Here is a 288,358-nt window from a genome sequence, read left to right on the forward strand (position 1 = left end):
GTAGCTAGGCACACGTGTTAATATGTCACAAATTATAAAATCTCTTATGGGAATACTCGAGTGTGTTTACAAATTTATTTATTCCGATATGTTCTTGTTGCCATTATGGTTATCCATAAGACCACGTAAAAATATTCGTTAACACTCAGCGACATTTCATGGACATGCACCGAACTCAATGTTCCTCATATAGAAATGGAGCTTCGTGCTCAATTTCAAGTCTATAGCTCATTTCGTTTTCGAGATATCGTGCGGATAGACAGAAAAATAGACAGTCAGAGATGATTTTCAGCTCCAAGAGTGACAGGCTTTGCTATAGCTCAGTTAATAACACGATAGGATGGTGAACTACGATTATATCGTTGCCAACATTTGAAAAATATTTAAAACTCTACTTGTATTACAGTATAATAACAATATTGCTTAGAACAAAGGTAATAATTCGGTCAGTACTTGATGGTATTTCACAAATATTCTATGATTGTTTTATGATAACAATACACATATTTTATCAATTTATTTTGATGGCTGAGCATTAGCGAAGCCTATTACTCGAGACGCTAGAAAATATCATTTCTTTCTGTTTGTCTTCATAATATCTTAAAAACGAACTGGTATATAGATTTGGAGTTTTGCATGATGCTTCATTTCTATATAAGCAGCGCTTAGTTATATGATGGTGTATGTCGCTCTATGATATTGGGTTGAGTGTTACCAATTATTTTTACATTGGTCTTGTGTTTATCTATGATTCCAACAAGAAAATGAAAATAAATAAATTTGTAAGCAAACTGAGTAATCTGTAAGTAATCATTTGAGATTTTAATATGTAATATTTTTATAACAAAGCAACAAGAAAAAAGTAATATGGAAAGTCAGTGTTAAAACTCAGTGGCAAGCTGTAGTAGCAGGGTAGTCTGCCTTAGCTCGCCAAAACGTACCTATATTGCTTGAACACTGTTATGAATCTTTACTTAATATACAAACGTGTGAGTTTACCTTAAAAAAGTGTAAGTTTATCATATGGAAATATATATCGAAAAAAGATTCCATCTTCAGAATTTAGAATTTGGGATGAAACTTCATTTCTACATAGACAAAAATGAATACTATGATGGGCATGTATATCATTGTAATTTGACTGAGCACCATTGAAGTCTATCACTTAGTTATGCTGACACAGTTTCTCTGTTGTGTGCTGGCGGATTGTAAAATTGTTTTCTGTATGATAGTCTGTCGTTTTCCTGTCAAATATTCTCAGATACGCTCGTTACACGACACGTGTGACGTACTCCTTGCTTGTATTAATAAAAATCTTTAGTTCAATGAATTTTAGTATTAAAAGTTGAAAAGTGTCACCATTGAAACTATAAATGATACATAATTTTTTAACAGAAGATTAATATTTATCACTACTCAACTTGAAAAGATAACAAGATTTTGGACGCCATCTCTTTGTGTTAGAACTCTTGAACACGCGTTTTCAGAGTCCTCATTGCCCTCTCATTCAGGTGCAAACCCCTAAGATCAAGTCAAACATGCTCGAAAATGATCAAATTAATACACGAGCAATAAACACGTAAAGTAATACTTTACAACAAAAAGATTGAAAGAACATCCGTCAATAGTAAATCAAACAAAATAGCTTAAACTCATTAACGAAGTAAAAAATAGCAAAATATGCGACTGCACAAAACAGATTCACTATTACAACATGAAATGGACACATTACAACGTAAATGGAGTCTGATTCAAATCGTCCTTCATAAATTGACTACGGCAGACGCTCTAGGGCGTGCTGAGTGTAAGGGGTACTCAAGAAACTCAATATAGGCCAACAGTGAAAGTGTAAAACAGAGATATGGCGACATTAATTGTTAGGTAACCATCCATTATAATCAGTTATTCTCTGTCCAAGTAAAAATTGAAAGATACGAGTTCAATAAAATATTTTAGGCAAAAGCTTGGCTACGTAAAAAACATCAAGTTGCCAAGTTAAAGAACTTAAACACTACGCAAATGACTAACTGAAACAGAATTGTTCGATAATAAATTAGCTAATTTATTTTACGTTGTTAAATAATAGGATAAAATTTACGAGGAAAAATAGAAAAACAGCAACAGCTCATAAAGCACAAAATATTTTCGTATACTAACTTAAAATATAGTCTAGTAGTTAAAAAGAACAATGATGTCAGAATCGTCCCAGTCAGAAGTAAAAAAAAAAACTATTAATAACTATAAAATTCGCATTTAAGAAAATGGTACCGCGTTTAAATTGTTCTAAGGGCGTGTTTAAGAGCGACCCTTTCTAGTTTCAAGTTTGTAAATTTCTATTGTTAACTATTTTGTGAATGAATAGTAAAGTTCACTCATTTTTTAATTTTAGTGTGGAGTTACAAACTTTGTAAAGATCACCTATTGAGAATGAGAGTATAGCTTATGGTCTTCACATTTCTCGAACTCTTCTTTGCCCAATTTTGTACATAATATTCTTTCCTTACAGCAAAGGTCGTAAGAATTCTTGTTCTCATATTCAGGATATTTCACTATTAATTTGATGATGCACTTTGTAACTGATAAGTCATTAAAAGTACCAAATATCTAATGTTTGGGTCATGCTCCCTACAGCAATTAGACGGTATGACGCCTCAACTATCGATATTTAATAATGGTATCAACATGAGCTTCAATTACAAGTAGTTCCCATGGCTTTATTATTCTTGTTGACTAATTCTAGATACGCCTTTTCATCACGTAAAATTAACTTTTTATTTTCATGAAATGTTGTTTTACACTTATCATGTTTTGTACCTTAATGATTTAAAAACAATAGTAAAATATCTTTCAATCACCACCTTAACCATAAATACACAAGAATTAGAACTAAAATAAGTGTTAAAAATGTTCATGAGGAAAGACTAATCAGCAGCTAGATAAATAATCAAGTATCTGGCACTAAAAAAAAGGCAGAAGCCGATCTGTAATAGGCTAAGAAAGGCAACTATCAGTATATCAACAAGACAGATAGTGCCTTCTTTCTTAGTATTTTTAGATAATGCCTTCTAGAGTAATAATATTGTTTTATTTTACTCCCACCTTGTTTCCCTAGGGTCAAGGAATACCCACCGCTTACTAAAAACGGTGACAAGTTGTGTGACAACTCACATTAGACACATAGCCTCTTCGTTGTTCGCAAATCCTCTTTCGAGGGAGTTCGTTTATATCAGATGGAAAGAAAAGAAAAAGGAACAGTTAAATTCTTATCTGTTGCAACCCGCTATAAAAATAAGAGAATGTTTTGTCCACTTCGTTTTAGTTTGATTAATTGCTCCTAGAGTGCAGACAACTCATCTCCAGCGACTTCTACTGGAAAGACTGACCTTGACTGGAAAGTGAAAGTCCCGTTACTTTGACAGTTTCTTGACTCACTCGCTACAGTGAGTGTTGTTGAGTCGATCTTTGTATAAGTATTCTAACCTTGGTAGTTACCAATATGTGAAATTATCCATATTGATTAGTATATGATTTGTAAATTCAAATTCTGTGAAGAAAGAGTAAGAAGAAATGATAATAACTTGGTTAATGTGACCTGGAATTGAAATGTTACTAATATTGGCACTGTTATCTGGTAAGATTACTTTTAAATTTCTCCACTAACAAAATAATTAGTATCTTAGATATCATTATTCAACAATAAAGCCTGCTTAAAATGAATTTGTTATTGGTGGTCTCTGTGGATCAGCAGTTTAATTTCAATATATTAAATCCAAAATAAAGTAATGATTAAATAGAATAACCAAAACTTATTTTGGGAATATAAAAGTATATTCTTTACAGTTCATTAAAACAAATTAAATCAGTATGATTTCCAACAGTATTAAACAGTTTCAAAAATGTTATAAATTAATATTACTTATTACATTCAACTGAGATACAAATTCTCTCATTCACTATAAATTGATCTATAAATAGCTATCATTTTTCAAATATAATTTTATAATTTATTTTAGCTGTTTAACAAGTAAATTATTAAGATACATTTTAGTTAATCAAAGTTGCAAATACAGTGAAATAATACAAAATATAACTAGCTTGTAATATGTAATTCATAGAGCAACTAATACATTTCAATACTGAAAAAGTAATGCATACATTTTAGATGTGAATGAATAAGTTATTCTATTTTTCTTCTGTGTAAGCTAAATCAGTTTTGTCTATTTAACATAGATAATAGTGTTTACTTGAGATCATTTTTGGAAGCATCGAAAAGTTTTTTTCAGGGATTAAAATCCTGGAATCCCAAAAAATAATATTGATGAGTTTGATAAGACATATATTCATATTGTCATATAAACTATCTCTTCAATTAATTAAACAGTTTAAAATCATTGGCTGAATATGCACATTGATATACACAGTCTACTACATATTTATACATAATAGATACATAATAATACCCCAGAACTCTCTACTAACCTTTACAGGTATTATTCATGAACCAAATAGAAACCAAAATATCATATTTAAGTATATGAAAACTCAATAATTAAGTTGCTTGTACAGCTGCCTTGTGTACTTTTCATTTAACTATTTTTAATTTGAGAACAGCTTGTTGCAATAAGTTTTAATTTTCTATACAGCCATACAAAGGCCTAATTAAAGAAAAAACTATCTATCTATCTATCTATATAATTTATATATATATATATATATATATATATATATATATATATATATATACATATATTATTCAAATGTTAATTCAAATTCTTTTTAAGGGAATCACATTATCATATGCAGATTAAAATTTTCATCAGTTGTAATCACAATTTTATAAAATAAATGTAATATCTATAATCAAACCTATGGCAATAGTAATAAAGTGGTTTAATCCAGTTTGCTTAAAATTGGTCAGGAAGTCTAAAATTTGATCAAACTTGATCAAGCTGATCAAGGTTTTAATGTGAATAATAATTGATCGAGGATTAAGTTGTAAATGTTGTATATTTCCATCAAAGCTTGATTTAAAAAAACTTGTTTTGGTTAAAATAGGATTAAATATTTTTATTGGGACACTATAGGATCAATAACCATAAGTATTCTAGCTCATACCAATTGCTTTCTAAAGGATAGAAGGTGTTATAAGATAACAGAGTTTCATAGTGGTTCATTAAAAATGGATGATCTCTCACAAGCAGATCGGCCATTTGTGGTGATTAAGAAATCTTCTTAATTCGTCAAGAGTAACTGCACTTGCTTTGGTCGCTAAAATCCATAGTATCATTTAATTTAATTTTGGAAGAATAAAGCCTTGTAGATAGATAGTATTGTCTATCAATGCTATTTCTTTCTGTTCTCAGTGTTTGGAGGAGGTAGTGCAGTCCAGCTAATCGCTAGGTTCTCCAGTCATGGAGTCCATGGATTCACTCGATTCGCCCAAGCCAGAGGTCAGGTAGAGGTCACAACTGAACTGACCTGGACCAAGGATGACTCTTGGCCTGAAGTCATCCCTTGGACTATTCACAAATTCCCAGTTGACCACCGATTATTAGAAGATAGATGTACGGAAGCTAGGATTGGCCCTCGGTGAGCTTTACTTGTTAATAGAAATATTATATTCATTAAAATGAATGAAACCTTTTAATTATCTATAATTTATATATTAATTATATAAACCCACATAACTGAAGATGTTCTTATTGAGTACGAAAAGTCTCACAAAGATAAAAAACTTATACATGGTCAGCCAGTGAAACGGGAAGATTTAAATAAGTAACTAATTCTTTAAGAAAATGAATTTTAATATTTAATAGTTATAAATATAAAGAAAAAAGGCAGCCATTTACTGTACAATAAGTGAAAAAATTATTTTTCGAATATAACACTTGTCATATGTCCTCCATTGGAATCTATGCACTGCTGCAGGCGGGCCTGGAAGTTTCTCATGATATTTTGCAGCATATTGACTGGTATTCCTTCGATTTCGTCCCGAATTCGTTTTTTTAGGGCAGGGATAGTTCTAGGTCGACCTTTCTGAAAAACTCTTGTTTTTAAATAACCCCATAGAAAAAAGTCACAGGCTGTCAAATCTGGAGAGCGAGGGGGCCAAGGATATCCCCGTTTCGGGAAATGACGCCACCTGGAAACAAAGCATTCACAGCATTCATAGCAATTCTTGCAGTGTAGCTTGTTGCCCCATCTTGTTGGAACATTGTGTGTTCATTTACTGGAAAACGGGAAAGTTGTGGCGTAAGAAAGTTCTGGATCATTGCAACGTAACGCACAGAGTTAACAGTCACAGCACTTCCATTGCTATCCTCAAAGAAAAATGGGCCTGTGATTCCTCTTGCTGACATTGCGCACCAAACCGTCACTTTTTCAGAATGAAGAGGCGTTTTATGAAATGCGCCAGGGTTTTCCTCATACCAGTATCTGAAGTTTTGTTTATTAACAAAACCAGAGAGGTGGAAATGCGCCTCATCGCTCATCCACAAGTTGTTTACTTGGTCGACATTTTCTTCAAGTCTTCTGGCCATTTCCTCACAAAACTGTAATCGTTTCTGATGGTCAGTTGGTTTGAGAGATTGCACAATCTGTATTTTGTATGGGTGAAAATTTAAATATTGATGAAGAATCCTTCTCACCGAAGTGTTACTTATTACAAGGCATAGAGCATGTTGTTTGGCAGATCGGCATGAACTTCTGAGCATTGCGTGTTGAACAGTAGGGATAATTTGAGGGGTTCGAATGGTTTTTGCACTCCCACCTCATTTTTTAAACGTTGATCCAGTTTGTTCAAAGTTGTTTATCCACGAACGAATTGCGTTATCCGAAGGAACAGGCCTGTTGTGCGGTATGTTGAAATGGCGTCGAAAACCACGTCGCGTTTTCACCAAACTCTTACCATTCGTATAATACGCTTTAACCGCGTAGCCGCGATGTTCACCCGTCCAACGATCCATCTTAACTAAATGGCGGAACACGCAGGTAGAAATGAGCCGGCCACTATTACCCCCACCACTCACATTCCAACTGTCAAGGCCATCTCCAATCTTCCCGTTTCACTGGCTAACCCTGTATTATTGGAGAGTGTGTTTTAAATTAATATATAATTTCCAATAAGAAAAGAGCTTCAAGAATGTTATCTATAATTGTTAATTATTTCATTGATTTGGTAGTATTCTGAGCCTGGATGACATATTTGGACCTGTGTCATTGAATGGAACTATTACTGCCGCCAACACAACAGATGTGATGAGCCTTATCGGCCCCTCAGGTGTTTGGGGACAGTCAGTCGTGCTAGATCTAGGAAATGGAGAGTTAGCTTGTAGCACATTGATGGTAAGTCGGTCACTTAAACATTCTCATTTGTTTCCTCTTGGTTCATAGAATTACTGAATTATTGGACTGTCATTATATTAGTAACTAAAATCATATATTTGAACCTTATTTTCTTATTTTTAATGATGGGTAGATATTTTCCGTTTGTAAATCAAGTAAGATATATTATTATCTTTCTTAATTAATATGAATAAATATTATAGCAATAAAAATACCTACACATAAAGATGCAAATAAACAAAATGTATAAACTAAACATTGTACTGCATGATTTTTTTTACACAGCCAGATGGAAGGACCAGTATACGTATGGCAGAGGCAAGGTTTAATGGGCCTGTGGCTGGCTCGGTGTACTTCCAATGGCTCGGTAGCAGTGGTGACACTGACTCAGCCATCTTCACCGACCTCTACCACACTCACCGCATGGCTCGACCAACACGTAATAAGTGGAAAATATTCACCACTGATGTCTTGGACTCAGAAGCAGGTTAGCAGTTAATACACCTATGATGGGATTTCCAAGAAATACTTCCAGTATTTTCTGAATTCAATTTAATCAACTGCAAATGTGTGTAATATGTTGCAGATAAATTACGCCATGACTGCAATGCTCTGCAAGTGCTCTATGAGACGCACGATAGAGGGGGTTCGGGAGATCTGGATTCTCGACTGGGACTGGTCGACATAGGAGCCAAACAGGCTGATAATAGGTCAGTTTCTCATCGTAGGAACTTATTTATTATTTTACACTTCTGAATTAACAAAAACACAGAAGAATCCCAATAATGTGGAGCTCACTTGTACTACATTATTCATTCAGATGAATCTCCAAAAGTAGTTAACACATAAGTGTCTAGTTATAAAACTAGGTGTTGATGTTTAAATTGTGTATACAATTATAATTCAATTAATTAATTAATACTTGGCTGATTTATAATTCTTAATACCATTATAATTGAAACCATTACTAATACTTTTGTTTACATTAATGTTGTGAAACGTCAGTATAACATTTGTGGAATGATTTTCTTGTCTTAAGTTGGTTTCTTTGAGATGGAAAAATATCAATCAATGCCCAGCCAGCTTTATGATAAGTCAACTACTGTCATGAATACATTTAATTAAATTTTAATATCAAGTTTAATCAAAATTTAGTGATATTCTTGGATCAAACAGATCATTTACTAATTCACCTCACTATCAAACTTGACCAACCTAAGTAATTTGATTGTCACATATATTTATAACATTTTTAGTAAAATTTATAAAACCATTGATCAGCTGGCTCGAGGTCTGGTCTTCAATTCACAATAAAAATAAGGAAGTTTCCTACTTCCAGTAGAACAAGTTGGCTAATCTAGAGATAAACATATCCTTTCTATAATGTAGAGCACAAGCATACTGAACATCTTAAGTGTTTGGAGTTACATTAGAACAAACTTCACATTTAAGAGCCACATGATAAAAACTATCAGAGGCTAAAACCAGACCAATATTGTTTGCAGGATCATATAGATAGAGAACAAATGCTTAAGTTCTATGTACTGCAGTTTTATCACTAATGCAATCTGCTGATGAATACTATTCTCCCACCTGGCCGTCCTGGCCAAGTAGTCAACATTCCCGTATTAATGTCCAACAGTTACTGGTACTCTCATAAACAGTTTTGTTGTCAATGACCCCAAAAATAAATGTTGGCAGTATGATACTCCCTTGCAAGCAGTGGACTTAGCTCAGTTACACTTGAACTGGCGTGGGAAGATTAACTACTGGAATATTAAATAGAGAATGGCACAAAACAGTCATGAGATGGTGAAACAACGTAACAGTCTATGGAACATTTGTTGTGTCCTGTGCACGCTTTCCTGAAGGGTTGATGAGTTAGTGGAGGATGAACTTCAGCTTAGCACCTTGGATTTATATTGAGGGAGATCTTTATGTGAATTAGTAATACTACTATAGTTCAATATATTGCAGTTTTTTATAGGCTTTTCAATAACTTTAGGTAGCTGACAATGCAGATTATACAATATAATATAGAGTGAGTCAAAGTTATCTCGTTCTGACAGGATCTTATGAAATTTTGATCAGGTGTGATTCAGCATTTAATAATATAGTATGATATATGTAGATATCTCTTTAGTTGATTAATCATAGTTATAATCATTGGCTGTCCTGTTTAATGTACAGTCCAGGCAAAAAGAGGATACACAGAGCAGCCAACCTAACACTGCTAGATCTGCGCAACAAACAGCGCCATCTGTATCTCGTGTTGTTCGACAATCAGCACACAGAGTCCTACCTCTCCTGTGCCAGGATCACACCTCTGGAGCCTACTATCCTTAAGTAAGTACTTTCATCACTTAGTGTAGAAAACTCTTATTTTGTAATTATAACATAGTTTTAATATGTTTTTCAAAATTTGAGGAGCTTTTAAGGTAGCATACTTGTTGTGTAGTATTTCAGATTTGTGTGTCTCAGTTTCATCTGATTTCTACTGTTTGAACTAACATAGGTTTTGTTTAGGGCGGTGGTACAAGCCAGAGGACTGCGGGGGGTGGTATCACTTCAGCAAGTGTCACCGTTCGGAGCCACACAAGTGGGAGTGCGCTGGGATAACAAGCCAGAGGGTCTGGGAGGACTTCGGATCCACGAATTGCCAGCTCTGCCGGATATTGGACGGACTTCACAGCGCAAGTACTGCCAGGGCATAGGTGCAGTCTATAATCCTTCCAACAAACCAACTGCTGCCGATGCTCCTCTCCCTGGTACTTCACTTTACTTATCTTCACTTGACATTTAGACTTTAGTCAGGGTTGAGCATGTATGAATAGAAAGTCAGTTAATACAATATTCCTTCCTGTCACTAGCCAGAGTACATTTAAAGTATCATTAGCTACTGATAAAAGACAGGCACATACACTTTTATTCACAAAGTTTATTCTGAAAAATGTCAAAATTAAAAGTGATTCTGATCCCATAACCAATGAAAGCAAATTACTATGTAGGACTCTGTATGATATATTATCTGTGCATGCTCAAATATATTTTAATGACATTATATTTTATTAATTATTGTACCTATTGTCAATGACTAAGCCAGTACATAAAAATTAACTCCAGTAGTAGTTAATCACGTGCACGCACACATGGGTGCGCGTGATATTTTTCTGTTACCAGCAATCTAAAGAAAAGGTTTAACAAAGTAGTGTGTTCCATAACTTGATTCCATACCAGGAAATTAATGTAATGAAGTCAAAACTTACAAAACACCAAATAGCTACCAGAGTGTTCCTACAATTACAAATTTACGTACTGTATGTTATTCAGATAGCAAATAAATCCTAAATAAAATTGAATTTCAGTTTTATTTGGCTATTAAAAACTGTATTCTTGTATTTGTTTCTTATTTTCTGCTTTACTTTCTTTCCTTTTCAATATATGAGGCTGTTCAGAAAGTAAGGAACATTGCCACCTGGTGCTGCCAGACATGCACCAATCGCGTATATATTGGTGTGCTTGTGCTTCGATCTCAGTCAGCATCCAACTGTGACAATGGGAACATTTCCATGCTGCCCATTTTTTATATTCAAATTTGATATGTGTGCCGCAAAATCCCACCAATTATGAAGTGCGATTTGGAATTGTTTTTGTTTGGCAAACATTTTAAACTGATAGAAATTCATCGGGAACTGTGTGAAGTGTAAATGGAAAATGTGAAGTGTACGGGAACAATGTGAAGTGTACAGGAACAATGTGAAATGACTGAAAGTTCTCTCAGGAAGTGGTGCATTCAGTTTAAAAATGGCAGAACAAATGTTCATGATGGAGAGAAGTATTAGAGGGAATTTGTTCATCAAGTTTGACCAAAAGATTTGTGAAAACCGCCTTGATTTTTCTAAAGCGTGGTGCAACAATAAACTCTGAGTGTTACTGCCAAGCATTGGAAAACCTTAGAAGAGCTGTCCGAAAGAAGCGCAGAGGAAAATTGTCTTCTAAATTTTGCTTTTGCATTACAATGCCTTACCTTATACGGCAAACTGTACACAAGAACTCTTGAACTCTTGCAACTGGGAAGTTTTTTCTTATCCCCCTACAGTCCTGATCTTGCTCCAAGTGATTTTCACTTGTTTCCGAAAATGAAGACCTGGCTAGCAACACAGTGTTTTGACAAAGACAAGAAGCTCCTGGTACACATCACTGAGTGGCTGAGATTACAGGTGGCAGAGTTCTGTGACACAGGAATTTCAAAGCTTGTCCACCACCGCTATAAGAGCCTGAATTTGTATCGTGATTATGTAGAACATTAGTATTTTAGTCCCTCTTTTACATGTATATAATAAAATGTTTTTCTTGTACTAGGTTTTTTTTATATACCATAATGTTCCTTTCTTTCTGAATAGCCCTTGCACCAAATAATTCTTAAAATTAATATGTTTGCTAACACAGCTGATGTGTTGCATGTTGCATCTACTTTATTTTGTTATTAGGTTGGTTTCTGACATACTAGCAAAATTTTATGGTCTTACCTTGAAATATGTACAAGATATTGGACTTATTGTATGAACTCGTATGTACGGGCTTATATTAGGTAACAATACATAAATATAAAATATCCAAATTCCATAAAAGTGTTTGTTATAAAACATATTCAGCACAGTAACTACAAAAGTATCTGTTCTGTGAAACATTTTTTCATATAATTTTAAAACATTAGGACTTAAGTGACCAAAATTTAATTAGGTAACTGGTCTGATACGGTGCGATAATATTTGCACTTCTCCTGTGATATATCATGCTGTGCCATTTAAAGGGTTAAAAATTAGAGGTCCTTTTTAAGAACTCAGAGAAAAGAATACATAACAATAAGCTGAAATGTTGTACAGGTGAAGTGTCACAAGACTCTTACGCTGTAGGGGACCTGTCGGGTAAGGTAGGCTATGACAACAAGCGCCGATGGGACGTCTTCCTACCTCTGTTTGGACGTTACTCTGTTGCCCACCGTTCTCTTGTAGTCTACATGTGAGTTACTAACTTCTTTTATTCCATTACTAAACTTACATTGACTTTTAATGGTTATGTATGTTTCATAAATATTCTGTATTAGTTCTTAATGAGGTAATGTAACTTTGTAGAAACAATGACACCAGTGGAATTGAAGACCCTTGGATTTGCACTACTCTGATCCGTTTTACTCGTTATAACACAAAGATACCCATGGCTACTGCTGAAGTTATTTTCAGGTAATTTTAACACTTTTACTTTTAGTATATATTATGAGTCAATGGGATTTTCAAGAAGAGTTAGGATAAACTGAGAAGGGTCTGAATCCAATTCTGGTAATCAAACTTTTTCAATTACAGTAATTTGAAACATACGCAATAAAACTTGTTAGCCTCATACAGCAACTGCAGCTATGATAAAATTTTCTCGCTCTGATTAATAATACTGTAATAACTGTACACGGATATATCTGTAAACAATCTGCTGGAAACCAAACTTTGGTGAATATATTCCATAGACTAAATAAGACCATTAGATGTAGTATAGGTAAACGTGACTTGAAGCCAAGAAAATCGCGTGCCTACAATAAGATGGCGGCAGCCGGAGATGAGTCATCCTAGTAGCGAGTGTCAGACCAAATGTGTAAAACAAACTAAGTAGGTTACGTGATTAAGTATAGCTTACAGAGTATTTTTAGACCACTTGTAGAGTATGCATAACAATGAAACAAATTGAGATTCATTATTTGAACTGAAATCATATATTTTGGCCCTTACAAAATTAAGATGTCTTAGGTCTATTATTAATTTCCAAACATACATCTAATTAGAACAACTTAATACAATATTTAAAATATATTTGTTCTTCAACGCCTAAAAATTTTGTTTAGACACATTGAAGAAATAAAAGTATTTATTCAGAATGCCACTGTATTAAATTTTAAAAACTTAGTATAAAATGTATAAAAGAAACCTAGAGTGACTGTGACATTATTAGTCAAATCAAAACAGTTGATTTCAGTGTTTACACATGTTTAATCATTTTATTTCACATAACAGATTTTTGAAGTTAATTGAGTTTTTATATGGTAAAGTTTCCTGTTAAGATAGTTGATTTTCTATAAATCTTAGAAATCATTTATCTTTTTATCATTAAGCTTATTACCGTATAAATATGAACTAATATGTTACTTGGATTGGAAATAATAATAACTATCTCTTTAAAGCCCATGATGTGAAGTTCTCAAGAAAACTGTAGCATACTGGTATATCGAGATGCACAGACTCGCAAATAAAAACTCTCCCATGCAACCTGAAATATTGGACAAACAACGGCAGCTAAATTTTTCAAAAAGTATGATTCAGACAGCTGAATTCTTCCACAATAAATTCCACCATGGTTAAACCTACTTGTCCAAAACATACAAAAAATAACAGTCAACTAACTTTTACATGTCATGTTTAAAAACCTATATAAACATTTTGACTTTATTTGACTATTTAAAATAAAAATTAGCTTTTGGATGGTACCATTAGTGTCCATGACTTATCAGCTTTATTCATGCATAGTTTCAGAATATTATCTTTAATCTAAGTACCGTAGACTAGATCATGAGATATTTGAAACAGGAGCATTGGCATTTTGCTCCATTTAGAGCGTAGTTTTGCGCCTACAAAAAGACGGCGAGCATGGCTTCAGCTACTTATATAGTAGTGCCAGTTATATAGGCATAGCCCATCTATTTGTCTTATGTTGTCTTTGATGTATCCACATGCGTCCATGAAGGATTAATGGTAATCGCGTGGTCAGTTGTATGAGGATCAATGTGACAACAAAAGTTCTATATTTTATAAAGTTTCTTAAATGAACATCACTTCATCATTCAGAGTAAATGTACAATAGAAAGTGTAGCCTTGAAGGTTTACAGTACTCTAAGGACAAAGCACTTTTAACTGCTTAACATAACTAAAAATGATAAATTCTTTATTACACAGAGAATTCTATGTTAATAGAACTGTGTGCAATGTTTATGAGACAGCAATTAATAAATTGTGATTAAAAAGAAGATAATTTACTCATTGTTTTGTAACAATGCAATAATGTAACTTTCTCTCTTGTCTCATGTCTTCAGTTTGTGTTATTGTGTCAGTCAACATTACAAGTCATATGTTAAAAAGTCACTTTCTCTGTGAAATGCCTGAGACGTTAATGAGCTCTGAAGTTTTTCTTAGAAGATGGGAACTGTTTTCCATGAATAATGTAGAAATCCTATTGTATGATTCAGCATATTGAAGTAATCAGCAGTTCACAGCTTTGTAACTAATTACTTTCACTAATTTAGTATGGGTGAATACCATCCAATTAGTTCATTTGTTACTGCTGACTACTTTTACTGTAGTGTGCAAATATACTTAATGAAAACCGTAACCATAATTCAGCAGTTAATATTCACTTATTTTTAAATATATTTTAATATTGTTATTTTCCTTATTGAAGTTTTAATAAAAATAATAAAGAATTTGATGACTATCGTAATTAGTTTTTTGTAGAATTATAATGTAATTAAAATATCAAAATATTTAAACTTTAAAACGTTTACACTACGTGCATAATATTATGTAATTGGCAAACAGTGTTTGTCAAGAACAAATTGTTATGTACTCGTATGATATTTTGTTGTAATTTGTGATGTGAAAACAAAAAAATGTAGTCCCATTCTTACTTATTGTAGGGGGAGACAGTGGATTTTTCTCAAGATGTATTTATTCTCAACAATGTAATATTTATGACGCATGATCTACACTGTTTATGAAAATGCTTTGCAACAATATACATGGAATTTATGCTAAAACATATTGATAATTCGAAAGTAAAAGCCTTTTGATGAGCATTATTCAGTCAAATATTGGCTTATTCTAGCTACTGATACTGTCCACTGTAATATCTCAGTTACCTGCTTGTTATTCCATTTGATAGTTGTGGACTGCTTAATAAAAGTAATAAATCAACAAGACATAACTAATTTTGCTCCTCAAACATTTTAATGCCAATGTGTTTGCATTTAAAAGCTTTTATTACAGTATGAAGACAATGACTTACAGAAGTACAAATGTCCATTGTAAACATCAGTGATGTAAAAAAAGTGCTGTAGATCTTACATTACAGATATGGGTTGTCTATGTGAGATATCATAAACTAACAAAGTTTTACTATTTATATCCTCCAAATTTAATTTTGACAATTTTCTTTATGTACGAGTCCAATAAATGAGATACATCTGAGTGATCGTACCTGTTATTAATCTAAATACAAAAATCAAATTAGTTAAAACTCGAATATTGATCTGCTTATTCCTGTTTGTTGCAGTTTTTTATGAGAATTTTAGTCTGAAAAATTGATATAAATAAATGTTACTGCAAATTGGTGTACTATTATATAACAAGCTAATGTGTGTCTCTGTGTGATATTCAATCACATAAAAACTACTGGACCTATTGTACTGAAAAGGGTCCCTGGTTAACGTATAGCATGTAGGCCTATTCCTATTTTGAGAATCCCACCGGGCTACACAACAAGTATCTTGAGAACTCTCTTAAACTACATTAACCATAATGTATATTTAATCATATGTCAAAATCAAGAATAGTAAGCGTAATAATCTATACACATTTGAAAAGGTGATAGTAGTTGTTTTTTGTTATTTATCTGCCAAAGTCAGTTACAAATGTCATGCTACATTCAGAAGCTTTTCTTTGTCTGGTTTTGTTTTTATTGGTATTTTAATGAACTACAGTAAAATGTCATCATTTATTACATCGTAATGGTTTTAACTGTAAAGCTAAGGGTTACGACTTTAGTCTTTAAACTAAAATAAATATAAAATGGATCAAGGGACTGGAATATCTTTAATTAACTATTGATTATCTCAGGATTGGTTAGAATGCTATTTAAAAAGAATATGTCCATGGTGCTCTGTTTTTCAAAATTAAATTGTTTGTGAAGCCTCGGGTAAGTGGTAGTGTTTGTTATTTCAGTGATTACGTTCAAAGTTTAAAGTATTTTATAGAATATCTTCAATTTAGAGGAAAAGTATTTTTTACCCAACTGAACTAACTAAACATTTTGTATATGTTGTGAAATTAAGATACCCACTGGCTGGTCGGATAGTGTTCCGCCAGCCTCGTAATGACTGGACAGCTGACACCGTTGTGATTGTGGAGCAGCTCGTACATGCAGATGGTACAACTCTTTCCAGCTCCAAGGACCATCGCTGGGGAGTCAACATGGAGCCGCCAGGCAAGGACTTCTACGACTGGCAAAACCGCTGTGTCAGCGCTGGGCCATCCTATGATGGTTTTCTGGTCAGTCAATGATTTTCATATTTTACTACTTTTAGAATTATATTTGTTAGGAACTCAACATTTTGCTTCCACAATGCTATAATTTCCTAAATTTTAAATGAAATAATTTATTTTCCTCTCTTGTTTGTGTTTTATTATTGATTAGTCATAAACATTATAGCTTTTTCATGTTCAACTACAGTATTGACATAATTATCACACAATACCACTCATGTTGGTACTCTTTCGTTATTACACAGTTTTAGTGTATACAATAATACATAGCTGTTTAACAGAGAATCCTAGGTCAATTAGGGTCAGTGCTAATTGGTTGAGGAACTTTGTCCTTACGATATGAATGCATTTTATACTGAATTGATAACAAATTTTGTAATAATCTTTCTTTCTTTATCCAATGGAGTGTATGCTGTTTGTAACCATTTAATGAGCTATAAATAAATGGTAAAGTTTTATACAAATCACTAAAACTTTTTTTACAAAACGATGGTATTCGGAGAAAATCAAGATTTATTAGGTTTATAAATAAAATTTTCCCAAAGGTATTTATAGATTTTGTCAAATTTCATAAAAATCAGAACTTTTGTATCACAATATTCATTGAATTTTATAACAGAAATTACAGTTCAATATTTTATAACTTTAGGATAAAAATTATTGAGAGAAAGTGGTTTGTGTCTATTTGTTTAGTATAAAGAAATGAGTTCAACCTAAATCAATGTATTGATTTTAGTAACAATTTAATTTAAATACACTATATTTAAAATACAGAAACAAATGTACAGACATTTTTTTAAAAGCAACTTTATTACTTGATTTGAAAACCAAGTTTGTTGAACACCATACTTTCTTCTACACAATGTGGAAGAGAGTACAAAAAGGAGGGATTCACAGTTGCCATAAACATGTTAAGTAGTGAAAATTAAAAATAAAACCACAGTTTGTTAATACCCATTAGGAAGCTGGATTATTATTATAAGTTTATAAAAAGTATTATTATTACCGTACGTTCTGATTGTAGGTGTACTTTGAGAACAAAACTGCAGAGTGTCTCTCCTATTCACCTGTAGGGTTTTGTCGTATCGGCTCTCTGTCAGAGCGGCTGGGTATGATGAACATAGCTGGTCGCAAAAACGAGAGTGAACTGCTGAGCCGTCGTCTGTGGACCGACACTCTACTTCCACTGACAGGCTCTTATACCATCATTGGTCGGTCCTTCGTTATCTACGATGACCATGGACCCAAGGCTAGAGGGGAGAGGCTGGCTTGTAGCAAGTATGTTATTACACGTGTAATGATTAATGATGGTTTATATCATGTACAGTGGTTGGATTTCTGAACCCATTGCGGGTCACTGACGAAATATCTCGTCATGCATTAGCTGGGTCTTGCGGCACGATGACGAGCAGGTCACAAATTTTATCTGCTTTTAAAGTTACCTCCTAATAATTTAAATAATATCTTGAACACCTTTAGCATCATTAATAGTCTATTGAATATTATTAACAACAACCTTTCTTTAATGTAGAATCTTGGAGCATTGGAAAAAAGGGTTTATCGTACTATCACTAGTATAAACAAATTCAACATTTTCCAATATATAATTTTTATTCTGTGCAAGGCCTTTCTGAATCAAAGATTCCATCATCATAGTGCCTGATGATGGAATCTTTGATTCAGAAAGGCCTTGCACAGAATAAAAATTATATATTGGAAAATGTTGAATTTGTTTATACTAGTGATAGTACGATAAAAACCTTTCTTTAGTTTTATCAAACAAGTTTGTAAATATTCTATAGATTACAGATGTACATAAAAGTTGAAGAATCAGCTATTTATTCTCCGTTATGTAAATGCCACTGATCTATTGATTTCCTCAACTGCTTTTACAACAGCAACTAGTTTCGCATTTTACAGTACAGTTGCATGTATTATTATTGGCAGTAATAATAATAATACTGCAGTTAATAATAATATAATCACAGGGTGGTTCAATGTGGTGCAGCATTAGTGTTCTGATGTTGAGCCGTAAATAAATTTGCGCCGCCTGCTGGGACAAGAGCGGCCAAACAAAATGATCCACAATGGATTAACCCTCTTCAATCCTCTATAGGAAGACATCTTATTCCTAACATTTCCAAACATATTCCAATCAAATGCCTTATAAAGTCTGAGATCAATATTCTATGTTGCTCATTCCCCTATAACTAGCTAAACTTTGCAAAACATAATTACTTAAAAATAATAAACTCTTTATGTAAACTATGCAATTTTTCAGAATTACTAACACATTCCGTCGCAAAGGTGTAGTGAGGGATTGGTTTGGAAATGGAGAAGAAACATCAGTAAAAGGAAAGATAGAGTTCTTCCAGGAGACTGAGTATGAAGCTACAGACATGGAGTTTTCTCTGGGTGGTCTGGTCGGTGCCGGAACATATCATATACACAGGGTACGATAATCCTTAGAATATATTTTCAATTACTGTCTTAAGGCTAGAGTAAAAGTGGCAAATAACACAGAATTTATTATTATTTTTCATACAGAACTCTCATATATGGTTTTATTTATCATTATTAAATTTAAGTAATATATTAGAAAATATGGTGCATGAATACATAATGATGAATCTTTAGGGCAGAGTATTATTAATTGTTTTATTTCAGCTCCAATTGTTTTATTCTTGATGAACCAAGACTACATTAATAAGAGTTAATTTAACTTCAACTGTGGCTGTGATAAGTATCTAGGTCATAATCTCTGTTTCTTTCTGTATTATCATAACATTTTCTATTTATGTTTTGATGGATTAAAATAATAAATAAATACATCTTTTAATAAAGGATATATTACACATACAGATTTTGATTAATTGAAATTGAAAGTAAATATTGTGTTCAACAGATCTTGGAAGTTTGAAGAGATTTGGTTAGCTTTGCCTAGTACACAAATACCTAGGCCATCCGAATTGCCATTTAGGCATTTTTTAACAAATGTATAATATTTACATAGAAGTATACATAGAAAGCCAAACTATTAACATTATTCAAAAAGAATATTTATTTAGTCATCACAATGATGTTGATTAGTTTATTTAAAATGTGGTGTCAAATTTGAATTTGATCAAAATCAGTTGGTAAAATAGGTTTTTATATTTCAGAACTATTAATATATTTATTAATTTTTGATCTGTTACAACAGAGTTTTATATTTGGTACAATACATTACATCACAGTAAAGATTATAGTGCAACAATGTTATAACATTGCAAAAAACTTTTTGTATAAAATAGCCACAACAATTTATTGTTGTGAACTACTTTACTCTACAAACACATGAAATGAAATATCATGGCAGAACTTCAAAGCGTTAATGGCCTCTTCTTTTATGAATTCCAGATCCAAATATTTTCTTCACAAAATCTGTACTAGACGATCTCACTCATGTTTTGTTAAACCCATGAACAGATGCCTGTGAGTGAGCATCTGGAGTTCCCTTGTGAAGAGTCGACTCTGGGCACCGTGTTCGATCCATACAACGTGGGAGAGGTGACTTCCCCTCCCCCCACCCCTGGTACCCCAGATATGTATGCGGTAGGAGACCTCAGTGGAAAATACGGGAGGCTAGACCAACTCTCTCATCTTGACACTTTCCACAATGACTCGTCTCTCATGTTGTTTGGTCAAAGCAGCGTGCTCGGTCGGTCTGTTGTTATCTTCAGGAAACACACAGCTAGGTACGACCCAAGTTTGGCTAAAGTTGACTGAAGTGGGTATGAAACCTAAATAGAATCAATTCTATTTTTTAAGATTAATTCATTTATATGTTAAAGAGAGTATCAGTTCAATTTATTTTAGAACTGCATTTTAATTGTTGCTTTTGTGATTCAGTTTATAGTATTGTTAATAGCTAAAAAGCATTAAAATATATTATCCCATCAAATAAGTGAGAAAATCCATTGCAAACGCTCTTTTTTATTGCATATACTTCTTCTTGTTCATTTAAAATCAACCAATCACATAATGTTGTTTGTTTGTGAGGCCTTTTGTTTTAAAAGAAAACATAATCAGCTCCATTTTAGTTCAGTTACATAGATTTGAATGCTTCTTTGAAAACTAATGGGCTCTCAAATAAAAGCTCCAAAATTGTTGGACTGTTTGTTTTACATTTATAAGGATTAGTGAGCAAATAGAAATTCTTATGCTAGGCCATTTTTCCACTATACAATATGAACTTATTAAAATTCAGCCTTTTCTTGTTTCAATTATTAATATTCTGTTATCTCTTCCTTACATCACTACTCCTCTTGGATGCCTCTCCTTGTTTTATATTTTAAATTTCCTTGCTTTCCTGACACGTGGAAGTGTTCACCAAACCATAAAATAACTTAATATCATCATAAATCTAAACTAGAGTAGGTTGATTTGTTGTATACTTTGATATGGTTACTAAAAGTCAATCTCTAATTTTCAAGTCTAGAACATAGTTAACATAAAAAAACACAAGTAAAATGAATAAAATGTGTATTTCTATTTAATGTTCAAGTTAATAATCTTCAGTTTAGTATTAAAAGAACCACAGTACAATGATTTTTAATGTTTAAAACTTGAACCAGATGGACATGTGCCACGGTAGAGAGAGGCTATGCTCCATCAGAAGCCAGAGAACTGAGGGCTGTTGCCTCCTTCCACCACCCTAATGGGTATGCCTGGGGATACATACGCATGGTAAGTCCTGTAATTCTACCCCTACTTAAAAAAAAAATCTTTTTTAATCATTGCAGAATTGTTGAAACAGCACTCAAAACTGAATGATAGCTGAGGACCAATTATTATTAGAGATGAAAAGTATGTGGGGTTTTTCTCTCTTTTGTACATTTTCAGCAATATAAATCGAAATAATGGAGGAAATAAACCAACGTAACAAAGTATCAATGTACTGGATAGAACATAATGAAGTCACACCAAATCCAAATGCAATTGTGTACCTGATGAGACAATGAGAATACTTCTTCACCTAGATTGCACTACTTTATGCAGTCTGGGTGTCTCTGATGTCGAAACAATGCAGGGGGTCGTTTTAAACGTCTTCGTTGCCAACTATTTTTGGATCCCTTCAGATGAACATGACTCCATATTACAGGAGTCAAGTCTGCAACATGCAGTAAGAGGAAAGTGAACTGGAGCTAAATTCAACATTCACAACGATAACTAGCTTAGCAACAACTAGTCTTTAAAATGTTGTTTCTCTCTGTGGTTGCATATGATGCAATGTAAATACAGTCTACCTATGCATTTTAGTTCATTATGTTCAAACTCTTACAGAGTTCAAATTGCTTCTCCCATAGGTGCTTTGTTGCAGGTAGTCTTCAAGATATTTAATCTTATGATCTATGTTGGCAGACTCAACTCATACACTTTGATGGTAGTGCGAGTGACACCATCATAGAAGTGAATCTGAAACATCCTGGTGAACACGATCGTAACTTTGTAAGTGTTATCTGTAGCAGTTTGCTGTTATTTCCTAAAATCTTGTACTTCATAAGATATTGAATTTACAATTTAGATTGTCTATTACAAAATTATATTATTAAGTGTGTTTAAAAAAGTATCATTATACTATGAGGGTTATCAAGAAAGTAACAGACATTTTGAAATAAAAAATAACCAACATTTTATTATATACATTTAAAAGCTATACTCTTAGGCTATTTTTTAACGAAATCTCTGTGCGAATTCAGACATTTATCATAACATCAATTAAGTTTTCCGATTCTAGCTTTGTAGAAATCTGCCCCTGAAATCTTAACCATTGATTAACGCCAGCCAGCGTCACTATCGAAGTGCTGCGTTGCGAGCTGGGTCTTCATCTTTGATCAGACATAAACTGTAAAGCTATAGATGCAAGTGTGAGGCAATATATACAAGAGTACGTGCGAGTGAAATATTTACTTGTGTAGATTGAATAATAATATAAATATGTAGTTATTGATGATTAAGGAATTTATGTTTTAAATTTTAATATTGATAAATAATTACAATACAAACAAAATAACCTAGAAAATTATGTTTTTAAATCTATGAATTTTATTTTATTTAGAAAATTGAGTTTAATATAAAATTAAAATTTGATAGCTTAAATTAAATATATATATTTATATATGTACTGTATATATATATATATATATATATATATATATATATATATATATATATATAATATGTATTATATTATGAACTCCACATTATAGGGTTATCTTTATGTTAGAATAATAAATCGTAAACTAAAACCCTTTTAAATTCTTTTATTTCAGACACGTGTTTTCGGTATAAACCATCTTCAGTGTGAACATTAACCTCTAATTAAATTATAAAACAAAACAAATAAATATACACCTGTCGACTATTTAAACAGATGTTAAACTTATATGACACAGTTGTAATTTTTGATTAAGATTCTGTGTTTGATATTTTTTCAAAGATAGGATTTGTTTTATTTTTTAAATTGCTATTTAATATGTTGTGAGGATCTTTTTTATAATTTAGATAAATGTGTAATTCTTCTTTAGTGTTTAATTTTTCTCCTTTCCTTTCGATATCCAAAATTTCCATGTTCTATTCAATATTTTTGTAGTTATGTCCAGTTTCTAATAAATGTTCAGCGAAATTTGATTTTATTGTAGACATGTTGTTTGTTTTCAAAGCTTGTATATGTTCTTTAAACCTTTTATTAAAAATTTCTGCCAGTTTGTCCCAATATAGTAGCTTTCACAGTCACTACAGTTAATTTTGTATACTCCACATTGTTTGTATAAATCTTTGTTTGTCATCTTTTTGGCTTATTTTGTTTTCAATCAGTTTAAAAGTATTATTTCTTGTTTGGTAACTGATGGAAAATTTTGAATTTTGAAAGGTTTTTCGAACAGCTTTGTTTATTTTAGTATTGAAAGGTACACATATATATTTCTGAATTTCATATTATTATTAGGATTAGGCCGTATTGTATTGGTTTATTGATTTTTTCTTGTTTTTTTTCTGAATCATTTTGTCTACAATATGGGGTTTGATATCCATTTTTTGACAGCTAGATATTTTATGATTTCCATTTCCTTAGTTTTATTTTCATCACTCATTGGTATATTTTAACATCGTCCATCTCAAGAAAACTAAAAGATAATAACTGGTATAATATCAAAAGCCGACAAAGGGAATACAGTAGTAATTATCGACAGCCAAACATATCAAGAAAAGATTGAAACATTCATTGACAGCAACAATCTTAAAAAATTAAAAAAAGGACCCAACCCAAGAATACACAAAACTTATAAATTCTTATTAATAACTAAATGCAAAAGTTTAACAAAAGCAGAGCAATACCAACTCAAAATGACAAAATCCAAAAGCTCCTACACTAAAAGGTCAACCAAAGACTCATAAACCGGATATTCCAATTAGACCAGTAGTCAACTTTCGTAACGCTCCTACTTACAAGGTATGTAAATTTTTAAATAACAAAATAAAAACCAACATGCAATTTGAAGACAATTACAGTATATTAAATTCAAGTAATCTGGCAAAATCAAATTAAAGACATTCAAATTCCATTAAACTCGTTCTTCATTTCCTTTGATGTTAACAACATGTACTCGAACATTCCAAAACAAGAAACAATGCAAATTCTAAAAGATAATCTAATAAAATACAGTCAACTTGAAATGAATGAAATTGACGATATTTTTATCATTGACAAAGTCTACTGTTAATCAAAATTATTTTCAATACAAAAAGGACTTTTACAAACAAGAAGATGGGTTGGCAATGGGATCTTCTCTTTCAGGCCTTCTTGCAAATATATATATCAACATTTAGAAAACAACAAAATAATGAGTGTTACTAATCCATTTAAAGATAAAATAATTTACTGGTTTAGATATGTTGATGATATCTTATGTCTTTTCAAAGGAGATGAGAAGCAAGCAGACCAGTTTTTTAACATTCCTCAATTCTATATCCCCAACAATTAAGTTTTCAAAAGAAATCCAAAAAGTCAAAATTAACTTTCTTGATATAAGCATTTCTAATCTTAATGGAAACCACTCATTTGAAATTTATAGAAAAACAACCCAAACAGATCTTCTAATACCATCAACCTCTAACCATCCATGGAAACACAAATTAGCAGCATTTCACTCAATGATAAACAGAATGTTAAATATACCAATGAGTGATGAAAATAAAACTAAGGAAATGGAAATCATAAAATATCTAGCTGTCAAAAATGGATATCAACCCCATATTGTAGACAAAATGATTCAGAAAAAAAAACAAGAAAAATCAATAAAACCAATACAATACGGCCTAATCCTAATAATAATGAAATTCAGAATATATATTATGTGTACCTTTCAATACTAAAATAAACAAAGCTGTTCGAAAAACCTTTCAAAATTCAAAATTTTCCATCAGTTACCAAACAAGAAATAATACTTTTAAACTGATTGAAAACAAAATAAAGCCAAAAAGATGACAAACAAGATTTTATACAAACAATGTGGAGTATACAAAATTAACTGTAGTGACTGTGAAAGCTACTATATTGGACAAACTGGCAGAAATTTTTAATAAAAGGTTTAAAGAACATATACAAGCTTTGAAAACAAACAACATGTCTACAATAAAAATCAAATTTCGCTGAACATTTATTAGAAACTGGACATAATTACAAAAATATTGAAAAGAACATGGAAATTTTGGATATCGAAAGGAAAGGAGAAAAATTAAACACTAAAGAAGAATTACACATTTATCTAAATTATAAAAAGATCCTCACAACATATTAAATAGCAATTTAAAAAATAAAACAAATCCTATCTTTGAAAAAAATATCAAACACAGAATCTTAATCAAAAATTACAACTGTGTCATATAAGTTTAACATCTGTTTAAATAGTCGACAGGTGTATATTTATTTGTTTTGTTTATAATTTAATTAGAGGGTTAATGTTCACACTGAAGATGGTTTATACCGAAACACGTGTCTGAAATAAAAGAATTTAAAAGGGTTTTAGTTTACGATTTATTATTCTAATATATATAATATGTATATATATATATATATTAATATATGTATGTAGTAATATATGCCAAATGAATATAAATACCATTACATTATTTTTTCATTGAATTTTTCAATACTAAATATTTAAAATATCAAATTTTAATTTTATATATATATATATATATATATATATATATATATATATACATTAAATTGTATAAATGGCAATAGCCTAATTTAATTTCAATAAACATTGAATCACAAAAAGTACTTGCTCCGCTGGGAGTCGAACCCGCATCTCTCACTTGCCAGGTGAATGTGCTACCATTACACCACAGAGCGCTTACTTTTTCCGATTCAATTATTTTGTATTTGGCCGTATCTGTCACATATGCGTTTAAATAAGCAAACTAACATATGTATACATACATGAGATATTTGTAAATATGTTCAATGATTTTATTTATTTTCAGCATTGCCCCACCATTGCTCTACGTTATGCGTAAAAAAGTCAGTAGCTCCACCATGGTTTGAGATTGTCTCAGAAACATCGTATTGTACTCATTTGTGTACCTAATGAGACAGTGAGAACACCATTTCATCTTGATTACAATTGATTGTAGTCTAGGTGACTCTGGTGTTGAAACGATGTAGAAAGTTTGTTTTGATTTTCTTCACCGTCAACTGTTTTGGATCTCTTCAGATGAATATTGATTCCAGATAGGGGTAAAATCTGTCACGGTGCCGGACTTCAGAAGGTGAACTGGAGCTAAACTTAACATTCTCATTGAATCAACCCTTCCCACTATTGGTCTATGTTATATGAAGTTTGTATTTAATACATCTTTGCTTCCACTTACCTGCCGAAGCCACGATGATTAAATTTTTATAGTACCTTATCATTCTTACCTGTATTGGGAGCATGTGCTGAGAAATTTTCAGCTTTTATAAAATAACAAAGGTTAGGCGTTCACGGGCTCTTACCCTAATACTTTCAATTAGCTTCAGGAATGGTCACTATTTTATGTTATGGTAATTGCTGCAGGATTGGTGAAATTTTGATTTTACAATAAAAGGTAATAAGAATTATGACTAATGCCAACTGCTAACTTAAGATTCTATTTGAAATGTTATGTAACAATGATTTGTGTTTAAGACTCTTGTTGATGAACTAGACACAAAACCACAACTGGGCGATCTATGTGAACCCGGTGGGAGTGGATGCTACTGTGAAGGTGCTACACACACGATGTACAGCTGCTGGGTACTTGTGGAACCCTTACTACACTCAACTCGCAGATCCACTCAACGTGAGTCAAGCAAACAGACTATCACTAGATTCTATATTTCCTGTTTAAGATTTTTTTTTGCAAATGTTTAGAGTTACAAAAAAAGTTTAGACTTACAACAATTTAGGTGTTGTAAAATAGTGTTTCTCTTATAGTAACACAATCTCTGTCAGAACTATATAATACCTTGCTATTTACCTACCAAATTTAAAATTCACATCTAACAAATTTAAGAAGACTATAAGTAAGTTGTTAATAGAAAATTTTCTATACTAAAGTGAAGACTTCTTTAAAATAAAAATGAGATAATTGTAAGCTGTAATCCGCAACTTTTGTTAATGTATTTCATTATTAGATGTTATATGCAACAAGAAAATATTATGTCAAGTGCTTCGAGATTCTGGCATGCAAGGGATTAATTTTAATGTAATAAATTTATATAGGTAACTTTCAAATTTAAAATTTTGAAATTAAATGAATTGAAAATAAGTAGAGAAATTTATTAGCCATTAGGTTTTATATTTGATTCTGAACATTTTCTGTTAAAAGATGTGTTATTGATAGGACTGTACTCAGCTTTGGTAGACCCTGGAAAAGATAAAAAAATTGGATTATGGTGGTTGGGTCTGCCACCTCAATCGTACGTCTACGATACCTTAAAATAGATGTGTGGCCCCAGTAAAATTGTCTGAAAAAACTCTGAGTACAGAGTAAAATGGTCTGAGTACAGGATTGGTTATTGAGAATGTTTGCAAATATACTGAATAGCTTTTTGTATCAATTTTTAGTTACTCCAAAATGTTTTAAAATTACTCCAATATATCTCCAAAAATTGTGAGATTTAAAAAAAAGATTTTTGAAATTTCCACTTTTTGCAAAATACAATAATCTCTTAATAATGTCTGTATCATTAAGACATGCTTCTTACGTAAATAACATTAATTTTCTAGTGTTCTATTTCGTTATACATTAATAGAACATTTTAGATTTTATTACAGTAGAATCTCTCATATCCGACCATGATGGGACCGAGCCATGGTTGGAACGACCAAAAGGTCAGATATCGGAAGGAGCAAAACACGCCTTTTCCAGGTAGAAAAAACTACATGTATGCAGTGTACTACAATAAGCAAACAACTTTATTGTACTTGTGAATACCAGCGTTTGTATGTTGCTGAATACATTTGAAACACTTTTTAAATGAAATGGGTTTTTGTTTCAATTTTGTCAATCTTAACCGTTTGGATGTTGCTAGATGTATTTAAGTGCAACGTCGAAGGTGTCTTTAGCAGCAGAATGACTCACTATGTTGTCTCTTGTGGTTTCCTCTTCATCCGAGTCAATTTCTTCTTACTCGGCTTCGTTCTGCACAATAGCAATGATTTGGTTGTCACTGAGATCTTCATTGGCTGTAACTTCCGAAACATCACCTTCAACAAGCCACTCTTCTACATCTGCCATCTGGAGATCGTGCTGAAACACTTGCAGATTTTGTAATGTTTCTGTTTTGTCTGTCTCAACATCTGCTTCTGTCAAAGTTGGCTCATGATCAGACTCAGGTTCTTCTTGTTTCAATGATGGCCAATTCTTTTTCCAGGCCTTCTAAAGGGTGGTTTGTTTAATTTTGTCCCAAGCTGCAGCAACGATATAAATGTCATCTTTTATATTTAAACTTTTCATTGCCTCAAAAAGCTTACATCCTTCTTCTGTTTTTTCTACGAGAGAGCCTTCTCAATGATGCCCTGATCCATAGGCTGTATTGAAGGCGGTAAAAATCAAGTCACAATAGGCTCGCCAACAGAGCACGGTCAGATCACACAGACAATACACTAGACAGACGGGAGGACACTAGATCGGATATCGGGAGGAGTCTTATGTGGGAAGGTCGGATATGAGAGGTTCTACTGTATGTAGAAAAATGCATGCTACTATTCACTATGGATTTTTTTGTATTCCAATCACATTCAAGTACTATGGATTTAAAAGCTTGGATTCCTATTACAACTTTTCCATTTTAATGATTTTGATGCACAATAAATACTGTTCATTACTTTCATCAGTACATTAGTACATGTACTATGAAACAGCTGTGTATTCATGGGAAGGGTTAGAATGTATTGTGAAACAATTTAACTGTATCAAGATAACAACAAACTCATATATAAAATATATCAAATTCCTAAACAACATCTGATATAATGTATATTAAATTTTCTTACAATATCAGACATTTGAGTTCTTAGTGATAAAAATTTCAGCAAGACTTGTATCGTGAGGAATGTGGGCCGGATCATCCACTCCGCTGTTACGTCGGAGACCTTTCTGGACGACTTGGTACCATTGATATTGGTGGCCGCAAGCGAGTCTTCTCCGACCCTAACTTCCCTCTGGGTAAGAAAACCATTTTCTTCTACCACTTTTATTGTTAACAAGTTTTGTACTTACTTCAATATTTGATGATAAGTTATTAGAATACAAATTGAAATTGATTATAACTTTAAAGTAGTTTTTTTGTAATAATACAAAACTTTAATTAAAACAGTTGGAGATTTTCCCATTTTAAAGTGATATTTTCTATGTACTGTTATGTAGGACTTCTTTAATTTTGTGCAATATTTTCTTCTTTGATGAATGAAACAAAATTAATTATAGGCTTACTTTATAAGATTAACTTTTTGAATACCATCCTCCTATGCTATTTTTAACCAAATGTTTGTAAAAAGTTTATTAATTAAGTAATTATATCTTATATATAACAATATCTTAAGGAATTAAGAGACTTTTTTAGAAAAAAATCATTTAATCTTATAAAACCATGAAGCTTTGTCAAATGTTTAACCACATTACCCAAATTATTCGCTTTTTATTGAACCACCTAGTACTTTTTATTACATCAAGGGAAAACTGGATCAAACCACTTGGTCAAAGGCCGGGTAAGATTTTCTTATTTAAAGTTTTTATTCTAGGAAGGGACTGAAAATTCCTATTTCGTGTTTTAGAAGGCACGGTGTCAGCAATGGGAAAGTCAATTGTAATCCTGGACAAAAACAGAGGTGCAGACAAATTTGCCTGTGCCAACATAGAGCCAGACAAAGACACAATTAAGTATGTCAATGTTCGGAGAACTCCCAAGTTCATTGTGTAAGTAAATACTTATTTTTTATAGATTCCAATATTGTTTATTTTATTGATCTGTCAGGCTATTACTCACATGAACTTCATCGTCCTTGAGACCACCTTATGGCAAGATGAGATTTTTGCTAGTCTTGCACACTTCTGCACACTGTCAGTGTTAGTGCAGAGTTTCTTCCAGACTACTTTCTTAGCTGTATGAACCTTGTTGTTGTATTGTGAGTTGTACAGTGTAAGAGCCTCGTAGTAGGTCCCAAGTACCAAGTATTTGCTCTCCTGAATAAAGCCCTGACTCTCTTCCTCGAAGAGGACAGTTCATAGCTTCACCAGGCTACTTTGGGTCTATTGCAGTTATTTGAACAGGTGAGATCAAATACACCATAATATCAGAAGTCAGACTGTCGGCAGATTTGTCCAGCTGCACTGTATTGTGAATGTATTTCCAGTTACTACCACTGTCCAACCCCCTCGTCCTCGTCGTGAGGGACGGGCAACGGCTCAAAGAGACGGCTAACGGGGCTCTGGTGAAGCTACGTCAGGTCTAGCAAGCCGGTAGTGGATAAAACTTGCTTTCAAAAATAAGAACAGCCTCGGAAAGGATGGAAATTTACGCAACGACCCGGCAATTGTTTAAGGTTAAGAATTTGGTACAATAAATGTTGTGACGCTTAGGAACAAGTTAGAAGAGGTAGTAGAGATGATGAAGAGAAGAAGAATAAACATAATGGGAATCAGTGAAACAAAGTGGAAAGGTAGTGGAAGTAGAGAAGTGGGACAGGGATACAGGATTTGGTGGTCTGGAGGAGAAATTGGAAGAAGAAATGGAGTAGCTATAGTCATGGACAAAAAGATGACAAGCAGAGTGATGAAAGTGGATGTGGTAAGTGAAAGAATTATTAAAGTTACGGTCAGAATGGAGGGGGAGATAATGGACATAATACAGGTATACGCACCACAAACAGGATGCACAGGACGATGAGAAGAGAGAGTTTGAAGAGGATCTGGAAAGACAAGTAAAAGAAGAGAGAACAATAATAATTGGGGATTTTAACGCACAAGTGGGTAAGTTTAGACAAGGATATGAAAGAGGTAATGGGATGTTATGGTGGAGTAGGAACAAGGAATTTAGAAGGAGAAAATTTACTGGATTTTTGTTTAAGGAATGATATAGTGATAGGGAACACCTGGAACAAGAAAAGGGATAGCCACAAATACACAAGATACAATTGGAATGGTGAACAGCCAAGTTTAATAGATTATATATTAGTGAGGAAATGCCTGCAGCCATACATGGCAGATGTAAAAGTTATACCCAGTGAAAGTATGGGAGGAGATCACAGGCTGGTGGTAGCTGATTTTCAAAGAATGAGGTTTGGAAAGGATACATGCAAAAGACTAACAAGAATCAAGACATGGAAGTTTAAAAGATACGAAAGTTAGAGAGGAGTTTGTAAATAACATTAGAGGAACGATACCCAAGGGGGAGGTCAAAACAGGGAGAGGAGGAATGGACAAATTTCAAGAATGCTATAGTCAAAGCTGCAGAAGAAACATGTGGACGAACTTCAGGTAAAAAGAAGGGATAAAGAGACCCCTTGGTGGAATGAAAGAATTGCTGAAGCAGTTAAAAACAAAAATAGAGCTTGGCGAGAATGGTTTAAGGATAGGTCAAATGAAAAGAGGATAAATGGAAGAGACTTGCAAGGGCATCAGCAAAGATGATGAAGGAGGCAAAGGAGAGGACATGGAAGGATTTTGAAGAAAAACTGAAATCAAACTTCAAAGGAAATAAGAAGATTTTTTTATGGGGTGATAAGGAACAAGACGAAACCTAAAGAAATGTTGACTAAGGTGGTGGATGTTTCAGGGGAAATCAAATGGGAGGAGAAAGAGGTTTTGAACACGTGGAAAGAGTATTTTAAGGAACTACTGGAAGGAACAGAAAATGAAGAGGAAAGAAGAGATATGACAGAGAGACAGAATATGAAGAGGATTTTAGTATGTTGCGAATTGGAAAAAAGCGGTTAAAGAGATGAAAGAGGGGAAATCTGCGGGAATAGACGAGCTGACGGCTGAGATGATAAAGGCGGCGGGCCCATTGGGAATTCAATGGTTGTACAGAGTGATGAGAGTGATTTGGAAGGAAAAGAAGATACCAGAAGACTGGAAAATGGGAATAATAGTGCCGATTTTTAAGAAAGGCAATAAGCAAAAATGCGAGAATTACAGGGGAATAACTTTGTTTGTGCCATACACAAAAAATTTATGAAAAAATACTGTTGCAGAAAATTAGACCAGTACTGGAAGAAACAGGAAGAGAGGAGCAATGTGGTTTTAGGAAAGGTAGGTCAACGGTGGATGCTATTTTTGTGATGAGACAAGTGTTAGAAAAGAGGTGGGAATACGGAAAAGATACAATGGTAGCGTTTATAGACCTACAGAAGGCATATGATAAGGTACTGAGAGAAAGGATATGGGAGAGTATGAGAAAGAGAGGATTGCGTGAGGGAATAGTAGAAAGAATAAAGAACCTGTACGGCATATGTAAAAACAGGTAAGAATTGAAGAAAAATATACAGATACTTTTAAAACAGAGAGAGGAGTAAGGCAGGGAAGCATATTGTCACCTTTCCTTTTCAATATTATAATGGATGAAATTATTCTAGAAGTACAAGGAAACAGAGGAAGCAGAAGAACTTAAGACAATAGCATATGCGGATGACATAATGATATGGGAAAATAGGGAAGAAGAGTTAGAACGAGAGTTAAACAAATGGGCAAAGTGGCGAAGAAATATGGTTTAAGAGATGAACATACAAAAAATGTAAAGTAATGAAAGTAGAGAGAAGGGATGGAAATAAACAAAGACGTGTTAGTTGAAGGAAAAAGACTTGAAAAGGTGAAGGAATTCTGTTTATTTAGGAAGTATCATAACAGATAGGGGCACAATAAGAGAAGAGATAGGAAACAGAATATGGAAGAGTGGAAAGTTTTTCAATATGGTAAAGAAGATTGTGTGGAGTTGGAACATTGGGAAAGAATCAAAAGTATTGATGTATAAATCTTATTTCCAACCAATTTTATTATATGGAGCAGAGACGTGGACGTGGACTAAAAAATGAATTTAAGCAGATTGCAAGCTGCAGAAATGAGATTTTTAAGAGGGATAGAGAAGACTACAAGAAGAGATAGAATAAGGAACGAAATAAACTAGAGAAAGATTGAAGGTAGTTTCACTGCAAGAGACAATGGAAGGAAGAAGAATACAGTGGATGGGGCATGTGAAGAGGATGGGAGATAATAGAATGCCTAGAATAGCACTGGAGAAGGAGGAAGGAGGAAGAAGACCAAGAGGAAGACCGAGAGGAAGATGGGAGGACCAAGTGTGGAAAGACATAGAGAGAAGGGACTACAGAAAATACAGGTGGTGGATGAAGAGGAGACCTGGAACGATAGACTAAAGTGGAGGAGGCTGTGTACGACGACCCGTGAGAACGGAAACGTCTGACGATGATGATGATGACGATGATGATGACCACTGGATTCCAGTTGCACCCTTAGGTTTTCCTTGTATGACACTCAGATCATATACTGAACTTTTTCAAGTTCCAGGTCTCCTATTTTAAAGCAAATGTGATGATAGAAGAGAATTTTCAAATAGACTCCATTACATTACATTACTCTAACCTTTGAGGATACTTGATGACATTTTTTAACTCATTACTGTCACAGATCCCAGTTCCTGGAGGATGTTCGGAGAGTGATGGGTATTCCCGAGTGGCTACTCACTGTCGACACTCGTCGCACCAAGATACTACATGGAGGGTCTTGTACTCAGCTGCTTGTTCACTTCAAAGGTTATTGGTTACTTTTATTCATTAAAACAAATAGAAATTACAACAAAATTACACAAGTTAAACAACTATTTTTCTTAAAAATACCATTAAGTTACTTCAGGTAGTTCAACTATTTTGTCATATATATAGTATACATAGACCTGCTCTTATGTTCCCATTTTAGATCAAACCAAGATCTAGATATAACTTTGTAGAATCTACATCTTTCAGGAGAACTTCGTCTACTATGACAATAGAAGAATTTTGAGTCAACTACTGCCGAAGATAGAAATAAATAACATTAAACTTGGGATTATTTGGTTTCAAATTGATATCAGAAAATTTTGAATATATGAACTGAGATCAATGAATGATTTGACTTCCAAGTTCTCTTATGAGAAAGTTTGTATGCAGAGAGTTACTGAACCACCTTTCCATCTTGAATGACAAGCTTATCAACACAACTTATTATACACAGAAGACAAAGTAATGGATCCAAAATCGATCCCTGCGGGGTTCCAAGAGTAGTTTTGTTTGCATTCGATACAACATTTGATATCTGAAGACACTGCTCTCTATCTTTGAGATAGGCGAGATCCATTTTTGTGGCTGACCTCGAATGCCACATGCTTTTAACTGATACGGCAGTATCTCATTCAACATACAGTCAAAAGCTTTAGAAAGATCTAGAGCTAAGATTATGTTCTCTTCTTTCCAAGCATCGACAACAATCTTTAAGATGTTTGTGACCACATTAATTGTGGATTTGTTTTTTCTAGATATGAATAAATTGACAGAAATTGAACAGAACTTCAATTGTTCCAAGGATGTCTGAAGTCTTTCTGACAACGATTTAAAAAAAGTTTGCTAATAATTGGTAGAATTGAAATGGGAATGTAGTTGCTGACTTTTAGGAATCCGGTATGATCATCCTTTTTGAAGACTGGCATCATTTTGGCGGTCTTCAAAAGCAATGATGTTCAGAAGTGTCATGTTCAAAGAAGAGATTGATTAGATGCATGATGAGAGTCAAAATATATCTGGAGCATCTTTTGAGTACCCAAACTGACACCCTATCAATATCACTCGATTTTTTGGGATTTAGTATCTGCACAATGCTCATTAGCCACCTCCATCTTGCTTACAAAACTCAAAGCCATAGATGCCAACTGCTCCCTTACATTCAGCTTATACACACAGTTTGTTTGCAGAACCTCCATGGCAATGTTAGAGATATAGCCTCGAAAAGTGTTTTATAAATATGTATAACACAATATGAATAAACCTTTTAACACTTTTTTTAAACTTTTATTTTTCTTACAATGTACATTTCGAAATCTGGGATTTCATCTTCAGGTACTAACTATGATTTTCGACAATAACAATGATCCCAGATTTCGAAATGTACACTGTAAGAAAAATAAAAGATTAAAAAAAAGTGTTAAAAAGTTTATTCATATTGTGTTATACATACTCCATGGCAATATTTAATTAAATTTCGATATAATCAGATCAAATTTTATTGAATATTAATATAATTATTAGACATTTTCAAACTAGATCTACTAATAATAATATAATTAAACTAGGCCAATCTTGATCAAACCAATTTTATTTTATTTTATCAAACTACTTAATCAAATTGTTTGGTTGTATAAAGGTGAATTAGATTGATCTGTTTTAGTAGAATTTAACAGATTGTTATCAGTCTTGATTTATTTTCATATGGTAGGCAGGGAACAGAGACCAAAGAAAGAAATAGACTGGACATTCTCATTTAAGGGTCATAACAGAAGTTTAAGCCGAACCATGCTCCCTTATCAAACTATTGGTAGTTGTTTTTTTTTTTTTTATAAAATATTTAGAATACAACAAATTTGTTGTTCAAATGAACTAACTGCATAAATACATAAACTACATAAACATTGTTGAAGTGTAGTTAATATTAGTATACTCGTACTGTAAAAATTTGCAGTAGTAGTAATAATAATGAGACTAGACATCGGGTAATATGGATGTCTTGTGCATTTCCTCCCCCTCTTTATTGGTGAAACTGCTCTGACATTGCTCCACTTGCTACTCACTTCTGTCCAGTCTATTCTTTCTTTGATATGTGAGTAGGAAGTAATTAATATTGTTTGAAACAGGTTTGGAGGTTAAAATGTATTGATTCAATTGATTATATGCTTTCCTAACTTCAGTAGGTAACTGTAAGTATTCTAAAGTAAAAAAGCCCCCAATTTTTTGTCTATCGAAATTAATGTTATTCTGTTATAATATTATATTTTGTTTAACTACTTAACTCCTCTACCCTTCCAAAGCATAATGTACCCTCTCGTAAAGAGAAGTGTGCATATACATTGATACAATTTTAAAACAATGATCAAGCTTGATTATTTTGATCTATCACTTAACAAACTTCAAAAAAACAGGAAAACATCACTCTTTTGGTCAAGTTTTCGCAGAAAATTTAAGCTTTCACGGATTTCGAAATAAATTAAAATAAAGGGTAGAAGATACTAAGACTTTGTTATTAACTGGAAGTTTTGTGTTTGAGATTCAGTAATCACTCTTAGAATACACCATAATGAAGTAATTTGATCATTTCCAATTTTTTTTATAGCTTTTCACCTATATTTTAGTGAACTTATATTTTTATTGAATTCATAATTTGCTGCTTAAATATTATAACTGATGGTGGAAAATAAAGCAGAAAGTCTTGTGCACAGGACCAGAAGCCAACAAATTAGAGCAGGACTTCAGCCGACTCTTATCAACAGGCAGACTGGAATCTCCAAGCCTCTATATCCCAGGATACTTGTACCCCTCTAATCGCAAAAGTCGCCTTTCCTACAAACTGTGTGGAGCGGACAATGAAAAAGGTAAATTAGATCTACATATTTTCCACATTTACTAAAAAATAATCTATAGTATAGAATATAAGGCGTTATGACATTTGGTAGGCCTATAGTTGAATATGGAGTCCGATAATCTGAAACATAATAAAATAGTTGTTTTAAAAACACATTAAAAATATATTATTAGAAGACACATGAGTTTATTATATAAACAGTCATCCACGTCAACACGTATTTTGCACTAAATATTAGGAAATAATAAAATTCTTCCTGTTTAATCAACCAGCCAACTGTACAGAACTCTTCCCAACTTTTACCTCTGAATCTATTTTCTTTGTTGATTTTCCTATCCATTGCTATACCAATTTTTTTTATCTTTTAATATTTCAGAATACTTGTACATTGAAGTCTCAAGTGTCCAAGGCAACACCTAAATGTTGATGGTGAAAATTCTTTAAAAAATTATATTTGTTTATATAGATGTTCAATATGGATAATATTTGCTACAAAGGGATTCTTAAAGATAAATCAGATAAAAACCAATAAAATTATATCTTTCACATGTGAAAGACTGACAGGAATTAAATCAACTAATCAGAACAGCTGATTACAAATCATCTGGCAGTTTTTTAGCCATATCCGTTAGGGTATAATGAGTTGTTTTCTTCCAAATATTTATTCAGATAATTCAAGACATACCCTTCAAATATTTGTTCGATGGTGGGTAATATAGCTATTGGCCTATAATTACTAAAATTGTTCTTTTCTTTGCTCTTATATACTGGCCTTATTACCAAAGCTGTCAGGGAATACTCCATTTAATGAGGTGTTTAACATTCTAGCTATCACATGTGCAATCTTTTCAGTAACGTATACTACGTTACATCTTTAGCTCTAATTTTGTTACTACCTAGGAACTTGTTGATTTTTATACTATCTATTATATCCTTTTATGTTTTTATAACTGGCAAAGACTATAAAAAATATTTATTTACATCATGATGTCTTTGGCGTATATCGTTATTTGGCCTATGGGGACATGTATTTATTAGGCTTACAACTCTGTTTAAAAAGTAGCCAGCAAAACCATTTACTATATCATACTTATTCCTTGTTTTGCTCATAGCATCCATTATAACTTCATTTACATTTTTCTTTTTTTCTTCCAAGCAGTAACAGTAACTCAGACACGTAGCTGTACCATTTTATGAGTACTCTGTAATATACGAGGGTAATTCGGAAAGTAAGGTCCGTTTGGATCAGACCGTTTCCTCCCTTGCCAGAATCAACAATGTAACCGTTTGTTGGGTTCCTGGTCATGAGGGGATTCCTGGGAACGAAAGAGCTGATGCCCTGGCCAACCAGGGCTCAGCAACAATTATGACGGGCCCTCAACCATTCTGCGGTGTTCCAAGGTGTGAATCCTCTAGGGTTGTCTCGAAATGGATTCGCGCGGAGCATGGGAGAAGGTGGAGGTTGCATCCGGGTTTGAGAGTGAGTAGAATGGTATTACAGTCACCTTCCTCCAAGGTGGCCTCGGACCTTCTCTCATTAAACAGATCAATGTCTTCTAAGGTCATTGGTCTCATTACGGGGCATGGTCACCTGAAGAAGCATCTACACAGAGTTGGTATCCTTCAGGAGGATCCGCTCTGTGGAAGGTGTAATGAGCAGGAGGAGACTGCTGAGCACCTGCTCTTTGATTGCCCAGCAATAGCAAGAGAGCGGTATGCCATCTTTGGTAGCTTGAACAGGGGTGGCGATTTTTCCCAGGAGGATTTGATAGGTTGTTTTAGGCGGTTTGTTGAACTGCTGAAGTTGTAGACTGGTAGTCCTCATGGTGTTTCCGGGGTGCGCAAAAGGCCCTTGAGGCTTAAGTGCATGGCAGTAGGCCGCCCCAAGGGAAAAAAAAAAAAGGTCCGATTCACGTTAACCAGACAAACAGTAAGCGAGCAGCGAAATGTGCATGCGCCCTTACTCCCGGCATGCATTGCGCGCAGAACAACGCCATTTGCAGTGAAATCGTTGTAGTCTGCTGTTGTCTGTGCCTTTTTAAAATGTTTAAAACTATTGAACGTCCCGCCGACTGTGAAATACGGTCTGTGATACGGTTTTTGACAGCAAGGAACGTTTCAGCAGCGGATATTCATCGACAGATAAGTGAAGTGTATGGACCAAATGCAATGAGTGACAGCAAAGTGCGGAAGTGGGTGAGAGCTTTTAAAGATGGATGGGAAAATGTCCATGACGAACCACGATCTGGTCGGCCATCAGTGATCACCAAAGAGTTGGTGAAAGCCGTTGATGAAAAAATTCGTGAAGATTGGCGATTCACTGTTTCTTCATTAGAAATAGAATTTTCAAACGTGAGTAGAACCACATTGTTTAAAATTGTATCTGAAATTTTGGATTTTCGCAAATTGTGCTCACGTTGGGTTCTCAGGCTGCTTACTGAGGAACACAAAAAAAGAAGAATGGGTATTGCTCTTGAATTTTTGATCCAATATCATCAGGAAGGTGATGACCTTTTAGACCAGATTGTGACGGGTAACGAGACATGGGTTTCCCACATAACCCCAGAATCGAAATGCCAGTCGATGGAGTGGCGTCACTCGACGTCACCGGTTAATGTGAAAGCAAAACAAACATTGTCCACACGCAATGTTATGGCAACAGTGTTTTGGGATAGACGTGGGATATTGCTAGTCGAGTTCATGGAGCGAGGAACAACAATAAATGCGGCCACTTATTGCAACACTGACTAACCTTAGACAAGCAATACAGAACAAGTGACGTGGCCTATTGACAGCTGGAGTTTCGTTGCTTCATGACAATGCCAGACCCCACTCTGCCAACCAAACCCAAAATCTCATCAAATCATTTGGTTGGAAACAGTTAGAACACCCGCCATACAGCCCAGACTTGGTGCCGAGTGACTTCCACTTGTTTCACTACCTAAAAGAGTTCCTAGGCGGGAAGTGCTTCGACACTGATGACGAGGTGAAACAAGCAGTACAAGACTGGTTATCGTCGCAGGCGGCCGACTTCTATGACACCGGCATTCAAAAACTTGTAGATCGTTATGACAAGTGATTAAACAAAAGTGGAGATTATGTAGAAAAATAGTGATTGATGTCAGGAATCAAATAAAACAAGTTTTGTTTAAAAATCTGTTGTGGTTTTTTTAAATAAAAAAAAACGGACCTTAGTTTCCGAATTACCCTCGTATAATTCTAGATCAGTACGGGTACATTTTGTACTTGGTTACTAAAAGTACCGGGTGCAGGTAGAAGCCATAACAAATAGTAAGAACTAACTTCACTTTCATAGTTGCTCCGTGACGGTAAGATTAAAATATTTAGTGTTTTGAACAAAACATTTAATTATTAGTCTATATATACAGTTAATGTGTATTGTAGGTAACTATTTCAAAGTTCCAACAAAATTATTTATATTTAGTCTAGACTAATAGTCTCTATTATTCTATTCTAATAGACAATCAGGCAGTCGTTTATTTTTAAATAAATGCTTTTGGGTCCTCCCCCTCGGTGCGCCCTTGGTAGGCCTGTTGTAGTCCGAGACTGCAGCCAATTAGTAAATATTCTGATGTATAAAGTTTGTGCCGCTTTTCATGTATTAATCTATTTCAATTTAAAATGTTTTAAACACAACAATGCAATACAATCTATTTTATTCTGTTAAAATGTTATATTGTAACAGAATAGTTTACGAATGCTTCCGAGTGGAGAATTCAAATTTTTATAATTGGTTGAATGTAATATATCTGATGTTGATTGTTTATAAAAGTATGTCTTTGATCAAACTCTAAAAACTATGACAAAGTAACTACATTTTGTTGCAGAAGGAGTCAAACTTCTGTATGGGGGCAGCAGTTTTGGCAGCAGGTTCAACAGTGCCAGTAACAGTTTTGTGTCTTTCACTGTCATATTTGTTTCAATATTATTGAGTTATTGTGTCAGATAGCACTGCATCATTATATAATTAATGCATTTTAATTTAAAAGTAGTAAGCATTGAAAACCACCTATCATATTTAATGTACGAGTCCTAATTTAATGTTAAATTGTACTAAACATAAATCACTGCAATTAAGAGAGGGTGGTATTGTAACAAAAATTATATTTTATTGAATTGTATTTAGATCAAAATAAGCTGTCACTTCCTCTAAAAAACAAACAAAAAACTAGTCTTTATCACATTTCTGTGGATATTGTACATAATAAATTTGTAATATTTGTAAAAATATAAATACTTGAGTGCATTCTGATAATATAAAATTAAATATAAAAATCGTGTTATTATTTGTTCCTGAATATTATCAAAAAGTTGAATGATTCGAATGGTTACATCACAAACTGTCCAAATGTTTTAGGAAGATAATTTTAGTGGAAAAGTACACAAAAACTAATTGTTGTTAAGTTTTTATTATAATATTTTATTAACAGGCACACAAAGAGTCTCATTGGATCTTTGCTGAATTATACTTCAGAAGAGCTCTCTTTTATTAACGTTATTTTACTTAAAGTACATTTGGTGAATAGTGCGTGAATCCTATAAACCTTCTTACTAGTTGGTTAGCTAGTAGGTAAAAGTGCATTAGTAACACTGTATATGAGAGAAGTAATCCTGAATGTAGCAAGAACTAACCAAGACAGGACAAAGGTCTACGCTAGTGTAAGACTAGAAACACAATATTGCACTTTCAATTCATCATATAAGCTTTTATGAAAATGAATCTTGTTATACAACATGCCGGGATGGATATTTTAAGAAGGAAACTGTACAGCAGCTGAGAAGATAACGGCTGGCAGACAGGCCCTTCTGCTTAAAAAAAAGGAAGAGAGCCCTTGACTAACGAAGAAAACATAATGTGAAGAATGTACAAGCAAAGGCTAATATACTTTCTTCCCTCCTTCTTTTCCTTCCTGTGTTACCAAAATTCACACTTTTCCTGAAACAGAAACATTTATTTTAATTTTTGTTCTGCTCAGAATGTGTTTAATTAAGAGTCTTGTATCTACAGTATCAAAAGCCAATGTACAGGCAGATACTTTTGTGAAATTCAATCATTAGGTTAAAAGATTATATAAAACATATATTTCCACTGAACAAAAAAACAAAATCAATGTTTTAAACCTCCACAGTAGTTTCTCTTAAGGGGAGTCGGACATGCCTATCTTACCGAAGTTAAATTTGCATATTTCATGTCCCTTTTTCTCAAAAACTGTTCACAATAGAGCTATGAACTTTTTACTGTGGTTTCTGTACATCATTGTCTTGTGATTGATAACTTTTAGTAAGAAAATATTAAAACCTTTTTTTTAATAGTTTACCAAATTATATATAAATAATTTGTTTAAATATATGTGAAATTTCTTTTTGTTCTGTATAATATTCAACAGAGTTTCACAAAAAGTTGTCAATTTGTACATCTATGTGTGTTATATACGTGGTAAAAGTTTCACCTTGATATCTTTAACAGTTTTTGAAAAAAAGGTACATGAAATATGTACACATATCAGTAACAAAAACTACTTTTCGGAAAAAACGCATTTAAAGATAAAAAATACTTTTATTCTTACTTACATGTTACTTGTGGTTTTTTAATATAATCCAGCTTCATAAGATGGTTTTCCAGGGCCTTCTTCCTCCCTATACCACTCTTCAAACTGTCTTTTTGCCTTGGTTCTTGACTGACGGGCTTTCTTTTGAAGTTCTAACAGTTCTTTCTCTGATTTTTGGATGCGCACTATGTCAATGTTTTTTAAAGCTGCAGCAGATTCTTTCTCTACAGGTAAACCTAACTTTTGCAAAACCAAACACTTGGCAATATTACCTTTGTTGAAAGATGCAACTGCATCATATGCACGAAGAATAAGTGTTTCTAGAGATACAAATACATTTTTGGGCACACGAGTTCATAATACATTATTGTATGACTCATTAGAGTTTTGGCTTTTCCCATGCAGGCATTTTGTCAGCAACTCAGGGCAGGCTAAATCTTGATAGACCTTTTTTATGGCAAGCATAACGGCCTCCGGTAAATGGAAATGCTTATCATGGTCATACTCTTCCCCATCAGCTACAGCCTTTTGAAACTTGCACCATGAATCTGGGTCTTTAGGACACAGCCCGTGGTTAGAACTTTTATTAGAAGAGTAAACATGAAAATAGCTTGCCCAGACTGCCTGCTTCATTTCATTTAGGGTGACACTTGTATGCCTTCTAATGGCAAGGCCATAATATTTCTGAAGAGTTTTCACGGCCTCTTCCGTGAGGCGATCTCGTCCAGAAATACCTTTACCGTCTGACAGAGTAGTATGTGCAAGTTTTGTTTTTAGTGTTGAAAGTCTTTTGTACATTCTTTTCTGTATGTGACCGATACATTCTAATTTAGTTATTGTCACTTCATCCCCATAAACTTTATCCTTGCTTACTGTGTCAAAACCTTTAGAGTCACCGTCCCCTGAATACTTCACATACTTGACATTATTTAGTTGTTCGGACCTACAAAAAATTGTTCTGGCACCATGAACCTCCATACCTCCACTTGTTCCAATATAGTTTGCCTTGGAAGGTTCATGTATGTTCTGATTCTTTTTAGGACAATAACAGTGCTTACTCATAACAGCAATGTCAACAACATGGCCAGTATCTACACTAGTTGCCGATACTACACCATTTAGGGAAACATGTCCTCGCTTTTGCCAGGTGCCATCTAACCCTACACAAATGTCACGTTGACCGTCATTCTTTTCCACAGTTTCCTCTATACCTTCAGACATAGACTCTTTAGCAACTTCAGTTACAGCAGGAACAATGTGTGCCATATATCTAGAAAACTTGGCCAATGGCTTCTTCAAGTTCATAACTGCACAAAACACAATAGTAATAGCACTTTCTTCAAGTATGTATGTGCTCTATGTACATCTCTTGATACTGAGTAATTAAATATTAATATAGTAATTTTAATTTAAAATAAAAATCTTTATTACTTTTTAATTCTTACCAGCTTTTTACTGTAAATTTTAAAATAATGTTATCAAAATAAAGATGTATTATTTTGATATTTGAATAGCATATTATCTACAATTTGCTATGCAAATAAAAATCCTCATTAACAGTGTATGTTCATTGTACTCAGCACCATTCATTATTTTACTTAGCATAATATATTTGTGATCTCCCAAGGTTCATACCCCCAAACTATCAGTATTGGTTAGGAGATCCACACTTTCCACAGCATCTATCATACTACAAAGAAATTATATTGGCCGTAATAGAACATGACGTATTTTGTATTGCATTAATATATTTTGTATGTTTAACTATTCATTACGGCCAATTCATAAGTTGACTTTGATTTTAATCTGTAAAACCGTGTGAACTTAAGTTTAATATGTCGACTGCAAAATAACCATTTATGTCAGGCTCAGTATGAATGACTCTGCATAGACCCACAGTGTATCTGTGTGTCAAATCAGAGATCTGAAAAAGTCCAGACAAGTAGAAAGCTCTTATTTGAGAGGGAAAATTAATAGTTTCATATGTAACAAGAGAGTTTCAGTTATGTGGGAATACATGGTGTTATTCAATCAGTGTTTAACACCTTTACTGTGGTTCTATATTGTGATGAGTGATATTAATTAACCTATAACACAGCACGTGCAGTATGGCATCTGCATAATCAATCTGTTAAAGTAGCTACTGTATAATAATTGGCTAGCTATAATACGTGTAGTTAACACCTTCATTTTAGCCACATACTGAGTGATCTTAAGTAGTTAACACCACAGTATGTGCACTATGACGTCTGTGAGGTCAACATGTTACACTTGGTCTAACTAACCCAAAAGTAGGTTTATCACATGTTTATAAGTTACTAAAAATGACATATGATACACTTCACAATGTACTCTGGTTAGTTATTAATCTTTTTATCCTGTGTGTTTCTCATGTTGTCCTGTATTGCCAATATGGTCACCTGTAAGACCAATGTAACCAGGGCTACTTCCTTGACAAACAGAAATCGGGACTCCTAATGAATAGATGTTTATCATTTTCAATACCAATTTAGTGGTAGAGTAAATTAGGTTGAGTTTCACACCAAATTTAAATCCTATAGTTGGTTATGATCAATAGTTATTGTGCATAGAGATAGACGCAGGAATTGTATTTCATTGTCAGCAACTAGGAGAAGCTTCTCTAAACGTTCAGCCAACAAATATTGTATCATTTACCAGAAAGAGAATCTTTGAGCCAGATCAACCTATTCTAAAAGTGCTATAATAATGAAGCCAATTATTATTTAGGAGTTATTATAGATAGTAAGTTTATTATGGAGTTATTTACAGAACATTAGATCTAGAGCAATAAAAGCTTTAAGAACTTGTACAATACTTTTTGGATATACATAGGGATTAAATCTAAGATGATTTAACTTTAAAGACATAATAACAGCAAAGTAGCTGCAGAGGCTGAAATGTGCAAGTATCATTGTCTGACTGTAGCACTGGAGGCTGGTATGTACACAAGTTTATTCTGGGACAGAAGGTGAAGAAGCAACTGAACTAAGTACAATAAGTAAGAAGAAAATTGAATAAGTCTACTTTCTCTGAATGGCATTTGCAAATAATAAATAATTTACTGATAAAAAAAAGAAATATGTCTTACAGTATAGTAAATAAATACTCCTTTGATGAACGTTCATTATCATTTAGTGAAAAAGTAGAGATAAACAGCATATAAAGGAGGTCTACCCCAAGAAAGATGTTTTGAAATGTTAATCTAATGGTTCATGCTCTGGTTCAAGGGCTGGTTTTTGTTGTATGTGGACCAGGAGCCAAGCTGAAGGAGCCCTCAAGAAAGCAAGCCAAGATATTTGAAGCAGAAGTCATAGCAATTAAAATGTCCCCCAGAATGGTTATCCAGAAAAAGTTAAATGTACTGAATATTAATACTATCTGCTAATCAGATTTAATGATGCTGAACGGATGTCGATACTTTTGAGTCAAGGGAAGTATGGAAATGCAAGAATGCTCTAACTGCACTGGCTGAGAGAACACAGTGGTCATTGGTTGGTCGCCGGGTCATGATGGCATTCCTGGAAATGATATAACAGATGTACTAGCCAAGAAAGGCTCTGATAGCATTTTTTTTAGGTCATACTGTGAGGTTTCCTTTTCATAGACCAGAATTCTAGTAAATTTGTGGGGTGGAGTAAGGCCTCAAGGTCTCAATACAAATAACAATTTTTATCTGCCCTTATTCTAAAGGCTGGACTATCACCCTAGACCTAAGTAACTACCAATACCAGATTGGTTGAGTTATGATTGGTGCTTGAAATGTTAAGAGAACATGACCCTTTTCGAAAACATCTTATAAAAAGGGGTTTAAGGCAGGTTGATGAATGCAGACTCAATAGAGAAGTAGAACAATCAACAAAATATTTATAATCTGAATTCCCTTCTATTTGTGTAACAGGTTAATGTACTCAGAGGCTTGCTTTCTGAGCCTAAGAAAGATTAGAGAACAGGAATCCATACACCTCATAGGTTTTTGCAGAAACCACAGATTTAAAGAGTAAACCAAAGTAGGTTAGGCTGCACTTTCAGGACTAAGTGCAGGGTGTTAGACCTATCCTTCATAGAAAAATATTTCATTGTTGGCTTTAAAATCTATAGGTTGTTTTTGGCAAAGGAATACTGGTTACTAATTATATTTTGAAGTATACCATTATATTCTTAAGATATCTTAAGAGCAGTGTTACAAGCATTTTGTGTGAGGGTCGTAAATAAAGAACCACATATAATGGCTTCCTCACCTCAGTGTTAAGTACGTCCCTGGACATAATTACTCACTTCTTTTGTCCAGTAGTATGAACGTATATACACAATACATACTGTATATCTTTACTTTATATTTATATTATAGATCATAAAGATGAAAATTAAATTTCAAGTTCATAGAAAGTTAATTACAGAGACATTTATAGTTATTTGATTTCCAGGTATACAGTTTCTCAAACACAAAAAAATGAAGAAAGGTAAAACAAAACAAATTCATTCAGTGACCAGACATATTTAAAATGGTAATTTAGTATACAACCTTAAGATGATATAAATGAAAATTAGCAATCATTTATATGTCTATAGTTCTACTAATTGGGAAATATGTAGTGAAATTTATCATAATTGTTTTTTTTTTTATAATTACTTTTATTTGAAATATTGATAATTATATGTGTTTTGTTACACAAATATACCTCTCTCGTATTATGTTAGTATTTTCTAATATGCATGAATACAAAATCAGATTTAAATTAAAATGAAGGATATTTAAGATGAAATGTATGTAAAATCTAAGTCTACAGTCAGTTGTATTTTATAATATGTTTAAGCTACTTGATATTGAAGAATTTTGAATTGGCGCCAAGCGGTTGAAGTCGGAAACTGCGACTATCAATTTTCGGTGAACTACGGAAGGCATCACAACTTAGAAGTGAGTCGCGACAAAATAATGGTATCGATTTTTAACAATACTGTTTTTGTTATCATTAGTCTATGTCTAGTGACAATAAAGTGTAATTAATTGATTACTATTCTGCAAAAAGTTGATGCTAAACTAGTGTCATTTTCTTTTAATTTATTAGTATAAAGCCAACTTTATGAATTTTCGTTAGTATCATTCCCTTGTCACGATCCCTAACTGATTTTTAATGAATATGTGATATTATTGTATTTAACTATTACACTAAATCGTGTTAACGAATATTTCATACTTTCATTCACATTAAGCACATGTATGAATACACATATGCATTTCATTTAAATGTGTAAAAACACTGCACAAAGAATTATTATATAAAAATATTTACAATATCCAGAACAGACAATTCAAGCCTTGGATACTTTACTCAAAATGACAATACATAAATTGGTCAGTCTTGTTTTTATATATAATAATTGTATTTTAGAACATCGTGTAGGCATAGGTTATATTTTTCAAGAAAATTATATTCTCTATGTTTAAATGATGCTTTCTTGATTACACAATCGAAGAACATAACCGTAAGTTTTCATTTTCGTATCACATTCACGACTAGTGATGCGCGATTGCGAGAGGTTAATACAATCGAAATGTTCCTTCTCGAGAGGTTCTGCTTAACGATTGTTTCGATTGCTTAGCGAGAGGTCTTTACAATCGAAAGGTTTCTCTCGATTGTTGCATTCGTTAAGCCAATTTGTTATTGTTTACTTTTCAAGAGCCTGTCTCAACCTGTTTTTCATACTTCCGTTCCATATATTGGTTTGCACCACTCTCCCTCCATTAATTCCAGTAGTTTACTTTATAGTGTCTAGTCAAAATGTAAATTATAATTCTTCAAGCATTAAGATTGAGTATATTATCTTAAATTATAATAAATAGCTTTTCTTGGTTATTATTTTAAAATATTAAATGTTTTTATTTTGTACCATGTTATTTTTTGAATGTTTTACTGTTCATACGTTATTATTGTAACGTGAATAAGTGTTTAATGTAGTATAATGTTAAATGTAGCTGCTAATATAGTAATTCATTAAAACAACTCGGAAGTCAAGTCAGTAAAAAAAAGTAACTAAATTAATTTATATTTCAGTTAAATCCTTCTGTCGATCGGCAAACATATCTCACTTAGAATTTCGATTGCCTAGTAAAATAATAGAATAGATCGTACACGTAAACGAAACAATCGCTAGAAACCTCTCGTCAAGCGTCTATGGTGTATCGCAAAAACAAAGTTATGGATCATGGAATCAAACATTTCGTTTTCAACATTTCGTCAAACACTTCGATTGCCCGGTAAGAGAAGAGATGTTGTGTCGCAATGTAACAATCGCTAGGAACATCTCGGCAAAAACCTCTCGGTAAGAACCTCTCGTTAAGGGAATCACAATCGAAATGTCTCGAGAGGTCGAAACAATCGAAACGTTTCGATTGTAACATCTCGTAATCGCGCATCACTATTCACGACCCTTAGAGGAGCATGGAGTAGAGCCCTAGGTCAGTTGTGTCACTTTCCTTCGTGTAGTAATCTCTAAATTTCTTGTTTGTGCTGAGAGGTTAGAAAATAAAACAAAATCATATTATTGTTTTAAGTGAAGTGTTTTTTATTAACAGACTATTATGAACTTTGAAGACTATGAAACACTTCCTACCACCGATGTTTCAACACACATGACTGCTGGAGCAATTGCAGGGGTTATGGAACATTGTGTGATGTACCCCCTCGATTCTGTAAAGGTAATTGATCAGTTTATATATATTAAGGGTTTTAAATATTGTATTAATCTAAAGACAAGACATAACTAGTTTATTTTGACTGTCATCATTATCATATGTTTGAAGGTTAAATATAAGTAGGCTACAACTTTCACTACTGAATTTAGCTTACCAAAGTATAATTTAAAGTATTGTAAAGGAGAGTGATGGTCCGGATTTTGGAAACAAGTCTAAAGCTTTGTAATACCTTACGCCCAAAGGGCTAATATCAACTATTTGAAGAATGTCAATTTATGGTATTTGTTAGTTCGGATAGAGACAAATCATAATATTTTTTTGTACGGAACATTGTTCATCTAACTGATCTTCAGTTGCCTTATTCAAAGCAACTTGGATTATGGCAGCACCTTTGATTACAATTATCTCTATTACTCGACTGTCCAAATACTGATAGTATTAACAGTTGATTGTTAGACAGGTAGACAGCTGGGTAAATGTTTATGTCACGTAATTAATTGATTTTTTTTGGGTAAGAGTACGAGTCTACAGTGTAGTAAGCAGCCACCACCACTATCAAAACTAGATTAAATTATCAATTAGAAATACCTAACTATTGAATAAAAACAATTCTAATTATCGTTATTTACAATTAATTATTTCAGCTCTTTTAATGTATTGAATAACAGTATTGTTCCAAATTAATTTAAGCAAAGTAATATCATTTGTGTACTATTTGAATAAAGACATAGCCTAGTTACAATAGCAATGTAAATATATTTGTCACAAGCTGTCATGTACGTCTATCCTTCAAAATAATTAAAAGTAACTAAATGTTACACTGTTTAGCTTATAACATTTTATAAATACACATAAGTTAACCTAAATAGTTTTTATTCATAATTGAATTATTACTTTTTTAGATATAAAACAGCTGAACTAGCCTATACAGTACAGTAATTTTAAATACACAACATAATTTGATTTGCCATTTTAGTTTCAGTGGTTAAGATAATCATGAATACCTGTCGATGATTTGATTGTGGTGGTGACCACTTATTATACTGCAGCTGATTACAATGAATGGACCCAATTTTTTATATCAATATTTTTATAATCAAACTATATTGCCTATTTACATCAATGTAATCAATCAATACTGATTTAAAATTGATGTCATCAATTAAATTTAAAATAGACATGAACATTATCTGTACGGTACCAAGTTAAAATGCATTTACAAATTGTAAAGATATTATCATCTACTTTAAAACTGATTCACCTTAATAAAAATTGTGGTTAAGTATATAAAACTAACAAAACAACATTTAAAGATGAAAACTGTGTTTTTCCCATTTCTTGTTATCAATCAGTTTGTTTTATTGTTGATTGATAGTTATGTTATTCCGTACGCAAAATGTACACAATTACACTTAGTGATTAAAACCGGGTCTGTTTCTCATACACTACCTGATTTAAAAAATGGAAAGTATGTCTAAAGTGTTAAGCGTAACAGTATTAAAGAAAAAAGGTGAGGAAAGAAGAAGAATTCCCGCATGATAGAGACAATTTCTCAAGGTAGGGGATTCCTTAATATCCTTAACTTCGACCCCAAATACTTAATACATTTTATTATAAAATTATTGCAAAACTAGCCTATGAGAATAACAGTAAATAAACATTAGGCCACTTTGTTCATAACGCTATCAAAAACTTACCAATTTATTAGACTGTCTTGCCTATCCGAGGGCCAACCATTCTACCCAAGGGCCTATCGCCATACTTGAGAACCATCTGCCCTACCTTAGGGCTTAAGATGCTACCCAAGAGAGATTTCCTACTTTTTTAAGGGGTAATGTTTTATTTAATTAGTAAATCCTTGCTATTCTGGTCACTTTTTGAGCATTTTCAAATACCACCCTACCTTAGGCCATTCCACTTGTTTCCGTTTAAGCATATCTGTTTTTATGAGTCATATGGCTTTTGTTGTAATTAATGAAAAATATTATTTATATGTAAAATGTTCATACATTTGAAGATTCAATCAGAGAATCAAGACTATAAAAGTATCAAATATAAAAATGTGATGCCTTTTAAACTTTACTTGAAGTAAAGATCATTAAGAATAGTAAGAGATCATTGTATCCAATTTTGCCATGAAAGATATAAGATATTGGGGTAGGGTACGATAAGCGGACCCGGTTTTTTAAATCGAAATTCGCAAACGATATTACTTAATCATAACCACCGATATAATCAATCGGTACTGATTAATTATTTTGAAAAATTAACTTAAATAATCTATAACAACAGCTGTAAACACTTTCAAATAATACACGTAAGGTTTCAGTGTTACATAAGTAACATTTTAATATTCAAAATGGCAGTCAATTTCAGAAAACAAGGAGCAAATATGGTCGTCTTCAGTTTTCCTAATTTTGGTTATAATAATTTTTTTTCATCACTGTAAATATTAAATTCATGTTTTAATGTAAAACATACGATTGTTATTGAGGACTATAGATACTTTTATATCGATTGATAATCTAGGATTTGAGAAGCGAACATTTAGGTATCGATGATTACATTCTACGATATAAAAAAACCGGGTCCGCTTTTCGTACCCTACCCAGATATTGCAATGTTCTGTAAGCAAATTATATTTTTGATGTGTAAATATGAGGAAAAGTATAAATTGTTATAATTACTATGCATTAAAATGATGTAAAACAATTTTTTTAAATAGTATGTTTCTATAGACCTTTGTATAGACAGAAATAGGCTATAGTTATGCAAACTTAAATAATAAAAAGAAAATCTGACATTGTTTCTTTTCTATTAAAATGATTAATCTATTTTTATACTCGATTGGGATGTAAGTAAAAGATGCGTATATAATCTTACCTCCAAAGAAATCCAAAAAGAACATTTATTAATGCTTGATGTATAAGTGATCACAAATAGGGGCGTAGAAAGTGGTGATCTAAACAAACAAACAACTAAAACAGCCACAAATTATGATGAAGTATCCTGTCCATACACCCATCAAAGCAGCGATTCCTTGGTGCTGGTGTATTATTTGTGACAGATTCATAGTAATTTAACTTTACAAGACCAATTAATATTTTATAGTAGAACAGCTGATAGTAAATAAATGTGAAACAAACCAGTGTTGTTAGTCATTAGTAGTAAAAGAGGTTATCATCAAACATAATAATTACTGATAAACAAATTGGAGTATTAATTTAAAGTGCAGTAGTCAACCATTTTGTACAAATGGGTAAGAGTAAACTGTTGTGAACATGTCTGATAGTATAGGAAGTGAATATCTAGGTAGAAATATGGTTGCTGGAGCTGTAGCTGGGGTTATGGAGTTGGCTGTGATGTACCCAATAGACACTGTAAAGGTGGGTCCATTCATCTATTGTTCAATACAGTTAGGACGTAAACAAGACCAAATCACCAGTCTAAATTGAACAAAATTAGAACAAATTAATAATTAAGATTTATTTTTAACATATTATTGGTTAGTGTGGTCAAACTGATGATTATTGTCTCAGTACTTTTACAAATTAAGACATTTTTTTAGATTAAAAAAGAAAACTTCTGCTAAGCACCATAAAAAATTATAGGCAAAATATGATTTTTCTTACAAGTCTTGTAAATAATTATAATTATAATGGGTTTTTTAAGTACATACTGTTTTGATATACAGTCAGGAATGTGTCATACCATGTGTTGTGTAACAGTTTTTGCTGAGGTTGCATGTTTCAAGTCTAAAGCTAATTTCATTCTCATGATGTCCTACGGACAGATAGACAGACATCTAAGATACAGAAAAGAATTGTTTAAATCCCCCTGGTAGACAATAAGAGAAGTTGTATCAACCTACTGAGTATTATGCTTTAATGATGCTCAGCCAAATTCCATGGTTGGACATACACCATAACAGGATTCATTATATTAGAGGAAATGAAGTTTCACACAAAATTGAAACTGTACTAATGAAATATTTCTTAATGCTTTCTACACAGCAGTCTATATACTCTCAGGAAACATCTCCTGCCATAACAAATATTTATTTAGTGTTGTAAGGGTTAATCTAGCCACATAATACATTTAGGGGGTTCATTAAGTTAGGTGTCATAGCAGTGTTTAAATAATAAATGTTTCTTTGAGGCAGAGCTGGTACTATAATGTAGAAGTGCACTGAAATCAAATCTTGTCACTGGCTTTAGACATTACCTTTCCACTCTATTATTTTTTTTATATGAATAAGCTAATATATCACCTGTCAATGCAGACCCTAAAGTATAAAATGAGTGCTATACTGATGAATCTGATTTCCTCATAAGAGAGCATCATACTTAATTGTCATAGAGTATAATTTGTTAGTAAAAATTAACTTATCAGCTTGGTAATTAAATAAAAATTTATTTCAATAATTAAAATTAAAATCATATATTCTTGAAGTTTTTAACTAGTCCATTTCAAAAGCTCTTCAATTATATTTTTTAATTATTTGTATAAATGTGACAGGAAACTCATTTTATTCAATAGATGATTGTTCAAGTGTCAAATAATTTTCAAATACCTACCTTTTAAAAAATTTTTAAAACCTCCAAACTTTAAAGTCATATAAAAATTGTGATTTTGTCTGATGTTTTCAGCATATTATAATTTCTAATTACTAGCACAAGGAGGGCTTTTAGCTCTGGATTTTTTTTAATTGACCTAAAATAAAGAATCTAATAATTAAACCGAAACATCTGAATAGCAAAGTGAGACAATAATAATTTATAGCAGAATCAACACTGTATGATGATTTCAATGATTGTCATCACTTTGTTGGTGCTGGATACTGGGAGTTTGTTTTGGGAGCATCATAAAAGGAAAGTATGTGGCTGTTAAAATTTTGGGGTTGACTTTTAACGTAGACTTTCAAATCTTATTTTTTTAAATTCTTTCCAACTTATTTTTTTAATTCTTTCCAAATCTTTATTTTTAAAATATTTTCTGTTTTGGCCCAAACGTCTCAAATTTACTGTTCATTCTTACAAAACTCTTTTATTTAATACGACAACAGTAATAATTGTGCAAGTAATATATAATTCATTATGACATATGATTATGAGATGTGTTAGTTCTCTTAGTATTAAAATCCTTTTATTTTATTCATGCTTAGTTAATAGCTAGAACTGACATTGAACTACTACAACGCAAGGCTCAAATAGAATATAAAATGCCCAAGCCACCAAGCACTATTAAATAAAAACTAAAGTACACTTATATTTATTAACCTAGGCACTTATATTTATTATAGGGCTTGAAGTTGAACACTTCAAAGATAAATGTTATATTTACATTTAGAGACAGTCACACATTCGTCTTGAATTGGAACAGTTAATCTTTTCCAGGTGGACCTCATTCTATTCTAATTTTACTTAAGTTTTTATTAAAAAGGCACTTACTGTAAATGATCAATACAAAATATTAAAGCATTCTTGAAGTACTTTTATATTGTTGGAACATATTGGGAGAAATGATGCAATAATCACTCTTATTGTATTTGTTCATGGAGATATGAAGGTTACCAGTAGATCAGTTTAGTTGGAAGCAAAACAACCAGTGTCCAAAACAGATTAAAAACCAGGTCAAATCAACATATTTGTTTCAAGACTATTCTAATAGTTAAATGTTATTAAACTCTGTCTTAGTAATTGATCAGCTAAGAGCTTTATTTGTTAATGGAGGTGTTTAATCCATACTAACAGTTTGAAGGGAAATGTCAATTGGACATCTTGGATGTATTATTCATGAGACCCTAGTGACACCTGGAGTTTGCGTGTGCCACTGCCATCTTTATCAGAACACTGTGGTTCCTCTCACAGCCGGTTTGATCAATGAACAAGTGAGATGACCTTGAGGGCTGGGCCACGAATGAGTAGAGTGGCTGCTATTATGTTACAAAGCTTTGCACAATACAAATTGCAGCGGAAAATAGAGCACAATAATTTGCAGTAATTTCCTTTCCATTTTGACCCATTCTTATGTTTAGTGAATAGCAAACTACCAAGACTACTGATTTGCAAAAGACACTTTGGAGAAGTTTAATGTTCAATAATTCAACAGTACATAGTTAATTTAGTCAAATTGACTTGTTCTTTCCTCTACTATCTGCATAGAAATAGTTTTTGCCTTGTAATTACCCATTTACCCATTGTGGTGTAAAGATAAAAGCTAAGAAGTTAAATTGTTATCTATAATTGAACATACTACTCTAGTTTATGCCAGTATCATAGTTTATGCCAGTATCAGTCTGCAATAACACATCAATTTTTAATTGATAAGCTATATTTATATATGTAGCTTGAAAACTGTATGGTCATATATTTCTGATGTTCTTTTGTTAGATTTCAAAGTAGATATTGTGCTCTGAATTTCTTTATCTTTAATTACTGAACTATGACATAAAACTCAAAAACATAATTTCTAAAAAAAATACCCAATGGTAAAAATTACAGTGATCAAGATAGATTCACAGTTCAAACAATACAATAAATATTATACTAGTGTAAGTAAACATAAATTTGTTTCAACCATTTAAGTATTTTTTATGCAAATGAAACCCTGTAAAAACTAGGAGTCAACGTTCCTGGTGATGTTTTTACTAACTAGCCTCCCATTTTGCATAACTGTAATAAAAACTAATTAAGTTGAATGACTAATCAAAATCATAAGAGTTTTATAGTACATATGCTTTTAGTCATTTTACAGTTTGTAATGAAATTAAAATGCTTTTATTAAAGAGGTGGAGTTAGGGCTATCAAGTTCTCTCTAACATTCAACCTCATATACTATATATGTAGTGAATTTACAATAGTTTGATACAATTGTGGTAAATTATTAACTTATTGTTTAAATAGAAAATAACGAAAATGCAAAATGAAATGATATATATATAATTAAATGAATTCAAAACTTAATATACAAAAGAACAACTTTTTATGTATTATGATAAATAAAAGAAAAATTCAAAATGAAGAGCAAGAAGCAAAGACACATTCAATCACTCTAACACACCGATTGACCACATGACGGCAACAAGCATCACCACCCGTCACCCCAGCAGCAAGCCCCTAACTCCCGCTCCAATAATTTTGGTTTTTGGTTATTTATTATGTAATATATAATTAACCGGTGCATTTCCAGCAGTGATAGTATGAAATACAATTATATAAATAATAATATGACCTAAATATTTGTCCTAGTTTGGTCAGTCTCTACTATAACATTATTCAACATGTCACACCCTATTTTCTGTTACAATACGGGGTGATTCTGATAAAAGTGTGAATATTTTTAGGATAGATAGAGGTTGTGGGAAGGAACAGTTTTTGTTAGTACACTTGTTAATAATGAATTGTTACTGAGAAAATTCAGAGTTAAGTGATATATTAACAGGAAGGCAACTTATACCTACGTATCATGTTTTGCATGATATTTACATGATTTTTTCATGTCTGACCAGCCTCAGCCAAGGCCAAACTATAATACAGGTCGGAGTGCTTTTTAACCACTTTTTTGTTTCTTTTCAATCTTGGAAGGGATATGGACAACACTCTTCCGCTTCAATCGCCTTGGAGGTGCGGGAAGGTTCGGTAGGAGATGGACAACAACTAGCAGTGATGAAAATCATACCGAGACATATTTAAAAAAATTCATTACAAGAAATTCATATTTCGTTCATCAAGAGCATCTACAGCATGATGTGAATAAAAATTTTCTTGTACCAAAGGATGGTTTTTCTCTGTCAGGGATAATAGGCCATCACTTTGGTCAACTCCCATCATAAAGTGATTATATTTCACGATTGGCAGAGGCGTTTTCCTTTCAAGTTGGTTGCGGTTGATTGAAGTGACCATTTCATTAGTGTGTTCTGTGGATATGTAAGACACTACTCTTTTATTTCTCCATTTAGCTACCAATACACCTTTTGGCGTAGTGTGCAATGGTTTCTCCTTTCTTCAACTTAGCTGACTTAACTTTCGTTGAAATGAACTATCTATCTAATCTGAGCGTACCTGTGCTGTAAGTATTTCTTCTCTAAAGAGTGGAGGCGAGAGAAAAACTATTATAATAATTGTTCATATAAAGGCGGTGTCCACATTTTACTTTTCCTTGCATTAGGTCTAGTACAACGTTAGCCACATGTCCCTTGCTACCAAAATCATCAAGTACACCTGAACCACAATACATAAAGAACATGACAAACCATGGGGATCGCACTGTTAGTTTGATCCCATATTTGTGCTTTTTTTCCTTTATGTATTGAAGTAAATACAGCCGACCACACCAAAGAACCCTTATCAATACACAGATTTTGTTGCGGGTAGTACACAGACTTCATTTTATCGTTGGAGCAATCAATAAGGGACTTAAGATGAGCGATTGGATGGATCAGGATGGCTTTCGAAATTTAAGCAACGTAAGATGATCAAAAATCGGTCTCATGGCATAAAATTTGGGAAACAAGAAGAAAACAATTTATTCATTTCCCAATAATCTTAGAGTCTGGGCATTTGTATTATGCCCATGTGTAAAAGAAGATTGAGAAGAACCAACAACTCTTCGATGGATAGGTTTTTCTACTTACCAACTTACGAGCTGGGTACAGTATGGGGCCCACAAAGAACTCAAGTGCATACATGTTGGTTACCTTCACAATTCTCTCTAAAATAACTATACCCACAAGCAGTCTGAAAAAAACTAATTGGAGACTTGTCATCTGGCAAAGGAACTAAAAGCCCTTCTAGTAAAGGGAATATCTTTCATTCCAATCCGGTTGTGAGTGGTCCATTGGAGTGGGTTGGTCTTCAGGATCTTCAACTTCTGACTCTGTCTGGTACTCCACATCATGTTGTCATCCTCATTATCTGAACTCAATACTGGCTCTTTTTTACACCTAGAACTTGGTTGTTGTGCACCACTTGTTCCTGGGGGAAGATCCATTGTGTTGCACTTATCACTAAAAAATCTAAAAATAATGAAAAAGTCTAATGCGAAAACGAACTGCATAAAATGCAGGAAAAGTACCTCTCGAGGAGCAAGAAATTTGATGTTGTGACAGATCGAGTGTTGGCCGCACACTGACAATCGTCATTTCAGAACAAAGGCTTTGTGGTAACTAAGGCTCCTAGCGCAGAGTAGCGGTGGTAACTAGAGTCACCGCACGCAGCGAATGTGTTAACATTGTTTTTAGTTTATATTAACATTAAATTTTATTATTATGAGTCATTATAGTGTTAATTTGCAACTATTATTTGGATTGTAATTTTTACGGTTATTAACTCTTAAAGCGCCAAAAAGTTTCAGCCTAACTCTGGATTAGCGCTCATTTATTAAAAAGAAATTAAAATTAGCATTGAGAAAATCTAATTTTAATTTTTTTTTAAATTTTTTTTGATTTTCTCAATGCTAATTTTAATTTCTTTTTTTATGTAACAAAATAAAACAGAACTGCAAAAAAATATCTTTTATCATATTTATGGCCCAAAATACACATGATTTACTATTTAGCGTTCCAGCTCCTTTATAAATTTTACCCAATGCTTAAAGAACTCTATTACTGTTTCCTTTTTTTAATTATGTATATAAATGATGACATTGCATGCTTATATGTACCAGAAAATAAGTATATTACATATTTAACCCTTTGAGTGCCACAGCATATTTCCCAAGTCATACGCATAAATTGCCGGAGCATTGCCTTCTGTTTTGCAAGCGTGTGGGGAAAAAACTATATTAAAAAAAACTATTCAACCGATTTGAATAATTTTTTTTTTGGTTTGTGTGTTATAAAACAAGGTATTTTTTCCATATAATATTATAATTTTATTTTTATTTACACAAAAAGAATATAGGTTATAACAAAAAACTAAAAAATGAAAAAAAATAAATTTCAAGTTTGAACTAAAATTTTATTTATACAATATTTTTTTTAATTTTTTTTAGCTATACCATATGAAAGAGCATGAAAAACTGAACAAAAATCATGCATAATATGGTGTGTTACAGTAATATATAACCAGATACTGCAATATATACAAAATACAACAAAATGCAATTTTTGTTCAAGTTTGTCAAAAGTTTAGAAACAATATTATAACTACCCTATTTCACTCAATGAAGTAAGACTACTGTAAAATACTAATTATATAAAAAGTATATAAAAATATACACAGGCCTACAATATAACCTTACTTCACCTAAAATCAATAGTTTGATTGGAACTTGCGTTTTAGTTCATCACCAATCCAACAATAAAATATATGTCACTAAACACGGAAAAAGAAGTTTGTAAATGCATTGTAAGTTTTACTGAACACAATTGCAGAATAGTAATAAACAACAGTTTTCAGCATAAACACACGAAACTAGCACAATGTAAACACACAATGAACGAAACTGTGTAGTTAATGGCAACAAGTAGCAGCTGACCAACTATTGCGTCATCTGTTTTTTTCTGATGACAAATAACTACAAGGGGGCGGTTAACAATAAAAATCAATCACAATTGATAGTTCGAAACTTGTAGATTGCCGTGAAATAAGTTATTTGTCAAAACAAAAATGAGTTATATGTGATATTAATTAAATAAAAATCGTCTACTGGGTAGATGCCGGCAATTTATGCACATTTCACAACATCTACTATGTAGACGCTGCGGCACTCAAAGGGTTAATACAAAGTTATTATAAAAAATTTAATTTACATGCCATAAATATGAAAACCAAATATTTTCCAAATTCTTAGTCCTCTAACGGGTGTTATTTTTCTAATTACAAAATAGTTTTCAGATGTTTATAGAAGTTAATAAAAGATTGTAACACTTATTGGAGTAAAAACAAGCCTAAATATAAATAATAAAAATAAATGTAAAATTTCGGAACAAGAGCCAAAATACATAATTATATAACTATAAGGAGTAAAAGTATTTCTACGGGGAAAAAAGACTTTTATACAGTAAATGTAGGGTTAACAAATAAAAAAGTATACATTTGGTGTGTAATACTGGGTAATATGCATGTCCTAAAAGTTGGGCAGGGTGTGAAAGGCCTCAAAGCACCCTTCCGGATGAAGCCCAGGATGTGAAACACAGGTCTTGCACACATAAATTGTCTCTTTCCGTAAACCTTTCTTTAAACACACAACACATCTGGATCTTCCACCATTAGGTTTCCTTGCCATGAAATGTTTTCCATGAAGTCTTTGTTCAGGTGGCCCTTGTGCGGGTCGTCCCCTCTACGGCGCTTTAAGGGTTAAGTAATGTGCTATGATAATGTCAATTGCACCATTATATATATCTAAAGAGAAATAAATTCTAATTCATTAACTGAAACAAATGTTTTATTTAAATTTGTTTTTCACACATTTTGGGGCACCACTTACTGGGCAACATTATTTATTTGCATCACTACTTGTAAGTTTCCAGAGATAATAGAAATGGAGTTAGTCCAACAGAGTGATTATATTCTGCTGGCATCCTGATCACAGATACACAAACACATACACCAGGGGCTGTTATATAAGCCTGTATAATAATGAGAGCATACTAAACATTAAAAAATTAAAATAACATCTAGATAGTGAGTCTTATCAGAGTCTGAGAGATTCATGAAGTTACTTGGCATGATCAAAAAATAGTATAAAAACTGCTTTTGATTGTATTAAAACCTCTGAAATGCTCTTGGAGTTTTAGTTGCAGTATCATTTTGCTGGTCATGAATGAATTCATTACTGCATTTAGGGTATTTGTAGGAATAAATCCTGATCCAGCCTTTGGTTTTACAAGAGAAAGAGACCTTCTGTGAAAACTTATATGTGGTGAAATATAGATAGTGCTTTTTTTTTTTTTTTTTTTTTTTTTTTTTTTTTTTTTTTTTTAGAGTTGTAATAATTTTGAATTTTGAAATGTATAATAACCTTATTTTGATAAATTTATTTCAAATATAGGACACATTTTGTCATTGTCACTCTTAACTTAATATAATATGTTTTTAACTTTTCTTTAATGTAGGCTATTTACTGTAGTGTGGCAATAAATGTTAGCTTTGGTTGAGAAGAAATATTCTGTGATACAGTCATGTAATCAAAAATCTACCTTATGATCTATCTTTAGTTGTGATGTCATAAAGATTTATTAAAGAGTGTATTATCTATGGTTCTTTTTACTTATTCAACCACAAGAAATTTATACAAAAGCTATGGGGACAGCCATCAGTTTATTAAAAAAACCTTAAATTTTCATTTTAAACATAATCTACACTTGTCATCACCATATTTAACAATTTAGTCTACAGATGTCCAAAGTGAAAATGTTAATGGGCTGAACATTAACAAAGTCTATCACTCATGTGACTGGAAACACTTCATTTCTGTCTGTCTATCTATCTGCCTGTTGTCTGTCCGTTCTTACTATATTTCAAAAAATACTGACCCATAGGTTTAAACAAATAAATCAATTTCTCTTTAAACAGCCATATTATTCCAACGTATTATACTAATATGGAAATTTTTAGGCTTTTACTGCAGAGTTTATTTTTGGCCATATAAAATTCTGTAATAATTATCCAAAATTGTTGAGGTACTTTTTTACAATTACTAATTTTTACAATTATATATTTCTCTACTTTGGCCGGAATGTATTACTTTCAAAAAAATTAAAATAGAATGTGAGAGTGTCCACAATACAAATGACAATTTCCAACAAAGGCTAATGGCTCATGTGGGAAGTTTGCACACTGACTGATCTTGTTCACATTACTGAGGTTACTGAGGGTAAGATGCCACAAATGTTGTGTAGTGCGTATGTATACTCAACCACAAGATCTACAGGCATATCTAAATGAGTAAATATTTCTACCAAGGTCTTTCTTTGTAACTAAATATTTATACAATCACAAGTAGGCTTTTATTTATGTTCAGCCAATGACTCATTAATTTAATTTTATCTATTTTACAAGCAAATTACATTACATCTTTTATATCAGAAATTATAATTGTTCAATGATAAATATTACATCAACGCAAGTTCTAATATGCTGTGTAAGTTATGAGTTTTGATTTCTTCTATACCATTAAAGCAGATGTGTATTTGTATAAAGATTGGTGTTTAATAATATATTGAAATCATTTAATTTCATTCAGTTGTGGCATTTCTTCAGCATATAATATTGATGTAAGAATCATATCAGAATCTGTCTTCTTGTGCAATCAGATCTTTGTCAGATAATGGGCTTTACTGTATGCATGGACATGAGGAGGAGACAGCAGGTGTTGTGACCACAGATTGACCTTTCTCGAGGGAATCCCAGCCTCCTGTTCAGTGGTCAGGTACCATGAGTCATAAATTAGCAGCATGACACAACCACTGATGATGCTCAATCACGCCGAAAAGGAATATAACCTTTCCCTTACGAAATATCCTCTGACAAAATAGTTACATCTTGTTGGTTTTTAAAAGGAAAATCTTATTAGAAATATGAGTATTTATTAAAACTATGACATTATTTAGGGGAAATGTTTAGTCCTGGGAATTCTTTTCAAGATTGTTTTGTCATTTATTACACTAAATATATCATAATAAACAAATTTGCAAATTTTATTTATAAACAAGTGGACAACATATTGTTTCACTTTGGTTATTATAACATTAAGAATTTTGGTATCGATTCATTTGAAACACAATCTCAAATGATGGCCAATGATCCGGAAGAAACGTTAAAAATATTGTTCAATAGTTTATCTTATTACACTATGGAAGTTAGGCAGTTTATCCCTTAACAGTGTTTCACTCACCTTGTGTCATAATTTAGCAGGAAAACATAATTCAAAACATATTTCAGTTAAAAAACCTGGCCTCTTTATCTTCTTTTCATATTTTCCTCTGAATCATAACTAGGTAAAGTAGGTCCTATATATAATGTATTGGGGACTGTAATCAGCAACTTATAAAAGAGTAACAGATGCTTCCATACTCTAATTTTTATCCACAGTTTCATCGCACATTTAAAATAGTTACAGTACTTTAAATAATTTAAAAAATGAAACAAAGTTTTTACTATTTTGGGTGTTGTTTAGTTCCTGTATACTTTAAGTAATTAAAATTAAATTTGAGAATGTCAATATTTCCCAAAGGATCAATGGAACATAATAATTCATTTAAAACATTATTAATTATAGGTGATGTAAAAAGATACAAAAATTATTACAGATGAAAGAACTTAAATATGACACTCCAAACTATTGTCATTCAGTTGCTCGATAGTTCGTGAAGATTCGGCTCATATGTTATTGTCTTGCAGAGTATATATATTTACATTTAATAACTTAGGATTCCTAAAACCATGTTAAAAAAATTGTTATACCTTAATGTAATTTTTAATTATTTCTATTTATATTGACCTATTTGTAACTACATTGTTGTAGACGAGGATGCAAAGCCTGTCAGGTACCACTTCGTACCGGAGTATCGGAGAGGTGCTGCAACGGATGGTCTCGCAGGAAGGGATCCTCAGGCCAGTCCGAGGCATGGGCGCTGTCGTCATGGGGGCAGGACCGGCACATGCACTCTACTTCTCATGCTACGAGTACCTCAAGGAGAATATGACTCACCGTGGACTCAACAACCATCTCGCATATGGTAAGTGGTAGGGGAGAGATTGCTCAGTGATGGCAATTTTAGTAAAATTTAAGTACTTTTTCAAAATTTCATAAACAAAATTTTGGGTAACAGGGTTATTTATAGTCACATGAAAGGATCAATATTATAACAAATAAAAGTAGTACATTTTTGAATCCCATACTTTTAGTGGCTTTTAAAACAATTGAAAAAACACAAATTTTATCAATAAACATAAGTTTACTTACTGGCTCAACATATGTGCTTTTTTCTTTTAGAAAACATTTAGACTAGAAAAGAAAATGTATATAACTTGTGTAATTTGCATTATTGTGCTATTTTGAGGAGGGTGAGGGTTTCTTAAAAAAAGATAAATTGTCTAAAAATATTTTTTTTTGTGTTGAAGGGAATTCTGAAAAAAATGTTATAGTACATTTGAAGCATGTAAAAGGTACATAAAAATATAGGCTTATTAAAAAAGAGTGCCGATTTGAAACGGCCAGTAAAATTTTGTTAATCGGTTGGCAGCAATGTTTGACTTTGTTTCTATTTCTGGAAACATTCCTACTGTTGATACAGCTGGTATTTCTCTTGTTCTTGCATTCTGAGTCTAACCATGGAGAAGTTTTTTTGTGCGCAACAAGTGTTGTAAAAACGTTTTATCAGAGTGGACAGTTATATGGCTACTGTCAGGTGACTTCACGCTATTCAAGGGCGTAATAAAGCACCTAATGAATCAATAGTTCACAGATTCATGGAAAAGTTCTTTGAGACGAGTTTAACAGTCGACCTTAATAGTTCTGGACGTTGTTCTGGCCGAACTGAGTAGAAAGAACATTGGTTTGTGACAGTGTTACTGTCAGCCCAGTGAAATCAATACATTGCGATTCTCAATAATTGTGTTTAAGATGTTCTTCTGTACAGAGAATTCTTTAGTACGGTCCTAAATATCACCCTCATAAAATTCAGTTGTTGCAACATTTTGAAAGAGGCAAGTTACAAGAAGATACGACAGTATGTTGACTAGATACTGAAAAAGTGGCAGGAGGATAACAGCTTCTCGCAAATTTTTAGTGATGAAGCTCACTTCCACTTCATTGGATTTGTTAATAAGCATAACTGCCACTCTTGGGCTTCAGAAAACCCTTGCACGTTTAAAGAAGAGAAATGTTTGCACAGTTAGTGACAGATTGTTGCGACTTTTGGTTGGGTGGCATTATCGTCCCTTATATTTTTGAAGATCAAGAAGGATAGGTCGTGGCCTTTCCTGAGTTCAGTTTCAGCAGGATGGTGTCACGTTGCCTGCGAAACAATTGTGTTGTGAACTTTTCCAGGATCATGTCATTTCTGGGAATTCCGACCATCAAAGGCCACCAAGATCGTGTGACTTGACACCTTCTGACTTTTATCTTTGGGGTTATCTGAAGTCATTGGTACATGCCAATAAACTCTGGCACTTTTTTTATCACCCTTTGCATAGTAATAAAATATTAAATAAATTTATCAAAGCGTAAAAATCTTGGATTTCTAACATTTTCAAGTTGACATTAGAAAAAAATGTATAATTACTTTTACCAAGCATATCATTTTACTTTTGTTACATATTTACCCATTTGTATTTCAATTGTTTTGTTTTGTTATTTTTATAATAATATGCAGTACTACTTCGGAGAAATATAAGATATAATAAAATGTCGCCTTGTACACATTAATTTTATAGGTATATTGCGTAAAGAAAAACATTTAAAATGGATTTTACATAATAATGTATACAGTGTGTTCTAAATTGTATGCACATAATCTTTGTTGTATCTTTTATAGTTTCCAAGATCCCTTTAGTGAGCATAAAATTTGGAACACGCTATATATGCAATTTATATTCCTTCTGCTCTCATCTAACTGAAATGTGTAGACAGATATCTAGTGTGTATATAATCAGCTGTTTTATAAACAGGTTCATTCATATTCTGTCAAATGAAAGCTTTGATGAAACTTGTTTCTAACAAATCTTGTTATAACAGGTATATATGTTTGATTTTTTTTTTTTTTTTCATTAGATTATGAAAGACCATTAGTTATTATTTTCAGTGATACCAATTACATTTATTTCAGGAAAAATATTTCCAAAACAAACACTTGTTTAACAGTGTGCTATTTTCAGTAAAGGTTTGGTTATTGGAAGTCAAGAAAGTATTTATTATAGATTTTTGAACAGTGACTGTGATTAATATACTTTATACATAACAGGGTTGATTCAATATAAATGTTGAGTTCAGCTCCATTTTATCTTCTGCTTAGTGCAGCGTCTGAATCTGATTCTTTGAATTTGAAACCTACTTGAATCAACTGTTCCCACCATTGCTACGTTATGCGTAGAAAGCTCGGTTGCGCCACTGCAATTTGGGATGGTGTCTAAAACATCGTAGTGCACCTGATGAGACAATGAGAACACGTCATTATCTAGATTTTTTTTTTTTAGTCTAGGTGTCTCTGATGTCAGAGTTCATTTTGAGCTAAACCAAATTTTGAAATGAGCTGATGAGTCCTTGCTACTCCGAGGATTAAGAATTGCAATTTAATTATTTTTAATAATAATAAGTAAATTAAAAAAAGCATACAAATTAACAATGTATAGTTATATTGTTCCTCTGTTATGTTACTAAAAATTAATAATTGTGTACATTAATATCTAATAAATGTAATTTTTATTTTATTAAAACTATTATTTTAAATATTTTACTATTTAGTCACCAGTAAAATAAAGTAAGTTTTGCTAAATATATTTCATGAGTTTTGTTTACTGAAATTTTAAAATTTTTCTTAAAAAACGGGGATGGTTAAATAATTAAATTTTGTGTTGTATAAAAAAAATACAGGCACCACATTATTATTTCTGTTTATAATAAAATTCAAACTGCCATTTATTAACTGTTTCAGAAAACAAACACTTTGGATTTGTGGAAATTTAAAAGCGATGTCTGAATACATTAAAGTTTAACTTTTAAAAACTTAAATATGTGTCCTATTCATGAATTTCAAGTATAATAGCTCTTCCTGTGTTGTAGTGTGAAGAAAATCACAAACTATATATCCTCCTTATAAATTAAAACTATATCTCTTTACATTTATATAGATAATTTTCTACTTCTACTTTTTATCCTTATAGTTTACTTCTGGATGAGTCAAGCTGGGCTAATTCTTTTATTTATCCCGGAGAATTGAGACATATCCCGATTGGTATAGTATTACAACATGCAAAAATAATTTGCAATATGTTTGTCTTATAAAATTGTGTGACAAGTTACTCAAAGAACATTTTTTATGCATACAATGGAGAAGATCCTGAGCTTTTGTTTTATGTTTATTGAGAATTTATTTTCAAGGTCACACTTAACTGGATTTATTTATTTAAATTTTAGCCTTTTTATTTCTCTAACAGTTAAAATTTCTGTTAACTGTTAAAAGATTACTGGTTGTTGGTTTAAATATGCTTGTGTCTATAACTGTGATTTGTAATAAAAAAATGTGTGTTTCTTAAAAATTTATTTCTGAGAATTTTTTACTTCCAAGGAAATTTACTCTCAAACAAAGTTTCTACTAGCCAAATCTTTGCAGCGTAGAAGATAAAGATATTGGCCCTGTTTGACAGGGAGGGGGTCATGTCAAGTATCCTGCACGCCAGTCTGACCTTTGTTCTCGGAACCAGATGTGCAGTGTTGACAACACTATTTCTAGCTACTACTAACTCAATTGAGGATCAAACAAACAAATTAATCTATCAAAACGTAATAATTATAGTCATATCATCATTGTTTTGTAATTGTATCGTGGTCAGTTTCTGGGAATGAAAGCGTGTTTTTTTGTTCATAAATTGTCAGTTATAAAGGTAAATGCCTCTAATTTTGAAATTATTTGTATTTTGTTGTTGGCTCAGCATTTAGTAAGGCCGCTCCCGTCAGTTTCCCATGACTGTTATCCAATTTCTCTGTCTGTTCACATGATAATTGTCGAATTAGTTAACCCAGACGGTTAAAATTTGTGGTGAAACTCTATCTTACCACTCTACATTGGTATTGAACATGGTCACTTGATAGTCTCAATAACTGTCTGTAAAAAAGTGACTCTAGTTACATTGATCTTATGGGTAATAGTTAATGAGAAAATAGAATAAACAAGTAGGTAAACAGAGTATATGGTAAAGCATAAGACATTTTCCAGGAACTCATCAACACAAATATGTCACAAGGCTGCTTTTTTGGATTGGTTGATTTCAAAAACTGGACATTTTAACTTAAACTTGCAATGTCATCTGTACAGCAAGTTAAACAGGACAAGTTTTTTGCAGTGTTTTATTGACTGGGATTACTGATGAAAAATGGGATGGATGGAGTATGTCTCTCATATGTGGAAGTTACAAAGTTTCTGTTTACTCACTTCCTCTTCTGTCTGTTAGGTACCATATCAACTTTATACTAACTTTGCGAAAATTTGGTGACGTGATATTTGGTACATAGCTCAGAACCGGAGAACAGTGCTATAATATACAATTTACTACTTAACATGACAAACTGTATATACTACAAGTTTATGTTATGTATATACTCTTATTTCTATTTGCATTTGCTTGAGATAGTGGCCTTTAAACAGAGGGAATACGCTCTGTCACCTGAAAATCCATTTATGAATGTCATTGAATAATGTTACTAATAATAAGATTGAGTTAATTTCTGTTAAATTGCATGTCTTTACAGATACAAGTGAACTACATTTATTGTCTACTTGTGTACAGAAGATATACAAAGAAACGTTACAATAAAATTATTGATTTTAAACTCTAGGTTTAAAGTTAAAATTAGCCACTACAACATTTATTGGATGGGCGTTTGAATGAGTTTCCCAACAATTGATGACGAAAGCAGATTTTTGTCTTTGTATGTGTACGCAATAACTTCCAAAGGGTTGAAATCAGCTGTGGAACTCCACCTTACCATCTCCATATCAAAATTGAGAATAGTTAACATCAGTCCATTAAGAGTCTGTCTCTGGACCACCCAGTTGTTTGCTGTGGTGTTAACATGAAGCTCCCCACGCTGACCTGAAGACTGGTGTGTGAATAACCTGGTTAGGTATTGATCAAATTTTAAAACCATTATTAGTAGTAGGGCTACATCTAGATTAAAGTCTTGTCAATTTGAATAAGGGATAGGGAGACTTGGCACAAAATAAAAGGAATGGTAATAGTAATAGCTCAGGAAAATGTTTATTTCCCTTAAAATACAATCCTGTATATGGAAAATCCTATTTCAGTCAAAGGCATTTGTTTACGCCTTCTACCTCTAGATGGTACTCTCAAAGTGTAGTGTTTTAACCACTCAATCAGATGATCTCGTCTAAAGCTTGTGCTTAACCAAGATGTAGGATATTTAACAAATAATAATACCAAAAATCCTGTTACTGATTTAATTATCACTGACCTATTCAATCTTATCACGTCTCTGCAGACTGCATATGCATATAAAATAAAGTCATCTCTGTTCTTTTTAACTATTACACCATTTTTAATTTGACAATTATACTCCAATAATACAAAGTACAATCTGTACTATTCAATGAACAAGATATATAATAGAGAATATGTAAATCAAATGAATTGTTTTGTAATTATTATTGTTTGAATAATATTATATTGTATTTATAAGATTGTATTTATAACTGGTTACATACAAATTCAGTATGTAAATTTTAGGTTAGTGATATACCTATTTCAATTAACTAAATAAATATACTTAGCATAAACTTTGCTGTCTCTAACCACTTGAAGACTATGAATAATCTCAATTACTCATACATTCGAGTTAACAAACTTGTGGCAATTGTGTATAATTTTAAGGACTAATATCTGGTTTCTCTACATCATTATGAAAATCTAACTGGCCTTCAGCTGGAGTGGATGAAAATGATAATTGCGGTGAACGAGTAGCAGTTAGTCAATGTGCTGTTCTGTTGTCTGTGTACTTATCTCTTATCGTTTTAAAGTTATCTTCTTTGCAGCAGGAAACAATTTTTCTCCAATTTTCCTGTAACTTCTATTCACATAGACATAAGAATAAACAATATTTTTTTCAAAATCATAATTTTCAGGCGTAATTTGAATTGGCTTAATTAAAATTAAAATATTTTATATTACAGTAAAGAGGCTATTGTAATAATTTATTCAAGAGGCAATCCTTCCAAGTTTTTGAATAGAATGTTGACGTTTGCTTATATTGGACAGTGCTCAACTTTATTTTGGTATAGTTCAGAAAATTTCTTCACCAAATGGATGTTTGACTAGAGAGAAGCATATGTCATAAGGTTCACAGGTAAAAATAGTCTTGATTAGTTTAGTCACATTTAAGAACACATTTTTTTTAGGGCTGTATTGTACCATTTTTAAGTAAAGTTGGTAATACTTTTGATGGTTCTGAACGTTAGATAGTATTAAGTTATAATAAAACTTGTATAATTGAAAATATTTGGGAAGAATAAAGAAGAAAAAGTCCTGGCATAGGTGGAATCAGAATGATGGATTTAAAGAGATTCTCTGTAAGTCTCTCAGAGCCACTATCAGTTATAATAAACAAGTCAATATCAGAAGGCAAAGTCCCAAATAAACTTAAAATAGCAATTGTTAGACCTATATACAAGTCTGGATGTCACACAACATACCAGAACTATCGGCCCATTTCAATACTCTCTGCGGTAGATAAAGTTATAGAGCATTACATAGCAAATGGTTAGAATAGATATTTAAGAGATAACAGGATAATTGATGATTGCCAGTATGGATTTCAACGAAATAAAAGTACAGAAACCTTGTTAAAAGATTTTTCTAATTATGTTAACAAAGAAATTGATAGTGGAAAACAAATATTGGTTACCTTTATAGATTTTTCTAAAGCATTTGATACACTTCAGTTCAATAAAATAGTTGAATCTCTGAGAGCAGTGGGAATAAGAGGGAAATTTCTTGATTGGTTTGAAGATTACATAAATAGATAGTTAAAATTGGAAACTGTTTTTCACAGGAACATGACATAACATCAGGAGTACCTTAAGGAAGTATTTTGGGACCACTTTTGTATATAATGTATGTAAATAGTGTAGCAAGTATAATGAAAAAGTGTAAAATTTATATGTATGCTGATGACACAATTTTGGTAACTTCTTATCAAAACATAACATTGGCTAAGGAAAATATGCAAATGGTTTTAATAGCCTCATATGCTGGTGCCATGACAATAGGTTAATTATAAATGCCGCTAAATCAAAATTAATGCATATACACTCACCATCATTTAAATGTAAAATTGTTGATATTAAACATCATGATTATAATTGTTTACATGCTAAAGCATACATCTTTAATAATTGTCCATCTTTAAAATGATTTGTAATTGTTGTTATTTCAAAGAATAAATAAATAAAAAAAAAAAATAATAATTTTACTTGATATCTCAACAAAATAATTTGTGATGACAGGTTATAAAATGGTCCTCTAGTTCCAACTTGTTAAAAAAAGATAGGCTGCAATGTAAAGTTTATTATATGTTTTGATTTTACTTTTCAATTTGAAATTCAGTAAAGTAGCTTGTGGCGTATTTAGGATAAGTCCGTGACTCCTCAAACCATCTGAAAACGAATACAATCTCCTGACACAGGTTATAATTCATCTTAAATGTATAGAATTAAATCAAATTCTAAATTTTATAATTATTTAGTATAAGATAAAAATTAACTTTTAACTTAATAAATTTGCTTTATTTTGCCCTAGGATCAAATCAAATCAAATTACTTTAATTGCCATACGACTTCTACAAGTCTTGAAAATGTCCATTTGCCGCCATATGGCCAAGTCAAAAGTACATGAAACAATACCCAAGTCTAAAAACTAAATAAAATAAAAATCATAACATGGCCAACAGTAGTATTACAACAACATTATAGAAGCTTAGTGGTTTGAAAGTGGTATAGTGGTAGAGTTGGTTTATCTAGTGTATTTAAAAAAAGCAGGCTGCATTAAAACTAGTAACTGAGCAAGGCGGTTTCGTAGCCCTACAAACCCGACGCGGAGTACTAGTTTTAGTATTAAATTGTAATATTTTGATGCTATATCAAGTACTTTTAATTTGAACTTTTTCATTTTAGTATTTTCATTACAGCTACTACTAAATTCAGAAGTATGCCCAGAGACTACTGTCACCTATATAAGATTAATGGAAGTAAACTTGTTAGTAAAGTCACATTATAGTAGATAGGCCACATAGCTTCATGTATTTTATTAATGAGGAGATAGTATGTGAAGGGATGGAAGAAGCTGTTGTGTTACTTTATAGGTAAATCAAATAATTTTGTCTGTTTCTAGAAGTTCTGATCCATATTTTTTTATCAATCTTGTATTTTCAAACAAAATATTTATAAAAGGTGAGGTTGGTATACTTCTCTCTATATAAAATATGAGTTAAATGTTTTGGATCTCCAAACATATGAGTGTTGTTCCACACTATGCCATTGTCATTGGATATGTCCTAAATACGCCTTTGGTTTCAGTCAGTTATTTGTTGTCATTTTAATTTTCTCTGACTAGGAACCATTTTTACTGTTAATCTATCATTTTCAGTTTTAAATGTATCCCAAAGAAGGTCATAATAAAATGAAGCCATTAAAATTTTAATATAGAATGTTTTTGGTTGCAGCAGACAGAAGAGTCATGGAAATATTTTTCATAGTTATATTACTGGTCAAAAGCTTCAGTGACCTTGCTCTACATATTGATTGTCAATACTGAGCATGCTGTGGGTTCCATGTTAAACTTAAACTTGTCTCTTGCTTTCTGCCACATTAGCTGAGTAACAGTTTGTGTTTAGTTTGATGATGATATGCTGTGTATTCCCTTTATTAGAATACCTATTGTATTTTTTTTTTTACAAAAGTGTATCTAATAATTTACATTCAAGAACAAACATGTTGTTTGTTGTTTCAATAATAGTGATAGATTAGAGTAGGCTATATAACATTTCATGTATCTACGAATAAAATTTTACGTCTACAAAAGGAGGCAATTAGGGTGATTCTAAAACTAAAAAAAGATGAGTCATGTAAGTTACATTTTAAAGAGCTCGAGTTTATGACTGTATACAGCCTCTATATATATAGAACAGTATTATATGTAAAAAATAATGAGACTAAATTACCACGACAACTACATGTTCATGATTATAATACTAGGAACAAAAATAACTTTGTAATAAAACAACATAATAAAGAAAAATTTAAGCAAAGCCCAACTTATATGGGAATCAAGTTTATGGGGAACCTGCCAGGTAGCATCAGGAATGAAAACAATAGTGTTAGATTCAGAAATAAATTAAAACAGTTTTTAATTGATTTGTCATGTTATAACTTTGAAGAGTTTTACTCCCAGAGCCTTGTATTTTGATTTTGATTTCTGAAGTCTAGTGGAATTAATTATAATTTGGTAATAAAATTAATTTAAATAATATTAAACCTATTTTTAACTATGTTAAGATTTTTAAAATAATTGACATTAAAAGGATTGTATGTATGTACAACTAATATAACATCACCTTAAATTTATTTATTAAGAATGACGCATTCATGTACATTTTATGTATGTCTTGAATAAAGATATTATTGATTGATTGATCTACGTCTAAAAATATGTCTATATTGTTTTATCCTACTGATTTACTATTGTAACAATAAATGAATGCCTTAGTTTAAGCAGAAGACTCTTGTATTGCAGTTAACTATTTTGTATGTTATTATTACACTAAATAGGGAGTGGAGGTATTAAAACAAGTTACAAATTTAAAATTTTTTGTTACTTGAAAAAACTGCCAAGTATGCTTTTTAACACTATAAATTTCTACTAATCAGCTAATTTGTTTAACACCGTACATTTCTACTAATCAGCTAGTTTAATACATCCAAATATCATCAAATCAATATCATCAGTATTATCAATAATTAAAAAAAATTTATTTTATATTTTTATGCCATTTCTATACATATAATCTTTTAATGATCAAACATTGAGAACTCTGTTTGGTTTTTAATATACACATATATATATATATATATATATATATATATATATATATATATATATGTAAAACTCAATTCTATATAATGTAATTTATAAAATGAATTAACGATTATCAACTATTATTTTTTTATAATAATAATAAGAGTTCAGTCATAGGAAGTAGGTTTTGATAGTTTGATTGTTCAATTTGTGCAGGCTGTCATTGAACTAATTCTAGTAGATAAAGGAAGTGTAGAGGGGAATCACAGTGTTAGGTTGCACAGTAGATCACAGTGACTCACTTGCATCACAAGCTAATCTGCATTGCCACTTGATCCAATATCAAAGCAACCATGGGTGTCATTTGTTGAGCGAGAAATGAGTCATTAGCGATACAAAAATTGCTAGTTGAACACAGTATAATCATCTGCTATTATATTATCGTTACTCTAAATACATTCATGAATTGTATTCCTGTTATCCTTGTACTGTGAAATTTGTTCAGTTTAAATAACGTTTGTGTAGAATGTGTATAGAAAGGAATGTGTATCAATATTTAATTTTAATAGTTTTATGCAGATTATATCAAACAAAATGAACTAACTTGAACTGGCTCTAATTTTTATGTTGATTCATGCTGTATTAGTTTTAAATAATTTTGATAGCATGGTCCATTTTAGTTACAATAATAAAGAAATTTGAGTTTACTTTTTATTGAGTTGGAGTGGAACATTTTTTAGATTAACATGCACCAACACACACACATGAGTCTGTCAAGTGTCATATGAGGTAGTATAAAATAATCTTACCTTTACAAAAATATGTTTTAAAAAGTGAAATCATATTGAAAATAACTTGTGCATTCTTTGTTAAATTGTTACAAGTTTACTTTGTGGTACAAGATTACATAACAGGCTTTACTGAAGTTCCATGCAAAATATCAAGTCTGTAACTCATTTCATTCTCTAGGTGTGGTGTGAACAGACAGACAGACAATCAGACAGAAAAATTGTTTTTACAGTGCACTGAGTGATAGGCTTCAATGACGCTCAGCCAAATCTAATGAATGGACATGTCCATCATTAAAAACAACGTTGCCTATGTAGAAATGAAGTTGTATGAAAAATTTCAAGTGCATAGATAAGTCGTTCTTGAGATGTCTAACATAAAACTGACACTCAGGCAGATAAACAAACTGACAGACAAACAAGGAATTTTGCAAGAACCCTTAGTGATAGCTAAGGAAATATACAAAATTTCAACTTTATAGCTCAATTAACTTTTGAAATATCACCCTGAGTTATAGTTTCCTAATGCTCAGTCAATTCCCATGGAGGAACATGTACCATCTTTGAATTCTAAATTGTCTATATACAAATGAACCGATAAAACAGAATGTCAATAATGAGAGTCTTTCCAACAAAGTAACCTCATTACATGTGTTTTGGTGATTGAAAAAGGGTGTTATTTGTTAGTTATGTCATCTAATAAAATGTCAAATGACTACTCAATTTGTTACAAATTTGGACAATTGAGACATTCTACGATTTTCTCATTGCCATTGTGGTGTGATCCATATGATCAATGTAAATATTTGGCTTACATTCAGCCAAATCCCATCAAGTAACATGCACCATTATCAATATAATAGATATGAAGCTTTATGTAAAAGTTCAGGTCTGTAGGTCGATTTGTTCTTAAGATACTGTGTAAACAGACAGACAGACTGAAATGAAATTTTTCCAGCCTCTCGAGTGCTAAGAGTTTGCTAACGCTCAGCTAATGAAAAATCAATACCTATGCCTGAGTAAAACTTTACAATACCTAAAAATTAAATGACATTGTGCTTCTATGGGGTGTGTTGAAAAAGGTTCACATTTTCAGAGTCCAATTGTCAAGATGTTTTTTATTATGCTGGTACTCAAGCTCCTAAAATATAATAACATTTCCAACTGTATTAATTTTTTACTTTTCATGTGACAGCTTCTTAGGTTATGAACTCAGCGATTGTTGTTTGTTAAAAAAAATGGATCTAAGAGCTCATATGAAATAAAATGTAACAAAGTATGGAAAATGTTAACAAAGGCCTATGGTGAGTCTTCTATGAGTAAAACAAGGGTTTACAAGTGGTATATGCATTTCAAAGATGCAAAATATTACAATCAAAGAAGTTATCAAATATTTTCTGTGATATGTGTGGCAGCAAAATATTTTCTAAAATTGTTGAATTTTGAACAAAAACCGTGGTGAACAAGAATGGAAGTTGCTCATGGAGTCACTAAATATTGTCACTATAACTTGTTGTATTGTTCACTATAAGTGTGTTCTTGAATCATCAAGAATTCTTGCCACAAGGTTAAACTGTCAATAAAGAGTACTACTTCTAAGTTCAACACCGTTTGTGTCAGGTAATCTGAAAAATAGCCTGGACTTGTGGCAAAACAATTCATGGTTTTTGCATCATAACAATACAGTTGCTCACATTTCATTGCTTGTTTATGAATTGTTGGCAAAAAACAGCACTGTAATATTGTTCCAGCCTCCATATTCTCTAGACATGGCTTAGTGTGACTTTTTTTCAAAAAATAAGGAGAACCTTAAAGAGCAGTCGTTTTATAAGCATTGATGATATTAAAATTATATCACTGAAAGAGCTAAAGGCTATCCCAAAGATCGATATTGAAAATTGTTTTGAGGATTGGAAGAAGCATTAGTATAAGTGCATAATTCTAATCGGGACTATTTTTAAGGTGACAACATTAGTATAGACGAATAAATGAATTAAAAAAAAATTAAAATCCCATTATTTTTTAAACATATTTCATATGTTTGTAATCAATAAGAAATCTATTAAGAACTTTTATGTCCCAAAAAGATAAGTTCTACTACTTTTTTGGGATAACTAATATATATACAATAAATTTGTATAAATGGCAATAGCCCTATTTAATTTCAATAAACATTGAATCGCAAAAAGTACTTGCTCCGCCAGGACTCAAACCCAGCGGAGCATATATATATATATATATATATATAAATCAGACATAATAGCACTTATTTTTTAAACCTTATCTGTCACTAACAGTCTCTATTAATAACAATAAGTTATGTTATGTAGCTTTAATTTAAGTTTAACATGAATAATTTGTCTTGATTGGCATTTTTAACCGTATGATATGTTAAATATACTTTATCAATACTTGCCTGGCTGATGTAATGTTTACTATCTCTAAATTTAGCACTTTTATTTTAACTGTGACTAATTTCAAACAAGTTTTGTAATAACAAATTTTTATATCTGTTAAGGATTGAAGATGGATGGTCACAGTTTTTAACTGGAATATCTCAGTTATTGAGCCTCATAGAGTGAAACAAAAACTCATTTTAGAATTGTTATAGTGGTTCATTTAGAACAATTTTTATAACTTTTTGATATCATGAAGTGTTTCAAGTGGCCATAATAAAGAGGTATGGAGTAGTGATTAATAACATTCATTAATTTAAAAACAAACACTCCAATAATAATTCAATTTTATTTGTGTGAGGCCTTTTGTTTCCAATGAAAACACCATCAGACCAACATAAAAAAATTTAAAGTGGTTAAAGCAAAAATATAAATAATTTTGTATATTTTAATATATTTACTTAGGTTTTAAACAGTAACGTGAATTTTGGAAAGACCCAGGTTCATTATTTACCAAATCATTTTGGCTCTTCTTTATAAATATTGCTTCATAAGCATTAAGGAATTTTTATTTTGGATTTCTTTTAACAATTCTATTTTTGAAAAAAAACATTATTCAGTTTGGAGTGCTTGTTTTGCCATGGCCGATCTTTCTTCTTGGTGATATTTTAAACACGCTTTATGTTCCTTAACTCTGGTGTTTTCATTGAAAAAAAAGCTCACACTCAAATAAAATTGAATTATTATTGGAATTTTTTTTAGATTGATTAGTAAAATCCATTAAGAAAGAAAGAAGCTTCTACAGTTAATTAATAACATTAATTTCATGTCATGAGTGAACATGAAAGAGGCATGATTTTTTTAAAAATGTATAATGAAACTTTTTATGAATATTGTGCTTAAACATACCTTATGTTAAAGTTTATTAGCCAGAATCATTTGAGATAACTGTTTCAAGATTAAAGCCATTTTTATTCCTGCAAAATCTTTATTTCTGCTATTTCAAAACATAAAACAAGAATGAAATGCGAGTGCTGAGTTTAGCTCCATTTTGCCTTACGCTTAGTGCAGCGTCTAAAATCGGACACTATCACAGACTTGGCTTCTGGAGTCCAAGTGCATCTGAAGAATATAAAAAAATGTAGAGTTGAAGATGTTCAAAACTAATTCTTTTCATTGTTTCAACATCAGATGCACCTAGACTAAAAGAGATATGTCTGGTTTACCTAGCAACTATCCAATATAATGTAGAAAAGACGTGTTCTTATTGTCTCATCACGTGCACAATTGTGTCACCAGCTTTTTTCATATCTTCAGACTGATATGGATTATAGATTTCAGAGATTTCAATGTTTGGATGATAGAGTGATTACTGTGGCATTACTTAGTGTGCTGCTTATGTTAATTTATTATTAATTGCTGATGTGTATTTGGCTAACAACATATATTAAGTTCTAAAAAAATATATGCCGTTCTAGTGATATCAAAGTGTTTGATGGGATGATCTAGATGTATATATATATTTTCTTAAACATGTAAAATATACATGTAAAAGTACGTTTATTCATATAAATTATAGATTTTTCAAATCATTACGAGATTTGAGATCAAATGTACAGTAAATATTTGGGTTTTCCTTCATGCATTACTATTTTAGTATGGGTATAAAAAAGAATTTAGAATTGAATAAAAAATGTGTATAAATTTAATTGTGAAATAAAATTAGCTGTAATAAAATTACAAATAAGACAAAATGTAGGAATGAAAGTTTTTTTAATTGTTTACAAAGTTTAAACCTAAAATAAAAGTAAAAATAAATTTGTATTCTCTGTTGAGTAACATATCTATAACATGTTACATTTGGAGCACTGGTTATGGTTTAATTAAGCTTTAGTAAAACACAATTAGTCTGAAAAAACTACCCATACAAGGTATTTGTGTTTATTTTTAAAGATAAAGGAAATTATGTATATCAACATAATTTCTAAGACATTGCACACTCGTTTTCTAAGCTAATTGATTTTAATTTGTAGTAAGCCATAAACAAGTTTCAAGATAAATTGCTGTTCCAATTTATAGCCTTCAACGTTTTTATCTTGACAGTTATAAAATTTAGATACATAAACAAAATGTTAGTGGAAATTTCGTGTGATCTACGTTAGCAAAGTAACACCTTTTGTCACATTTAATGGTAGGTAAATGGAATTTACTAGACGCTATTGTATACATAATGACACTTGTTCTCAAGGCCATTGAGCAACTCTACTTACTATCTCATCTACAAGGTGTTCACCAGCACCATAGGGATTATAATGAACTTTATTTAATTAACATGTAAAGAGACACATTCAATAATAGAGTCGATTTTCAATAAAAACCGCCATTGTAAAATGGTTTTAAATACTATGAATGTTCGTGTAACTGTAAATTTACTTCCCTAGGTAAATATATATATACATACAGGGTGGTGCAAAAGTCACTAGACAGTTGGTTAAAAGAAGAAAAAAATAACAGCAAGAAGTAGTACAATAGTTTTCGTCCGTGATGTTGGTATTACTAAATGTCGGTAATTATGCCTTTTTAAGTTGGCAATACAATGCAATGAAACACACAACAATCAAACTAGTGAGTTCATCTGTGACACGTGTGTAAAGCTGTAGTCCCCGAATTATTATTTTTCTAATAGAACTTTTTTTAAACATTAGTCATAATGTTAACGAAAGAAGAAAGGATTTTCGCGTTAAAAACATTTTATAAAAGTGGTGCTACTGCAGTTGTTAATGAATGGGGAATACACTTTAGATCAAAACCACCGTCTAGACAAACAGTGTACGACATACGAGATAGATTTGAACAACATGGATCTGTTATGGATGCACTAAGGTCTGGCCGCCCAACAACAGTCTCAACTGATGACAATTTATTGCGGGTATGTTTAGCTGTAACCAAAAGTCCTCGAAAATCGACCAGACGATTAGCATCTGAGCTGGATTTATCACGAAGGTCAGTGCAAAGAATGTTACACAAACAGAATTATAAATCTTACATTCCACGTTTATTACATTCGTTACTTGAAGATGATCCAGATCGACGACTTCAGTTTTGTGGATTGATGCTTAACCAACACAAACATGATCCTAACCTTTTTAATAAAATTATTTGGTCTGACGAGGCCAATTTTAACTATGAATTTCATTTAAAATTAAGAACACGTGGTTATATTGGTTGTAACACAAGTTGTTTTTTTTTCTTCAAGGCAGTCTCTTCTTGTATAATTTAATTGCATTTTGTTAGATTTTTAAGGTTCTATGGCATTACTGACTAAGAATTTTCCATGTTGCCATAAACCATTTCAACTGAATTATCAGTTACATATTTAATTAACATAGGATTAAACATTTAGGATTAAATGTTCAGATAAAATACTGTTAAAAAATACCACTTATAATCAAAACTAATTTTTATTGTAATTATTAATAACGGGTTCCCTTATTAGGGCATGATTTGTTTGTTGGTTACATTAATTACTTTTAAAATGTTTACATGTTGACATCATCTTACAGGTTGCATAGTAGTGTTTTAAGCAAGGCTTATAACCAAAGAGCTGTGATTCATAATAAAACTGTTTTGTAAGATCATTACAAACATATTTTAAATATTTGTTGGGTTAGTTTTAAATTTGGATATTAAGAATTTGAAAAACAACATTTTATTTATTTTGAAATAGTTAAAGTTTGAGGTACGTCCATAAAGTAAGTGTACTAGTACTCTCACAGCTGTAGTGAATACTTTTTTGACATGTTGGCACTGTCTCGTAGCCCGACCCCTCCCCTTTAAAACGAGACCAAATTCGAGGTTAGTGTGTTGACAATTTTTGACGCAGTAGCATCTCTTGCAAAAAATGTTCGCGCCGTCATTCGTTACCTTGTTGTGAAGGGAAAAGCTCCGGTTGAAATTTATAATGAGGTGAAAACTGTCTACGGTTATGGAGCTATGAATTGTACAAGCATGTTCAAGTGGTGTCATGAGTATAAAAATGGCCGTACTTCCGTGCATGATGATCAGAGGAGTGGAAGACCTTCAATTGTGACTGACGAACTTGTGGATAAAATTGAGAATGCAGTCCTTGACGATCGCAGATTGACGTTACATGAACTTTATGCGATGTTTCTGCAAATCTCCAGATCCCTGATACACACAACAATCACAGAAACTGTCGGATATCAGAAATTGTCTGTGAGGTGGGTACCAAAACGGCTGACAGAACAGCACAAGTTGAATCGAGTGCAGAGCTCCAAAGAGTATTTGGTACGAACTCGAAGGCGATGATTTTCTCTACACTATTGTTACTGGAGACGAAACTTGGGTTGCCCACTGCACGCCTGAAACTAAGAGGCAGTCTCAGCAATGGCATCATACCTTGTCACCCTCCGCCAAGAAATTCAAAACCACAATTTCAGGCAAAAAAATCATGGCATCCGTTTTTTGGGACCATAAAGGCATCATTTTGATTGAATATCTACCTCATGGGGAGACTATCAACACAGAAAGATACTGTGATACGCTACAAAAATTGAAAGGGCGATTCAGAATAAAAGGAGGGGCATGCTGACGATGGGAGTCTGCCTGCTGCACGACAATGCCAGACCTCACACGGCCAACGCTACGAAGCAACTCCTGGACTCTTTTGGATGGGATGCTTTGAACCACCCCCCCCCCATATTCCCCTGACCTGGCCCCTACAGATTTCCATCTCTTCACATCCCTGAAGGTGCACATTAGTGGAAACAAGTTTTCAACGGACGAGGAAGTTAAGGGAGAGGTGGAGAAGTGGGCAAAATAGCTGGTGGGAGACTTCTTCAAGGCAGGCATCAAAAACTTTTATTTTTTTAAGCTCAGAGTTTTAAAGTCTAAAATGGTGATATAAAAATTGTGAAAGTCTGCCTTCTGCCACAGTTACGTTTTGAGGCATCAAAGAGAAATCTAAATTACTGTGGCAGGTATATTTAAAATCAAATTTTAATTTATTAAGACAATGATGATGCTTGTGCCACTTTATAAGATTTGGCTGAGCATTACAACAATTTCATTGCTCTTATGGGTAACCACTGTGGTAAGACAAAGCCGCATAATAAATTAATATGTAAACAAACTGGGTACAATCACGTAAACTTGTAACGTGTGAAATAGTAATAACAAGATAACTCAAGAAAGAATTAATTTGAAAATTTTTCATGAAACTTCATTTCTATGTAGGCAAGAATGAATTCTGTGATGGTGCAAGTTTATCCATGGGATTTCGCTGAGCATGAAACCTATATTTTTTGTATGATTGCCTGTCTATTTGTCCTAAGGACATGTCAAGAAGAAATGAGCTATAAACTTCAAATTTCGCTTAGAACTTCAACAAAGCCTATTACACAACTCTTGGTGTAATGTAAAGTAAAAGTAAAGTAAAGTAGTCTTATTTTACCAGGTGAAGTTACGGCTAAGAAGTTCTCTCTAACACAACCTGGGGACCAATGGCTACCCCCACCTTACAACATATTTAAGAATGGTGATTACTATAATAAATTCAAATAGGAGATTAACACTTTGGCATCGGCAGTATTTGACTTGGTCTATCCCTACTTTATATTACTTTAGTATTACTTCTGTATAGACTATGTTGGTAGGATATTGTATAAATCTGCACTCCGTGCTTTGGTGCTGTTTAATGCATCTAGCTCACTATTACTAAGTTAATTATTTTGAAGAGGGTGTTTTCTTTTAGAACATTAAATTACCAGCATTTTAAGCCAATCTTGACCAATTAAATATTTTTGTAATTTTGGATCAATTTTGTCATTGTTGTTTTTTTTTTTAGGAAAAAAATCACTGTGTCTGAATGTAAAATAAACACATAATTAAATGTTTATCAAATATTAAACCTTAGTTGCTTGTAGTATATGAAAGGGGAAGTAATGAGTCACTGCCTTTGAGTTAGGTACTGATGGAAGTTTTTTTTTACACACCAAAGCAAGAACATTGTAACAAAAAAAAAAAAAAAAAATGGGATTATAAAAGTACAAAAACAGAATGTTCCATCTTATTTCTATAAAATATCTTTATCAAGCAAACAATGAAAATTTTAAGTAAATAGGTTAATTGACTAATAAGTGAATACATAAATAAAGAACAGAGTATTACAGTGCAGGACAGTGTAGATGTTCCATATAGGACTTGGCCACTCATTATTTGTGGGTCAGATGCTGTCCTTGACCACCCCAAAGGTTTCAATAAGAGTTGCAATTATTCTCTCAGGAATGAAGTTTGAAATGGGATAACATTAGAAATTTCTGTAGTGATGGTAAACGATTTTCGTGGTTCGTAATATAAGTAATAGCTTAACAAAAAACAAGAAAATGAGTTATTTTAATTTATCATTATGTAAACAGAATATTAAGGAACAATAATGGGTTTAAAAATTTAATTATCAACTAAGTATTATATAATATACAAACTACTACGAAAAGAGTGAGCGGGGGAAATAGGGGTATTTTAATACTTTATTGCACATGTGGGGGAAATTGGAAAATGGGGAGCTCATATATTAGGTTATATACTTTATGTAAGTGCCTCCTGTCTTTTCTCAGGAGTGATGTGTAGGTTAAAAGTTTATAGAAGGGGGGATAACATGAGTCTCTAAAATGGTGGGAGGTGGTTAATAAGTTGAAAATTGAGGGGAAACATACGTAGGCATAAAAGAGCACATAACATATTGACACTAAATTAGAATTAGGGATAACACATATTGAATATATACTTGAAATCTAACATATATATTTAGATTTTTTACAGGAGAATCAGACATTATGTAATCCATTGGAGGTGGGGCTATTAAAATGAAAGGGGTAAAATTCTGTAGTGCTAAAAATTAACACATGTTTTCACTTGTTAATTTCACACTCCTCTTAAATTTTGTAAGCAGGAATAACAATTTGGTTTTACCTTTCTTATATCCAGATATAAACGTATCAATGACATCAAATTGTTCCGCACATTCTATTTCTTCCATTGCCGCATTTTTGTAGTGTACTACAGGGATGAGTAAGTGTTGCATTTGAAGGTGTGGGGATATATATGGCTTATAATACAGATTGATATTTATTGCAACAATCAATGTTTGTCTAAAAAAGTGTTCTGATATTGCATTAAAATAAGGTGGTTAATTTTATTTTTTCTGTTCTCAGTACATTACTGTGTTATCTTACAATGATTCTCTTATCATCTTGTATGCAAGGTGGCTTCATTAGTGCTTGTGAAAAGGTGATCATTAAATATGTCAGAGTTTTGTTATCTATTGGTTTTGTGATATGTATTGTTTATTAAATGACATAATAGTGTCTCTGCGGTTACTTTTCCGATCTTTGACTAATTTTGAGTATGTATATATTATTTTTAAAGTTCATTTTTATCTCTAGTTGGCTAACTATGTCTGTTCCAACTATTACAGGTTTGGACTCATTAATGGATCTTTGTACAAGCACAAATGTACATGGCTAGAATGATCATTTATACTTAATGTTATTAATTTCACCTTTGAGATGAATTGAGACTATTCTCCAATGGCGGTTTTCACAGTTAACAGGGAGTTCACTGTATTTGCCTAGTTTTTGTTTATTGCCATAAATCACTGTTTAGACAAACAGGAAATGTTGGTGCCTTTGTCAAGGCACCAGGCATGTTTAGAAGAATATAATTTCATTTGATAAGGATTTTTGTGTATTGTAATTTTAGGTTGGTCTTGGGATCTGAATTCTTCACTGTATTCCTTGTTGAACCTCATGGCTCCAACATTTTTCTTCAAAAAAAACTTTGAATCCTTCCATGATTTTATCAAGTAAAACCATTGTGCAGCATGTTATTAATGAATTGTGATGCATAATTTATTTCATTAGGCTTCAAGGCTTCTGAGTTTTTCCTCTTGTTGGAAAATGAGCAAACAATAAAAAATTTTAATAAAAAAGACAACCCTTAAAAATAATTATTTTTGTAAATATAGGTGTTCTAATGAAGTGTTTGTCCTTTGAATGAATGAATTAAATTTAAAAAACAGAAAACTTTAAACTGGATAAAAAAATTGGATTTAATCCATCCCATGCATGTGTTCTGTTCCAAAAATTGGTGTGTTTGCCCGAGAGTTATAAGGCCATAAGCTTATAATGTAGCACTAAAAAGGGAAATTTATACCAAATCTGTGTTCAGTAAAATAATTAAGAAAATTATAAACAATTATAAAAGAACCGACACATACATATATTTTCTTAGTGTGCTATTTGTTGTTAAAAAATTTCTTGTTAAATTTCTGTTGTGTTTTTATAAGAACTTTTAGCTTTTGGTTAAACAATCAATACATCATGTATATGTTGCTTTATTATTTATGAACTCCACAAGAAAATACTGAGTAATTATAAAATAAATAAAATTAATTTATTGTCATTAAAAAGTAAAATAATTGATTTTGGTTACTTATTATACTGTTTGTTTTCTATTTTTTAATGTTTTTGATATGATTTTATTGTGATACATTAATTTCTTGTCTTATTTACTTCTTATAAATAAAGAAAAGCTGAAGTTGAAGGCTATCAAGCACTGCAGTGTCGTCGGATATAATAAGTGTCACAATAATTTGCTACAATATGCGGATATTTGGAACCGCAATGAAGATGTACGAACACATTAGTGTTACAGAAATTAAGTTGTTTATAGCTCTATAACCATATTCCTGTTCATAAGAAAGGTCCTATGGACAACCATTGCAACTATAGACCTATTTCTATTATTCCAGCTGTGTCGAAGGTCTTTGAGTGGTTGGTACATGGGTATATTGTAGCTTATTTAGAGTCAAATAAGTTGTTCAGTGACTGTCAGTTTGGTTTCCGTTCTAATCGCAGTACCATAAAAGCGGTACAGGCTCTTGTAAGTGCTTGTTTTGATGGCCTTGAACAAAAAAATTTTGTTAATTTTAGAAGTTATGACCTTTCAAAGGCCTTTTATACTGTTGAACATAGTATTCTAGTCAATAAATTGAAATTTTACGGTTTTAATCAATTAGTTTTAGATTTTTTTAACTCTTATCTGACAAATAGGTCACAATGTGTATATTTAAATGGCTCATATTCAGTAACTAAACCTGTTAACTTTGGAGTGCCGCAAGGCTCAATACTGGGGCCAACATTATTTATTCTTTATATAAATGACCTCCCAGGAAATATAAATGACAGCTGTGTAAATACTTATCTCTTTGCAGATGACTTGGGGCTATTGGTTAGTACTGAATCAGCCTTGGACAGTGTAAATAAACTTAGCGATAAGAATTCTACTGTCTTGGATTGGTGTTCTGCAAATAAACTTTGCATAAACATTGGAAAAGTTCAAGACCTACCTCTTAATTTGTACAGTAAAAGTAGCGAAAATAGTATTAAGTTTCTTGGAATGTATGTTCAGTCGAATCTCAAGTGGCAAGATCATATTAACTATATAGCCTCTCGAGTTGCTAAAGGTGTTTTCTTAATTAGGGCATTAAAGGGCACAATTTCAACTGTTTATTTATTGTTTGTATACTATGCTTATGTTCATAGCTTTATCACTCATGGAATCACCTTATGGGGCAATACACAGTATGCAACAAAACTTTTTATTCTGCAAAAAAGGGCTGTTAGATTGATTGCTGGTCTATCTAACAGAGATCACTGTAAAGCTTGGTTTGCAAAGTTTAATATTTTAACCCTGCCATCCGTTTATGTATTAAGTGTTTTGATGTATGTTAAAGATAACTTGAATGACCTTGTTAGCCTTAGTGATAACCATAACTATTTTACGAGAAATAGGAATGATCTGTTGCTGATGAAGTGTAAATACACAAGTACGCAAAGTAGCTTTAGGTATCTGGGAATCAAATTGTACAATGCTTTACCTGAACATATAAAAATATTATCTAGGCCTAGGTTTGAAACCTCCATAAAAAACATGTTGCTTAAGAAGTGTATATATAGTGTAAATGAATTTTACAATGCTAGTAATAGTATGCTTCTTTAACTAGTTTCACATGTTATAACTTGTTGACGTTGTTATACACTATTGTAGTGTCCTGACAATAAATGATTTGATTTGATTCATATCATATGGTTGATGGATGGTACAAATCTGTGTTCTACCACTGCTCGAAATGAAAGGAAGAGGACAATGGCATAGATTGCCCACAAGATGTCGTTTCTGCCCGGCGATGACTTTGCGAGACTATAGATAGATTGAGCATCTCAAAGAGAGGCCTTGGTGCCCGGTCCTCTTTCAATTAAAGCAAATGACTCAAGAAAATTGGTCTGACAGCAGCCCTGATTCTGCACAAGAACATCCTGTTCATTCACAAATTCCAGCATTTGTATTTGTATATATTGTTTTCAAGGCTTACTATGATTAAATTTAAACATTTCTTTAAATTATTTTAAAACATATTGATTGAAAACTGATATTTATTTTTAACTAAAGCAATATAATGTCTTGCTTGATATTTATACAATGGAACATAAACAGACAGACACATTCAAATCGTGGTCTGACATCAGTCATGCATTATTAAAACTCCATTTTTGTACTACTATAGTGTCGTTTTTTGACATGACAATTTGTGTAGTACAAAATATGTTCTGACGTAATGGTAACAAAATTGATTCCAAAGAAGTATTATTTACAGAGTTGTAATTCCTGTAAGGATATAGCTCAGCAACTCTAGCTGGCATGATTGTAAACAATCTTAGTCCATAGTAATGCTTTTGACTAGGCTTACTTTACATTTTATGCATATAGTGAAAATAGATCTCTAATTTTTATGAATTTACTAGACAAATATTACCTTAAATGTATCGAGGGGCTGGAAAAATGTAATTTCTGTCTCTCTGTCCACAATATCTCGAAAAAAATTTGATTTATAGATATGAAAATTTGTGTGAAGCTCCATTTCTATATACGTAACATCGAGTTTGATGATAGTGTGTGTCTCTATGTGATTTGGCTAAAAACTAGTTGAGTACAATTTTGACATTTTAAAATGTGACATAGTACACATGTAGTCTAACTAAATGCAAGATATCTCGAGAAAGATCACATATGTAAGCTTAATTCATTTGTACATCATTGCTATTTATTATTCATTGCTGTTACTCAGTAAGCTGGCACAATTTATCTTTTATCTGCCGGGGAAATATAAAAATTCATTTTCTGTATTATTGTCTGTCTGTCCGCAGGAGCTATAGACTTTGCATTGAACCTTAGCAAAACTTGTTATACGACTTGTGGTATGGTGTACTCCTACCTTGTTATATGGGAAAGCACATTTTGCTATGTTTTATTGAACCTGGTATAGATCAACTGTTAAATAATTTTTAAACTCCGTAATTTGTTATCCAAAATTCTAAAGGAATTTATGGCTGTACCTACAATAATCAGTGACTATTAATTTCTGATTAAACATAACTTTAAATATTATCATACTGGTATCAATATTAATTTCTAAACGCTTAGGGCAAGAAAATATTATATTTACCGAAACTATTTTTCTTTAATTTAATAAAAAAGAAAAAGTTTGGAGCTGTTTTGTTGAAGATACCTGAAGGCTGCACGTCTAAGATGGTCACTTTAGTTCTAAGTCATAGATAGTGCAGATTCATTTCCTGTTTGAAATTATCAATTTATCAGTACAGTCGACCTTGCACTGTATGGACTCTCCTCCTTATTCTATTTTATAAGATCCTCACAAAGGTCATTGGCTGATGAAGATGGGCAGAATAGGGCTAAAAGAGAGATCGTTCTTTTTTTCTAAAAGATATAATATATTGATAATGGGGTGGAGCTGGCTGATACTATATCAATTGCAGTGTGATAAAACTTTATATATATATATATATATATATATATATATATATATATACCTTTTATATAAAGCTATATTACCTTTTTATGCAAGACGACAACATCAGATTAGATTATGTTATTATATATACCTAAGAGTAAATTTTAAGTTGAAGTTTTAAATTAAAGTAGTGCAAAATATTACTTCCATAATAAATAACAGTAGTAATGGAAAAGATGTTATTTCCAGTTTATAAGAAAGTAATAACAGAAATGTTGCATTTTATATAAATTTCCTTGAATTGCATAAATTGCAACATCCTCGTAAAAAGATTTCTCGATCTTCAGTGGCTATGACATCTAAACCTCAAAACCAACCCCTGATTGAAAATATGTGTGTGTGTGTAATTTACAATAAACATTGAATCACAAATGTACTTGTTCCACCGGGACTCGAATCCGGGTCTCTCACATGCTGGGCGAGTATGTTACCATTACACCTCTACAGAGCCTTTACTTTTTACAATATTCAATTATATTGTATCTAACCAATTCTGTCACATATGTGTTTAATAAGAAAACTAACATATGATCTTTGGCCTTCCAATTGTATTTAGTAATTTTAATTGATTGTAATAAATTTAATCAATAATTAATTAATAATAGTTTTTGTATAAATTCCAACAGCACCTTTTACTATTAAATCTGTCAACGCACAAGTATCACAGTAAGTAGCATGATCACTTTATAGGTATGCTTGTACAAGCTGGGAGTAATAAACATTTTGTCAGTTGAAAGGTATCAGGCAAACAGAACTTCAATTGCTGTTAGATTGTCCTTGCTGATGGTCATTTCCCTCTTATTTAAATTTAATGTATTGAAATTTTCATTAATGTGTAATACTATATTATTAATAATTTTTTATCCCTACAACTGGGGATAAATTAGGTAATCGTTATGTACATCAGCATGAACATTGCTGAATTAGAATGAATAATAATATCGCAGATAATATAAAAATGAAAAACAATATAAAACTACGTGAAATGAATTTTAGCTAAACGAACTTCAATAACCTACTCAGAGCTGATAAATAATTTATCACATTTCATTAAAACTTTATTTGCACTATTAACACTATACACACACATACTCGTACACATTTAATACAACACTAAAACATGAATAAAACTACTAACATATAAGTAAGCAATGCCAGCAAGACGGCGTTCAGAACAAACGGCTGATGTTTTCATTTACATTTGGAATATTAAAATTGTTATGTCACAACCATAATAATCAAGAGAATAGAACATTAGTTTTCGTTAGCCTCTTTGTTTCCAAATCCAATGGCTTTATAAGAAGTGATTATTTGAGAGGGAATGTTTGACTGACAAAATGATGTTGGTAACACTACATAAATGGCAAAAGGCGTTAACATTTTGTCAATTAACACTACAAGGGTTAATTTATAATAATTTTCAATTTTTTCCTTGTGTTCTCTGGAATGTTACATTGTATTGTGATCATCAGCTTGTATTAAACTCCTATGTTTAATTTTTAATTTAATATTTGTAAACATTTATACACATACTATATTTTGCTTTGAATGAAGAAAAATATATAAAAATATACTGCATTTTATACAAAGTTAAAGCATGTTTGGTTAGGCAGCCCTCTATGACTTTGGTGTTACATGGGCTGTCTCACGTTTGTTTGGCTTGTGCATTGCATGGCATGCCGAGCGCCTCTGCCAGACAAGTCGAGCACATGAGTCGAGTTTTGTTGGGCACCGGCTGAACCGAACCGAGCCGTGCTTTGTGACTGATGTGAAAATACAATGTATGGGGGAGAGGTGGGCGGGTTTTGCGGCGGGCTCAGGGCGCGTAGACAATTTCTGGGGATCTTTCTCTTGGAAAACAATGCCTCTGATGAATTTAAAGCTTGAATAAAGAAAATTCTAATTTTAAGTCATGGAAATGCTTTTATGGAGTGAGGTTTTCTCAATTAATAAGGAAATCTTAGATGACAAAACTTCTAGAGTGGTCACTTATTTCCAGCGCCTCGTCTATGAGGAGATCAAGAGAACTGGTGGAGCAGATAATTTCAACATTGATAAGAAGATGATCATGAAATGTCATCAGAATAGGAGTCAATATCAAAAATACCTCACAGACCAAAGGAAGGCAAATGCGGCGGCCGCTGAAAAGAAGGAAACCAGGAAGAGAATTCAGGCTACTATCAACGACCATACACAAAAAAGGGCCAATATAGTAGGGGGAAAACAATAAGAGAGAGGCTGAAACCCTCCAGCTAGAAATTGAAAATTTAAAAATACAATTAAAGTTGTTGCTAGTCAAGTTATCCAAGAAATGGCTGTCTTAATTTCTTAATTAAATAAGAATAACTGACCATTTTTGAGTTTTTTTGACAAATTGTAATTTCTAAAGAATATAGTTTTATCATACCAAGATTGTTATTTTAGGTGCTAATAAAAATGTTTCTTGCAGATTGAATGATTGTTAAAATGCATAATTTATTTCACTTTATGTTCAAGTTTTAGTAAAAATAAACCTTATTTGTCTCAAATCTTAAGTTTATTTATTATTTAGAGATTTTAACAGTGTAGAAGGGTTTATCTCAGTTACCATATAGTTGTATGTCTGCATGTCTTAATGCCAAAACAGGCTCTCCAAAGATCTGAATTTTTCTCAAACCAGTCTGAAAAACCTGGAAAAGTCATTGAATTTCAAATTTTTATTGTTTTTACATATTTGCATATGTTTTTTATAATAGTTTTCAAGGAAAATGTTTTACTAAAAAATCTAAGTGTATATCTTGCTCCCCATACAACTTTGGTTATTTTGTACATCAAGTATGTTAAAAAATATTATTTGTTTTCTGTAAAGGAGGATAGAAGTTGGGATCTGTATCTATATATACAAAATACAAAAAAAGTTGCATTTTACTTGAAAACATTTTGTGTTGTATAAATATATGTTTTATAGCCATAGTAATATCTACATTTCTTTACTGGAAAACCCATATATAACAATAAATCATTGATGTAGGTGTATATTTTTTTGAAAAGAGAACCAGCAAAGCACAGAAAAGAAGGTGGTCAAGTTAACATGTAAATGTAGGGTCAAAACATTACATTTTTGGTCAGATTAATTACAAGTAGCTGTAGACACAAGTGCATTGATAAAGAGAGTGGAAAGAGTTAATATGCCAGTTATTAAAGAGTTGTGGTAACAACTCTGAGTATATTAACCTTGAAAACTAGTAATATCTTCAGTCTGACACTTCGATAGACAGTCATAACATGAAATCTAACTTAGTCCCAATTAATTGTGTCAAAAGAGGTTTGACAATCTTTATTGTTTTACGTAGAAGTTGAAATAAAAATTTCACAGAGAAAGTAAAAATGTGTGTTTTAAAAGTTTTAGCCATAGTATTTTGTACTTTTAGTTTATTAGGTAATGACTCTTTGATACATGCAACTTCCAGTTTTGGACACCATAACTTAAAAATTATAAATCATATTTATGAACGCAGGACTAGACACTTCAATTTGCCAGTGGTGAAGATACTGTGTATGGGCTATAAATAGTGATGATGCAGGGATCTTTGCCAAACTGTACTTGCCTCTTTTACGTTTCCTAATGCACCTATGGAGGTCTGTTTTACGGATGTTGCATTAACATAAGATATATCATTAATATTATAACCCTCTTATACAAAATAAATCAGGGATGTTTTAATGACTGTACTATTCCTGGGAACAGTATACAAAAAATTTTGGTTTGAATGGTATAATTTGGAGTTTTGTGTAGTAAAGCAGATGGATAAAACCTGTATGCTGGTCCTAAATAACAGATTATCTATCTAAGCCAGCATGTCTTGCCAGGGATTGGTAATCTGATTTATTGTGTTACTTAAATATGTAGAGTTATGGAAAAGGGCATACCAAGTTTAGTTTGTCTGACATGTTAATCAAAAATCATAAATATTTATTCATTTTCATCAAGAAAAGAATATGTGTCAGATAATTATAATATGGACTTATTCATTTAGTAGTCTAGAGTGGAAGTTATATGATCTTTTGCCAATGATGATGAAGGTGGGAGCAATTCATGAAATACGTCTTTGCAGAAAGAATGTCTGCAGTTGTGTTTTATATATATATATATATATATATATATATATATAGTTTGGGAAATTTAAATATTTAATGCTCATGCACATAATGCAATTCTGTAACTCATTGTAACAGATAAACTGAATCGGAATTGACTGAAAGGCAAAATATTGTCAAATTTAGCAACCTCTGAATTTAAAATTGTGCAAATACCGAGAACTTGGTCCAAATATACTTTTTGCTTTTTATAAAAACATGCTCTAAAAATTAACATTTTCCAAAAATATAAAACGACCAGACTTTATTAATATATTAATTACACCCATATGACAAATTTTGAGAAAATCACTTTATAGCAGATGCGACAAAAAGATCTATGAAAAATATGTGCAGTCTTAGTAAAAGAACATGAGATAATGTTTAACAGATAACTTAAACTTCCTTTCAACTAATTTTTAGTCACTGATAAATTGTTAATCTTCACCAGTGAACCTTATCACATGATAAGTTCTGGTGTCATGGTAGGCCAACTTATTGAATTTGTGAGCTACAAGTAGTTGAAATTGTCTATTTTTATCATTGAATGATATATAATATTCATTTTAAGCTGGTATTGATTTAGTATGTTGTCATTTTATTTAGTATTTGTATTCGAGACGTGGTATGAATCTAGATATAATATTTATTTGATACAATTCCAGTTAAAGGTTTGACCCACACCCTTTCCTGTTTATTAATATTAGTTGTTGTTTTGTTTGTTGGTTGAAAATGGGTCATTCAAGATGCAACCTCAAAAAATCAGTATTCACCATCATGAATTTTTAAATTCCAATCACATCATAATAGTGTTTACTCTTCATTGATATAGGTATTTAACTTTCTCTGTGCTAACACTTCTCATATGTTTTAATAGATAACTCACATTTTATGAACTCATGAATAAAATATAGTTACAGAAGTCAGTGCACAGGTTATGAGTTCAACTCTAGATGGTTACATTGTTAGACTGACTAATGTTTTTCTTACACGAACAGCATTTCAGGGTATAAAGGTCATGAGAACATAATTTTAACAAATTAATTTATACACACACATGCAAGTGTATAATATATTATCAAAATTGATTGTAAGTGTTGTAAATTAAAACACAGAGCACACCTTACTCTTATCTCTAGAGCTGTTTGACATCATCAACCATTCTTCAGTATAGCAGCAGCTTCTCCAAGCTATAATAACACTAATTGACCAGAAAATATTAAGTTCATTTTTAAACCTGTTACTTGGGTTAAATTCTTCCGGAACTGAAGGAGCTTTCCAATAAACTTCCTACATATATAACAGTATAGTTTTTTAAGCCTATGATTCCTAAGTGATATAGTAGTTTTTATATTGTATTACATATCTTTAACAATCAATAAGCTACCTCTAACTGGCAGTTAGACAGGCACTATTATCTCTATATTTAGTGGTGACCTTGTGTTATTACAAGACACATAATAGTACATTATTTAGTTTTGTGAAGAAGTTTTAGTCAACCATTAGGCCAAAGGATGAAATATTTGTTTCATGACAAATTTTATTAAAATTTACTTGTTTAGATATAAAATCCAAGAAAGAGCAAAATGGAGCCATTTTCAAAACAGTTTAGAATATGAATAAATAAATTGAATTTTTTTGCAAACATACATATCATTGATAAAATTAAATGTAAAATAACTGACAAAAAGGCCACAAATATGCATGTATTTACATGTAAAACATGCTTATATTTATTTAATTTTTAGTAAAATAAATAATATTAATTTATATAAATGGCTATAGCATAATTTAATTTTAGTAAATACCGATTAACAAAAGTTACTTAGACTGCCTGGCCTCAGATAGGCTACACCAACTATTTGCAAACTACCTAAATAAATTGTAAGAAATTTATTGCAGTGGTAGATAATTTAATGAATAGAAAAGTGAACTGGAAGATTAATAGTATATCATGGACATCATACCCTTTAATATTAATGTAGGAGAGTGCCCATGTTAAATATTTACACTTAATTATGTAATCTGGGTTTTTAAGGATTCATAAAGAAAGCACTACAAATAAATGAAGAAGTAGAGATAGGAAAAGAAAATGCATGTTTCAAGTGGACTGATTATGACTTGCCAAATTGTGTTGATCAGGTGTTTGCACATGGCCATCTTATCATCATTATCAGTGTAGCTAGGGTCTTAATAATATAACCATCAAAGTACTTAAAGTAAGTCAGTGTTATATTATGGCGTAATGTTAATTATTAGGGATGTCTCAGTACACGCTGTGTGATTTCTTGGGTAAAAAAAATATGTGTTACACTATATACATGGGTGACGTGTGTATATTTGCGTATGTATTTGGGTCATGTACTTACAGACAAACGTACGAAAATATGCACTGAATACAAATTTTATATTGTGAAATATATTTTACACTATATACATGGGTGACATTGAGAATATATTTCCATATGTCTGGATCTTGTACTTACAGACAAACAAACGAAAAAATGCACTGGACACAAATTTTATAATGTGAAATATATTTGTCGTAGCCCAGTTCTACAATGAATATTTAGTGTTACAGCACACCCTGTATAACTAATTAATTACCATTGCGTTTTTATCTTTGTAACTAGCAGTAGCAGATAACGTACTTTTATAACTAATAAGTTATATAACAGCATTGTAATTTTTGTTGATATAAATTTCACTAATGCCTAATGTTGTGCCAGCCAGAAAGATTTATATGTTTACTGGCATCTAATTCTTCCAGTTCATACTGTTGTTCCAAAACATTCTTAATATTTTGGTTTTACTGGAGTTTCCTCCTGGCCAAGTTTTTTTTAGTTTTAGCTCCATAGCGAAGCTAAAATATTTTAATAGTTTAATGGTGTGAGTAAGATTTAAATGCGGTATATAAAAAATCTTGATGTTTTATTTGAAGTAAGAGTCAAGGATCTTGCATTTAGTCCCAAAAGGACCTTTGTGCCTCTCTAATTGTATTCTCTCCTCTAATCTGACCAATCAGATTTGTGGGCTCCTGTTCTCTAATATTCTTTGCTCTCAAAAGATAAGCCCCTATCAGGTAAGATTTACAAGTTAGCCATGACACTGGCTGTGTAAAATATTTATACTGGTTAAAAAATAGAGGCAATCATAAATTTTATATACAATTTTATGAAAACACAATTTGGTACTTAGTTTGTTATAATTGGATGACAATTTGTTGTAAAATAACAGATTTCAGTTTAAAATTTTCATTGTTTTTGACATATTATGCACTGTTATGTTTTATTCTGTTGTCTGCTGTAATATTCCGCAAGAAGCATATCTATGACAACCATGTGTTGAGCAATTAGTTCTGGCATTTTATACTAAATGTCAACACTTTGTTGGTCCTCTGTCATGAATGTTTGCAACTTGGTGAGTTTGTTGTAGTTAGACTGTGCAGACAGCTACCACTTCTTGTTGCATGACATTCATCGTGGATTATTTAGTGTTTATTGTACCATGGAAATATCTGATGCATAATTAGATGATTGGCTTTGTTTGCCTGATGATAACATGAACGTGATAGTGAAAAGAGCTTAAGGGGCAATATATAAAAATTTGTTGTAAAATACACTTGCATTGTATAAGCACAGAACCTATTATTTTGTAAAATGATTTGAGGAATTTTCCCCAAGCAAGAAATTGGTTGTCATGCATGCTTGTCTTAGTGAGGGTCAAAAGTGTAAGGGTATCAAAAGAGTAAAAATGTTATCAAATGATAATTTGATATTTTATAATTTGATACACTTTAAACCAGCCTTCAAAGAATGAAGTAACTGTTATATAACCATCAGCCAAAGGTATAAAGAGACTAAAAATTGTAATGTTTAGCTAAATAACTGTATGTGTTTTGCGCCTAGCTAAAAAGATTGCAATATTATATTTAATAACCTTTCTATAATCTGCTATTTTGGCTTAAACCAAAACTAAAGCAGCCACAATTGATTTGTTAAAGAAAAATTTTCTGTACATTTCATGAGAAATTGGTTGTGAGGATATAAAATAAAAATAAAATCTCAACTAGTGGTTTATGAAAAGAAGAATCAAATAAAATCAAACTGATGTATTCTCAAAAAGACATACAGACTATAATACACAGAATACAAAAAAGAATAATACTCCCTCAAGAAGACGGTAGATATGTGTGTGGATGGAAAGAGTTCTTTTATTACTTTAATTACTCTTAAAATTTATAAACATGATATTAATCTTTTTTTAATTACAAATCAATACATTGTAAACAGTGAATGCATGTTGCTTTGTTTTTTGCAATGGTCTTACAAAACCAGTACATATATTTTTACAATGAACTGTGGAAACTGATGAATAAACAGCAGAATGCTTTTGAACACTGTAAATACTAGTATAAATACACAGTTTTATTAAAGATAAAAATGTATAATTGTATATAAAATGTTTTTAGGAAAATATATATTTTGAGGATGTGTATTTTGCATATAATTATTTATTTATCTAAGATGAAAATTTACCTCACAAATAATTTTTATTTAGTATCACAAAACTAAACATTTTTTTCAAAATTACTGTAATATTTTGATTACATAAATGAGTTTTTTTAGTCTTTTAAACTTATTTTAAAGTAAATTTAAACATATTTAAAAAAAAATTATTTACTAGACAATTTTAATATAATATTGTGTTTTGAAATTAATATTTATTCACCATTTTATTTTAAATTTGTAAATTAAGAATAATTTTTGTTGCCATAGTCAATGGTAAAGAGCATTGTTTCTTGGTAATTTTATAGCCCCTGGATTACAAACTGTTGTAACATTTTAAATTATCTTTTACTGTCTTATCACTGTTTGAGTCAATGCTGATTATAGTTTAGATTCATATAATTCATCATCATACAACAAATGTGTTGCAATAACATAGATATTTATGTCTGTGTATAACATTTATTAGCACATAACTAGATGGGTGGATACACAAGAAACATTTACCTGAAAAATCTGCTCTAAGATGAAGGTCAAACTAGACTGCTTCATGTGCCCCAATCCACCATCCTTATCATGACTTTTTTGCCTTCAGTTTGAGATTTAATTCACTCTTATCAGTTTTATTGTTCAGAACATGCTGGGGATATTTTAGGACTGCCAAATAGATAATTAACTGTTCACTTAGCTCCATTAAATTATTACTTTGCTAAAATTGTTCTTTTCTTACATGGTCAAATTATATATATATATATGTTGCCTTATTTTTCTTATATATAAAAATGGTGGAGCAAGTAAGTCTTGTGAAGCAATATTTATTGAAATTGTGTGTGTGTGTGTGTGTGTGTGTGTGTGTGTGCGCGCGCGCGCGCACGTGCATGTGCATGCGTATATGTGAGTATGGAAAACTAGGGTAATCATAGCAGATTTACATATTATTATTTTCTTGTCTTTATCTTGACTTGATGTCTTCTTAGATCCTGATATGTCTAATAAACTAACCACATTACTGAAAGAATACCAATCTATCAAGTAAGATGCCATTGAAAATGCAGGAATATTTAAACTACCTTGTAATGATTGCTCAAGTTTCTTCATTAATATTTCTAACACAAAGTTCTTTCTAGAAACAAAGCAGAAGAGATCCTGCTGTAGGGTTTGTCCAGAGAACATTTTCATTTCAAACCACTTAATAGATAATTACTACTCTTATTCTGATTTTTTTTTTAATTTAACCAATTTATTAATATCAATATCATTTATTACAACTAGTTAACTACGTTTAGTTAACTTTGTTTCTTACACATAATGAAGTATTGTCAGTTAAATGGATTATTTACTAACATATGTAAATTAACAATCGACTATCTACTCGGAATACTCAAATAATCAATAGCATATCCTGACCATAAAATTGAAACTTCAAGTCAAAATAGTCAACATAACAATTAAAACCTGGGAGACAGAAAGACACCAGAAGAAAGGAAATGGTATGGATGATGGAATGGTTACAACTCCTGGATCAGTTTGTAGTGTAAACTGTGTGAATCTGCAAAGTGTTTTCTTATATCTGTGTCTAAGTATTTATAGTGTTGTAAATTTCTGCTATTTATATTGTATTAATGATCGACAAGAAAATTAATTGTATTGTACCTAAGAAAGATATAAGAAAACAAGATATGTGTTAAAACTACTCTTCATTGACGTAATAAAACAATGAAACATAGCATAATCCTAGTAACAGTATTATATTTGTAATTAAATCTGGACAGAATTTCAATTACATCCTGAGTTTACCTCACAAGTTCATAAGAGAAGTCGGTTGCACAAAGCATTATGAAGAAATGGGTACCGTTATTTGAGCAAATAAATTGTAATGTTTGTGACAGATGTTAATTTTGAGAATGAAATTGCTTTCCATAAACTATTTAATTGTTATTATTTTAGTAACAAATAGACCATTTCAAATGTTGTAAGAATGATTAGCAAAATCACACACTCGTAATGTCGTGATTAAATATAGGTTATCACCGATAAATGTATTCTTTCTTTTATATTTATGATAAAACTATTTATCTTGACATTTTAACTTCTTTTTCACAGCCAAGCCGAGAAGGTTATCACATAATGGGAGAAATCATAATTATTGACTGATTGGAGGGATTGAAGACGTATCTGTTGGGATATAGCATATAGTTTGCATGAGATGTACTACTGGACATTACTTTAAGACAAAATGGGTGATGCAACACATAAAATATAATAATTTCTCACCTTTTAGTGTTGTAGAGATAGCGTTGCTTTATATTTTGAGTTTGGAAAATATATTTGTACGTTAACAAATTCACTACTACCACAGGAACTTGTGCAGTGTGTGCCGCTCAGTAGTCAAAGTGTTAAATTTATACCCCATTAAGATCATTTGTAACCAGGGCCTGGTTACAAAATGGTCTGTATTGTCTACTTTATATGCCTGTAATTCATTAAGACTACACTATTCAGGCTCTCACAAGGGTTTTGCTTATCACCATGAAGACACTTTTTCAATAGCTCGGGATTCAAGAAGTCCCTGAATATTTCATCCCTAAAAATTGTGGGGAAGTGTGTGTATTGTCATAGTTGTACTGCTCATTGCTATCTTGCTTTATTGAATTTACAACTGTTGGTTATAGTTGGATTGTTTTCACATCAGATAATTTGGTTTTTGCAAATTTTCTTTTCAGCAATCAGAAAGTAAAAGAAAAAAAACCATCTGCTGTTTCTGCTGTACAGTTTTACAGAATTACCAAAAAAAAAAAGAATTAAATAGTTATTTTAAAATAAAGCACTATAAAAAATAAAATGTTAGAGGAGAAGTGTCAGAACTTGATTAGCGTTGCTGAGAAGCTGGTGTACAACTAATTGAAAAACAATAGCAGACAACATGCATTGTGCAATATCAATATAACAATGATAACATTTCACTAAACAGCCATTTCAGGTGGCCATTGACATTCCAGTTGTCAGTTATTCTAATGCTCAGGTATAATGGTTTACGTGTTGTGCAATGCTTTGTTGAACACAACATGCAACATACCAGGTAAATTTTATACAAATACCTGACAGCATGTATTATTGTGCATATCAATTTGGCAAAGGTCTTATTTCACTAAACAACAGATGGCCATTAACATGTCAGTTGTTTTAATGACTAGGTAAACCATTATGTAGTTTCTAGTGTTTTGTTGAATACTGCATATTATAGTACATCAGGAAAATATTACATAAATAGCTAGTATGTATTTGCCTGTTGTGTAATATGGAAATGAACACATTTCATCAGACAACAGGTGGCCAGTGGCATACTGTTATTATCTGCCAATTGTTTAATTGCTTAGGCAAGGTAAATACAAGGTACTAAACATGTTGGACTAGCTATTTTTGTTTCTTCAACTAATTTGGATTAAAATTTTGTTTACTTGACTTGGATTTTATTGATTAAATTATATTTTCTAATCTAATATAAATAATTTATTATGAAATTAGGCAAATTCTATATTGATGTTTGTGTCTTAAAACTCCTTTAAAAAATCTTTTGAGAATTATGGGATTTACTAATTACAAAAGAGCAACCATTTTGAAATAAATTAACAAAAATAGAAAATTATAGTTTTACAAACTTGCTCATTTTGTAACAATAAAATTACTAAGGTTGGTGGTAAATTGGTTCATTGATCAAATAATTCAAAGTAATTTTTTATCTAAATTAAATATAGAATAGGTAATAAAATGTATAGCCAGCACAGTTTAGTAATGCTCTTTATACTGTCATGTTCATATTTCAACACAACACATAATTGCTCTATTAAAAGCCTCAGATTGATGGCAATGTGTATATTTTACTACTGTTCAATAAAGTACAATGATCAAATTTTAGTAAAGGCAAGTGGGTATGGCATTGTTATCTGTTGTTCTACTGGTGTGTTTAGCTGTTTATTGGTTTTGTATGATATTGTTATTTATATGAAAATAAAGGTGAAAAAAGTGGGCTCATAAAACATGTTTATACAAATAATTGTATTTTGTATCCTTCTCGTAGCCCAATCTTTGCTGTGTCCTGTCCTCACCTCAGCCTCTTTCTATCACCAAAATGTCTTGTCTTGGTTAAGTTTAATGTAGGAGTACAATACTTAAGATTTCTTGTGCTAAACTGCAAAATTAGTGTTACACTAGAATTTGAGTGCCACATTTTGTGGTAATTGTTTGTCAGGTTGTAATAGCATAGATGTGTTACAGGAGTGGCAGGCTCTGTTGCGACAGTGTTACATGATGGGATAATGACACCAGCAGACGGTGAGTGACATTTATATTTTTATTCGTTTAGTTTCAGTTGTGTTGAAAGTTATTGGTTCTGGTTTTTTTAAACATGAGAGGGAATAATAATTAAACAAACATGAAGTTTGTGTAGTTATGGTTTATTATGACCATCTTGGCAGTTAGCAGCACTGGTTATACATCTATAGCTATAGGTGTTCAAAAACTTAGAATGTGGATGTATTTTCATAAACATGAGCAAAAACGTTGTAATTAATGTATGTTTTTAAAACCCATAGCTTTTTACTTTTAAAACTGTTTGTATGTGCTTTTCATGTAACAATTTATTTATTGAGAACCAATGATAGTATGGTTATAAAACCTAATGATTTGTATTTGAGAGTAATATGCCTCAAGATTGAAATATGAAAAAATATTTTACCTGTTTCAATATAACAAATAGAAGTTTTCAGTTATAAATGTTTTAAGGTATAACATTACATTTTTGCTAATCACATACATACGGTTAGATTTTTGGACATAATAAAATTAACTATAATTAGCTACTTCTTTTTTTATTTTACTCGTATGATATTTTTAGCTCACCTTTGTGTGTACAATTATAGCCTAAATTTTGTATTATGTTTATGAACACCCTGTAGGCTGGAATCACATTGTGGGACAGTTTAAGCATGACTAATAAAATGTTTCTTCAAAAATTAGCTTTTAGGTTAATTTTTGTGTAGACTATTCTAACTATTACAATCACTATGGCTTTTTTAATTTGCTTGTGCTGGGTAGTCGGGTGTTAAAGTAATGTTGATAGTTTCACCATAATGTTGATAGCATTTCCATCAATATCCAGTAGAGAACTAAATAAATTTTTATCACATTTTATTTTAGTCACACACAATAGAGTTTTATATACAGGGTGGAGAAAGTTGCTTTCTTTGGCTATGTAATAGTAGTCGATGTTTAGTCAGGCTTTTCAAACGTGAAGAAAATAACCAAACTAATTTTTACAGGTTTGGTATGTTTTTAAAAATTTTCCTTGAAATTTAGAATTATTTAAAAAGTGAGAGGTAATACTTAGATTTTATACCTCTTTTTTCAATAAGATATCAGATAGAAAATAGTAAAAAGTTAGATTGTTTTCCTTAACCCTCTAACTGCTGATCATTTTTCCAAAAAACACTAGGCTGTTTCCGTGGTTACTGCAAGCACTTTTAATGTATGAAAATATAAATATTTAGTTTATATGTTTTTATCCCTTTATAATGCCAAAAATAAAATATCCATGTTAAAAGTGCTGAGTTATTTTTTGTATGACTATGCGAAAAGTGCCAGAGGCTTTTGGACAAAAGGGCAAGGTTTAAAAAAGAATTTTCAAAAATTTATTTTTGATCATAAAAAGCTTGTTTTTAATTCTTTTTGACGGTAAAATGATGTATCAGAAACTATTAAATATTTAGATTTGTATATAATTTTTTTAAATTAAAAAATCACTTTAGAAAGCAAAATTTCCACGGAAACAAAATAAAAATCAAGTTTGCGGTGAAATAACTATTATAAAAAAACTTAATGTTGAAATTTCAATACGTTTATGATAAAGAGCATTTTAAAACAACAGAAAATTGTGTGTAATAACTTAATATTGTATCATAAACAAAATTGTAAAAAATAGTTAATTTCTAGAGATTATTTTTACCGAAACACAAGGTTTCAGAAAAAATTCACCTAACATTTTATGTTCTATCATTAAAAACTCCTTTTTAATTCATTTGAAAGGTAAATTAACTGTCCATCAGAAAATATATAATAATAAGATGTTTATATCAATACGATGGAGGCAGCTGGTTGGCGAGGCCAAATACCACCTAGGGTATCCATGGCCATGGGAGTAAGAGTAAGTTATATCAATACAAAAATTAAAAATTACTTTAGACAGTGACTTTTCTATGGAAACCGAATAAAAATCCAGTTTAAGGTAAAATAAATACTGTAAAAAAAATTATTTTTAAATTTTAATACTTTTATGATGGAGAGCATTAAAAAATACTCTTAAATCATACTCTAAAAAAGCAAAGCAAAGTTTATTTTTATGGTGAATAATCAACTTTAATTCTCGTTTTAATTCTTTTCGAAATTTCAATAATAAAAACCATTTAAAAACAATGCAAAATCATGTGTAAAATAACATTATAACTGAGCAGGTCTAGCAAGAGCCGTGACCGGCGCGAGTGGGGAAGTGGAGTAGGGCATAGAGGGGCGAGAGGGAGGTAAGCACTGAGCCGCCTGGCCTCGCCGAGCGGCGCCGACGTGCTCACAAGCAACCACTATTCACAGATACGACATTCTAACCGCAGTCATAACTACTTATACCTTAATATTAATATTAGTAATTACATCATCTATGGCTTTAAACTATATATGACGAAATAATATTATCTAGCCTATATAAAATCCTAGAACTATTTAAATAAAATTAAAAACTTACAGTTATTTCAATCAGGGGTTCTATTCCACTCAAGTCCATGTCACCCATTTCATCATCACTTTCTGGATGGCTTGTCATCTTCTGTGTCGGAATCTTCTTCCAAATTAATTATTGTTTGTTCACTAATTTCGTCGATTTCTGGTTCTAATGCCAAGTAATCCAATTCCACTTTTTTTACATGGTTCACACGAGAACTCCACTGTTCTCGTGTTATCTGGCTACGTATCTCTACTACCAGTTGTTGAACTTCAGCTAATTTAAACGAAACGTTCCGTTTGGCTACACTTTCCTTAAGTAAACTCCATACCATTTCAATAGGATTTAAATCTGGGTGGTATGGTGGTAACCTTAAAACAGAATGGCCGGCTTCTGCTAGAATAGAATCTACTTTAAACATTTTGTACTTTGGTTTATTTTCTTTAATAACTGAGTACAATTCTGGTTTTAACATTTCTTTAGAAAAATGTATGTTTCTTTCTGATAGCCACTGTATTATGTCTGCCTTTAAAGTTGACGACGTGGGAGCTGGGTTCAACTGCACATTGTGGTAGGGTGCATTATCAATAACAATAACAGAGTTTTGGGGTATGTTAGGAATTAATTGTGTTTGTATCCATTTTTCATAGTTGCTGAAATTCATGTCACCATGATAATCCTCTGTTTTTTTCCCAGAAGTGAATGTCAATAGTGCATTATTTACAAAGCCATCTTCGTTACCGGCATGAACAATTATTATTCTCTCGCCCTTACTAATAGGGGTTTTTAAACCTGCCTCGCTTCCATCACTCCAACTCAAGGGTTTTGTGTGTGTAGAATAATCGTAGGTCTCGTCCATATAGATTACTGGCCTACCTTCCGATCGATAATTCTGGATATTTCTCAAATATTTTTAACGTAGTTCCCTTATATCACTTTTTTCAACCAATAATTTCCTGTTATTAACTGATTTCCTCCAGCGAAAGTTTAGCTTGTGTAAAACCTTACCTAACGACCATTTACTCCCTGTAAAATTAATTTTTTCTCTGAGAGCTGGTAATAGAATTTTTACTGTTGGTCGTTCGCCATTGATTTTGTGGAACTTATTTACAGTTCGCCTGACAACGCACAAATCAAACTTATCTAACTCCGTTTTGTTCTTTACTCTATGTCTTTTTTTATTTGGCGTATAAAACTGGGTTTCAGTCTGAACAACGGTTCTGCTTTCTGTAATAATTCTCTTTACAGACGTCAGTGATACACCCATGGCTTCCGCTACACGACATTGAATTTGTTTTAAATGTATTGCAGCTCCAGTTTCAGCTTCACGTTTCATAAATTTGTACACATATGCAATGATTTCTCGACTTTGGCTATGCAATACTTTTCGTCCACCAATTAGTTTACGATGCTGCTGAGCTTCCATAGTAATATGAGTACAAACAACAATAAAACAACCACTATATGACACACCTACAACAATGACAGCACGGTCACGTGAACGCTAGATGTCAGCACAACGGAACGACACGACTCCAACGTCTGACAGCAGTGAACTGAGCCGGCTGCTACCCCCACTCCTATGTCTGACCTCTAGGCTACTGCGCATCTTTGGCCCACGGCTCTTGCTAGACCTGCTCTGCTATACTTACTAAAAAGAAACTAAAAAATAAACACAAACTTACTCAAACAAACTGTACAACACTGTCTTCATGAATACTCAAATGTATGACCAGAACAAAAATCTTCTAAAAGTTTTCTTATATGTCTGTCATTACTTTTTTTATTAATTTCAATATCCGATATAACTTAGAAACGTTTTAAATGAATAAAAAGTACAATTAAATAATGTAAGAAATGCTCCGCTACTCATCACTAAAAGAGTAAAAAAAACAACCTAATAGTCAAATAGAATGTTTTTTTTTTCATAAATTGTCTGTTTCAGTTGATGAACATGTATATTAAGGAATTACAAATTCTTACAAAATATAGACAATTTCAGACTGAACAAAAGTATATAGCACAGTTGAATAATTGCTTCAAAATAAAAATTAAAGTATATTTTACGATTTAGACTTGGTTTTTTCATATTGTAGTTGTATGTCATATGATTTTGCATCCCTCATAACAAACAAAACTTTACTAACAAAAATGTTTAACTATATATATTACCCAATTATATAAAACAAAGTCTTTTCCTTTAATTTGATATGCTAAACTGTTATACTACAAAAGTACCAGAACAGAAGTGCCAAACTAAAAGTGCCTAAGACAGCAAGTGCCACAAGCCTTAAATGCCACTTAATTAAAATGTCAATAATAAAATATACCAAAATTTACGTGCCAAATTCTCGTAGTACTCCAACTATGAAAGCATAAAGACTTGGATTTTTCTTTCCCATTAGCAACTGAAGCCTGTTGTGCCACCCTTATGAGGCATTATTAGTTCTTGATTTCCCTTCCAGAACTGAGGTGTAATGGTTCCATAAAGCAGGTGTAGAGCGTACCGGTATAACTTTTTAAATTATCTCTTCAATTACTTTTGAATAAGAGGACTGATTTTTATTTTGCATTAATGCACATACCAGGGGTAATACAATGGTAGTTTCACCTTGTACAGACACTGACCCCATTACGGCAAAGAGTTGGAAAAAAAGAGTTTGTACTACACTGAAAGTGCCGTCGACATACAGGGTTTGTCCGGAAAGTAATAGGACTGAGTCAATTTAAAAAAATGTATTGAGCAAATCGTTACAATTCTTTAAAAACTTTCAAGATAGGCTCCTTTTGCGTCGATGCAGCGCTGCCAGCGCGATTTCCAAGCATTGAAGGCGTCACAGAAGCCATTCTCCGGAATAGCCTTGAGAGCCGCGGTACAAGCTGCTTATATCTCCTCTGTCGTCTCAAAATGCTTGCCTTTTTAGGCGAGAAAAACAAAAAAAGTCTGGGGGGGGCCACATCTGGGCTGTAGGGCGGCTGTGGAAGAGTTGGGATGCCGGCCTTGGTCAGGTAGCTATTCACAAGAAAGACGGTGTGAGCCGCAATTTCTGGTCGCCAGTGAGCACTTTTGGGACCATCTTCGCACACACTTTGCGCATGTTCAAATGCTCCGTCACAATTTCATGAACGACAGATTTCGGTAAATGTAACATCTGGGCAATTAAATGAATACTTAGTCGACAGTCTTGAGTTCAAAACTTTGCGCACACGAGTCACATTGTCGGTGTTTGTCGAAGTCGAAGGTCTTCCAGCAAGGTCTTCATCAGCGACCTCTTCCCGGCCCTCCAAAAAGGCCTGGTGCCACCGAAACACACCACTTCTTGCTAAAGCAACATCTGGGTAAGCCTGCTTGATTATATCAAATGTCTCTGCCGCAGATTTACCGAGTTTCACACTGAATCTAATCGTGTACCTCTTCTCTAACGAACGCTGCATTTTCAGCTTGCACCAGTCACAAAAACACGTCACTTGAAAATGCCTGTTCTGACTCTTCAGGTGCTCGGAGACAACTGACCAGCCGCTTGTTCGTTAGCTAGGAACACCCTCTACCGAATCCAGTCGTTGCACGCACGCTCCGAAGTACAGTCTCGGCAAAAGAAAATCAGTCCTATTACTTTCCGGACAAACCCTGTACATTGTTTCTGATCGGAAATGTTAAATTTTGAGTTGATGAAAACATTATAAACCATCAACACATCGATCCATCATTTTAGTTATTCTATACCTGTCTGGAATTTCTCTAAGTCTTCAATTGAGGTTGGATTTGAAGGTAAATCTTTTAATTACTAACATTGAATTTGTTGAAGACTCTTGGAACAATTGGAAAATTCTTTAAATATTACTAAATGTTAATAAAGTAGTGTTTTTATTAACATTTAGTAATATTTATTGAATTTGTTTCCGAATGTTTTCTCTTTCGGAAAGTTGAGCTAGAACTGCTTTAAGAGCATCTTGCAAATGTCTCATAATTCTGCTGGGAGGCTCTTCCGGGTGTTCGGACACGTGCCTCTTCATGCTCGTTAGTAATAAGAAGAGCTTGAATTTCCTCTGGATTTGGAGCATGATTGTAGGATTCCACATCACTCTTTTTCACAACAATGTTTTCCTCTATCATCGAGAGTGGAAGTTAGGCGAGCAGAACATTCTTTATGGAATTTGTACCTCCAGTATTTGCTTACAGCCAGTGATGAATGTTTAATATAAATATACCCATTGTAACACATATGAGTTTTTCCTTTTATGGCGTATTAGTTGCGCCATAATACAAAAAATTGTATGTAAAACCAGGTCAAAATTTGTCTTCAACAAATATTTATTTGAGGTTTTTATAGTACATTTGTTATAATTACTTACTTCATCATTTTGACAATTATTAGTTTTGACATTGATAGATTAAGCATTTCATAATTTTAGTATATTTATGATTGGCACTTTAAAATTGGCACTTTTGTACCATAATCATGCTAAACGTATCAATTGGTGATTTAATAACGGTGCCATAACGATTCTTGCTAATACATCACAATCATGACTTGTAGCGCTTATATAGTTAACAACAAACTATCACACACAATCAAAATAACATGTGATTAATTTTCAACAGATTTTGAGATTCCATAGTATAAATACATATGAGGAAATAATAAATGTATATGGTTGTTTTTAACCTGTTTTTGAAATTATCCATAGTATACAGTCATAAGCCAAATACATGGAGGAAAGGACAAAGACAAGCAGTTACTTGTAAGTAACAATAATAATGACTGACCTCCCCTTTGTATATTTAATGTGAAATTCATCGGCTCAGATCTTACAATAAAGACAACATTCAAGAGGAATGTTGTTGGAAACCACAGTTTTAAGTGAAATAGCAAGTATACAAATATGCATAGATGTATGTTGATTTTCATATTTGAAGAAGCTCTGAAGCTATTTTGTGATCGTATTCTGATGATTCGATATATTCATGATTAGTTTGCAGGTTGACTGATATTTGTTTGTTGAGGTAAACAATTTGTGAATCATAGCAGCTTCAGCGAAGTATTTACTCTTACACTGATGATCTGCGTGTTACTTATTGTTATTATATATCATTTTTACTTGGAGTATTCATTCAGACAGCCAATGCCTTCACAGAGCTTCTTCCTACTTACATGTACTCAATCAATTGAACCACAATTTTCTGTATACTAAGGCACTTTATCCATAATGTTTGATGGTCTAACAGATAAAAATGAAAAGCAAAACAAAATATTAAGGAGACGTTCGTTAGACTCTTAGTCAGTTTGTAATTTTTCTAAAATAGAAAGGGCTGTAATTTTTCTAAAATAGAAAGGGCAACTAACAATATCGGATAAGAGCCCTCTGTGTTGTGATATCTAATAATAAGCACAGAAAATAAAATCCAATGCTTTTTAGAAAAACTTGTATTATATTCCTCAAAAAAAAACAAAAGCAAAATCCAATTTAAAATTGGAGAGTATTATCTTTGGTTTGGAAATAAATTTATCCTTCATTGTGACTATTAGAAAAATACAAATAAGAAATCAAAGTTTTGAAATATGTTCATTAGACAACTCAGAGGCAGTGTTGAAAAGTTTTGCCAAAAGTGCATTAATTACTAAATATAAAGCTGAATAAAAGGATTTATGTTGTCTTATAAAAAGAGTATGATAAAATATTTTATATTCTGTACTGTGAAAAAATCTATGCTCTTTTTGAAAAAAATAAATAATTTTCTGATAAGTTTTAACATTTTACTGTTTTATAGAAGATGGTTTATTTTTACCAAATATAACATTCCTACAATATTTTAAAGAACAAAACATGGAAGTATTACATATGGGGTTGGATATTATTTGTCTTTATTTGGTGGGTCACTTTGAAGATAGAATTTATAATTTTCTATTACATAAAAAATTGAAAACAAAACTTCAAGTAGATTGGATACTTTAACATAGAACCCAATATTAAAAACTGTTTATACGTTTTGTTATAAAGTAACTATCATCAGAAGATAAAACACAAAACATGCTTCAATATTTATTTCATAAAAAAAATATTCAGTTAGATGACACATACAAACAAACACTGGTAGGCATACCACCTGGTTTCGCACATATCAGGTGTATGTAGAAGACCTCGGAATTAGAATGTTTATCCTATAATTATATAATATTTTGCAATCTGAGACGTCCAAATGAATTTTACCTAGAATAAATGAGTACCCCCTAAGATTTTGATTAAGATCATTATTAAAACACTTAAGGAGAAACGGGAAAGAAATTATTTCAATCTTCTATTATAGCAGCAAAACTTTTTAATATAAATGCATCTGCTTACTAAGCAATAACTATATTTTTGTATAACATGAATAAATAATACAAAATGTTTTCCTTGCAATTCAGGGATATAGGACAAGGTCTTCTTGTTATTTTTATTAATTTATAGTCAAATATGCCATTGTATTCTTTTTATTTTTGCTAAAAATAAAGTGTTATTAATAATCTATAACATTTATTATAATATTTGTGCTTTGAATAAAGGGCATTTCATTATGAATTTGAGTAGTTTTTTTAGAGAGCATTGTGTTTGAGTGTATTCTCCGCCCTGTAGGTAAGTTTTCTATTAGTATTAGAGCTTCCATTCATGCAGAAATATATAATTTATTTCTTAACTTGAATCACCTACATTTAACCCATTTAATTTAAGTAACTGTTAAAATTAATAGCATGATGGTATCAAGGATCGAAGGTTAAAGAGAACAATTGTTTTTTTGTACACGTAAACACAAACACATGGGAATGCTATAATAGTTTGTTCACATGAAAACTCAAGGAAGGATGAGGGAAAGAATAAAAAGATACCTTAATATTTCTGTGAGTCTAGTAGAATTTTGTTCCATACAAGTTTTTTCTTATAGGTTTCACTGTATTAAAATCAAATTAACTCTATGGGCTTTCATCATATTTCGTGAAATGTACACTTGTTTTGTGAGGTTTTCCAGTCTCTCCTTGTACAATGTTTAAAAAAATATTTATAGTGAGTAATACATCAAGTGTTTTGTACAATGTTTTTCATAATTAAACATAATAAATATACTTTTAGATAGTGTAATTATACAGTTTTAAAATTCTTACTTCAAAAAAGAAACTTACAAAAAGTAGCTTGTATAAAAGTATTTACATTTTGTTTGAACATATATGTATTTAAAATTTAGAATAGCCAAATTGTAAGAAGTTTCAGAAATACAGTGCTGATTGTGTAGCTACTCATATTTTGAGTGGGGCTGTCAGTACAATGTTTTGTTGCAGTGGTGAAACAAAGGATCCAGATGTACAACAGCCCTTACAAGAACCTGCTGGACTGTATTATCAGAGTGTATAGGGCCGAAGGGTTACTAGCATTTTACCGCTCGTACACGACACAATTGGCCATGAACTTACCTTTCCAGGTACTACTAGTTTTAGTTCTTAGGTTTACATGGTCAGTATCAAAACTATCATCTAATTTTTACAGTTCTCATTGACATTGCTTATACCATGAAATTCTTAAAATATTTCAATCTCGCTCTGCATAGACCTATCTTGAGTCAAGAGATATTATTAAACTGAAACAGCAAGGCTGAAATATTTAAAGAGTTTTATTGTGTAAGCAGATGTGGTATGAGTTGGAAACTTCCACAATAAGTACTACTAGTTTATTGTGTAGTTTTTTACATGATTATTTTTTAACTTGACTTTTTCATGCTTTTATTCCCTCTCCCCCACATCATAATATACATGAATTTATGATGACTCATCTGTACTAAATATAGGTTACATTGTTAAATAAACAGTTAAACTTGCAATAAAGTTTGTCATAATATATTTATTTGTATAATTTTTATTGTTTGTTATTTTTAATTTAAGAAAAAAACAATATAAACAACACGACAAAAATATAAATAACTTAATCACATTATTAAGGATCTGTCAAGGTCTCATTGAAATCATACTTTAGTCCATCTGCAATCATCAATCTTGTTACATAGGTTCCTGTAGGTCCAAATAAGAGTTGTATTGATTTTAAAGTCAAAAGTAAAAGGGCATTACGTTTGTCTGTCTATTTGTGCAATAACTCTTGATAGAAAGGTCCCATAAATTTTAATCTTGGTACATAGATTCTTGTAGGTCCAAATAAGAGTTGTATTGATTTTAAAGTCAAAAGTAAAAGGGCATTACGTTTGTCTGTCTATTTGTGCAATAACTCTTGATAGAAAGGTCCCATAAATTTTAATCTTGGTACATAGATTCTTGTAGGTCCAAAGAAGAGTTGTATTGATTTCAGGGTCAAATATAAAAGGGCGGTCCGTTTGAGTGATACCTCTTTTGTTATGTTCTGTTGTGTCCTTCGTTGTATCAGCTTATTTTGAACAGTTTAGTATTTTACACTTCCATCTGCTAATATATTAGGTCATTCAATTTAAATATTTATAAAACATGTAAAATTGCCAAAATTTAATTGAAGGAGGAGCTTTTCATTTTGGATAAACTATTAATTATATTTTATATCAAAAGGCCCCATGTATTCAATTTAAAATGATTTTAGAATTGAGTAATTTTTATCTACTGTTTGCAAGATTGGTTTATTTTATACAGATCTTGCAATGCGTGCTGCAGTAGAATAAATGGGGTTTAAAATGTTTAGCTGGCATTCAGCTAATACGAAACAGTAGAGTATAAGGAAATTCATCCCAATTTGTTGTGAAATTAAAAACAAATCTTAAAAAACTGCACTGCCCCAATAAAATAATTGCCCTTTTGAAAAAAACAAGATAACCTGTAGATACTACAGTCAGATATCATAGCCATGTTTCAGAACAGCTCCTCAATTTGTTCGTGGTTCTACTGAGAACAAAAATTGTCTTTTATAAAACTAAAACATGTTTTTTTATATTATTAAACATCACAGCACAATTTTCTTTTCTTTTTTTTATTCATAGTACAAATTACATCATTTTAATCTGTTTATAAAAAAATGTCAGTTTGAGGGATTTATGTATATTTCATTAGTAGTGTCTTCATTACTTTATGTCAACAATTTTATTTATGATAATTTTTATAATCGTAGAGTGCATTATTTGGAAGCAAATAAACAGGAACCAACGTTGATACACTAAGTGTGTTGTGCAGATCTGCATGACACCTGTACTTGTATTGAAAGAACTGGAGTTACAACTATTTAGATTAAGGAGATGTTTTAATCCTCTTTTGCTGGCACTCTGTGGTATTTTATTGGTAACTATAGTTTATAAATCAGTTTCCTTTGTGACGTAAGGTAAAATTACTTTATGTTCTCATCACAACCAGAATGGTCATTAAATCTTTAGTTTGTGATAATAAAAATTAACTATTACAACTGTTACAACATAAGAATATAAACTTAAGATTAAATAAAATTATCAATTGTTCCGTTGTGTTATTTTGCACCTAACAGGTCAATCAGTCAATGCTTAAAATTACATATAATTTTCTTTCTGACAGTTGCAATAATGGTCTCCTTATGTATATAACTCAGATAAGATAAATGAGATGAGTAATACAGGTTGGCAGCACAAAGTTAACTCATCTGCTTTGGAACCTCACCTGTTATTAATGACTAAAGTTTTAGAAATGGTTTACAGAGTTTCCATTTTGTGATGTACGAGCTGTGTCAGAACTTGTGGAACCCGGAGCGCACGTACAACCCTGCGGTACACATGGCCAGTGGAGCCATCGCAGGGGGAGTAGCGGCAGCCATCACCACCCCTCTTGATGTCTGCAAGACTCTGCTCAACACTCAGGAGGGCACTGTAAGTGATGACGCATTCACTAACAGAGCTGACAGACAATCACAAGAAAAAAATGTTTACATTCCTGGAAAACAAAAATTGTGTCAGCCTATTGAGTGACAGACTTTAATAGCTCTCAGCCAAACTCTGTGGCTAGACATGCACCATCAGTAATTCATTATTGTCTTTGTAGAGTTGCCATAGACTATTATCTATACACCAAGTTGCCATAAAATAATGTTGTATATGTTATGATAGTTAGGCTACAAGTGTTAATACATCATCTCTTATGTTTTACTAAGTTTGTTTCCAATTGTATTTATTCTGCTATTTTCTTGTCATCATGGCTACCCATAAGGCCAATGTAAAAATATTTGGTAAAAATCACATGGAGTGACATATACCATCATCAAACTTAGTGTTCCTCATATAGAAATGAAGCTTCATGCACAATTTCAAGTCTATAGGTCATTTCGTTTAGACAGACAGATAGGCAAACAGAAATGTAATTTTTCTAGCCCCTTAAGTATAAGACTCCAGTAATACTCAGCCAATAAACAAAATCTACAAAAAACCTTCAAATTTTGGCTAATTATAAAGAAATAATAATCATAGTGCCTGGACTTTTTGCCAGATCCGCTGATAGCACCCCACCTGACTAAAAAGGTCGGATAATTTCAGATTTTGCTAGTGATTCAAATTTAAATCTTTTATTACCTTACACAATATACATTATATGGTAAAAGTCAACCATTTAATATAACATTTTGCAATTATTATACCACAGTGTCACATTCACACATACAAATTTTGCACTCTGTCACTCGCCAATTTACATCATCTTCAATGCTGGGTCTGTTTTCAAAATGGGTGGTCTCCCAGTTACATGCCAAAAATTCGCAGACATTATAAAATGCCATTAACGATAAAAAGCGTTTAAGACGGGTTTTTAAAGCCTTACGCATTGGTGAATTTTTAATGGAAGCTGGCAATCTGTTGATACAATGGACACCTGCTTGTGAAGGCAAATGTTCATAAACCATCGTTCTGTGTTTTCCAGAATAGTAGTTGTCTCTGTCTCCCATCTCATATCCGTGCACTTCATGGCCCCTTATCAGGACATACAGAATGAAACTGTTTCCAGGATGTATGGACAGGGCAGAGTCAACAGTTGCAAGTTTTTGAAGGCTGGTCAGCATGACTCTAAAATTCATGTTAGCAATAATTTGATTCACTTTCTTTTGAAATTTGAAGACACTCAAAAATTGATTGTTTGCACTAGAGCCCCACAACACCAATCTGTAGGTAAATCAGACCATAATAAACCTTCATCAGTACCTGACTTCCATGAGAGCATTCCATGTCAACCCTTGATCAAGGTGTATTCCAAGGAATTTAGTGGATTGTGTATCTTCTAGAATGGAGTCTGCCAACATTATGGCAGGCCCACACCCAGAATCTCTAATTCCCAAAGAGAAGTTAAAAAAATAATTTTTTTGAGGCGTTTGTTGTTAGATTGAGACTTTGGAACTGTTGGACACAGTTTTTTAGGTCAACAAAAGCCTGTTGTTCAATCTATATAGATATCTATATAGATATAGACCAGGAAAAGAATTGAACCTGAGGATGGAGCCCTGTGAAACACCATACTTCATTAGGAATTACTTTATCGATTTTCATGAGTGAGGGAAAGACTCCTATCTGGAAAGACAACTTCACTAATTGAGTTAGGGGACTCACAATGTGTTGGGAACACTTGTTTATGAACCGCATGGACATTAAATTGAGATCGGTTGTTTTTTAGCTTGGAGCTGTTAGATCATTTCTGTTAGCTCTCTCAAGAACAGGCGCCAACACTATATATGCTGCAGGGCACTGTCTTCGGTTTTGGAGCTCAGACAGCCGAGGATCCTTTCCACAAGCAACAGATGCGAAAAGTCCGTTAAACTCATAGGCAACCTCGGCTTCATTTTACACCAATGTATCTCCAATTTTTACTTTAAGTTATTTGGAAGTTTTGGTTTTATTGTTAATGATATCCCACACAGTTTTAGAAACGTTTTTGGAAGAAAGAATTTTTTTTGAGACATCAAATGCTTCGCTACTTGGATTACTTTTCTATAAATCTTGTTATAATGTTGAAAATAAATTTAGAAATTTTCATTTGCAGTAGTCCGGTAAATTTTGGAGAAAAATTTCAGTTTTTCTCTTGTATCCTGTATCCCTTTCGTAATTCAATTACTGTTTGCCTTTTTAGGGCAAACTTTGATTGTTTTTGTAGGACAGCATGGATCGAGATTTATAGTAGCAAGTATTAAATTATTGAAACTGCTGTTCTACGGGTTCTGTTAAATTTAGATAATTCCATTGTTCCTTTGAAAGAGAAGCACTGAGGAGAGAAATGTCATTTGGACTTGTATCTCTTATGGTTTTTGTAATTTTGGGCTCCCTCTCGTTTTTTTTCCCATAATTATAGCCTCTTGGCCTATTGGTCCGAGATGGCTGTATTAACCACAGACTATTGGAATGTCAGAGATGACGTTGTTGATAGCCGTTTGTGTTGGCATTACTCTCATTGGAGATTTAACCAACAACTTCAAGCCAAAGGACCGTAGCATATTAACAAGTCTTATTGTAGTAGGATGAGTGTTGTTCAGCACATCGACATTGAAATCGCAAACCAGGACATAATTTAGCAGGACATAATTGGTCAGGTCTGTCAGTAATGATTCTAATTTTTAAAAGAAAACATAATCACTTCCATTGGAAGACCTGTAAATACCGACAATGATTGCTTTTGAGTTCTTGATGTCAACTTTGATTCCAGCTCCTTCGAAATCTTATTCCACTGTTTCCTTCATTGAAAAAATTGTGAACTTGAAGTTGTTTTTAGAAAAATTGAGACTCCTCCTCCTTTGGAGAGTTGTCCTGAAAGAGCACTTTTAGTTTCTATTTTTTCCTAGGTCTGAATTTGTACAATTGTAGGAGTCTCTGAAAAAACAGGTTCCTTAACTAGAGTCTTCTTGACCGCGTCGGCATAGGAGTCATGTAGAAAGATGAATGGTTCCACAGTCTCTGATGTGATATTTGTTCATTGAGCACTACAATTGTTATCAGTGTCGTCTTTAAGCTCACCACAGTATGTTCATGTAGAGATCCATGCCAATATTTCACATTACCATGTTCTACATTAGTTCAGCCCACTATAGTCTCTGGGAGCTGATGATGTAGCCAGTCTGTACTATACTAAATTTATCCACAAAATAATAAGATGGGCAAGATACACAAACTGTATTAATCTGATCGGTAGATATTGTTAAAAGTCTTTAAAGTAGCCTCCTTGGATTTTGACACACTGCTGCCAATGTGTTTGAGCTTCCAGCAATCTCAAAACTCTTTATCATTTTCACCTGTGCAGATGGTTAGAACTTGCTTGTAGAAAATGGTGTTGTTGCTTCATCCCAGAGGTTCAAAATGTTTGTGAACCACCCTATGCTTATCAAAAAAGACATTAAACATTGTCCTACTTGAACATTCTCGCTTTCTTAGGTTATGAGGAGTCCGAGTTGTGCCACTCTAAACTTTACTGTAGATCTTGGTTTCAGGGTCACACTGGAGCACCTATTGTTTGTGACCTATTAACCCTTTGACTTATTTTCCTCCATTTACGACATAGGCAATATTGGCTGCATTCGATATTATGTATGAAATTGAGTGCCAGGGCAAGGTATTATTTAATTTATGGTATGTATTACTTCTGATATTTAAGGTTTTTCATTATTGCAAGTAAAAACACGAAAATTACATTTTTGTAACTTAAATAATTATTTTATACATACGAGGTAGGTCCAGAAAGTAAGTTCCATTTGGGCATACATATTAAAGTGTGTACAGATACAGAAAAATTATTGATTGCACAAAATTCTACAACTCTTTAATTACTTTTCCATATAACCGCCAAAATGTTGCAGGCATTTGTCATAGCGTTGAAACCTTACATCACCGCTCGCACACCCACAGCAAACCATCAGGGAAGCGCGCGCCCATGGTGGCGAACGGGATGCCGGATCAAAACTAACTAGGTGAAAATAAGAACACCGTGGTCAGTATACTCAGGTTCATTCACTAAGACAACATAACATAGGCCTATCCAGTCAATATAAAAAGGTATATAATTATACTATAAATAAAAAAAAATAAATAAATAAAAGTGCCTGCAGTTGTATATACCTCGAACAATTCTTGTCAGGTGCACCTGCATACAAAAATTGGAAACGCCATAATTTGAAACAAGAAATGCCAATTCCACCCGGTATCCTTCGGCTAAGGGCGGGCTCCTAATGAAATCCAAGAAATAACTAAATAATATCTAAAACTAACTTAAAATTAAATAACAAAATATAAACTATATAAATGGCAACAATAACAATAACAAATAAATAAAGAATATGAGCAGGGTATCACAGATGTTGACTAGCAGTAATGTCCATCATGGTGGCCGTCCTTCAGCAGAGCGCAAAAGAGAAGGTTCTCTGCGACCACGCATGATGGAGAGATGACAGGAGAAAAACAGCTCATCTCTTGGAAAGGCTTAAAAAAATTTAGTAAAATGAACCTTCAGCAGTCTCTCTGGGTTTGTTTACAAAAACTACATAACAAGTGACACATTACAAACAATATTGGCTGCAGAATAAAAAAGAACTGTAATATATAGCCTAGGACTGGTCCTCACTGAGAGACAGAAAATTAATTTAAGCCGAATAGAAAGGGTGAAAACTAATAAAAGTGTAAGAGAATTAATTTGAAAGCCAATTTAAAATTTAGTTAGCAGCCAGAAGTACTAAAAGTTAATAAAAAGCAAAACTACAATTTGGAAAACCATGTGCTCTTAACCTTCACAGTTTGAAAAATAAAAATAATCACTAAATTTTAAAAGAAAGCAAAACTTACTCATCAGTGAGGGGCCGTAAACTTAGCCGCACATGTTAGAAGGAAAACAGCTCAGAAAATCCAACAAAACACTTAAATAAACCAAAAAATTTTAAATCTGGAGCTACTCCTAACTTGTACACCACGGCTCGGAGTCTTGACCACTCTCCCGGAAAAGCCAAACGCCTTCAAAAGGTCAGTGGCCTCTGCAGCCAATAAACCACACACACATACACTATATAAAACACACATGAGCCGGGGAGATATAGGTATTGAACCGGCTCAGACTCCCCCCCCAAAAGGAGGAACTCCCCTCTGTTAATTTCTTCAAAATGAAGAACCAAACGAAATGCCTCTCCCCCCAATGGTTGAAGAATTATAAACCGGAAACCCTTAAGTCTGCAGAAGGGAAAACCAAGAAAATCCAGTTGGAGGCAAGAAATCCCTCCAAGAGTAGCGTGGGTACAAAGAAGAAAACAGGAACCTTGATCAGGAAGAAGGAGCAGAGGTGATCAGGTCTCTGGACCTAAAACCCTCCTGCACAGACTAAAGAGAAATCACGGATGACTCCGGCAAGGCTTCAGATGGGATATGTGCGCCTTCCTGAAAATCTTCCCGGACTGAGGATCTCCCAGTCGGGCAGTCACCGGAGTCAGAAACTTCAAGATGCGGTGGGGACCAGTCCACCTGTAGCAAAGTTTAGCAGCTCTTTTATCCACAGCTGAACTGACTGGGTGAGCCTTGCAGTAAACTAGATCCCCCACCTGGAAGGGATTGGCAATACGACCCCGGTTGTACTTCCTCCTTACTAACTCCCTAGCTCGAATGAGATTCCGCCTGGCTGCCTCCCAAGTGGCTTTCACATTGGGAGTACCAGGAGGTGGCAGAAGATCGCTAATTTTCCAAAGGTTCGCCAAAGGGTTGTTTGGCGGAAAGCCAAATAATAACTCGAAAGGTACCGCCTTGTGACTTTCATGCTGGGCTGTATTAAAGGCAAATTGGATCCAAGGTAGTTGTTGATCCCAGGTGGTCTGATTTTCCGCATGAAAGGCAATGAGAGCAGATCGAAGATTGCGATTAAACCGTTCGGCGTGAGAAGGCTGAGGATAGAAAGGGGAAGTAGTCACATGGCGGATTCCGTGCCCAAAGCACATTCTTTTAAAGATATTGGGTACAAACTGTGAACCATTATCGGAAACTAAGGTGGCGGGGATTCCAAAGTGTTGAAAAAAATGGTTACGAAGTGCTTGCACCGTGAGCTGCGCGGTAGCACTCCGCAATGGGAACAACCAAACAAACTTGGAGAAGGCATCCACACAAACAAGTAGGAACTTATTTCCGGACTTGCTACGCGGGAGAGGCCCAACATAGTCAATGAAAACCTTCTCCAAAGGTTTTTCCGCCACCTCAGATGACAAAAGACCCAACTTGGTATTTTGAGCGGGTTTGCTTAGCGAGCACAGTTCACAAGAACGTACTCGAGCTGCAATATCCCGGTCCATACCTTTCCAGATGAACTGATCCCTAATCTTCGCGATGGTCTTATGAATTCCTAGATGTCCGCCCACAGGAGAAGAATGAAAATACTGAAAGACCATCGGTACAAGAAAGCTTGGCAGCACTAACTTAGGTTTTCTCCGCTGCTTGTCACGGCAGCATAGAGCACCTCGGTACAGAAAATAAGGAGGGTGGGCACCTCCGTTTTTAAGCTCATTGATGATAGCAGTCAGCTCGGGATCCTTAAGTTGGTGTGGAACAATGTCCGAAAATGCCAGAGGAAAGTCTAGGAGCACGCCACAACATGGCGGCTCTGATAAATTCTGGTGGTCGTTGGGTAAGTGATACATGCGTGACAGAGTGTCCGCTATGATATTTTGGGTGCCTCGCACGTGCTGCACTGTGAACTTAAGGGCAGAAATTTGGACTACCCAGCGACCAATCTTCCCGAGCTGACGGGGGTGGGCAAGGAGCCAAGAAAGTGCCTGGTTGTCGGTTTCCAACAAAAATTCTTTATGTTCTAGGTAACGCCTGAACTTATTAATTCCAAACACGACAGCCAAACATTCCAGCTCATAAACAGAACAACTCTTCTTCTCACAAGGGGTTAACGTGCGTGAAGCATAAGCTATGGGCTGCCGGATACCATCTACTTCTTGTGATAAAACAGCAGCAACGGCTAAGGAGGAAGCATCAGTTTGCAAGACGAACTTACGACTGAAATCAGGCATAGCCAAGACTGGAGGCTGCATCACTGCCTCTTTCAGCTGCTCAAAAGCAGTCTGTTGCGCTTCACCCCACTCAAACTTGGCACCCTTTTTCCTAAGAGAGTTCAGAGGGGCCGCCACTTCAGCAACATTGGGGATGAAACGACGATAAAAATTTATCATTCCCACAAAACGGGCAATCCCCTTGGCATCCTTAGGAGGAGGAAACTCCCTGATTGCCTGGGTTCTCTCTGGATCAATACAAACACCTCGAGAAGAGACAAGATGACCCAGAAACGATATTTCAGGCTGAGCAAAACTCACCTTTTCAGGATTGACGGTAAGGCCAGACTCTCGCAGCCTAGTTAGAACTTCCTCTAGATGAGTCAAGTGCTCCTCATAACTCTCACTATACACAAGCAGGTCATCCAGATAGTTGAACACGAACTTAAATTTGACATCATGAAAGATAGAATCCAGGAGTCTGGTGAGTGTTTGGGCCCCCACAGCCAAGCCCATTGGCACTCGGGTGAACTGGTACAAATTCCAAGGCACACAAAAGGCAGTGAGAGGTCGAGACTCGTGTTTTAGAGGAATCTGATGATATGCCTGATTAAGATCAAAAATGGAGAAATACTTGGCCTTACCAAACCAGTCGAAAGCAGAATGCAAATCGGGGAGAGGCACGGAGTCAATTTCTATCTGAGCATTGAGCTTTCGATAATCCAGGACCAATCTGGACTTCCCATTAGGTTTCGGCACTAGAAACGCTGGACTGGAAAAATTTGAGCAAGACGGCTCGATTACCCCACTCTTAAGTAAATCATCAATCATATTTCTCAGAATTTCCATCTTGGGCGGAGCAAGCTTATATGGATGGGAACGTACAGGACGGGTGTCTGTAAGACGAATCTCGTACTCCAAGAGATTGGTCGTGCCCAGTTTGTCAGTTAGGACTTCAGGAAAACTGGAACAAATCTGCCTTATGTCCTCAGCCTCTTTCGGCGTAAGATGTCCTAGTTGGTCAGGAGGAGTCAAGCTCTTATCTTCCATCTCTAAGGCAGCAGTCTCACGAGACTCAACATCTGAAAAGGGAACGAGCACCCGCCTGGCGAAAGCAAAGAAAACATGACTGGAGGCCAAATCCAAAATCATGCCAGTTTTTCTGATAAAATCTGCTCCCAAGATGAAAGGAAAAGTCAGGTCCTTAGCCACCAAAAAGCTCCAATCCCAAGAGAAATAATTAATTTTGATGTGAATCTGGGCACTACAGATAATAGGTAAAGGTGTGCGTGAAGCAGTCCAGCAGATAAGTGAACTAGGCTCAACCTGCCGTATTAGCCCAGAGGATTTTAGATCTTCAAAAAACGACAAAGAAATCAGGCTGCGTGCTGACCCAGAATCAACCAGGGCCTTCTGCACCACATTCCCCACAAGCACATCCAGTTGTGGGCAGGTTGAGCGGGCAGCCCTTAGTCCCTGCGCAGCCAGAGCAGCAACCTCCCCTCTCGGCCAACGATGATAACTGTCCCCAAGTCTATTTCTTTCTGTTTTCTTTCTGTTCTGTATTAAACCAGCTACCCTTTTACCATCAAAATTAGGTACATTTTTGCCCTCAAAATTACCTTTACGGCACGAGTCGGGCTTACTCGTCCGCAAGCTTACTAGTTTTTTTTATTAAGTGGACAAAACGGTCTAATATGTCCCACTTGCTTGCAGCCATAACAGGTAGGAGGCTGCCTACGGGAAGGAGCAGCTGCTGGCTCAGACTGCACCGGAGCATGGACCGGCCCCGGAGGCAAGTGAGGAAGATGCCTCGACATGGCCTCCCTTTGATCATCCGCATCCTGAACCCCTCTAGAGATGATGGAGAGGCGGTCCAAATCCGCAAAAGATGCGGGACGGCTACAAAAAATCAAACGGGAGCGTTCTTCAGGTTTAATGCCCTCCAAAATAAGGCTCACCAACTCTGTTTCGCTCAAGCTCAAGCGCAACACCCGGGCTACATCCCGTATCTCCCCGACAAAATGGCTCAACGTCTCGTCTGGTGCCTGAGGACGGTAAACGCGTTCCACCCGCAAGCGCTCCCTAACCCGAGCAGGTACAAAGAACTCCAAGATCTCGGCGTGGAACTGGTCAAAAGTGGCACCTCTCTTAAGGCAGTCTAGAAGGCGATCAAAAAGCGGCCTTAAGGAAAACTGCGCTAAAATCTGCATAAGCATGGCATCTGTCATACCAGGAAATTCTTTTAGCTTAAAAACTTCCAGAAGGAAATGGATAAGTAAATTAGTGTCAAGCCCATCAACTCTGGGGAAGTGTTGTAAAACACTCCCCAAAGGATGGGGCAGTTTGCCAAAGCTGGAAAAAGAAGGCACAACTATAGATGATGCCTCACCAGCCGCTTCAGGAGGGCCACTACCCATCGGAGACATAGTAACTCTGGGAGGCTCGAAAGAAAGAGCCGGTGGATGGTTAGCAAAAGTAATGGTAGTGGGAACCTCCGTGGGAGTGACAGCGGTAAATAGTACCCCTTTCTCTTTCACCGAGCGCACCTCACTCAAACCATCTAAGGCTTGTTTTAATTTGTTACTGGCCGAAAAAGCCCAACTTTTAATATCAGAGTCTAAACTAGGAGCTGACATAAGTAAAACTATTCTGTCACGCCAATGTAAAAGCTGAGATGCCAATCTAGCCTTTGCTGACCCGGACATGGGAAGTGACTCAAAATTAATGTCGTCTTCTAACTCTTCCATTCGGGTTTTACAAAACTCAAATTCAGTATTAATTTGGAACTCTGCATTCCAGCTGCGGTCCAACGCTATACAAGCCCGTAATTGAGCTCTTAATGCCCTCACATCTCCCTCGGGCTTCTGTCCTCTCGCCAGGACCTCAAAAACCAACTCGGGCTTGCGCAGATGTTCAGGCACCAGGGAAAACGCCATACCAAACAATTAAGACAAAATAAATACAACAAAGCGTACGCAACAATTACTTAGTAACCTAAGTGGACTCAACTCACAAAGGGCTTACACTGACGAGGTCCAAGTGAAGAACTTAATACCTGCCACCTAATAGAAGGATACCCTGCAAATATACACTAACCACAACCTACAAACACAGAAGCAATAAATATAACAAAACAACACATTGATAGGGGAGAAGTAGAGTACAGTTAGATAAATTTAGCGGTTAAGCAATTTAGAGTCCCTTGCTCCCTGCAAAGGGAAAGTCTGCAGGAAGCAAGACACTAAACCAATTCCACCCGGTATCCTGTGCTAGGGCGAGCTCCTAATGAAAAAAAAAATTGTGTACTCTAACCTCCCCCTACCTAAAACTAACCTACACCAACAAACAAAACCAGAACTGAGAGACAGCTGAGAGAGCAGCGAACCACGCTCTGCTACCATTGAAACCTTACATCGCCGCTCGCACGCCCACAGCAAACCATCAGGGAAGCGCGCGCCCATGGTGGCGAACGGGATGCCGGATCAAAACTAACTAGGTGAAAATAAGAACACCGTGGTCAGTATACTCAGGTTCATTCACTAAGACAACATAACATAGGCCTATCCAGTCAATATAAAAAGGTATATAATTATACTATAAATAAAAAAAAATAAATAAATAAAAGTGCCTGCAGTTGTATATACCTCGAACAATTCTTGTCAGGTGCACCTGCATACAAAAATTGGAAACGCCATAATTTGAAACAAGAAATGCCAATTCCACCCGGTATCCTTCGGCTAAGGGCGGGCTCCTAATGAAATCCAAGAAATAACTAAATAATATCTAAAACTAACTTAAAATTAAATAACAAAATATAAACTATATAAATGGCAACAATAACAATAACAAATAAATAAAGAATATGAGCAGGGTATCACAGATGTTGACTAGCAGTAATGTCCATCATGGTGGCCGTCCTTCAGCAGAGCGCAAAAGAGAAGGTTCTCTGCGACCACGCATGATGGAGAGATGACAGGAGAAAAACAGCTCATCTCTTGGAAAGGCTTAAAAAAATTTAGTAAAATGAACCTTCAGCAGTCTCTCTGGGTTTGTTTACAAAAACTACATAACAAGTGACACATTACAAACAATATTGGCTGCAGAATAAAAAAGAACTGTAACATATAGCCTAGGACTGGTCCTCACTGAGAGACAGAAAATTAATTTAAGCCGAATAGAAAGGGTGAAAACTAATAAAAGTGTAAGAGAATTAATTTGAAAGCCAATTTAAAATTTAGTTAGCAGCCAGAAGTACTAAAAGTTAATAAAAAGCAAAACTACAATTTGGAAAACCATGTGCTCTTAACCTTCACAGTTTGAAAAATAAAAATAATCACTAAATTTTAAAAGAAAGCAAAACTTACTCATCAGTGAGGGGCCGTAAACTTAGCCGCACATGTTAGAAGGAAAACAGCTCAGAAAATCCAACAAAACACTTAAATAAACCAAAAAATTTTAAATCTGGAGCTACTCCTAACTTGTACACCACGGCTCGGAGTCTTGACCACTCTCCCGGAAAAGCCAAACGCCTTCAAAAGGTCAGTGGCCTCTGCAGCCAATAAACCACACACACATACACTATATAAAACACACATGAGCCGGGGAGATATAGGTATTGAACCGGCTCAGACTCCCCCCCCAAAAGGAGGAACTCCCCTCTGTTAATTTCTTCAAAATGAAGAACCAAACGAAATGCCTCTCCCCCCAATGGTTGAAGAATTATAAACCGGAAACCCTTAAGTCTGCAGAAGGGAAAACCAAGAAAATCCAGTTGGAGGCAAGAAATCCCTCCAAGAGTAGCGTGGGTACAAAGAAGAAAACAGGAACCTTGATCAGGAAGAAGGAGCAGAGGTGATCAGGTCTCTGGACCTAAAACCCTCCTGCACAGACTAAAGAGAAATCACGGATGACTCCGGCAAGGCTTCAGATGGGATATGTGCGCCTTCCTGAAAATCTTCCCGGACTGAGGATCTCCCAGTCGGGCAGTCACCGGAGTCAGAAACTTCAAGATGCGGTGGGGACCAGTCCACCTGTAGCAAAGTTTAGCAGCTCTTTTATCCACAGCTGAACTGACTGGGTGAGCCTTGCAGTAAACTAGATCCCCCACCTGGAAGGGATTGGCAATACGACCCCGGTTGTACTTCCTCCTTACTAACTCCCTAGCCCGAATGAGATTCCGCCTGGCTGCCTCCCAAGTGGCTTTCACATTGGGAGTACCAGGAGGTGGCAGAAGATCGCTAATTTTCCAAAGGTTCGCCAAAGGGTTGTTTGGCGGAAAGCCAAATAATAACTCGAAAGGTACCGCCTTGTGACTTTCATGCTGGGCTGTATTAAAGGCAAATTGGATCCAAGGTAGTTGTTGATCCCAGGTGGTCTGATTTTCCGCATGAAAGGCAATGAGAGCAGATCGAAGATTGCGATTAAACCGTTCGGCGTGAGAAGGCTGAGGATAGAAAGGGGAAGTAGTAGATGAAAGTCACTAGGAGTGAGGTCAGGGCTGTACGGAGGATAGTCAAACACGGCCCAGCCAAATCCTTGTAGGTGATGTTTCGTCACATTTCCAGTCTGTGGTCATGCATTGTCGTGAGGAAAAACACCTTTGGACAGCAACCTCAGAGCTTTTTCTGTATTGCACGGTGCAATTTCCTAAGTGTGTCACAATAAATATCTGCTCTGATTGTTTAAACACGCGGTAAGAAACCAATGAGTAAGATGCCTTTCCAGTCCCAGAACACTGTGCACATCAGTTTTCGAGGTGTCAAGATTTGTTTCACCTTAACCTTTGCTGGAGATGAAGTGTGTCTCCATTCCATTGATTGCAGCTTTACTTTGACGGGTGTCGTAAGAAACCCATTTTCATCTTCTGTGACTATCTGTGTCAGAAATTCTTTGCCACCTTCATCATAATGGGTCAAAAACTGAAGTGCACTACCCATCCGTTTTGTTTTGTGTTGCTCAGTAAGAATCTTTGGTACCCAACGTGAGCAAAATTTACGAAATTTCAGTTTTTTGGTAACAATTTCATGAACTAGTGATCGTGAGATTTGAGAAATTTCATAGTGAGAGCACTAGTAGTAAACTTTAGCGGATTTCCTGGATCTTGTCATTAATCGTGTGAACCAGTTCTTCTGTAAACAAAGAAGCCCACTTCGTTCTTCATCGTGCACTTCACTACGTCCTTCATTGAACTGTCTGACCCATCTTCTCACCATTGAATCACTCATCACATTTTGTCCGTAAACTTCGCAAATTTTCTGATAAATGTCAATTGGTTTCACTTTCTTAGCATTCAGAAAACGAATCACAGATCTGATTTCACAAGTGGCGGGGTTTTCAATCAACAAAGCGACAACAACCGACATTTTAAACAAGCACAACAAAGCGTACATGGCTGACAGCAATCTCACAATGGTGCATGTTTCTTCTCCTTGATACAGAGCGTCTACCGCGTATGTGCGGAACTGCGATCACTGCGCTGCAGTGGCTATAAATTGAAACGGTACTTGCGTTCTGGATCTACCTTGTATATTAAATAATTTTCATGCAGCAAAAGGTACATGTCATTGTACTAGGCAAATCAAATATAAACAGTAATTTTCAAAATTATATTTATTGAATAATATTATACAGAAACTATACCTTCCACATTTTTCAATGTAGTCTCCTGCATTATCTACACACTTCTGCCACAGATTTAGAAGCTTGTATATTCCCTGTTCATAAAAAGATTGAGGGCGAGTTGTTAAACCAATCGCGCAAGTGCTTTTCACAACATCTTCATTGTTTTCAAATAGTTTTCCTCCAAGTGATTCTTTCAGGGGCGCAAACAAAAAATAGTCACAAGGGGACAGGTCTGGACTGTAAGGAGGGTGTTCGAGAGTTTCCCAGCCCATTTCTTCCAATTTATCCCTTGTCAACAATGCGGTGTGAGGCCTTGCGTTGTCATGGAGAAGGATGACATCTCTAATGGGCACACCTCGTCTTTTGTTCCGGTAACTGGTTTTTGCTGACTGTAGCACCTGGCAGTAGTAAGCTGCATTCACTGTTCGTTGATCGTGAAGAAAATCAATGAGTAGAACTCCCCTTGAGTAAAAAAAAATTGTTGCAAGAACTTTTCCGGCTGAGAGACGAGTTTTGGCTTTCACTGGGCAGCCTTCATCCTTCCTTCGCCACTCCTTACTTGCCATTTTCGATTCGGGAGTGTAATGGTGGACCCACGTCTTATCACATGTGACGATGCACCTCAAAAAATCTTCACCTTCTTCTTGAAATCGTTGCAGAAGTCTCCCAGCAATCTCCGACCTGACCTGTTTTTGATTTCCGGTCAACAACCTCGGAACCCAGCAAGCACTAATTTTTCTGAAGCCAAGGTGGTCTGTGATTGCAGACTGAACACTCCCATAGCTGATACCAATATCCGACGAGATTTCTTGAACAGTTAACCGGCGATCACCTTCAATAAGCTGTCGAACCGCACTAATGTTGTCATCTGTAAGACTTGACCTTGGGCATCGACCGTGACTTTCGTTTTCAATACGTTCTCGGCCATCCCTAAATTCTCTGGCCCACATATACACTCGATTTTGAGACAGAGTAGTGTCCCCAAACTGTGCCTGCAAACGAGTAAAAATTTCCGAAGGCTTATCACCTTCATTTGTTAAAAATTTTATGACGATGCGTTGCGCAACAGATGGATGTACCTCTCGCTCGGTCATGGCTGTACTGAAGGCAGAACACAATGCTAGTGTGAAGCAAGCAGTTCCCCCCACTCCTATTAAGCAAAACGACAATCGCCCACAGCCGCATCACGTCCGAACGTGTTTGGTACAGTCAACAGCAAAATTACCGTTTATATTTGATTTGCCCTCGTAGTTACTGGCCTACATTTATTTCTAGTTTTACGAATGGGATCATAACTTATGCCTATATTCATTGCATCCACACCTCTCAAGAACAGCAACTTTAATTTCATAAATATTTTATATAGTCCAAGCTTAGATTTTGGAACTCTGCTGAAATGAGTCTATCTCCAATTCACTGTCAGAATCTCCTGAATTGTTCTATAAGCCTATCAATTTCACTGTCTCTAATATTACTTGTTCCAGCCATAACTGCGTAAAAACATAATATAATTATGTTTAGTCTAATCCAGAAAAGTAATAAACAAACAAACAAACAACACTGATGTCTGTGTATACTGAATATTGACTAGGCATAGTTTACTATACACATTAAAAACTCTGCATTACACATCTAGAACTAAGTAGTCATTACAATTGTAATAACTGAAAGTGTTCAAAACAAACTAAAATCAAAGTGAAGACGATTTGAAACACAACCAGTACAAGTAAATAACTGGGTAGCACAAGCAACAATGTTGACTGTTCCCAATGTTGTTGGATTATAACAAAATCTGATGTAACTCGTAGTTTCAGTTCTGGAAATCATTTGCTCATATAAGTTCCTTCAAAGTAGTATGCGATTTAAATTATTAAAATTAGGAATTACTTAAAAAATGTATTTGTTTCAATCAAGGAATGTACTGAGTACATCAAAGCACGCAGAAGGTGGCTTTGTGTGTCAACATTCATCAAAGGGTTAATATAATATGTTGTCTAAAAAGTATGGCTCACTTTCTAACTGCTGCAACATTTCTCATGGGAATCTTGTTTTGTGTCTGTGACTGATAATTTGTTTACACCATTTGTGCAAGTATAACATTTTAAATATGCTTATGTTAAAATTTTTAAATAATGTTTTGGACTTTAATGTTGTTTTTTTCCCATATTGAGTTCTCTGACGATTAGTCTTAGACTCAAGCAATGTTTTGAATCCAGAAGATTTTTTTCCTTTGTGTAACATTTTAATTCATACCATTCCTTGAAAGATGTTCAGATCGCTGTCTGTCTTCACTATCTCTCATCCATTCTTGAACTCACTGAACCACTGGAAAAACTGAGCTGTTAACAGGGTGTCATCATTTCAAGCCTCTTTAACCAAGACAAGTGTCTCAAAAACTAGGTGAAAACAAAATTTAATTGCATTGTACTACTCCAGAGAATGTTGAATTTTTAACTTTTTTTGTCATGATAAAAATTTAAAACCGTTTCTGAGCTACCCTTTATCCTCAGTGCACCAGAATTTGAACGTGATTGTTGACCAGTGTGACCTCACCACAAATCCCACTGCTAGGATAATGAAGATAATGTTATTTATTTAAAGCATTATTCTAATGTGTGCCTGTTCTTATTAACAACATAGTTAATTAAATAAAGGTATTTTATAATCTAAAGTTTTTTGCAGGTAAAAGTGTCAGGTCTGGTAAATGCAATCCAGGCAGTGTACAAGATAGGAGGGCCTCTGGGATACTTCCGGGGTATGAGTGCTCGCGTTATCTACCAGATGCCTTCCACCGCCATCTGCTGGTCGACGTATGAGTTCTTCAAGTACATGCTCACAACACCCGTTGCGGTAGACAGCATTGGGGAAACACCGGAGGCAGAGAGTCCACCAAAGTCAAGGGGACCGGCACCTGTCTCTGAGTCCTGGCCTCGGGAACTGCCCGCCATGTCAGGTGCCGGCATGTACGGTACCCTGAGCTTCACCACCGTGCACACCACTGAGCGCTCCTTGGATATCACCCACAGTTAGACCGACGTCATGTAAAGCTTGATTGTATACGAATTTATTTTGTAAATATTCTGTTAGTATAAACATTTGAATTTAAACCTGCTGCTTTAATTTCACTACTATGCGTTACTTTTTAGTATTGAAAGAAAAATTTAGATTTTAACAGTTTTTTATGAAATAGGATTTTTAACTGTTGACTGAACCACATGTCAACTGTTGTGTTTTTATAGTGACATCAACTTATGAAAGTAAAAAGAGCATTACTTATAAAGTGTGTTGTCTGAAGTTGTTGAAATTTTTTGTTGATTTTTTTACAGTTTCAATGTTGTCTATCGCCATAAGAGTCGAGGGATGGAAATTAACATTTTGGTGGAGGTCTAACCTGGATCCTATATAGTTTATGTTCAGCTTCGAGACTGTTGTTCTCAGTATTCTTGTTGTAACAAAGCAGGCATGTCATGAAGCGGAGTGTAACGAACGAACGAATCAAGCTTTACAGACGCACGGAGGACATAATCTAGTGTTGCAGTGACTCATACGAAGGACGTTTAGTCGCTGCAGTATCTCGATCGATTGTATACTGTTTGTGTGTTTTCTCACTGTTGATTATTTCCTTTGAATCCTCGACAATAAGAGATTATTTTTTTATTGTAATTCAATATTACCTTGTTATTTGTTATAGTTATTTCCCCCTCCTCTAACGGAAGTGCGGAGTGGTCTGTGAGAGTAAAAGGAGCATTATGTAATGTCACAGTATTTTTCTTGTCATCAGGTGGCATATGCATTAAAACTGTAAATCCATTGTATATGCATTTACTTTGCTAAAATGCACAATCTGTTAATTTATTATTTTAAATTTTTTTGTTAATCAGTTTGTATGTTAGCTTATTTATTTGGTTAAAAAAATTATTTTTGTTATAAAAATGTGTATTTTGTTGAACTTATTGTTATTATTTTTTTATATTTCTGTCATTTGAATAAAATATTGCCTCAGTAGGAGTTTCTATGATTTGTACACAGAGAGCCGTATTATTTGTGTTGTTTTGTTTAACATTTACAAATTTTACTTCAACAAAATCTAGTGATATTGTCAAAGGCATACATGATATTCACACTGAAGAGTTACAACATAAAATATTTTATAGTCATTATGTTATGCAGTAGGCTTAAGAAATGTATTCTAAAAGAAACAAATTTGGTCACAATTTTCAAAAGTAGTTGATGCATAATGTAAATATTTTGAACATAATTGTTAAATTAGTTGTGCAAGAAACTGTTTAGGGTGTAATGGTAGGTCTGAGTGGGGTAGCACAGGCACTGGTAAACAGTTTTACTCATACTCACGGTTTGAGCAAAGATATGTACCAGACTGTGTGGTCTAGCTTTAGAGAACTTTGTCTCACTAGTAATAAGTGGTTACCCATTTGTAAATTTTATTGATCAAAATAGTTATTTAACTAAAATGTACATATTGTTGTAAGATGTCTAATGTAACTCTGGAAAACTAAATGTTCTCAGTGGAAACAGAAAATAACCACTATGTCATTGTTTTGTTCTTGTGTGTATTACCAAAATTTAAGTATTAGTGTAGGTGTCATAAATATTTGGCCTAATTCGCCTTCAGAGTAGGTACTGTGTTGAGAGGTTTCTTTTGGATAAAACGGATTTATTAAACTTTTGTAATAAATTATTTTTGTTTTATTTTTTTCTGTTTAAAGAATATTAGTCACTGCCAAACATTTTTAATTGCTAACAACACGAGAATAGCCACAAAACTGTCAGACTAAAAATAATGTTTAAATAGCAAATATTGTAGATATTAGCTGGAAAATGTACCTTAGCAAGAAACCTCTGGCGGTACATCTCAGTATTAAAATTCATTCATTAGTTGTGACTGATCGTTCATGTTGAGTGTGTGTCACGATGTTTGTAGCTCACAACATTATACACTGTGACAAACCCTCTCTCCTAGATGACTCGGCATTAGACTTACCTGACCTTCCGTTTGCGTGTCTGTGATAACTTAATTTAGGACATTGTTTAAGTGATGTTCACTTTGGGAGGAAAGTAATATCATTTTTAAACGTGAAAATTGTTTTCAGCAATGTTTAACGGTTAAGCCGAATTTTCATAATATTAATTTGTTAACCTAACCATAATATTATTTGCTATTATGCATTTTAAGAGTCTTAAGAATCCACTGTATAAAAGATGAACAGAATTTTTGTTTTTAGATTAGTGTTGGTAATACATGGTTAAACTCAACTGATCACCTCTGTAAAATGTATGGAAGTTTTAGATATACATACTTTTAAGATTTATTGAGCAATAAATACATTTGTAGAAAAAAGGTAGGTCATTTCACTAAAATTCAAGCAAGGTGAGACTCGGTTAACCAGGCTGGTAAGACTTTAGCGCCATAGCAGTTGACATCATATTTGTATTTCTCTTTTAGTTTATTGGGAATTAAACAGGCTTATAATTAGCAATTTACCATACAAGTAAATAACTTTCTGTGACTTATTTCCCATAACATATCTTTTCTTGAAGTAAGTTCAATCACAATCCCTGTATTGGAAAAGACTTGTTAAAGTCCAAATAATTTAAAATAGTTTATTGTTTTTAAATTGTGGTATTGAATTTTATATTATAGAAGTTTCAAGAAAACCAAGAACAGGCTTTTCTTATATGTTAGTTTTGCAATAATATAAACCTTTTTAGTAGTATAATGTTAATTTTATACGGTCCCATGCACTTCTTTAGATACTCTCCATTTGGCACTTGCTACCTTTATTTCCGATTAAGATTTAATTGGTAATATTGCAGGTTGTTTCTTGCTTTCAGTTTTGATATTTGATAAGTATTTCAAATCGGCATGAACATGTAAATAAATTACATGAACAACAACTAAGGGCCTTGAAATGCGTAATTTTTTCGAGAATTACATAAAATCAATTTAGTTTGTAATTTTTTAGTCGTAAAATGATTATTTCATATTATTAAAGACTTGCTTAATATTTTGGTGATCTATTTGAATATGTTATTCTTTGTAAAAGATGTATTAGCGCAACACTTTTTTGTTTCAAAATTGAAATTTAACAACTATTATCTTTTATACAGTAGACTCTTAATATTTCTCATATCTGACACATGAAATGCTCTTGTGTCAATAAAACATATATAAAATATATTTACAGTTACTTTTACATTGTATTAGTTTAGTCCACATAATGAGCTTATTATTTTAATCACAATAAGTTTGCCTTCTAGGTGGTTTTTTTTTTGTGTGTTTCAGTTCATATTTCACACATTCTGAGATCAATTTTGTTGATTATTCTTGAGAAACTAGAATTAATTAGAAAGTTACTGACTGTTCATAAGAAACCTGAATTCCAGAGAAAATATGTTTTTATGATACTTCAGGATTATTTTATATTTTTGCATCTAAAGAAAGTTTAGAGCTTCATTTACAATATTATGATATTAGATCTATTCCATTGTGTTGGTTGATTTTTTGTTTTTGTATAAATATTCTAAAAATTGAACTCAGAATATGGTTAATATTATAGTATAGAATACCAGTTATAATTTTCTGTACTAAGCACAGTCTGTATTTCATGGATGAATATTGAATACTGAGACAAAACTGATGAATGATTCATGTAGTATTGGAAGTGATTTTAATCAGCATATAATCTTTATATAAATTTTTGTTTAGTAGTCTTACATTTTGAATATATCAGTAGTCAGTATCTAATGAAGATATGCATATTATAAATATTCAACATAATTTAATTGCTTTTCATTTTATTTTGTAAAGTTTACTAATTTAATGATGTATTTGATATTGTTTGGTTAATTGAAAGTTGTTTTGTAGAACACACTACTGTATGAATTGTCTGAGTTTTGTATATTGAACCCTTAACCAATAAGCACATATTGTATTGAATGAGTTCATATTGAAAATTGTAAATGGACATACCTTTGAGCCAATGTGGCATTAAAAACTGTTATCTTAACGTTGGGGATGGAATTTGTAAATAACATTGAAAGATATATTTTGAAAGTTTGAATGAAGAGCTTTGTGCAAAAAAACTGTGTTAATTTTTCTCCTTTTAGTCCTAATTTATGTCATGGACGAACAACACACTGATTGTAATTTGGATTTTGACAGAAAATTGAATAATTCTAAAGCAATGATCGTAGTGGATGCTATAACGAAATAATAAAAGATGATGCTAAATGTGGTCATTGACTTGAGTGCCAAATGTATCAAGTAGAAGAGAGAAACTGCTTTATTACAAAGTGCCAAATGTACGAGTTCAAGTAGATTGTGGCTGTGTGCAACTGTGAACTCACTTAACTGGTCTGGCCTATCTTACTTTTACTTCGCTAAAGTGAAGGCACACAATGCACAGCAGTTTTGATAAATACCATTTCTGACTCTGCAGGAACCCATCCATTGGTAAAGCTTTATTTATTCGTAACACCTGTAATATCAAACATAATATTTTTAATATTTACACATTTTTCTAAATATACAAACGATGGAAAGCATAGTTTCTGGAGAATAAAAATAAAACAGAAAGAAAGTAATACAAAAACTGTTTGTTAAATACTTATTCATAAACAATAATTTATCAAAGACAAAAAGTAATCCAGATGCTGTCTTCAATAATACAAAAGTGAACCCGATTATGATGTATTTAATTTTATGTATTTAGATACATACATAGGTAAAGAAATGAATTCAGTAATTTTAACTTAAGAGCTTCTTTTATTAATTACGGTATCTTAGAATTAATAATAATACATTCAATAAATAGAAGATGGTTCTTGTTTAAAAGTTAGTGGGTCTTTAGGACAATGCATATTTTTGGTTTCAGTTATTTCTCTTAGATAAGGGATAGATGTTCTATTTGTTGGATCAACATCAATAGAATACCCATTAGTAATGGTGTAATCTACACCCTTAGAACAATAATACTGGAATATATATATATATATATATATATATATATATATATATATATATTTTCAGTTATTTCTCTTAGATAAGGGATAGATGTTCTATTTGTTGGATCAACATCAATAGAATACCCATTAGTAATGGTGTAATCTACACCCTTAGAACAATAATACTGGAATATATATATATATATACTATAGTACTATTAGCCAAAGAAGTTTATGGTACCTTTTTATGAAAATCCTGAATATATTTTAAATATATATATGTATATATATATAAATATATATATATATACAGGGTGTATATTATGTCTGGAAACACCCAAATATATCCTTTAATAATTTAAATATAAATTTGAAACCTCTTACAATCGTGATAGAGATTGGGCATCTACTTTTTGGAACAATGTTTTGTTATGTCACACCAACGGGGGACGTCCTGCCGAGGGTATCGTGAATATTCTTAATGGAAGCCTATACCTTGTGATACATAATTTTAAAGGTAATAGCTTACTGAATTGAATGCCACAAACCGCATCTCAAGGGAATTATTCTATCAGAAAATAGAGCATTTTTAGTATTGAAAATTTACTGATGTTCAACAATGTAATTTTAACATGGTTCTTGCCACAAAATGTGTTACACTAATTTTTTAGCATTTTTTTAAATGTTCAATTAAATAAAACAAAAATTTCATTTTAAGCTGGTTCTATTAGCACAAATTTGCCAGTTTTTATTACAGTACAATTATGGAAATACTTATGTTATTGATTTCTTATTACAAATAAAAAATAATGTATGCTGTTAGAAAAGTCTTACAACAAACGTTTTACCTGCATTTGGTGTCAAAGCAATTGTTCGAACTGTGTTCCTTCTACGGTTTGACAATGAGCCAATCTTGTGTAAAATGATTCGACAGAGTTGCCTAACATTTCTTCAGTTATCAAAGCAATCTCCTCTATAATCCTGTTTCTTAGGTCTTCCAAATTATGAGGCTTTCTTCTATAAACATTGGATTTTAAATGACCCCATAGTAAATAATCGATTGGTGACAAATCCGGAGATCTTGGAGGCCATTCGATTTCTCCTCTTCGGCCAATCCATTTATGAGGAAACCTTAAATCCAAATACTCTCTTACCTGTCTCCCATAATGGGGTGGAGCACCATCCTGCTGAAACCATACATTATCAAAGTATTCTCCTGATGCAATTTGAATAGCTGGGATTATTTCATTTTGGAGCATATTGTAGTAAAGTTCGGCATTTAAATTTCCATTGATGAAAAAGGGTCCAACAATTTTGTTACCTAAAATTCCACACCATACGTTCAGTTTTTGTGGTTGCTGTGAATGGGACTCAGTAATCCAATGTGGGTTTTCACTAGCCCAGTAACGGCAATTGTGCCTGTTAACATTGCCATTTAGGAAAAAAGTTGCCTCATCAGAAAATAGTATGTTGGTCAGAAAATCTCTATTGTCATCACATTTGCGCATCACAAGTTCACAAAACTCAACTCTTCTGTCGTAATCATCCTCACTTAACTGTTGGACTAAATGAACTTTAAATGGTTTGTATTTATTAATTTTCAAAATCTTACTCACAGACATAGGGTGCATATCATGTTGCTGTGCAGCTTTTCTGAGCGATGTATGTGGGTCTTCAATAAATGTTTGCAAAACATCTAGTGCATGTTCTTCATCTGTTGCAGATTGTATCCTACCCGACTTTGGCCGATTACGTACACTCCCTGTCATTTCAAAACGCTCAATAGTTTTTGATATTGTTGAAACACTTATGGGATTCCTTTCTGGGAAAGTGTCATTAAACAAATTACAAACTTCCCGATAAGATCTTTGACGATCGCCATATCCTCGCATCATCAACAGAGTAATTCGTTCTCTTTCAGACAATTCCATTAAAATGCCAAATAAAAACTGAACTACTGTAATTAGATAACTTGTTGACAGCAATGCTTCAGAGACACTGATTAACTCGACAGGAATGATATGACCTTTGTCCATTTGTAATTCCCAAGCTTAGACCTGTCTAGTGAAAGCTCTATGCTCAACAAACTGAAACCTGTAGACCAGATGATTAATAACACAATAATGTTTCTCATAGGCTAGTGACCTTTGTCTCTTTAAACCTTCCTGCTGACTGGAAAACACCAAGTACAGATTCATAAGTAATCAGAGAAAGTGACTCATAAGCTTTATTCATTGTAATAAAAACTGGTAAATTTGTACTAATGAAACCAGCTTAAAAATAAATTGTTTATTTTATTTTAATTGAACATTTAAAAAATGCTAAAAAATTAGTGTAACACATTTTGTGGCAAGAACCATGTTAAAATTACATTGTTGAACATCAGTAAATTTTCAATACTAAAAATGCTCTATTTTCTGATAGAATAATTCCTTTGAGATGCGGTTTGTGGCATTCAATTCAGTAAGCTATTACCTTTAAAATTATGTATCACAAGGTATAGGCTTCCATTAAGAATATTCACGATACCCTCGGCAGGACGTCCCCCGTTGGTGTGACATAACAAAACATTGTTCCAAAAAGTAGATGCCCAATCTCTATCACGATTGTAAGAGGTTTCAAATTTATATTTAAATTATTAAAGGATATATTTGGGTGTTTCCAGACATAATATACACCCTGTATATATATATATATATATATATATATATATATATATATATATATATATTTAAAATATATTCAGGATTTTCATAAAAAGGTACCATAAACTTCTTTGGCTAATAGTACTCATCATTTCAAACAAAAAATGTTCTATAAACATACAAAAAATAATATCATTTAGCCACCATTTTTAATAAAAAAATTAATATCTTTAGAACCAGTAAAGCTAAAGATACCAAACTTTGCACTTGGATAAATAAATAAGAGAAATAATGGTGTGATTTTTTTATAGTAACAAAATGGCACCTGTTGAAAATTTTGAAAGTGAAATAACAAAAAAAAACTAGTATTGTTATAAAAAATATACACGATATCAACTATGTTACCATTTGTTGTTCTCAGCTTTTGCAAGTGTACTGTTAAAGTGGTCTTGCTCGCTTATTCTTTGACGGATTTTGTTTGAATTGTAATAAAAATTGAAAAATAGTTGATATCTTAAAAATGAAATTGAAATTTGTTATTACAATACTGAATTTTTGTTAATTTCTTTTAATATTTGTAACAGGTGCCAATTTGTTATTATTAAAGGAAATAACACCATTGTTTTTAAATTTTCCTCTTAATTATCACTAATAATATGCAAAGTTTGGTATTTGTAGCTTTACTAATTCTAGACATTAAGTATTTTATTACATAATACAAAATTGTGGCTTGCGGCTAAACAACACATTCCCAACCTATGTTTATAGGAAATTTTTAATGATGGTAATCATCAATTTTTGTGACACCCTTTACTGAACACTTTGAATGTATTTTATATTAAATATATCTAAATTAAATAATGCAAGTACATTTGTTATCTTACGAAAGACAAACTAATTTTGAAGAGGAAAAAATGTTTGGAATAAAGAGCTTATGAATACACTTTGTAATATAGTGATTGTAAAATACCGCTTGATTAAAATATTTTATACTTAAAATTAGAAAAAACTACACTTGGCTACAATTAATGTATTAAATTCACCAATGTGTACTATACATATTTGAAAATTACTGTTTTGCTAATTACATAAGTAACATTGGTAACTTTAATATTTTATGACTCGACTGCTAAAAATATCTAGAAATTGTATTTAATACTTAAATAAATTGGATGGTACATGCGGGTATTTAAAAAATAGATTGAGCGAATATAGATAGGTTTTCTAAAAGTTCATTCCTAATTTGAATTAAATAAAATACTCTTCAAGAATGAACAGTTTGTACACCTCAAATTGTCTACAAAAATATCAAAATTGTAGAAGTCTTTCAATACCCTGCAGTTGTTTAGATATTGGAAAAACTTTAAGAACTACTGATTGCTCATTATTTAACATAACAGACAACTTTATAAGACACTTAAATTTTCTCTATTTAGAGCCCCAACAAAGGTAAAAATAAATAGAAAAAAATCATCAAATAACCTTTTATGTTATTTTACAACTACTACCTAAATTTAGGAGATAGTTGTAGTAAATTATGCTTGTTGCAAGGAATTAAAACCATGTTTCGAGAATTTTTTTAAATGTGGGAAAAAATATTCATGCAGTATAAAATAATCAGTAGGATTGCATGAATATCAAATATAGGTGAGAAATACACAAGGGCTATCCAGAAAGTAACAGACGTTTTTGAATGGTGGGGCAACAGTCGCCAACTTGGTGTCAAAACACTGGCGTTCAGTATGCATCGAGCTGTAGTCACTTGTGGTCTGTATCTCTTACTTTTCTTACTGTGATTAATTAAAATGCTGTAATTGAAAATCCTGCCACTTGTGAAGTGCGTTCAGTGATAAGGTTTTTGTTGGCATAAACCAATTGAAATCTATCACCAACTGTGTGAAGATTAAGGAAATGAAATAATGAGTGAAAGCAGAGTTAGGCACTGGTGTATTGACTTAAAAAATGGCAGCACCAATGTTCATGACAAGAGTCGTAGCGGTCAGCCTAGTCTAGTGACTATAGTTTTTTTATTTGAAAATCAATGACAAAGTTCGTGAAAATTGCTGTTTCACAATGACTGAACACTCTGAACATTTTCTACAAATTTCACGAAGTTTACTTCATAAAATTGTTGTAGAGAAGCTTGGATGCCACAAATTTTGTGCCAGTTGGGTTCCAAAAATCCTTATGGAAGATCACAAAAAACAAAGATTTGCTGCATCGTTAACTTTCCTTGATGAATACGATAAACATGGCAACGAACTTCTCGATCGTATCGTTACTGGTGATGAAACAAGGGTAAAGCATATCAATTGTGGAACAAAAATGCAGTCTATGGAATGGGGACACACACATTTTCGTAGAAAATGTTTCCAAACTGTCAGCGAGAAAGATTATGGCAACTGTTTTTTTAATTCTGGTTGATTTCCTTGAACGAGGATCAACAATCAAGCAGAGAGTTACTGTGAAACATTGCAGAAGCTATGGCTAGCAATACAAAACAAGCGTAGGGGAAAATTGTGTTTTTCCTCGACAATGCATATCCCCATACAGCCAATTGTACACAACACGTCTGGGATGATTTAGATTGGGAAATGTTACATCATCTGCCTTATAGCCCAGATGTGACACCAAGCGAGTACCACCTCTTTCCAGCGATGAATTCCTGGCTTGCAACACAGCGCTTCGATAGTGACGCTGAATTCAGCTGGTGTCAGTCAGTGGTTAAGATCTCAGGTGGTAGATTTCTAAAAAGCTGGAATCGAAAAACTTATGTCACGTTATGATAGATGTCTCAAATTGAACAGGGGTTACGTCGAAAAGTAGCCTAAGAGTCTAGCTTTAAAAAGTATATAATAAAATGTTCCTATTTTAGTTTGTTATTTTTTGTTTCAAAACGTTTGTTACTTTCTGGATAGTCCTAGTATATGGTTCTTTTGGTACTCACACAAACTAAAAAGGTCGTGTTATAATACTTGGCAGGATTCGCATTTATAAATAAAACTGGTAATGTAGATAAATTAGTTTTACTAAAGAAAATTGGAGTGTTAAGTAAATATGTGTAAGTAGAGTGCAGAATGAATATGTATTATCTTATACCCCTGTTAAAAACATTAATGGTAGATTACTGAATCAGCATTAATTTGCTTAAATTAACTGTATCACACTTAGAATAAAAGCTCAATTTGATACAAAAATAGAAAATTTGTATTTATTTTAAAAGATCTAACAAAGTTGGTAATTTAGAAATGTATCAAATGTCCTTATATTTGTAAATGTAGACAATGCGCTGGGGGCATATTGGGCAGATGGCAGAGTCATGGAAACAATTGGTGGCACAGCCCTCACAGAAGTTTAGGTGGCGTTGGTGATGGTGCATGACACACGTGTTCACCTTCTCTCCACACACCACACAGTTGCAATTCTCCTGCAGTGACGAGGAATTGCCACTTCCACTTGACTCTATACCTCTTTCTGTAACCACAACCAGTGAACAGGTTAATGAAACTGAGTATAGATAAGTGTTAAAGATACCTCTAAAAGAAGTTTTGTTTTGAAGATCTATAGCAAATTTTAACCATGTGGACATATAACCCGTGTCATGAACGTAGCTTCCAGATTTATCTAAAATCATTAATTTATTGTAAAAATATATAATGCAATGGCTGTCACAAGTATGTATGTACTCGTATGTATGTCACAAGTAAGTACTATTCTAAAACCTCCATGTATAGCTTGACAACTGGCTTTGTTGATACCTCCTGGTCTTCCAAGGGGATATTTTGGCAACTAATTTCAATTTAATCATGAATTGTTACTTAGTGTTTGTTCAAGAAAGTGTTCAAGCTACATGTTCTTTTTAGTAACTGTAATAAACTTTTACACATATTGGTGTTACAAGGACTATCAAGACTTACACCCACAACCCTCCACTGTACCTGGAGACTTGGTTAATCTTTATCATACTGTGACAAGGTTCTAAATCTCAGTTATAACATCAGTATGCAAGGTAATTTTTACAATTTTTATATTACACAAGTCTTGGGGAGTTTAAATTCTAAAACATTCATCTAACCAATCCATGTTTGAGCATTTTGTGAACATGTAATTTTTCAAAATTATGTAAAATAGGATTTAACATTAAAACCATTGTTTTACATTTTTTCAATAATGCTGTTCACAGAAATCAATATGCCTTCAAGATTAAACAGAAGAAACAGATTTAAAATATGGCTGTCATCTCAAATTATCAATGAGACGAAGATGTTTAATTTAAAAAAGGCTTACTCTCCAATTGTCTTTAGCTTATACAATAATGTATTACCAGTTTTGGTCACAGTGTGACCTTTACTGGATGCCGTTCAAGATTAGTCAGTCTTCATGATGTTTTGAACATGATACAAAAAAAAAACAATACATATAAGCCAAAACAAAGGACAAACAAATACATAGTAGAGCTATGTAATCTCATTGCAGGTGCATTTTGGTGTGGTGGCCTGTATATACTGGCTGCCCAAGCTCTTTCAGTTGCTACTCATACATACATACTCATTTTGACTTCTAATGTTTACCACCATATTTAAAAATCACTGTCCCGTGCTTTATATCAGGGTATTGGAAATTGAATGGGAGCTGTAATTCAGTTTCTAGTTTATTATATCAGATGTCCTAAAGGTTTTAATTAGGAATACTGTATACTTAAGGAAATTACTGTACTAAGAAGTGATTTAACCTGAGCCACACAATAATTCCTTTGTATGAAAATACAAACTTCTTTTGGTAACAAAATAGTGCTCCACCATATTGCAGTTTAATGGTAGAAAATTTCTCTGTGTAACGCATATGGCACATGAATCTGAAGACGTGGTACAACTGATTACCCTCAAAGAATATGTAATGTTACACCGTTAGACTGTTCTGTGTGGCAAATTGTGAAAATAATGTTTTTACTCAAAAGCCTTCAGATCTACAGCAACTGAGAGCAGAAATTGAAAATGAATTACAATGGAAATTAATAACAAAAGATCTGAAAAATTTGTTTCATAAGAAACAAAACTTCTGAAACATTTACTGAAGTAAATGGAAGGCGTTTTGAATAGTTGTAAATTTAAAACCTTTGTACAATGAAAATTTACTATGTCAATAAATGAGTTTTTGAGTTAATTGCTCTTACTTTGTATTTTTGTACACTATATCAAGTGACTTTATTGAGACCCGGCATACTCAGATTCCGATATTTGAGATTTTATTGCATAATAATGCTTGCATATGTCTATACATACTTGTATGTACCAGAATATAAATTTATGGGTTCTGGGAGCTAAGATCAGCAAAAATGCAAACAAATTCCCAGAAATTCTGTTATGAGGGTGATTGCATATTGTATTTAGGGTTTTTAAGGGGTGAAAACATAGAATTGAAGTTACTAACCTCCACATCTGTCAGTGTAGAAGTTCCATATTTGGCTTCCAGAGTTATTTAAGGCAGTCTGTTTAACTGGTTGGTATGCACTTGCCAGTGGAAAACAAGAATACGTGACCTCGCTGATTTGCACAACAACACTATCGGATCCTGAACTGGAAGAAGAATTCCCAGATTTCCTTTTTTCAAGTTCTTTTTCAGGTATACTTGTTAACTTATTTCTCAAACCCGATGACTGAAACTTGAGAGATCTCTGAAATAACAAACTGGATGTTATAATTACCAAAATGTTAAAATTAAATGAATCTATTATTATGTTATTAATATCGAATTGAACATATCTTTATTGCATATATTCTTGAAGGACAGAGCAAAGGTCATTAATGTTATGTTACAATTTGTGCATGTGTCAGTGTTTGTCAAACGTTGTGTCCTACATTAGAAAAACTCTTCAATAGTGTAGGTTGGACGCTCCAGCAGTCAGTTCTCAAGGAAGTTTTGAAGGTTCTGGCAATTATTTTAGAAGTTCAGGAAGAATGTTGAAGACAATATTGATCCTTGATATGAAGGTTTCTTCTCAAATAGACTGAGATGATGATTGTAGGAGTAACTATCACCAGTCCTTACTTACCTTGTTTTTATTTTAAAGAGGATTGTCTCTTGAATGGAGTCCTACAACAGTCAGGATTCTCAGTTCCTTGAAGGCTGCTCGGCATGTGTCCAATAGGTTCAGTCCTTTTAGAACTCTCATTGTCTTCTTTTGTATAATGAGCACCCTTTTTATATAGCTGTTTAATACCAATCTATTTGGGTAGCAGTATTATTTAGCCATAATGAAAGTAACAAACGAGTCAATATCTAGTTTGTCTTTGTATTTGTTTGCTATAATAAGGACTGTATCATCAGCAACATAACCATTTCACACTGGTTCTTAAGGTATTTTGGGAAGTAATTGGTTAAGAGTATATACAAGATTGGTCTGAGAACAGAGCCTTGCAGCACTCCTCTGCTCACTGGTAGGTGTTCGGATTTTACTTTTGTCACTATTATTTTTATAATGAGTAAGTTCTATTATCTGATTTCTCTTGCTTGAATAGCTTTTGAACCAGCGTATTTCCTTATCAGTGATTTCCAGAGTTTGTAGCTTTTTTATTATTTGAGCTAAATAATCAAACGCTTTGCTAAAGTCTAAGAGTATACATGTAGCTATATATCCTTCTAGTTTCAATTAGTTGGACTATGCAGTTTTTGTTATTCTGTCTCTTATAAAAACATGTTATTTTGGAGTGAGGAAATGGTACTGCTTGATGTGGTCCATCAAATTAGTTAGCACTACTCGCTCTAAATTTTTGGAAAAAGTGGAAATGTGAGAGATTGGCCAACAACTAGTGACTTCATCAAATGTTCCATTTTTATATTTTGGTGAATTCCTTATATGACCTTCTTTCCTGTTTGGTGGCCCTATCTAGCTCATTACAGGGCCCACACAAGATATAAAAGACAATTTAATTTTAAATTTTTACTAATATCTGAGGTACAGAGATCATAATCCTACATATTACCAATGTAGCAAAATTACCAGCATATAAATATGATGTAAAATTGAGAAATTGTTATAGTACACATAGGAGGTTGTATAAGGCAAAAATTAAAGAAGCAAAAATTAAGCACAATGATGAGTTTATAAATAAAGCTAGTAATAAGTGTTTAGCTGCTTGGGAAATTATTAAAAAAGAATCAGGGAATTTCAAATCAGATGTCTCTCTTCCCCCTATAACACCAGATCAGTTCAATGACCACTATATACATATTGGTAAAGAAATATTGCAGTTAAGTCAGTCTACTAGTAGTAATAGGATAAGTCATGAAGTGTTTTTAACAAGTGCTAAACGTCCTCCGGTAAAGTTCTGTTGGAAAAGAGTGGATGAGGGAGAAATATGTGACATTGTAAATTCTCTGAAGATATCAAAATGTGAGGATATTTTTGGATTTTCAAACAAAATTGTGAAACGGATGTCTCCATTCATAATTAAACCTTTAGTGTACATAGTTAATCTTTGTCTGTCGTTTTCTGTCTTTCCAAACTGCTTAAAAACATCCAAAAGTATAACTCTGTTTAAGAAGGGTGATAGAATGTGTATTGATAACTATAGGACCATAACAATTGTATCAGTATTTTCAAAAATTGTAGAAACTTGCGTTAAAAAACAATTATTAGATTATTTTGATAAATATCAAATTCTTTCATGTAGCCAGTTTGGTTTTCGTCTAGGATACTCTACAGTTAAGGCCCTAGATATTGCTGTGACAAAGATTTTAAGGAGCTTTGAGGATCATGAACTTGTGGGAATGACCCTTTTAGACCTCAGCAAGGCCTTCGATAGAATTTCTCATGGTGTCCTTTTGAAAAAGCTTGAATATTACGGAATAAATAACGAGCAATTACAATTTTTTCAGACGTATCTGTGTGGCAGATTGCACATGGTATCGGTTGGAAATCAGATTTCATCTGCTAAGGAGGTTCTTGCTGGAGTTCCACAGGGTTCTGTCCTAGGTCCTTTGCTATTTGTACTATATACTAATGACTTGCCTGTTAATTTAGATTGTGATACCATACTGTACGCAGACGACACCTCTATCTTAGTAAATGGAAATTGTTTAAATAAAGTGCTCAATCAAACTAATAGAGTAATTAACACAGCCAATGTATGGTTTGATTCTAACTATCTTAAAATAAATGAAAGTAAAACGGAACATATAGTGTTTACTTTAAGACAAATGCAGATAGATAGTAAAATGACAAAGCCAATAAAACTCTTAGGTGTCACTATTGATCAGAAGCTTTTATGGGAGGATCATACAAACAACTTAATCTCTAAATTGGCACGTGTTTGTTTTTTATTGAGAAAGTTAAAGACCTGTGTAAGCCAAGAGTTGATGAAAATGTCATATTTTAGTTTTTTTCATGCTCATTTATTTATTGTATTCAAATATTTTGTGGGGAGGTAGTACTGGTGCGGAAAGAGTTTTTTTATGGCAAAAAAAGGCAATAAGAATCCTTTTTGGTTTAGGGTTTAGGGTTAGTTGTAAGGCTTATTTTTCTACTCATAATATTATAATGACTGTACCTTGCATTTTCATTTTTCAAAATTTAATTTATGTAAAAGAGAATATTAATGACTTCCTCTGTTTTAATGGTATCCATAGTTATCAAACAAGAAATGTAAACAACTTAGTCCTGCCTATTCCTAGACTAGAAAAATATGCAAAAAGTCATAAATATTTACAAATAAAATTTTTTAACAAACTCCCTGAATCATGGAGATTATTAGATTTTAATCCATTTAAGAGGCAGGTTTCTAGTTGGCTGTCAAGTCGTGCATTTTACTCCGTAAGAGAATTTTTAGAATATAATATTAGTGACAGTTAAATGTGGGTATTTTAAAATTTTTATGTAATGTAGTATTGTATTATATTAGTATTGGTGTTTGTGTTATTTATTGCACATAATATGTTATTGTTATATAATATGTGAACTAACCAAAAAATTACTATATTATTATTAGTATTGTTATTTGTATGTATCTTTAAATTAGCAAGCTGTGATATTTTATTGTTGGAACTGACGAAGCCTATTGTAATTTTGTATTACTTAATGGTCAATAAAGATCTTGATTCTTGATATTAATAACATATTACATCATTTGATATTGTAGTGTCCATAATCAATTGGTGTATACCAAATGTACATAATAAATTTACTCTTCATCGTATTCTGATGGGATATAGTCTCTTTGGATCAATCTGCATGATCAGCTTAGGAAATACATGTACAATATCTCTTAAAACTGTCAAAAAAGATTAATGGTGAAAAATGTAACAATGTGTACAAATTTTTGTGTGCTGTGTATCCACATTCTTAGACGAGGCAAAGAATCGACTGAGATTTGTTACGCCCCGGCAGTAAGTAAGTAAGTGTATCCACATACAAAGAAGAATTTGAGTTAAACAACAAGATAATATACACTTTTGCTGAATATTACTGGTACTATTTTGAGGTTATTACACTGTAACTAAGCGACTCGACGTTTCCCAGATTTCAAAGAATGTCTCCACAAAATTATGAGTGAGCTAGACTTCACTTATAATTTTTTTTATTATTGGTCACAATCACCTGAAAATTCTAAAAACAGTGTTTTAGTTAATAAATTGTAACAAACCTTGGACTTAATACTTTGTTTTTTACAAAGTAATCTTCCTTGGCAGGAAGCTTTTTTTTCTGTCCACAGGAACTCAATTCCGGGGTCAGGAGTTTCTAATTCATCATCTGCCCAGAAGGTTGACTCTTCCAATGGCCTACTTTCATCAGGCATGACCTGGCAGAAAAGAGAAGAGATGCAGACAAATTGTTATAGACAACATTAGAAACTGATTTAAAATTATTACCCTCTTGAATATAAATTTAATACTTATAAGGAAACACTAGACTCACAACTATAAAGAGAAGCATCCGGTATCACTGACCGTAATTCCTTATTCAGCAGTTTGTAAGGCAATTCCAAGTAAAATAAATGGTATTGCTTCATTAAGTTGTTTTATGACATACATTTATACTAAACATTCTTATAGTAGTAAAACAATTTGAAGTAAATAAAAAAAACCTATAAATATCCCAAACTTTTTAAATTTTTATAATGAAATCGTTCATGTTTGCGTACCTATTCACTCTCTCTCTTCTGGTTTGCAAAGTAAACAAAAATGTTGAATGAATAAGTTTACAGTAAAACATTTTAAATTGAAAACTTTTCAAACACTGAAAAAACTATTCACTCTTTCATCTGATTAGTACACTTGAGGCGTTTACTACTGCAATCCAAAAAAAATTGCTTTTAGACAGGCTATGTACATGTACGCTGTTTATTCTTTTCTTTTAATAGGGGCAAGTTGAGCATGTTTTCCTATGAACCATTTTGTCTCTTAGAACTTCTGCTGCTGCTTATCCTGTTGCTGTGGATGTGGTGGCTGCTGCTGTTGTCTTTCTTAAAGTGGTTGTTGTCGCTGCCGTTGATATGACTAAGCCTTTTTTTAAACATGCTCTATATTTGATTTCAGTTCTCTTGGGAGGTTCAGTGTATCTTCCAACCTTCTATGAACATGGAGAGAGGTAAGCTCATACCCCAACTGCTTGATAAATTCAAATCTTGTCTTAGTAACTCGTATGCATTATAAATGAGTTCACTGTTCCAATATTTAATATCCTATAGAATACACTTAGAGGCCATCTCCTGGTTTTCACCTGGATGAGAAAACTGCCATTTCATATCTGCTAGGTCTATTCCACATTTAATTTTATTATAGGAGCAGATAATCTCAAGTTTATTGTATCTTCGTCTGTTTGAATGCTATGGTGCATGGTTGATGTCAGAATGACAGCTTCATTTTCATTAGGAGATAAGAGGACCTCTAAACCTGCATAGTGATATCCAACTAATGTTTGTTTGTTGGAAAGAAACTCTTCTGGAATAATTGTTTTAACCTTTTTCTCAGATCTACATGTAGAAGTTTATCATTTACTTCTATTGATATAAACCAGTTGTTAGCTGATGAAACTCTTGTGGAATATTTTTTTGCCCTTTTTCACAGTTCTAATATGTAGAAGTTTATCATAAACCAGTTGTCAGCTGTTACATTTTGGTTTGTATTGGTGAAGTACAGCTTGAATAAGTACACTCATGTTTTGCTCTTCTTCAGATAGAGATACACTATCACTACCTTTCCCTGTATATATGTATGCATCTCTGACAAAGACATAATCTTAATTCCATACTTTTTAGGCTTCTTTGGCACGTGTACTTTAAAGCCACATCTTCCTCTAAAATGGGACCAATATCTCATCCACTTTCACTTCATATAACACACAGTATGAAACTTGAGAATTTGAAACAAATTTATTAAATATTTCAGATATGGGTGAAAGGCCATTTGTCTTTCCACCATTGTGTTACTTTCATCAACCCTTAGATAAGATGTAAGAATTACATATCATGTAGTTGACATTGTAGCAGAAAATCACTACAAGAATCTTTAATAAATAGTAAAACCATTTTTTCATCATTAGATTTAAAAACTAATGCCAGTATCAGTAGACCTACAAGTGCATTGATATATTCAGTACAAGTGTCTCTGTAGTTACTTTTGTTTGTTCTGAGTACTAGGTTTGATCTCACTGTTCTCAGTTTGATGTGTTGTCACTGTTTTACGAATAATCTCATTATGAAACAATAAGTTCCAAAACTTCGGTTTTTATAGGCTTATTTCTAGTTGCCTAGCTCTGTCTCGTATTCTTGGTAAACCAGAGAGACAGAGGTTTCAGCTTGAATAATGTTTTGAGGAAAAAACTCTTACCTGACTTTGAGGTTTACTTCTCCATGCATTAGGAGGTGGCCTATGTTCGATTTTTTCATCCTTCCAACAAAGAAATTGTGCTAGCCATCATATCTAGAATCTTCCGGAACTCCACTTTCTAGGTCGTCTGAGTCTGAGTCATCATTTCCTTCTCCCGATAAAATAAAATCTGTCTTGATCCGAGTCGTCTATGTTTCATCACTATTTTCACTCTCTTCAGCATCATCATCTGTCATTTTCCAACAGTCTACAAATCTTATCGCTGTTATCAGGACCATTTATTCTAACTGGTCGAGCCATTACAATAGAATGCAAACACGACAGTTCATAAACATAAGAAATAATCACTTAATTTCTTTAGAGAAACACCCATCTCAGAGACCATACACACAGTAAGAGAAACACATGGTCTAATAGACCGGTACTCAAACCATGGGATGAGAAACAGCCGGTTTTGTTCTTGGTTCAAGATTTCTGAAAAGAATGCGTCACTCTCAAGTACAAAATGGCAAACTAAAATACGACTGCACCATGAAGAAGAGAGGAATGAGGAAGGAAGCTATCATATTCTCCAGCACTCTCTCTCACTCAGGGCAGCCACTATTATGGAAACAAATAACCCTTGGTGCTTATGAGACCAATGTTTTTTATAAGTGTACATTCATCTAGTAACTTTGAAGTTTATTGTTATTTTTCTAAGATACACAACAACAACAAAATTTTAATGTCACCACATATTTAAAATATTAAGAGATTATTAAGAGCTGACTGTAGTGAAACAACCTTGAATTTTGCTATACAAACCAATGTTGATCATCAAAGACTTTTATATCCTTATTTACTGTCGGAGAATTGATTAACTATGAGAGATGTTTCACTCTAAATATATATATATATATATATATATATATATATATATATATATATATATATAAAAAACAGGCATTCAAATGCATTTTTAGTTTTAGTAAAGTATGTAATATTTGAATATTCAAAAGGAGAATTACAACAAAATTGACATGTTATTTTCTGAATAACCAATAAAAATACAGAAAAAACTAATAATCGTTTGGATGTGTATTAATCCTATATTCCCATGATTCTACAACTTAAAATGAGGTTATAAAAGTGTTTTATGTTTAACATTGTTCTTAAGGGGGTTAAATTAAGATGCCTGCCTGTACAGACAGTATTAAGGGTGTATTACTCTCTTAAACTATGGCATTTCTATTATACAAAGTGACTGGAACTGAAGAAATCAAAGATAATCCCAACCAAGACTCACTGAGGTTAGTTATTAACATCATTCAACAGAATTCATTAATATTGTATCCATTCCCTTCAATGGTAATACTGTCTGTCCATCAGATCGCATTGTGAACGACTGTTCCAGTGAAACTTCCTGTGTGTTCTTTTTTCTGTGAATAATATGGTCCTGAAATTCAAGTACTTCAGATTTTAATGAATTCAGTTACCTGTGTCACCTAGACATACACATCAACTCCTTTGATAACGTAGCACTATCAAGGTGCCCTAGTTGCCAAGGGGGTAGGTGATGGGATGGAATTCGCATTGGAAGCTGGATTTCAGCTGTATAACTTTTAGTACCCAAGATCGTAATTACTGTGGTTTGTACTCAAAAACTTCCTTAGTTGCTGGATGCTATTGGATAATTAATTAATCATATATGCTAGGAACCCATTAATCTTGAACTAAACCTTATACACCCATTCTCTGTTTGTATGTTTAACTTAAATATACCTATCACATTTGTATGTAATACATATGTATACAATAAGTGTGTGCAAAATATATACTTATTGTGTACTTATGCATCTTCACCTTATATTGATGGTTGATAACCAATTTGTTTCCAGTAGCCCTCACTCTCTTTGCCAGACATGACTGAGGAAACACCAACTAGGCCAGACAGGCTTACAGATTGATGACTGCCAGCTTTTGGAGAGGATCTGTACTGGAGGCGGGTCACTCACCGTAGTCAACAAAGTTCTTCCAAATTCAAAATTGGATATACACTAAATGCCTTCAAGACTGAATCTGCCTTCATCAAACTACATGTATTATGTTTATCTTGGAACATGATATGATTGGGAATGCAACAACTTAGTTTGGTATACTAGTGGCTCTGTCATGAACGGCAATTCAGTTTATAACCTAAACTTGCAAGAATAATTTGATTCAAAAGTTATGAGGGAATAATTTAAAATTATTGTTTAATATGATTATTTGCAATGTTGGTAATTCTCCAAATTACTGTATCAACTTCAATCTCTTTCCTGTTATTCATTGTCTCAGAAGAAATGTATTATGGTATCAACTCGAGGTGAGACAGGGCAAACCTAGTTGACCCAATCTATACTATTATATGTAAAAATAATTGTTAAACTTTAAAATTCACAAGGGCTAGAAAAGTAAGGTTAGAGGTGTATTGCCAGCTGTAAATAAAGATCACATAAAGCTGATTTTTAAATAACTTCGTAGCAAATATTAAACACTCACTACTGGTTAAAATACCTAACATTGTGAACTGTGTACTAAAGATAACTATCTTTAGAAAAGATTTGATATATACAAACTTACGCTATTAATGAATTTGAATGTACTCTTGACAACATAAAATTTGAGTGTATCGACGGATGAAAAAAATTCACTAAGCTGAATGGATATATATCAGTACTTTACAATAAATTTTGAGACAAAATTAAAACTTGGGCAAAACATCATCATTTTCAAAACAAAGCTTTACAGCTGTCAATTATTTGGAACATTACTCAATACACAGCTGCCCAGAGTATATTCACAGGAGAGAGTAGTAGTTTTGCCAAGATCATAATAAAATTCCAATATGTTATATAATTGTTCAGTGAATAACTATATTGTAATTAAATATGTATAACAAATGAGATATCAAAAGAATACTTGTAATTGTAAATGGGATTTTCTTTAGATATTTTGAATCACTCTCATCTATGGTTTTAATTAAATTTAGCCATAATAAATTTCTTATGGCTGTTGAAGAAGAGATTTCTTTCACCTACACCTTTTTCATTTTGTTCTTTATTCATTTTTATGTACAATGAATGTACAAGGAATAGTGTCACATAAAACAATTTAGTACTACACAATTTTATAAGTGAAATTACGTTCAGTAGTTTACATATACTTCAAGGCAACAAAGACTTCAAGAAACAAATAGACTTTTGCAGAAATAGACAGAAATTGCAATCAACTTAGAAGGATCTCATATGTTGTATTGGGAGAAATATTAATACAGCAATTCTTAGCTCTAGTTTAAAATTTTCATTTGATTTTATTTGTTTTAAATTATTTTGTAACATTCATAAAATTTAAGTCCTGTTTTACTTGTCTTTTTCTTAGCTAACTCTAAATTGTATTGATTGTTTTCTACTAAAGTCCTTCCCCTTGTGTTGTATACATGCTTGTTTTAAACCTGGCATACACTTTTTCACAAACATAATTAATTGAAAAATATGCAGTCTATATAAGGTCAAAATATCTAAATTTGTAAAATGAGCTTTGGCAGAGTCCTTACTTTTTAGTTCTAATATGATTCTAATTTCTCTTTTTTAAGAATCTTATTTAAACTTTTTTGATGTAACACCATATAAGGAAATATAATTTATATTGAGTAATGTTATGTTAACTTGTTTTCTACTTTTCTGTTTCGTTCTTAGTCTGATTTATTTTTTTTAATCATAGTATGACTTTTTAATTTGTTGAGTCTTTTTCTAAAATATTTTATGCATGGCCTTGACTTTTATGGATAGTCAATAGTCTTTATTTACAATTTTATGGAGAAATGTACATGCGTCAATCTACATAAAGAGTGATTATTAGTCAGTCAGGATAATCTTGTCAAATTTACAATTTTGCTCTTTCCCTCTGTCAGTGAATTACTGTATTATGCCAAAATTGCCCCCCTCGCTTTTTACAATTGTTCTATAAAAGGCTGAATTGAAATTAATTTTTAATATTTTAAAAAGTATTTAATGTTTTCTTGAGTATTCACAAGGTAAAATTGTGACCAGCTTTCCTTTCTTATTAATTCTTTAATTTGTTCAAATTTTGTTTAGAATATTTTAATTTAAAACCATATATGGAAAAGACATGACTAATCAGAAGGTTTTTTTTAACTCTTTAAAATTTGTATATTTACATTATTTATTTATATTTGTCTCATGCAATTATAACATTTTTACACTTTCCTAAAAATATTTCTTTTGATAAAATAAGTATTTCTAAATACTGATGGTTCTTAATTTTGGAATCTACATACCAACAAAAACCTATATCAGTACAATTATGTCTGGTTTTATTCCTTCAAGGGCAATTTCTAATGGTTCTACTTGACTTGCCAGATGTTGCATGTTTTGGTGTAATATATTAGTTTTAAAATTTTGCTTTAAACTACGTTTTCTAAGCTGCTCTTTATTGCTAGATGTGAGGAGTTCAAAGTGCGGCTTTGAGATATTCTAACTAAATCTGCATTAGTCATATTCCTCCAGCAGCACTGTTGGTGAGCTAACACTTTGCACTGAATCAATAACCTCTACACTCATATTATCCCCTGACACTTCTACATCTGAGGATTGGGCTGTCGCACACTCTGAGGATGACCGGTCCTCCAAGGAGATGGTCTGGGCTATATCAGATGAGGATCTTCGTAGGTCCATCTCTTCAGAGGTACATTTGCACAGTTGAACCGCAAAATCATTGTGTTTAAATCCATTGTGTAATGTCCTCGTAGCTTTCTCGTCTTGCACAATGATGGCAACTGGTATTACGATGAAACTGTACAATATTTCTTGGGAACACTTGAGATGATTTGGTCTCTCATGCATCCCATGGGGGAGCACACCAAGTTTTTTTTAAAACCCTTGATTTTAAAATCCAAAATAAAGTTTTTGAAAGCCTTATTGTAGTCATCTTCCTTATGTTTTGCATGATAATTTTTCTTGGTCACAAGTTCATATACTGCAACACCACTTTACTGTGTTGAAGCGTAACATCACTGTGCACAATGTCCAAACTCTTTGTTCTGCCAAATGCTTTCTTGAAATCTAAAGCCATCCCTCTACTCATATGGCTTTAATTAGTAAAATCTGCCAAAATAAAGTGAGCAAAAGCGACAGCTACATTGTCTTGAAAGTCTTCAATTACTAGGATACGATTTGTCCTAGTGGTGAAGGATAATCAATGCTATTTCATTGTTTCACTATTGAGATTTTTTCCACATTTTTGGATGAGGGGGGTGGAAGATGAATTTGAAGTTGATAGGATGGGTGCTATGTCTTGCTTGGTACTGTCTGTAATCCTTAATATTCCTTTACAAGAAAATGTTCCCATTCTTATTAATGTGTAACCCGTGTGTAGTATGGTGACATCTCTAGAGAATATACAAGTCTACAAGCTTGACATGAGAGTGCTTATAATTGAGTTGCCTGATGACTAGGTTCATATCCTTTATTAATTGGTTTTCAGGACTTTCATTGTCTAAGTCATACCTAAAGGGCATGGCTGATATTATAAGATTTGTATGTTTGAGGAATTCTTGTTGCTTATCCAGGTACACTTTGATTAATTGGGAAAGGAATTATTTCGGATTTGCAATATTCTTCACTGTGATATTGTTGGTGCCTCCTACTAAGATGAAAAAAATCAGATTTTGAACATTCTTTTAAATCTTTAGACTTTGTGATGGAATCCATTATAGGTCCCAATGTAGCACCCGGAAGGCAATGATAAAAAACTTGAAATATGTATAACAAATGAGATATCAAAAGAATACTTGTAATTGTAAATGGGATTTTCTTTAGATATTTTGAATCACTCTCATCTATGGTTTTAATTAAATTTAGCCATAATAAATTTCTTATGGCTGTTGAAGAAGAGATTTCTTTCACCTACACCTTTTTCATTTTGTTCTTTATTCATTTTTATGTACAATGAATGTACAAGGAATAGTGTCACATAAAACAATTTAGTACTACACAATTTTATAAGTGAAATTGCGTTCAGTAGTTTACATATTATACTTCAAGGCAACAAAGACTTCAAGAAACAAATAGACTTTTGCAGAAATAGACAGAAATTGCAATCAACTTAGAAGGATCTCATCTGTTGAATTAGGAGAAATATTAATACAGTAATTCTTAGCTCTAGTTTAAAATTTTCATTTGATTTTATTTGTTTTAAATTATTTTGTAACATTCATAAAATTTAAGTCCTGTTTTACTTGTCTTTTTCTTAGCTAACTCTAAATTGTATTGATTGTTTTCTACTAAAGTCCTTCCCCTTGTGTTGTATACATGCTTGTTTTAAACCTGGCATACACTTTTTCACAAACATAATTAATTGAAAAATATGCAGTCTATATAAGGTCAAAATATCTAAATTTGTAAAATGAGCTTTGGCAGAGTCCTTACTTTTTAGTTCTAATATGATTCTAATTGCTCTTTTTTAAGAATCTTATTTAAACTTTTTTGATGTAACACCATATAAGGAAATATAATTTATATTGAGTAATGTTATGTTAACTTGTTTTCTACTTTTCTGTTTCGTTCTTAGTCTGATTTATTTTTTTTATCATAGTATGACTTTTTAATTTGTTGAGTCTTTTTCTAAAATATTTTATGCATGGCCTTGACTTTTATGGATAGTCAATAGTCTTTATTTACAATTTTATGGAGAAATGTACATGCGTCAATCTACATAAAGAGTGATTATTAGTCAGTCAGGATAATCTTGTCAAATTTACAATTTTGCTCTTTCCCTCTGTCAGTGAATTACTATGCCAAAATTGCCCCCCCCTCGCTTTTTACAATTGTTCTATATAAGGCTGAATTGAAATTAATTTTTAATATTTTAAAAAGTATTTAATGTTTTCTTGAGTATTCACAAGGTAAAATTGTGACCAGCTTTCCTTTCTTATTAATTCCTTAATTTGTTCAAATTTTGTTTAGAATATTTTAATTTAAAATATTTAATATATATTATATATATATATATATATATATATATATATATATATATATATATAATTTTGTTGTATGTGTATTGCTTAAGTAACTAATTTTCCTAGGACTTATTTATAAAATAATTTAATGTTAGTACTTGACCATCATGCTCAGAGAGAAAAGTATCTACACCTTCAATTTCAAGATTGTTTTTTGTGTATTGATTAAATAATTAAAAAATTTGCAATATTCTTCACTGTGATATTATTGGTGCCTCCTACTAAGATGAAAAAAAATCAGATTTAAAACATTTTTTTAAATCTTTAGACCTTATGATGGAATCCATTATAGGTCCCAATGTAGCACCCGGAAGGCAATGATAAAAAACTTTGAAATCTCCTTTCCTCCTATGTTCCAAATATGTACACAAGTCCTTTCCTTGACTGTCACTTCCGATAAATGCCCGTGAGTCTCCCCTCAATTCAGCTATTTTAGATTCTTCTAATATTTTTTAGTTTTGGTCTTAACCTCGGATTTGCAAATTTTTGAATTCATAGTGTTAGTAAATGTGGGTAGATTGCTATTAATGTTTAAGTTTTCTTTGCCATTGTTGTCCTCAGTTACTATCTCTTGAATTTCAAATTTATTTACTACGTCTTGAATTTCAAATTTATTTCTAGTAATTAAGTGTGGAATTGGAATGAACTTATTTTTTGGAGTTTTTTATGGGAACTTTATTATGCCATTTATTATTTACTCCTTTGCTTACTTATGTAAGCTGCTCTGATGAGGTACTTGTGTGACGGTTTTAGGTACAATATGTTGCTTACTGGGGGCCATGTCAGAATTACATCCACATTTCTGTAATCCTCTGTAATGTTTCTTTAATCCATTCTTTAAAAGGAGGATTTTACTTACATTGCTTCACAGTAGATATATGCTATAATATTTTGCATTAGGCAATGTGTGTATTCCACATTCAACAGATACTTTTTGCTTAGAACATGTCATTTCCTCAAATCCACTCTTCTCAAGGTCAACTTGCAACTAATTGCGCTGATGAACTTTGGGCGCATAGAATCAAACTGATATGCTTTAATATTCTTGTTTTTCATAAACAACAAGCTCCAATGAGAACCTGAATCCTCCCTTTCGGCATCACCACAGTTGCTTACACACAGGATAGCGTATTTAAACTAATAGAAACATGATCACTCGAAACACTCTACCACCATCTCTGAAGTGCTGAATTTTATAGAAACTGTTACTGAGGGACCAAAAAACGAGAAGTCCTCTCTGTTAAGCATGGCAGAAAAGTAGTTACTCAAGACAGAATCGTTTACCCATTTATCTGTACTCCAAGACTTTTTTTATTTTGTTTGATAAGCCATTTGTTGTAGGTTGTAAGTTCAGTTTTAATTGTGCAATGGTGTTTTCTTTGCAGTTAATTTTCTCTTGAAGTGAATCTTTAAGGGGTTGATATTGTTTTAGCTCCTGCTATTAGTTTCAATTACCTTTTATGATCAAGATACATTTTACAACTGCTAGATCTAATTTTTTTCTTTAATAATTTCCAGCCTTTCCTTCTTCCTATCTACTTCCTGGGAGTTAAATGAACAATTTGACTCAATTTCTCTCTGTTTTTTTTTTCTAAGTCAAGTTTTTACTCCAATATAGCAGTTTCTTTGAGTCCTATTAGTACATCCTACTATTACAAAGTTTAATTCCTCCACCATAACACAGGAAAGTATTGCAATGGCCAATAAATTAAATCACATAAAACGACTTTAAACTTTAATTAAAAGTCAATCATTTATTATTTCAAAAATATTGTTTGTTTCAGCATTGTAGATGATTTATGAGTACTTAAATACTTGAAGTATTCTTAAAAGTCAAAACAAAACAAAACTGTTTTGTACACTTTTATGTCATATTGCAGTGAAAAAGGATCATTGATTGCACCCATGTATAGACTTCTAGGACATATTTTAAATGCCAAAATATGACCTTTATATTCCATGCACATTTTACAAAAAAGTAAAATGTTCTGGACCTGCCAATGGTTCACAAAATATATGGATTTATCCAAGCTATTCGGAACAATGTTTACCTATAGATTTTTAGGCATAAAATATGACAGAAGTGGAAAAAACATGTTGAAGATGATGCTCTTTAAAAATAAACTAGTTTTTAAAACAACACATAACTACAACTATTATTAGTACATTTTTACTTAGTTGTGAAATTTGGTTAGATTGTGTATGAATAATTTAAGATGTATAAAATCTTGTGATAATATAAAATTCTCCGATTGAATTTTAAAGTGAGTGTTGAAACCTCCTTGGCTGGGCATTTCAAGGTAACCGCCCAGGAGGGAAGATAAGGAGAAGTATCACTTAAGTCTGCTTAATTGGGACTTCAAGAGAACTTGCGTAAACCCTTAATTGAGTAGCATTTGATTAAAAACTTAATATTATTATTTAGAAAAACATTAGTTTTCAATGTTTAGAGTGATATAACTCTAAAAGGATGAATTTTGGGAGGAAATGTTTAAAACAAAAATATGTTTTCTATTTGTAAATATAAATGAGATGGGTTCAGAAACTCTTGTTTATGCAAGTACACATTAAAATTGTGCAAAAAGCTTTAGAGGGCATGGAATAGGTTGATGTATATTTTGATCCACATGTTACAAGATAACATTTTCAAGTCTGATGACATACACCATGGTGGCTTTATGCTTATGATACACAAATGGTACCATGGATGCATCACATTTTTGAAATTCTTTTTGGCATCTAATTTTTCTCAATTTAATTATGTATTTTGTTCATGTTACAAAACATTAATAAGACATCTGAGCATATCAAAGAGATTGGTATCTAAAAATAAGTAAACACTATCTGAAAATGTAAATCTTTATTTGTAAATGTAAATATTTATTTATAAAATTTTACAAATTGTTTTGAGAAAATAATAAAAATAAACTGGTATCAAAATTGTATTGCTAAACATTATAAAAATTGTAATCATTCCTTAATAACGTATGTATACAATTAATAACATTTGTCATATTAATAAACATATTGATAATGTTTTTGGTAAAAATATAACTACAGGTTTACCCTCTCCTGTGTGAGGAGTCATAAAACTTCAATGTTGATGCATCTGCCTGCTGAGACTTGTGTACTTTTGTCAATATTCCTCTGCGCTCTGGTTGCTTTCTTTATAACTATTAAGTCTTCATTATACTGCAGAGATTTCTAAGTATTTTTGCACTGGCAATACATTTAAATTTGGTGACTTGCTAATATGATAGTTGCTTTCACAATGACAGACAAGTTCAAGTCTAAGACCATATTGATAGAAAAGACTACAGTATATTAAGACATCAGAACTAAAGGTACTGTACTTGAACTGCCCCTAAAATAGAGCCTTCCAGGGCAACGGCCTGCTGTTATGTGGGTGGGAGAGGTTAATGATCTATCGTTGATTTACATTAATAATTAAAATTAAGTAGTTTGTCAAATAAAACAAAAGAGATAGTAAAAAAAAGAATTTGAATTTATTGATAAGAAAATTTTAATTTAATGATGTCATACAAACCTTAAAAGTTGATGGAACATGTCACTTAAAAATCTTGTATTCAAATTTAATTTTCAGAGCACTTATGGTAAGTCAATACTATCTAAAATTTGGTAAAAATAATAAATGCACTTGGACATTTGTAAACTGTTATAAAAACTAACCTCAAAGAATAAACAGTCTTGAAATTTAACAATTAACATAATTATGGAAAATGTACTATCACTTAACACAATAGATATTTTATAAAGCAAACTCTTGATTATCCAAGGTCAATGGTGTCAACATTAAAAAGTGTACATTGGAAATAATGAAAAATAAATGAGAAAAGTATTATAAAGTTAAAAATACTTCAGAAATATTTCTGAATTCTTTAACTTATTTTAAGTGATTAGAGATAATAAAAGAATTAACTAAAATAATGTAAAGTAGGTACTACTGTGTACTAGGCATGTGTGAGTTTATTGCTTAAGAGAACTTAGAAATGAAGGGCAGGGGTGAGGTTATTTAAACAGCTCATATATTACGGTGAATCAACCTGATCCAGAATCGTGTTGTTATGGAGTGACAATAGACAATAGACAATAGACAATATTCTTTTAATGACATATTCGTAGAGAACAGTACATTGTGTCAATACAAAGTGTTTTAAAAACAGGTTCAGGTGTTAAAAAATTCTTTTTCTGTGTAGTAAGGATTTTCTTGCAGCCATATGGTTAGTTGATTCTTGAGCCTCTTGATTGGTTCTTTCTTGAGATGTTCTGGCAGATGGTTGAAATAGACTGCACCTTTATATGATGGCTTCTTCCCATATAGACTGAGGTGGTGAGGTGGTAGTGTGAAGTTCGCAGCATGTCTAGTGTTGTGGCAGTGTATGTCTCTGTGTCTGGTCTGTGCTGTGGTGACTGCATGTAGGACAACTTCTCGAATATGGAGTGACACAACTGTGAGGATCTTGAGCTCCTTAAAGGCATCTCGACAGCTTTCTTGTGGGGCAATGTCTGCAAGACACCTTATTGCTCTTTTTTGTTGTATTAAGAGCCTTTCCATGTTGGCATTACTTGTTCCCCCCCAGGTTGCTATGCCATACCTGAGGTGGGATTCAAATAAAGAAAAATATGCTGTTTTTGCTGTTTCCAGGCTACTTATTTGTTTTAACCTCCTTATGACATAGGTGCTGGAGGCGAGCTTCTTGCAGAGGTGATCTATGTGGGCTGTCCAGGCCAGGTTGGAGTCTATAGTTACCCCAAGGTGTTTGGTGTTATTTTTGGATTCTATGCCCGGTAATGCTATGTTGGTGTTGTTCTTATTTTTTGTGGTAAAATTTAGCTGGACTGTTTTCTTTTCGTTCAGGACCAGTTCGTTTGTGGTGCAATATAGTCTAGTAGTGTTGAGGGTGGTGTGTATGTTTCTGGTAAGTGTTTCTGCTGATCTATTGGCCAGTGTGAGCACTGTGTCGTCGGCGTACATTACTGTATGGCAGTTGTCCTCCAAACAGCCAGGAAGGTCGTTAGTGAAGAGGAGGTACAGCACAGGGCCCAGGACTGAACCTTGTGGGACTCCTCGTTGCGCAGTGGTGGGTTCAGATTTGATTTTTTGTTTGATGCCATTTTCTGTGTATTGTATCTCCACAAGCTGTTTCCTGTCATATAAGTAGCTGTAGAACCACTTAGCCTCTGTCCCAGTCACTCCAAGGGTGTTTAACTTTGTGAGTAGTCTGTTATGACTGAGACAATCAAAGGCTTTACTGAAATCTAAGAAAAAACTTGTTACAGTGTTTCCCTCTTCTAGTTCGTCGATTACATGTTCTACAAGTTGTATCAGGGCAGTAGCGGTTGACCTCCCCTTTAGGAAACCGTGTTGTTGGCCTGTGAGGAGGTTATTCTCTTCTAGGTGGAGGAGTAGCCTGTCGAGGACTACCTTTTCTATTATTTTAGAGAAAGTCGGGATAAGTGAGATGGGTCTGTAGCTACTAGTGTTGGTAGTTTCGCCATTTTTGTATTTTGGATAGACTTTAGCGGTTTTTAGTAGATCTGGGAAGATTCCTTGTTGGAGGGATTTGTTTGTGATATCTGCCAGAGGGATGGTTAATTCTTCTACACAGATTTTCGTCAGTTTTGCTGATATTTCATCTATACCCGAGGAAGTTTTTGGCTTCAGGGAGTTAATGGCATTTTTTATGTCATTGTGGGTTACTGGTCGAAATTGCAATTCATAATTTACTTCTGGCAATGGGTCTTCGTTTTGTGGGGTGTTAAGCCTGTTATGGTGGGTTTGGAGTGTTCTTTCCGCTACTGTGGCAAAAAAGTTATTGAAGCAGTTTGCAATGTCTGTTGGGTCTTGGGTTGTTCCATTGTCGAGTTGTAGTTTCCATTCTCTGGTTGTGTTAGGTTTTGCGTTTCGCTCATTATTTATAATTTGCCACAGAGCTTTAGGCTTGTTGTCAGCCTGTTCTATGTGAGCAGCTGTTTGCTCTCGTTTGAGGAGCTTGAGTCTTAGGTCATACTCTTTTTTCCTTGCTGCTGTTTCGATCTTGTCCTCAGCTCTCCCTGTACATTGTTCTCTTTCCAGTGCTTGGATGTATGCTTTTTTCAGCCTTGTGCACTCGTCATTCCAATGAGTTCTCTTGTTAAGTGGTCTTCTTCTTGTTGTTGTTAGTGGGCAGGTATTATTCAATGTTACTTGTAGGATTTCATGAAAACTATTGTAGGCCTGGTTGGCGTCGGCTGTTAAGAGTACGTTATCCCAGTTTTGGCACTGTAGGCTTGATTTGAATCGATCTGTAGACTTTTTGTTGAATATTCTCTTCTTCTCATTTTCCAGTGGGAGATGGTTTCTCTCTGTTTGAACTGTAAATTTTTTGCGCTGTGTGATCAGAGAGTCCCGATGGTATTACTGCTGTTTGGATTAGTTGTGTGTCTATGTTTGTACAGATCCAGTCAATAGATTTTGCAGATTCAGCAGTGATTTGTGTAGGTGGTAAACTCTCTCTGATTATGTCAAAGGAGGAGAGGAGTTCTTCGAGCTTGCTGTTGTCACTGTTTGCCACAAGGTTGTCAACATTTACATCTCCCATTAGGATTGTTTTAGTTTTCGTTTGCAGTGCTCTTTCAAGTTGGTCAAGTAGAATGTCAATTGCGTTGTTCAGGTTTGCACTTGGTGGTCTGTAGACTCCAAGTACTTTGACTACTTCCTTCTTTAGTGTTATTTGAAATAAAGCTGTTTCACAAATCAATTCAGACTCGGGTCCGCTTGTATTCAAGAGTATTATTTGATTTTCTAGTCCTTTTTTGGCATACCCTAGTACTCCCCTTTTTTGTGGGCTTTCCTTGTGAAGCCTCCGACCAGGGAGTACCCCTCCAAGCACATGTTTTGTAGATTTTCCTCAGGGATGCCATGTTCTGTTATTATTATGAGGTCTGGGCGTTGTTCATTCAGGAAATGGGCCAGCCTATCTAATTTGTTTGAGAGCCAATTTATGTTTTGATGTATGAGGGTGATTTTGTGGTGGTTACGAGATGTCTGAGTGTTTTGTTGAGGGGGTCTCGTACTTTTAGTTTGCTCTTGGCTTTTTTGAGGCATGAATTCAGGAAGATTTGTGTTGAGGATTTGCGTTTGTGTTTTTCTACAGGAAACTGGCTTGTGGCTAAAAAATGGGCTTGTGGTGTATTTTCCAAGGGGTGCTCTACACTATGCCTTGCTAAGGTTTCTTGGTCAGTTTGGGATTGTAGGTGTGGGTTGTTTCTTTCCTTGGACGTACGTTGTACGTAAGGGATATCTATAAAGAAGTCTATCAGTTGAGCTGAGTTAAAAGTGTTTGCCTTAATAATCCATTTGCTTAGTGTGTCCTTTCTAGTTGGTGTGATGTATATGAAGGAATTGGTATGTCTTGTTATTGCTACTAGGCAGTGAGGAAGTGAGTCATATATGTCTTCTGGTTTGCTGGAAGTGCGTATTAGTGCTATGTCTTTGGCCTGTCTTCCTTGGAATTCATGGATTGTTGCTGTTTTGTAGCCGAGTGCAGTCAATTCACGTTTTTCTGATTGTTTAAAGACAAGGCACGTGTATTTGTCTTTTTCTAGGATTTGATGGAGGTTTTTGAGGTTATCCGCTGTTATGAGACTCAGTTTCATTTCAGCCTGACTTGTTGTCTTCATTCCCTGGCTGTAGTAGTTTGAGAGAAGGGCTGTGGTTGTTCTAGTGCATCTGAAGGATATGTTGAGCACTTTTGAGATAGTCGCTATGTCTGTAATTTTGTAGAACTTGACTTCATGGTTTGTTCTGTTTATGTATGGGATTTGATTAGTGTCCCCAATGAGCATCACTTCAGGCACTTTAACGAGGTTGGCTGCGAACAGGATCTCTCCAGCATGTAACATGAGTGCTTCATCGATGATAAGTCTTTCATATCTATTTCCTTGCTGTAGATGAAGTGTGGAGTTAATCAGAAATGAATGAACTGTTCGGAAGGAGTCATTGGCATATTTGCTCTGGTCTGGATGTAAGTCATTGTAGCGTTTGCGGAAATCCAGGGCTGCATCTCTGGTTGGGAACAAAACGAGATCGCCAGGTCTGCAGTTGTTAAGTATAAAAGTTGTTTTTCCACATCCTGGTACTCCTTGAACAAGGTTAAGTCTGATATCAGGGGTTGTGGGGATATCTGTGTTCTTAACACTGTTGTAGAGTCTAAGGTCATTTAGGATGTATGTGTCGTCAGATGTTAGTATGTTGTTATTGGTGAGAGCACTGTCTGGGCTGGCTGTGTATTTGTTTTGTTCATTTCTCAAGAGCTTTACGAGTCGCGCCCCATCAAATCCAAATTGGTAGGATTTTCTTGAATCTGTTTCAGTTAGGAAGTTCCCCGTTTGTAGGTTAATAATGGCGTAGTTATTCTTTGTTTTTTCACAGAAATTTTGCAGGGTAACAGATTCTTTGTATAGATGGCTTACATCATATTCTTTGTATACTGCACTCAGGTCTTCAAGTATTTCCCTTTCTTTTGATCTCCACAGTTCTTTCTGTTCTTCCATGGCAGCATGCATGTAGTCGACTCGATTTGATGTTGCTGGATTAGGAGTTTTGTATGTGTTTGGTTGTGGAAGAGATCCTTGAGCTGTTCTCCAAGTGCTGTATACTGGCTCGTCTGTCTTTGGAGAGAGTCTTGCGATTTTTCTTTGACTCTTGTCAGCTGTGTCGTCCAGGATATCGTCTATGACTTTTTTGAGCTTCTTGTCTTGTGTGTATAGGCGCAGACGGTGTAGGTATGCGTTACTTGAGTATTGGAGAATGACCTGAAGTAGTTCTCTAATACTGGATTGGCTTAGTTGTATCACTTCCAAGATTTCTTCCAGTTGTATTGAGAAGAGTACGGAGAACTTTATACAGTCATTTGCTAGTTCTAAAAAGCGAAACAGTTTCTTCTTCCAGTTCTTTTGTTTTGTCGAGAAGCATATTACAATGTGTACTTTTCCCTGCTCGTCTAGTGTTGTGATAAAGTTATTGAAAGATGTGTCTTTATTTTTAAGCCTGTGGGTAATTTTAGTGAGTTCTGTTTGTGAGAGGGATGAGGGTCTAAAAGAATCTGCATGATCTGTATCGAGGAAATATATTCCACAGGTTTGTGGCAGGTCTGAGTCAGATATGTATTGAGTAGTCAATATGGGGGTTTCCTCTGGGGGGAAAGCAAATGCTTTTACTGCTTTAAGTTTAGCATTATCCTCTTGGTTTAAGTAGGAGATGCGGCCAGTGTTGGTGTTGATTGATGAGTTTGAGATGTATTTTCCGGTCAGCGATCTTGTTTCGGATGATTCCGTTTCATCATCATCACTAAGTGAGTCATTGAGCATTTTGTCTGTAATTTTTGGTCTGCTTTCAGTCAATTTGGTCAAGAGATTTGGTTCCCCTTTTGCTATTGTGTCCATTTGTGCAGTCGATGTCAGCTCATTTGAAGTCTTTGTCAAGGTTTTATAAATAGTCAGTTTTTTAGTCAGGGTTTGTCTGTCTCCCTCGGTTATGTTTGCTTGGCTGTTAGTTGTCAGTTGGTCTGACTCACTTATCTTCAGTTTTTTTGTCAGGGTTTGTCTGTCTCCCTCCGTTGTATTTGTGTTGTAGTTCTCTGTCAGTGGTTTGGGGTTCTCTGTAGAAGTTTTGTAAGCGGGCGATGCATTTGTTGATGTTTGGCTATCTCTATCTATGGTGTCTTGGCTGTTCTCTACCAGTTGATCGGTGGCACCACTTAAGATTTTGTCACTGAGAGATTTTGTCAAATGAGATGGTTTGATACTTTCGGCTGTCTTGTGGCCCCGTGTTTCCAGGTTCAGGTCGTGTGTTAGGGTATTTGTGTTTGCATTATTTGCATTGTTCTTAGCCTTAGCAACCTGTAGGGAGATGCTAAACACATTTTTACCCCCACAAGTGTTTCTTCGTTTCTTAGAGCTTTGCTCTGTGTATTTTTCTTTGTCTGGAAGCTTTTTTAAGGAATTTGCTGATGATGTTAGAAGCATCTTGATTGTTTGCTCCATTTCATCTTGCCTTTTCTTCAGCTGAGTAAGCTCTATCAAGAAAGAAGAGGAGTTTGGGGTTGTGGAGGCATCATGTGTTTGTGTTCCTGCTTCACTATAGAATTTTAAAGATACATTCTGACTGTTGGCTTGTAACTGATTTGACAAGGTGGTGTTTATTTTTTCAGGATTTTTACTATTGAAAGATTTTAAGTCATGGATGTGGGAGGCCTCTGCTACCCTTTTTAATTTTAAAATGATTTTTTCCTGTTCATTTATTTTATTAACGTAATTATTAAGTATTTCGGTTTGTTTTAGGTCATATTCCTCAAAAATAGTTTGCTGTTCAATTTTATCCTTTTTACATTTTTCGAGTTGCTGTTCTAGGTCTTCTAGTTTGTTAAGGAGAGTTTCAATTTTCTGAACATGTTTGGATTCCAATTCTGTGAGTTCCTCGATTTTTGCCTCCAAGCCTAGTGTTTTAATTTCAAGTACAGATATCTGGCTATTACAATTTTGGACGTTGTTCTTTAGTTCTATATTCTCCTGCAACAAAATAGTTCCAGCTTCAGCGGCCAATGTTAAAGACGTTTCCAAGTCTTGATCTCTTAGTATCCCGTGGTCCATAACTTTTGTCTTTACTTCTTCTAATTTTGAATCGATTTGGAAGGAGTTTGAGTTTTCTAAATTTTTATTATGGTCAGAACGTTTACCAAAAGTAGTGGGAAAAATGCTTGGATTTTTAGTTGGGCTTAGATCACTGTTTATTTTGTCTAGCTTTGGAGATTGGCTTCCCTTGCATTTGAGGCACTGCCATTCTGAAATTTCATGAGCAGTCCATTTTTTCAGGGTTTTCTCCAAAATATTTTGGCATCCAGCATGGTACCATCTTTTACATGAGCCTGTGCATTGTACTCCTGAAAACCTTACTCCTATGTCACAATCGCCACATGGATATTTTGAAGGCATGCTGAGTTCTAATAACTAGGGGAGTAAGGATTGTCAATAGATATGTTAGTCAATGAAAATTTCATTCAGTGGAAATAACAGTGATCATGCCAAAATTGGACAACGTGAGTAGTGGAGTGAAGTAGAGGAATAGGAAGACCAGACACAAAAGCTGGTAAGCCATGACATACCACCAGGATACATTGAAGAATTTGTTCAATATCTCGAGGAACAAAAGGATGCATTCAAATGTTCTTGAATAACTTTCAATCACAGATAATATGAAGGTGATTGTCAAACAAGCAACCTATATTGTCAAGCAAATAATGGTTGACTCAATATTTTAAGTAACAAAAAATTCTGCAAGTACTGATATGTGCATATATTATTTTGCATTTAGATTTGAACATAAAATTATAAACTTGCATTTATAAATAACATAAAATCAGAAGAATTGTTCATATTATATTACTAGCTCACCCGGCGAACTTCGTACCGCCTTAAAGGGTCCACAGCATCCACATTGGTGCTCGAAATGTGCAGAATAAAAGACAAAGTAAAAAATAAATCAAATTAGGTCCTATGTGATTTTTTTTCCTTCACAACTAATCTGAAATTTAAATAGAAAAACAAAATAAAAAACACAGTTCGTAAGTTATCTAAAATAATTTAAATCACAATAAGCAGCAAAGCCACAGATACATTAATTTATTAATATTGATTCTCTTTCTTCAGTCGAGTACCTTGTGATATACAACATTTTTTGTCTTGTTATTAGGTGCAAGAATGAATAAAGCAGATGGTTTGCCGACACGTGAACATGCCAATATAGTTGTCCATGAGAAAAACATGGATTTTCTAAATTTAGTCCACAAACGCTCAAAGATTGGCCTTGTGATTTATTGATCGTCATAGCAAATGCAAGACGAATCGGAAACTGAGTTCGTTTAAATTCAAAAGGGATATCAGTAGGAATCATCGGAATCCTTTGAATAAGAACGTCCTCACCTTTAAATTTTCCTTTAAGAATCGTCGCATGAATCACATTTATCATCAATTTTTTTACAACCAAACGCGTTCCATTGCATAATTTTGGTTGGTTTAGATTGCGAAGCATTATGAATACTGCACCAACCTTCAAAAGTAAATTATGGGGTGGTAAGCCGGGCACATCCAAAGAGTTTAAAAATTCAGTTGGATAGTTAGTGGCCTCATCTTCATTTGTTACGCAATCAGTAGATTTGAATGTTTGCAGAGTACCATCAATTTGACTCTGAATTAAAAAGTTCAAGTCATCCACATCCTTGTTCTTAGCTGCCAAGATTGCTCGCTCACTCAACCAATTGTTATTTTTGTGATTAGTGATGGATCAAGAGGGGGAGTCAGTATTGGCAATTTTGCCATTAAGACAACACAATCCAAGCGACTCTCCAACAAAATTCAATGCACTACAATGCCCACAAACAACATTAATTGGACCAATAAGTACAGATACATGCGAACTGTAATCATAAGTGCAATCATAACTAAATGTTGCTCTATTCAAATCAACAGCTGGTGTATTCCTTCTTGCGTGTCGAACTTGATCTAGTTGTTGATCAGTACGATTAGCTCGCCGATTTCGCATAGCCAAGCGAGTTGTTTCACGGGCTTCCTCTCTTTGCTCTTGAGATTGAGAAGCACGAAGTCAGGCCATACCAACACAACGCTCTTGTCGTCCGATTTCACGTTCTTCTTCAGTAGAATTGTTCACAACGTTACGAAGCCTTCTTGCATTAAGGGAACCAGGTAGTGAAATATTTTAATTTTAAAAATTTTTATATTATTATTTATTATTGTTGCCAATCTTTTTCTGAACAATTTGATACCAAATATATGCAAATCTAAGCACTAATTCATATTAATTTTAATTTTTTTGTGCGGGAACGCACTGAGCTGATACACATATCAGTAGGATTTCCCATTTGTGTTTTGCTTTTCTAGGTTGGCAGCCATGTCATAGGTTATTTGAGTCAGCTGGTTTTACTTACTCTCTAATTCTGTGATGTTATTAGGTTATGTTGGTCCTGTTTTATGTGAATGTGAATTTGGTTGAGTATTAGCTTCCTATATTACAGTTTATTGTTATCGAAAAAAGAGAAAACTATCAGTGATTATGCCTAGAATAAAGGAGTTTGGGAGAAGGAGATGTAAATATGTAAATACACAAGTTAGTAGTAAATATGAAAAAATCAATATGGGCCACATATTTCCACAAATCCTCAACCTTAGACAAACCAATGCATGGCCTATGTCCAGAAGGTGTAGAATCATGGTGCAAGTACAACCGCAGCAAAGCGCTAAAAGTTTCCCCTACACCCACTAACAATTTACCAATTGCTGTGATGGAGCACATAAAACCAATATATAAAGACTTAGCAGACCCAAATTTATTACAAAATGTGTTCACGGAAAGACACAAAACCAAAAAGAGTCCTTCAATAATATGATTTGGACAAGGATTTCCAAAAACAATTTTGTTGGACTTTCCACTTTGACAATTGGAGTGCAAGATGCAATATTGTGTTACAATGATTGATCTCTTGGGAAGATAAAAGTTCTTGATAAGTTATGTGGCCAAGCAGTAATTAATTGTGTTGTAGGACTCAAGCGACAAGATGAACTCCGCATATTTGAAGCTGATAAAGCCATGAAAGATATAGAAAAAAAGCAAAAGAAGTCAGAAAAACAGTGAAACGTAGAATACTTGAGAATGAGGAAGGCCCAGATGACCCAGCCTATGGCTATGGTGCACACTAATTATGTTATGGTGACACATTTGTTAGTTTTAGGGCAGAGTAAAATTAAATGTTGGTTTTCCGAAAGTTTGTTTTTTTTGTCATTTGGTACCATTATTTTGCAAACTATTGAACCAAATTTGACCAAACTTGCACACATTCTTTGTATTATCAAAATAAACAATAATAAGATGTATTATTACATGAAAATACAAAATAAAAAAATTATAACACTTTTATGCCAAAAAAATAATGTTTAAAAAATGTTTAAAAATTCAAAAATCAATAAAAAAAAGTTGTAAAAAATATATGTTTGAAAATCCTTATTATTTTTAACAGAGCAACAAACAAAATAGTGTGAAAGTTTCATTGCAATATCTCTTTTAGTTTTTGAGAAAAGTGTACCTAAAAAAGGTAAATTTTACATGGGCGAGATTGCCACTACCTGGTCCCCTTAAGGCTTTGATGAGATAGATTTGATCTTCTGGGTCGCGGCATCTTTATAATAATCCTCTCAATGTTCACAAACACTCGCAAATCGTTTAATTTCGTGCGAAACAAAGTTATCCGAACCGAAAGCAATCGAAGTAATAAGTTGTTTGTCTTTTTTAAAACCAACAGATTATTGCAAAGGTAAAAAAAAAATCACTTCATGATTGACTGATTATTAAGTAAAACTGAAAGGACAATCTATATGTCAGTAGCCATGATTTCATTTTGTTTGACTGAGTAACCCAGAAAAATGACACAGGCCGCTGTGAAAGTGTCAATCAAATTTACAGTTGTTTGTTTACATTTTGGAATTCAGGCAATTATTTCAAGATACAGTTTTTTTACTCTATGTTTTCAAACTATAGGTGTAAAGAAATTTAAAAATAGTAATTAAATGATATAAACATATATTTCTTTTGTCGCATTATATATGTTTACAAAGAACAGCTCATTAAATTTGAAAAGGCTCTTTCACTTAATAACATTTCTTACGGGTATTTCTGTAACTTTTAGAGACCAGTGGGGCGGAATCCTGAATCGGGAACGGGATAAAAAGTATCCTATGTCCTTCTCCCAGCTCTTGGCTACCTCCCTACCAATTTTCAGCCAAATCGGATCGGCCTTATAAATCTTGACTTATAAATAGTGTAACTAACACGACTTTCTTTTATATATATAGATATTATTATTATATATACATTATTGGAGATATATATATAGAAACAGGATAAGGCTTGAAAACCTACTTGGCAGAACTAGTTAACAATAAATATTATAACTACAGTTAAAATTTGTACAATTTAAAAGGAATATAAGTTTTTAGCTTTTATGCTGTATGTTTTAAATAACGAATTATACTTTATAATAAACTTAATTTAGGAATATCACAGATTTAAACACATATTTATCACCTACGACATAAAAGAAACTAAAAACCAGGCACAAACTTCTTCTTAGCTGAACTCTGTGGTTTCTTGGCACTTGTTGGTTGCTTGACTGGTGTGGACACTATGGAATCGTAACACAATTTCTGCCTCTTCCTCTGCTGCTCAACAGAATCAGGGGAGAGGAGGGTAGGTTCATGTCCGTCTCTAGGAGTCATCTGTGTCAGATCAAACATCCACGACTGCTGGTCCAAGGAGCGAGCAGGAGATGTTACTTGATGTGTAGTCTGGAGAGGAAATGGGGTACTCGTAACTGTTGGCTTCACAGGTGTTGTATCTACCAAGACATAATTTCACAATTTAAATATGATAAGTTCCACTAATTGGGTCAGTCAAAAAGAGCTGTATATTAATTTGCAGATTTTACATGAAAAAAAAATTAAAAATGGATGTTGAAAAATTTAAATATATTAATAACTGTATTATGATAATTTGTGTCAACCAACAATTAAAATGTAATAAAAATGTGTAACATATATCTCAAGATTTACTGTTATGAATTGAATCTATATCCAAATCTCACACCATTAATAGTTCTTCTTAACGAGGGCACACTAGTTAGCTGTTGGCGGAGCACCTGAGACTCTGTATTTAACGTGGGGCTAGCGTTTAAAAGTGTGCTATTGGAAATTCATCTCAAATCCATTAATATTTCACTATACAAACTTAGATTGTAGTATTTCAATGCTGATGATAGTTTCTTTTACAGTGGAATGATTTGTATTTTTTGCATAGAAAATTTTCTTTGGCATATTTCATATGAAACATAAACAAAATTTTTAGAATAATTATTCTGAAGCTTTACTTAGGAAATTATGTTTTTTACTTTTAACTATTTTTATTATGAATGCAATAAAATACTAATTAAATTTATTGTTAATAACTATTTACATATAAATGCTGGCTGTAATGTTCTGATAAATAAAATATATAACAGTAAAATGTATATACCTCCATGACTACTATTCTACAGACTTTAAATGATGACGCTCATAACTAGCAAAAAGGTTCCAGCTATTACAGGTTTTGCAACTGCCAATTCCAGTGTTAAAACAATATTTCAGTTTTTGACTTTAAATGAACAAAAATAGTTGTCACATATTTCCTCAAGTTATACGAGTAAAGTTTATATCTGCACTCACCAGTGATGTTCCTATCATCTGCATGATTCGAGGCGTCGAGCCAGTTGAGTACTTTCTCTGCTGGATCCTGCTCCACTAGTGTGTCAATCTCCTCGTTTGTACCCCACTCGTCCTCATCATCCACCTCCCATACTGCCAGCATCTTACTGGCCAACATGTCCACACAATCTTCGAGGTACTTCTTCGACATCTGCCACCTGGCCACATTCTTTGTTCTGTTCTCCACTGTGCTCTTCACCGGAATACTCGGGATACTTGTTAGCGCTGTAAATTGAAATTTCAAATACATGAAACCTACATACAAACAAAATTACACAAGACTTTGCTATTTAAAATCTATACTTTAAGTATAGGTAAATATACTTGCTATTCTTGAAGAAGAGTTATTTTACTTAATGCTTCCTTTGATATCCATTAGAAAGTATCATAAAACTTTAAAATAACTATTACAAACAGGTTTCATTCAGAAAAATACAATAGTGATTATAATGCCATATGGTTAAAAACAAGACTTATAAAGTCCTGTTTGTTAATTAACAAACTTGTATGCGTTTATATAATGTACTGTATTCATAGGACCTATATTGGGAAGTCATGATGTCTCACTCCTCACCTAGACAGGGTTTGACAATATATTATCACAGTGTAGATGTCATTATTCAAATCTATCATATGAATTATTGAGAAAAAAACAAAAAACACTACAAATGCAATTAGAGTAGAACTCCGATTATCCGAATTAATTGGGGATCAGGCCGATTCGGATATGCAAAAATTCGGATAGTTGGATTTAGCATGGAAATTATGCAAAAAAGGAGTATTTTACATTAAATAAACAAAAGTGCATTGAAAACGTTGTTATTTTAATACTATAGAGTACAGTAATAAACATGAGCAATAAAAATGCAGTACAGCAATACAGATTAACGAAAAGTACTAGTACATAAACTAAATGACAAATGAAAAATTAAGTGATGAAATGTGCAATAGGCTACATACAGTACATATTTGTCCTGTGTAGTTTTTCACTTGAACATTTCCAATAAAGTACGTTGCCTTGAGGTTGTAGCTCGTTTCCGTGCAGCAAGGTCCCGCAGGCGCTTGGCGGCAAGAAGTTGTACAGCTTCACATTCTGGTTGCCGCTCCATCCACTTTAAGGCGTTTTCAAAACAAATGAAGGCTTCTCCGTGTGTTGGCACATTTTCCTCTTCAGTTTCATCACCGCTCTCATCACTGTCAATGATATCACTTTGCTGTTCGTCCATTACACTTTCTGCTATTTCATTGTCTGTCATTATCTGAAACCCAGGATCAGCGTTATCAGATTGCAACCACTCTTCCATATCTTCAACATCGACTTCTGAACAACCTGCGATGTTATTGGCAAGTTTTACAAATTCTGCCACAGTCAGTTCAAGTTCTTCATCATCAGCTAGCTCATCTGTTATTATTTTGTTGTAACCTCTGTTTTTCTAGTTCCAGCAGTTCTTTTGTTGATGTACCGTTTATTCTGTTCCAAGCTCGTTTTAGTGTAACGCTTTTAACCATATTCCAGGAATCCGCAATCATGTAACAGCAGTCTTTCAAGTTAATTTTTTTGTATGAATCCAAAACTCTCTCTTCATTGTTTTCTTCAGCCAGGAGCAGTTTACGGAGCAGTTGACGTCTGTAGTGTCGTTTTGTACACTCAATAACCCCCTGATCCATGGATTGTAATAGACTTGTGACATTAGGCGGCAAAAAGAGGCATTTAAATTGGCCCTCGTCCCGATCATAACATTCAATGGTGGATGAGTTGGAGCATTGTCAATGATGAGCAACACTTTCCCCAGTTTTTCCAGTTTCTTTTTTAAATTTTTTTACTTCAGGGATGAAAGTTTTATTGTACCATTCCAAAAATATATCACTCGCCATCCATGCACTTTTTTGGTTGGTGTAAGCCACTGGTAAATGGTTTACATTTTTAAAAGCTCTTGGCTTTTTTGGTTTACCTATCATTAGTAAAGGCAGCCGATGGGTACCTGTAGAGTTAGCACAAACAAGGATTGTTACTCGTTCCTTGCTTACTTTATGCCCTGGAGCACTTTATTCTCTTTTGGATGCCAAAGTCTTCCTCGGTAGGGCCTTCCAGTTTAACCCGGATTCGTCGGCATTGTAAACAAGTTCGGGATCATAGTGTTTAGTCTCTTGTTTAAATGTTTCCACAAACTTAATGGCAGCTTCACGGTCGGCAGAAAGTTTTTCTCCCGCTACGTCTAATTCTCGAATGCCATGCCTAGATTTAAAATTCCGAAGCCACCCCTGGCTTGCCTTAAAATCAGTCACACCCATTTTTTCGCTAAACATTCGAGCTTTTTCACATAAAATTTGTCCGGAAATAGGTTGCCCACTTGACCGTTGTTGAAGAAACCACGTGAAAACAGCGTTCTCAATAGGTTCACTTTTAGCGTGCTTCATCACTTTTCTAGATGAACATCCATCTTCACTTTCCAATGCACTCACGAAGCTTAAAATTTTTGCTTTGTTAGTTTTAATGTCACATATAGTCGCAGCCCCTACGCCAAACCGCTCTGCTAGTTGCTTTCCTGCGACGCCTTTATTTAACTGATTAATAATTTCCACTTTATCGCTGAGAGAAAGTACAACTCGTTTACGTTTTGCACTCATCGTTAATGATTTTATAATATCAGGCTATGCAACACTACACACATCAACGCAACTCTCAAGGTACAACGCAACTCGACTGCTAAATACACACGCGAACGGAACTGGCATACAGCTCAAGCGCACTGACCGGCGGGCGGCGAGACTGCAGTCGATGTGCAGGTGGAAGGGCGGGGTGTTCTAAATATAGCATGCGGGAGTCACATTACCACGGTAACGGCACGTACGCCTGGCGCGCCGGGCTCCTGCCCCTGTCTACGTCATGGCACGTTTTGTCGGGCGGGCGCCATCACTGTTATTTGACGACTTTCAAATTTTACATAATTTCACCGAATCGTGATTCGGATAATTGGGGATTCGGATAATGGGGGTTCGGATAATCGGAGTTCTACTGTATAAACAAAGGTCTATATTATTTATGGGCATTTATGTATTTGATCTTGTAAGATCTTTCTATCACAAACTATCACATAGATTGGTTGCCCTTTGGCCTTTTGATTGCAAAATTAATAGGGTTATACCTTAGACTAAGAGGAACATGTATACCAAGTTTTAAGTCTCTAGGAACTTTCTATCAAAATTTTATCACACAGACGGACAGACAATGACCCAATTTCAAGAAGACCCTGTTGGGTCTGTAATAATAAGAACTCAGATAAGAGAATAAATAAGAACAGAAAAAGTAATGTTAACAAATACTTTGCTATCACCTTTCACAGTAACAAAAAATAATACAGCTAACAATAGACAATAAATAATCACAATAATAGCTGAAATGGGGGTAAGCAGTAAATAATGTAAGGTGTCACAGGCATAACAGCTTGTTATATTTCACCTGATCTTTATCTCACTTTTCGTTTTCCATGTACTATCAACAACGTTACAGTTAAAAAGATACTATCTTGTAATCCATTATTTAGTGTGTTTTAACATGTAATAACAAAAATAATTACAAAACACTGATTTATACACTAAAAGTAGATAACACTAATGCTCTCCAGCAAATAATGATATTTAATTCAACTTAAAATAAAATTGTTCAACTTAAACTTATTATTGTGATCTGTTGGACATTTGTTGATGTTTCAAAGTGTAGAACAAAATTTTAATTATTATTAAATACTAAGTTGCCTAATAAATAAGCAATTGCAGTCAACTTGATATTATTAGAACTATTATGAAATAAGATACATTTTCAGTACACTATGACTTAATTCACTTGCCTAGTCTGGCTACATGACGTATTTCACTGACCACAATTACGGGATAATGTGTGTATATATATATATCCGCAGCTTCGCACACAATCTTTAGAACTGAAGTCCTTACTTAGTAAAAGCAAGTATGATGTAATATGATGGGAGTCCTATAAAAATTTTAAAACGTAAGTAGGCATACATCAGTTACATATTATTTAAGTTCATGGTAAATAGTACCAGAGTTTAACTTAATTATTATGTCATGTTTGGCACGTGCAGGAGCATTTCTGGTTCTAATTAATTATATACTTAATGTCACAGCTAAATCTGCCTTGTCATCCCGATCAAGAAAGCACAAATCTCGAAACACACAGATATCGGAAACTTACTTCGGTCAAAAAGCGTATATTTCCAGTCCTTGTCATATATTTCAAGTCCATATATATTTCCAGTACCATAGTAGAGTTTGCCTTATTGCCCTGACGAAGAAAAAACATCACTTACTATGCCACATTTCAGCTTGCAATATTTCCGCGATCAAATTCTAGATACGTTCAATTATGCAGTTCTCGGAAATCTGCTTTGGTCAAAAACGTCTACTATTGGCTTCTGTAATCTATTTTCAGTTTAAAATATTTCCAGGGACATAGTTGTTTGTTTTGTTGTCCTAATGAAGAAAATATACACATAAGTAGGACCTATTTATAGACATCACGTAGTGCGCAGGGTACGCTGGATTGATGACGTCATTTCCTCCATTGAATGACGTTGAAAAAATATTTTCTACATCAAATATTTACCTAATATACAAGAAGTAAGTAAAATCGTATTTAGCTTAATTCAGGTTTACCGAAACTTTTTTTGTATTTTCTTAGCAGTGAATGTGTTAAAAGAATACATACCTTTATTTTATACGATGCTCAAAGATGGTAGGCCCTCTGTTTAAATTATTAATGTCCTTATACATTATTAACAACATTTTATAATTCGTTGTTGAAAAATCTACAGTAAATGAGGTTTTTTTCATAACCTATAACTTATAATTGAACTTCATTGTGTTCAAAAACTTTGAACTGTTAATCGTACCTATAAAATATGTTAATTAAACTATTTAAACAACACTATGCTTAATGTGGTATTTAATTTAATTTAAAATTAATTTCATTGTAATGTTACTATTAAAAAAAATAGTAAAAAAAAAACGTTGTAGGCCTATATAAAATTATGATAAAGTAATAAAGCCTAATTTAATGTTTATATTGTAACAGTTTGTTACAAATACATTTTAATATCCAAATAGGTAAATGATTTAGATTTTTTATTTGAAGTCTGAAAACAAACCCTCAAAAACACAGGATAGTAAAGAAACAGTTTTACTTTCAAGTTAAAGAAGTTTTACCTACACTTTCAACATTAAACCCAACACTATTCTAAACCAGTTGAGGGTTAGGTTAGTTTTAGGTGAATTAAGTTTCATAAAAACAAAATAACTGTTAAAATAAATAAAAATATATTAATATTCATTTTGTAAAAAAGGATTAAACTCAAAAAGTCGAAAACATAGGCTATTTAAATGTTGAACCCTTTTTACAATTTATTTTGTGTTAAAAAATAAATTTGTCACAGAAAAAGTTTTACTCTCTTTAGAAAACATGTGTGAAAGTCATAAAACTCTAACATTTGAACTACTAACAATGTATTGCACCTTTACTCATTGCACAAGATAATTTAAACAAATAAGAAGGCTATTGACAATAAGTTAAATGATAACAACCATTAATAGTATAGCAAGGGTAATCATTATGTTTCAAAGAATTGGGGACAACCTCTTCAACAGGTAAATATTATAAATACAATATACCGGGTGTCCCAAAAGTCCCACCCCCCTTCTAACTTTCGAACGGAATTAAACAAACCAATATCCTTTGGGGGGTAGTTATATAATGACAAATGATGATTTTTGTGGTACATGATAACTTAGCCCCTCAATCCAAAATGGGGGGTTGGGGGGTCAAGTCAAAATTTTTAAATGCAAACCCCCATCAAATGACACTTAATTTTAAAGGTATTTATAAAAGAAGAACAATACCACAGACTAGAGGTCTCTATCTCAATCCAGTACGAAACAATGGCTTGTCAAAGTTTTATTGAAAAGTTATATATGCGGGTGTCAATTTGATTGTTTGTATTTCGACTTTACAAAAAGGCCGGGCCGGCCGCAGTTGGCGGGTGTCAATTTGACTGCGTGTATTTTGACTTTACAAAAAGGCCAGGCCGGCCAAAGTTGGCGGGTGTCCATTTGATTGCGTGTATTTCGGTCGCAGTGGGCGCCGTGCATTAGTAACGGCAGTGGCAGACTATGGCAATTCAACTTGATATATCGAACATCGAGTTTGAACGATTTAAACAATCCAACTGTTCCGAACGCAACAATTTAAATCGTACAGCCCTACAGCCCATGACAAACAACCCTCCCCTATAGTCCATGACGACATCAACTTTCTCTCGTCACTGAGTCACGTCCACATCTGTGCCTATTGTTCATGAATCGCATGAAAACGAAACAAAGGTCAAATGGAGTAAAATATTTTAGCTCAAGATATTTATAAAAATATGTTGTCTAAAAAAATCAAAACTCCTGATTTTCTACAAAATACAAGCATAATTCCTGCTCTTCCCGATTTTCAAGGCTGCTGGACACCCTGTATTACAGCCAAGGGGAAGTAATACCTACTTCCTATGTACTTTCAGTATAAAGGGGAAATCCTTATTAAGGTTATGCAACACTCCAAAATAATCATTTTTAAAGTTTTGTGTTACACTTGTTTTTTTGACTGTAGCCAGGGAAAGAATGAATCGTTGAGGCATGTTAGTGTTCATTTCTGTTATTCCAAAAGCCACTGTTAACCCTTTGAGTGCCGGGCTTATTTTGATGTTGCATGCGAAAAGTGCCAGGCCTCCACACTATTGGTTATGCAAGAAATGCCAGGGTATATTTGTAAAAAATGTAGAAGTTTAGGAAAACGTTTACAGCTCTCTTATTTATGAACAGATCTTTGTGAAACTTTTTTTAAACAGTTCATAATATACTATATTTGAACATTCAAACACAAAATATAAGGTCATGCATTACAAAATATATATTTTTTTAGTATATGTATATAAACTTACATGATTTTTTTCTTTTTTACAAAGTTTATGGTAGATATCAATTACAAAAAAACTATAGGCCAATTTTTATTTGTTTTTAGTGATGCTCCTATGGTTCAGCACACACTGTCCAAGTTTTATTACATTTGATCCACAAATAACATATTTACATCACTTAAAACAAAATATACGATACAGTACTTTTTCAAAAGCTTTCGTTTCTATGGCGTAACAATTAAATTCAAGCTTCTAGTTGCAAAAAAACTTAAATAATATATATTTTTTATAAAACAAAAAAGAACCAATTAACTTTTTACAAAATAAAATATCTACTTATATACAAAATGTCCGTTTGGGCATGTACCTAACAAGTATGTTTCGGGAACCAGAATGTGTGGGTACTTTGGGATTATACCGACTACACAAGTATGAAGAACACAAAAATATAAATTTATAGAAACAAACATGATAGAACGAAAAAAACTCTTTAATTACAAAATTACAAACTTACAACGATTATCAATTGTTAATGGGGTCAGATTCCATTATATGCCCCCAACGCTTAAACTTTTTTCAATGAACTTTGAACGTTATAAAACGGTGTAGTTGTGTAACAGAACTAACATTCCGTCAGTCAACAAGCATTTCCAGGTATTGTGGTCGGTATTGTTGTCGCTGTTATCTTATCTTTCTAGAGAATACTGATTACGGCGCGATAACGGGCGCGGCGAGAGACTCTGCAATCACGTTATCTACTAGACCGCTCGACTTTGACCTCTGTCTGAGGATGGGGAGGAGTTAGCGATAAGATAATATTCCTGTTTTATATTGAAGAAATATTGTTCTAAGCTAATCTAGTAATCAGTAGAAGCAAAATGTCAAATAACGATTCATGTCTGGGTGTGGTCGGTTATAATCCCAAAGTACCAATCTGTGTACTGCCCTTTTACACTTTCGGCAGATGTAAGAGGATCTTTTCCTTGAAAAACATTAACCTGTCGACGTTATGCGACGCTATAAAATTTTTTAAATGAAGACAATGAAATACAGAATATTACGATGTAAGTATCAATAGTGGTAAATATCATTTTAATAACAAACAAAATCAAATTGCGGACGGCGGATTACTCGGCCGTTGGCACTTCTCGCTCAAATACGGGACGGCGGATTACTCGGCCGTTGGCACTCACAGGGTTAAAATGCCATATCACAATGTCAAGGAAGCCCACCAGTTTAAAGTATCTTATGTGAAAACATTCATAACTTTGTTCATTAAGGTTGGTTACACAGCAGTGTTTAAATAATATTTAAAATGCATTAGATGATTTAAATAGTAAAATTTTGATATTAACTTTATATTTACTATCTGCATTGCACTACTGATCAAGCACTGTTTACATAATATTTGATCAAATTTAAATGTAAACAGATGCTTCAGCCAACTTGTCGACATAAAACTGAAGTTGTGAACAGCTGTTTAGTGCCAGTTTAATTTGGATTATAAAACGTAAAAACTAAATTTTTTCTGAATTTCAAAATATTCCAGGTAACTTTTCTTATATTTTGCTTCATAAAAACCTTCCATGGATTTCAATGAACATTTTACAAAAGGAATTAACCGAAGTGGTCCAGTCGTTCTCAAGATTTGCGCTTAGCAATACTTTTTGTGATTAATTTTTCTTTATAAGAAGATGTTTTATATATATATATATATATATATATATATAAATAAACTCAAAATAGCACAGATGCACAGTGAGGAATCTTAGTTCCTTCTAAATGTGTTAATGAAAGTAAAACATTTCAAGTACCTTTAAATACTGGAACAAAGTCAACCACTTGTGACACTGTGAGACTGGTAGCGTCACGCTGTAGGGACCTTGTGGGCTCAGACCACTCAGTAAATGCTTCAAGATCTCTGACAGTTAACTGCATAGAGTCTGCCTCCAAGGAAGTCAACTGTTGGATAAAAACATCTGCAGTAGCTGACTGCCTCACAACCTGAAGGCCTTCGTTTGACGGCAGATATGACAGCCCTGTCATACTCTGGGTACACCTGGGTACAATAGTGAAACATTTGTCACTAGTGGCTAGTATTTAGTTTTAATATACAATAATAATCAGTTATTTTCATCATGTGTACCCATATTTACAGGTTTATACAGGGTGTCCCATGAAGAAACGGAGAAACTGTCAGGACTTGTTCTTATGGTGAAAATAATGAAAAAAGTTCATATACATATAGGTCCAGAAACGCTTAGTTAGCGAGCTATACAGGGTGAAAGATTTCGCCCAGATTTCAGTGCCACCGTTAAAAGGGAGCCCTATTAAATTATTTTGGGCGTTACCCAGGACGTAAAATTTAATGTATATTATGCAAATTAAACTGAAAAATTGAATAAAATTGGTACCAGACCTCTAGCTGCAGTAATTTTTAAGATATCTGAAGAAATACGCAAAATTTGGTGTCCAAAAACAAGTTTCATTTAGGTTTCAAGTAGATTAACTTTGTTAAATGTGTAACAAACACGTAAAATTCTTTAACAAAACTTGTAAAGAATTAATTTCTTAAGATAATGATGTAAAATAAGCCAGTAAAAATGATACGTCAACTTTAAGAAAATCAATTTTTAATTAAATAAATAACGTACGAAGAATAGACAAAATCGGTTACACTTTTTTTCTTGCTGAATGTACATCCTAATATTTGGAGAAAACATGTTAATTATTGAAAATATTATTGAAAATAATTATGTATAGATTTTATTTATAGAAACATTCTTCTATTTTTTTCTAATGAATTACATACTAGTAAATAAACTTTATTGTCGTAAAATCTGAAACTAAACAATAATTGCGAATTAATTTACGTTATTCTACAACTTTTGTAACAAAAATATTATTTTCATAGGTTGGCAGTACTAACAGCTGTTCAACAATCACAATTACGAACTTTTTTTGAATATTTTATATTGAAGTGTCATACAGATAAGTTAAGTGTAAATATTGATACAGTATAAAAGTTAATATGCCGTTTCAATTTTCTAATGAAGAATATGCCAACATAATGTTCTGTTACGGATATGCTAATGGAAATGCGGAAGCTGCTCGACGTGAATATCAGGAAAGATTTCCTGCAAGGCGGATTCCGAATGCGAAAACCTTTTCTTCAGTGTTTCAGTTTTTAAGAACGAATGTATCATTTCCAACAATTTCGTTTTCGGTTGAACGGCAGGCACATCATCACGTTAATGATGAACTTCAAGTGATTCAACATATTCATCGTAGCCCGGGTACTAGTATGAGGCGAATTGCGTATCGCACTGGTTTATCGAGAAACAAAGTGTGGCGCATCTTGCGTAAAGAGAGACTTCATCCTTTTCACCTGCAAAAGGTACATTTGCTGCCGACAGATTACCCTTTACGGTTAAACTTTTCTCATTGGCTTCTAGACAATGCTGATAGGGTGAATTCAATTTTATTTACTGATGAAGCAACTTTCACGAGAAACGGGTCCTTCAATTGTAGAAATAGTCATTTGTGGAGCGAAGAAAATCCACATGGTACAGTAGAAACCTTTTTCCAACACAGATTTCACATTAATGTTTGGTGTGCCGTTATTGATGACAAAATTCTAGGACCATTCGTTTTAGAAGGAAACCTTACAGGAAATATGTACGAACAATTTCTGAAAAATGATTTACCGGCTCTTTAGGAAGATATCCCTTTACAAAAAAAATTAAAAATGATTTTCCAACACGATGGTGCAACTCCTCATTTTTCTTTAGTAGCTAGAAATCATTTGAATGCTAATTTCTTGAACTGGATTGGGCGTGGTGGACCAATCAACTGGCCACCACGATCGCCTGACTTATCGCCTCTTGACTACTTCTTATGGGGACATATCAAAGCTATGGTGTATAAACGTAAAGTTGATACCAAGGAAGAATTACTCGTTAGAATTCGCAACGCATTTGATAGTATAAGAAACAATCCAGACATAATTCGCAGAGCCACCACAAATATTGTACGTCGAGCAGAGTGCTGTGTGCATTGTGAAGGTGAAGGTTAGTTATTTTGTTAGCATTTATTTTTTTTGCAATAGTAAGTGAAAATAAAAGTTATAAAAACATGTACGTTCAGCAAGAAAAAAAGTGTAACCGATTTTGTCTATTCTTCGTACGTTATTTATTTAATTAAAAATTGATTTTCTTAAAGTTTACGTATCATTTTTACTGGCTTATTTTACATCATTGTCTTAAGAAATTAATTCTTTACAAGTTTTGTTAAAGAATTTTACGTGTTTGTTACACATTTAACAAAGATAATCTACTTGAAACCTAAATGAAACTTGTTTTTGAACACCGAATTTTGCGTATTTCTTCAGATATCTTAAAAATTACTGCAGCTAGAGGTCTGGTACCAATTTTATTCAATTTTTCAGTTCAATTTGCATAATATACATTAAATTTTACGTCCTGGGTAACGCCCAAAATAATTTAATAGGGCTCCCTTTTAACGGTGGCACTGAAATCTGGGCGAAATCTTTCACCCTGTATAGCTCGCTAACTAAGCGTTTCTGCACCTATATGTATATGAACTTTTTTCATTATTTTCACCGTAAGAACAAGTCCTGACAGTTTCTCCGTTTCTTCATGGGACACCCTGTACGTCAGGCTAGACAGCTACGTAGAGATAAGAAACAAAATATTGACATGTGACGCCCTGGGCCTCTAGGGGTTTAGAATTACATTTGTTCCAGTAAACGATTGTAACCAGAACAGTTGTTATAAGACTTCAGTAAGAAAAAATATGCATTTGCTTGAAAAAATCATGCTGCTAGGCCTAACTCTTGAGTACTTCTTTTTTATTTCTTTATTTGACAAACAATTTATAATATGATCAATAACAACACTATAATAGGCAACGGATTACAACATGCTCTAACAAGATATTTAAAGTCAGTAAACATAGTGTAACAGATACTTAACAATTTGAAAATAACAAACAGTATATAGCCGACCAAGCCAAAAAAGTAAAATGAAAAAGATCTGGCTTCTTAACAATTAACTTAAGACTTTTGGGATATATAAAACAGAAATGAAACTGATGCTATTTTTCTCTCCCTCTTCCTAATTTACTTTTCAATATTTTCATTATTTTGTGTGTATTAGGAAATTTAAAAAACACTACAGTTGTGTTTATAGTGACTTGAGATAAGTATTGATTGTTTGTAATGTTAGTTATTGAAATTAAATGTATCTAATATGATACCAAAAGTATCTTTTAGTCACTTATTTCAAATTACATCAAATAATTTGATTTGAAATAATTTTTTTTTAATGTACTTTATGTGTGATACAAATATGGTAAGTGTGGTGATGACATAATATAATTATACAATTAATTATTATACATCATTATGCAGTGTTATTAAATTATAGGAGGTATATACAAAAACATTAAATTTTTATGAAAATATAATAAAAATTTAAAAAAGTCTAATGAGATATCATATCATTAATAGCAGAAAACATTGTTAAAAACTTTGCCTTTTTCCTTTAGTTAGGTTTCTATTTGAATTTGTTTTTTTTTTTGTGTTTGGAGCTCTTACAGTTAAAGTTGCAATGATAAGGGATTAATTATTGAAGTTTTTAACAATGAAAATAAACAATAAAGGTTATCTATGGATAAAAACTATCTAAAGGGTTGGTTATATATAAAAACAATCTACGGATCACTTGAGATAATTTCATTTTACTTTTCAAATCAGGTCTCAAATACTTCTTAGGAGTGACCAAGTAAAGCCCAGGCATTCTGTTTAGTATGTTATCAAGGATTCCCACACCCATGGTATTTCAGGAAAGGTTTACTAAAATACCTCTGAGTGAGAGTAGGATCGAGACAAAGTCCCTGTTGGCGGGCTAGATGGAGTCCTCTGGCAGGTGGTGGCAGACTGGAGGGCTTGAACTGAGACTGTGGGACCTCCCCTGACCATTCATTTATCAGGGCCACACAGTCCGATGGGTTCTGGCTACCCAGGCATATCACCTCTCGGCTGTACAGACATCACAAATGAGACTATCACAACATAATGGTAGCAAGAGACTGTTCCAACTTATCTAAATTATCATGGTGGTAGAGAAAAAAATATTAACCCCCATGATCAATCCTGCTTACAATGTTACAACTGGTTTAGTAATTTTAAACAGATCAACAGTTTGATAAATTATTTGTATTTTACATTTAAAAACTGTTTCTAACAAAATTTTATAGCTAATTTTCATGAGTTTAATTTAAGTGTAAACAAATTTTCAATTTAAAACAATTAAATTTACTCAGGCATGGGTAAATTTCTGTTTGAGTAGAGAAAAACTTATCTGCTTTTCAGACATACAAGCACATTCAATTTTCCCACCACTACTAAAAGTTCTACTTACTTTTGGCCTATTGATTGAGCAAAACCGAAATGAGGAGGGGAAGCCATCATGTGTGTCCAGCGCTGACAGAAGCCGAACCTGAGGTCCAGAGTGAGGGCCTGGTGAGTGGTGACAGGGTACACGAACTGGTCCCTTAGGCTGCTAGGGACCACATAGCTCAGTTGCTCACACATCTCTGTCAACTTACGGGGACACCACGCCAGCTGTCTCTCTCTCAGACCCGCCTTGTTGCACATCACACAGTGTTAATGAAATACTCCACTCATTCTTATACTCTAAAGAAAATACATTGTTTTATACATTTATATTACCAATCCATATCCAATAATTAATCAATTAAATGAATTAGGTACCCTTACATAAATTAAATCCAAAATAAACCGATGAGGACATTAGTTACATGTTTCAAAGATTACACCCCATGATAAGACTACAGTATAAAATTGAATCCACCAAATTGCTTGTAAGTAAAATTGCATAAAACAGCACACAAAAAACAATTACACAGTGTACAAATACACATTAAAACTGTTTAAACAGAATTAATTGCAAAAATTTTCTACTACTATCCAAGAGTAATAAGAGAAACTTTAGAAATAATCAAGAACGAAAATATCTTTGATAAAGAAGATAATATGAAATTGTATAAAAGGTAGCAACCAGTAATACAGAAGCCATATTTCTCATAAATAATTGGTGGTTGTTTAAGTTTGAGCCAATAACGAGAAAGCTCGGCCCCTTCAACTAGCCTATATAGACAACTGCTGACTAAAGATGGCTCTCCACTGGAGCCAGATACAATGTAAGGGAAAATTTTTGTAACTTCAAACGTTGCAATAATACAACAAATGTTTAAATAGAATAAAATGTAATGTTGAAGGGACTGGACTTAGATTAGAAGGGGCTGGTATCAACTGGAGAAAACGTATTCCACAGGTACAGCTTGAAAATCCCACAACTGGCAATATAGGATTTGAACAGTTTTTAAACAAATATTTCCAAATAAAATGTTTAACCAAACTTCCCTTTGACAATCCTACTCTAAAAAAAGGAGTCTAAAGCTTCCATTATTGCAGTGAAAACTGGTACAAGGGCAGTGCCCAAGAGCACATACTGGATTGGTTGTCAAGTTGCCTTAAACAAATTTGAACACAAGCTTATCCATAGTACTAGAATACTCGTAAATACCCAACCTAACTCTTTAGGACTTTTTCCTCTTCATAAGAGTGAAATCGACACTGAAAAATAATTGAAGCAGTTAAATTACAGTGACAATGAATACTCTCTCAGAAGAGGTCAAACTAGGCTTTGATCAGTTAAAAACTGACATTGAGTTATGTAAGAACCATCGAGGAGAGTATGCTGAAGAGGATAATGCTAAAAGTTGTGAAGAAGATAAAATAAATAATGTTTTAGCTCTAATTTGATTCTTTTTTTCAGCCAGACCTTGTGTTCTCATCTCAGACAATTTCATAACTTACGATTTAACAACAATGCCTATTTCAGGGATGTATAAACTTTTTTCATGGTAAGAAACTTAACCCTGCAACTGACTTGTTGTTGTATCTCTTACAGCAAGTGACAAATGTCGAAGTTGGTAGAAGGTTTAAGTGAATTGATTGAATTTTTGTAGAACTGCAGGTTGGCCTAAGATCATAAATGTTGAATATTTTTATTGTTGAGTAAACAATATATCGTACATTTCACAATGAGTGTTAATTTGAACAGTAGTGGTATTAGGAATGTACTGGGTAGTGAATCAGAAGACAATAATAGTTTGGTAGATATGCATATGAAGTTTTATCTGAATTGGATATACCATTGCTTACTGAATTAATTATGCCTGATCCTACTGACTTTGAAATTGATAAAGATAAAGATACATTGTTGTACATTTTTACTTTCTATAGGCCTACTAATAATGTTTGAATGAGAACAAAATTTTTAATTAAAAAAGGTTAAGCCTTTATTTTACAGTTTTTACTATTGTACAAATTTAAATCATGTTGCCATAGAAAAAAATGTTACATAACATAAACTTCTATCAATATATATATTTCTTCTTCTACACATATTTAAATTTTAGTAAATAAAATAGTTTGTCTAATAGAATCCAAACTGTCATAATTACATACAAACTAGTGCAATAAGAAATTTTAGTAGTTTTTATAGATATATTAAAAAAAAAAAAACACCAACAAACTTGTTTTATTGAAATATTCTTTGATAATTTGTGAGTTAGATACGTATATAACAAAACTTTTATATATTTTGGATTCATTTAAATAAATTTCACATTGACTGTGAGGGTGCTACATATTGAAGATAAATTTATTTTTTACTGCTTCTGTATGTCATTCAATTTATTTAAAAAAATAAAATCCAAATGATTCAATATTAAATTCTTTTGTTGTAAACAATACACATTTCTTGAAACTCTGATATTTTAAAAATGTCTGTATTTTGAAAAATAGAGGAGCAGTGATTAAAATTGAAAACCCTCACGAAAAGTGCCTGCCATTTTGAGAAAAATGATGGCCAATTCTAGGGTTAAGATGATAGATAAGAGCATTACCAACTCCATATCTTTGTTTAAGGATTTTGGCCTTATTTGTAAACTTGGAACTTTTGAATCAGGCATGTATCTAAACTTGTACTATTATACTCTATTTATACTTCCTTACTTGTACCTACTACTACTTACTTGTGATTATTACTATGATATTTTCAAATTTAAGAAGCAAAGAGATAGAACATACTCTATACATTACAATAAATTACTATATACTCTTTGAACAATTATGAGTATATTTGAAACCAGTAACATGTTCATGGCAAAATAAAAAATAATTATGCTATAATTCTAATATATATAAAATGTTACTGGGATATTTTGTTTCGTTGAGTGAATACATAAATCAATGAACAAACTACTACCACGGACCTGCAGATATATTCTTCTATTAAATTGTAAATGTTGTTAACAAGTGTTTTTTAAAATGCCTTTAAATTTATTTGATTTTTCCATGAGTTAGTTCTTGGAGAAGTTTATTAAAAAAAAGAGAGATATTAAAAAAAATTTATATATGCTAACTGAGATGCGGCAAAATGATTACCCTGGTGTCAAAGATGTGAAGGCAACACCTGTTAACCCACATCAAAGTGTATTTGTCCATATACTGCAGGCAACTCCAGCAGTCTGTCACAATGACTCCGTCCCCTGGTTCCACGTCATAATTGGCCATGCACTGTCTGTAACATAGTTCCTTGGTACAACACAAGATGTTGGCATTTGTTTACTGTCTTGAGCAAGGCATTATCAGACACAATGACTTTAAGTTTATTTATATGATTCTAAAACTACAAAAAGTAAATGAGTTTTAAAATGTTATAGGATCTTCAATGCAAGGGTTGTTTAGAAAGTTTTTTGTCTGATTAGGCTATTGACAAACCGTTACAATTCTGAACATTGTAAGCAAGGATGGCTGGAAAAAACTTGTATACTCAACACAAACCTTTAGCCTGATGATAAGAGGCTTTTGGTGAAGTCATTGCATTCCCAATACTGTATTCAGGTTCGCAAGACAAATTTTAATATGTGTTTCTAGTGATGACATGATGATAACAGTATAGTTTTCAGCAATGTTGTGTATTCCTTACAACCTTTGGGATCATAGTTTACTTCTGAATTGAATGTATTCTAAATATAGCCTTTGATAGTTGTAACATAAAACTGCTGGTTAAAAAGTAAACTGTAACTAAACTGTACTGCATTTATGCTGGCAAGATAGTGTTACCAAAAAAATTTACAATTTACATCTTCAAAAACATATACATGAAATTCACCATCAATAAGAAAGGAACACAAACAATATAACAATGAAAATCAAGATGCACACACCTAAACAACCTTGTGACATATAAACAAAAGACAGAGGGTGTGTAAAAGGGAGAAATGAGTTTACTTTACGCTTTATCTACACATTTGGAGACTTACTTAGAATATTCTGTGTCCCATAATTTGATTACACCATTGTTGGAGACAGTGCTATATTTTCTTATTGAGTTCTCTTTCAAGGCAACATTCAGAAATCGCTGGTTATCATCTGAAATTGTATGAACTTTGGCCAATTGAAACTCTCCATCTTCTGACTCCACTGTAGAAAATACACTTACTCTGGATGTCTGTCTCACGGCAGCACCTTCTGAAAAGTTGTTAAATTAATATTAAAGTATACATTTTATAAATAATCTTTTCTTAAGTTTCCATTTTATTTTTACATTTAGAACCAAATAATATTGCTAACAAGTTGCCTAATCTTTTCTAGTAGTAGCCTCTAGATATAGCAATACAAACTTCTAAGGTGACTAAAACACTGTACTCTACCTGTGCCTGTCCGTCTGCCCCCTCCCTTGAATTTTATAATTTATTTTTTTTATATTTGCATTACGAGGGTACAATAATGAATGATTAAATAATACCAAAAGAAGCATGAGTCGCAGGTGCCTGAAATGAATATGAGCAGGAGGTGGTTTACAGACCAAGGTTCAATCAGCATACAAAATTAACATATTTTACACAAAATATTATTAAGCTGTGACTATATATGTCAAGATTAGCAGAACCAACAAGAAACTATACAATTATTTCACTCTCTCCATCCTTAATTTACACAGAAAAGACTATTTTGACTTCTTAATATGTCAAAATAGCTCTGTTCTTAAGTACATTGCCAAGTTTTTGAGAAAAGTTCAAAATATATATTTGCTTGTCCCATGCCCTTTCTTCAGAATTTATGAAAGAAAAGCCAATTACATAATTTAGATCTGAACTTAACCCTATGCACTCGAAGGCAGTTTTTATAATTTGTTCCTGGAGCTTGTATGGCCAGCACCACTGGCCACAAAACATAGCAGTTATTTTCTAATATTCTCTTTGTTTTATAATGAATGGTGAGTGCTAAAACCTGTTGAGCAGCTTTATTTTATAAAAAATATAGACTGAGAAAAATGTAAAATAGTTCATGTTTGAGTATAACATAACTGTAAAGGCCTACTTTATAACATTTTATTTACATATCTTTGTTAACAATAATGTATAAAAGTAAAATTTCCCAAATGTTTGTTTATCTTTGTATTAAAAAAATTAATTAAAAAGAAATTTTAAATTTCTTTTTTAAACATTTTAATTTATATGCAAATAACGCAGAGGAAATTGAAAAATAATCTGAGGAGGCAAACAACAATGAAACTGGAGCTGTCAATGAAAGCAGTGCGGCCATCTGTACTGGCCATACGAGTTGTGAGGACAAACTACGGCAAAACTAACGCGAGCTATCTGCAACATTGGTGTGGCCAGTGCTGCTGGCCTTTCGAGCGTAAAGGGTTAAGCACTTAAAGCAAGAAAAGTAACCTGCAATGTTTAGAAGTATTTAATCAAAATGAAATAATTATTAATTAAAAAAAAATGTTATAAAAAGTTGCTGTGAGATTGCCTTTTATAACTATATCTACATGTACTACCATTATATTCCACAATGAAAGATGATAGATATTTATTTTCCTAATATATACATTTAAGACTGTATCAGTTATTATACAATATTCTATGAGAAGATATTTTATTAAATGCTAAAATTTGATGATGCTATGAACGTTGTTACTGTATGTTGCCAAGTGACAAAGAACAGAAACTTCCATCAGTAGTAAACAATGATAACGCTGAAGTGAACACGAATGTACTACTGCTGTAGGCTTCAAAAAGTTACTAACCAATGGCCTTGGATATATCGACAAGGGATAGAGGATAATTATTAAAATATTTTTGAAAATATATTCCTTGACAGTACATCCTAGTTAATATTATATTTCCAAATAAATATTAACATTATTGACAATATATAAATTGCAGTCTTATTTTTGTAATTATATGTATCCATCACCATTTAATTAATTATTATAATAATGAATATCCTAGAATGTAAAATAAAATGTTAAATTAAACATTTGGTAGGCCAAATGGTTGAATGTTTATAAGAATTACAATAAGAACCACTTCTACTGCATATTTGCTTACAAACTTAGGTAATCCGAGTCAAATTTACTTACTTGAGTTGGAAGTAATTTGAAAAATTGGGTCATCATTTTCAAGATCTACTCTAGATGTATTTGCTTGTTTTCCTCCAACCACCTTTGAGTAATCTGTAACACATACAATAAAATATTATAGTTTATAAATTTAAGCTACTGTAACATACTAACCTATCTGGTAATTTTTACATTTGTTATTACATTCTGGTAGGTTTATACAAAATAATAAATTGGTTATTGATAACTATGTAAAACTCTGTTCTCTTATTATTTCATTCAACCACAATCAGCACTGTCACATAACAGACTGGTTGTAGCGAGTGTGATGAGTTATTTGGGCCAATACGATTCCTGAAAGGAGGGTTTTACGCAGCGCATAATGCTACCCCCCCCCCCCCGCCTATCACCACACACTCAAGGTCACGTGCGCAGCTAAAGCCCTCGAACTGTATATAAGGGGAGCCCAACAATTAATAGTTTTAAATGATTAATATTTTATTTTATTTCATTTCATTGTACCTTATTAATTTATTTTGAAACATGGAAGTAAGGAACACAGATCAAACTAACATAGGTTTCAACTCGCCAGGAAAAGAACAGAATAACTATTGACAGCTTTACATTGTAAGATATTCAAAAGTTCCTTACAGAGATAAACGATATTGACCTTGCCGCTGCTTCACATCCACTATTTCTGAGTGCGTAGTAGACTGTGAATCGGCTGTAACTATTATTATTACAACGTTTTTATTCCCATTCAGTTTTCTATTTGTTTCATTATGTACATAATAAGTATGTACAGATAGTGATTATACACACTGAACTGGGTTTTTTATGTGTCCTTAAGCTTAGTGTTATGGTCTACTTTAATAAATTCCAGTGTATTAGTGATTTATAACTGTTATAGTTATGTTTTGTGACCATTAGTGTTGTGCTTTTATGTAAAGAATCATATTTCAGTGTGTGCAAAAATTCGAGTTGAAAAAGTTATCTTTTTTCAGAAACCTAAGTGAAATGTTTCCACTTGTTTTCTGGACCTATCCTGTGGAACTCGATTTACCACATAAACTATTGATTGCTATGAACTTCATGTAAACTATTGTGTACTATTATACACTTCTGTAACTAATGTCAGATGACAATAGCAAGAATTGAACTGTTAAAGATAACACAATAAACCTTCAGTTATTTTTCAAAGACTACACAAAATTTAGCATTTATTAACATTTAGCAAATTTTGCAAAGTTAATGATGCCATAAACATGTAAACTATGAAAACTTTACTGTGTATTAAAACCTTTAAAAGCTTATATAAACAGTACTTACTGGCTGGTTTTTACATTTTAGGTGTCAAGATGTTTGTAATTAGATGTAGCAACTTTTACTATTCATTAAACTATGTTATAATCTTATTAACTATGTTATAAATTTAAAAAACTTCAACTGCCTACCAACTTGAAACATAATATGATAACACAATATTAATATTTCTCTTGATATAAGATTGCAAGAAAAACAATTGTACTGAATTTGGGTTTTATTGTCTGTATTGGTTTATTAAATAAAAATAAAAACTAAAAACACATACAAACAGACAGTAAACACAAAGAGATCAACCATTGGTTGCACACAGTTTCTAGCTCCTCTTGGTCCATGAAATAATATCCTAAAGTTTGTGTAGAGAGATCAGTTACACCCTGTATTTGCATTACACGCCTCTATATGATTATTATATATTTAAACGTTATACTTATAGAAAAGAATTCTTCAATTAAATTAAAAATGAACTATCACTGCAAAAAAAATGGCCATCATTAGGAAGATTATTAAAAAATAATGTAATGTATACATTGTTAAGCTATGCTAAAAATGAGATAAACAAATAAATTAAGTGAAATGGTTTGGAGATTCTCGGCTGGTAAATTAAGTGTGTTGAAGAGAAGAAAGAAACACTTTATTACTCAATTGAGACTGAGCGCCATGTAGCAGGTAGTAATCCTCGTCTAGACTCAGTGTCGCTAGAGTCCCTCCTGTGTAGTACCAGTTATGTACCTGAAACATGATCATACCGAATTCTACATATTCTTTTTTCCCCAAAAACCTTTAATACAGTTTTACTGTTTGCACCACTTGACAAAACTTGAATTGTAAAACACCCAAAGCTCAACATTTCCAAAAATACAGGATAATGTGGATTATCCTAAACAATTTACACCATTTAAAAAACATTTTAAGTCTAATGAAGACATTAAAAATTATGTGCAATAATGGCTTTGAACTCAAGCCAAGGAATTTTGTAGCTACATTTACACAAATTAGAACAATGTGACAAGTATAAAAATATTGCTGGCAATTGCTACAATTTTTATCACGGATACAGATACAGAAATCTTTATTTGCTATCATTAAAATAGAAACAAGCGTCATGTACATTAGAGAGAGTAAAAATAAAGAAAACCAGTTAGTTAACAAATTCAGTGCCAGTTCATGCCATGCGTTATTTGGAACACATAGTCTATCGATTTGCCTATTGCCATGGTCACTCCTTCCAGGTTAAAAATTCATTGACATTATAAAATGGTCTACCTACTAGCCACGATTTTAATTTTTTCTGCAATACTTTCAGTGTTGAGACCTTCCAAGGATGTGGGCAAGGCATTGAAAAACTTCGCTCCTGCATAAGACGGTTTTACTTTGAAGAGCTTCAAGTGATTGGCCAGTAAATTAAAGTCTGTTCCATGTCTGGTGCAATGTGTGTGAACTCCCTGGTGTCGCTCATTGATTTTCTGAAGACCTGCTAGTGTTATGGACTGGAGGATATAGATATTTATTACAGTTAAAACTTTATATCTCATACCTGGCATTATATGTATTAACAAAATGCTGCCCGGTACCGACATTTTATAAACTGTACTTCATTTGTCAGAGTTTAGAAATTACTTAGTAATGATGTAGTTTTCCCAATAAATCTAATAAAACATCAATATAACACAAATAAATATGATTAGTAAATGTAGAAACAAATACTTGCTAACATATTTATATAAAAGTTTACATTTACTAAATAATAACCCTAATAATATTTACACTGAAAATTCATGTTTTTCGCTTGGACACAACTCAAATCACTACATTACTTTTGTAAAGAAATACAGTAAAATACTGTATAAGTTACTATTTTATTTTGTATTTACTCAAATGCTTGGTTATCGGCAAATAAACAACAAGAAAGGCCGTTATGCAACACGGTACTCGTCCACTACGTCGCGTGACTGGAAGACAGAATCATCGCACAGGTACTTCGGTATTATCACTGCCCACTATTTTTGAACGAGTTTTCCATATCAGAGATCAAAATAAACTTCATTATACGTTCCTTCTTCCATAATGAATCGAAAAATATCGATGAGTCATACTTCCTATCTCGAAATCTTCTCCAAATAGACACACGAATGACCTGACATAGGGGACAACGAATAATGAAACGTTGTTCTTATAGTTTTTTATTTCATTGATTGTCGTAATAACTTGTAAATTACAAAATAGGTTAAATAAAGTCAGTTATTTTTAATACTGTAATTTATTTTGTCCCCGATAAGGAAAACTCGTCCAAAAATAGTGGCTTCTTGATAAGTACCCAAATAAGTTTCACAGATAAAATAGTAGAGAAACAACATAAAACTCGTATTTATTGATAGTTTGGAACCTATTGAATACAGCTGTCTGGTTATTTGCCCAAAATAATCTTCTACTATATAAAATATTATCGAAATAAGAAACGTCAAAATTGGCGACGCTGGCACTTTATGCACTTTTCGTACCGTCAAAATTAGCGACGCTGTGGCACTCAAAGGGTTAAATAAGCTAAAGCTGTCGGAATAACTAGATTTATCTCATATCGATTAATGTATCAGAAAAAGTAAAAGTAAAAGTAAAGAATGTCTTATTTTACCAGGCAAAGTTAGGGCTAAGAAGCCCTCTCTAACACTTAACCTGGGGACCAACGGCTTAAAGGTGACTTCCGAACCACCACCAATGGCCGGGCAGGCGGGCCGCTTGTAAGGACAGGATCGCTCAGCGGTCACCTGTTCAAGCAGTGGCCACGCTCGGCGTTGCTTGATCTGGTTATCTTGCGATAACCGCCGTACCCACTACACTGCGCCATTGGCAAAGGGGTGGTTAAGAGTTTCTGGAATATTCTGCCCTTCTTTGCGCTAAACGGTTAATTATATCAAAATAATACCAAGGATAAAATTACATGTAAAACCAAATTTGTCAGAAAAAAAGGCATTTCCATAAGAAATTTCATAGTTGACTGCTATATTAAAAAATAGCGACTGAATTTTTTAAATTTTAAATACATAATTGTAATAAGCATAAACATTTAGGTAAAATTCCTAATTTAAGGTTTGCTCTAAAAATTAATATTTTCTGGGGGCGGCCCAATGTTGACCTCTTTGGGTTTATCACCATGTATAATGCAATATACAATTACTTTATAAAAAATAAAATAACTTTGTTTATATAATTTGAGTAAAGAATTTTTATTTATATCTATTTATAGTTCCACTCTAATTTATACTAATCAAAGATAAACTCACTCCGGAGAAATAAGGGTCTGGGTCCCGGTCCAAATGTTGAGCTAGAACAGCAACGCCTCGTGGCACTTCCACCTGTCTGCCTGCAGAGGCCTTCTTAGCTTTTTTAATCTTCTTTTCACCTACACAATTTGTATATAATTATAATAAATTAAAATATTATGTAGGAACTAGAAACATTGTGCCATTAATAACAAGAATTGTAATTGGAGTATACAGCTTATCAAACCAAAAACATACGACATATTTGATAGATAAAGTACAGTGTCAACTCATAAGTCAATACAGTGCAACAAATATTTTATCTTGTAGGTTCTGAAAAGGCTATAACTTTATTTACTATTGTTACAACCCTCTCATACTTAGGTACAACATATATATATATATATATAATATATATTAATTAGAAATATATGTAAAGATTTAGTCTGAAATACCTGTACTAAATTTTTTTTCTTAATTTACTTGTAACAGAAAGATTATTTTGAACTTACATGAACTGCAATATTATTGAAAACAATTTAATTTTATTTAGTTTTGGATTGAAGAACCAGAGAAATATCAATAGCATACTTTATTACACAAACAGACTGATTTATACATTAAATCATAAATTATGAAAATAAACAAGATTACTTAACTACTTACTAATATGTTTCTTGTCTTTCCTCACAGTTGATATAATTTTGTCTTTTTTCATTTGCCATTTCATTTTCTCCCTTATCAAACTTATTGTTGGGTCAAGACCATTTAGAGCTGAAACATAATCATGAGTTATAGAATGAGAGTTTAACAAATAATTTAGTTGATTTAATTATACAAAATTATTTCTGCTCTCCTCGACTGTAGCAAAGCATCTGGCTGTCTGGGATACGATCTCATACAGAATAAACTTAATCTCTATGCATTAATGGTAAAGCAGACAGCCGGCTTGTAAGATCTGTCCCAGGGAGAATACAGGGAGTAGAAGTGTAGGGCACTCCTAAAAAGTAAAAATGGCCTTAAAAACTTTATCAATCAAACCCATAACCAGTCACACCTGGAGTGCCACAAGGATTTGTCCTAGCCCAGTTATCTTTGTTTCATTTTTCAAAGACTTCCTAGCATACATCCCAAGACCATAGGAATAGCACTAACATGCTGCAGAAAAAACAAATTGGCTGTTAATCCACCAAAAATAATACAGATGAATTGTAGCAAAAGAAAAGACTACATTCCAAAAATACCTGACGTAGAAAGTGAAAACCATGTTAATTCCTAGGAGTCATCCTCGTTGGGAGTCTCAACTGCACACAGCATGTGGATAGCCTTTACAAAAAATTAAACACAGGTATATATGTTGTTATTCACATAAAATGGATTGGAAATTTAGAAACAGCAAAAAACAGACTACTATTCATTGGTAGAAAGCCATATTAGGCTTGCTGTGAAGGGCAGATCCTCTGCTGGAAATCTGAACAGGGTGCAGATAAAATCCATCAAAATCCTCGCTGACCTTGAACCTCAACAAAGCTGCAGACAAGCCTTCCAAACCACATGGTATATAGTGACATTCACTGCTCTGTATTTCAAGAAGTTATTTTACATGCTCACAGTCTGAATCTTCAAACAGGGAAAGACTTCCATTCATACAACACCCGCCATGCAACAAACCATGTTCTGCCCTCACATTGCACAGCAATGTTTGAAGAAAACCCATCCTACCAATGTAGGCCAATGCCGGAAGGTAGGGAACGCTCTTCCAGAATCAATAAGAGGACTGAAGACGAATGCCTGAAAAGAAGACTGCACAACCTCCTTGTAAACCAGCCTTTTTATTCACTTGACGAGTTACTTAACACCTGTAATGGAGAATGAAGACTGCAAAATAGACCTTGACTTTGTTTCACTCATATAACAAAATACAAATGCATAATAGTTATTTTACAGTATATTTTTGTAATAATGTGCGACTCCATTACTATTCTTAAAGAATAGGTCAATAAAGAAATTTGTCTATTGTCTAATAAGAGCTGGCTGTAATAAAATGACCTTGAATTATTCACCATAACAAAAATGTAAAATCTCGTGCAGTTTTACATTTTTAGTCTTAGAATTATGGTAGATGTCTCATTTTAAAGATATCATTAATACACATCCAGACTCTTTAGTTTGTTTTACAGCTTATTCAGGAATATATACCAAACTTTATTATACTTTGTTGTTTAAATACTCAAAAAATATACTCTTAACAAACAAACAAAATAAATAAAAAGCATTTGAGTGCATATTAAATATATTGTTAAAATAAGACAGGCCATATAATGCTACAATAAAAAATAAGGACATAAAACTGCTTGATGTTTTCACATTGTTCTTATTGGCAAAAACTCAATTCCCTTACTATTGAGTAAGATAATTACCATGTGAACACTTACCACTTCGGGTCGATTCGGTGAGTGGAATGAGAGGGACTGGCACGGATGACGAGTACGGGAATGATTTATTCAGCAGCCCTTCAATACCGGCAGACCCTTCTTTACTAGGCAGTATTCTATGAAGATTTGTGCAAGGCGTCACGTGATGGGGGAGTTTTGATAAATAATCCTTTGATAACGGCCCCACACAATTGGAAATTATGTTCATATTGAGTGTTAGGGAACTCTTAACAACCTAAAAATAATACCACCATTGTTATTAAATAAAATTTACTTTTAAATATACATTACCTTTGTACTTCATAAGAAACAATTATTAAACTTAATTATACAATACGTTATAGTACTTCTTGACAATAATTAGATTGAAAGTACAATATGACTGTAATAGATAATGCTATCATCACATTATACAATTCTTTGCTTTAGTACATAATAAATGAATGATTTAGATTTAATTTGAGCTGTATTGATAAAAAGATAAAACAAATTATTTAATATCTAATTTTATAAAATTGTTTTATTGCTACGTTCTCTTTTTAATATGTCAGCAATTTTATGTCAAGAAACCATAATTAATGGAGTACAAAGTGCAAAAACTTTAGCAATTTATAATGACTAAAAATTATATTTTAAGTAACCTATCAAGAATGTCTATGTATAGTTGTGCCTACGCGCACATTCATTGAGATAATTGAATATATATATATATATATAAGGCCATAATACACAATTTTTTTAAATACACAATATATATATATATATATATATATATATATATATATATATATATATATCAACTGCAAATCAACTGTATTAAAAATTGTGTATTATGGCCTTATATATCATACTTATTTGTTATATTGGAATATTCCAGTGTAAAGAAATTGCAAAGACTGTTATACAATAAAAGTCTATTATAAGCATTACAAAAATTAGTCTCTTCTTAAACTGAAATCTCTTAAACATACAGAAAAGTTAATAAATCAAACAAGAGAACAGAAGAGTTGTAAGTAAGAACTGGGCACTACTAAGCAAAATAAAATACAGAATACCAACAAAATTACTTACTACACTACAAGAATCACTTATAGTTCACTAAATAAGCGACCTGCGCATACTGACTACGAGGAAACAACAGAGTATGTGAGCTAGTGATTCATTTGTGCAAAACAAGATTAATCATAATGGTGTGCAGCCAGACTCAGAACTTTTGCAGCTATGTCCAAATATTTCTTGCTAAGATTTCTTCATAAGTCCTTCTTTCTGTATTTGACCATTTTTATAATTTTATTAGGTTTCTTATTCAAGTCTTTTTACAAGATTCAAAGCCAAAGTGTTTTGATTCTGACAGATTCTATACTAAGTTTTTGGTTTCCTAGTTTAATGTATGAAGCCTTCATTAGTATACATTCTGTAAGCGTAAATTTAAATTTACTTACATTTTTACCATTGGCATACTAGCATTTTTACCACGGTACATAATTGCCTTTCCATTACAATTCAATTTATATTTCTGATCAATCCCTCTAGAATTTGATATTTTACTTATAGGTACTATCTCGAGTGGACGTTTTTCTTTTGTTGACATGCGGGCTTCGGCAGCACCTTCGGTGGCCGGAGATACTCGTCTCAACTCGATAACAACTAATTAATTTGTAGCTCGAAATTTAAGAAAAACATTGTTCATTTGGATCAAAATTCTGCTCATTTCACTGTTATTTTACATTTACGTTTGCAAAAATGGCGCCGCATCCGATGACGTCATCACGAGGTTGAATCATAATCACAAAAGGTCAAGTGATGCCCGATGTGGATGTAGAACATGGAAATATTGCTCCGCGCTTGAACAGTTGTTCCATTTTTTATGTTCTAGAACTTCGTTATTTCTCATTTCCACCCCGTCAAACCTTATATTGACTTGTTCTGTAGGACGATTCCAATAAGTTAATAACGCGAAACTCGTATTTTGCCGCTACGGCCGTTAAGTGACAATTACTGTATAATTTATAAGTTAGCGTATTTATTAATTAATATTTATAGAAGTATTGTCGTTTTGCTAACTTGTATTATGCATGTACTTATTGTAATCAATTGTAATAATGGCTACTGCATTGGAAATAAAAAAAATAAATAAATTTTGAAACCTAGACCTAGTATATATTCATAGTTTTCTCACTTAAATCCATGGTAATGGACAGTTTACATGGGTATAGTCAAAAATACTTTAAATGTGATAATAGGTCATTTTAGGGGATATCACTCAACTCTATATTTACCATGAATTCATCTGAATTATAGGACTGTAAACAAAATTATGCATGCTATTGTCAGGTAGCCTATTTGCACTTGTTATCCAAATATATCACAATTACTTACCTAAAATATATACAAAAACCTACCTATAAAAACTGCTCGAAGATCTCAACTGCTCAAAAAGTACTATTACAATTTAACACGTTTACAGTTAATATAAATAAATAAAACTTCTAAAAACTTAAACAATGTGAAACACGTGATAACCTGTAAACAACATAAACAAAACATAACAAAAAAATACAATATACTCTAGCCCTCTTGATTTTTGAAGCAGGATCTCCAAAACAAACTCACCTGGAACTGATTGAAAGCACATTAAGCCAGAGAGATTAACCAAAGTATTCAGTTTCTTCCTAACAAAGAAGATGCAAGTATAAGTGTTAGTCTTTATATAAAACCCCACTCACTAGTTCAGTCATATGGCAAACGCGGGCCAGGTCCGGATCGTTTGGAACAGCCTGTAAAACAACTGTTGAGCAGAACGTAAAATACGATAAAATGCGGACATTGTGGATAATAAATTATCAACTTTTTTTATATTAATATGACAAACTTTTACTCACTATGTGCTACGCTGCAGTGAGTTTAGCGAGTGATTTCAAGTATTAATATTCGATTGTACCGGATACGCACCGATTATCTCGGGATTCTTTACTGGGACTGTTTTACAGACTGCATTTTTATTGTGTTTGGTGTTAACTTGCTGTTTGGGGTTTTTGCAAATGTTATAAGAGAGTTGCAGTTTTGCAGGTGCTACAATGGATGGTAAGAAGAGAAAAGTTGACAGTGAGAATAGACAGTTCTTATCAAAATGAACTGATAAAGATTTGTTCATGTTTTCAAATCGAACTGGGCCTTACCCGTTTGTTTGATTTGTATGCAGACTGTATCTGTTGTCAAAAGTGCGAACGTTTAACGTCACTTTGAGACCAAACATAAATCATTTGATACAAAATTTCCAATTGGCAGCAATTTTACGAACGTCAAAAGTTGATTCCTTATGTGTCAATTATTCAATGACCACTCAAACGTTGAATCCAATCTATCTACGACAGCACAAGAAAAATGTGCAGAAGCCTCTTTTGGACTCTCGTAAAACACAATAATGAAAGCTATTAATAAATGGAAACATTGTAAAAAATTGGCGGCAGGGAATACGTTATTTGAGACCAAACAGGACGTTGTTGACATTATTAGTCACATTCCACTTTCTGCAGTCACAAGTACTATATATATACAAATGTGTAAGCAGATGAAAATAATAAAATGTTAAAACAAATTTTAGTAGGTACAGATATTTTTGCACTGGCCTTAGATGAGTCAGGTGATATCACTGATGGGCCCAGCCGGTAGTTTTTGTAAAATTATTATACAACGCTAAAGAGCAGTGTGTTGAAATACTTCAAATTATCACAACAATGGAAGCTCATGCTCGTGGACAAGATTTGCCCAAAGCTTTAATAGAGTTTTTATTTTGAAAATGCAGATTTAGATTTGAAAAAGATATAATCGGTAAAAACATATGGAGCTCGGGCAATGGCTGAGACAAAGGCTTACTTGTTCAAATAATAAGTGACCCAAGATGTAATAAAAATGCAGTATTCTACCATTACATCATCCGTCAAAATTTTGTTTAAGTCCTGCTCTTAATCGTAAAATGCGAGTTGTAAATAAAATCATCAATTTCATACGTTCCAAAACTTCATTACTCCGTCGTGGGTTGAAAGCCCTTCTTGAAGAAACAATTGCACTTTTTGACGATTTGCTGCTTCATTACAATGTTCGGTGGTTAAGCAAGGGCTTGGTTCTTCAGAGTGTTTTTACAGTTATTGAACATATAATAGTGTTTCTGCTTAAGTGTGAAGGTAAAGAAGTTAATGCAAGGGAGTACATAGGCTTCTTACTTAACACATAGCTGAATATAGGGAAGGTTGCCTTTCTAGCAGATATATTCAAATATTTGAATATATTAAACTTGAAGATACAAGGAAAAGAAATGCTTGTGTGTGAACTTCTGTCGGAAGTAAGGAGTTTTAAAATAAGATTGATATCTGGTATGATGATATCACTGACGAACGATTGCACTTTCTTAAACTCAAACCATCTGCGCTGAAACTGTCAGTATTGATATTGAACCATTTGAGTTTTTAATAAACTTAAAAGTTAATTTTGAAACCAGATATTCTGATTTTGGGAAAACAAGAAATACTGTACAAGTGCTAAGCAACTGCTTCCCTTAAAAACCTAATGGTGACTGGATCAGTAAAGCAGCGCAGATTTTTTTCACTCAATACTGCCTCGCAAATGGAGATTATTGATTTTTTAAGAAAACATTGTTTTGATAATAAAGTTTACTCAAATCCCAAGACCTCGATTTCGACCAGTTTTGGATTAAGTATGTAAGAGCTGAAAAATACCCAGAATTAAACAAATTGGCAGATAAACTGTGCACAGTGTTTGGCTCTACATATTCATGTGAGTCGGCCTTAAAAAATGAACTTTATTAAAAACCGCTTCAGATCACGCACGCCTGACACCCATTCGTCTTTTTTTAAGTAATGGTAATCAGTTGCACATCCTCAACTCCAAATTTGAAGGAACTAGTTAAAACTGAAAAGTACCATTTTCGCATTAAAATATATTTTATAAAAGTTTTGAGTTTTTATCATATTATTTTCATTATTAAACATGTTAACTTAACATTATCTTAAGGGTAACTTCTTTTTAACAATTTATGATTTGTTTTCACGTTTTATTTTTTATTTATTATGTAGTTGAAAATTACAATCAACTATTTTCTTCGGTGTTCAAGTTTTTGAAGTGTATTACCCATGTTACCCAAGAAAGAAACATAGTAGCCTAGCAATTTATTTTTGTGTGTTTGCACAATGGTATTAAATATATTAGAAAAAATAAAGCTAACAATAATATGTAAAACGTGTCGATATTTTCTTGTCTGCATACAATTTATAAGAGTTAAAAATTGCATTACTTGCTAAAAACAAAATAGTGCAGATTCAAAACATACACACGACAATTATATTAAAATACAAATTAATTATCACAATGGAAAATGTAAAATTTTCAAGTCGCAAGTTCATTTTAATTTTTTTTATAAATCCGGGGATATCGAAGGAATACTATCCGGCCCCGCTGGCTGTAGAAAATTTAAATAGGACCCTGACCGAATATAATTGATGGCCACTAAACCATAAGACCTCACAAATGCCAACAATTTTCTTCCAGTTCCCTGCTGTCCCATTCATGGATAGATGTGCATAAATGAGTTGAACTGACAGATTTATAGCATAATTTTACTAAAAAAATGTGTGCAACGGGATTTAGACAGTTCATTCAATAGGGGTAACTTTGGACCAACTTTTTTGTACATTTTCATATTCTGAAACCAATAAATTCACTACTCACTCTATAACAAATGTAAGCTGTGTATTTATGCGTTCCTGGTACAATTAAGACCAATAATATATTTTAAGTTTGATGTAAGATGTAAAATATTTAAACTTTAATGTGGTACAAAGTTACCATTGTTCTGGGCGTTACTTTAGACCATTGCTAAAAATTTGCACTTAAAACAACAATATTCTATTTCCTAAAATAATGGGGCAACTTTTAACCATTTATAATTGACCAGAATTATATATTTTAACCACTTACAAGTTATTCAATTACCAGCTGTTTTTGTTTATGGTTTTTTGAGAAAAAGGAACTTTTCATGGATATAGGTTAAACTTTGTACTAGTTGTTTCAATAAGTGAAAAATGCTTAAGGCTCTCTCAAAACACAATATCAATGCATTAGAACTTACCAAGAAAGGTTATAATAAAATAAATAAAACCATAAGGAACACATTTTTATTTGTAAACAGATTTATTGTTAGACAATACAGGAACCCAAACTAGTCTATGAAAATATAGAACTAGGTAAGAAATACAAAAACTTATTTTCAAATTAAAGTGTATTCCTACATATTTCAGACAATATTATTTTATTTCAATACATTTCAAATTCTTCTTCAGAACACAAGTCTTTCTTTTAATTTAAACATACCTCTTTTATTCACTAAAACTATAGCACTTTCATCAATTTTCTTGAATAAATCTTCTCTTTCATAAAATAGTTCATCAATTTTCTCAGGCCATGCCCAGTAACTCCCCTTTTTAATCATGCAGCTAACTTTATATGTGTTTGGTGAATCAGTATTTAAATTGATCTCAGTGACTTTCCCTGGGAAAAGTTTGTCAATGTACGATACAATTACATAATCATCAACATTAATGTCGGTTAACAAGTCGGTTGGCTCTAACTGTTCACCATTTACATTAGGAGAAAGTGAGTTGTTTTGGGACTTTGGAATACCTTGATGAGGGAGTTGCATTGATTTGGTTGTGTTGAATTAGCTTAAGGCAAAGCCCACGTCTTCTGAATCCTCCTCGGGTTTTCGGTCCTGAACGCAACATTTGGGTGTGGGCCAATCTTGCTTGCTGTTGTTCTTCCTTCTTTTTTAGCTGTTCTTCTTTTTCTATTGCTTTTAGTACCTTCTGTTTTTCTTTTTATAGATAAAAAATCTCAACTTCTTCGGCTGAAACACTCCTTCCAGGTTCTACAGGAAGTTTTAATTTTTGTACTACTCGTAACTTTAGGTCTTGTTCTCTTACACCTTTTATGTAGTTCATGAACTCATTACTTACTCTATGTACTGTTTCTTCCTCTTCTGTTCTCCTAGCATACTTGGGTGGTGGTACATTTGATGGTGGTACATCAACAACTTCTTTTTCAAAGTTTTTGAAAAATGTTCTTATTTCTTCTTCACTAACTGCAACTCGTTATTGGCTTATATTTTTAGCAAAACATTCTTTAAGTTCTGCTTTGTGCCTTTTTATGAAGCTTTGTCCCCATTCATAGCCGGGCATGTTGTTTTTGAAACACGGAACAGATTTTTTAGATGAATCCAAATAATTTTTAATAATATATCGCAAGTCAATCATTGCTAGGGGAATACCCATTTCTCCACAGTGAATGCAATGCTGAACAAATGATATTTCTTCGTCAGTAGAAAATATCATTGGCCTCCCCACATTTAGGCCATGCTTATTATTCAATTTGTTAATTAAGGTTTGCCGAGGAATATTGTAAAGCTTTGCTGCTTCTCTCTGGCCAATTTTACCTGACTTAATATCTTCTAAAATAGTGTACAAAGTCGCAGTGGTATACCTAGTTCGGTCTCCATAACCTCTGGTACCAGGCAGCCTCGTATGAGTTCGGGGCATGATTTCTGGAACAAAAGAAACTTTGTAGACATTAAACTATGAAGTACATAAAATTGTAAGTTTATTTATCTTTATATTTAACCCTTTTAACCCCGACGTCCGTACTATACGGACGTCGTAAAAATGGCGTCAACTCCCGACGTCCGTATAGTGCGGACGTGTACTTTTTATTACTTTACTGGCCACCTATTTCACCAAATGCTTTGAAGTTTCACAGACTTGTGCACAAAGATATTTTGCATCGAAATATATTAGTTTGTAATGGTTTGACTTCGTATTTTGTCAGTCTGTGACTGAGCAATTGCAGTTCGTCTCGACTGACTGCTCACGCTTGTTGCAGACAGCTGTATATCACGTATATCAGCTGTTCTTCACAGTTTTAGGTTAAAGCAGTGTAAAGTACGGCAGTTAAAGTTTAGTTTATTATTTGTTTGATTTCAAAATGAGTAAAAGACATCGTTCAAAGTCTCCCGTAAGTGAAAATACACTAATTAGTAACCTAGTTGCAAATGGTGTGGATGTGATTAGTGACGACGATTTGAGTGATGGATATCTTGAAAATTTACATTTTGTAGTGATGTAAATATTGTTTTAAAACTTTTTTAAAATTTATATTATGAACAGTTTTAGTTATTTTGTCAGAAAAAATGTATGTAAAAAAAATTACTTTCAAAATAATAATTTTATTCGTATATTTCTGTAAGCTAAATGTATAAAGAAGTAAAACAAAAAAAGAATTACCTAAATATCTTAAAAAATAACTGAGTTATGAATTTTTTACAAAACCCTTACATTTTGTCTGAAAATGGCTTGGGATTTCTGGCACATCACTTGATTTAATGGCCGGGGTTAAAAGGGTTAAAACTGCATTGTTCACAGTTTAATACAAAATTAAGTAATTAATCAAACATTTTGACTGTTTTATTAATTTCTGGGGTAACTTTGTACCGGTACAAAGTAACCCCACATTTAAACAAATGTGAGGTTACCTGATAGACTTGTAAGTATTTGAGAATTAAACCATGAGAACGCCACTAATTCATGCATTCAAAAACTTGTATACATCTAGATTGTTATTCTTAACTTGTTTGAAGTCTAGTTAAATAAAATATACTTACATTTTGAACTTGAATTCGCAACTCTCAGAAGCACGTTTTGAAGACATTCAATTCCAAAGACAATCTCACCCACTCAGTTAGAATCAGACCATTAGACTCAGAACATAGGAAATAACAAGAAACAGTAGTAAAGGATGAAGTTGTGGTATAATCTTTGACTAGTCATATGTAATTATTAGTTTCAATTTTATTCCATTGTTGACAGTGGTAAAATGTTACCCTGCGTGGCCTAAAGTTACCCCAACTGACTGTTTTCTTTGAAAACTGTTATAATTAGCAATTAAAAATACCATCAGCGTAGAAAACCTCCTGTTATGAAAACCTGCAAATCCTTGTAAGAAAGGACTAACTCAATTAATTTAGTAAAATTTAGTACAAAATATATTTTTCTTAGATTTTTACCCTGCTACGAAATTTTTTCATTTCAGACCCTTTAAAATGCCTACTGGCAGTTGTACATTTTGATAGGCTAAGAAGAGAAAATGTCTACAGTTTTTGACGTTCTGTATATCTCTGTTTCGATCGTTCCCGCTTCTTAAAATCCTTTCGTATATCGCAGCCCCTATTGTAAACCTATATCCATACAACCTTGAGTGTAAAACTATACAAGTATAAGCATGTAGTATTACCAGTTTTTGGGACGACAATTTTCACTAGGTCCGTAGTTAGTTGTTAAACATAGAACACTCTTTCGTAAAAATAATATCAACCTTGTTGCAGATACACAGCCCAAAGAAAAATGCAACGATTTACGTGACAGTGGAATAATGCATTGTGAAATGTAGTAGGTGAGATCTGGTCAACATGTTCTTCACGTTTCGGACAAGAAAGAGCTCTCTGGGTGGTTTTCATCATGTGTTAATTATATGTTTATCAAGTTTATCATAAGTTAACTTGGGATCCAGCACAAAACTCTAGAGTTTTACACTGATCTCCATTTAAGATTCCGCTCGGCTGAGAATACAGAGCAAGCTTTGAGTATCTCCTTCACTTTTAGCCTATTCCTGCAAAACCAACTCTCAGCCCTCTCTAACAACCCATCTGCCATCCAATATTTCCATCTGCGGCCAGTCTTGTGTCCGCACTTCTTGCAATGAGGTTCAAGTCATCAGCAATCAGGAGCATTGTTCCCTCAAGACCGTGATTAGTCAGTAACTGCAATCAACAAAGTATGGCTCACAAGACAGACCCCTGCGGAACACTAAACACAACACTTTGGATTCAAGAGAAGTGCCAATCACAAAAGGCAAACTGTGATCTATTAGAAATATGGTAGTCTTTGAAAGTTCTTAACATTATCCTATTCACTATGCGACGTTAAAACTTCTTCAGTAAAACGTCAATACAATAAAATATTGAAAGCTTTGTTCGTTATAAATCATGTTTCATTTGACGTTCAACATGTAACTATTATTTGGGTATCTGACCTTTGTTTGTAAGTACGTAAAAGTAAACCCTAAACTATTGTGGTTGACGATCGACATCTTTTCAGGATAAAAATAAATTCTTCTATAAATTACAGGAAAGCACATGTAATTTATTTACACTATACACAATGCAAATTGGCTTTCGGCTTCCGGACAATAACTAACATATTAGATTTATGTATGGTAAGCTCATACAATGATCATAGAGTAGGAAATAAGTAATGTCACTACTAAACCTTAACTCTCTGGCTAAACCTGATGTTTTCTAGTTTATGGAAAAAATTGTATTCGGAAATTGACATTCGATTCTTTTCCATGTAATAATAGTAGATTTCAATTATAAACCTAACCTCAATATGCAATTCCTTTTCTAATTAAATTAAACAAATCATTAACGTATGTGAGGACGAAAATACCAGCAGCAAAAATAGAATGACGTGAGAAATCTAAGATCTTGTTTATTTCTTACTTTTAAAATGTTCCAACTCAGAAATTTTAGTAAATGTAAACAATTAACCTCTATTAAAATTTACAGTAATTTGAAACAAACAACTTACATAGAGCCATGTAGCATGTGTATTGTACAGTTAAGACATTTCCAGCAAGAAAAGAAGTATCACAAGTACAGTGGAAATGGCAACTACTCAAGAACATTTTTTAAACTGGGATTAGGTCTATGTGGTAGTCTTGGGCTGTGTTTTACTTATTTGAATTTGAGGGAAGATATTCCCTACTACTTACCAAAGTCTTTAAATGTACTTAATTATATTACACCAGTTGTATATGCTGCTACTCCAATTGAACCAAAACTTCCTAAAGACAGTTTAAGAAATAAATTTAATTTTGTTGCTGATGTTGTAGATAAATGTGCATCTTGTGTTGTTTACATTGAGATTCAGGATTCTAGGAGGTAAGTCATCCACAATTTCATTTGTCTCAGAAAGCTCATATTAGTCTAGGCCTACCTTTTCAGTTATTGTTTCAAGGCTCTGACGTTACTTACATTGGGTAATATTTATTTTGTCTACACTACCTAAAATCAGCTGACACTTGCATATTCATAGCCATCTTGTCGTCACTAGCCTTCTTTAATATAAACAAAATTATAATTGATGGCAATGACGTCAATAGTTAGCTGATAATGATGCCACTAGCAACAGCTGGTAAGACGTCACGTGTCTAAATAAAGCTGGGAATGTAATTATGAACATATATAGGTCAAATTTATATTTGATACTATCGATACGATATTTCGTATCATATCATATAATAATAACATCGATAATTATCATCCGATTATGTTGGTGGCCGCTTATTATACTGTAGCCGAACAGATCTACCTGAGTTGAAGTTCCAGTAAAATTTAACACTTTTTCATTGCACCTATTTTTTGTTATTTTAGCCACAGTTTCCTTCTTAACATGGTGAAGCTTATTGATTGTTGGAGTAGAGCATGATAAGGGGTCCCAGTTTTTTATATCAATACATAATATTCATATATAGAATAATTAACTATCAATCGATATCAAAGTACCTATAGTCCTCAGTAACAATCATATGTTTGAAATTAAAATAATGAATTTAATAAATATAGTGACAATCTCATATAAATAATAAAATAAACCATAATGATAAAATTTAGAACAAAAATAGGAAACAATTAAAGAATTTAGAAATTACATAACAAAATTTAGAATTTATATTGACATAGGAAATTGGTGGAACTATCTTTACGTTTTCACCTGGGTAGCAATGTTTACCCACATTCAAGAAATGCTTGAATGCATCCTCTTCAGAAAGCTGTACCTCTTTTCTGTATAAATATTCACAGATATGATCTGCAAGTATTTGGTACATGTCACTTTTCAAATTTCGTTTCATGGTCGTCCATGAGCTTTCAACTGTCTTTAAGTGTTACCAAAAGTCAACAGTTGCCGGTCTAAAAAGTTTTCCTAATGATTGATGGACACTTTTATTTCGGTCTTGTTTGCCATGCGGTTTCTTTGTTAATTTAGTTGGGTGGGACTATCGTGGCCATTTTGATATCAGGGCGTTTATTTATCCAGTCGTACTATTGAGAAGTTACTGTCGCTATTTTTTGTTTTACAATAACAGTTTAAAATGCCTGATGCAGTTGATAATCCCACGAGTTATGAAATGCAGTCGGTATTATGATTTTTCGCTAAGCACAATAAACTGTCTATCGCCAACTCTGTGAAGTTTATGGAAACAATGTGATTACTAAAGGTGGGATGGGTCAGTGGTGCATTAGGTTTAAAATGGCCGAACTAACGTGCATAACGATGAATGAGTGAAAGCATTGTGACTTATGAAATTGTTTATGAAATCAATGAGAAGGTTAAAGAAGACTACTGATTCACAATAACAGAACTCTCACTTAGTTTTCCTCAAATTTCAAGGAGTTAGTTACACGAAACTGTTAAGCAGAAGTTGTAAGTTAATCTATTTTCTGGATAGTCCTTGTAATAAGGGGCCATCAACACAATTGGATCAACTATCAATTCTAGATATCTAAGCTTTTGAATATAAAAACATTTGTCTTATAAATATTCGTAATTAATCATTGCCAGCTATTTTTATTTACCAGAATAATAATATTGTTGAACAAATCAAGTAAAATCATTTACATACTGAGTAGGCTAGTGACATCAGCAAGAACAGTGGTGATGAACATGCGATTTTAGTCTCAAAATGTATTACCTACAAGAAATGTAGCTTGTCTTGATAACATTGTTACCAATATGTTTAAAAATGATATAGAATGTCAGATCATCGAGCCTCATATCTCTGATCACTCTGGTATTTTAGCAGTCTTCCACGACTTTATGGGTAATGATCCAAACAAACAAACATATTTCAAGTGAATGAGGGACTTAACTCCCAAAGCAATAAGAAACTTTAGAATGGTGCTAAGTGAGGTTGACTGGACTTTCTTAAAAACATACTATAGAGTTGATTTAGCTTTTAATGATTTTATTAACTTTTTGACAACTTCTTTTGAAGAATGCTGTATATAAGTAGATTTACATAAAAATATATGTAAGAATAAGTGGTTTACACCTGAGCTGAGGTCATATAGAGATTATGTTATGCATTTGTATGATTGCTATAAGAATAATAAAGGTCTTGCTGAAGAAAATTTATATAAAGATGCATATTTAAATGCTAAAAGATGTTATAAAGTAAAAATAAAACAAGCCAAGTTAGAATCTCATGAAAATCATATTCTTAGTTCTAAAAATAAGTGTAAAGCTGCTTGGAATGTTATTAGATTAGAAGCTAATTTAAGACCAGCAAATCAGGAAACAAAAATTGATTCAGAAATTTTTAATGACTATTTTATTAACTCTGTAACAATATCAAATGTAAATAATGTAGTGAGTAACTGTAATATAGCTGCCATCCAGTTTTTAAATAGGTATATATCTAACATGAATATTGAGAATAACGTTTTCCACTGGAAGCAGATTCCTTCAAAAGATGTGCTCAAGTATGTTTCTAAATTGAGTTCATCACAAAGTGAAGATGTTTATGGTTTCTCCAACAAAGTAGTCAAGGAAATAATAGATATTATTCTAGAGCCCTTAACACTTCTTTTTAACATGATGCTTGAGCAGAGTGTTTTTCCAGATATTCTTAAGGTTGTCAAAGTTGTACCTATTTTTAAGAAAGGAGATAAATTGTGCCCCTCTAACTATTGCCCGATATCATTAGTTCCTATATTTATTAAGGTCTTTGAGTGCTGTATAAAAGACCAACTGTACAATTACTTTGCTGAGGGAGAACTTCTATGTAAGGAGCAGTTTGGTTTTTTACCTGGAAAAAACACTATCAAAGCAATTGAATCAGTTGTTGAAAAAAATCTTAAGAAGTTTTGAATGTAAAGATATATTATCAGCCACTTTAATTGACTTGTCGAAAGCTTTTGATAGTATATCTCATGATCTGCTTTTAAAAAAACTTCATTGTTACGGTATACAAGGTAAAGAATTGAATTTAATGACCTCCTATCTAAGTAATAGGAAGCAAATGGTAACTCAAGGTTCTGATGTATCAAAGCTCAAATCAGTTCAAATGGGTGTCCCTCAGGGCTCGGTCCTGGGGCCTTTTTTGTTTATTGTAGCTATGAATGATTTTGCTTTTAGTGTACCCTGTATGTCCGTTTTATATGCGGATGATACAACTTTACTCAATTCTGGTAAATACCTTGGTGCAAGGTAATGCCATGAGGGTAGCTTGTGGTTGGTTTAGAGCAAATTTCTTAAATGTAAACAATAGTAAAACAGAGAATATTTATTTCTGTTTAAGAACTGCTGTAACAAGTGGAAGTAAATCAGTTAAACTGTTAGGGGTACATTTGGATGACAGGCTTAGTTGGGATACTCATACAAGTAGTCTATGTACAAAGCTATCTAGGGTAACATACTTATTACGTAAATTAAGTTTATGTGTAAGTAGAGAAATGTTAATAACATCATATTTTGCCTTTTTTCACTCACTCTTGTTATATGGAATACTTCTTTGGGGTAATAGTAGTGGAGCCCAAAGAGTTTTTTTGTGGCAAAAGCAAGCTCTAAGATTGATTAAGAATGTGAAGGGTAAGGAATCTTGTCGCCTGATTTTCAAAGAGTTCTCCATAATGACAGTACCATCTATGTATATATATTGTTGCTTAATGAGAGTTAAAGAAAATCTAGACAAATATGAGGTGCGTCAAGACATCCATAACTATAATACAAGAGCTAAATATATGTTAAATTTAATACCAGTAAGACTTGAAAAATTTAAAAAAAGTCACTGCTTTATGGAGGTGCAGTAATAAATTACCTGATAGTACATGGACAACGAGTCTAAATAAATTTAAAACAGTTCTTAAGAATTGGTTTAAGGTTGCACCTTTTTACTCTGTGGATGAATTCTTAGTCTGTGATACAAGTACCATAATTTTCTGATAGTCTGTTTTAAATGGTCTGATACAGCTTTTTAAATATAAATGTTGTTTTAATTTGTACTGTTTATATGTTAGTTTCAATTGTACCAGTTTTAAATCTTTTAATTTAAGCTCAGCATTCTAGTCAAACTATTTTAATTTGTTATATTCATTTGTCAATGTAAGTTTTGTGATAAATTATTCATTTGTGTTTCCTATTTGTAAGTATTTAAATTTTAGCACTGGTGAATATTTATTATGCAATGTTTTTATAGTTTGAGCAATTAAACCACTTATGTATAAACTTACTACAGAAAAAAATTATTACTGTGTTATAACCACCATAGAACTTTAATAGATTATATATATTTATATTGTCTGACAATGTCTATTGTACCTTTGTGTATTTAATGACAATAAAGCTTCTTGATTCTTGATTCTTTAAAATGGGTACAAGATAATGACCGAAAATGACAAAATGGTGATCCATTTGAACAAGTTATAAATACTCTGTAAAATAATGGAAATTACTATGCCGATCAAACATAGTACGAATTTAGTTTAGTTATTTTGTATAATCTTAAATAGGCCTACATACATTTCTTCTACATATAAAAATATAAATTCACTATAATACAGTTTAAATAGTCTATAACATAATTTAGTTCCATATTATAATTCCAAATAAATTCAAAGTAAAATCATGTGTTTGGTATTTAAGTAATGGCCGCAAGTATAATGGCGATGTACATGTGTTCTTTGTGCTCGATGGATGGAATTTATGACTAGAAATCATTGTGAGCAATCTTTTTTGCAAGTTTTATTTATGATTCGTGTCACCAACTGTTGATGATAGACTGTTGTTGTTGGAGTTGTTTTATTTTTCTGAGAGTGACACAACACAAAATTTACCTTCATTGATAGTTAATTTTGCTTCTAAAGTATTAGTTGATATTTGTCAGGCTTTTCTTCCATGCCTTGTAAAGCAAGACACTATTTATTTGCATAGTTGTTTCTTGATTTTACAAAGGTTATGAGAGCATAGACAACTCAGCTAGAATGTCGTACATTATTACTAACTTAAGTAAAAATCTGGGAGGTGCATTATTACTAATGTAGGTTAAAATCTGGGAGGTAAACAGCTGATTGACAAACAAATGTATATTGCTCTGCATGTTTTTTAAGCAATCAAGGAGGCTCTCTACTACAGACAGGGTGTTTGATCAGACAGTTAAAAAAGATTTAGAAATAAGAATTGTGGAGTGTTCTCTTTACAGACATCCAATTTTAAATATATTATCTACATACTTTTGCTTCCAAGACTTGTTAATTCATCTATTGAAACTAATAACTTACCAATCACTTTTAAAATTTGTTTTATCATCCTCTTTTTCATTTCATAAGATATATGACATTATTTTCATTGCAGTGTTTTTAGAATTTAATCCCTCACTTACACCGTTTAACGTTGGCAGGCATTCGTTGAAGGCCAAAGTGGTTGGCTTTATGCCTGTTGATTTTAGCTATAAAGTTGTGTGTTCTAAAATGTTTTGATTGTCATTAAGTAAAAAGCAGTTTCCCTAAGTATATGTGGTTTAAAAAAAGTAACTATAAAATCAAATAAATACAAAAAAATTAGTTTTAGAGTTAGTATAATAGGAGAATTAAATTTTTTGTGATGTTTGTGAAAGATATTGGCATGCACTGTAAAAAACTACAACCTTGCAACCGGTAACTGGTTAAATTAAATATGCTCTTGTAATTGTCTGAAAATCCAGTAGTTAGTAGCACAAATTGGCCATTTCCTTCAACAATCATTATTAGTTCACTAAAGTGCTTCAGCTTCTTAACAGATATCACTAACAGCACTTAAGAACATCTGAATCTCAAAATCTTAACTTACGTTAATCTTACAGCATTACAGTTGAGAATGTATTAAATAAAACACCTGGCACTTAAGAACCAGTTGTGGTGAAACTACCTAGAGCTTTGCCCCATAAGAATAATGTTAAACCTCATTCAATTTTATGCCCCAATTTTTTACCATAGCGTTCTGGGAAATCGCTATCCAAACATGTTGTAGTTTTGTTGTATAGTGTATACGTTTTGAATATTTAAATGATGACATACAAAAAATGCTTCTGATTACCCTATACAAATATTGAAAAAAACTAAACGTGTTTGAATGTGTATTATTATATCTGTACAGTGAGACATCTCCCATAATATGGTGCCATTAAAATAATTATGTCCACCAGATAGATCTTTTACATAAATATTTAAACACCATTGACCGTAATCTAAATTTTACCATTGAAACAGAAACATCAAATCAACAATCTTTTAGACCTCATCCTAGACAAAAGCAACAATAGTTTTGAATATGGTTTTTACCGTACACATACATCAGACCATCCATTCCACTTCATATCATCCATACACACTAAACATGTCCACTTATAACTCTATGGTTTACAGATTTCTCAAAGTACCACTGAATATAAGCAATCATAACAAAGAATTAAATATCATAAAACATATTGCCAAGGCTGATGGTTAAAACAACACCGTGGTGGACAAAATAGTACAGAAAAAGTAGAACAAAATATTACTCTGTAATAATAAGGAAAATGAAAAGCAGGACAAGAAGTAAAAATGCGTTGAGTGTAGCCCAACAATACAGCATTACATTAAAAAGACCTTAAATCCGATGGCTTAGACCTAATATTCAAGACAACAAACCATACCAGAAATATTTTGAAATGTAAATCTCAGGACTTGTACCCAAAACTGTCAAACCGGCTTTATAAAATAACTTTTTCTGATTGCCATAGTTTTTGCATTGAACAGAAAGGCAGATTATTTAGCTAAACATTTAAAGAGCATTGCCTGAAACATAAATTTATAAGCAGGCTTCGTCATTCACTCAACATTTGATGGATGAGACCACATAATAAACGGAATTAATAAAAATCTGAAAGTTTCACATCAATTTGGTAAAGGCAGCAAATTAACACGCTTGAAGAATACAAATTTTATTAACATTTAAAAAGAAATCCTTACATGAACTCATGTTAGTTAAATGAGAAGCTACAATTCAGTTTCCATTATTTGATCAACACATTACTCCATTGCAACAGCATCTCGCCAACTGACCAATCTGTTGATAATGTCTACGCACAGGGAACTGAAATCATCTAGTGTCAATTGTCTTCTGTCAGCCGTGAAGTTTTATCATGTTTAATATTTGTGTGTGATCAAATATTATGTATCTCACATTTATTTATTTATTTGTTGTATTTAGTGCTGTGTTCATAAATTTTAAACTATGACGACTCCAGATGGATAATCTTTACTTTTAATATTTATTGATACCGGCACCAGAATATAACTTATTAACAGTGGAAACTATAGTAGTGTTATGACTACCATTTGAATTGTTTGATGAAGGTACGTTGTTATTGTTATTAGTAAAAATAGGTTCGCTAAAGTGACGTGAGGTTTAACATTATTCCTATGGAGCTAAAACCAAGATGTCTCACCAGTACAGTACATTAAAGGCTGTTAAAGGTTTAAAATAAAAACTATCAACACTATGCTCGAAATGCTCGATTTAAATATTAAAAAATTTTCAGGTTAGTAAATTAATATTTATTTTCAGGTTAGAATTTTTCACTGGTACTCCAACTACAGTCTCTAATGGCTCTGGATTCATTGTTAGTAATGATGGATTAATCTTGACTAATGCTCATGTGGTTGTAGCTAAACCCGGTAGTAGGATTCAGGTAAGTTATTTTGGTTATTTTTATATCTTTGGTTTAAAATGTGTGCTTTTTGGATCACAAATGCTTTGTACAAGCTCTAAAATTAACTGTAACATAGTAAATTACGGATTCAAAGAAATAATCATCATTATCGTAACATTTCTAAATATATTTTAGTCAGTAAGTAGGCTTTACAGTATTTACATCTATCAAGTTGTATTTCAGCTTTTAAAAACCTGTTTTAATCCGCTAGGAGTATGTCTAGATGATAAAACTTCCCTTCTTTTTACATTTACTAAGGGCATTCTATTTATGAAGTTATTAAGATGTACAGTTTATTTGCTAGCTTATTTCCAAATAGAATTACATCTCATGGTTTAGAGCACCTATACAGACATCAATCAAAATAAAACTACCTTCATCTAACATGATCTATTCACTTTGGCCTCTCAGGTATATGCTTAAGTTTCTTAACTTATAACTTGTTTTGTTCTTAACCATGATTTAGGTGAGTTTATTTACTCATACTGATTAGTTTTAAATATTTTTGCACGCTCAACTTTGAGCCAAATTTTTGATACCTGAGGAAAAGAACAGACACTAACTCTGGAAATGTAGTGTTCCAGTTTTTTAACTTCTACAATGGTTAATGTCCCAAAACATGTTATCCTATCATTTAATAATATTGATAAAGTGGTGGCTGTATGTCCATGGGAAGTTATAAAGGAGCCAAATTTACATGTTTCTAGGAACATAAGGACATGAACTAGGAATATACTTATTGCAAAACACATCAGAGGACTGGACAAAATTCTGCAGACAGTAATTTAAAGTGACTTAATTGTTATCTGATAAAACTCTTTGAGAACCTTTTTGTGTAGCCATAAATAGCAGGTTTCTTGTAAGAGACAATTTCTATAGAATTTCTCTATATGAGACAATACACTGGAAACTGTATAAGACTAGCGAAATTGTAATATATGATTGTATAATTTGGATAAATAGCTGTCTTTGATAAAGTATGGATGTGTTTTGTTAAGCAAAAGCTTGGAAACATTATCTTTTTTAAAACAAAAGTAAACAATCCTCATTCAAAGTATTTTAGATGAGGCCTAAAATTGGATTTATTTTAAGGCCATAACCAAACACCATGTACATTCATTTCATTTTCGTTATTTACGGTGTGTTTGTGGTGAGAATACATTCAGTTTTTGTTTAGACTGAACAAGTATTTCATGAAAACCTGCAGCCAAAGGACAAAAATACAATTTTTTTTTAATATGGGTAAGAAGTAGAGTCCACTTACAAAGTAGTTATGTAGTACTTTATCAGTATTTACAAACTTGTATACAATATGGTTTAGTGTTCAATTTGCAAGTGTTTTAATAGAAAAAATGAAGGTTACTTGGTTTTATTGTTTTTAGGAAAAATATTTATTTAAAGATTATTGTACCAGGATTTATCAAAATTCAATTCATGAATTTCTTAGTCTACAGTGTTTTATCCTCTAACGCAAAAAGAAAGTCCCCACTTTTCAATTCAAAATAGAATGATCATATCTTAACCACCTTTATTGACCAGCTTGTATGTAATTTAATTCCAATATGAAGAGCATTTCAAAATGTTATGGACTCAGAGAAAAATAAATATTCTGAACTACGTACAACATTTACTAAATGATTAATAATAAACAAATTTTTGATGGTTCAGCTGTCACAAAATCTACCTACTTCTTCTGACTAAGATGAAAGGACTTTTGTTTGCAAAAAATCTTTTAATAAAGTTTTGAAACTTACAGGTGAAACTCGCAGATGGCTCTACTCACAAAGCGACCGTTCAAGATTACGACCTGAAATCGGACTTGGCTTTGCTGAAGATTACAACTGATGTGAGAGACTAACAGTAAGCTGTTTAGGTGTTTGTACAGAATGTTCAATAGTAACTTGTCTTGTTTCATATTGGAAAATTCCTTGTGTTTGTTGTCTAGTTTTGCCTGTCTTGGGCAGTTAAAGAGAATGATTGATGAATAGAGTGAATGTGTGTGCTCTGTGTAGTATTGTTATTATCCATGTAGATAAGGCTCTTGACAATAAGCTTTAACGGTGTATTCAGTGAGGATATATGACATTAATATTAGTTTTTAATTTTGATTTTATTACTTAATTAAATAGCTGTTTTAATACTCTTCCACTCTACTGACATGGAGAGTTGTTTAGATCATGTAGAGACATCTGCCAAAGACACGAGTTGTGAAAATTATAATACTTAATTTTTAATGTAGTATGTCACTCAAGAATTTGTAAGGAATAATAGGTCAAAGTCTTATTGTAAAGAAATATTTAATATCTGAGATTAAGTTCTCATTACAGTAAAGTAAAGCCTATCATATCTGACACTTCCGATATCTGACCGGAGTCTAACTGTAAGTTATATAAGCAAGAAATGCACACGGATAAGCTAGATTATTTTCTCCCACTCCTCGGCCAATGTGTGTGGGAGAGAGAAGGATGAGGCCTTGTTAAGACTTAGCCACACTATTTTTAGAAACAATAAGCATTTGATCTGTGACGTTCTGTCAGCTTCCGAATGTTAATTGACACATGTTGTAGTGGTAGAATATTTATTATTTAATAAGTTAAGATCTGAATGAATTTTAAATATTGGACATTACACATTGTTTTAAGTTTTCATAAAAATCATTTGTTTTTTTATCCTTTAGAATTGTGTTTTATTTTACATATGTAACAAGAAAAACTGAACATATACAGTGCATTAGTTGAGTTTTAAAGTTTTAAATTGAATAAATGTTTGCTGTAACTTAAATCCATTAAATATTAAAAAAAGTTCCAGGGCAGCATTCAACATTTTTGTAATTATCTAGTGCTTATGCAAAAGTAAACTGCAGTAGTGCATTGTTATTAATAATTTAAATTGTTCATGTTATATTTTCATGTTATAGTTACAAACCTAACTTTAATGATATCCGGCGTGCCTCGTTGCCACATTAGGACGGATACTGTATATACTGTTTATTGTTGTGTTGACATGTGTAGCGCAAGCTGACGACTGTGGTGATGGGCTCATCGCAGGAGCTGCGGGTGGGGGAGTGGGTGGTCGCTCTCGGTAGTCCACTGGCCCTGTCAAACACTGTGACAGCTGGAATAATCTCCAGCCTGCGCACCAGTCAGGAAATTGGACTGCGGGGCAAGGACATGGAGTATATACAGACAGACGCAGCTATCACGGTATGTGGGATGATGTTGAGATAATATCTTGAGTTTGTATAATGTATTTTTAGGTGTCTATGTGAATAATGTTTTATTTTACTCAAAATTTGTTTATTACAGGCATATCTTGCTGGTCTGACACTTTGAAATTTCAAATTGAAACATACAGAATATACCTAATTAGTATAAAAGAATTATAATTTATACCCTTTAGAAAACATAATGCATTCTACTCTGACTAATTCTCAAAGTTCTGAGTTTTGCCCTTTCCTGTCTTAAAAGTTTTAGTAGGGACAAGGTGAATCTCAAATATCATGGTTCAGTATTCAAACAAATGTCATTAAATTTTAATGCAAAACACATTATTTCATCATTGATCAGTGAGAAATGACTTTATTCCCCATTTACAACCCTTTGATCTTGAAAAATTTCATAACAGTTAATAGTTTCAGGAACAAATCAACTTTAACTAAAGTTCTGGTGGCCATTTCTCCCCATTTTTTAACTATAATTTTTTAATATTTAAAAAGTGGAGGAACTGGACCTTGTAAAGTGTGATAATGTAACAAATACTATACAAAAATTTAGAGAGTTATGTGCACTACAAAATAATAAATGAATTAATAGGCAGTTTTTAAATTTTTGAAAAGTGATGGGACTTACCTTGTGAAACACGGTAGTGTAATAAATATTAGAATCTGAGGTACCCAATTTATTCTTAATGTTATCTAGTTTCAGAAAATATATAGCCTAATGGTGTCCAGGTTTTCTTGAAGAAAAATTAAAAATATGTTTTTAAACTCACAAACGGTAAATGGAAGGATAAATTTGTTTCTATAAGTATAATAAATTTTAAAAATAAACAAAAAATATAATTTTTAAATTACATTTGGCCAAAATATACCAAAAATCTGAGAATTATGTGCATTGTTAAATAATAAATAAATAAATAATCATTACCTGGTATCCTGCAAATGTAGGTTCATAGGTGCATCAGCATAAAGTGGTGAAAGTGACAGGTTTAAAAAAATTAAAAGTTTCTTCCATGTAAATTTTGATATGAAAATATTTTACTGATAATATTAATTTTACAAAGAAAAAAAATATTAATTTTGAAAACTTTTATTGAAATATTGGCTTTGTTTGGGTGCAGAAAGCATAAAAAGAAACCAAGATATTACTGTCAAGGCCTAGATTGTCTGAGTCCACAGGCTAACAAGTTCTCTAATGTCAATTGTCCTATCAGCAAAGTTTTGGGGCATTATTGAAATGAGAGTATAAACAAAGCTATGGCAAGCTCTGATAATAATCAATACCCAAGATATATTATTAACATTGTAGCTCCCAAACTCTTTCATTGCACTGCACAATAGCCTACATTGGTCTAGTCTTACTAATTACAACATATCAAATACAAAGCCATGAAATTACTAACAGAAACACTACTTATTGATTTTAAAAGATCCATAGTAAACTCGTTTATAAGTAATTAACACTATCTCGTGAAATAAATACCTTTTATGATTACATCAATACCAAGATAATCACTGGATTCAAAATGGCTAGATGAAGATGATCGTTCTGAGCAGAAGGCAATTTTTATGAAGACACTGGAACATCACTGTTGCCAAAAAATCAAATCAAATTTCACAATTGAAATCAGCAATTCCTTTTGTTTCAAATGGTATGTAAATAATGGTGGTAGTGTTGACTTATGTACTATATGAACTATCAAAACGGGTACCTGTTGGATCGACATTATAATGTCGATAAGAGTTAAAATGGTGCCTCAAAATGACCAGAGTATATATTTACTAGAGCAGTACAATAGAATGCACTTGAAAACTTGTATTTTTGAAAGTTAACAAGTAACTTTAATAATAAAGTATTAATTTGAAATTCTAAAGTGCAGAGTTAGAAGTACCTGTCTACTATTCAAGTACGTTTAATTTTAGCTAGTGTTAGCTACAACCAAATAAACTAATTTTAAATGGTAACTATTTTAATATATTTCAGTTCAGATATCCTTGAACCCTTTGTTAACATTATTACTATTCCTTTTGACTATTTAATAATTTTTGTTCTTTCAGTTTGGAAACTCGGGTGGACCCTTGGTGAATCTTGATGGTGAAGTGATAGGAATCAATGCCATGAAAGTTACAGCTGGGATTTCCTTTGCTATTCCTATTGACTATGCCAAGTCATTTTTGAAGAAGGCAGAGGAGAAATTAAAAAGTAAACAAATTTTAACAAACAATCTTGGTTACTGTAAGTGAATACTAGTGTAGTTCTTAGTTTATGGTAATGTGTAGTAAGCTCATGCTTTTTAAGTGGAATTAAGTATTGGTTCTTGGCTTGATAATTATAAAATTGATCAAATTAATCAATGTGAAGTACAATTTGGTGAAGTGAAATAAAAAAAAACTTTGCAGTTAAAGTTAAATGCTACATTATTAAAGGTATTTCTTATAAATTAATCTAGAATTAAATATTAGTTCTCAGTCATGGAGCAGAGAATGAACAATCACATAAATTGAATTGATTAAGCATATAGTAGAAGGAATTAATTTAGAAATACATTGAATTATTGCATTTAAAAAAAGTACAACGTGTACCATGACAAAGTTTCATAGGTGCTGATGACTGAGTAGTAAATGTTTTTTTAGGAACTTTTTCCTTCATTTTAATGTGTTTAGTATTGCCTGAAGAATGGTATTTTATTTTAGTATTACTCTGTATACTAGTCATAAAAGTTATTTATGACTACTCTGTTAAAAGTTGTGGCCGTTTTCTTTCCTATGGTATACTGTTTCCAGTTGATTAATATGAAAGCTGTTTTGTGAGTAAAACTGATTAGAATTTCATTTTCTTCATATTGTTGGTTTTTTTAAAAAACACCCCTTGAGATAGTACCTAAATTCAAAGCTCAGATCGTCATAATGATATGTAGCGATCAAAGTATGTCAAAGTATGTGTGTTTTTTTTTATAATAATGTAGTTTTTTAGGTCCTTGAAGAGAAAATCTGTTCTAAAAATAGTGGCCTCTAGATAATACCAAAGTACCAGAATAACATACTAAATAAACATGGGAAATTAAAAATTGCAAATCATTATGTAAAAGTTGAAAGTTATTATTTTATAGTTATAAATTCATGCTGGACATGCCTGAATTTGCAGACAAGCCACAGGTAGGACCCATTGTGCGACGCTATATGGGCATCACGCTAATCACCCTGTCTGAGCCGATACTGCGGGACCTACATAGTAAAGGGGTAAACATCCCTCCAGGAATCAAGCAGGGAGTCATCATCTGGAAGGTTGTCATTGGCTCTCCAGCCTTCATGTGAGTTTTAAATTTTGTCATTTGCTCAATAATGTAGCCTACTTGCAATTTTTATTCAGATAACAAGTTTTTCTTCAATTAGAAGTCAGCATTTTATAATGCAGATGAAAAATATTTTTTGACTTGCAACATTATGTGACTCAATTACAAACTATTGTATAAAACTACCCTTAAAATAAATGTAGTCAGAATTGGAAAAATATTTGCATAATTTTTATGAGTAAAATTACTCGTATGAGTAAAGCAGTCACCACACAACAAATACTGTACAGTAAAACATCTATTAGTTTAGTTAGATAACTTAGAGAAACAGACAACTAGAGGTAAATACACAACATCAGATCCTCTAAATTACTACATGCTTTACTATACAGGGGTGCTGAAAAGTCCCGGGACGGTCTAATAACTTTTGAACTAATTACAATATAAGAACCAAAATTTACATCAAGCTTTTGCTCATATAAAGCTATTATTTTATGTATTTCACCATGATATCCTGCTTATGGGGGACGTCCGGCTAGGGGTTGGTGAAAATTCTTAAATAGAAGCATAGGTCGAGTCGTACATCAAATTAAAGCTCTTTTAATTAGAAACATTTTGGCGAAAATCTGACGTAAAACAGTTGACGCATTACAAAATGGCGGACACTCAAAGATTATAAAATACAGAATTTTTCAAATGCAAACATTCTGGTTGTTAGAGAAAACTGAGACACTTAATCTTTTATTTTACTTCTTTTACTTCAAATCACTTACCAAAACAGTTATAACAAATGTTCAAAGTGTTTGCCTTCAGTTTGCTGATGTACATCTACAGTTAACCTCTATAGAAAGAGTTTATTAAGTTTGAAAATACTTATTTTCTTTGTGACACAAGTCCTGGTTATACCATTTTAGTATTTTGTACAGGCTTTCTTGTAATTCCACAGAATTTTGAAGAATGTCTTTTGTTGTAAAGCTTTTCAATCACAAACAAACAACATAACACTGGGTATTGTCAAAATGTTTATCTTTGTAATTCACTATGATTTATGATTTATTGTCTCTGAACCCGGTAATCAGAAAGCTATTAGATTTAGTCTTTACAAAGTGATGTTTAGTTGAAAGATGCTCATGACAAAACTTTAAATTGTCAAGGCACCCAGTGTTTGATCGTAATGTCAAATATTTTCATTTATAATGTCTATATCTTTTGATTTTGACACAATTAAGATTACAATACTCATTTACTACATAAATTTCAGAAATTTTCAAGGAAGCCCCTGGGTGCCTATATAGAATGGGAGCTTCCAAGGTCATCTAGGTTAAAAAAATTCTGAATTTGCCATTGCTCTATATACCATAACTTCACAGTTTTAATGGCATTAAAAAGTATGCAGTTTCTGTTATTCAAAATTTGCATCAGGAAATAAACCATGAAAATATTTGCTGTGTACAAGTAAATTTTTGCAGAAAGAACAATTCTAAAAACGGGTGTTTTGTTACATCAGAGTTAAAGTGGAAAGGACTAAGGCAAAAATTGTTTTGAATTTAAATTTACTACATAGACAAAACTTTTATTTTCAGAATAAATGTGTAAACCGTGTCAGGTTTGTTACAGTGCCGGACTGAAGCCGGGGGACATAGTGACTCACATCAATAACAAGGAGGTACCGGGTGCCAGTGCCGTCTACTCGGTAATGGAGGATCCTACAGTTGACAGCACCCTCACCATGAGGATCATCCGGGATGGTCGCATCATGAACCTTACTGTTGTCCCAGAGGAGGGATAGGGTAGCCCTTGCTATTATAACCGTAAAGTCCATTGATGTTGTAAATGTGTGGAGGTGTCCTAAGAGGAATCCAATATCAAATGTTCTCAGATACTTACTATTTGCATAGTACACATGGTTGTATTAATTCATAGTAATTTATTTGTTCAGTTTTATATTTTTATTTGGTTTACATCTGCCTTCATGTAAGATTCATGACTGATTTTGCCTGAAAGGAAGTATATTTTTGATTGTGGTTTTAAAATATACATTTGTTATATTATTGAGTAATTATTTATCCCAATAGAGACCTGTATTGTTTAAGTTTTTTAGAGTGTTGGATGATGGTTTGACATGAAAAATGTTAAATAGATCACTGCTATCAGCATGAAATTCAATTCCCAGCTTGTAAACCTTGAGTCTGTTAATTTCCTCTGCTCTAAAACTCGCGATCTGAGCTACTCCCTTCTATTCTACTCTAATCCAGACTCGCTTAGCTAACTCTTGTCAAGAAAAATCTGTTTTTAAAGTTGCATTAAAATTGGTAATATGAAAACGATTTCAAAGTAATATTACTAAGTTATATGAATAAAAATGAGTAATGAATGCACCTCTATCAAAAATATTATCACAGCGAAAGCATAAATAAATCATAATAATACAGATTATTGATATAAATATTAATTAAATATGGTTGTATATTTGAATTTACATCATTTGTCAGTATACGATGCTGGTCTGACCTGTAAACTATAGTGGAAATGGAAACTATTTCACACACATTTATTCCAATCAGTAAACAATGTTTTCTGGTTGGATGAGTGGTATTGAAGCCTATCACTCAAGAGGCTGAAAAATATCATGTCTGTCTGCATGAGATCTTGAGAAAAACTGATAGATTTGAAATTTAAAGAAGCTTAATTTCTATACAGGCAACACTGAGTCCGATGATGGTGCATGTCATGCCATGGGATTTGGCTGAGCATTAGCAAACAGTTTTACATTGGTCTTATGGGTAGCCATGATGGAAACAAAAAAATCGCAGAATAAACAAACAAAGTAGAATTTTAAGACATTTTGACTTGTGACATAGTAACACATGTAACCTAAGGAAATGAATTATAGACTTGAAATTGTCCATGCAACTTCAGCGAGTTTTGTTATGCACACATGGTGTGGAATATTCCTACCCTGTCCTAAACTACTCTTGAACAACGGCTATGATCTGTGGTTAGAGCTTCTTCTGTTTGCCAAATGTAACACACAGTAGAGTTGAGCAAGTGTGACAAACGTTCCTACATTTACATAAGTTAGTAGGGTGGATAATGAGATGGACTAGTGCATCTTAACTGACAAATACATAATTTGATATATATGAGCTATCTGTAAAGCAGATTTTGTCTAAATAAAATGTTAAAGATTTATTTTTGTTATAAACACTTCTTATTATTGATGTTATGATGTTTGACTTTCATGACACCGGCCCCGTAAACCTAAGACCTAAGATTACATTGTATTTACTAACAGAAATGATTACTTGTATTTTCTACAACATCATAAAATGTTTTAAATCTGTTGGGAAACGGCTTCTGGTCCTAGTTTTATTGCTATATACATTTAAATTTACCGTATTGTATTCCAAAATCCATAAAAATGATGCATTTAACTCTAGAACACTACCATGTTTTGATATACCTTTGTTACTACCGATACGTAAATTTTACGTAGCATGTTTATTTTTGTTTTTTAAGTTATGTAAAGGTTTATTTGCATGCCTGTGTATTGTGTTTGTGTATTTTCTTACCTATGTGCTTACTTAAGGTGATGATGCGTGTGTTTAAGCGTGCGTGCGTGTGTGTAATGCGTGCATGTGTGATACATGGTGTTTTCCTAACCTTATCTTCATATCTACACTTTCATAGAAATTCATCCTTTCCTAAAAGCGTGTCTGTATGTGGTTTGACAATTTTGGTAATATCAGTTTTTTCTTACTCTGTGGAAATAAGAGGCAAGTCTAAATTCCTAGCACCAATTATTTTTCTTACTTTTGACGATCCTACTGCCACTGTATCATTATCTTTTCTTTTTTTTGCTGGTCCCAGAGTTTATTTCCTCTCAATATTTTTTATGGGCACGATAATCTTGTCATCTAAAATATTGGCATCTGGCACGAACTTGGGGGTCTGCATCACTGTCATACTCATCTTCTGAAGAACTTTGGAATTCTAAGATATCTTCATCACTAATGTCTTCCTCAAGTAAATTGAATTTCATCATCTTCGACAGTACGTGTGTTTTCCATTTTGATACTACAAATTGTCTACTAACTCCAATACTTTTTACCAAAAAACATCCTAAAATAGGTTTACTTACTTATTTTACTATACACACTTATATGTATATTGTTTATCAAGCAATACTACCGCTACGTAAAATTGACACGGCCTAAATAAAAATTAATTTTGAGATAAGAAAAAGAACTACACACATCCTTACACTTCGGAGGCTGAACGACCATTTATCAGTAGAAGCACTGCCCAAAGCTTAAACCGGAATGGTAGGGGAGAGAGTAGGTGTGACTAAAAACATGACGCATATATGTAAAATTTACACACGGTAGTGTTCTAGGGTTAAACAAATTTTTGATGGTTGAAATGTCTGTTGTAAAGAAAAAGTCTAATTTGAAATTTCAAATTTCATGATATTTGAATGTTGATATACTGAGAGGTGAAACAGATTATACAAGTACATTTCAACAAATAATTAACTTTGTAAGACATAAAGCAGGATTGTACTCAGATTTATATATATATATATATTTACGTTAAATTGTATAAATGGCAATGTGTGTTTCTATATATATATATATATATATATATATATATATATATATATATATATATATATATTATAACAGTTAAAACTATTGGAAAGTGGGCATGTGCATGAAACGTTACTCCATCAGACCATTACTTTCATGTATACTCTCCTTCTTGAGCCTGTTTTAAATTTTTATTTGGAATAAAACATCAAGCTTGGAAACCCACACTAAATATAAACAGACACCAAACTTGACTTTAATAAGATTCACCAAGCTCACATAATCAAAATTTGTTTTGTGTTTAAGTGATATTTAAATAATTGAACTTAGACTAAAGTTAATAGTAGGGGAGCCCAAGCACGGACTTTTCGCGTTACGGAGCACGTCAGAAAATTATATGGGGAGAAATGTTGTACCCTGTAATGTACCTCTAGCATATATGAACCTTTAATATAGGTGTCTGCGTCGAGGGCAGACCGTCAGACTAGTAAAAAAATCGATCCTCAGAAAAACTTGTGCGCGTCAGATAAATACAAGGTAAAAGTTAAGTACATGTAGAACAGTGTAGATTTCAATAATCTGACGATTTAAGCGTGGTATAAGAAAATAGGCAAGTCACAAAGGTGTAAAAAATACATTGCCTCGAAATACTCAAGCGATTGAACTTTTTTTATTTTGAAGGAAATCGTTTAAGGCAGTGGTTCTCAACCTTTTCAACGCTGCGACCCCCTTTTTAGGTTGAGAATTTTGGCGACCCCCTTCTTGTAACATCGTAAAGTAAGCCTTTGTATGCAAAAAGACAGCAATAATTAGTTTTAAAAAACATAAAAAAACACTATTCAAAACTATATAAAAACGTTAGTGAGCACTAATTTCTTAATAATTAATAAACGATCCGGTAATAAATGTAACGACAGTAATTTTAATTATTTTCAAATCTTCAATATCAAAGCAGGCAAAGACTGTGTGCAGTGTATTTACAGAACTGACGCGTGGTGTATTTAAAACAGCGGAGACAGCCTGACATGGAGCTGCGCGCGCAGCCATCGCACGGCGCAATTCGTCCTCCGACAAGCCACTGTGCCAGTCGACTGCCTGACGTCTTGAGAAGTAGTGCGTACTTGCGTACTTTGATTTTCAAATTGAACACTCAAGTTTTAGTATTAATAATGGATAAGTTTTTAAAAAGAGAAGCTTCATGTAGCAAAAGTAGTTTCGAAGTCTCAAAACCAAAATGCCGAAAGTATGATAATGCATATCTACAGTTTGGTTTTACTGAACTTGAAAACAAACCTCAGTGTGTTATTTGTAGTGAAGTTTTATCAGTTGAAAGCATGAAACCTTCAAAAATGAAGCGTCATCTTGAAACTAAGCATTCTGCGCTGAAAAACAAACCAGTCGAGTTTTTCCAGAGAAAACTGCTGTCCCTTCGCAGTCAACAGGTAAATATTAAAAGTCATACTGATGTTAGCAAAAATGCCCTCAAAGCTTCGTACGAGGTAGCGCTAAAGATTGCTAAAGTGGGGAAGCCACATACCATTGCTGAGGAATTAATTCTTCCTGCCGCAATCGATATGGTTTCAAATATGATTAATCCTCAAGAAGTTGACAAGCTAAAAAAATCCCACTATCAAATGACACTGTGTCACGACGAATATCAGACATGGTGAAAGATGTTCAGAACCAGCTAAAGACGCAAATAAAAGAAAGCACGTTTTTTCGATTCAATGCGACGAATCAACTGACATTGCTAACTGTGCTCAGTTTTTGTGTTTATTAGGTATGATTGCGGTCACTCTATTAAGGAAAATGTATTATTTTGCAAATCTTTGCCAGACCATGCCACAGGTGAAAGTCTTTTTAAAGTGTTCATTGAGGCAACTGAACCATTTTAAATTGATTGGAACAAATGTGTTTCAATTTGTAGTGATGGTGCAAGAGCCCTTTCGGGTAAAAACAGCGGATTGATTGCCAGGTTGAAAACGTTAATGCCAAATGCAAACTGGGTGCATTGTTTTTTACATAGACAAGCTTTGGCAGCTAAAGGAATGCCGGATGACTTGCGTCAAGTTTTGGTTGAGGCTATCAAAGTTGTTAACTACGTCAAGAGTCGACCATTGCAGAGTAAATTACTTGAAAACTTGTGTGAAGAGGTAGGAGCCCTGCCCAAGGGCGGATCCAGGATTTTTGTGAGGGGGGGGCGGTCTGAGATTTTGGGAGATTTTTTACACATATGATTCATGTTGGTAGTCAAAGCTCTGTAATTTGACATATAATGTTATTATTGTATACTAATGAAAAAAAGGGCTAAAGTGATAAATGAAAACAATGTAATATTTCCAATAAACTGTATATAATCTGACAAAAGTTGTAAAAATACAAAATTTTATCTTTAAAGTACAAAATCGAGTCTTCTGTTTTTTTGGCTTGCAAATCTGTTAATGACTTTTTCGGGGCATACTTCGATGTCCCTGTGCACGTTTAGCAGAGCGAGTCCAGTCAACCTATCCTCTGCCATCCTTATTCTGATCCATGACTTCAATTTTCTCAGAGTTGAAAAAGATCGTTCTGCCGTTGCTGTTGGAAAAAACAATAAGTTCTAACAGATTGGCAAAAAAGGTCAAATGTTTCATACCAATGAAAAAAATACTTTTTACTAACAACCACACGATTTAAGAAAATACTATTAGTTTTACTGGTTTTAGAAATTATCTGCTAATAAATAATTTTGAAAAAATAGTATAAACAAAAATTACTTACCTATTGAAATTGGAAGAGTAAGCAGAATTTGTACCAAAGCCCTTAGAAGAGGGTAGCTGTTTTCATTTAATGCTTCAAAACATTTCATTGCTTTAGTTATAGTCTTAAATTCATTATAATTAGGAATGTTCTTGAGGGAGCATACTTCGTTCATAAGTTTCAGTAGCATCGTGTTTTTGTTCAATGACACTAAACTGCAATACTTCATACATATGGGCTCAAAACTAGATTTCATATCCACTATTTTGTCCAAGTTTGTCGGAACGGTTAGGTTCAGCATATAACACTCCAGTGAATCGCTTGAAAATCTATCTGTCATATCTGCAATAATGTTATCCAGGATTGTTATGTATGCGGATTTTTTCCAATGTTGTATTGTACATTCCCGACTGTCACTGGACGTTGAGGGGTAGTTTGGTCTATTTACTTGCTGTCCCACAATTCTTGGAATACGAACTTCTATGCCCATAGACTCCATAGTCTTTTCAGCAGTATTGAAAATCAGAGAAAAGAATTGATCAGGATTTTGCCTTTTATTCTGAAGTACTTTTATTGTGTGCATTACTTTGTCTCTTGCTGAACACAAGTCTATGGTTTCTGACTGAAGATATTTACTAAGAACACAGGTTGCATCCGTTATATCACTAAGACAATGCATAGTTATTATAAACTCGCAAGTGGAGATAGAGCACAATAAGCAATTTGCTTTGCTTGCTGTTGAGCTATCATTCCACTTTGAGACAATTTTAAGTGCCTCGGCTATTTTTGTTAGGTCTTCTGTAAACTCAAAAATTGATTCATGCCGTTCTACCCAACGGGTCTCACAATATCCTCTCATTTGATGCCCCAGTACTTTTTTCAAAATAGAGTTCCGTTTGGCCGAGGAGGTGAAAAATCTAGAAATCTCTTTTACAGTGCCTACTGCATTTCTCACGCTTTGGACTTTATTGCACTTTGAAATAGCCAAATTCAATGCATGATTACTGCAGCCACATAAGGTGCTGTTTATGGCAATTTTTTTAATTTCTGTCACTGCTCCTCGCATGTCAGACATATTGACAGAGCATCCATCACAACCGATCCCTACACAGTTATTCATGTTCAAACCAAGCTGTTGCATGAATTTCAGCACAGACTGTCCTAAAACCTCCCCCGTGATAACAGGTTCAACTTCTTGATCAGAATAGTTCGTACCCGTACCGTGGAGATCAACAAAACCTACAAAGTCTTCTCTTATAGCATTGTTATACAGGTAACGTAAACTAAGGCTTAGCTGAGAAGTATGAGACGCATCTGTTGATTCGTCAAATATTATGCTATAATATTTAGCTTCTGATACTCGTTGAGTTATCACTTCCAAAATTTCATCAGAACAACATTTTATAAGGCAGTTAGCTGTTGTCTTGCTGATGTAAGTGGCGTTTGCTCCTGCAGACTTCAAATGATCTTCAAGCTGAACATCCCCGCTATCTATTCTAAATCGCAAAAGTGCCCTGAAATTGCCGTCATTTTGTACTGGATCATCTCCAACTTCAATCAAACTGCCATCATCCCTATGACCTCTAAGGGGTATGTTCTGCCTACCATGCAACAAAATAGTTTTAATTATTGGCACAAGCCTTGCACGATTCTGCATGGTTTGGGCCTTCCTATTTTCGTTTAACAAATTAAGAATTTCTCCCTCAGGGTTTTCAAAAACAGATATAAAATGTTTGGCGTCAATTTCAGCATCTTTGTGATATTGTGTCGCTGCGTGACTTTCTAAATCTCCGTCCTTGCCTGAGAGTTTAGCATATTTCTGTAGAGGTTCAGTAACTAATTTCTTTAAAGAAACTGTATGCTGTCCTCCAACTAACTTTTGATGGCATAGTACTGCACAAAATTTACAAAATAGCCCTTGCTTAGCTTCTGAAAAAACTAACCATGGATACTTTTCAAAATGGCCAATATTAGCTTTTCTTTGTTCTTCCCGTCCTCGTTTTACATGAGAGGATGTAGGAAACTTAAAGTCCTTTTTAGGCTTCCAATGATTAGTAAAAATACTATACTTAGTATGGTCACTCATCTTAGAGATGTTGTTAATGTGAGACCCGATGTCGAAAGAGCACATGTTTTCGGAGATACTAACTTGTGAATTGGAGGATGATGGCGCCGATTGTGGTGGCAGCGGCACGTCTGTAACCTCATGCTGGGTGGAAACCTCAACATTTGAAGAAGGAACTTCACTGTCTAACTTTGGTCTTTTAACAAGATAACGATCCATATTGCACAAAAATCTGTTAACACTCAAAAAGCTATTAAACACAAGCGAACGGGTACTTCACGATATTCACGAACGTACGCACTGAATCAACTGAGTGGCCGTAGTAGGCGGTGTGGTGTAGGCCTATCGTTGGGGCGGGCGGACTAGGACGACTCATGCGCACGCACCGCTCCCCCACCCCTTCCGGTGATCATACGCACTGTTACCACCTCCCCTCTACTCATACACGAATTAAATCTACAATCTTAAGTACAAAATGTATGTTTGAAACACCGACAGTACCAATTACGAATAGTGTGGCCGATGAAAGCACCCTTTACTAACGAACAATATAGTATTACTTTAAGCTTAAATCTTTTATAAACAAACAAAAATTTGAATTTGTGACTACCGAGGGGGGGGGCGCGCGCCCCTCGCGCCCCCCCTCTGGATCCGCCCTTGGCCCTGCCAAACATTTGCTATTCCACACCGAAGTGAGATGGCTGTCCCGGGATAACGTGTTGAGTAGGCTGTTTTCATTGAGATCAGAAATGTTGCTTTTTTAATGGACAGTAAACATGAACTTTCCAATTTTTTCAGCGATGAAAAATGGTTAATAAAGCTTGCTTACTTAGCTGATATTTTTTCTCATCTCAACATTTTGAACTCATCCCTACAAGGACCAGAAACAGCTATTTTGTATGCTCAAGACCGAGTAAATGCATTTGTAAGAAAACTTACTCTTTGGAATACAAGAATAAAAGATGAAGACTTTGAAAATTTCCAACTTACACAAGAATTCAAGGAGTATGTCTCAAGTATTGGTGACACATCCATTGACACATCATCTCTCTCATTACTCATATCATCACACCTTGAAGCCTTGATAAAGCAGTTGAATGATTATATTCCTGTTAAAGATACAAGTGGATCTGTGTGGATAACAAAACCATTTTCCAAAAAAGCTGTTCAAAAAGCTGAATTGAATGCTGGCCTCCACGATGAACTGATAGATATATCAAGTGATCAGTCATTGAAACTAACTTTTGACGATGTTTGTCCCGACAAGTTTTGGCTAAGTATAAAGAAGGAACACCCAGAATTGACCAAAGTAGCATTGAAGATTTTGATACCTTTTTCTACTTCTTACAATTGTGAAAAAGGATTTTCCACAATGGTGAATTTAAAAACCAAATTAAGAAATCGTTTGGCACTGGAAAATGATATTTTTTGTGTTTGACAAAAATCAACCCAGACATTCTACAGTTAGTTAATTCAAAGCAAGCTCAAGTTTCTCATTAAGTCATTCTGCTGGACTTTTAAAAAAATGTATTTTTTTGCAATGTATTTTGTGTAGTGTGCCTTTTTTAGAATAAACAAATTTTGTCTCACAACAACAAGGCCTACGTTACGATACAAGCGGCGCGGCAGGCACCATCATTTTTAGCAGCGATGTTGAGTCATTTAGAGCAGGGGTGCCCAACCTTTTTTACCCAAGGGCCACATTGTAAAGCCTTTATGGCCAGGCGGGCCAACGTCCCAGGGGATATTGTGCAAAATATGAGTTTTAAGGTTATTTGGCCCTTGTTTCCTGATTATTGTAATTTCTTATTATTTATTAGTTGTTAGGTAAAGGTTTGTAATATATTATGTTTTTAGGTTCTTTTAGTAGAAATAAATATAAACCCAGACTTTTAGAAGTTTGCTCTAATTCTGACGGAAAAATAAAAAGTCACCAATAAATTGAATACATTGATTTTAATTAATCCTACTAGGATACTAGGACATACAAATTACGTGGCGAGTGGTGACCTTGAGTTGGGTAGGGGTTACGTCGCCGCACCGCGCGCTGTGCCGTGCTTTATACGCGCTCTATTCGCCAACCGGCAGCCACCACCGTAGTCAGTGAAATCTGTCAGCAACTACTTTACTTCTTTCAACACTCATACTCCACCAAAAGAATACGGCTCGTTCTACGTGAAATCGGCTGGACTGCTTGGTTCTAAAAATTTGTATTTATTTAATATTTCAAGTGCTTGTAAACAAATTTGGTTGTTTTGGCAACAAGGCGGGCCACATAAAACTGACTCGCGGGCCGGATCCGGCCCGCGGGCCGTAGGTTGGGCAGCCCTGATTTAGAGCTCCATTTGTTCCTTTTTGTTAATTATAGTTGTATTTTAAAATAGATTGATTAATTGTAAATTGATTAAATATACTTATTGTATTTAACAAGCGGACTCAACTCAGTTTTTAAATAAGTACATGGTCGCTTCATTTGATATTCGCCGCTCATATGGTATATATGGCCTGAGTTTTTAGTTTTTTTTCATGTATCACCTATCTCGCGACCCCCCTGGGGGTCGCGACCCACCGGTTGAGAACCCCTGGTTTAAGGATTACGGAAAAAATATAATCTGACGATTTTCATGGGGTGAGGTAGCTAAAACCATAAATAAAGGGTGGAGCGTACAGATGCTGAGAACTGTATATTTCTGACTCCGCGTCTCTCTTTCCTTCTCACTCTTTCTCTGTCTTTCACTCTCTCGCACCATCCGCACACTACCATCTGCCTCCATAATGCCATCTCAGCTGATCACAATAACAACGTGTTTTTGTAGAAGTACAGAGTTTTTATTTATTTGTTTGATTGTTTAATTTACTTGTACATCAATAAATAATAAAAAAAACAAAAAGAATTTTTTTTCAAATGGTCAGATGAACAATATTCCTCCACATTATTGTCAGATTATCATATTTAGAAGAGTCAGGACATCGAATTGAACTGCCTGTATAAATATCTTATGCGCTCGAGTATTTCAAGACCGTATTTTTTTTACATTTTCACAAATCTATCATGACTTTCGATCACGTCCAAATCGTCAGTCATTTAAATAGGATACTTTTTTGAGTTTACTTAACATTCCCTCTGAATATCTGACACGCTCGAATAACTTTTCTATCCCTTTTATGGCCACCGTACACTAAATACTCGTCAGATTGATATCGCTCGGTTATCAGAAAGACATAGCGCGTATACATTATGAATGTCTGACGCGCTCAAGTATTTCCATGTGAATGTTTTTTTTTACATTTTTGAAAATTTGTCCTTCACAATGAAATAAAAAACTTAACATCAACTTTTTTTGTTTTAAGACTTAATCTTCACAATCCTATAGGCCCCCATGACGCTTTTAGTCACTGCAAATTTAGTATCCCGGGCTTCCCTACTATAATATTCTAAACTATCCTGGTTTAGGCTTGGTATGCTGTGTAGGATGTGATTTGGTGTATTCCTACCTATTTTTCTCAATAACATTGAACTTGAATTATCACACACACACACACACACACACACACACACACACACACACACACACACACACACACACACACACACACACACACACACACACACACACACACACACACACACACACACACACACACACACACACACACACACACACACACACACACACACACACACACACACACACACACACACACACACACACACACACACACACACACACACACACACACACACACACACACACACACACACACACACACACACACACACACACACACACACACACACACACACACACACACACACACACACACACACACACACACACACACACACACACACACACACACACACACACACACACACACACACACACACACACACACACACACACACACACACACACACACACACACACACACACACACACACACACACACACACACACACACACACACACACACACACACACACACACACACACACACACACACACACACACACACACACACACACACACACACACACACACACACACACACACACACACACAACACACACACACACACACACACACACACACACACACACACACACACACACACACACAAATACTGAAAATAATATGTGTTTAGAACGTACAAACCAGTACTGAATGTTTAGTTATTGGATTCCACAAACCTTATTCTGAGTTGTGAACATTCCCTTCTATTTGCTGTTCTGAAAAGTAATATCAGAATACCAGTTTATTGTGTTTATTTCACAAATGAGTTATCTAGTTCTCCATCTATATTACCATTTTTATTAGTTATGATATTTTACTTATCACTGTGTTTGGAATATAGGACAAATGGAAACATTTTTTATCGATCTTTGCGAATTTACTGACAGGGATTTAAAGTTACACATTTGGCATTTTTCAATCAACAAATAACTGAATATAAAAAATGTAAAGTTTTTATAACGTATATATAAGTTATAGCTTCAGGAAGTGACATGTTTTTTTATTTATAAAAATATTTAGTTTCATTCAGGAAACAAATATTTAAAACTGTGTCATTTTGAAAACTATATTTAATTTAAAAAATAAAATAAAACATATCACAAATGAATATAATTATGACAATCTGTGAGGCTATAGCTCATGTACATACTGTAAAAATTTCACATTTTTATCTTCAGCCATTTTTATTTGGGCATGATTAAAAAATTGCTTAAATTTTCTACTTTAATTTCATGTAACATTATTATCATTAAAAACAATCCTTCAGACTCAGTCAGAAGAAGTATGTACATTTGTTGACAGTTTAACTATTAATAATCTATTTCTTACAAGATTTACATGTAATCAATATGTTGAATACCATTAAAGATACAACAAAATGTTTTGTTTTAAAAAGTTGAAAAAATATTACAAGCATTCTTAATACTTTGTATTTTCTTTAGGTCCATGGCCAGTGAATGGAGGTGAGATATTTATGAGTAATTTTTGTAGCAATTTCGAACTTAATTAAATTTTTTAGATCAATTACATATGTATAATTTATATATACACATAAACTTTGGAATGGAGGGTAGTTTTGGGCTTTTGGGTGGGTGGGTGAAGTTATATCAACTTAAAACAGACAAGGCAGATAGATCTGTTCTCTCAGTATTGATAAACTGAAAATATTGTGAGGCAGTGGCGTCTTATCACCTTGAACCCTATATGTGTCTGCAATGTTAATATAACATAAAAAATCATAGTTATAATATTTTTAACTATCCAATAATTCCATGTATAATATAAATAAATCTATTCAACTATTAGTATTAATGCTTCAACTGCAACTATAGTTAACAATGTATATCACTAATGATATTATAACAGAATACTCATGTTAATATTACTAGATTTGTGATTAGATTTTTGAGATGTTTCATATTTTTATGTCTAAGTGAGGTAGCAATGCGCCAGCATGGACAGGTATGGACTGGATATGCACCATCATTTAACTAATTTTGCTTATGTTGAAATGAAGTTTCATGCAAAATTTAAGGTGAATACATTAAATTTTTCTCGAGATATCTCACAGATAGTTAGGCCACAAAAAAAAAAAAGAAAAAAAAGAAAAATTTAAAATCCACTAAAGAGATATGCCCATCATTAAATAAATAAATATTTATTTTCCAACATTTACATTCATGTTTACAAATAAATGAAAAAACTTAGGAAGTCACTGACCAAAAACAAGTAGCTGGTCAGTGTAACAGATACACAATACACAAATAAACAGTTTATAGCTTGCTCTCACATAAAAAAACTAAAAGGTCAACAGACTGCTCTCCGCGACGTCTGCACAAGACTACAAAAAAACTACAACAAAAATAAATACGTATAGCCGATGTTTATACAATATAGAGTGACTAGGAACTAATTAGACAATGCAAAGAATAAAAAATAAAAAAAAACACGCCTTGAAAAAAATACAAACATACAATCTTATGTACTAAAATCATAAATAATTTTCCAAAAACGTATAAACAAATATATTGAAATAATGGAATATTAAATTAATGTATTACACAAAATTACATACAAAAATCAGAAAAAATCACATACGTACACTTACATGCATACTATAGAACATCCACACCAAAACATACATTCACACGTACACCTACTATGAAAAAAAATTATGTAATAAATGTAGACAATGTAATGTTGTATTTTATCTATTTGCATAAAATATAATGCTGCCTAAGTAGAAATGAGGTTACATGTAAAATTTACATGTAAACAGACACACAGGCAGATATACAGGTAGATAGAAGAGGAAGTTTGCCAGAACTCTTATTGGTAACAAAATATACAAGATTTCGAGTTTAAAGCTTAACTCATTCTCGAGATATCACATCGAGTTATAAACTTTGCTGACTCTAAGCCAAATCTCATGGAGAACCATTCACCATCAAAGAACTCAATTTTGTCTATATACAAATAAACTAAAACAGTATACGAGTAATATTGAAGGATGTCATCGAACTTTCGAACTTGTTCGAACTTCTATATACAAGTTGCGTATATAGAATTGAACGTACCCAGACACTTGGTACACAATTTCTACTCCACAATAATAATGTATTCGAAGACACGAATTTCCCATTTCGGATTTAACGGCGCATAACCGGCAATCTAGATACAGTAATGTGTTGCGTGCTTGGCATAATCATCAATATGAAGGCGCTGAGTGCGCGTGACCTCACACTTTGCTTTGTATTATTTTACCGTAGCATTACGACAGGATAAATTATATTTAAATTGTAATTTGCCCTAATATTTTGTATCTGTTTGTAGAAAAACGTTGGATTTGTAATGACATGGTAACTTTGTAATTTTTAAATGCTCACATTATTTTAAGTGAAAAAAAAATGGTTTTGTCAGAGCGCCCTTATAAAAAATGTCCTTATAATAAGTTGTCGTTTTAAAATAACACATTATTCTTATTGTTATTTAACTATACTTGTTTGATATATAAATAAAATACAATGATATTAATAATAAACAATATTTATTGCTATAGCAATACTTACAATAGACATTAACTCAAATTCATTCTAAGGAAATCATACATATACACCAACAACAAAAACTAAATGAATCACATACATATTTACTGCACGTCTATCAGAATAATATTTACGAATTAAAAATCTAAATATAGCAAAATAAGAATCGCATCTTCGTGAAACCTGATTTGGAATTGCCATTACTCGAAAATAAGCAAAATAATAATGAATGTCAGTTTAACAAAAACATATATACATGGAGTAATAACAATTATCCTGTGAGTTTAGAAATTCATTTACAAGCTATATTAGTAAATGAAATGAGGAACAATCTGGAAACAAGAAACTATACTATGCATAAGAAAAATAGTAACAACTTAATTACAAGAAACAAGTACAAATTTGTGCAGCTGAAAGGTGTTTAGATTTAAAAATATTATTATGACTTAAAAACAAATAATCAGAATTGACCATACAGTGAAAGCAAACACTCATTGCAAAATTTTAAAGGCGGCTGCAAATATAATATTAAAATAAAAATATAAGAACAATACTTTCCCAAATTAACATAATATTTTCAGAATTGGTACTTTACTTAATATACTCAATATGAAACAACGATAAGAGTACAAAACTTGGTATGAAAATCAGCATACTACACATTTAGATAAACAGTACACATATTTTATATAGTATATATCTCGCCGATTGTGAAGTGCGCATAATTAGGTTTTTAAGTGTAAAAAACGTTCGTCCTACTGAAATTCACCGGCGGCTTGTTAAAGTTTTGCGGTTAGGGTATAACGAACGATGGAAACATGCGAAAATGGTGTACGCTTCTTAATGAAGAAAGGACAAATGTTCATGATGAAGAACGACCTGGACGGCCTACTGCCATGGATGAAGACTTGATACAAAAAGTTGATGAGGAAATTCCTCAAAACAGACGCTTCACTATTGAAGAACATCATCAGAAATTCCCAAAAGCTGGTCTGCAGCTTATAACATATTGTTACTGATAAACTTCGTTAGGAAAAAAATGTGTGCAAATGGGTGCCAAAAATTTTAACATATGAATATAAAGTAAAGCATATAGCACATTCCTCGTCCTTTTTGGAGCGTTATCACAAGGTTGGTGATATGTTCTCACTCCAGACACTAAACGTAAATGCAGTGAGTAACATCACACAAAATCTCCGACGAAGCCACGGAAGTTCAAGCAAGAACAAGGAAAACCATGGTCACAATTTTTTGGGCCCGGAAAAGCGTACTTTTGAGAGACTTTCTGCCGCAAGAAATTACAATAGATGCAGAGAGATACTGTGAAATGGTATTGAAGCGTAGGCCTGCTATTCATAACCACCGGCGAGGCCTGCTCTCTAGCGGCGTCGTGCTTCACGACAACGTGCGGCCTCATGTCACGGTAATAACACAGACGCAGCTGGACAAGTTTGTTACGAATTACTGGATCATCCACCATACAGCCCTGACTTAGCACCATTACACTTTTATCTTTTTCCATAACTCACCAAGAAATTTCTTGGCGGCAAGCGCTTGAAAATGATGCCACGTTGAAAGAAACAGTTACTAACTGGTTTAACGGCTATGCGGCAGTGTTCTTTGATGATGGGATTCAAAAGCTGGAACCACGACTTGAAGAATGTTTAAATGTCATGGCGATCATGTATAGAATAATTCCTTCTATACATTACAGAACGGTTCTTACTTAAAGAACTACCTCTCGTTTTAATCAATAACTATCTGTAACCAACGGACACAGCTCGATGTACTCTTATGGTATCTGTAACTTTCTTGTTGTGGTTATTATTCCACATGGTAAACAAAGTATAACCATCATATTTAGCTAAGTTAACTAAGCCACAATTTTAACTTGGCTAGGAATTGTTTTAATGCAGAAAACTCACCTGTATTTGGAAATACAAATAGACGATGCATTGTTAAATTTGGTATTGGCACAATCTGATATGAACTTAATAAATATATGTTTATGTAAAATTTCGAACTCCTAATAAAAACTATTTAGGATCTTTAGAAATATACGGATTATGGATAGGGAGGATGTTTATCCCAACAAAAAGTGACCACGAAGGTTCCAAGCTTCCTTGTCTCATTACCAGCCGTACACAGTAATTTTGTAAAACTAAGTGGATAACTTTGCAGAATAAGTAATAAGTCCCTCCATTCCTCCTCAGCACACTCTTTCATGGGTGAAGCGAGAACCAATCAATGCGTTATATGCAATATCAAACTTCTAGAGTATACATATATTTTTTAAGTCTTGTTATGTGACTTTTCCATGATAGTTTATCTTCAAATATCTAAATGTTTAATACAGTTAACTAATGTTGCCGATTTGTATACACGTATTATTACTTTTACCTTCATTTATACATTCCATTTCATGGTAATGGATTTTTGAAACTACGTTTCCTGTATTTATATGTATATTTATCGCTTAAAAGCAATAGTTTTTACTGAACAAATAACGCAACAAAAGCAAATCTATATTTATAAAATTATACTGTTCGTTAATGTTGTTCATGCTATATGAAAAAGCTACATAATCTCACCCTAAAACGTTCCATTAATTACATCATTACAGTTTAAAAATTATAGAATTTAATTCTGAATGTCTAATATACGTGTTAGAGACGTTAAAATTTAATCCTCTGTATAAATAGGTTTATCACAATCTATTAAAAATGATTTTTGAACTTGAGCTATGCTTAAATTTGGACCGTTATTTTTGTTCGTATACATATATTCCTGTTGACCCTGTGAATAGGTAAAGCATTACAAATATTATTCTGGTCCTAGTTGTTTGTAAAATTTAATCTTAGAACTTAGACCATAGACAAAATATTTTTAATTTCAGACTGTTGCGTAGATCTGTATAACGTATGGCAATAGGTAAAGCAATTTATACTATTGCTATTTTATGTATTGTATTCATTCACTTATGCAGTAGACATTTTAATGATTTGCCCATACATGAAGGATTTTTATAAGAGGATTACGTAGTTTGTATATTAATTTATTTATTTCTAAAGTATAATAATAAATTTATCATTATTATAAAAAAGACCATAGGAAGAAAGAGGACTCCCTGGTAACGACAATTACATGCACACAACAACAAAACTCCGGCAGGGTATTTACAGTGTTCTTAGACTGCTATGGGCAACGAGAGATCCAAAGCAAGCGTAATTAGTCCGAGACGTGGTAAGGGGGTGTCTGGGAGGAGGGATTGACTGAGGGTGATGGAAAACTGTGGTGGGAGGGGAAGGGGGTGATTTGCTTTTTCAGAATAACAAAGGAGAGGATTTGAAAGTTGAATTGAAATTATATCAAATAACCATGGCTGCCTCAATTTAAGGTAAATAATTTAATATTTATTTTTACGCGATTAATGAAATCTCAACATTTACTTAAGAACTGGCTGTAGTGAAACGACCTTGAATTCGATCCTATTTTATTTTAATATGCATCTTAACGCATTTTTATTTTTTTTTGTAAGGTGTATAATTTTTTAGTATTTAAAAATAAAGTACAAAATGGTTTGAGATTTTGTCTGAAAGCCCAATAAATATATCGGGAAGTCTGAAAATAATTGAGTTAATGTGTGTCTGTAAGAAGAGAATCCACCATAATTCTCAAAAAAAGAAATTTAATAAAAAAGGGAGTACAAATGTTTGAGACTTATGGGGTTAAAATCAAGATGGCCGCTATTACAACCGGCTCTTTAACTAAGCATTAAATGTTTGCAGTGTCAAAAGGCTTTAATGTTATATTCATAAATATTGTCGTTTAACACAAAGTAGTTCATTTCGTAATGCACACGTTACTCTAATATACAAAACACATTTCGCAGTCTATGTTATTGTACCAGCTGCCTTGGTCGTGATAATTGAAAATTCTAAGTTTAATGCCTGAATATCGCAATTCCCTCTCAGACAAAATTAATGCAGAATTTAAAATTATTATTAGTGGTAGTTTTGAAATCACGTAGATATTAGAACATACACTCAATTAGCAAAGTTGTCACAAACTAATGTGCCTAGTAATATGACAATATTGTTAAAACCTGTATAAGGAGAAAACATGTGAATACGGCCATTTATTACGAAAGAATGGAAAGATTATGTGAAAATTTTAAATGTGGAATTTTAATGGATGTATAGAATGAGTCTCATTCGGAAATTTTTGAGGTGGTTTCTTGCGTAAAAATAACAAACAGTGTAATGTGAGCATTATTAAGCCTTTAAACTTTTGTTAGGACTTACGTATTTTACTATATAAAAAATATCACGATTAGTATGTGAAAATCTAAAAACATCTGTAAAGATGATTAAAAAAACGTTACAAACAGTATCGGTTTAATGTTCATAAAAATTGTCATTTCACATTGTTACTAAAAAAATATATATACAAGCAAAATTTTGGGTTTCTTTAAATACTTGAAAATTATTAAGTATTTTCAAGTAACGTAATTTTCATTACGTTAGGATAAATTGTGTAACTGGCCAAATATTAACGCATTTCTCTAATTGTAAGTTTCGTGATGCACTACAAAAACACTTCAACGCAACACAATAAACATGTTTTTAGTATATTAATGTAGAGTCATCAATATTCTAACCGTTTAATTGGGAAGAAAAAAATTTGAAACAAAACGTAGAGAAATGAGCGTGATATTCAATTCACGTCACCCTCAACGAGTAGTTCTACATCTTCTACGTCATGTAAGAACTACAGTGACCCGCTCATCTTACATGTGCGTTAACTGGCCATGAATTACAGTAATTAGTCGCGGATAGCTAATAACAAGAGTAAAACAATCATTTACACATCGGAAATAAGTTTGTTAATGATAATTTACATTACAAAAATGTTCAAAATATTTTCAAATATCGTGCACAAAATTAACATTAGGTCTACCAATAATAATCAGAACAATATAAAAATTTTAAATGAAACATTTCTTATTACAGACACAATATACTATTTAACCTAATTTTTATTTTCACGTAAAAAAGGGTTACCTATACTAAAACACAATTTTTCGTACAATTATAACCTACCACGTGTTTGTTCTTGTCTTTGTAATCGAGGATCGAAAACTCCTAAAATTTATTTAAAAATAATATTAAATAACTTTACAGACGTACTTTATACGTTATTGAATCTGAAACAAAACATCTCTGTAGCAGTTCACAACTTTCTTATCTGTTACAATAGAAATCATAAGTTCGAATCTGGACAGTACTTGTATATAGCTATATTAGTTATACAGTTACATAGGATATTCATACACATAGATACACATTCATACAGATATCATACACAATCACACCAGCTCATTCATCCGTGATTTATTCGTCTTGTATTTCTGTTCTATATCAGTTCTTTATTTTTGTATTTACCAATACCTCCCCACCTGACGAAGAGGATAGATTCCAATCCTCGAAACGTTGTGTTATAGCTTTTGTAACATAAACGATGGCAAATGTCCAAATTCTTGTTATCCTGTCAAACCTTCTATTTCCAAAAACAAACTGTTAACAAAGAATAAAATATGTATATAGAGCTTTTAAAAACTGCCACAATGTTCTCACGAATCGGTCAACTTTATTGTTTTTGTAACACCTTGTATGGTATCATCATTATTTTTGCTAAGAAAATAATTTTAAAACTTTATTGTTGTTGGCACTTATTTATATTTCCATAGATTATTAAATTATGAGACGAAAAGTGTTGAGATACCTTATGGAGTGTAATATTGAGAAAACGCTCATATAATATGGGGCATATTTTAATATTATTGACTGTAAATATAAAATATGACATTTGGATATTTTCAATTGTTTTGAAGGCATCTATAAAATGTTAAATGGGGAAGAAAATTTATTCGTATTATTAGCGTTTCCGTTAGTTCAAAGGCTCTGAATAGATTAACATATTGAAAAGTACAAAGTAGTGAACATGATGCAGTTTTCTGGATTCACTTACTTAGCCACTGAGTGAAAATAATTGATAGAATTAAACGAACCGACTGGGACTGCCCAACCGGTTTAAGTTATTTGAGCAAAATAACTGTATGAACAACTCCAACCGATTGAATCGGGCTTTCCAACAATTGAACAAATCGGTTGCTTTCAGTCTGTTATTCCATCACTAGTCAAAGGTGCCGGCTCACCCAGCCGTAAATAACTAACTCTGTAGGCTCCACTTAGATATGAGTTATAACTATGATTGTATTAGTTACAAAAGAGATAACTCATTCATTCTTATGGACGAAGTGTGCTGATGTCCGGGAGATTATAGTCTATTAGTTCTGAGGTTCAGCGAAAAAAGAAAAACATTTTTTGGTAACTCCTTGCGACATTACAGGCATCTCTCTCTCTCTCTCTCTCTCTCTCTCTCTCTCTCTCTCTCTCTCTCTCTCTCTCTCTCTCTCTCTCTCTTGTGTGTGTGTGTGTGCGTGCGTGCGTGCGTGCGTGTGTGTATACACAGGGTGATATATGGAAGATCTTGCAGTATAATCATTAATTTACCATGATACTTTACCATGAGATGACTTTTTCCATGATCTTGTAGTATGAGATGGAACTTTTCCTCGCATTACTCGGACAGTGTGACATCAGCCCATATTACACATACATTTGGAATATCTTAGCATCTTAGAAATTATTATTATTGTAGCAGATTATTACGTTTAAACGTTCAGTTATTTTATATTTCGTATAATTTCTACCTGAATTATTGAGTGCCAGCAAACATTTGAGTTAATATTTTGATCAAAATACATAGTAGCAAAGAGGAAAACTAAATATTTACTTAGACAATCCAGTAGAACAAATAGAATCACACGATTTCTGTTTATGAAAATACTCTACGTACCTTTATGACAGTACCTTTTTTAAAATATAAATCTTAATTAAATATAGGAGAAAAAAATAACTGCCAAACTATGCTTAAATTACTGAGTAAACTTACGTTGGAGAGGAAAATTTTTAACCACCGCTTTTATAGTCAATTTTTTCCGGAACTCGAATAAAGTGTCTGAAAAACATTATACAGTTTAGGCAACTTACTAATTCCTCGTACTCTTTTTTAACTTCCTTCAATGATTTAGAAAACGGTAAAATGTTGAAGTAGGACATATGCCTAGAAATCTTTTTAATAAGTCTTAATGATTTTCACCATTTCCAAAACTTAGTCAGATTACATTTTAAATTATTTCCTCCACCCTTTTCAGGAAATTAAAACTGTGAGGATTTTTATTGGTTTTATAATAAAGTTGATCATATTGATTTACTCATGAGAGCAGTAGCTAAATCAAGAACATATAAAAAAGGTATTGAACTCTTCAAATATTAATTAGGAATTAATAGCTCATAATTTATTTTAATTAGGTTAACACTTTTCCAGGCTCTAATAGCACATAACATACTAGTACTTTTCCATTGGTCTTTCATATTATTACTTTATTTTCTAAATATTTTTTAAAATAATCAAACTTAGTTCTTTTAATAAATTTTTCAATATTACTTTTAAACAGATTGTATCTTAGCATAATGGAGGATCGTCTGAAGATCTAATTACATTTTATACTATTTGTTATTACAGGAGAAAGACTCCTTGAATCCTAAGGCTTTTATGTTTACCACTAACAAGTTGGTGTTTGATTATTGGATGTTTTTTGTAAGGGGTATGTAATTATTAGTACAGTAAATAAAAATTCATGACTAAAGACAAGCCACCTTCCCTCCGTAAGAAAGGAAGTGTAGTAATACAAAGCAAAACAAACATCCGCCGGATGTTACTGTATACTCACGTCCGTTGCTAAAAACAGAAAGTGATAGATAACACATCGCTTTCAACAATTTTACACCAACCATCTGATATCAAAAAATATTGGTACTCACCAATCACCAGTGGAAATTCGCAATAGAGGTCATAGCGGGAGAAGATTGACTTGCAAGGCGAGAGGGCGGCAGTGATCCAAAATGCGAAAACAACACGGAAATCTGGTGTTCGCGTCAGTTTGTCCGTGTGCGGAATATATACTTTAGGCATTATAGTGTGTTGTGTCGGTATCCAGAAAAAATATTTAAGTTAATAAATGTTATATTTAGTTATAGGAAAGTATTATTATGTTAATATCAGACATTTATCACTCATCTTAATACGTTTCAATTCAATTTTCAAGTTTACCTAAACCTAAACATAAATAACCAAATTGTCATGTATAAAGATCAAATTAGTAGTTTGTTACTGGAAAATGAGTTTAAAATTTCTCATGATTTATGTAAATGGTCTTAATTTGGAATAGTAATTCATTCATTTTAATTGAGTACAAATTTTATAAATGTTTAGAGATTTTAGAGAAAGATTTCTCTTTCTTAGATTTGAATGGAAACTATCTGAGATAAAATAATTCTTTGAATATAATTTTTAATATAAAATTTATTATTAGAACCAATAAAATCTAACTTGTAATTGGGAAACAACATCATATTTTTATTGATAGTTAATATTAAAATTGCTATGTGCAAAAAATGTATATTTCTGATCTCTGATAATGTTTAAAATGATCACAAATAGTTGAATTTTGAAATAAATAAAATATGTGTTAATTTATGTGAATATGTTGTATAGTCGACCGAACCTACTAATAAATCCTCTCCAAGTAGCCAAGCCTAAATGTTTCAAAGCCAATCTTTAAAGATCCACAATCTTACAATATGTTGAGTCACCAAATCAAACTTTATATAGTATAATCTAACCAACACCTTACATTGTAGTTAAAATAATGTATTTCAAATGTTTCAAAGGATTCATTAATGTTCATTGCTAATAAAGCCCTTTTCCAATTTTTATACAACCATTAGTTACAGTATACCACCAAGCCCATGTCACTTCGCGACGCTGAGTCAGTTGTAGTTGCTGTTGTTTGAGAACGACATCGTACAGCCGCGCCGCGTCACCCACTTCAGCAAAGTAGTGGAACAAAGTTTGAAAACTTTGCCAATGTCAGAAGTTATTAATCATTAGAGTGTTCTCCAGCTTATAACTAAAATGAGTTTGCCTAATTTACTGATATCGTTACGTATACAAATTTAACGTTATATTAAAACTGTAGATAAAGGTTATTGAAAAACTGATATGATAATTAATTACACCATACAAAACTTGTTTATTAGAAACTAGTCAGAGCTAATTAATTCCTGAACTTCGATAGCTGCCATAACTGGGAGATCACAAGAGTGACGGTCCAGCTACCAAAAATTGCTGTTCGTTTAGCGTTACCCAGGGAGCACGTGTAGCAAGCTACGGACGCGAACAACTTCACCCCCCAGGGTCTCTAAACTGGCTCAGTAATTTTGATTTAGCTTTGTGACGGGAGATTTTAATATTATTTTTAATTTATGACTCAAGAACTTTGTTCTTACGTACTTTTTAATAATTGTAATTTTTAATTTATTTATTTATGGATAGCTGCCTTTGTCCCCCATACGATATATATATATAATTCCTGAACTACCTTGATTACATTTTTATATTTCGCAATAAAACTGGAATTGTCTATCTATTATTCTCATAAAACCTGATTAGGTTTGAATAGAGGATTCTAGTGGTGGATGCACGATGAATAATTAGTCCTATAGGAAGGCGCTCCTTTTCAAGTTGCGAGGAAACGTTCCATATCTATAGCGGTAGAAAAAAAAGTTTCAGCCTCCTAAGTGATAGACGATCAACCAAATTCCATGGTTGGATATACACCATCATAGAACACTTTCTTGTCTTTGTGGAAATGAAGTTTGTTGCAAAATGTGTAAAGATACAATGTTAACGATATTTCTTGCCACAAGATAGATTCTCATTTTATTTATTAAGTTTAGGTATCATAAATAATAAAAGTTCCAGTAAGCTAGGGAAGGTATTACAACGCTGACTGAGCTGAAATAAATTTTTTTCATCACATTTTAACATTGAATTTCCATTTTATTATTTATTCTTTTACTCTATAAATAAAAATTACGTGTTAAAATCGCATACGGTTGTATTCTCCTTATTTACAAATTGATTAATTCTAATGTTTTATCGTTGCCATCATGCTTACCCATAAGATGAATATAAAAGTAACGCTCAGCCAAATCGTATGGATTGACATGCACCATTATGAAACTCAGAGTTACCGATATATAAATGGAGCTCCTTGAAATTTTCAATTCTATTGGTCAATTCGTTGTCGAGATACCGTACGGCTATACAGACAGAAAGAAATGAAATTTTTTAACTCTACGAGTGATAAGTTTCGCTAAAGCTCAGACAATAATTTTGTAAGTACAAGAGTTATAGTTAATGTACTCGTAAGTACAATGTGCTCGTAAGTTAACAATATATGTTGCTAATAAAAAGGATATTTGCACCAAGTAGCGTTTACACAGCGACATTTCTGATAACTAGTTGATGTTATTTTTATAATTTAGTGTAAAGTGTGGTTTTATTCTATATGTGTTTTTATTATAAAAATGCAGTTTGTATCAAAGTAATTTTCGAGAAGAATAACTATCATATAAATGGCTTAATATAGTGGCTTTTGAAACAACCAGCATTCAAGTATGAATGTAGATATTATTGAACGTAGACATTAGAAAAGCACAAGAAATTGTAAAAAAACCTACTTCATTCTGTTCTATAAATTTATTGCTTACTCTTGAGGTTTGGGATGGGGAATTAGGAATTTATCAGGTAATGAATTATATGTTTGGGTTAAATAATATTTGTATAATCTTCCAATATGAAAATTGGAACTGTTGGACTATTAGTTTACGAAATATTTAATACTAGAGTTCTCCTTATTGTTATTAATATTTAAAATTTGATTTAAACTTTTCCATTTCATTGTCAAGGATTTATTTTCACTACGATATAGACAATATAAAAAATATATGATTTATATCAGTACAAAAATATTAATTTATGATAAAAAAATGTAAACTACAGGAGTTCAAAACGATTTCAATGAATCCCAACGAATAAGTCAATGTCTGAAAATTGACAAAATGCTGTTTTGAAGCTAGGTAATGGTAATGTTTGCCATTACTACCCCAGAACATATTGTGGTTGGTAAACAGTAAACTTACCATGAACTCACTATTTGATATTGTGAACAACACAATGGTAAGGAATCTATACAAAATCTTATAAAATCATCAGTTATAATTCAAATAGAAATTCTCAAATATAGATTCTAAAGCTCTTAACAGTAATTTTGAAAGAGAGTACTTTCTGAACAGTTTTAATCCTTTATGTTGAACAGTTAATAAAGTTGGATATTAGAGGCGATTATATTATTGCTTCAATTCCACCGGAAATCTGTTTCATCCGATTATATTAAAGTTCAACAGATTATAAACTCAGTCTTAAATGCTTTTACTCCTTTTGAAATTAAATAGTATCGGATTTTAACATCTAATGATTCTTAAGGATTTATGTACTCCAAAACTTATTACATAAAATAAAACACGCCGGAAGTGTACTAGTTAATTACTAAATCTTAATTTTTGTATTTTATAAAAACTGCATAAATATAGGAGAAGAGTCGTTAGCTTATTGTCTTAATTGTATAATGAAGTTTGATATATTCTAAACCTAATGTAATAAAATATGCTCCCTGTAAAAAGAAAACGCATAATGGCAAATGAAGTACAGATATTGGGCGCTAAATATATCTGTAGAAAATGCATCTTTGAGATGTCCTGCAACAGACACAGATGAACGTTTTACCCCCCCCCCCCCCCGCCACAGCAGACAAAAGAGAGATTGTGCCAGCCTAATTATTTATATGCTTCAATGACGCTTATAGATGGATATGCACACCATAGAACTCATTTTGCCTATGTTGGGATGAAGTTTCATGCAAAATGTAAAGCCTACAGATGAAATTTGTCTTGAGTTATATCACATATAGTTAGGCTACGTGTGTGACTATGTCATAAGGTAAAATGTCATATAGTGGTTCTCAGTTTGTTTACAAATCTATTTTTACTGAGATTGTCTTGTTGCAATCATGGTTATTCTTGAGTCCAATATATCAATGTTCGCCAACGCTCAGCCTAATCCCATGGAGTGATATGCAGTATCATTCTATTCTATTTTCAGAAAAGCCTGTTGTGAGTGACATGGGGATGATGTACTTCTTGTAGTAATTAGACTCATCTTTTACTCTTATATTAATTACAGTTTTACAAGTGGCAGTAGCAAAATTTAATTTCCATTATAATGAGACGAATTCAATGTAGTTAATAAATCAATTATACACAACATAATTAAATTATGAGCTATGACACACATTTACAAGTTTTGAATTCTGTATAAAACAAAACAACAGACGTAAATGCACAAAGCACTGCAGTGGATTGCACGTTAAAGTAATTGAATGTCAATATGTAAAGTGATTGACGAGCGCCGCGCCGGGATACCCGGAGAAAAACATTAATATAATCAGTCTGAATGTTGCCTAACCAGGCTCCGTTTCCTCGGAGAGTCGAAACTCAGAGTGCTTGACTAGCGCCGCGCCGGGATACCCGGAGAAAAACATTAATATAATCAGTCTGAATGTTGCCTAACCAGGCTCCGTTTCCTCGGAGAGTCGAAACTCAGAGTGCTTGACTAGCGCCGCGCCGGGATACCCGGAGAAAAACATTAATATAATCAGTCTGAATGTTACCTAACCAGGCTCCGTTTCCTCGGAGATTCGAAGCTCAGAGTGATTGACGAGCGCCGCGCCGGGGATACCCGGAGAAAAACATTAATATAATCAGTCTGAATGTTGCCTAACCAGGCTCCGTTTCCTCGGAGAGTCGAAACTCAGAGTGCTTGACTAGCGCCGCGCCGGGATACCCTGAGAAAAAACATTAATATAATCAGTCTGAAAGTTACCTGACCAGGCTCCGTTTCCTCGGAGAGTCGAAACTCAGAGTGCTTGACTAGCGCCGCGCCGGGATACCCTGAGAAAAACATTAATATAATCAGTCTGAAAGTTACCTGACCAGGCTCCGTTTCCTCGGAGAGTCGAAACTCAGAGTGCTTGACTAGCGCCGCGCCGGGATACCCGGAGAAAAACATTAATATAATCAGTCTGAATGTTACCTAACCAGGCTCCGTTTCCTCGGAGAGTCGAAGCTCAGAGTGATTGACGAGCGCCGCGCCGGGGATACCCGGAGAAAAACATTAATATAATCAGTCTGAATGTTGCCTAACCAGGCTCCGTTTCCTCGGAGAGCCGAAACTCAGAGTGCTTGACTAGCGCCGCGCCGGGGATACCCGGAGAAAAACATTAATATAATCAGTCTGAATGTTGCCTAACCAGGCTCCGTTTCCTCGGAGAGTCGAAACTCAGAGTGCTTGACTAGCGCCGCGCCGGGATACCCGGAGAAAAACATTAATATAATCATTCTGAATGTTACCTGACCAGGCTCCGTTTCCTCGGAGAGTCGAAACTCAGAGTGCTTGACGAGCGCCGCGCCGGGGATACCCGGAGAAAAACATTAATATAATCAGTCTGAATGTTACCTGACCAGGCTCCGTTTCCTCGGAGAGCCGAAAATCAGAGTGATTGACGAGCGCCGCGCCGGGGATACCCGGAGAAAAGCATTAATATAATCATTCTGAATGTTGCCTGGCCAGGGTCCGTTTCCTCGGAGAGTCGAAACTCAGAGTGATTGACTAGCGCCGCGCCGGGATACCCGGAGAAAAACATTAATATAATCAGTCTGAATGTTGCCTGGCCAGGCTCCGTTTCCTCGGAGAGCCGAAAATCAGAGTGATTGACGAGCGCCGCGCCGGGGATACCCGGAGAAAAGCATTAATATAATCATTCAGAATGTTGCCTGGCCAGGGTCCGTTTCCTCGGAGAGTCGAAACTCAGAGTGATTGACTAGCGCCGCGCCGGGATACCTGGGGAAAAACATTAATATAATCAGTCTGAATGTTACCTGACCAGGCTCCGTTTCCTCGGAGAGCCGAAAATCAGAGTGATTGACGAGCGCCGCGCCGGGGATACCCGGAGAAAAGCATTAATATAATCATTCTGAATGTTGCCTGGCCAGGGTCCGTTTCCTCGGAGAGTCGAAACTCAGAGTGATTGACTAGCGCCGCGCCGGGATACCTGGGGAAAAACATTAATATAATCAGTCTGAATGTTACCTGAACAGGCTCCGTTTCCTCGGAGAGCCGAAACTCAGAGTGATTGACGAGCGCCGCGCTGGGGATACCCGGAGAAAAACATTAATATAATCAGTCTGAATGTTACCTGGCCAGGGTCCGTTTCCTCGGAGAGGTGATATGTTCTCTTAAGTCACATTGTGACTGGTAATGAGGGGTGCGTACTACACTCCAGACACTAAACGTAAATGCAGTGAGTAACATCACACAAAATCTCCGACGAAGCCACGGAAGTTCAAGCAAGAACAAGGTAAATCATGGTCACAATTTTTTGAGCCCGGAAAGGCGTACTTTTGAGAGACTTTCTGCCGCAAGAAATTACAATAGATGCAGAGAGATACTGTGAAATGGTATTGAAGCTTAGGCCTGCTATTCATAACCACCGACGAGGCATGCTCTCTAGCGGCGTCGTGCTTCACGACAACGTGCGGCCTCATGTCACGGTAATAACACAGACGCAGCTGGACAAGTTTGTTAGGAATTACTGGATCATCCACCATACAGCCCTGACCACCATTACACTTTTATCTTTTTCCATAACTCACCAAGAAATTTATTGGCGGCAAGCGCTTGAAAATGATGCCACGTTGAAAGAAACAGTTACTAACTGGTTTAACGGCTATGCGGCAGTGTTCTTTGATGATGGGATTCAAAAGCTGGAACCACGACTTGAAGAATGTTTAAATGTCATGGCGATCATGTATAGAATAATTCCTTCTATACATTACAGAACGGTTCTTACTTAAAGAACTACCTCTCGTTTTAATCAATAACTATCTGTAACCAACGGACACAGCTCGATGTACTCTTATGGTATCTGTAACTTTCTTGTTGTGGTTATTATTCCACATGGTAAACAAAGTATAACTATCATATTTAGCTAAGTTAACTAAGCCACAATTTTAACTTGGCTAGGAATTGTTTTAATGCAGAAAACTCACCTGTATTTGGAAATACAAATAGACGATGCATTGTTAAATTTGGTATTGGCACAATCTGATATGTACTTAATAAATATATGTTTATGTAAAATTTCGAATTCCTAATAAAAACTATTTAGAATCTTTAGAAATATACGGATTATGGATAGGGAGGATGTTTATCCCAACAAAAAGTGACCACGAAGGTTCCAAGCTTCCTTGTCTCATTACCAGCCGTACACAGTAATTTTGTAAAACTAAGTGGATAACTTTGCAGAATAAGTAATAAGTCCCTCCATTCCTCCTCAGCACGCTCTTTCATGGGTGAAGCGAGAACCAATCAATGCGTTATATGCAATATCAAACTTCTAGAGTATACATATATTTTTTAAGTCTTGTTATGTGACTTTTCCATGATAGTTTATCTTCAAATATCTAAATGTTTAATACAGTTAACTAATGTTGCCGATTTGTATACACGTATTACTACTTTTACCTTCATTTATACATTCCATTTCATGGTAATGGATTTTTGAAACTACGTTTCCTGTATTTATATGTATATTTATCGCTTAAAAGTAATAGTTTTTACTGAACAAATAACGCAACAAAAGCAAATCTATATTTATAAAATTATACTGTTCGTTAATGTTGTTCATGCTATATGAAAAAGCTACATAATCCCACCCTAAAACGTTCCATTAATTACATCATTACAGTTTAAAAATTATAGAATTTAATTCTGAATGTCTAATATACGTGTTAGAGACGTTAAAATTTAATCCTCTGTATAAATTGGTTTATCACAATCTATTAAAAATGATTTTTGAACTTGAGCTATGCTTAAATTTGGACCGTTATTTTTGTTCGTATACATATATTCCTGTTGACCCTGTGAATAGGTAAAGCATTACAAATATTATTTTGGTCCTAGTTGTTTGTAAAATTTAATCTTAGAACTTAGACCATAGACAAAATATTTTTAATTTCAGACTGTTGCGTAGATCTGTATAACGTATGGCAATAGGTAAAGCAATTTATACTATTGCTATTTTATGTATTGTATTCATTCACTTATGCAGTAGACATTTTAATGATTTGCCCATACATGAAGGATTTTTATAAGAGGATTAGTTTGTATATTAATTTATTTCTAAAGTATAATAATAAATTTATCATTATTATAAAAAAGACCATAGGAAGAAAGAGGACTCCCTGGTAACGACAATTACATGCACACAACAACAAAACTCCGGCAGGGTATTTACAGTGTTCTTAGACTGCTATGGGCAACGAGAGATCCAAAGCAAGCGTAATTAGTCCGAGACGTGGTAAGGGGGTGTCTGGGAGGAGGGATTGACTGAGGGTGATGGAAAACTGTGGTGGGAGGGGGAGGGGGTGATTTGCTTTTACAGAATAACAAAGGAGAGGATTTGAAAGTTGAATTGAAATTATATCAAATAACCATGGCTGCCTCAATTTAAGGTAAATAATTTAATATTTATTTTTACGCGATTAATGAAATCTCAACATTTACTTAAGAACTGGCTGTAGTGAAACGACCTTGAATTCGATCCTATTTTATTTTAATATTCATCTGAACGCATTTTTATTTTTTTTGTAAGGTGTATAATTTTTTAGTATTTAAAAATAAAGTACAAAATGGTTTGAGATTTTTTCTGAAATCCCAATAAATATATCGGGAAGTCTGAAAATAGTTGAATTAATGTGTGTCTGTAAGAAGAGAATCCACCATAATTCTCAAAAAAAGAAATTCAATAAAAAAGGGAGTACAAATGTTTGAGACTTATGGGGTTAAAATCAAGATGGCCGCTATTACAACCGGCTCTTTAACTAAGCATTAAATGTTTGCAGTGTCAAAAGGCTTTAATGTTATATTCATCAATATTGTCGTTTAACACAAAGTAGTTCATTTCGTAATGCACACGTTACTCTAATATACAAAACACATTTCGCAGTCTATGTTATTGTACCAGCTGCCTTGGTCGTGATAATTGAAAATTCTAAGTTTAACGCCTGAATATCGCAATTCCCTCTCAGACAAAATTAATGCAGAATTTAAAATTATTATTAGTGGTAGTTTTGAAATCACGTAGATATTAGAACATACACTCAATTAGCAAAGTTGTCACAAACTAATGTGCCTAGTAATATGACAATATTGTTAAAACCTGTATAAGGAGAAAACATGTGAATACGGCCATTTATTACGAAAGAATGGAAAGATTATGTGAAAATTTTAAATGTGGAATTTTAATGGATGTATAGAATGAGTCTCATTCGGAAATTTGTGAGGTGGTTTCTTGCGTAAAAATAACAAACAGTGTAATGTGAGCATTATTAAGCCTTTAAACTTTTGTTATGACTTACGTATTTTACTATATAAAAAATATCACGATTAGTATGTGAAAATCTAAAAACATCTGTAAAGATGATTAAAAAAACGTTACAAACAGTATCGGTTTAATGTTCATAAAAATTGTCATTTCACATTGTTACTAAAAAAATATATATACAAGCAAAATTTTGGGTTTCTTTAAATACTTGAAAATTATTAAGTATTTTCAAGTAACGTAATTTTCATTACGTTAGGATAAATTGTGTAACTGGCCAAATATTAACGCATTTCTCTAATTGTAAGTTTCGTGATGCACTACAAAAACACTTCAACGCAACACAATAAACATGTTTTTAGTATATTAATGTAGAGTCATCAATATTCTAACTGTTTAATTGGGAAGAAAAAAATTTGAAACAAAACGTAGAGAAATGAGCGTGATATTCAATTCACGTCACCCTCAACGAGTAGTTCTACATCTTCTACGGCATGTAAGAACTACAGTGACCCGGTCATCTTATATGTGCGTTAACTGGCCATGAATTACAGTAATTAGTCGCGGATAGCTAATAACAAGAGTAAAACAATCATTTACACATCGGAAATAAGCTTGTTATTGATAATTTACATTACAAAAATGTTCAAAATATTTTCAAACATCGTGCACAAAATTAACATTAGGTCTACCAATAATAATCAGAACAATATAAAAATTTTAAATGAAACATTTCTTATTACAGACACAATATACTATTTAACCCAATTTGTATTTTCACGTAAAAAAGGGTTACCTATACTAAAACACAATTTTTCGTACAATTATAACCTACCACGTGTTTGTTCTTGTCTTTGTAATCGAGGATCGAAAACTCCTAAAATTTATTTTAAAATAATTTTAAATAACTTTACAGACGTACTTTATACGTTATTGAATCTGAAACAAAACATCTCTGTAACAGTTCATAACTTTCTTATCTGTTACAATAGAAATCATAAATTCTAATCTGGACAGTACTTGTATATAGCTATATTAGTTATACAGTTACATAGGATATTCATACACATATATACACATTCATACAGATATCATACATAATCACACCAGCTCATTCATCCGTGATTTATTCGTCTTCTATTTCTGTTCTATATAAGTTCTTTATTTTTGTATTTACCAATACCTCCCCACCTGACGAAGAGGATAGATTCCAATCCTCGTAACGTTGTGTTATAGCTTTTGTAACATAAACGATGGCAAATGTCCAAATTCTTGTTATCCTGTCAAACCTTCTATTTCCAAAAACAAACTGTTAACAAAGAATAAAATATGTATATAGAGCTTTTAAAAACTGCCACAATTTTCTCACGAATCGGTCAACTTTATTGTTTTTGTAACATCTTGTATGGTATTATCATTATTTTTGCTAAGAAAATAATTTTAAAACTTTATTGTTGTTGGCACTTATTTATATTTCCATAGATTATTAAGTTATGAGACGAAAAGTGTTGAGATACCTTATGGAGTGTAACATTGAGAAAACGCCCATATAATATGGGGCATATTTTAATATTATTGACTGTAAATCTAAAATATGACATTTGGGTATTTTCAATTGTTTTGAAGGCATTTATAAAATGTTAAATGGGGAAGAAAATTTATTCGTATTATTAGCGTTTCCGTTAGTTCAAAGGCTCTGAATAGATTAACATATTGAAAAGTACAAAGTAGTGAACATGATGCAGTTTTCTGGATTCACTTACTTAGCCACTGAGTGAAAATAATTGATAGAATTAAACGAACCGACTGGGACTGCCCAACCGGTTTAAGTTATTTGAGCAAAATAACTGTATGAACAACTCCAACCGATTGAATCGGGCTTTCCAACAATTGAACAAATCGGTTGCTTTCAGTCTGTTATTCCATCACTAGTCAAAGGTGCCGGCTCACCCAGCCGTAAATAACTAACTCTGTAGGCTCCACTTAGATATGAGTTATAACTATGATTGTATTAGTTACAAAGGAGATAACTCATTCATTCATATGGACGAAGTGTGCTGATGTCCGGGAGATTATAGTCTATTAGTTCTGAGGTTCAGCGAAAAAAGGAAAACATTTTTTGGTAACTCCTTGCGACATTACAGGCATATCTCTCTCTCTCTGTGTGTGTGTGTGCGTGCGTGCGTGTGTGCGTGCGTCCGTGTGTGTATACACAGGGTGATATATATGGAAGATCTTGCAGTATAATCATTAATTTACCATGATACTTTACCATGAGATGACTTTTTCCATGATCTTGTAGTATGAGATGGAACTTTTCCTCGCATTACTCGGACAGTGTGACATCAGCCCATATTACACATACATTTGGAATATCTTAGCATCTTAGAAATTATTATTATTGTAGCAGATTATTACGTTTAAACGTTCAGTTATTTTATATTTCGTATAATTTCTACCTGAATTATTGAGTGCCAGCAAACATTTGAGTTAATATTTTGATCAAAATACATAGTAGCAAAGAGGAAAACTAAATATTTACTTAGACAATCCAGTAGAACAAATAGAATCACACGATTTCTGTTTATGAAAATACTCTACGTACCTTTATGACAGTACCTTTTTTAAAATATAAATCTTAATTAAATATAGGAGAAAAAAATAACTGCCAAACTATGCTTAAATTACTGAGTAAACTTACGTTGGAGAGGAAAATTTTTAACCACCGCTTTTATAGTCAATTTTTTTCCGGAACCCGAATAAAGTGTCTGAAAAACATTATACAGTTTAGGCAACTTACTAATTCCTCGTACTCTTTTTTAACTTCCTTCAATGATTTAGAAAACGGTAAAATGTTGAAGTAGGACATATGCCTAGAAATCTTTTTAATAAGTCTTAATGATTTTCACCATTTCCAAAACTTAATCAGATTACATTTTAAATTATTTCCTCCACCCTTTTTAGGAAATTAAAACTGTGAGGATTTTTATTGATTTTATAATAAAGTTGATCATATTGATTTACTCATGAGAGCAGTAGCTAAATCAAGAACATATAAAAAAGGTATTGAACTCTTCAAATATTAATTAGGAATTAATAGCTCATAATTTATTTTAATTAGGTTAACACTTTTCCAGGCTTTAATAGCACATAACATACTAGTAATTTTCCATTGGTCTTTCATATTTTTACTTTATTTTCTAAATATTTTTTAAATAATCAAACTTAGTTCTTTTAATAAATTTTTCAATATTACTTTTAAACAGATTGTATCTTAGCATAATGGAGGATCGTCTGAAGATCTAATTACATTTTATACTATTTTTTATTACAGGAGAAAGACTCCTTGAATCCTAAGGCTTTTATGTTTACCACTAACAAGTTGGTGTTTGATTATTGGATGTTTTTTGTAAGGGGTATGTAATTATTAGTACAGTAAATAAAAATTCATGACTAAAGACAAGCCACCTTCCCTCCGTAAGAAAGGAAGTGTAGTAATACAAAGCAAAACAAACATCCGCCGGATGTTACTGTATACTCACGTCCGTTGCTAAAAACAGAAAGTGATAGATAACACATCGCTTTCAACAATTTCACACCAACCATGCTGATATAAAAAAATATTGGTACTCACCAATCACCAGTGGAAATTCGCAATAGAGGTCATAGCGGGAGAAGATTGACTTGCAAGGCGAGAGGGCGGCAGTGATCCAAAATGCGAAAACAACGCGGAAATCTGGTGTTCGCGTCAGTTTGTCCGTGTGCGGAATATATACTTTAGGCATTATAGTGTGTTGTGTCGGTATCCAGAAAAAATATTTAAGTTAATAAATGTTATATTTAGTTATAGGAAAGTATTATTATGTTAATATCAGACATTTATCACTCATCTTAATACGTTTCAATTCAATTTTCAAGTTTACCTAAACCTAAACATAAATAACCAAATTGTCATGTATAAAGATCAAATTAGTAGTTTGTTACTGGAAAATGAGTTTAAAATTTCTCATGATTTATGTAAATGGTCTTAATTTGGAATAGTAATTCATTCATTTTAATTGAGTACAAATTTTATAAATGTTTAGAGATTTTAGAGAAAGATTTCTCTTTCTTAGATTTGAATGGAAACTATCTGAGATAAAATAATTCTTTGAATACAATATTTCAATATAAAATTTATTATTAGAACCAATAAAATCTAACTTGTAATTGGGAAACAACATCATATTTTTATTGATAGTTAATATTAAAATTGCTATGTGCAAAAAATGTATATTTCTGATCTCTGATAATGTTTAAAATGATCACAAAGTAGTTGAATTTTGAAATAAATAAAATATGTGTTAATTTATGTGAATATGTTGTATAGTCGACCGAACCTACTAATAAATCCTCTCCAAGTAGCCAAGCCTAAATGTTTCAAAGCCAATCTTTAAAGATCCACAATCTTACAATATGTTGAGTCACCAAATCAAACTTTATATAGTATAATCTAACCAACACCTTACATTGTAGTTAAAATAATGTATTTCAAATGTTTCAAAGGATTCATTAATGTTCATTGCTAATAAAGCCCTTTTCCAATTTTTATACAACCATTAGTTACAGTATACCACCAAGCCCATGTCACTTCGCGACGCTGAGTCAGTTGTAGTTGCTGTTGTTTGAGAACGACATCGTACAGCCGCGCCGCGTCACCCACTTCAGCAAAGTAGTGGAACAAAGTTTGAAAACTTTGCCAATGTCAGAAGTTATTAATCATTAGAGTGTTCTCCAGCTTATAACTAAAATGAGTTTGCCTAATTTACTGATATCGTTACGTATACAAATTTAACGTTATATTAAAACTGTAGATAAAGGTTATTGAAAAACTGATATGATAATTAATTACACCATACAAAACTTGTTTATTAGAAACTAGTCAGAGCTAATTAATTCCTGAACTTCGATAGCTGCCATAACTGGGAGATCACAAGAGTGACGGTCCAGCTACCAAAAATTGCTGTTCGTTTAGCGTTACCCAGGGAGCACGTGTAGCAAGCTACGGACGCGAACAACTTCACCCCCCAGGGTCTCTAAACTGGCTCAGTAATTTTGATTTAGCTTTGTGACGGGAGATTTTAATATTATTTTTAATTTATGACTCAAGAACTTTGTTCTTACGTACTTTTTAATAATTGTAATTTTTAATTTATTTATTTATGGATAGCTGCCTTTGTCCCCCATACGATATATATATATAATTCCTGAACTACCTTGATTACATTTTTATATTTCGCAATAAAACTGGAATTGTCTATCTATTATTCTCATAAAACCTGATTAGGTTTGAATAGAGGATTCTAGTGGTGGATGCACGATGAATAATTAGTCCTATAGGAAGGCGCTCCTTTTCAAGTTGCGAGGAAACGTTCCATATCTATAGCGGTAGAAAAAAAAGTTTCAGCCTCCTAAGTGATAGACGATCAACCAAATTCCATGGTTGGATATACACCATCATAGAACACTTTCTTGTCTTTGTGGAAATGAAGTTTGTTGCAAAATGTGTAAAGATACAATGTTAACGATATTTCTTGCCACAAGATAGATTCTCATTTTATTTATTAAGTTTAGGTATCATAAATAATAAAAGTTCCAGTAAGCTAGGGAAGGTATTACAACGCTGACTGAGCTGAAATAAATTTTTTTCATCACATTTTAACATTGAATTTCCATTTTATTATTTATTCTTTTACTCTATAAATAAAAATTACGTGTTAAAATCGCATACGGTTGTATTCTCCTTATTTACAAATTGATTAATTCTAATGTTTTATCGTTGCCATCATGCTTACCCATAAGATGAATATAAAAGTAACGCTCAGCCAAATCGTATGGATTGACATGCACCATTATGAAACTCAGAGTTACCGATATATAAATGGAGCTCCTTGAAATTTTCAATTCTATTGGTCAATTCGTTGTCGAGATACCGTACGGCTATACAGACAGAAAGAAATGAAATTTTTTAACTCTACGAGTGATAAGTTTCGCTAAAGCTCAGACAATAATTTTGTAAGTACAAGAGTTATAGTTAATGTACTCGTAAGTACAATGTGCTCGTAAGTTAACAATATATGTTGCTAATAAAAAGGATATTTGCACCAAGTAGCGTTTACACAGCGACATTTCTGATAACTAGTTGATGTTATTTTTATAATTTAGTGTAAAGTGTGGTTTTATTCTATATGTGTTTTTATTATAAAAATGCAGTTTGTATCAAAGTAATTTTCGAGAAGAATAACTATCATATAAATGGCTTAATATAGTGGCTTTTGAAACAACCAGCATTCAAGTATGAATGTAGATATTATTGAACGTAGACATTAGAAAAGCACAAGAAATTGTAAAAAAACCTACTTCATTCTGTTCTATAAATTTATTGCTTACTCTTGAGGTTTGGGATGGGGAATTAGGAATTTATCAGGTAATGAATTATATGTTTGGGTTAAATAATATTTGTATAATCTTCCAATATGAAAATTGGAACTGTTGGACTATTAGTTTACGAAATATTTAATACTAGAGTTCTCCTTATTGTTATTAATATTTAAAATTTGATTTAAACTTTTCCATTTCATTGTCAAGGATTTATTTTCACTACGATATAGACAATATAAAAAATATATGATTTATATCAGTACAAAAATATTAATTTATGATAAAAAAATGTAAACTACAGGAGTTCAAAACGATTTCAATGAATCCCAACGAATAAGTCAATGTCTGAAAATTGACAAAATGCTGTTTTGAAGCTAGGTAATGGTAATGTTTGCCATTACTACCCCAGAACATATTGTGGTTGGTAAACAGTAAACTTACCATGAACTCACTATTTGATATTGTGAACAACACAATGGTAAGGAATCTATACAAAATCTTATAAAATCATCAGTTATAATTCAAATAGAAATTCTCAAATATAGATTCTAAAGCTCTTAACAGTAATTTTGAAAGAGAGTACTTTCTGAACAGTTTTAATCCTTTATGTTGAACAGTTAATAAAGTTGGATATTAGAGGCGATTATATTATTGCTTCAATTCCACCGGAAATCTGTTTCATCCGATTATATTAAAGTTCAACAGATTATAAACTCAGTCTTAAATGCTTTTACTCCTTTTGAAATTAAATAGTATCGGATTTTAACATCTAATGATTCTTAAGGATTTATGTACTCCAAAACTTATTACATAAAATAAAACACGCCGGAAGTGTACTAGTTAATTACTAAATCTTAATTTTTGTATTTTATAAAAACTGCATAAATATAGGAGAAGAGTCGTTAGCTTATTGTCTTAATTGTATAATGAAGTTTGATATATTCTAAACCTAATGTAATAAAATATGCTCCCTGTAAAAAGAAAACGCATAATGGCAAATGAAGTACAGATATTGGGCGCTAAATATATCTGTAGAAAATGCATCTTTGAGATGTCCTGCAACAGACACAGATGAACGTTTTACCCCCCCCCCCTCGCCACAGTAGACAAAAGAGAGATTGTGCCAGCCTAATTATTTATATGCTTCAATGACGCTTATAGATGGATATGCACACCATAGAACTCATTTTGCCTATGTTGGGATGAAGTTTCATGCAAAATGTAAAGCCTACAGATGAAATTTGTCTTGAGTTATATCACATATAGTCCAGTCGTATTACCTGATTGAAAAAATAAATGTTTTCTTACAGCAAACTAATGGCACAATTTAGTCAAATACATCATAAATAAATAAAAAAAACCATTCCGAACCAAAATCGTCTATTAGGGGGTATAGGAGGGGTGGTTTTTAGGGGTGAAAATGGTTTTTTGCAATTTGTGAGTAAACAATGCATCCTATTGAAAAAAGTCAAATGTAAAAGTTGTTGAAAATAAAAAAATCTACAACTTATGTAGTAATCATTTTTGCCCTAACCTCAAAAATTTCCCCAAAAAATTCAAAAAACCGTTTTTTTGGTTTTTAATTTTTTTCTTTTACAAAAATGGTTCGATTGAGCTGAAAGTTTGATCAAATATACTTTGATTTATTATAAAAATACTGTAATTTTTTCATTAAGAAATATTCAGCCGTTATAATAAAATTTCACTTTAAAAAAATATTTTGATAATTTCCAATCACCATTTTGAAACATTTTTTTTTATCAAAAAAGGTTCTCTGATGGCTCATTATTTTCGTTTTTTGTCTCTTTTGAAGAAATGAAATAAAAAATACGTAGTTTAATTGAAAAAACTGCAGAAAAATTGAAAATAAACAAAATATTGACATTTTTCATTATACATTGTATTATTTACGTGGAAAAATTATTATTTATTTAAATTATAATTTTTTTTAATGTTGAAGAAATTTTGTATATTTTGAAAAGTTTAGAAACATTGTTGAATGTGAAAGTTGGATTACAGGGATATATATAATAGTGTCCTTGAAGCAAAAGGGCGGGGTCAATCCTATTCTTCTATTATACGGGTCTCAGTATGTTTCTAAGCATTCAATAAGCAGCTGCTTTGTCGTCAGTCAAGTTATATTGGAGTAGTGTCGTGAAATAGCCTCGTGATTAGCAATTTACAAGATTTTTGTCCATATAAAATACAAATCGTAAGTAAAACTTTAAAATTTTGCGAAACAAAATGTTATACAAATTATTCAATAAAAATTATTAAAAATAATACATATCATAAATCTTTGTCTCTGTACATACGATTTTACGCATGCTATTTATCTAGTAATTTTTACGTATTTTCAGTATACTAATTTTATTGTGCTTTCTGCATTTTATAGATTCATGTAAATGGTGGAAAAGGTACCTTCTTGTATCATTTGTAAAAGCCGCGATGGAGATTTGGTGAAAATAAAAAATGCAGAAGGTTGAGACTAAAGAAACATTTTATCAACTTTAAAGGGAAGAGATGTTTCAGAATCATTTAATAAAAGTCTGTTAGTTAGACTGAATTTTCTCAAAGAATCAGATGAAGTTCAAGCTTATTATCATAATAGGTGCATGTCATCTTTTTATGATGGGACAAGTTCAACATCTTGTAGACATACATCGAGTGTAGATTCTAAAGATTTCATAAGTTACTGCGTGTATTACTTAAAAAAAATCATCCGAGTGCCAATTTTCCCTTAACGAAATTAAAGAAGATTTTGATGGTGATATCCCAACATTAAATACATTTAAAAAAATTGAGTGATAGTTTTGATAACGATCTTGTGTTTCCTTCACTGAAAGGAGATACAATCATTACATTTAAAAAAAGCAGGGAAAAAATTGAGTAGAATATGGTAATCACGATCAGATGACGTAGAATATAAAAAAAAGATATTTATATTTTTAAGTTCACTGAAAAAAATACATAAATATTAAAAAAAACTGTTGGAAAGAAATAATGGTTTCTTGATTCAATTTCAATAAGAATTGTAAAAAATATTGTAAAGAAATAAAAAATACATGATGAAAAATACAAATTAAAAAAAAAATTACTAAGACTTGAATTCTGTTTTTTGATTTATTTAAAAGTTTTCACGAAATTGTTAAATAAGCATGATTCATTATTATTTTGCTTAATGCTTACAAATAGCACTGGTATAAAAAAAATTATTATTAAAATAAATAATAACAATTTTTCCACGTAAATAATACGATGTATAATGAAAAATGTCAATATTTTGTTTATTTTCAATTTTCTGCAGTTTTTTCAATTAAACTACGTATTTTTTATTTCATTTCTTCAAAAGAGACAAAAAAACGAAAATAATGAGCCGTCAGAGAACCTTTTTTGATAAAAAAAAATGTTTCAAAATGGTGATTGAAAATTATCAAAATATTTTTTTAAAGTGAAATTTTATTATAACGGCTGAATATTTCTTAATGAAAAAATTACAGTATTTTTAGAATAAATCAAAGTATATTTGATCAAACTTTCAGCTCAATCGAACCATTTTTGTAAAAGAAAAAAATTAAAAACCAAAAAAACGGTTTTTTGAATTTTTTTGGGGGAAATTTTTGAGGTTAGGGCAAAAATGATTACTGCATAAGTTGTAGAATTTTTTATTTCCAACAACTTTTACATTGGACTTTTTTCAATAGGATGCATTGTTTACTCACAAATTGCAAAAAACCATTTTCACCCCTAAAAATCACCCCTCCTATACCCCCTAATAGACGATTTTGGTTCGGAATGGTTTTTTTTATTTATTTATGATGTATTTGACTAAATTGTGCCATTAGTTTGCTGTAAGAAAACATTTATTTATTTAACCATATTTAACTGCTATTTCTCCTGGACTAATATAGTTAGGCTACGTGTGTGACTATGTCATAAGGTAAAATGTCATATAGTGGTTCTCAGTTTGTTTACAAATCTATTTTTACTGAGATTGTCTTGTTGCAATCATGGTTATTCTTGAGTCCAATATATCAATGTTCGCCAACGCTCAGCCTAATCCCATGGAGTGATATGCAGTATCATTCTATTCTATTTTCAGAAAAGCCTGTTGTGAGTGACATGGGGATGATGTACTTCTTGTAGTAATTAGACTCATCTTTTACTCTTATATTAATTACGGCTTTACAAGTGGCAGTAGCAAAATTTAATTTCTATTATGATGAGACGAATTCAATGTAGTTAATAAATCAATTATACACAACATAATTAAATTATGAGCTATGACACACATTTACAAGTTTTGAATTCTTTATAAAACAAAACAACAGACGTAAATGCACAAAGCACTGCAGTGGATTGCACGTTAAAGTAATTGAATGTCAATATGTAAAGTGATTGACGAGCGCCGCACCGCAAATCACCAGAGAAACACAATTTAATTAGTCTGAATGTTGTCTAACTAGGCTCCGTTTCCTCGGAGAGTCGAAACTCAGAGTGATTGACGAGCGCCGCGCCGGGATACCCGGAGAAAAACATTAATATAATCAGTCTGAATGTTGCCTAACCAGGCTCGGTTTCCTCGGAGAGTCGAAACTCAGAGTGATTGACGAGCGCCGCGCCGGGATACCCGGAGAAAAACATTAATATAATCAGTCTGAATGTTGTCTAACTAGGCTCCGTTTCCTCGGAGAGTCGAAACTCAGAGTGATTGACTAGCGCCGCGCCGGGATACCCGGAGAAAAACATTAATATAATCAGTCTGAATGTTGTCTAACTAGGCTCCGTTTCCTCGGAGAGTCGAAACTCAGAGTGATTGACGAGCGCCGCGCCGGGATACCCGGAGAAAAACATTAATATAATCAGTCTGAATGTTGTCTAACTAGGCTCCGTTTCCTCGGAGAGTCGAAACTCAGAGTGATTGACTAGCGCCGCGCCGGGATACCCGGAGAAAAACATTAATATAATCAGTCTGAATGTTGCCTAACCAGGCTCCGTTTCCTCGGAGAGTCGAAACTCAGAGTGATTGACGAGCGCCGCGCCGGGATACCCGGAGAAAAACATTAATATAATCAGTCTGAATGTTGTCTAACTAGGCTCCGTTTCCTCGGAGAGTCGAAACTCAGAGTGATTGACGAGCGCCGCGCCGGGATACCCGGAGAAAAACATTAATATAATCAGTCTGAATGTTGTCTAACTAGGCTCCGTTTCCTCGGAGAGTCGAAACTCAGAGTGATTGACTAGCGCCGCGCCGGGATACCCGGAGAAAAACATTAATATAATCAGTCTGAATGTTGTCTAACTAGGCTCCGTTTCCTCGGAGAGTCGAAACTCAGAGTGATTGACGAGCGCCGCGCCGGGATACCCGGAGAAAAACATTAATATAATCAGTCTGAATGTTGTCTAACTAGGCTCCGTTTCCTCGGAGAGTCGAAACTCAGAGTGATTGACTAGCGCCGCGCCGGGATACCCGGAGAAAAACATTAATATAATCAGTCTGAATGTTGCCTAACCAGGCTCGGTTTCCTCGGAGAGTCGAAACTCAGAGTGATTGACGAGCGCCGCGCCGGGATACCCGGAGAAAAACATTAATATAATCAGTCTGAATGTTGCCTAACCAGGCTCGGTTTCCTCGGAGAGTTGAAGCTCAGAGTGATTGACTAGCGCCGCGCCGGGATACCCGGAGAAAAACATTAATATAATCAGTCTGAATGTTGCCTAACCAGGCTCCGTTTCCTCGGAGAGTCGAAGCTCAGAGTGATTGACTAGCGCCGCGCCGGGATACCCGGAGAAAAACATTAATATAATCAGTCTGAATGTTGCCTAACCAGGCTCGGTTTCCTCGGAGAGTCGAAGCTCAGAGTGATTGACGAGCGCCGCGCCGGGATACCCGGAGAAAAACATTAATATAATCAGTCTGAATGTTGCCTAACCAGGCTCCGTTTCCTCGGAGAGTCGAAACTCAGAGTGATTGACGAGCGCCGCGCCGGGATACCCGGAGAAAAACATTAATATAATCAGTCTGAATGTTGCCTAACCAGGCTCGGTTTCCTCGGAGAGTCGAAGCTCAGAGTGATTGACGAGCGCCGCGCCGGGATACCCGGAGAAAAACATTAATATAATCAGTCTGAATGTTGCCTAACCAGGCTCGGTTTCCTCGGAGAGTCGAAACTCAGAGTGATTGACTAGCGCCGCGCCGGGATACCCGGAGAAAAACATTAATATAATCAGTCTGAATGTTGCCTAACCAGGCTCGGTTTCCTCGGAGAGTCGAAGCTCAGAGTGATTGACGAGAGCCGCGCCGGGATACCCGGAGAAAACCATTAATATAATCAGTCTGAATGTTGCCTAACCAGGCTCCGTTTCCTCGGAGAGTCGAAACTCAGAGTGATTGACGAGCGCTGCGCCGGGGATACCCGGAGAAAAACATTAATATAATCATTCTGAATGTTGCCTGGCCAGGCTCCGTTTCCTCGGAGAGCCGAAACTCAGAGTGATTGACGAGCGCCGCACTGGGATACCCGGAGAAAAACATTAATATAATCAGTCTGAATGTTGCCTGACCAGGCTCCGTTTCCTCGGAGAGTCAAAGCTCAGAGTGATTGACGAACGTCGCGCCGGGGATACCCGGAGAAAAACATTAATATAATCAGTCTGAATGTTGCCTAACCAGGCTCCGTTTCCTCGGAGAGTCGAAACTGAGAGTGATTGACGAGCGCCGCGCTGGGATACCCGGAGAAAAACATTAATATAACCAGTCTGAATGTTGCCTGACCATTCTCCGTTTCCTCGGAGAGTCAAAGCTCAGAGTGGTTGACGAGCGCCGCGCCGGGATACCCGGAGAAAAACATTAATATAATCAGTCTGAATGTTGCCTAACCAGGCCCCGTTTCCTCGGAGAGTCGAAACTCAGAGTGATTGACGAGCGCCCCGCCGGGATACCCGGAGAAAAACGTTAATATAATCAGTCTGAATGTTGCCTGACCAGGCTCCGTTTCCTCGGAGAGTCAAAGCTCAGAGTGATTGACGAACGTCGCGCCGGGGATACCCGGAGAAAAACATTAATATAATCAGTCTGAATGTTGCCTAACCAGGCTCCGTTCCTCGGAGAGTCGAAACTCAGAGTGATTGACGAACGTCGCGCCGGGGATACCCGGAGAAAAACATTAATATAATCAGTCTGAATGTTGCCTAACCAGGCTCCGTTTCCTCGGAGAGTCGAAACTCAGAGTGATTGACGAACGTCGCGCCGGGGATACCCGGAGAAAAACATTAATATAATCAGTCTGAATGTTGCCTAACCAGGCTCCGTTTCCTCGGAGAGTCGAAACTCAGAGTGATTGACGAGCGCCGCGCCGGGATACCTCGAGAAAAACATTAATATAATCAGTCTGAATGTTATCTGACCAGGCTCCGTTTCCTCGAAGTGTTGAAACTCAAAGTCACATAACAGTGACAAGACAGCGGTAGGAGGGTTGGTACGTACCTTAATATTCCTCTGTACATATTTAGATTTGAAATACAACTTTAACTGACACTTTAACAGAGTTAAATAGTAATCTTAAGCATAACTAGTAACATAAAACGTAGCTTGAAAAATGGGCATAAAACAGATGTGACCTCGTAACAGTTAAATAGATAATTAATAGGCAATACTTGAATGTGCAGTATTGCTACAGGCAATGTAGTGCCCATAAAGTTTGTTACAGTCAAGAAGCCGAGAGCCAATTTGCACTTTATAAGCGCATAACCTGCTTTTTTTTAAGTCTTTTGAGGAATCTTTCATAAAAAAGAAATTGGTTGTCAAAGACGCTTGTTTTGGTGGATGTTGAAATTAGAGGGTATGAAATGGATTAAATATATGGAATGGTAATTTTCCTCAACATGTTCTTTTTACTTTAAACACTTAAAACCAACTGTCAGTTACTTTAAATATAGACATATAACAGAAAAACAACTAAATGAAGAGGCTGGAAGTCGCGACTTTAGGGGTCTGTATGATGTATGAGTTTAGCTAATGATGATTTAACAATTATTTGCACATATGATAGTTGGTTCTAATATTGTGAAAACTTGAGACAAATATCATTTGATTCATAGTATTAAACTTCTTGATTTCGATCTCAACTAACATCTACTGTACAATTATCACTGACAATGCATATTGTGAATCGCAGCTCTGACACTCTTCTGGCATTAACAATATCTGAAGCGCCTGTCCACACTCATAGTAAACATTCCACTTGCAATATCGTATCCAATAAGTCCGGGCATAATACTGGTATAAATCTGTTCAAATATGAATATTAACAGTCACATGCATTTTCTACATTCATGCAGAAAATGTACGTGACTGCTGTAATAATCGATAACATTGAATTCCAGTGATAATATTATAACACACTATTCCACTTTTAATTTGAATTAACAGGGTCTGTTAATTCATCATTAACGCATTGATGAAAGCTTATACTGCCAATATTTATTACAATATTCTACAACAAGTTTCTAATTTAAAATTATATTTCTGTCAACATAAACGTTGGGTTATACAAAAGGATATAAATATGAGGGGAGATCGGAAAAAGCTTCGTATTCTCAATATTATCACACTTTAATTTTGATTCCTATACCTAGGTGTCAATAATAGATTTAAAGCCAGACACACTGTTTTACATTCATTCCAATGTTCATACTTAGCTATCAGATCGGACAACGATTATTACAAATAATCAATTTCTTTTTATTTTTGAATGATTTTAATCAATAAGTTGTTTAATACCTTCAGGAACACCAATGATTAGCTAAATACCAACATGGTAGACAAACGCTTCGGAAACTGTCAATCTACGCTGACATTCTGTAACTATCTCTACCCCTAGCTCCATAATGGTGAATAGCCCTGGCCTAAACCAAACTAAAATTTGATTTGCAGTATAAGGTCACCTCCAAGATATAGAGGTAAGACAGAGTTAGTAATAAAAGCATCCTCAAGACTCTTTTTTCAAGAGAACAATATTTCACTAAGTTGCAAATAGCATACAGGCTGAATGCAACTTTAATAAAGTTGCTGTCCACTTCCACATCATCACTGGTTCATAGTATAGGAAGCACATTTCTTCACAAAATGATTACTAGTAGTACACTGATTATTAAAACTGCAAATATAGGCATGTTTACTGCATAATCATAGTAGAAATTGTTAGATGATTACAATAATTTATAAAATGGAATAGCACAAAAGCTTAAAGATGAACTACAATATGAACTCGTACTACCATAGCGATACAACGTTTAAGATTGTTTTAATATATCACATGCTAATTTCCTTATAGAATCAACATTAAAATATTTTGAATAACAGTATAACAATCTCCAAATGCTTTATCTTTAGTTGAAAAGCAAGGTAGTAAGGAATTTGAGTAGGCTTGACAATTGATAAATACCTTGAAAAAATCGCATGAGATTCAAAAAGCAGATTGTGGGCTGGTTTTGTCTGAATACTCCTTGTACTCATTATTACAGTTATAATTTAATATCTTATACCTATCATCAAACCCTATTCACTTAGTTGACTTTCATAATTAATATAAGAAACAAATGTTAACTAACCAATCAATACAAATTAAAAAATATTTATCTCAAGAGTTATAAATAATAAAGACACATTACCAGGGAGAAAAATTACAGATTCTTCTATAATTAAAGAATGAATGTGTAAGAACATTGTAAAATACTTCGCCAAATCTTCAGCCTACACTCAGATATGAGTATACATAACTGCCGCGTCACGTTATTAGTGTTGTGGTGTGCAATAAAGTAACGTAGAGGCATCAATGGGTTGGAACATTGTCAAAGGTGCCGATTCACCCAGCCGAGGAATACTTCCTTCGCCAAATCTCCAGCCTCCACTCAGATATGAATATACATAACTGCCGCGTCACGTTATTAGTGTTGTGGTGTGCAATAAAGTAACGTAGAGGCATCAATGGGTTGGAACATTGTCAAAGGTGCCGATTCACCCAGCCGAGGAATACTTCCTTCGCCAAATCTCCAGCCTCCACTCAGATATGAATATACATAACTGCCGCGTCACGTTATTAGTGTTGTGGTGTGCAATAAAGTAACGTAGAGGCATCAATGGGTTGGAACATTGTCAAAGGTGCCGATTCACCCAGCCGAGGAATACTTCCTTCGCCAAATCTCCAGCCTCCACTCAGATGTGAATATACATAACTGCCGCGTCACGTTATTAGTGTTGTGGTGTGCAATAAAGTAACGTAGAGGCATCAATGGGTTGGAACATTGTCAATGGTGCCGATTCACCCAGCCGAGGAATACTTCCTTCGCCAAATCTCCAGCCTCCACTCAGATATGAATATACATAACTGCCGCGTCACGTTATTAGTGTTGTGGTGTGCAATAAAGTAACGTAGAGGCATCAATGGGTTGGAACATTGTCAAAGGTGCCGATTCACCCAGCCGAGGAATACTTCCTTCGCCAAATCTCCAGCCTCCACTCAGATATGAATATACATAACTGCCGAGTCACGTTATTAATGTTGTGGTGTGCAATAAAGTAACGTAGAGGCATCAATGGGTTGAAACATTGTCAAAGGTGCCGACCCACCCAGCCATGGAATAGTCTCTTTACTCTCCAGCCAGCCTCCACTCAGATATGAATACACATAACTGCCGCGTCACGTTATTAGTGTTGTGGTGTGCAATAAAGTAACGTAGAGGCATCAATGGGTTGGAACATTGTCAAAGGTGCCGATTCACCCAGCCGAGGAATACTTCCTTCGCCAAATCTCCAGCCTCCACTCAGATATGAATATACATAACTGCCGAGTCACGTTATTAATGTTGTGGTGTGCAATAAAGTAACGTAGAGGCATCAATGGGTTGGAACATTGTCAAAGGTGCCGATTCACCCAGCCGAGGAATACTTCCTTCGCCAAATCTCCAGCCTCCACTCAGATGTGAATATACATAACTGCCGCGTCACGTTATTAGTGTTGTGGTGTGCAATAAAGTAACGTAGAGGCATCAATGGGTTGAAACATTGTCAAAGGTGCCGACCCACCCAGCCATGGAATAGTCTCTTTACTCTCCAGCCAGCCTCCACTCAGATATGAATATACATAACTGCCGCGTCACGTTATTAGTGTTGTGGTGTGCAATAAAGTAACGTAGAGGCATCAATGGGTTGGAAAATTGTCAAAGGTGCCGATTCACCCAGCCGAGGAATACTTCCTTCGCCAAATCTCCAGCCTCCACTCAGATATGAATATACATAACTGCCGAGTCACGTTATTAATGTTGTGGTGTGCAATAAAGTAACGTAGAGGCATCAATGGGTTGAAACATTGTCAAAGGTGCCGACCCACCCAGCCATGGAATAGTCTCTTTACTCTCCAGCCAGCCTCCACTCAGATATGAATATACATAACTGCCGCGTCACGTTATTAGTGTTGTGGTGTGCAATAAAGTAACGTAGAGGCATCAATGGGTTGGAAAATTGTCAAAGGTGCCGATTCACCCAGCCGAGGAATACTTCCTTCGCCAAATCTCCAGCCTCCACTCAGATATGAATATACATAACTGCCGAGTCACGTTATTAATGTTGTGGTGTGCAATAAAGTAACGTAGAGGCATCAATGGGTTGGAACATTGTCAAAGGTGCCGATTCACCCAGCCGAGGAATACTTCCTTCGCCAAATCTCCAGCCTCCACTCAGATGTGAATATACATAACTGCCGCGTCACGTTATTAGTGTTGTGGTGTGCAATAAAGTAACGTAGAGGCATCAATGGGTTGGAACATTGTCAAAGGTGCCGATTCACCCAGCCGAGGAATACTTCCTTCGCCAAATCTCCAGCCTCCACTCAGATATGAATATACATAACTGCCGCGTCACGTTATTAGTGTTGTGGTGTGCAATAAAGTAACGTAGAGGCATCAATGGGTTGGAACATTGTCAAAGGTGCCGATTCACCCAGCCGAGGAATACTTCCTTCGCCAAATCTCCAGCGTCCACTCAGATATGAATATACATAACTGCCGAGTCACGTTATTAATGTTGTGGTGTGCAATAAAGTAACGTAGAGGCATCAATGGGTTGAAACATTGTCAAAGGTGCCGACCCACCCAGCCATGGAATAGTCTCTTTACTCTCCAGCCAGCCTCCACTCAGATATGAGTATACACAACTGCCGCGCCTGTATTATACAAAGTTTGTGCAAGTCTGTATATTGTATTGAGATAATAGTTTTTGGTGATGAAATGAAATTAGGTTTACATTTCCATAAATAATTCTTGGGAGAAGTCATTATAATATATTTTAATTAAATATATCATTTTAATACTTGTAGTAATAGCTGCAAGCAACATAAACTATATACAATTGCTTTATTACTAATCAATAAACCTGTAATCGGAGAAGGGAATCGAATAATATTAGCTGAAGAATTTAAAGTGATAGTTGAGCACGTCTACTCTACTATAGGTATAATATGAAATGTTAATTGGTAGCACTATTCTAGCTATAATGAACAATTTAATCTATTCATTTTACACTAGCTAAGATATTTAATGTTACATTATAGCTAGAGTATTATAGCTACAGTATACTGTTTAAATTTCAACACTATTCCGGCTATATTATACAATTGTACATGTTAACTCTACTCTAACTATAGTATGCAATGTTGGATGTCAACTGTGCCCTATTTATAAATACAGATACTACTAAACATTTTAAATGTAGCCTCGAAAAGTGTTCGATATAAGTAAACAATAATAAACCTTGGAACACTTTTGACAAAAACCTGATGATGGATTCTTCGAACCTGAGATGTACAAATAAAATATACAAGCGTTCAAAGGTTTATTATTGTTTACTACTAAAAAATATAAATCTGAACATTATTATAATAGTTATAGTATAATAGTTAATGTGATATAAAAAAACTTAGTTAACTTTAAATTAACCTTTTTTGGTTTTATACAATTTGCAGAGCAGATTTACTTATACTATAATGACAGTATTATTTCAGATTGCTTAAAACAAAAAAGTCATACACAGAAAGTCCTTCATGACTAAAGTGTTTTGTGTGAAAAATTCCATAATTTTAAAGCTAAGATATGAAAGTGATCGTAAACAAGTAAGAAGGCAAATAATCATAAAAATATCCTTATTGATTAGTTAAAGTGTATAATGAAATTGAAATATCAGTAAAATATGCAAAAACTAGCCTCCCATCTTTCTTGCTAATTTCAGTTCAGCTAAATTCGTGAACAAAAAAACAGACAGTTTCTATTAAATTGATATGACTATTAAATTGTTAGAAACGTTAGACCAGCGAGAGAACTTTTACTTGATGTGATATACAAAACAGCACAGAATCTTTCAACGATGACGACTCATTTAAAATTACTGAAGCTGTAACCGTATTGAAATTAATTGTTCTTTATTCGTATATATCATTCATAGGAATGACACCGTGTTTATAATCACTGTTACATTAAGTTCTGCAGAATGTACTTGTGCATTATTGGTTTTAAGCACTAATTGTATTTTATTGTTGTTTCAGTTAGCAATATGTGGGCTAATTATCTATCATATAAACAATTATTACACAATAAGATATCAATTATTGGACTAATTCATAGCTACTCGTATGTAGCAGGAGGTAGGCTATGTAGCAGGAGGTAGGCTGTGTGGAAGAAAACAGTTTCTACAATACGCAAGAAACTTTTTTGAATACGTGTAATAAAAGAAATTTGCAGTGACTTACAGAGTATTAATCAGACCTATAGTCTTCTGAGTCGAGTGCTATGTTAAGGAACTGTCTTAAAACCAACAACCAATGAAAATCGAAGCCATAAACTGTTGAAGAGGAGCAGCTGATATTCGTATTTAGAGGTCATATATACAAAACCAATACAAATATCCCTCTATCGATTCATTGAAAGTTCTCTTCAAATTGTATTATGTATAACAATATGTATGTATTATAAATATTTAGTTAATTTATTTTTTGCAAGCCCAAGTAAAGAAAAGATCAAAGCTGTTACGGCCGCGTAATCTGGAATAGGAGCAACGATGTTGGGTGAGAAAATAATGAGCCATCTGCATTTAAGTTACCCCTTGGCTTAAAAATTAGTGACCCTTAAAATTGACATTTAAAACCAATCCAACTCAGTACAAGTTCTTCCAGAATATAGGCTGATTGTCTGAAACGAGTGTGCTGCGGTTTTAAACAAGCTTTGAACTGACACACATACAATAACTGCAACTCAATTATGAGGGGAATGACTTGCTGGCTAGTGAGCTTAGACCTGTACAGCAAAATCAGCAACATCCCAAGGAATCTGGATGTTCAGCTAGTTGATAATAATTAATACATAACCTGTAGTAAAATAAATTGATCACTTATGAAAATCCTGTATACGGTTAATTGGTTGTAGATAATAGTTATCTCGTGAATTGCAATATAATAGTTTAAACAAACACCAAATAGGACAAAATGGTATGATGGTAGGACAAAACCATCCTTATTATAATCCTTTCATATACTATATTGGTAGCATGACAGTTTTTAGAAATTTCAATAAAACTCGTACTTAAAAAATTTGGCTTGTTTACGTCTACCTCTTAAATAAATATATTTGATGTAGTATACTAAATAAAAATTGATAACTGATAAGAGTAGAGTAAAATATGATCACGAGTTTTCAGTTAATAAAAATAGTATAGTTTTAGCGGCCTCCTGAGTTTTCGGTTAATAGAAAATATATATTTTAACAGCCTCATTTTAGAATAAATTAAAGATTATTAATTAAATACATAATCACCAAACGGAACCAAAGCAGTGATTAATCACATGATAGGCCTGTCTATACATTGGGTATTACTTAAACGTTTCCATAAAGAGTGAGGATGATTTGATGGCAGCATTCTCTCCTGTGTTCCCTCTCACCACACCCTCCCCCCACCATACCCTACTTCCCCAAGAACAACACGTCTCATTTTATCTGCAAATAATAAGATATGCTGTTGTGAAATAACATTTTAAAACAATACAACAGGTTTGATTTGTTTAAATTCGGTCAAAGTTTTGCTAAAATTTTTATAACAAGCCCAGTTACTGAACAAATGTTATTAAATTATCAGTAGTATTTTCAAAATGGCGGCCATAAAAACTTTTAAGCTTTGAATATCTTAAAAACCAACAGTTTTTCTCAAAAACTATAAAAATAACAGTTTTTAGGGGATCTTACCACAAATGTAATGATACCAAGATTATTTCAATCGAGTGATAAATCATTTATTTAGAGCTGATCTACTGTGACAAGAAATGGACCACATTGAGAGCTGCCGTTTATTTAATTTTTGTATTGTTGGATATTCGCTCAGAACCTCAATGAGGAAATGTTTGTCTTGAACTGAGCAATAACGTGGTATACCTTTGTCCAGAGAGTTACGGAACACCCTATAATATATCTAGAAAATTACCACAGGTATATTTAGATATCCACAGCTATGTTTTTGAAGTTGAAGGAAAACAAAAGAGAGTTGTAAATGTGATGTTAGACACCCGACATCTATTTTCATATTTTTCATTATTTATGTAAATAAACTTGTAATAACTTTTGGAGAGACTTCAATACGCGACCTAAACTCGTTATTCGGTTGTTTTTAAAGTATATTTTGTTTTTATGAAATGAAGAATTTGATATTACAACTCATTTAAATTAATGTATGATTATATTTATTGATTATAGTCATGTTTAGTTTAAACTATAAACAATAAAAAAGAACTATTTTTTTAGAATTTATAAAATTTATATGGTTTATAAAATCATTAAATTTATTATGGTGATGAACATGAGGAAATTGAGTGAGAAACTGATGAATGTTATTGGCGAACAGTCAAGAGAAGTTTAAGGAATTAAAAAAAGATTAATAATTTTAATGTATTATTTTTGTTGTTAATAAATTATAATGCATGTTATGTACTATTGTTATACAATATCGAAGTTGGATATTTTATTGAATCGTTCGATGATAAAAATCGAATAAAGAGTTTAGGCCGCTTATTAAAGTCTCCCCTTTAAATTATTTAAAACCAAGTTATTTTATTTATATTAAATTAATTTGAAACTAAGTAAAAAAAATGCGAAAGATCTTAGTAACAAGGTAAGCAAAAATCCTCGATGTGGTGGCATGAATAATATCAAACTTATTATACCTTCCTTCGTTATCCTTATTAAAAAATCGAATCCAAAATATAAGCACAGTCTAAAGAATATATTAATATACAACTTTTCTTTGTTAAAGAAGAGTAAGTTATATAAATTATAAAAAAGTGTAATTGTGAAAATTCACTCTTTCGTGAGACTAGTGAAATATGTCATTTAAAATAAAACGTAATAATTAAATGGCATTTCAATAATACAATATTTTCTCAATGTTTTAGTGTTTAGTCTGAAATAATGGTAATCGATCTATTACAATACAAGTTCATTTTATTTCTATTTTCTTGCAGTTTTAAACGTCGTAAAAAACTTTTAAGATTCATTGTTCACAGCATATGTGGAACTAATGAAAAATACATTTGCTTTTTTATATACTCGTGCTCGTTATGAAAGGCATATAAACATTCTTAATAAATCCTTAAATTTGATTTATGTATTTGTTTATGAATTTAGGAGTGTTATAACACTCATTTCGGTGTTTAAAACACTACAAATTATAGGATATTCCATACCTATAACTAAATGCAAGGAAAGTCCACTTGTGTCTTTTGTACGCCGTCTGTTTGACTGTAGGTGTTTCAATTTAAAAACTATTCACCCAACTTTGATAAAACTTCAGTCAACTATTTATATCGACAAAATGTATCAATAAAAAGGTTTGGTGAATTTTCAAACTGATTTTCAAAGTAGTGGCCATTGAAAATTATATATATATATATATATATATCTTCAATAAGAATAGAAAAAATAGAAAAAAAAGAAATTAAAAATTCTCTATATTTCGTCTTAAGACATTTTCAAGAGATATAGGTAAATAAGTAAACATATCAACAAAAAATAATAAACAAAAGAAAAATCATATATTAATAAAACTAATTTTGAATTACATACAAAGAGTAAATAATTTTGCTTAATACAAGGAATATAAAGTTATAAATTAAATTTGCAGTTAAATTGTGTAATGTTATAAATTAAAATTGTAAAGTGTAATTTATACATACTGCTATCCATATCTTAAATTTAGACCATCCAGATGTTTAGTTTGTAGCACCCTCTGATGTGCTATTTCTAAATAATTCATTTAAAGTTTATGGGGGTTCTGAATTTTGTTAATACTTTATAGAGAAAAGCATTCATCGAATTTTTTGTTATGGTCCATTGCATGGGCCGAAATAGGGATATGACTTAATTGTAAGGTTTGTATCGCTGCGATTTTTGTTCATTCTAATGTGCAATGGAGTTATGGTCTGACCACTGTAGTCTTTCGGACAGTCTTTACATGACAATTGGTAAATGACATTGCTGGATTCACGAGTCATTTTACCAATTATCGGATAATTCACAGCCAAAAGGTTTGTTTAAATTTTAAGTTAGCTCATCAGAGGGTAGTTTTGGTCTTACTATGTTTTTTAAATCTTGAGGCTTTTTAAAAATTACTTTAGGTGGATTAGTAAATACATTTTTTTGTTACAGGTGAAGCTTGTAGAATATTGTGTGCAGTTTTATTATACCATTAATTTTGTATAGCCCTGGATAATAGGTGGTAATAAATGTTCCTTGGTTTTTATAGTTCCTAGGAGAAGAGTTTTTTTGATTTTGGCACGTCATCATTTACAATTTTGTTAGGATATCCTCTATTACTAAAAACATTTTTTAATTTTTCAGTGTGACAATCACAATCGTGTTTATCAGAGCAAAGTCTATTTGCTCTAATAGTTAGACTTTTCGGAATAGATTTTTTAACGTAACCAGGATGGCAGCTTCACTAATGCAAATATTGCATTGGATTTGTATCTTTGACATGGATTTTCGTTTTTAGGTGTCCCTGGTCTAAAAACACATCGACATCTAAAAACGTAACACAATTTTTCAGAAATATTGAAAGTGAATTTTAAAACTGAAAAGGAATTTAATTGTTGAATAAAATGTGTTAAACTATCCATGCCATGTTGCCAAATAATAAAAATATCGTCAATAAATCGGAACCAAACTAACGGTTTTAAATTTTGAGATGCTAAACAATTTTGTTCCAGAAGTCCCAAAAATAAATTTGCATATGAAGGTGCCAATCTGGTTCCCATTGCGGTTCCTTTAATTTGTAAGTAATTTTTGTTTTTAAATCTAAAACTATTCATGGTAAATATAAAGAATACTAGGGCAGATAAAAAAGAAGTAGAAGGTTTAGAATTCCTAGGTCTTAAATTTAAAAAAAATGTTCTACAATTCTTATTCCATCGTCATGAGGAATATTTGTGTACAGTGATTCCACGTCAACCGTAGCCAAAATTAGTTCACCGTCCAGGGGCTGGGGTATTCAGAAAGTCTGTCAATGAAGTGGTTGGTGTCCTTTATGTGTGTCTCTAAAGATTTGGCCAAAGGTTGCAGATGAGCGTCAACGAAGATTGAAATTCTTTCTGTTGGTGAATCGTAGCTGGAAACAATGGGTCGTCCAGGCGGAGGGCGACTCGGTTTATGTATTTTAGGTAGCGTGTAGAAAACTGGAGTGCTAGGTGAGTCTGGTGTTAGTAGACTGATTTCTTGATCGGAAAAATTTTGAGTTGGGCCTTTCATTTACAAAAATTCAGAAATTTCAGTGTTAAATTGTTCAGTTAGATCTTTTGACAATAACTTGTATGTAATAGTATCACTGAGTTGTCTTTCAGCCTCTAACGTATAGTTAGTGATATTTTGAATAACAATCGAGTTGTTTTTGTCTGCAAGTAAAATGACTATGTTTTTGTTTTGTTTTAATGAAGTGATTTTTTTCTTTCATTATAAGTCAAGTTTTGTTTTTTTGGAAGTGAATCGCCAAATGTGGGATTTGCTAGATTTGATATTATGGTATTAATATACTGTTCCACAGGATGATCAGGCTAGGAGGTTCACACTCAGAATTTGTCTTGAACTTCATAATCGATTCATGTATATGAGACTGAAGTGGAATTTGGTTTTGCGAGAAGTAAAATTTGACACGGACATCTCTTGCGAAAGCAAGAGCATCAGCTACTAAGTCAATATGATTGAATTTAGGAGTAGGTGAAAAGGTCAATCCTTTAGAAAGCACAGACATTTCAGCTTTATTAGGTATGTAGCTAGATACATTTACAATCGATTTGCAGATATTTGAGATAGTATCAGCTTTTTTACAACTTTCACTAACATTTGTTGCATTTTGTTGATCACTACTTGCTATGACTGGTTTGACTGTATTACTGGTTGATGGATTGTTGATTATTAAAGGATCTTTTGAATTTGGATTAAACATATCATTAAATATTGTTGGTAAAGAATTACCTAATTTTATATTCTCGAGGCACAATTTTAAAAGTGTTTTTAGCAGTAATTAGGCTTTTTCGGACATAATGTTGTTAGCTTCATTAATTATCTCATTAAATTGATTATATATATCTGGAAACTGTATAAAAGCTTCGTGTTTAATTTTTTCACTATTTTGTTTGTGTTCTTTAAACAATCCTTTATAAAGTTGTAGAACTAGATTTGTAAGCTCAAAACTAGTTCGTGTAGCAAATACTTTAATGTAGTTGTGCACACTTGGAGGAAGAGCAGAAATGGGATATTTGGGACGTAGTCCATGCGGAGTAATACCAAAGTTCAAACATGCACATAAGAATAAAATATGGCAGTGTAATACGGCCATCTTTTTTAAGTGATATCGGTATTGTTTTACAAAATATGACTTGCTTGAGTTCATTATGTTTTGTGTATATGAAGGAAAGTTGAAAAAATATAAGGAATAAGAGTAAAGTTTAAGAAATAGGAAGTATAGTGTATAAGGAGGTAATATTTACCAAATGGCTTTAACGTTGAATGCTTGATGAAAATCCCAAGTGGGTTATGTATCTTCAATAAGAATAGAAAAAAATAAAAAAAGAACATACAAATTCTCTATATTTCGTCTTAATATAGACCAATAATATCTCTCACATATGTGTTTAAACAACTAAACTAACATATGATCGGAAGACCAAATACTTGTCAAACGACTTTGTGATTCAATGTTTATATATATATATATATATATATATATATATATATATATATATATATACTCTGTGGGGTTTTGGGGGGTAATGGCAGCACATTCACCAGGCAAGTGAGATATCCGGGTTCGAGTCCCGGCGGAGCAAGTACTTTTTGGGATTAAATTTTTATTGAAAAATTAAATAAGGCTATTGCCATTTATACAAATTTGATTAATGTATATATTATAAGTACTCATTTTTAAAAGGAAGTGAATATTAGCTTTTTTCTATGCATGTCCAATTTCCAGTCCTCAATAAGGTAACAGTAAAACAATGAAAAACTAACTGTAACCATAATTTTTATGTGTTAATTTATTTACTACTCTATTATCAAACTGTTACTTTATTGTAAGTAACATAATATTTCATATAAATTGCCATAGTAGACTTGAAATTAGTCAGTTATTTGTTGTACGATTTCAACATCAAACTGTTTACTAACTACACACAGTTATTTTTCTCACTTCCTTATACAATTTTTATTTAGTTAGATACATTAGTTTAAATTAACATTATATATTTTAGACGTTAGTATTTTCTGTGGAATTCCATTATGAGTCGTGTTGGCGCATAAAGATCTCTTTCCAGGTTTGTCCCAAAGTGCAATGCAATTTATCCCTAAGACGCATTTGTTTTATATTTTATTATATGCATTAAAAAAATCTGTTTGTCTAGTATTTTCATTTAAATTTCTTATCTTAAAATATATTTACTGTCTCAGATAGTACTATCGATAGATAATAGACATATTCAACATTAAAATTCACCTGTTAAAAATTGGTTTAATGCCTAAGTTTGATGCGCAAAAGATTTAAATAAATTAGTCAAGCTTATTTCAGTTACAAACTGGAGTAAATTTCGATGTAAAAGTTCTGAATTTGGCGAAGTTTTAAAACCCGTTCTGCCACTTTGCCTTGCTGAAGTGGGCGTCGCGGTCGCGGCGTTGGCGTCGTGCTCAAACAACACCAGGTATTACACCCCAGTCAGCATCGAGACACAATATGACGTGTAGTTCTCACTGGCTTTATTGTGTATGTAACGACGCTGTGCCAACAGTCATGTAGCTCTCTTCGTGTTTACAAGAGTGATTATCAGCCGAAGTTCATGTCCAGTCTATTTATTTTCTAAACTGGAAAATTGAAAACACCTACAGCAACTGGCTTTGATTTGAAATATTTTTGTCTAGCAATCATGCTTATCAGTAATCATTTCAACAGATTTCGAAGAAATTTCCAGTGAAAAAGTACATTAGAATACAGTTCTGAGGAAAGTTCAATTTAAATAAAGTTTTAAAATGGTGGCAGGTTTATTGAAAATGTCTAAATAAGCCATAAAGGGGTTGTGTTTTATTGTAATATAGGCTACCTTTGGTTCACGATAGGTAAATTATTAAGTGATAAAAACAATATCTCCAATTCAAAAATGTATTCTGTCAGCTTAATAAATTATACAATTTTGTATAGCAATAAATGTATACAATACCATAAAATAATGTAAGTCTGAGAGAAATGTATAATAAAGGGATACTGAACAAATAACAAGGCAGGCAAATCATTAGGGACGTTGCGTCCGCTGAGGACTTATTATTGTTTCAATTTCATCGGAAATCTGTTTATCTGATTATTTTAGTTTTTAGTTAAAAAAATTTAAATTCTTAGTTTCTAAGTTCTTACATTTATGACATGATTATGAGCTCGGCCTTACATATGTACTGATAATATTTAATCAGTCAAATAGTATCAGATTTTACAATGTATTTATTTTAAGAATTCCTACATTCTAAAAATGAAATTTATTTAAACTTTGATTCCAAGCCTAAAATAGCAATAAA

At 33.1% G+C, this 288,358-nt stretch overlaps 5 protein-coding genes and 2 long non-coding RNA genes across 11 annotated transcripts; 4 read left to right on the top strand and 3 right to left on the bottom strand.

The window, feature by feature from the left end:
* Positions 1-3,408: 3,408 nt before the first annotated feature.
* LOC124359802 lies at positions 3,409-41,186 on the top strand. Its single transcript, XM_046812845.1, has 21 exons — positions 3,409-3,631; positions 5,364-5,589; positions 7,182-7,344; positions 7,630-7,831; positions 7,931-8,054; positions 9,535-9,690; positions 9,871-10,112; positions 12,231-12,366; positions 12,480-12,587; positions 16,493-16,709; positions 17,728-17,981; positions 18,985-19,156; positions 20,172-20,440; positions 21,320-21,431; positions 22,107-22,193; positions 26,937-27,071; positions 29,309-29,441; positions 30,050-30,191; positions 33,915-34,039; positions 36,748-36,900; positions 40,739-41,186. Exons 1-21 carry the CDS (start codon positions 3,604-3,606, stop codon positions 40,858-40,860), a joined length of 3,306 nt encoding a protein of 1,101 aa, XP_046668801.1. The 5' UTR covers positions 3,409-3,603; the 3' UTR covers positions 40,861-41,186.
* A 7,835-nt stretch (positions 41,187-49,021) lies between these two features.
* LOC124359804 lies at positions 49,022-52,369 on the bottom strand. Its single transcript, XR_006922189.1, has 2 exons — positions 52,059-52,369; positions 49,022-49,170 (listed from the first exon to the last, which is right to left on the bottom strand). It is a non-coding gene; the product is annotated as an uncharacterized LOC124359804 (long non-coding RNA).
* Positions 49,041-131,126, top strand: LOC124359803 (mitoferrin-1-like). Of its 2 annotated transcripts, none has more exons than XM_046812846.1 (6): positions 49,041-49,178; positions 63,645-63,858; positions 101,958-102,014; positions 111,762-111,901; positions 114,113-114,280; positions 130,702-131,126. In XM_046812846.1, exons 1-6 carry the CDS (start codon positions 49,062-49,064, stop codon positions 131,047-131,049), a joined length of 1,044 nt encoding a protein of 347 aa, XP_046668802.1. In that variant the 5' UTR covers positions 49,041-49,061; the 3' UTR covers positions 131,050-131,126. The 2 variants fall into 2 exon arrangements, with proteins under 2 accessions (XP_046668802.1, XP_046668803.1); XM_046812847.1 differs by lacking the exon at positions 49,041-49,178 and adding an exon at positions 52,380-52,561.
* Positions 131,127-141,818: 10,692 nt separating this feature from the next.
* LOC124359805 (E3 ubiquitin-protein ligase CHFR-like) lies at positions 141,819-153,227 on the bottom strand. Of its 2 annotated transcripts, none has more exons than XM_046812848.1 (4): positions 153,057-153,227; positions 148,271-148,426; positions 144,060-144,303; positions 141,819-142,103 (listed from the first exon to the last, which is right to left on the bottom strand). In XM_046812848.1, the coding sequence occupies exons 2-4, from the start codon at positions 148,421-148,423 to the stop codon at positions 141,883-141,885; spliced, it is 618 nt and encodes a 205-aa protein (XP_046668804.1). In that variant the 5' UTR covers positions 148,424-148,426; positions 153,057-153,227; the 3' UTR covers positions 141,819-141,882. The 2 variants fall into 2 exon arrangements, with proteins under 2 accessions (XP_046668804.1, XP_046668805.1); XM_046812849.1 differs by lacking the exon at positions 153,057-153,227 and adding an exon at positions 150,456-150,710.
* Positions 147,731-156,383, top strand: LOC124359806. Its single transcript, XR_006922190.1, has 3 exons — positions 147,731-148,021; positions 149,163-149,214; positions 152,333-156,383. It is a non-coding gene; the product is annotated as an uncharacterized LOC124359806 (long non-coding RNA).
* A 16,007-nt stretch (positions 156,384-172,390) lies between these two features.
* LOC124359807 lies at positions 172,391-202,958 on the bottom strand. 2 transcript variants are annotated; one of them, XM_046812850.1, is made up of 13 exons: positions 202,802-202,958; positions 200,400-200,634; positions 198,631-198,738; positions 197,986-198,104; positions 195,346-195,436; positions 193,403-193,495; positions 191,292-191,499; positions 190,411-190,546; positions 187,295-187,518; positions 186,736-186,912; positions 182,666-182,910; positions 173,842-174,105; positions 172,391-172,976 (listed from the first exon to the last, which is right to left on the bottom strand). In XM_046812850.1, the coding sequence occupies exons 2-13, from the start codon at positions 200,605-200,607 to the stop codon at positions 172,684-172,686; spliced, it is 2,166 nt and encodes a 721-aa protein (XP_046668806.1). In that variant the 5' UTR covers positions 200,608-200,634; positions 202,802-202,958; the 3' UTR covers positions 172,391-172,683. The 2 variants fall into 2 exon arrangements, with proteins under 2 accessions (XP_046668806.1, XP_046668807.1); XM_046812851.1 differs by having other exon boundaries at positions 202,779-202,958.
* Positions 202,959-210,813: 7,855 nt separating this feature from the next.
* On the top strand, positions 210,814-227,869 carry LOC124359809 (serine protease HTRA2, mitochondrial). Of its 2 annotated transcripts, none has more exons than XM_046812852.1 (7): positions 210,814-211,461; positions 219,164-219,287; positions 221,065-221,154; positions 222,320-222,511; positions 224,584-224,761; positions 225,671-225,836; positions 227,436-227,869. In XM_046812852.1, exons 1-7 carry the CDS (start codon positions 211,028-211,030, stop codon positions 227,605-227,607), a joined length of 1,356 nt encoding a protein of 451 aa, XP_046668808.1. In that variant the 5' UTR covers positions 210,814-211,027; the 3' UTR covers positions 227,608-227,869. The 2 variants fall into 2 exon arrangements, with proteins under 2 accessions (XP_046668808.1, XP_046668809.1); XM_046812853.1 differs by having other exon boundaries at positions 210,819-211,461; positions 224,584-224,728.
* Positions 227,870-288,358: the final 60,489 nt, after the last annotated feature.

This window comes from Homalodisca vitripennis, chromosome 4, assembly GCF_021130785.1.
Source record: "Homalodisca vitripennis isolate AUS2020 chromosome 4, UT_GWSS_2.1, whole genome shotgun sequence".
Taxonomy (NCBI): domain Eukaryota; kingdom Metazoa; phylum Arthropoda; class Insecta; order Hemiptera; family Cicadellidae; genus Homalodisca; species Homalodisca vitripennis.

Excerpts from the sequence above, each read along its gene's own strand:
- LOC124359802 (XM_046812845.1), top strand. The coding sequence starts at position 3,604 with ATGTTACTAATATTGGCACTGTTATCTG. Across the intron at positions 8,055-9,534 it reads GCCAAACAGGCTGATAATAG|TCCAGGCAAAAAGAGGATAC; the intron begins GTCAGTTTCTCA and ends TTTAATGTACAG. Across the intron at positions 27,072-29,308 it reads AACTCGCAGATCCACTCAAC|CAAGACTTGTATCGTGAGGA; the intron begins GTGAGTCAAGCA and ends TAAAAATTTCAG.
- LOC124359803 (XM_046812846.1), top strand. The coding sequence starts at position 49,062 with ATGAACTTTGAAGACTATGAAACACTTCCTACCACCGATGTTTCAACA. Across the intron at positions 49,179-63,644 it reads ACCCCCTCGATTCTGTAAAG|ACGAGGATGCAAAGCCTGTC; the intron begins GTAATTGATCAG and ends ACATTGTTGTAG. Across the intron at positions 63,859-101,957 it reads CAACAACCATCTCGCATATG|GAGTGGCAGGCTCTGTTGCG; the intron begins GTAAGTGGTAGG and ends GATGTGTTACAG.
- LOC124359805 (XM_046812848.1), bottom strand. The coding sequence starts at position 148,423 with ATGCCTGATGAAAGTAGGCCATTGGAAGAGTCAACCTTCTGGGCAGAT. Across the intron at positions 144,304-148,270 it reads AACAAAGTATTAAGTCCAAG|AGATCTCTCAAGTTTCAGTC; the intron begins GTTTGTTACAAT and ends TTGTTATTTCAG. Across the intron at positions 142,104-144,059 it reads CTACACTGACAGATGTGGAG|AAAGAGGTATAGAGTCAAGT; the intron begins GTTAGTAACTTC and ends TTGTGGTTACAG.
- LOC124359807 (XM_046812850.1), bottom strand. The coding sequence starts at position 200,607 with ATGAACATAATTTCCAATTGTGTGGGGCCGTTATCAAAGGATTATTTA. Across the intron at positions 190,547-191,291 it reads TGGGACACAGAATATTCTAA|ACAGTGCATGGCCAATTATG; the intron begins GTAAGTCTCCAA and ends ACTATGTTACAG. Across the intron at positions 186,913-187,294 it reads GCTCAATCAATAGGCCAAAA|CCGAGAGGTGATATGCCTGG; the intron begins GTAAGTAGAACT and ends ATGTCTGTACAG.
- LOC124359809 (XM_046812852.1), top strand. The coding sequence starts at position 211,028 with ATGTTCCAACTCAGAAATTTTAGTAAATGTAAACAATTAACCTCTATT. Across the intron at positions 222,512-224,583 it reads AGACAGACGCAGCTATCACG|TTTGGAAACTCGGGTGGACC; the intron begins GTATGTGGGATG and ends TTGTTCTTTCAG. Across the intron at positions 225,837-227,435 it reads ATTGGCTCTCCAGCCTTCAT|TGCCGGACTGAAGCCGGGGG; the intron begins GTGAGTTTTAAA and ends GGTTTGTTACAG.